This window comes from Dipteris shenzhenensis, chromosome 16 (genome assembly GCF_047967505.1).
Source record: "Dipteris shenzhenensis isolate YYH24624 ecotype China chromosome 16, Dip_SZ_1.0, whole genome shotgun sequence".
NCBI lineage: Eukaryota > Viridiplantae > Streptophyta > Polypodiopsida > Gleicheniales > Dipteridaceae > Dipteris > Dipteris shenzhenensis.
In genome coordinates this window covers 52,016,914-52,274,968 of record NC_141611.1, presented here as the reverse complement: position 1 = coordinate 52,274,968, position 258,055 = coordinate 52,016,914, and the positions used below count along the sequence as shown (strand labels likewise).

At 42.9% G+C, this 258,055-nt stretch overlaps 2 protein-coding genes across 3 annotated transcripts; one reads left to right on the top strand and one right to left on the bottom strand.

Moving 5' to 3' along the window:
• Nucleotides 1-19,289: 19,289 nt before the first annotated feature.
• On the bottom strand, nucleotides 19,290-152,305 carry DEG2 (DEGP protease 2). Of its 2 annotated transcripts, none has more exons than XM_087386989.1 (21): nucleotides 151,963-152,305; nucleotides 150,227-150,427; nucleotides 147,795-147,848; nucleotides 135,848-135,921; nucleotides 98,649-98,712; nucleotides 89,949-89,993; nucleotides 89,641-89,748; nucleotides 87,231-87,308; nucleotides 87,060-87,126; nucleotides 77,722-77,780; nucleotides 60,388-60,487; nucleotides 51,700-51,782; nucleotides 50,056-50,115; nucleotides 49,806-49,909; nucleotides 33,772-33,859; nucleotides 33,442-33,527; nucleotides 27,026-27,059; nucleotides 26,847-26,918; nucleotides 20,100-20,150; nucleotides 19,927-19,987; nucleotides 19,290-19,780 (listed from the first exon to the last, which is right to left on the bottom strand). In XM_087386989.1, the coding sequence occupies exons 1-21, from the start codon at nucleotides 152,203-152,205 to the stop codon at nucleotides 19,602-19,604; spliced, it is 1,911 nt and encodes a 636-aa protein (XP_087243115.1). In that variant the 5' UTR covers nucleotides 152,206-152,305; the 3' UTR covers nucleotides 19,290-19,601. The 2 variants fall into 2 exon arrangements, with proteins under 2 accessions (XP_087243115.1, XP_087243116.1); XM_087386990.1 differs by having other exon boundaries at nucleotides 50,056-50,112.
• A 51,761-nt stretch (nucleotides 152,306-204,066) lies between these two features.
• Nucleotides 204,067-205,927, top strand: LOC147893112 (flavanone 3-dioxygenase 2-like). The gene is made up of 5 exons (XM_087387126.1): nucleotides 204,067-204,123; nucleotides 204,248-204,323; nucleotides 204,407-204,648; nucleotides 204,801-205,128; nucleotides 205,232-205,927. Exons 3-5 carry the CDS (start codon nucleotides 204,446-204,448, stop codon nucleotides 205,487-205,489), a joined length of 789 nt encoding a protein of 262 aa, XP_087243252.1. The 5' UTR covers nucleotides 204,067-204,123; nucleotides 204,248-204,323; nucleotides 204,407-204,445; the 3' UTR covers nucleotides 205,490-205,927.
• Nucleotides 205,928-258,055: the final 52,128 nt, after the last annotated feature.

Here is a 258,055-nt window from a genome sequence, read left to right as displayed (position 1 = left end):
AAGAAACATGATGTGCAAGCACAGGCTGTATAGTCGGCTGTACGAACTACAAGTCGACAGGCTGAGAAGGTATAGACAGTGAAACAGTAGGCTATACGGACATCGAATCAGCAAGCTATGTGGATGCCGGGGCTAGTATGGATGAAGAGACAGTAGATGGCAAGACAGATAGGGTACGAATGGGGAAGGGGGAGGCATAGGAGCTCTCCATCACACCTCCTTCTCTCTCACACCCCCCCCCCCCACACACACACAGATGCATGCACACACGCACACACATTCTATCACATGCACGTGCGTGCGCACACACACACATGCATGCATTATATATGCATATTCTCTCTCTCTCTGTCTCTCTCTCTCTTTCTCTCTGGGAAGGACATGGTCTCCTCGATCTGTGAATCTCTTGGGCTATTGTTAGAGTGACCCCTCATCTTGGGTGATCCCCCCCTAGGAAAGTTGTGATCAGCTAGACCTGAATAGAGTGTGCTCTAGTCGCTGTTTGTGCTACAACAGGTGGTCTCTACATCCCTTTCTAAATGATCCATGCTGCGTGCATATTAGCTAGCTCCTCCTCCTCCACCCTATTGTGTCTTGGAGCTGACTCAAATGTATAAAATTATGTGATGTCTCAGTATGCTCTATCAGCCTTTATATCCTATGGTCTAGTCGCCTCCTGCTATTGTCTAATCTATTGTAGGAGAGCCTCCCTATGTGTTGGCGCATCTCAAGTAGATAGAGACCAATGTAGACCAAGTCATGGAAGTGGATCAGTCATTGCGAGAGTGGGCCAAAGCTGCTCCCCTCTTGGTAGAGGCAATGGTACCATCCCCTGATCTCATAGTAAGCTCGACAAGCACATCGAAAATGCTCCTCTATCTCAACCACTCCCAATGTGCATAGCATATAGATTTGTTGGTCCCCCCAACTCAATCCTCAACTAATGGGATGAAAAACACATCTGTCCAATGGTGATCCTTAGTGCATGCAAGACTCCATTGTCCTCAAGATACTGAGGTCTGAATCCCTCTTCTGATACTCTCAGGAAGTAGTCACAATAGAATGGAGACTTGGTGTGGGGAGCTCCTCACCCCCCCCATGTCCGAGATGCATGTAGCTGGAGGAGATCTAATTGTATGATACAGTTAATCTCATCTCACGGGATCAAAGCTTGCCCATCTTGGTAAACTGTCCATTGGCCTGCCTTGTGTGCTTTCTTTACTTTAGTGAGTTCACTGTTACTTTGTTTGAGCTAGAGCAGAGTCAGCTCCTCAGCTATCCAAATGTTTGTACCCTTTAACTTATGTGTATGTTTAAGAATCTTAACTCTTGCTTCCCTCCCTTTGAAGTAGACTTGTGCATGTGTACCATTTTGACTGATATTGGATATATCATTTTCATCTCACTTCCTTCTTAAGACACATGATTATGCCATTTCTCATCATTATCATGAAGGCATCGATCATTCATTCCTCCAATGTGCAATATCATCTTATTGTGTGCTCTAGCTTTCCATTACTCTCCATATCTTTGCACTTTTCTCCCAAGGGCTACAAGTTGGAGTTTGAGCTCTCTAATTTCTTGCTGCAAATAATATATTTTCTCCTTTGGGTTTGGCATGAGCCTTTGCTTGTATGCCTTTACAAAGGGGGTGGATATCGATAGGGTTGCAATAGCTGAGTACAAGGGCTTACTAGTTGGAGTCAAAGCGAAAAACATATATGGTTTGGAAGTCTCCATAGTGCTTATGTAAAACTGAGTGCCCCTATGCTAGAGCTAACTCCCAAGTTGGGCTAGGGGTTCAACCCACAACCTGGGTGGATGATTGACCTTAGGGCCTTCACTGAATGGGTTGAATTGAACTCAACTACAACAAAATGAATATGGAGTGAAGACACCTGGCAACTAAATTGTGAGAGGTCTTTTGGGACGATAGACTATGTGTTGCGAATTGGACTACTGGTGCAAGCTGTGAGTTATAGGCGGTGAAGCGCTGGTGGGAGACTGTGGAGGTTATGTGGAGGGGTGGGAGCTAAGGAGACTAAAAGAGCGAGGCAATTGAAGCGGTTGAGAGGGAGCTAAGAGAGACAGATGAGGAGCTGAGAGAGAGACTGCAAGGGAGAGGCAATTGAGATTGAGGTGGGTGAGAGGGAGAAAGAGAGGGGGGTGAGGATATAGGAGTTGTGACAGTGTGCAAGATTGGCGATAAAAAACCACACTTAGACACCTAATACGTTTGAGGAGTTTATAACTACCAAGGTATCAATAATACTACAATGTAAAGGTCTTCGTATAATACTATTCAAAACGTGACCTTGTAGACGGGTGATGGAAATTTTGAGTTTAAACACAATGTGGGCGAATGTGAAACTTTATGCTAGTGACTTAGCAAGTATGGGATTTGTAAGGACAACATAAACTATGAAGAATTCGGTGAAGCAAGAGTAATTGACCCTACACCTTTTATCCATAACGATTGCTTTCTTATGTAGGCTCAACCATATTGGTCATGATGCATTTTGCAATGCAATGTATTCCAGGAAGAATACATATCCCTCCAAAAAGACATTCAAATAGATCCATGCAATATGCAGAGGTGCCTTGAAGACATAAAGTTTGACACACAAAGCCTTCTTCAAACCATGGCTTTGCAACCCAAATGTATGTAGGATATCCTTTAAAGCAATTCTTTTCAAGCACATTTACTTGGTGTCAAAGGGATTGAACATTCCCCTTGTTGCTAGAGACCTAACTATTAGGCAAAACTACTATTTTCCCTAGTTATAATAAGGGCTCTAATCTATATTAGCATCCAACTTTGCAATCTTTCGGATCAAACCCACCCACATTCTCAAGGGCTATAATCTATTAGCACCCAACTTGGCAATATTTGGATCAAACCCACACGCATTCTCAAGGGCTGGACATAGCAGATTATTGTGGCTAGCATTGTCATCCTCTATGGCATGACCTAGAGGGGTGTGATTTTTTGGTGAGCTTTTTGTCATGAGCTTTTTTTCAATTTTCATGAATATTGCGAGCTTTTCATTCACCTGAGAGAGAGAGAGGGGGGGGGTCATGGAGTGGGGTGGGTTGAAAGTTTGGGTTGTGGTTGCAATTAAGAGGAGAGAGGGGGGGGAGGGGAGATAAAGGAAAGGGGGAGGGACGGGCGCATGGGTAAGGTGGCATGGAGAAGGGAGGGGAGGGGAGTTAGAACATATATTCATTATCATAGTGGAGAACGTAGAGGGGGAACTTATAAGGTATGCAAAGAGGAGTGCAAGGAGGAGAGAGAGGATGAGGAATGTGAAAGTTATGTTCATCTACTAAATGTAAAGGGGAAGGGAGAGCATGTGGGAAATTTGTTTATTTTCAAAGTGTATAATTTGACAAATTTGACCTCATATTTGGATTCCTCGTCGAATTCCGGTCATTTTGAGTACCAACATGACCATATTCTGATAAAAATTGGAAAAATGGTGTTTTTGTCATTTTGGCCTGTTTGGGGCCTGTTTTGAGTCTGCGCTAGGGCCAAAATGACAAAAACACCATTTTTTCAATTTTTATCAGAATATGGTCATGTTGGTACTCAAAATGACCGGAATTCAACGAGGAATCCAAATATGAGGTCAAAAGTTTCAAATTATACACTTTTAAAATGTACATATCTCCCATAGTTCCTCCCTTCTACTTTGAATATGGACATATCTTCCATAATTTTTTGCCTCCTACTGCCACTCATATCCTCCCCCCCCTTGTGCATAGTATACACTCTTCCACCCCTCCCACATGCTATGAAAATGAACATATCCTATATTCTCTCCCCCTCTTTCTAACCTCCCCATCTTTCTTATAACAAAAACATGTATGGATTTCTAAAAAAAGCTCGGAAAAACAAAGGAAATGGTAAAAAAGCTCACATTAAAAAGCTCGCCAAAAGATTTCCCCCGACCTAGAGATGTTGGTTTGCACACAATGTGAGGTGATTTGAGCGACTAGGGCTCCACATGGACAAACTTCCTCCCTTCTAGTAAAACATTGATGCATTGTTTTCCCCACTCTAGTATCATGAGGTGAACCAGGTCATACATGAAGATCTTCTGCAGCTACACACATTTTGGACCTTGTTGGAACCAAATGAGCTCCCAGTGAAACTTAGCTTCTACAGAGATCATTGCCTACATATCTCAAATGAGGGGTTTATTCACCTGCTAGGACATACATGGATTCATTTACCCCATTCATTGACGATCTCTATTGAGCAGTTTCGTGTCTCTTCACATAGACTCCATATTGAGAGTCGTGGAGCAAAGGGTTTACCCAGGGAGAGATGCATATGCATGTTTTGTGGCCTACAAGAGGTTGAGTTTGGGGAGCATTTCATTTTGAGATGCCTAGTGTACTATGAAATTCGAAGATGCTTCTATTGTCTATTTAGAGAAAGCTCTGAGCTGTTATCCCAATTCCTCTCTTTTCTAGATTAGAGATGCTTGGCCGTGTTCATTCACGAGCCATAGTCAGATACCATAAGTGCTTACTTTGATCATGACAACAAGAGGAGTGTACTTGATATACTCTTCTTAGAGCATGAGCATGATCATGAAGATCTTCCAGTCAGATCACACAGGCTCCCCATAGAGACCAAACACATTGAGTTTAGGTACCATTTCATCAAGGAGGTACTTGAGGACAAGTGCATAGAGCTTGTCAAGGTTCATACATATGATAACCCTATAGATATGCTGACAAAGAGTCTACCTAGTCAATAGTTTGAGTATTGTCATGTATTGATGGTATTGGATAGTATGTCCAATGGTTGTTCTCCCTTAAAGACACATTTTCCTTTAAGTGGGAGGTTATGGGGATTACAGGCCATTGTACCTTAACCTTGGTTATGTACAATACTCAAAAACACATATATATGGATGACATAGAAGATTAGGATATTGTGCACCCACAAAAACTTGTGTGGCTCTTTTCTAGCTCTCCATCTCTCTCACCCTCTTCCGTTCTGCTTCCTATGGGCCTTAGACACGATCGGGACCCAAAGCTAATGACATGACAACTCAAGCAGAGGGTTGATGCACAGATTACACTTGGGGACATTCTCTTGTTCAGAGTGGCAGTGCGATTGACAGGGGTCACTGTCACCCTTATTGAAAGTAGAGCTGTGACAAGGAGACAATGTAGGATTGTGCCCACAAGTAGCCGACATCATTCTATTTCTAATTTTATGCTCTCGCTTCCCCACCCTTGACGAGGGGAGATCACAATGACATTGGAGCATATTCACTTTGTATTTGATGACAGTTGATTCGATGATGATGTTGATTATAGTGATGTTGTAGAGGACTATTATTTTGATGCATGTAGTTTTTTTCTTTTTGCATGGGTGTTGATGCTCAGTTAGTAGCTCCACCCTTTCAGCTTACTTGTATCAGTTGCTCCAATCTCATAGACCCTTCTGAAGACTTTAATAAACTTTCTTTTTCTCTTTGTTTCTCTAAAAGCTTGCTTGCTCTCTCTCTCTCTCTCTCTCTCTCTCTCTCTCCGGACCTAGTTGAAACCAAGTGAACTACCAATGAAGCGTGGCTTCTATAGAGGCAACTGACTACGTATCTCTAATAAGGGTTTTATTGATCCCACTAGATATACTCGGATTCACCTCCCCCATTCACTAAAGATCTCTATTAGGCAGAGTTCCGAGTTTCTTCGCATCGACTTTGTATTGAGAGTGGATATGCTGAGGGAGTATGCACGTGTACTTTGTGTGATCTTTAGGAGATTGAGTCAAAGGAACATTTCATCTTCCGATGTCCAGTATACTACGAGATCCGAGGTAGCTTTTACAGTCTGTTTAGAGATAGCTTTGGGCTCCTTTCCCGATTCCTAGACTTTCCAGACCAGTGATGTTTGGTTGCCTTCATCCATGAGGCATGTAGATATTGGGAGCACTTACATCACAGAGATAAGGGCAGGAAGCAGGATTCGACTCTTGCTAGAGCAGGATCACACAATATTTCCAAACAAACCACAAAGATGATCACCCCATAACCCCTCGACATAGTAATCGTTGGGTCCTCCATGATATTGGGCCACCTTTGCTTTATACTTTGATGATATGATGACTTGGGTGATGGTGAGGATCATATTGACATTATGTTATGACTGCATTGATATTCTTTATGGACATGTATATCATGTAGAATGTAGTTCTGGGTGTTGATGCTCACTTAGTAGCTCCACCCTCACAACTTCTCTTGTATTAGGTTTCTCACTGTCTCATAAATGCATTGGTCTTCTGAAGACTTTAATAAACTCTCTCTCTCTCTCTCTCTCTCTCTCTCCAACATGCTCTAGCTCACAAATTCTCTAGCTACACTCCTGAGGTGATGAGCATAGCCTTTAAAGAATACTTAAGGGACTTTCTTAGAAGTTCTTAGATGATTATGCGTTTAGTCAACATAGGATGACCATCCTCAATATCTAAGGCTAGTCTTTGCAAGGTGTTCAATGTACCAAATTTCCTTTAACCCCTCAAATGTCAATTTTGGGTTGAGCATGGGGTGATATTAGGACATGTTGTGTAAAGTTTCATGTTTTGTAAATTGGAGGGAAAACATCCTTCCCTCCAGCATAGCTTGTCGATGAGCTATGCTAAATTATGATCAATTTTAGTGCCTCTCTCTCTCTCTCAATCTCTCTCTCTCTCTCTCTCTCTCTCTCTCACACACACACACACACACACACATACGCACACACACACACACACACACACACACACACACACACACACACACACACACACACACACACACACCACCTGCTCCACCCACCACCACCACTTGGGACCGTACCCCATAATAGCTGGTATGATGATGAGTGTAAGGCTTTACGCCATCAACTCAGATTCAAATAAAAAAACAATCTTTCGAGTGAACCAAAGACACCACAGTATCGTCGACTGGTATGCAGGAAGAAACTTAACTTTGTGTGCCAGAACGAGGAGGAGCTACTGAACATTCTGTTCGGTAACAACTCTAAGGACTTTTGGCAGAGATTTCTAGAGGGACGGTCCCCTCACCACTCACTGACACTCAGGTGTGGTTTGATTATGCACGCACACTCTATGATATCCCAAATCAGCCAGTCCCTAACCTATCACACATGCCATGCCCCACATCCTGCACCCTCTTCATTAGGGGTGGGGTAAAGGATGCTGTAATGAAACTTCATTATGGCCGAGCGAAGGATCACGAGGGACTATGCAGTGAGTTCATTGCATTAACCTCCTAGCCCCGATCTTAGCAAAGCTATTCAATGAAGTTGTTTGCTTGGGGTTTCCATGCACCTAGACCATTGACACTATCTCACCCATTCACAAGGTAGGGGATCCCATGAGCCCTGAGAACTATAGGACCATTATGATTGGACATGTCATGTCCAAGATTTATGCATCAGTACTTCATTCTGAGGTCAGCAGAGTTGCGGAGTGTCAAGGACTTAGAGCAATAGGACAGGCCAGTTTTAGGCGGGATCAAGGGACCATGGACCACATTCTTGTGCTCAGATATATCATCGAGGAGGTGAGGGCACGGAAGCAGAGGGTTTATTGTTTCTTTGTGGATTTTCGCGGCATTTGACATGGTTCCGAGAGCCCGCCTCATACGATGCCTACAGGATTTGGGCTACAACCAGGAGATCATTTGGGCTGTCATGGCACTTTATGAGTGAGTTCCAGGTAGAGTCCGGACAGGATCTAGATGGAAAAACAAGACCATGAGAACTATCGGGGTCCAACAAGGGTGTCCATTATCACCTACCTTGTTTGGCCTCTACATTGACAAGCTCGAGATAGTGATGCAGACATAGGGGGGGTAGGTTGCTCTCTTGTGGGTACATTGATCCAAATACTGCTTTACACAGATGATGTGGCTCTCTTGTCTTCCTCAGCAGAGGGGCTCCAGAGACACCTTGATGCACTACAATCCTTTTGTGAGTCTCATGATTTGAAGGTCAACCTGAATAAAACCAAGGTTATGATCTTCAATACGTCTCAAACCATCATGCACCAGGAGCAGTTCGCATTTGATGGGTCCCTTGTTGAGGTAGTTTCATCATACACTTATCTTGGCATCATCTTTTTCGAACCCATCTTCACTATGAGACCCATGATGCATGCACATCTGAGGAGAGGATATGCTTCATTGGCTAGACTAAAGAGGTAGTGCTTCTGCTCTCACTTTTAGGATCCACGGACCAAAGGGTTGCTTTTTGACTCCTTGGCCCGCCCAACACGGATGTATGGTAGTCCATGCTGGGGGCCAGACTTGTCGGATACAAAGTGGGTCAGGGTGGAGTGGCTATAGGCTCTCATGTTATCACGGATGATCTGTGGTAAGCCATCCGTTCCTCACTAGATCACTCGAGCAGAGTTTGGGTCACCCCCATTACAGCTAGATGCTGCATTTCAAGTCATCAAGTATCTATACCGAGTCAGAAAGTATGGGGATTACACCTCTGGGTGTAGCAGAATACCATGGCTAGCATTGTCCTCTTCTATGGCACTTGCAGCAGAGGGAGACTAGAGGTGTTGGTATGCATGCACAGAGAGATGGTTTGAGGGACTAGGGCTCCACATGGATAGACTACCTCCATTCTAGTACAACATGGATGCTCCATTCTCTCCCCTCCTATCACATGAGGTCAACCAGGTCATCCGTGAGGATCTACTACAACTACACACATTCTAGACTTGGTTGGGCCTAAGTGATCTTCCAGTGAAGCTGGGCTTCTATAAAGATCACTTCTTACATATCACAGCGGAGGGTTTCATTGATCCACTAGCATACACGCAGATTCACCTACCCCTTATTGAGGATCTCTCTTGGGCAGTTTCGGGTCTCTTCACACAGACTTCGTATCGAGAGCAAGAGAGTAGAGCGGTTACCCAGGGAGAGGCACATATGCACACTGTGTGATATGCAGGAGGTTGAGACAAAGGAGCATTTCATCTTCAGGTGTCCTATTTACTATGAGATTCGAGGGCATTTCTACTACCTCTTCAGAGATAGTTATGGGGTTTTGGCCCGTCTCCTCTCCTACCCAGACCAGTGGTGTGTTTGGCTGGTTTCATTCATGAGATGCTTAGACACCGTGAGAGGATACTCCGAGCACAGAGACAGGAGCAGACTTCTTCCTCAACTAATACCTCTCAGAGCTCTATCACGGAGTTCTTTCAGCTAGTTCACATAGACTCCCACGAGACGAGACCTCGATATGACCGTGACCTGAAGCCTATGATCCGATAACTCAGACAGAGGGTTGACACACAGATCATACTTGGGGACATCACCTCCTTGTTTAGGGTTGGAGCCTGACTGATGGGGGTCATAGTGGCCCTGGTTAGATGCAGAGCTAAGACCAGGAGACATACCAAGATTGCACCCTTGATGGGCCGATAACGCTCTATTGCTGACCTCATGCCTCCACTGCCTCAAATGTTGTACTTAGGACTTAGTACTACCATTTTGCATTTTTTGCATTCTGCATTGGTGTGGATGCTCGTTTAGTAGCTCCACTACCACAGCTTATTGTATTAGGTTTTTCACAGTCTCATAGACCCATCGGTCTTCCGAAGACTTTAATAAAGTTTCTCTCTCTCTCTCTCTCTCTCTCTCTCTCTCTCTCTCTCTCTTTCTCTCTCTCCCCCCCTAGGCTACTCCGCTCTTGCTCCGCCCACCCCTCCATCTGTTCCCTCGTTAGCCCTCTAGTTCCCTCCACTGATCTCCTCCACTCCTTGCATAGCTAGCCTACCCCCCACGCCTCTAGCCTGCCCACCGTGCACCTCTAGTCTACCCCTGCATAGCTAGCTTACCTCCCCTCGTGGAACATCTAACCTACCTCGCCCCCCCGTGCAAGAACGTGCTGTTGCTATTGCATTTGGTGCAACAGCCCCCTTCCCTTGACCTCTACATTGAACCACCCCCCGGCCACCTCTTCACTTTCATCGAATCCCCCCCCTCCTTGCGCAGGTCCAAGGGCCAGTCCCGAGAGTGCCTCTCGCCATGGGAGGGACCCTCATGCTCCCGCTCTCGCTCCTGCAGTAGGACCTGTATAAGAAAACAACTAGAAGTCACAATCCAAGATTCAAGATTTAAGAAATCAGAAAGAGAGAACGAGATAAGGAGACGGACAAAACCAAGAAAGACGATTAAAAAAACACGAAACACAAACTCGAGGATGTGAACACGCGTTACAATCGAAGCAGACTCAAGGTTGATAGCAATGAAAAGGCAGGATCCATCTCAGCCTTAGCCTCAGTCTCTGCTTCTACTTCTATAGTAACCACCACTTCAGCTTCAATTTCAGTTTCAGCCCCTGCTGCATCCTCATCTTCAGCCCCTACTACATCCTCATCTTCAGCTTCAGTCTCAATTTCAATGGCAGCTCCTACATCCCCCGCTATAGTTATTGCTAGCAACATACCCATGACATCGGCCTCTTTCCTCTTCCTTGCGATAGGGGCTTGTCATAGTTTTCATCTCTCCCTCTTTCACCCAAGAGCAGGATGGCATCATATAAGAGCAGGTTCGTGCCATTCGAGAGCATGCTGATCTCATTGTTAACTTCTTGAGCCATGGAGAAGTCACCCTAGTTAGGGACTTCAACGTGAGGATGTGCGCCCGTCAAGTACCAGTCCTCAACTTAAGGGATGATTCAATTCTACTACCAAACAATGACCTTAAGGGAGTAGGTATGCTATGGGTTTTGACTGACAAGCGAGTCCCGGTCATATCTTATGGGCATCGCCTATTGGATCTAGGCAAGATGCATGATCTCATGTTTATAATGGTCTTGATAGATGGACTGCCTCAAGTAGTCCGATATGCTTTCCACATGGTGAGGGCTCTAGTGTTGTTGATTAAATCATGCAATCCCCTCCCTTCACATCTCGCATCAGTGATTTTACTGTAACAGCTCTTCTTCCAGGGGCTGATCATACCTACCTATGCTTTAGTATTTTCCCTCCTCATCGCACAGCTCCTTCCACCCCACAGATTCCTTACTCCACCTATCATGACATATGCTTCGACCACGATCTCTCACCTATTTACTCAGGCCGTATGTACATACTTCTCACTTATATTGACTTCATACTACTATTAAAGGACCGCACTGCCCTAATCACCCGCTCACTACACGAGGCTGTCCTTCACGCTTTCCCTCACACCACTCGCTCCACATACCACCACCTGGGACCGTACCTTGAAATAGTTGGTAGGATGATTAGTGTAAGGCTTTATGCCGTCAACTCAGTTTCAAAACAAAAAACAATCTTTCGAATGAAAGACGCTATGCAAGTATTATGGATTGACATGTATAGAGAAACTAGATTTCGTTCGTCGGAAAGAGGAGAAACTACTAAACATTTTGTTTAGTAAAAACTCTAAGGACTTTTAGTGGAGATTTCTAAAGGAATGGTCCCGCTTACCACTTACTAACACTCAGGTCTAGTATAACTATGCACGCACGCCTTATGATATCCCAAATCAACCACTTCTTAACCTGTCACATATGCCACGCCCTACATCCTGCACACTCCTCCCTAAGGGAGGAGTGAAGGATGCCGTGATGATACTTCATAATGGCCGAGGGATGGATCATGAGGGGATATGCACTGAGTTCATTGCATATGGGATTAACCTTGTAGCCCCCAATCTTAGCATAGCTCTTTAATGAAGCTGGTTGTTTGGGATTTCCACGCACCTAGACCATTAACACTATTTAATCCATCCACAAGGCAAGGGATTCCATGAGCCCGGAGAATTACAGGACCATTATGATTGAACATGTCATGTCCAAGATTCATCCATCAATGCTTGATTCTGCGGTCAATCAATTTGCAGAGTGTCAAGGACTTAGAGCAGCAGGACAGGTTGGATTTCGACGCGATCATGAGACCATGGATCACATTCTCATGCATAGGTGGATCGTCGAGGCGGCGAGGGCAAGGAAGTAGAGGGTTTACTATTGCTTTATGGATTTTTGCAAAGCATTTGATACGGTTCCGAGAGTCCACCTCCTCTTACAGGATTTGGGTTATGATGACTAGGAGATCATTTGGGCCGTCATGGCACTTTATGTGATATGTCCAAAACTATTAATGCCTAAATTTTCACATCAATCATGGGCATAGGCACACGGATTATCCTCCTAGCCAACCTCGATGGTAGCAAGCTCTCAAGATGATTACATTACGTGAAAGCTCCTGCTTGCCAAATCCCAACGAGCCCCAATTTCCTAGATGGATCTAGTATGCCACATGTCTTCATTCTAAGGTACCTCCTAAATGCATCATTTACTCCTCTCTTGGGATATCATTGAATCATTTGCCCCTTGGCACATTTAATGCATTTAGACTCTTTAGCCTTAGATCCACCTAGTCTAGTGCCATATCACCCTCACCAAGGACCTTGACTTTAATTCCTTTCTAATCATTTATGTAAAGCCCAAGAAATATAATACAAACATTCATCCTTTAAAGGAAAATGTCGACCAACCCTTCCGAGGTCATGTTACCTCAACTTGAGTGTAACATTCCTTCCCTCTTCAGGCATCAACATCCTCGATGATAAAGTCTGGGAACACTCTCCGTAACTGGTATACAGATTCCCAGGTAGCTTCTGATAGAGGTAGACCATGCCATGCAACCAACACCGTGGGTATCTTCCGATTGCATACTTGCATTGTTCCTCGGTCCAGGATTCCTGTTGGTTTGCGTCTTGCATTATCCTCTATCTCCTGAAACAAAACAACACCCTCGATTAGTGAGTCACCTGTATGCAAAAATTTCTTTAAACGAGAAACATGAAACACTAGGTGCACCTTACAACCCTGTGGCAATTCTAATTTATAGGCTACCTTGCCTATTCTTTTTAGAATTAACCACAACCCACAATATCGAGGCGATAACTTAGCACACTCTCCTGCAGTCAAAGACTTAGAGTGCGAAGGAACTCTGAGAAAAACTTTTTCCCTTTCCTTAAATTCTCTAACGGATTTGCTTTCATCCGCATATGCCTTAGCTCTATCCATAGCTTGGCGGATGTTAGCTCTCGCAAGTGCTAGCATCTCCCGCATCTGAACCACAAAGTTCGCAGCACTAGGCACTTCCTGAGGTACTCCAACTGTAGTTGGATTCGCTGGTCCATAACCATAGTTCAGCTCAAACTTACTGAATCTTGTAGAGGAATGTTTTTTATCATTGTAGGCAAATTCTAACAATGGCAACCACTTGTCCCATGTATGTTGCCTCAATGAAACATATGCTCTAAGCATATCCTCTAAAATTTGGTTGATTCTTTTCGTTTGACCATCCGTTTCTGGATGATCCCCACTACTCATTCCCAACTCAATCCTTAGTGTCTCAAACACTGCAGTCCAAAAATGACTGGTAAATTTGACATCCCTGTCTGATACTATGGATTTGGGTAATCCATGCAAACGAAATATATGTTTAATAAACAAATCCGCCACTTGCGGGGCACTAACAGACTCTCTAGTTGGAATGAAGTGAGCCATCTTGGTAAGACGATCAACCAAAATAAGGATAGAATCATATCGACCTTCTGTCGTAGGCAGACCTATAATAAATTCCATGGAAATGCTCTCCCACCTACGTAGTGGTATTTCTAAAGGCTGTGAAAGTCTGGGTGGCTTCACTCGCTCTGCCTTACTTACCTGACATGAAAAACAATGTGTCACATATTCATGAATATGCTTTTTCATCTTTGGCCAAAAGAAATCTCGTCTCATGAGATCATATGTCTTCTCGACTCTTGGATGTCCCGCACATGGGCTATCATGGCATTGTTGAATGACTCTCTGCCTGAGATCATTCTGATTAGGTACTACTACCTTGCCATTTCTTTTCAGCATACCATCTCTTATGGTATATCTTCCATAAGTTTGGCCTTTTCTTGATGCCAGGTCATCCTTTTCCCCAGGTTTAAACACATGAGCCTTAGGCCAAAGGCTCTAGACGAACTTTTCTACCTTTTGAGTTTCTCTAATCTCGGTCATTAGAGCACTCTCTAATACCGTGAAACTCATATTATGCATAATGCGTGACAACGCATCAGCAACTTTATTATCCTTCCCTCTTCGGTATCGAATCATCAAGTTAAACTCTTGCATGAGTTTTGTCCACCTAGCTTGGCGGCCTCTCGAGTTAGGTTGTTTACAAAAATGTTTTAGAGTATCATGATCAACATCAACATAAAACTCTGACCCATACAAATAATGTCTCCATGTTTTCAAAGCATGGACAACAACATATAACTCTAATTCATGAGTTGGCCAATTTCATTGAGAGGGAGAAAGCTTCTTGCTTTTAAAGGCTACTGGCCTTCCCTCTTGGAGAAAGACTGCTCCTACCGCAATGCCACTTGCATCGGTTTCAAGGAAAAATCGTTTCTGGGGATCAACTATTTTTAACACCGGTCCTGAGACCACAGCTTGTTTTATGGTGTTAAAACTTTCCTGTTGATTCTATCCCCATATAAAAGGTACTTTATTTGAGGTCAGATCAGTCAATGGCGATACTATTTCAGAATATCCTTTGATATACCTTCGATAAAATTAGACAAATCCCAAGAATGATCGCAAAGCGGTCAAACTTTGAGGGATTGGCCAAGTCAGAATCGCAACCACTTTCTTTGGATCCATTTCTACCCCCTCAGGAGTAATTATGAATCCTAAATATTCAAGTCTTATCATACACAGTATAGTTTTCTTTTTATTTACATAAAGACTGGCTTTCCTCAAAGTACTAAACACTATTCTTAAGTGTTCGTAATGCTCGACAATACTTTTGCTGAATATAAGAATATCATCAATAAAGTGTACTACAAACTTTTCGATATATGGACGTAGTAAATCATTCATAAGCATGACGAATGTAGCTGGAGCATTGGTAAGTCCAAAGGGCATTACCAAAAACTCATAATGTCCAAACCTGCTTCTAAAAGCGGTTTTATACACATCCTCGGCTCTAATACGGATCTGATGGTAGCCACATTTAAGATCTATCTTACTGAAAATTACGGCCCCATGTAATGCATCTAGCAAATCATCGATCCGAGCCATCGGATACCTGTGCTTAGTAGTGATATTATTCAATGCTCTGTAATCTATACAGAGGTGAAAAGTATCATCTTTCTTCTTCTTTAATATCACTGGTGAAGAAAAAGGTGAGAAACTAGGTTGAATTTGCCCCAGCTTGAGATATTCTTCCAGTTGTCATTGTACCTCCGCTTCTTCGGTAAAACTCAACCTATAGGGAGGTCTATTTATAGGTTCTGCCCCCGGGGTTAGTTCAATCTTATGCTGAACATTCTGCTTTGGAGGTAACCCATAAGGTAACTCATCCCTAAAACAATTAGAGAACTCCTTTGCTATTTGATCAGCTAGCTTTGCCATCTCTCCATTTTGGGCAACATCAGTGCTAGCCGAAGAATCATAAATCGGCTCTACCGATGCTGTACAAAGAAACAAAAACTCTTCTTGAGCTTTTCGAATTTCCATTACGGAAACCAACGGTTCTTGAGGTATATCTTTTTCACCTCATAGGACATACAGCACATCATTCATCTTGAATTTACACAGGGCTATGTTTGCATGAACAAGCTTTGTCGTTTCAAAATCAAGCTTCTCAGCATACTCCTGAATTCAAAGTTCCAACTCAGTTACCCTTTGGTCCATACTTCAGTTGAACTTTCGTCTGCCATTCTAACTGTATATGCATAGTCAAATGGGCTAGTCTTTAGTTTCAGCCTCTTTACAAGCTTGGAGTTAATTACATTCTGCGTTGATGTTGAGTCAAACACAATGACATCATGATTAGCTACTTGCCCTTTCATCTTAATTAACTCCGTATCATTAAAGGCTGTATATCCCATTATTGCGGGCTTTGACATGACATCATCAGGTGTACTAGTTACTAACTTAGCAATAGACACACATAACAAAACAGGTACTAACCTTTGAGAAGATCCCACTAGCTGAATCGACATTTGTTCTGCTCTGGGACTTCATTTCAACGTCGCATTTTGAGATCACCATCTCAGCCATCCGGCGATTCTTGTTTCGTGGACAATCTTTCCACTAATGAGGCTGAAGGCATCCAAAACACAAGCCTTCTCTTCTCGCTTTTTCTCTTTGCTTTGGGTTCAAAGAAGACTTTGATCAAGCCTGGGCTATCATTGATACTACTTTTCTTTTCATTCCAATGGTAGTACTTGATTTAGGAGTCTCAACTGGTTTTGTCTGCTTTGCTTGACCAGGAGGCTGTGAGGCACTCCCTTTGCTAATCCACTTCTTCTTAAACCTAGTTTTCTTCATATACTCATACTGACTCCCAACCTGCACAAACTCACTTGGTTTGTTTCCTTTTGCATCCTCATAGTTCAGGGCTATGGCAACTGCTTCATCTAGCATGTTCGCATACTTAGCCCGAACTTCCATCTTGATCCAATCATTCAATCCAAAGATAAAATCTTTTACTTAGATTGACTAAGGTAGAGATTCATAAACTTTCATTATACTTTCTCTGAGCTTATCAATGTATTCTGCCACTGATAAATTTCTCTGCTGAAGGTTTCGATACTGATCCCAAGCTCGGGATGCTTCGTCAGGAGGTAAGAAGTGTTTTCTAAATTCTTTTTTAAACCCCTCCCAAGTAGTGGATGCCAATCCATCTTTCTGCTGTTTTATCCACGACCTATCCGTTGCCTCATTAAACATATGGGTGGCCTCACGGATTTTCTTCATATCATTCATGATTTCACGAATGACGAAGGCCTCTTCCCATTTGTGTAACCAGGTTTCTATGATATCGAAACTACGGTTAGACATCCGACCAGAATACTTTTCTGGCCTATAATTGGCAATATTAGGCACCTTAGCCCTCCTAGGCTCGACCATATGAACACTGGTTTCAGGCTCCATTGGAGATTTACTTTTCTCTTCTCGAGATGGTCTAGTAGACATACTATTAACCATTTTCTTGAGCTCAGATCGCTCTACATTTGCTTGTAACTGTTGCGCTAAAATCTGTTGCAAGGCATCTTCTAACATTGCAATTCTGCCACATAGTGTATGGCTTGCTGGGTGTGACACCTGCGGGGTCGGCCGGAGTCCCAGCTCTACGAGATCCACCCTAGAAGCTTCTTCTTCTACTTCCTTTAGGTCAATAGGTGTTTAATAAATATATATATACACACACACACACACAAAAAAAAATAAAACACCGCCTAAAACTCTATTTACAAACGACTTTTCAATCTCCTAATCCCAAAGTCTCAAACGCCAAGGCAAATAAACGAGCATATACTCTAACAAACTTAGAAGGCATAGAGAGCTCCCTGGTCATATTTCTACTGCATGAAGAGATCAACTAGTCCCTATAAGCCACTCCAAATCTGCATTTATAATATGACGTGAATGGATGATGTGGCTCTCTTTTTCTTCTTCACCAAATCTCTGTGAGCATCTAATCCACCGGATACCATCGTAACCTTAGCCCCAAGCCATTTATTTTGTCATAACGCCAAAACCTTACAAAGTAATTGACCAACAACCTCTGTTACACTCCAACCTTTGATATTAGCAATGTACGTAACTCTACTAGCTACCGAATCCATGACTTGCAAATCCACTATAGCATCGATTACGTTTAAGGACCTCCATTTAACGTAGACATCAAAAGCCAAACTTCTTTTAAGTGGTTCGTTGTGGATATCTAGATCAGTTCCATGGCCCTAAGCTAGCTCTAGGTTGACGAACGGAATCACAATAATTATAAAACTAGCCCATGCTCACATGCTCCTATAATCCTGTCTTCCACATCTTCATTCAACAACGAAAGATACCGAAATATTACGGCCAGCTAGTCCTAAAGGTAATAACCCGTAAACCAATGTGTACGCCACTCTTAGCCTTTTCTCTGCTCCCGTAAGATAAGCTCCCTGCTCCTCTATTGGCTTCCCGGTGGTAGCACACTAAGGCTTAACGAAGATTTGGATCAATAGCCCGATGTTTCGCCATGCTTAGCCTGCTGAATACCAAAGCCCAAGACAACGCCTAAACCATACTTTGAGCAAAGCGTCGCTCCAAACTCCTACAGCTTGATGCAATTCTGAAGGCTTTCGAAGAGTTGATATTTGCCGTCCATCTACAAACGAATAAGAAACCAGGCAACGATCTCGTCGACTAGAGTGCAATCCTGCGCCCAACCACTCCAGGGCCTCTCACGATCCCCTTGCTCCCAATCGCCTGCAGCTCTGATACCAAATAATACATCCGAAACTATTAACGCCTAAATTTTCACATCAATCACGGGCATAGGTACGTAGATTATCCTCCCAACCAACCTCGATGGTAGCAAGCTCTCAAGATGATTATGTTACGTGAAAGCTCCTGCTTGCCAAATCCCAACGAGCCCCTATTTCCTATATGGATCTAGTATGCCACATGTCTTCATTCTAAGGTACCTCTTAAATGCATCATTTACCCCTCTCTTGGGATATCATTAAATCATTTGCCCCTTGGCACATTTAATGCATTTAGAACCTTTAGCCTTAGATCCACCTAGTCTAGTGCCATATCACCCTCACCAAGGACCTTGACTTAAATTCCTTTCTGATCATTTACATAATATAATACAAACATTGATCCTTTAAAAGGAAAATGTCGACCGACCCTTTCGAGGTCATGTTACCTCAACTTGAGCGTAACATTACGAGAGAGTCCTTCATGTAAAATATGATCATACTCCTCAGTAACCCCTTACCTTTACTAAAGCTTACATGTTGACTTGCAAGACACAAACCTCCAATGAAGGCTTAACATTGGAAAGAGGAATTCTGGTCACAGGCGAGGCTGTAGGGTAATCACTGCAAGAAGGGATTTGAAAAAGCTGAGGAGTTGCACAGGATAAGATCGGCTAGATGGGATATCAAGAGGTTCAACGGTTGAAGAAGTTGCTTGAGGGGTTGACAACCATTTAAAAATTTCAATTAAACAAAAACAGCTGTGGCGAGAAGCCGCTATGGCATTGTGAAAGGGCAAAAGGATGTAGAGGGGAAGAATAACGAGCAGTAGTCATGGAGGACGATAGGTGCAAGAATCAAATTAATGTCCCTTGAATTATTCATGGTTGTAGTTGCCATGGCATTATGAACAGGGGGAAGAATGAATAGGAAAGCTGAGGGAAAAAGGAAGATAGGTGTCCTTGAATTATTTTTTACTTTAGGAAGAATAAAATAAATGTTCCTAGAATTAGTACACCCCTCAATAATGTCCCGAAGCGATAAGGACATTGGACATCTACACTGCCTCTGGTATTCCCCAATAATAAAAAAGGCATCACTAAAATCATTCCCTTTTGATGCCATCCCCCAAGACATACTCCTGGGCAAATAGAATGGTATAACAAGCATCCAGCTCGAAGACAGCCTTTGCAGTATTAAGTTGGCACCAACTTGATGTACAACAAGAATACAATGCCCAATGCATCAGTGATGTTGGGAAATACTGAACTAAATGACAGCACCATTTACAGAGATTCCATCATGTGAATCTCTCAAATCCTGAGATCTATCCTGTGCAATACAGTAATCCTTCAAAATCTCTGGTGTAGATGCAAAGGCAGACTTCGTAGCTAAAACGATCAAAATGTTATCATCCAGCTCAAATGTCATGTACTGACTGTCACATGCTGCAAAACATTTTCAAGTCAAAAGCACAGTTCATGTCAATACAAAGTATAGTACATTTCTTGTATCTACTTGGTATACCTTGAAGTTGCAAATTTGCTAACAATAGGCAGAAAAAGAAGCCACTATCCATGGTTGCAGGACTTACCATCTACAAGCTGAGCAAGGTGCCTTGTATTTTTTATTTTTGTGCCATTGAAACTCAAAACCTGGAAGAAAAAGACCCCATCTCTTGAAATTCAGAACCTCCACACTACAGACACTCTATTCAACTGTCAGAAAAGCGAACCAAAGCTCAAATTTCAGGTCAGTGAGCCTTACCTGAATATGGCTTAAATCTTCATACCCTACATTTACTGCATTTGCAAGAACCTACAAAAAGAAAAACACTCAATATAGTGAGTTAGGTCAGTTAGTAAGCGTATGCCTTTTAGGACTTTAGTCCTACCTTAATATTACACTACGGTTAGCTATTAGGTGACTTGTACTTTCATTTTGACACATTCTGCAATCTACGTATTGTTTGCATCTATTGTTGCCTCTTGCTCCCTTGCATCCCAACATGATTTCGAAACCTTGGAGCTTTCGTGGCTTCTATAGTTGACGAAAAGCCTAAGGGCATGTCTTGGAGTTACTGTGGAACAGGAGGTTGCAAATGATTTATTTGCACGACATGAAGGGTGTTCTGGCAAATCGCAATTTGCATGCTAGAAAATCTGGATGGTTTGTAAATTGCAACCTCTTCTTGGTAGCTGTAGATGGGCATGCTATACAATTGTGATTTGGCCTAAAGGAAGCAGAAAAAGCTGGTGGACTCAGATTTTGATCCAAAAACTCCAAGAGAATTTGCATTTCGCTAGGAGGGAGCAATTGTACCGAGAGATTGTTGTGCACTGCTTGAAAACCTAGGTTGCTTGATGAACCCTCAATGAAGCCGCATGTAGCTAGAGGAATCGTAGATGATGATATTTGCTTCTGTGTGTGTTGGATAAGCATGCACCTCTTCTACCCCTATGATGAATCTTCTATTGCAACCTCGATGCCCCTTCATAATGCTGCCCAAGTCATGGGATCCATTGTTTGCCTAGATTGATGCATACGCCTTTCCAAAAAGAGAGATGCCATATTTTTACAAAAAGAACTGACTTCTTTCTTATTCTCCTTCGGGAATTGGATACTTTATTAATTGCTTTTCCAGCTAAGATGCCTTAGCCGGCAAAGTATATCATAGTGCTTTATATGTTCACATGGGCCATAAATAGAAACGGCCACTCAATTTATATATTATCTAGGAAGGAGCTAACTGTATATATCTAGATGAATCCAAAAGCATGCCCAAGCTCATCCACTAAAAACACAATATAGTGCAGTTTCAATCTCATGATAGTCGCTCGTAAGGTTGAAAACCCTAAATTCCATCACGCATAGCCTAGTAAATGTCACGATAGCATTAATTCTTGACTTGATATTTCTCCTATAAGGCCAAGAATTGATCCTGTACTTGATCAGGTCAAGGCAGCCTCACTATTTAAGAGAGATGTAAGTTGACTTCTCCCCTATTAACAGACCATAAGACTTTGTGACCCGTCATGGTTCGAACAAAGTTAGTGATATGGGACACCATGGATAATGTCCTAACGGAATCCTAGAATTCCACACATGAAATCTCGAGATTCGGCCAACTGAGACAAATTTGCATTAATTAACTTTTTCTAGGCAGGAAAACTACGAAATTTAAAGAGATTCCCAAGAAAATTCTTACGATGATCAACTTCTATCCTACTCTAAATTTTTGGATACTCATAATGCTAATTATTCATTAACAAGAAAAAATTACCATTTATCGAGAATCAATCGTGATAAGGCACCAAAAGCTGACCATGCATTTTGGGAGCTTGTCTTGTTTATGTGTTAATTATTTTGCATTCACACAAGTGAATAACAGCTTGGTTATTTGGCAGAGCATCCCTTTGCTGGTGAAACCGGATATGCATGTTTTGCTTGATGCACCTTTCACCAACACAGAGTTCAGAACTGCACTTTCAGCCCTTCACAAGGGCAAGTGCCCAGGTTCGGATGGCCTTACCCCTTCTTTTTTCATTGCATTTTGGGATATGATTGGAGACTACATTACTTCAGCCCTTCAGGGCATTTGGGACTCTGGCGAGATGCCCGGGTCGTTTACAGAGGGTCTCATCCACCTTATCCCGAAAGGAGGTTGCATAAATCTAGTGTCCCAATGGAGGCCTATCACACTTCTCGGGACTTGTTACAAGATTCTGGCCAAGGCAATCAGCCTCCGATTGCAGCCCCTTCTCCCAAATCTTATTCATGACACTCAGACGGGATTTGTGCATGGATGAAGCATTTTTGATAACATTTTCTCTTTCTGGGAAGCTTCAGAGTGGGCCATGCAGAGCGGCTAAAATCTAGCCGTTCTACTTTTGGATTTTGAGAAAGCTTATGACAGAGTAGATCAGGGTTTTTTGGAGGGCACCCTTCTACGTTTTGGCTTTACTGATGCTTGGATTAGAGGTGTTTCCTCTTTGTACAGATCAGGCCACAGCTAGGTACTTATTGGTGGGGTAAGGGGTGAGCGATTTCAGATTTCCAGATCAGTTCGTCAAGGATGCCCCCTTGCTCCTTTTCTTTCTTTGTTCGTGGCTGAAGCTATGAGTATCTATGTTAGATCTCAAGCTGACATCTTTGGGTTGAGACTTCCCATCAGAAGGGAAGAGGAGCTACTTGATAGTGAGTTGGCAAATGACACAGCAGTTTACTTGGATGCCACTCCATAGACGCTCACTTCTTTCAGGACAGCATTGGATTTATTTTGCTTGGCGGCAGGGGCGCGGATAAATTGGCATAAATCCAATGGCTTTTGGATCAGTGATGAGGACACTCCAGTTTGGGGGCTTGACATAGGATTCACTTGGGTTCAGAGAGGTGTGCCTCTTAGGTATTTGGGCTGCTAGGTCGGCTTGGATATTTATTCCACGCAGCAGCTTGATCTCGTGTTGGAGAGCATCAAGAGGAAGCTCCTTTTTTGGAGCTCAGCCAAGCTGGATCTTGCCTCTAGAGTTGTGGTGGTCAACTAGGCCCTCTTGGCCACGGCCTGGTTTGTTTGTTCATGCTAGTGCCATTCTAGGGACTACATCACTCAGCTTAGGAGACCGATCACAAATTTTCTTTGGAGTGGGCTTGATGGCGCATCAGATGCCTTAGCCAGGGTGGCTTGGGAGACCCTCATCCTCCCTACACAAGAAGGGGGTCTCAATATTATTGATCCAGATTTACAGTGTAGAGCTTTACTATACAAGATGGTGGTGCGGGGACTTATGTGAGGACAGGAACCGTGGAAGGCCTTTCTTATTAGCATCATACAGAGGTGCATACTTTCTTCAGGAGGAGACTGGATGAGCAGTAGCAGGTGGATCTTCACCACAACACGCCTCAGATCACCTTCGTGCCCTCTCATGGTTACCATTCTGAAAGCATGGGCCAATTTCAGGAGCACTCTTCGGAGGATTCCTCCTTTCTCTTGTGAAGAGATTGATAGGTAACCGATTATGTGGAATGACAGTATTTTAGATGATCATGGCAGACCCTCTGAACTTATCAGTGTATTCTGCCATTGATAAATTTCTCTGACGAAGGTTTTGATATTGATCCCAATGCTTTGTCAGGAGGTAGGAAGTGTTTTCTAAATTCCTTTTTAAACCCCTCCCAAGTAGTGTCCCAAGTAGTGGATGCTACTCATCTTTCTGCTGTTTTATCCACCACCTATCTGCTGCCTCATTAAACATATGGGTGGCCTTGCGGATTTTCTTCATATCATTTCTAATTTCACAAATGGCAAATGCCTCATCCCATTTGTGTAACCAGGTATCAATGATATCGGAACTACGATCAGACATCCGACCAGAATACTTTTTTAGCCTATAATTGGCAATATTAGGCACCTTAGCAGTGGTCCAGGTGGGAGAGGGGATCTGCATCATCTTTGGAATCTTGGAAAACTTTCCGTAGGCTTCCAGCGGAGACAAAATCTCAATTGACAAGACATCTCAGAGGGAGTTCACGGAGGATCTTGCAGATTGAGGCAGCCCTTCCAGAGGATTGGGTAGATACAGATGATATGCCACTCACTTGCTCCGCTCGGTCAGGTACTTTTATGAGAGGCGGTGTTCCGCTTCAGGTTTTGGCCTGTCGAGATGCACAGGAGGATGCTTTAGTTTTTAGTGTGCAGGATGGTGGCAGATTGATCAGGTTCACAGAGGACATCTTGCTTGAGTCTGCTTTTCAGCCTATCAGGATTGTATGTCTTTTGGTGCAGGGATCAGATTCAGAGTGGTTCCTCGACCTAGACCCCCCGCTACTCTCCACCGGGTCTTGGAGGCTTTGGCTCTACGGGGGAGTTCCCATTAGGTATTTGCAGTGGGACCCTCGAGAGTGGGAGTGGATTGACGCAGGGCATCGAGAGAAGAGCATCCCCTTATTTTGTTACACGGTCAGTAATGCCAGGAGATTTCAGCTCAGTAGTAGAGGTTGGAGATCTTCCAGAGTTCCTCATTGGGAGACATTTGAGATCACTGTGGATCTGCAGAGGTGCTTCTGGAGGAGACTTTGGAAATCCCACAGGAATAGAAAGATCACTCTCTTCTTTTGGCTCTCTATCCATGGTGGGATTGCAATGAACCTTTGGAGATCCAGGTTCGGAGCCGACCCTACTTGCCCTTGTTGCCTCTCTGCTTCGGAGACTATTCAACATTGCTTATGGGATTGCAGACAGGCGAGGATGATTTGGATGGGGGTAGCCAGGATTTTCAGTCACTTTGCTCGCTCCCCATTCTTTATGACATGGGGCTCAGTGGCTTGACTTTCTCTTACAAGCCTCAGGTATTCTATGAGAGACTTGACTCCTCTCGGGCCATTTTGGTTCAACGTCATTAGATTGAGTACTTTGATGGCCATATGGACGAGTATGCAGGGAGACTCTTGTGCAACCTCAGCTAGGAGGGCTTCTTTCTTCAGGGAATGGAAGGATTCTCCTTTCTTCTCTGAGACTCCTACAGGGTTGAGGTGGCACTTTCAGCCTTGGTTAATTTCCACCTCACTTTGAGGAGGTTTTATATATCCTCATGATTTCATGATGTATTTCCGCTTTGAGCTTGCTCTCGTGGGTTTTTTCTCTTACTTAATAGAAGTCTCTTTCTTGGAAAAAAAAATACCAGCTTGGAAAAATGTTATTGGCAGATGTACTTAGATAGTTCGATTTGGTGGAATGGGACACCAAGACATACAGACTTGAGGGATACATGTTATTATAAAAGAATTAAATATGTGAGTAAAGAAAGAAGATTAGCTGAGTGCATAAGCTGTAATTAAAGTTTGTATCGCTACAATACACATATTTGTCTAACTTAATTCTACAGCATACTTCTACAAGTAGAAGTATAATTCCACCGACACGATTGAGAACTGAAAGGAGACGGTTTGGTACTAGAGGCATTCTAAGATAGCCTCAATTGCATGAACATTGCCATTTGTGATATTCAACAATAACGGTTGAGTTTTTCCACACAGCCTTGATGAGATGTCACCAAATATACCAAGATAGGTAGAATTTTATAATGTCATGATGATAAGAATCTCTTGGTTATTTGCTACCTCAACCAATCTTGGTGAATTGTGTTGGGTGGTAGATTCACAATGTTCTCAAAATGAACAAGAGCTTTTCACCTACGTTGAGACTGAACACAGGGTAGATTATCAATCTGCAAGGCTGATGTGTGGTGGCTACTAGGGTTTTGGATTGAAAAGGGGAACCATTTGAGCTATTATCTTGATATTAATCAACATCTTGGGCTTTATTCTAATAATTGATTACAATGATCCTATGGTGACAATTAGCATCATCAAGAAATTTACTAATACTATTGTTTCATTTAAACTTCTGAGTTCACAAGTTTATTTGTGTAAAGCAAAACTGAGATGTGACCAATTTGCTCAATTGCTTCAAGGAATCAAGATTATTTTTCCCATTATGGATCAGCTGTGTTTCTAAAAACCTCTATATGTGTAAGAAGAGGGCTAATTGTTGAGGGTTCTTGGGTGGCATTCTCTCTCATATACATACATCATGGACCTTGGAGTTGTTTGTCTCTAGCTGTGAGCTCCTGTACTGCGAAATACAGATCCCTCACTGCTAGGGGGATTATCACTGTGGCTGGACTAGACCTAAAGCTTGGGGTGATTCTAGTATCTAGCACCTATGGCGGTGTGGTAAACCACTAGGTCCCTTCATATTTGATGTTGTTTTATAATTCTTGCATCGTAGCACGTCTTTCGCTTTGATCGCTGTGATGTGGCATGGTTTGTGTTCTTACTCAGGCGGGATTTAACATTAGCTAAACTATATGAAGAAGGGGGATCAGTCTCCAATTACTGCGAAGATCCTCTGCCAAAGGAATGAGGTAAGCACGAATCACATATCAAAAGCCCTGAAGAAAAGTGAAGGCATGATCATAGAAATAAGAGCCTTGCCAAGCTCATCCATTCACAAAGGAGCATTAAGCACCATTGACCTCATAGGAGTCACCAATGTCAGTGAATAAGCCCAAAAAGTCTAGCTTGCATGAGACCTCGTGAGTGGAATCACTATGTATAGTACTGGATAAAAATGGTGTTGCATTAACCAGTGGTGTTGCGCCGGAGTCATTAAAAGATAGTTTTGCGTCCACCATCAAGTAAGCATTGCAAACACGCATCCTTTCTCTTTTCAATTCGTGTTCCTCCAAACGAATAAAGTTCAGAGGCGATCCAGATCCATGGAGATGGATTTAACTCAGGGTAAGAACACAAAATAGAAAAACAACAAGCAGTTGCTTTTCTGCTTGTTCAGCTGACAAATTTGTTCTCTATTTTGATACATCCTCAGAACGTACTCAATTCATGCGGTTAACAATATAGGGTTTTATCTCCAAACTCATATTTAAATGATCAGTGTTGCAACCATCACCTAATTTAATTTTATAAAAACTGTTGCGATCCCAAATCTGTACTTACCTGAGACAACAGCACAATCTCTTCTCCTTCAAATTCAGCCATGCCATGCCTCGACTTGGCACGAACTTTGATCTGACAGAGAACAAAAGATTACACGTGCAGTCACCATGAGGACTGCAGCATACATGGAGAAAAGAAGAGCATTTTAAGGCAAATATTAGAAAACAAAAGCTGCATACCCCGATTGACATGGTTTCGTTTTCATAGTCTTCTCTGCAAGTAGGAAAAGCCACATTTTTTCATGAGATTCATCACATGAAACTAAGTAAAGTGGCATTGAGACCTAGTTCTTTCAACAAAATGAAACTGAAATTCGCCAAGGAAGCACAGTGAAAAGGAAACTTAAGAGCTTCTCGTAGAGCCAACTACTGCAAAAGACTCTTTAATCCCATTACATCCACCAAACTCCTTCTCAAGTTCATAACCAGTCATGATGTTCGATGCTCTTGAAGGTTGGGCCAGTATCTATGCTGTGGCCAAAACAAATTGCTTTGAGCCATAGAGTCTAGACCAAATCTAGGATATTCCTACGGTAACAAAGGTCATGCATCTAAATCTGAGTGCTTAACTGGGAGGAATCTGCTCTGGAAGAGTGGCCAATTCAATTCAAAGAATGAGAACCTCGACAAGTCCCATGATTCAGAAAGGTCCAAAGCCTCTAAAGCATGGTAAAGCAAAACCAGATGGTTGAAAGTTCATGCCTGATAGAGGTTGACGATACTCACAGAGGCCAAACTGCTGGAGCACTCTGCTCTCATCATAGCAAGTAACTTGAGTGGACCAAAAAGGGAATGCAAACCTTGTTACCTCTTCCATTGCTTTATAAGAGGCAGATGCCCATTGCTTTACAGCCCACTAGAATTAAAAGAAGACAAGACCAGTAAAATTCTCACTATATCTCATGGTGCCTTACTGAATCCCTTTTAGGTTTGCATTTCTCTTGGGTGCAGATGCTTGCTTAGTGGCTCCACCATTCAGGTCAATGTATCTGGTTTTTTCAGTCTCATAGACCCTTCAGTCTTTAGAAGACTTTAATAAACTTCCTTTCTAGTGGGAAAATCAGAGAATACAGCAGACATGATCTTCTAACGAATGCATTACTGGGAAGGGATGGTGGAAAAAACCGCTTCCATTGTTTTATAGGAGGCAGATGCCCATTGCTTTACAGCCCACTAGAATTAAAAGAAAACAAGACCAGTAAAATTCTCACTATATCTTCTTAGAAACATGGTGAAGGGCGAGAGAGAGAGAGAGAGAGTTAGGGTGTGAGGAAATGATGCTCAAATGAAGACATGACAACGGCTTTCATTCATTCATCAAGTGTATAATGACAAGTGAAGTACAAGCCTTTATATAGGCTACTCAAACACACTCTAGCACCTAGTGCATATGGGATACGTCCCATGATGACACATGGCACTCACACAAGACTCACTCACATAGACTAGTACTAGATCACCTAGTACTAGTGCTAGAGCGTGTGTGAGTAGCCTATATAAAGGCTTGTACTTCACTTGTCATTATACACTTGATGAATGAATGAAAGCCTTTGTCATGTCTTCATTTGAGCGTCATTTCCTCACAGCCTAACTCTCTCTCGCTCTCTCCCTTCACCATGTTTCTAACATGGTATCAGAGCCACCTTCCATAGCTGCCATGTCACCCTGCCCTAACCCTAATTCATCACTCTAGCTCAAGCTTCATTTCTCTCTTGCAGCCGCCTCAGTTCCGCCTCCTTCTCTTGCAGTCCTTTGCACACCTACCTGCCCACCTAGCCTGCTCCATTTCCGCCTCTATTCCTTGAGTGCTCTACCTCCCTTGGCAGCCTCCTAGCTTGCTAGTCGGCACACTGTTCAAGGCACGCCTGCACGTGTGGACCTTTGAAGACGTTTTGAAGCTCTTCATCGCCGAACCTAGGGTTCCTAGGCTGCTGCAGAAGAGTCGACCACCCGAGAACATTTTTGGCAGCATTTCGAGGCCTTTGAAGGCAATTTCAACCTGCTTAAGCCCTGCTGCTGCATAGCCGCCTTCAACAGAGCTGTTTCAGAGCATTTGGAGCTGTCCTAGAGAGCTGTCTTATACATTTTGGACCTGCTGTTGTGCTTTGGAACACCTACACACCTGCTGCAGCACTTCAAACAGTGGTACATCATTTCGTATTGTCCTACGGAGCCGCCTTGCTCATTTCAGACCTACTGCAGCATTTGGAGCTGTTGTCTCAACCACAAGGGCTCCATTTCTGGTTCAGTTCTGCATTTCGGAGCATATTCTTGCTGTGTTTTGATTAGGGTTTGTATTTGGAGCACCTACAGCCACCTATATCTGCCCACTTGCACATGTGGAGTCTATTGTTGCATGTTGGGAGTCCTAGACCAGCCGCCATACTTGCTGGTTCTTCATCTGGTGCTGCAAATTTCTTACCTCAGTTTGCCCACATGGAGCCTCATCCTCATGGTGAAGAACAATCAGCTTGGGATGACAAGAATGAGAAGGCACTGGCACTTGTTGGTTTGAGGCTGGCTAACAAACTTCATCATCTTGACCTCACTACTTCAGCCAAGGAGACCCTGGACAAGCTCGAGGGTATATATGCCACATCTACTGGACCTGAGGAGCAAGCTCTATCTGCTATATTACATGATCGATCCCTCTCCGAGGTGATAGATGTTCATTAGTGATGCTCTGTGTGTTTGTGTTGAATCACATAAAGGTTCTCAGTCTTGAGTTGTCCCTCTAAATTGAATGTATTTGGAGTCAATAAGAGGTACTATGCCCTAGGTTGTCCCCCAAAAATGATTGTATTGTGTTTCACTTTGGTTGATGGTATTGGCCACCCAGTTTAGAGTAAGGGGGGATGACGAATGATGGTTTGCCCTTGCCGGTCACAAGCTGATTGAGAAGTCACTATTGCACGCGAGGTGTTAGATAGTTGGACTTGCTCTTTGCAGTATTGCGGTGGAGGGGGGATCGGTCTACTCTTGCATGTTGGGTCTCACTCCTCTTTGCTCTGAAGGGGGTGTTGGAGATATCATAGTCAAAGAGTGTGGTGATGTGATGTGTTAGTGCCTAGTGCATATGGGATAACTCCCATGATGACACATGGCACTCACACAAGACTCACTCACATAGACTAGTACTAGATCACCTAGTACTACACACTAACACATCACATCACCACACTCTTTGACTATGATATCTCCAACATATCTGAGGGTGCCTTACTGAATCCCTCTTAGGTTTGTATTTCTCTTGGGTGCAGATGCTTGCTTAGTGGCTCCACCATTCAGGTCATTGTATCTGGTTTTTTCAGTCTCATAGACCCTTCAGTCTTTAGAAGACTTTAATAGACTTCCTTTCTAGCAGGAAAATCAGAGAATACATCAGACATGATCTTCTAACGAATGCATGATAGGGAAGGGATGGTGGGAAAAACACATAAAGTAGCAAGAGCGAGATTGAAACTAGATGGGAAGGGGCTCCATAACTGATTGGATGGGATACTTGCAGCTCAAAGGGGGCTCTCAGCGTGCAAGAAAGGCTCTAGAATTCAGAGTACTTATTGTGAGGCCCCATACTGCCCCTGTAGGACATTCATCCATTCTAAAACACGAGGGTACAAGACCCCACGCAGTAACCCTTCCTCCAGCAGTCAGTGGATGGTGGCATGTATCTCTTGTATCCCAGTGCCTGCCCCTCTGAAGTGATAGAGGGTTCTCACATGTGCCTCTAGCTCATAGGGGAGTTGAGACTCCATGCCCCAAGACAACTAGCTGGACCACTATCTTACTGTGCCCGAACATTATGCATCTGCTGCCCCAGCATGTGTCCCCTTGATCCCGAATCCCCCTATGCTAGAGAAGGGTCTGGCACTCCATTCTTCCCGGAGCCACAGGCTGGCCCGGAGTCCCCCAAACAAACACTGTGAAACCCTACATAGACTCCTCGTCAATGGCTTCTGTGAGAGGGGGGCCTCAAAGAAGATGCACTGATGCAACTATTGCCCCACTGGTGCGGGGGGTGCTCTTGAGAAGCCTCCCGGAGGTCCCTTCTGACATCGCGTGAATGTGGCTGGACGCAGTTGTACGCCTTGATATTACGTGAAATAGGTGGCTGACTGGTTATTGCACCAATAATATTTGGGCTGGCAGCAACAATGAGATAACGATGGATTCTTTTTTGCACAGACAATATGACCAGCAACACAGCTCCCTGCAATTTTGGCCAGGCTGCCTTCACAGTGGAAGTATACAGAGAGTGAGGGATTTGGACCCACTGGACAAGCAAGCTTTTGAGCTAATCATGCTATTCTTCTGCAACAAGGCATCCTTCCCGTGTGTACCTCATTTGGGGGCTCTTAAGCTGAGAGGGGACTTCTAATCTCCAACAGACTTAGCATCCCACAGTTGCTCCCATCTTGGCAAGCTTGTCTGGTTACCTACGCTTTCTTCCTTAAATCCAACCCATTTGCCTCAGTTGTCTTTAGTTCTACTTCGAAAGTTCTCGGCAAGACTAGCCTTATGTCATAGTCTGGATTTCCCTTTCCAATTAAGAGCATGGCCAAATTTCTTCCATGCCTCCACCAATCCTCTCACTAGTGAGATGATAGATCCATTCAGCTTAACAAAGTAATGAAAGAACGTTGTATCATTCCAGTCCAAGCACCTCCCTCTCCCAACCCTAGGATGTGTACATTATGGCTAAGTTGTTGGCTGTCATGACTGTTTCATCGAGCTCGTGGACGAAGGGAGTTATCCCCGTTCTCATGTGACAACTCCAGCCTTGTGAAAAGATTTGAAATTTCCCACCGGAAGCCTCTTGTGAGAAAACGCTATCAAAACAACCTAATGCTCTTCCACTATCTTGGTTGTTTATAACGTTACTCTTGGAATCAACCGACTGAACGCTCTCTTGAATTCTTACTATACTCTGTTGCAATCAAACACTCTGACACCCTCTGTGGTAGGGTCACTAACCCTTTGGAAAGTGGGGCTGAAGGAGACATTCGTTGCGGATGTGCCGTGAAGGGTCACCCGTGAACCTTAGCAGCATAGATAATCTAGGGTAGCCTTCACGGAAAAGCGTGTGCATGAAGGATAAGGGCTTGCCTGCATAACATGCATGTAGTGGTGATCGAGCTTGTGAAGGGGTCATCAAAAGAAAATGTTATGCTTAAGGGAAGTGGTATCAGATGAAAAAGGCAGTTAAGGGAAGATACTTGGTCTCTAGGTTGGACCGAAGTAGGGTGCTGGTTCAAGAGACTAAGTTTGGGACCTGGCACCTTGCACAAATCGGAGCAAACCTAGGAGCGAGCGCGACTTCAAGGTAGATTTTGGGCCAAGCAAAGTAATGGCGTTTGGAATGGGACAAGGGCAATTTGAAAAGGATGGGAGGAAGGTGGTTGTGTTGCAAGATCTAGTCAAGTTGATGAGAATGGTATCGAAGTGGGTGTCTGGGGCGATCAACAAGGACACGGACTACATTAAGCGATTGATGCATCATGCTATTGATAAGTGGTTCGGTGCATTTTTGGTGGCCTTTAATCCGGCATGCATAATGGTTAGTAATGTTGTCAGCGTCTCAGATGATCACGAGAAAGATTCAAATAAAACCACGCTGCCTGAAACTGTATTTACAATTTTAAATCCGAAGCACCAAGTAGAAATTGTAAATCCACATACCCAAAACAAAGCTATGCATGCCTATGTCAAACTGCAAAGCTGAAAGCTGCAAACCACCAATACTTTCCCTACGCTAGGGGATTCTTGCAACCCCCAATAACCAGAAAAAAACTGCAGCAAAAGGAACTTAGAAATTTTATAACACAAACAAACTGATATTGAGATAAAGAAAGGAACCCTCCTGGTCACTTTGTCTTGATCACGATCTCCTGTCCAAGGGAGTAGAGATGAAGATCCTGAAAATTGGGCCGTCAAATCCACGCTAACCTACGAAAAACTGCTTGTACAGCCAGCCTGTGGTTCGCTATATCCACACCTTTCGTGAAATAGGAGCTTAGTGTCGAGTAGACTATCAAAAATGAGCCGCACTTTCAAGAAAGATTTATCAAGGAACTGGAGATCATTCATGTGTTTGTTTAGAACCCTTGCTGGCTATGTATACGTGTGTTTGTTTATAACCCTTGCTCGCTATGTATACATAAAAGCAAGATGGTGCAGAAACAGATGACTTGAGAGAACTAAACTAAGGGCAGCTTGCCCTCCGTTTATGTAATAATGGAATTTGAATTAAAGATGCAAAACCCTGGCTCTCTATGGTTTTAGAAAACAAAAAAACCAAAAGAAAAAAGAACAAAAACAACAAACACACTTCTTGCAAGAAATGGAACCTGTCAGGAATTTCTACAGCCCTTCTAAAGCAATAAACCTCCATCATGGCAAGTTAGAACCGGAAACCTATGACAAAGTTAAAGATGAATCATCAAATCCAAACTCTATTTCGCAGAAGGTGCTATGTTTGCATGTTAAAAACACAACACAAAAATTCTGAGAAAAGAAAAGACCAATCAAAGCTTTTAAGAATCAAATAAAAAGAAATGCAAGAAAGCAGCCGTCAGCCAACTTTCTATGGCACATACTGTAGCAAAGGCTCAGTCACTGGTATAAAAATCAATCCTGCAACTATGAAATACGATGGCTGCCTGCCCTTGATATGAATTGGCACCTGCATGCAATCCAGAAGTAAAAACAAAATTACCAAATCATACAAGGAATCCTAATATCTAACGATGGAAAATGCTCTCCAGATGGGCATTATCTAGTATGCCTTAACAGAATTTCAGGAATATGCAAACCGCATTTACAATCTATCCATTTCAAGGCTCAATAGCAGTGATTTGAGGAAATTATGTTGAATCAGGTACGTCACTTATTTTCAAAGTTCAAACAACACAATAGAAACCCCTTACCAAGGGGACTTTTGGCTTGACAGTAGTTGTAACCTCAATTTCATTCCCATCTCTAAGAATCCCAAGCACAGCTTGATCACCTGTGAATCTGAAGAGAAAGCTATCAGGTTACATCCATGACTCAGTGAGGTGAAAGATTTGGATGAAAATGGGTAAGCAATTGCACTTGAACAAATAACCTGTTACCTTTCAGCTTCAGACGAGAACATGTTCACCCTTCCCTCATCATGTGCCTTATACACTACCCAACATAAATACACTCAATCGTTGCCTTCCACACGTGCATCCAATGTCTTCTCAACACAATGTGATACGATAACACTCACTCATTGTTTGCTTTTAAAATACTCACAAACAATGGTAAGGAGGAGAACTACAAATGGCATGCAGGTGTGGAAAAAAAGAGTACTTGCAGGGACAAAATGTATTTTTCAGCTTCCAAACAAATGTAGAAAATCACATCTGTGGGATTGGACAATGAGAAAGGAGTTACACACCATGCCAATACAAACATCGATACTGTAAGAATGTGAAGAGTGGAGTGCAGGACTGGAATTAAGAAACAGAATGGAGGCAAAGGGGAAAAATCTCATAGAGGAGCTAGCCATCAAGGTACAAATGCCATCCCCATTTTGTTGGCTTAAGCAGGTGTGTTATCTTTTTGCAGAAAATGTTAAATCGAATATGACATGAGCCGAGAGAAAAGATGGCATTTCTAAAAAGACAAATCAACTCCATGTGGGTATATTGGGTACGAGACAAATGATGGCATCTCAAAAATGAAAGATCAACTCCATGTTGGTGTATGGGGTATGAGATGAACTCAAAGAGAAAAATCACGTCTTAATCAACACCTCACAAATAATATGTGGACCAGCTCACATGGCCTCGAAGTAGAAGTGGGCAACTAGCAAAAACTCCAAGAAAAGAAAAGACTTGCAATATATGCCAACAAATAAAACAGAAGATGAGGAGCACGCACTTCTACCTTGCTAGGTATATTAGAGAGACGACTTCCACGCCCCCCCCAAGAGGAGCACATGCTTCTACCATGCCAGGTATTAGAGAGAAAGAAAAGAAAGAAAGATATATTAACATCCGCCACAAAAGGCCTTGCGGAACCTATGGGACAAAGTGCAAAGTACACCAAAAGGGGAAACCCATACAAGCCACAATGAGCTGGAGCAAAGGGCGTGCTAAGACCCTTGCTAAGTACTATGCTCAAATAAAGAGCTCAATAGCTCAAGAAAAATAAAGAGCTCAACAGCTCAATATGCTATCTGAGGTAGGCTGAGAGCTGGAGCTGTGGAACTCAGAATCCGAAACCCAGCACTGTGGTGGCTCGTAAAGATGTCTCGGATCTGTGTTTGTTGGGCTGTCTCATGCTGTGGTGGCGGAGGGGGACGTGGCAGAGAGACAACTAACACGCCCCCCAAGAGAAGAAAGGACACACAAGTTAATCCCAATGATGAATTAGAAGAATAGATCACATACTTCTACAATACAAGGCACATCAACAGATTGTAGAGACACAAAAATTCCATGCCCTCACAGCTAAGGAATCGCACCACCTCTTTGAGACATTAAATAAATTCGCTCATATCTGAAGTACTAGGGTATCAAAAGACAATCTTGGAGATGTCATCTAACCTGATCAGACCAGCCCTAAACTCAGAAACGTCCAATTGTCTAGCCTTCACTCTCATTTCTAGCTGCAGATTTTTGTCACAAAAGACTAGCATCAATATTCTATTGTCCAGTCTTCTTTAGGTCTACGTTTCGGGGCTGGATTTCCCCTCACAGAGAAATTGAGTTGATGTATGAAATGAAAGATAAGACTCCAGTAGTAGGGAGCTCATGTATTAGAGGCCAGTTGTGTATTTGGTATGACTTCATCAATGTTCAGAAGTTGTTCACGCAGGTCCTGAATCTTCGTGACATGACAGCCCTGTGTCAAGGGTGCACTGTGCACCGCGCATTGATAGGGAATTGGGTCACTATTCCTGAACTCGGTACATGGTGGTGGACACAAACTTGACCGAATCCGGAGACGCTGCAGGGGCCTCGGGAAGAGTTCGCTTTTCTTTTTAATAGCCTGCCCACCCTGAAATCGGATACTCGGAGATAGGGTCCAGTGGCTAGTAAAGCACCACAGGTCTTGCGGTGTCCGATGGCCCCCCGGTAGCCCGTGAAAATCTGGAGGATCTGCCATCAAATCTCCTTTATGCATCCATATCAAATCAAGATCTCTTTCAACAATGAGACTCTTGCCTCATTACGGGCCTGATACATTGCTTCTAAATTGTCTCAAGCACTCTTCAAGTTCCGATAGAGCCAAATGTGAGCTATAACTAACCTCTTCACTCATAGTGCAGTCAAAGAAAAGGCCTATGCATTGCGTGCATCCCATTTGCTATGCTCTGGAATGATAACAACAGATTCTTCTACTTGGATGCAGCCTATTGCCCATGTCCGGAGCCACGACCACCCCCTTGCTATGGAGGAGTGCTTAGGGCAATAGGAGTGGGATGGAGTTCATTGCCTATGACTTCAGACAAAGTCCCAAAGTCCCTTGGCAAACCAAAAGATTTTTAACACATGCCCCATAGAGAGGGGTTGGTGCCATCCAAATTATCCTCCTAGGCAAGTTCACCAAAAACATCTCCTGCATTCTGGGCCATCTCAAACAGTGTACAAATAACAAGCTTTGACAAATTCACATTTTGTGAACACAATGCACAACCAACTAATTGCTCACTTTCAAAGACAATGCTATTGTTGAAAAAACAGGTACAGCAGCTCCAAAAAAAACAAAAAACCACTTGACTTGTTGAAAAACAGCTCCAGTAGGCCTCCAGAAAGTAGGTGGAATGTAGATGAAATCCACTTGGACAGCTCCAAAGTCTGAGTTTTGGCCTCGAACTGAGTGCTACCACAGTCGAAGCACTGAAAACCCAAAAAAATAGGTCGCCCAGATCCAAACCAAGTTTGAAAAATGACGATTTTTGAGGTAGGCCGGTTGCCTATGCTGGAAACAGCTGGATATGCAACTGCACTGCCCTAAACAGCTTGAAAAAGCAGCCTGCCACCAAAAATGAGGAGGAGGCTGAGGTTTTCTGCAATGAAGCTCAATGCTGTTTGTGACATAATGGCCTCTTGAGGGCTGGGGAGGTATGGGAATGAAGGGTTACCTGATCTCATACCAATGTTGGAAATGGAGCAAGGGTTAAAGAGAACATGAAGCGGGAGCAAGCTGTATTGAGAACTCAACAACAACGATGATTGAGTATACTAGGGTAGTCATAATACACTGGGTAGTGATTGAGATAAAACCCGAGATTGAACCCTAACTAGGGTTAACACACATGTGGTGACTAACTCAACCACTGATTGCGGTTAGGCAAGAAAATCTTAAAATGGAAAAAATGGCCCCTAACCCTTATTACATTGTCCACTGCCTTAGAGATGAAATTTCTAACACTGACTTGACCAACCTTGTAGGCGTGCAAGAAGAATGGCTGACATTCCCTAAAAGTGATATGCAGTAAAACTGGCAATTCTTGCAAGTTGGGTGTTCATTTTCAAAGCGTTGCAATTGCAATGACTTTTGTAATTGCAAGTCATTAGTCCAGAATAATGACTATTAAATGGTATCCCACAAAAGGCTTATCCTATGACATGCACTAAGTTTGCCTCAAATGGAGGCTCGCAAGCAAGCCTTGATACACCTATTGTAATACTTCTACCCTTAGGGCCATCTCATTTAAGTCTTAAGCATCTCACCATCCAATATGAGCAAGCTCTTTTCTATCATTATTTCTTCCCCCGCTCTAGTCTTATTTGCACACAGATCTCGGGTCGACTCCATGCCCCACTCTACACCTTCTCCATCTACCATCATTTAAATTTACCCACATCTTCCATGGCAGCCTTCATTGCAACCATCATCCTAGTCACCAAAAATTCAAGTGCGCATTGGCCCTTAGCTTGCTGATGTACCCCATCATACCATGATTGAGTCATCGTACACCTCCTTCTCCATCTTTGTACCCATAACCACCCTCTACTCGTATCCCTTCAGACCCCACTTCTCCCTGAATCCCACAATGCAATGTGGCTCTCAATGAGTCACCAGTCCTCAACTAGTAGTCGGCCACAATATCCATCATGCCAATTGGACCTTCGTTAGCATGGACTCACTATTCATAGCACGAGTTTAGTCTGGCCACATGCGCAATATGCCTTTGCTAGAAAGGGCTCTCAATCCACTAGCTTGGATAATGCTTTCATACTGTTTAGTGCTTCTTTCTATATAACCTAGGGGGTGTTGGTGGAGATATCATAGCCAAAGAGTGTGTGGTGATGTGATGTGTTGGTGTGTAGTACTAGGAGTTCTAGTACATGCTGCTAATGTGTGAGTGAGTAGCCTATATAAGGCTTGTCCTTCACTTATCATGTCATACATGATGAATGAATGAAAGCCTTCATTATGTCTTCATTTGAGAATCACTTCTTCACTCCCTAGCCTCTCTCTCTCCCTCACACCATGTTTCTAGCCCATTCTGCCAGCCTGTTTGCTCTCCTTTCTGCACGCGTAGCCTCTCCATTGCCTGCCCTTCATAGCTGCCTCTGTTCGAGCACGTTAGGAGCAGCACGTGTGGAAATTTGTGCCATTTCAGAGCATTTTCATCCCTGTTTTTAGGGTTTCCAGGCCACTGCAGCAGAACAGCCCATCCACGTGCGTTGGTTGCATATTTTCGAGCCTTGGAGGACCTTTCAACCTGTTTTGGAGCAGTTACTTGAATCCGAGTTGCTCTGGGTTGCTGCTGCAGAAGCACCTTCAACATCATCAAGAATTGCCAATTCTTGGCCTGGTGATCTACTGGTGCATTTTGGTCCACCCATACCTCTACTACAGCGTCTTGGTATAGTTTAGAGCTGGTTTGCAGAAGCACTTCACAAATTTCAAGCTATCTCATTGCATTTGGCGCCCCTCCAGCTCCATTCTTAAGGATTTCAAACCTGCTACAACACCTTGAGCACTCATCTCGCCCACAAATGCTCTCCTATTGGTCCATTCTTGCACTTTAGGGTATCTACTTGCAGTTATTTGACTTGGGTTCACTCACTTCTCTATTTCGAGGAGTATTCGTGCTGCTTTTCCGTTAGAGTTTGCATTTTGGAACCCTTGAGGGCCCCTACCAGCAGCTGGACACATTTATTCAAGCATTTCTCAAGCTGCAGAGTCATTTTAGAGCCCTAGATAAGCTCCTTTATTGGCTGGTTATCTATTTCAGCTTGCTGTCTTTGCTATCTCAGTTTGACAATATGGAGCCTCGTCCTCGTGGTGGTGAAGACTCATCAACTCTACCTTTAGCTAGGGTTGAAAGCATGACAAAGCACTGGCACTTATTGGTGTGAGGTTGGTCAACAAATTGCTTCATCAACTTGACCTCACTACTTCCGCTTAGGAGAACCTAGACAAGCTCAAGAATATTTATGCTACATCTATTGGACCTGAGCATGAAGCTTCGTATGCTATATTGCATGGTCTATTCCTCTCTACGGAGGTAGATGATGCTTAGTTCTATGTGTGTTTATGTTGAGTCAATAAAGGTTCTTAGCCTTGAGTTGTCCCTCTAAACTGAATGTATTTGAAGCCAATAAGAGGTACTCTGACCTGAGTTGTTCCCCAAAAATGAATGTATTGTCTTTTACTTTGATGTGACGGTATTGACCACTCGGTTTAGAGTAAAGGGGGGTGATGAGTGACAGTTTGCCCTTGCCGATTGCAAGCTGACTGTTACGCTCTAGCCGAGGTAGCATGACCTCGGAAGAATCAGTCGACATTTCCCTTATAGGATCTATCTTTGTAATATATGTGTTTGCGCTTTATGTAAATGATCGGGAGGGATCAATGTCAAGGTCCTAGGTGAGGGCTGATAGCACCAGACTAGATAGGTCTGAGACCAGGGGCCTAGTGCAAAGAATGTGCCTAGGGGCAAGGAATTAAATGCATCCCAAGAGAGGGGTGAAATGTTGCATTAGAAAGGCCCTATATGGATGACATGTGGCATCTAGATCTATCTAGGGAATTGGGGTCTGTCAAGGCTAGTGAGAGAAGTGAAGAATTGGATTTTTTTACGTGGTTTTTTTGATACAGCTCTCTCTCTCTCTCTCCCAAGCTGGGTAGCCTTGTCAGAATTGGCTGGGTGGATATACTTGGTGCTTCTCCCGTGATCTAGTAAGAGAGGAGTTAGAGAAATGGTGTAACATTTTGGTATCAGAGCGGAAGGTTGGAAGGAGTGAAAGAATCGACGAACGAGCTGTTGGAGCGATTCGACGAAATTAGTTCGTAGGTGGCGCAGAACAACGTAGCGTAAGAACGCGGGGACCTACGAATTAGCGGGGTACTGGATTACTTCAAGGGAAGGGTTATAGGTGCCTTGACAGTGAGTACAGGGCGACTGCAGCGAAACCATAACGGACACCTGGGGGTCTAACGAGGAAATCAGTTGACAGTGGGTAGCCCGTCGCGTGAGCAGGGATCCGTTTGAGGATCGCGTGAGCTGGTGAAAGATTTGCTATGCACGTCGTTCGGGGGACTTGACGAGAACGGCCGATGCACAAGTTGGTGGCGTGGAGGTGTGTTTCGTCGCTGACGTGCTGGCGATGAGGTGAACAGCGTTCGAACGGTGGTCGCTGGTAGATGTCAGAGTACGGATGAGAGCAGGCCGTACATGCAGACTGCAAGCTGTGGGATCCGAAGTCCAGGGAGCACTCTATCTATTTTCCTTTTGATTTTCGTTATTCCTGTTTTGTCGGGAGCAGTTAGATTTTCTTGGTCTCAGAGGTCGCAGTTGATGATGCTACAGCAAGAATAAATTATGCTTGAACAGGTTATGCTTTAGTCGGAGTAGTTTGCAGGGATTTCCCTAGTATAGGGAAAAGCGCTATTTAGTTAGTGCGAATTTGGGATTGCAGGAATTCCCTAGTATAGGGAATTGTGTTCAGAGCGTCAGTTTGTGATTATTGTGTTCTAAGGGTGTTAAAAAAAAAAAACCCCCTAAACAAAACACCTACTGAACAAATGGAAGCAGAAGAAGGAGCTTCCAGGAGGGACCCTGGTGAATCAGGAGTCCGGCCGACCCAGCAGGGATCGCGCCCAGTAGCTCACACTTTATCTGGCAGAATTGCATTGCTGGAAGATGCCTTGCAACAGTTGTTAGCGCAGCAATTACAAGCCAATGCAGGGCAGTCCGAGCTTAGGAGAGCGATACATAGTATGTCTGCCAGACCTTCTCGAGAGGAGAAGGGAAAGGCTCCAATGGAACCGGAGTCTAGTGTCCATACGGTCGAGCCTAGGAAGGCTAAAGTGCCAATTATTGCCAATTACAGACCGGAAAAGTATTCTGGTCGGATGAACGACCGTAGCTCCGATGTCATTGAGACCTGGTTACACAAATGGGACGAGGCGTTCGCCATTTGTGAGATCAGAAATGACATCAAAAAGATCCGCGAGGCCACCCATATGTTTAATGAGGCAGCGGATAGGTGGTGGATTAAACAACAAAAGGATGGCATAGCATCCACTACCTGGGAGGGGTTTAAAAGAGAGTTCAGGAAACACTTCTTACCTCCTGACGAGGCATCCCGAGCTTGGGATCAATATAGGAACCTGCGTCAGAGAAATTTATCAGTGGCAGAATACACTGATAAGTTTCGAGAGAGTGTAATGAAGGTTGACGAACCCCTGCCTCAATCAATCCAAGTGAAAGATTTCATATTTGGATTGAATGACCGAATAAAAATGGAAGTTCGGGCTAAGTACGCGAACACGCTTGATGATGCAATAGCTATAGCCCTGAACTACGAGGATGCCAAGGGCAGCAAGCCAAGTGGGTTTGCACAGGTCGGAACCCAGTATGGGTATCCGAAGAAATCTGGGTTTAAGAAGAAGTGGACTAGTAAAGGGAGTGGTTCGCAGCCGAGTGGTCAAGCCAAGCAGGCGAGGCCGGCTGAAACTCCCAAACCAAGTACCACCATTGGAGTGAAGAGAAAAGTAACTCCAATGGCAGCCCGGGCTTGGTCTAAGTCTCCCTTGAACCCAGAACAAAGGGAAAAAGCGAGGAGGGAAGGCTTATGCTTTGGTTGCCTTCAACCTCATCAGTGGAAGGATTGTCCACGTAACAAAGATCGTCGGATGGCTGAGATGGTGATCTCAGAGTGCGACGTGGAGATGCAGGGAAGTCCCAGAGCGGAAGAGATGCAGATTCAGCTAGCGGGATCTTCTCAGAGGTTAGTACCTTATTTGTTATGTGTGTCTGTTGCTAAGTTAGTGACGAGTGCACCTGATAACATCCTATCTAAGCCCGCAGCAACGGGGTATACAGCCTTCAATGATACGGAGTTAATTAAAATGAAAGGGCAAGTGGCCAGTCATGATGTCATTGTGTTGTTTGACTCCGCGTCAACTCACAATGTGATTAACTCCAAGCTCGTGAAGAGGCTGAAATTAAAGACAAGTCCATCTGACTATGCGTATACAGTCAGGATGGCAGATGGAAGTTCAACTGAAGTATGGGACCAAAGGGTTACCCAGTTGGAGCTTCGGATTCAGGACTATGCTGAGAAGCTTGATTTTGAAATGACCAAGCTTGCTCATGCAGATATAGCCCTGGGAATGGCGTGGCATTCTAGTAAGAATCCAGCCATTGATTGGAAAAAGCACATATATCAATTCAAGATGAATGATGTGCTTTATGTCTTGCGAGGTGAAAAAGATATACCTCAGGGACCGTTGGTTTCCGTGATGGAAATCAGAAAGGCTCAAGTGGAATCTTTGTACCTTTGCACCGCATCGGTAGAGTCGGTGGATGAGTCGTCGGCTAGCACTGATGTTACGCAAAGTGGTGAGATGGCCAAGCTGGCTAATCTTATAACAGAGGAGTTCTCTGAATGTTTTAGGGATGAACTACCTTATGGGTTACCTCCAGAGCGGAAAGTTCAGCATAAGATTGAACTAATCCCGGGGGCAGAACCTGTAAATAGACCTCCCTATAGAATGAGTTTTACTGAAGAAGCGGAGGTGCGTAGGCAATTGGAAGAATACCTCAAGTTGGGGCAGATTCAACCAAGTTTCTCACCTTTTGCTTCACCAGTGATATTAAAGAGGAAAAAGGATGATACGTTTCGCCTCTGTATAGATTACAGAGCATTGAATAATATCACTGTTAAGCACAGGTATCCGATGGCTCGGATTGATGATTTGCTAGATGCATTACATGGAGCCGTGATTTTCAGCAAGATAGATCTTAAGTGCGGCTATCATCAGATCCGGATTAGAGCCGAGGATGTGCATAAAACCGCTTTTAGAAGCAGGTTTGGTCATTATGAGTTTTTGGTAATGCCCTTCGGACTTACCAATGCTCCAGCGACCTTCGTCATGCTTATGAACGATTTACTACGTCCGTATATCGGAAAGTTCGTAGTACATTTTATTGACGATATCCTGATATTCAGTAAAAGTGTTACTGAGCATCGTGAACACTTAAGAGTAGTGTTCAGTACTTTGAGGAAAGCCAGTCTTTACGTGAATAAAAAGAAAACTATACTGTGTATGGTTAGGCTTGAGTATTTAGGATTCATAATTACTCCACAGGGGGTAGAGATGGATCCGAAGAAAGTGGCTGCGATACTGACTTGGCCAATCCCTCAGAGTCTGACCGCGTTGCGATCATTCTTGGGATTTGTCCAGTTTTATAGAAGGCATATCAAAGGATATTCCGGAATAGTATCGCCATTGACTGATCTGACCTCAGATAAAGTACCTTTTGTTTGGGGACAGAATCAACAGGAAAGTTTTAACACCATAAAACAAGCTGTGGTCACTGGACCGGTGTTAAAAATAGTTGATCCCCAGAAACCATTGTTCCTAGAAACCGATGCAAGTGGCATTGCGGTAGGAGCAGTTCTCCTTCAAGAGGGAAGGCCAGTAGCCTTTGAAAGCAAGAAGCTTTCTCCCTCTCAAAGGAATTGGCCAACTCATGAATTGGAGTTGTATGCAGTTATCCATGCTTTGAAAACATGGAGGCATTATCTGTATGGTTCAGAGTTTTATGTGGATGTGGATCATGATACTCTGAAACATTTCTGTAAACAGCCTGACTTGAGGGGCCGCCAAGCTAGGTGGGCAGAGCTCATGCAGGAGTTTAATCTAACGATTCGGTACCGAAGAGGAAAAGACAATAAGGTAGCTGATGCGTTGTCTCGCATTATGCACAACCTGAGTTTCACGGTATTAGAGAGTGCTCTAATGACCGAGATTAGAGAAACTCAGAAGGTGGACGAGTTTGTCCAGAGCTTGTGGCCTAAAGCTCATATGTTAAAACCCGGGGAAAGTGAAAAGGATGACCTGGCATCCAGAAAAGGCCAAACTTATGCAAGATATACCATAAGGGATGGTATGCTAGTTAGAAATGGCAAGGTTGTAGTACCTGGTCAGAATGATCTCAGGCAGAGAGTCATTCGACAATGCCATGATAGCCCGTGTGCGGGACATCCAGGGGTCGAGAAGACATATGATCTCGTGAAGCGAGATTTCTTTTGGCCAAAGATGAAAAAGCATATTCATGAATATGTGACACGGTGTTTCTCGTGTCAAGTAAGTAAGGCCGAGCGGGTGAAGCCACCCGGACTTTTACAGCCCTTGGAAATACCACTAAGTAAGTGGGAGAGCATTTCCATGGATTTTATTGTAGGGCTACCTGCAACACAAGGAGGGTATAATTCTATCCTTGTGGTGGTTGATCGTCTAACCAAGATGGCTCACTTCATTCCGACTAGAGAGTCTATTAGTGCCCCGCAAGTAGCGGAGTTGTTTATTAGACATATATTTCGTCTGCATGGATTGCCTAGATCCATAGTGTCAGACCGAGATGTCAGGTTTACCGGTCACTTTTGGACAGCGGTATTTGAGACACTAAGGACTGAGTTGGGAATGAGTAGTGGGGATCATCCTGAGACGGATGGTCAGACGGAGAGAGTCAACCAGACTTTAGAGGATATGCTGAGAGCATATGTGTCATTGAGGCAACATACATGGGACAAGTGGTTGCCATTGTTGGAGTTTGCCTACAATGATAGGAAACATTCATCTACTGGGTTCAGTCCGTTTGAACTGAACTATGGTTATAGACCAGCCAATCCGACTATAGTTGGAGTACCTCAGAAAGTGCCTAGTGCCGCGAACTTTGTAGTTCAGATGCGGGAGATGCTAGCACTTGCGAGAGCTAACATCCGCCAGGCTATGGATAGAGCCAAGGTGTATGCGGATGAAAATCGGTCTATAAGAGTATTTGAAGAAGGAGAAAAAGTTTTTCTCAGAATTCCTTCGCACTCGAAGTCGTTGACTTCAGGAGAGTGTGCTAAGTTATCACCTCGATACTGTGGGCCGTGGTTAATTCTAAAAAGAATAGGCAGTGTAGCCTATAAATTAGAATTGCCACAGGGGTGTAAGGTGCACCCGGTTTTTCATGTTTCACGTTTAAAGAAATTTTTACATACTGGTGACTCACTAATCGAAGGTGTGGTTTTGTTTCAGGAGATAGAGGATATTGCAAGGCGCAAACCAACAGGAATCCTGGACCGAGGAACAATGCAAATACGAAATCGGAAGATACCCACGGTGTTGGTTGCATGGCATGGTCAACCTCTATCCGAAGCTACCTGGGAATCCGTATATCAGTTGCGGAGAGTGTTCCCAGACTTTATCATCGAGGACGCTGATGTCTGAAGAGGGAAGGAATGTTACGCTCTAGCCGAGGTAGCATGACCTCGGAAGAATCAGTCGACATTTCCCTTATAGGATCTATCTTTGTAATATATGTGTTTGCGCTTTATGTAAATGATCGGGAGGGATCAATGTCAAGGTCCTAGGTGAGGGCTGATAGCACCAGACTAGATAGGTCTGAGACCAGGGGCCTAGTGCAAAGAATGTGCCTAGGGGCAAGGAATTAAATGCATCCCAAGAGAGGGGTGAAATGTTGCATTAGAAAGGCCCTATATGGATGACATGTGGCATCTAGATCTATCTAGGGAATTGGGGTCTGTCAAGGCTAGTGAGAGAAGTGAAGAATTGGATTTTTTTACGTGGTTTTTTTGATACAGCTCTCTCTCTCTCTCTCCCAAGCTGGGTAGCCTTGTCAGAATTGGCTGGGTGGATATACTTGGTGCTTCTCCCGTGATCTAGTAAGAGAGGAGTTAGAGAAATGGTGTAACACTGACTGAGAAGTCACTATCACACGGGAGGTGTTGGATAGTTGGACTTGCTCTTTGCAGTATTGTGGTGAAGGGGGGATCGGTCTACTCTTGCATGTTGGGTCTCAAACTCTTTGCACTAAAGGGGGACGTTGGAGATATCATAGCCAAAGAGTGTGTGGTGATGTGATGTGTTGGTGTGTAGTACTAGGAGTTCTAGTACTAGTTCATGTGTGTGAGTCATGTGTGAGTGCCATGTGTCACTATGGGACTAATCCCATATGCTTGTCCTTCATCACTTATCGATGAATGAATGAAAGCCTTCATTATGTCTTCATTTGAGTATCCCTTCTTCACTCCCTAGCCTCTCTCTCTCTCCCTCACACCATGTTTCTAGCCCATTCTACCAACCTGTTTGCTCTCCTTTCTACATGTGTAGCATCTCACCTGCCCTTCATAGCTACTTAAGGAAACACGATAGTAGTGCGCTTCTACCTAACACACAAATTCCTTGAGTCACCACATAGCTCGAGGCCGAGGAAGTGAATCAAAAGTGATTATGCCAAAGGAGTCAATATGTTCTTATTATGACCTAATGTTGAGCAAAATGTCCAGGGCTTACAAATAGAAGTCTTAGTCTGGGGGCATAGAATTAAGGCTGACCACAAAAATGAATGGGATACTACAACCCATGGATAAGACTCCTTGTCCAAGCGTGGGGCTATGCAGCATTTGACTATAATAACTTAGAGATGAGATGCCAACTTGTTGGTTCTCTAGTTTATCCAGATGCTGTAAGTCATTTTGACAATTTGCATTTTGTCCCATAGGCCCAAGAGGGCTCCCGCGGACGTTAATATGACTTTCTTTCTTTCTTTCTCAAAACGTCCAGAACCACAAGCCTCACGTAGTACCATCATACATAACTTGCCTATTGTCATCCAACTCCACATAGTATATTTCTCCAAAGTTCCACCTTCCTACCTTGTGGCATTAAAGCTACCTCGGGTCTTGGACAAGTTAGCAAAGAATAGAAGGTCCAGTCTATCCCATGGCCTCGGACAAAACTATCTAATAGCCATAATGCCTCAAATTAAAAGGCGAACATGAATGAAATATCAGAAATATGAGTACAAAGTCCTCTTCAAATGAGTTTGGTGAACATGAAATGAAAATATCACAAATATGAGTACAAATTTCTATTCAAATGGGTTAGGGTTCAGTACAGACTTTCACAATGTTATTGCACTCTTCATCTCATAAAAGTAAAGCCGATAAAGAAGAGATCTACTTGTCTGCTTAAACCATGTACCCACAACTACTCTCTCTGTAGATGACATGCACAAATCAAGAAATGGTCCAAATTTTTTATACCCATATATCCTGAAGGGTCTCAAGTGGAGTTAAATACAATCATATCATATAATATATTGAGAAAGACAAAGAAAGAGAACACAAACCCTTTGCATTACAATGGACCACATGAACCACCAACGAGCACATCAAACTACGTTGAAAGCCCATCCAATCCAGATTGGATTGGTGTATTGATGAACAACTATGAAATCATAGTGCAAGGCTCCATAAGACATTTCACCTAAGACAGTGGTTTGGAAGCTATCTAACATAATATTCTCCAACAAGAGCCATGTGTAGACATTTCTCTTAACTAACACTAGGTGGGATGTACTGTCCAAAACTTATTATTAGGAGGGATCTAGCATCCAAAAGCTCCATTTCCAAGCATTAGCAAAATCTTGGAGTTGAGGATTTACCGATTTAATCTAATCACCTATTTGCACAAGTGGAGCGCAATTTATCCTCGTCTATTTATAGTGTTGTATGAGTTTCCTTAACACATCATTAACGTTAATGATTTACATTGCCATTGACCATGTATAACTCTCCAAAAGGCAATGCAAGTTCATGCAAAATGGGCAAGTGCAATGCAAGCAAAAGTTATAAGAAAGACATAACTTTAAGAAATGAAGTGTATTTACAAAAGAGAAGCTTGCATTTCACACCAATTGTTTTTGAAGTACAAAGTGGCTTCATGTATTAGGATCTATTCCTAGTCAATATGTTGACGTGCATATTCTTGTGGCCATGGGTGCCAAATTCAATTTAACACGCTGCACTAGCCAGCAGAGCTTCTGTCATGAAAAAGTGTGACCATGGACTATCCTTGACATATACCATCATAAGGCCTTCATTGCATTTTCACTCTATGGATTGGTATGACAATCTCACCTCCTTTATGCATGATTTCCATAAGAGATTTTTATAGGATTTTATCTTGGTCTTTTGTATTTAGTGACAAAGAAGTTAAGGAAGGGGGAGGTGTTGGGGGTAGAGTGGGAAGAGTAACTCCATAAAACCTAGGAAACTCCCTTCTGTGTATTGATTGGAAATTGTGTCCATTGTTGGTAGCCGAACAGAGGCTGCCACATGTCGAATGCATGCACTAGGTGAGGGGTCACGATCCCCACCCCATTGCCACACAAAGCTCTCTCTCCCCCTCTTCCCAAAAGCTCCCGGGAGGAATGAGAGAGAGAGAGAGGTTAATGGGCCAATATATCCAATGCGCCCAAGAGGACACCTTTGCTTATGGGATTAGTTACCACCAAATTACACATGTCAGCAGCAGCCGCGATGAAGACCACCACCGCCTTTCCCCCCCTGTGGACAAACCCCAAGGCAAACACATGTGGGATTGACCAAACCTGGTCATGACCGGACCAATCAAACAAAGGGCAGCCCACTAAATGCCAAGAGTAGCCGCCGCCAAAGCCCACAGGAGGTACACACGCATCTTGGAGTCATCAAGAGCCGCCGCCGCCACCATAACATCAAATCATGTCACTACACGGATTGCGACAATTTGCCACGATAGTCCACAACTGCCACGTGTTGCTCACGCTACAACCATGTGTTGAACAGTCACGCACAGCCCGAAGGTCTCATCTTGCGCTCTGATACCATGTTGGTATGCTGCCATGTGTGAATAGATCCGCCGAGTGCGGGGGGCCCAATCGCTATGCAGAGCTCTATCTCTCGTGCAAGAGGTCTTGGGAGAGATTAGAGAAAGAGGTGTTGATGGGCCAATATATATGAGGTCCCCAAGGGGACACCTTTGCTTATGGATTACTTCCCACCAAATTACACATGTCAGCAGCCGTGACCCCGCCTCAATAAACCATGCTCCCAATTCCAAGCAAGGGGTGAAGGCCACGAGCTCCAATATCCATCATTACCATCTAATGACCATTTGTAGTCCGGCAATAAACATTAATCTATTGATGAGTGGAAGCATGCATTTGTATTAACGCCATTCATTTACGTGTGCTAGGAGAACATACATGCATTTGTATTGACACCGCTAGAAGATCATATGTTGACAACCATGAATTGTAATCTCTATTGGAAATTCTGTTTTTTAAGGATTGCAATGACGACTACAAGTTAAATGCCAACTTTATGTCCCTCTGTGAGTTCATATGTCTCTACACTTGAACTCTACTTAGCCTAGCCTTGCACAAGTCTTTCCATACCATTTCAAAATTGTTTCCATAGTTGGACATTTGCAAATTGAAATTATTCATGCAACTCAGCTTTATTGCACAAGTTCTTTACTAGAAACAAACTCTTACAGGTTACTAATGAGCGTTCCTCATGTATGCTTTACAAATTTAACTAGCTATTATTCTTACCAATCTTTTTCCAAACATCAAAGTACTGAAAAAGAGAGCATAGTAAAGGCTTGATGTTATACTTACTTTTGACTAACAAGATAATTGAATGCAATCCGTTCCCCTGGCCTGAAAGGTACAGTTGATTCATTTGAAATGTGAATCCCATCAAAGCTCAGGATTACATCTCCCTTTAAGCACATACAAACAGGTGTTAGTGTGCAAATCTCAATACACATCATTATATGCATCACCCACCTCGACTGTTCCTCCAAGGCACTTCAAATAACAATGATAAGCTATGAAAGGAAGTAGCTTTAAATACCCTTACACTAACCTCCTTTACGAAATTTTTGCAGGCTGACGTTGGTTCAACCTTTCGAACTAGAACACCCTGCTTTTACATTTACAATTCAAACAATAACAAATGTAAATCTCACAATTGAAAACAATATCCAACAAAGAGGATGCATGCTTTCAAGGATACACACGCTTTACAACTCTATATACTCAAAGCAGTATGGTATATTGCGCAATATCAACACGTTACACTTGGCAAAAGTGCCAAACCGTGATATTCATGAATTACATTAGAACACAATCATAGGCATCTCTCACGGTCTCTATGCATTAACGCCTTGTATGATTGCAAGTGATATTCGTACATATTTGGGACTACCACAAATAGGATGCTTTCTATAAGTGCTATCACCACACCTTCACAAGATATTCTTTGCATTCTTTAATAAGATATTCTTAGCATTCATTAAAGAAAAAGCATTCAACAATGACCCTTACAAAAGCAGAGTTGGTATCCAAGAAGATGAGTTAAGTTCACACAATCATGAGTTTCATGGACAACTGAACGTTGCCATGTCTATATAAGGATCTGATTTGCATAAAAAATTCATGATGACTAAATGAACATGAATCACAAAAGTTCCTCGCCTTGTTATAATCATTCATTTTCTAATACATTATGAATACCTCTCCCCATTTCTGGTGTGGAAGCAAACCCAAAGGTAGTGCTTTGGACTCGCACTGTCAAGAAAGCATCATATGTTACGGCTAACACCAAAGGTACTGCTTTGAACTAACGCTGTCTAAAAAGTATCATATAATTTGGGAATGCAATTGCAATTCCATCCTCCATCCTCCATCCTCTTCATCATCGATGCATTTGGATGCCCCAAATGCATTAATTAAATCTAAACTAGAACTTTAACGCTACTCATATGCCCTCTTGGATACCATGTCATCATGCCTTGCAAGGTTTCAAAGTATCATTACGTCTCAGGGCCAAGGCGCCCTATAATGGTTTCTCCTCTTATCACAAAAAACTCAATTTTAAAACTTTTAATTCACTGTGTGCAGAGCACACTTTTGTGAGCCGATCTTTTTCACTCTTTTCCTAACACGTCTGTCTTTCCATTGCTGTTACATTTACTCGCCCCATTGCACATGAAACTCAAAATATGTAAACATATGTGTTAGCAGAGGGGGGAGGGGGGAGGAGGGGGGCAGCATTGAATTATCACCATCAGCCCCAGTAATTGATTTGCTGAAACACTGCTTTATGAGCTAGAAGGTCAAATTCTGAAAACTTTGCAAAATGAAAAAATAATTACTTGCTCACAAGAAGCCGAACTCAGTTGTGCCTACAAAACAAAAGCCTAGCTATAAGGTTCAACCCACTGCACATTAGAAGTTTGCAGTCAAATGCTGTTTGCTACCTAGCAGGTGATTTTTTGTACAATCCTCCATGATGTCCAAATACCAACAATCTCATGCAATAGCACGGAACAATCTATACTACTTGTTGCTATTAGGTCAGTTTGCAAAAAAAAAACTAGCATTTTAAGCAATCAGTTCTGAAGTTCCACGGAAACCTAGCACTTTAATTGAGAATATTTCACCCGATCCTAATCTCGGTAAAATGACACTCTTTCACACCATTTAAAAAAATAGGAAACCAGATTACCTTCTGTCTCGGCTTCATCTTCAATGAAGCTCTCAGGTCTGGGCTTTCTAATTTTTGTAGCCACACTCCCAAAGATGGGAATCCTGGATCCATTACAGATACAATCATCAGCTTATATTTCTGATAATAGAACCAGATCCTACTCGGACAAATCATCATATCTGGAATATAAGTCCATCATACAGAAAAAAGACAATGCTTTCTCTACATTGAAGTGCTGCAATCTTAAAAGGGGACAGGATTTGTGGTGACCATTTCATTCAGCCAAAAAAACTAGAACCAAAGAAGCCGGTACAGAGTATGCATTGCAAAGTTCCTGTCTAATCCTCCAGCTCAAAGTAGAAATCGATTCATGAACCAAAATTTGGAGGATGGCAACTCTACTAAAATAAAAAGGATGCAAGTCCTGCTGCCCAACCACTCTCTAGAGAAGCCCAGTCCTGAACTCCTAGCATGATCTTCTTGTTTTCATTCTAAAATCTAGTAATCTATACCATTCAAACAAAAGGTGGGAGAGTAAGAATTCTATCCCTAGCGGCTAGCCTCTACAATATGAAAAAAAAGCCAAGGGGGTGGTCTATAGTGCCATGACATCTGAAGTGTGTCAGAGAGCAAACCCAGGTCTTCATGAATGAGATCAACCTAGCCTGCACCACTGCAGAGAACCCAACACATCTCCCCCATTGACTCCTGATGGTGAAAATAAGATCTGCCCAAATAGAAGCCTGCAGTGGATGGATTTCTGCCTAAAACATCTGCACATCTCAAACACCAGATCTGCTGCAATGTGATGCTGAAACCACGAACCTGCCACTGAAGAAGGCAAGGTATCCTAAGCTGGGAATACGAATAAAAAACAAATCCTGCGGGATCCATGATGCTAAGATCTTTAGGACCACATCGCAGATGGTGTTGCATGAAGAAAGCATGGTCCCCAGCCTCGGACTAATATAAAGCAAAGGAATCAGACCCTCTGCTCCAAATAGTTGCTCCCCATGTCCTCACGACTGGCTTGGATGTACTATAAGAGAACAATCTAAAAATTATGGTCCAAATCACCATGGCTATGTGATAACTCCACAAGCAATGCTTGCAGGATTCCCATGCAAGCTGGCATCTCATAAAAGGAGGTTGTTTGCCCATCTGTGTAGCCACGAGTCCACTGGAATGCCCCTATGAATGGTAAGCAAGAGAAAATATGAAATTTTCTTGGCTCTACTATTCCCCCAAAAGTGAGTCCAAAACCTTGACATGAGCTGCTCAGTAATCCCATGTGCCTGCCAGAAAGGCCAAAGGATCTGAAGCAGTGGGAGCTGCCCATGACCACTCCCAAAGATCCTAGTCTAACTCTGCTATGGGTCTTCCTTGAAATATTCTAAGTCCCCATCTCGACTCCTCTGTGACAGGTAACTAGGAGAGGAGAGGTCTATTGACCATAGCTTCCCTAGACATCCATTAACTCTGATCCTCTGCTAGTATTCATCGGATGCGTACGTGTAAGTCTATGAGAAGATTTGCAGAATAATATAAGAAAGTTGTTGGCCTCACTCTCACAGCCAAGATCACTAAAGCATCCAGATCAATTGAATATAAGATGAGGATCCTACTGAGGCTCAATGAGAATCTCTCTCCACGGCTGAGGGATGGCTCTCACAACCTAGTGGTAGCAACCTATGAGAGAGGTCCATATATATGTAATAGTCTCCTCGTGATCACTTGACCTCCCCCAAACCTAGCACCAATGCAAGTCAGTCCTCCGGCATGCCATCGTGCCAGTCTGGATCTGCACTCACTGCCAAGGGTAACACCTTGATATTGTACCAAGGTATTGTGGAAAAGTGGCTGTCTTGCTATCTCCTCTCTAGATTTATGCTCGTAACACCTTGATATTATACTAGGGTGTCGTGGAAAATTGGCCGTTTAGCTATCTCCTCTCTTGTGAATGGAATTGCACACATGAGTGTCAGAGGGAAATAATCCCAACCTTCTCAGTAACGGCGAAGTAGGCCGAGTATGATGATCTACAAAGAAAATCCAACAGACACTTTTTGGCCACTGACCAGCTTTCCTAGGTGTACACCGAAGAATAGCATGTAGCAAAAATTGCTTCCATGGCGAATCCCTTGGAGTCAAGCCTCTCACTAGAAGCTTAACCAAGAGGGCTATGCTCTGTAGCTCAAGATCAAGGATCCCGGACATCCCTGTGCTCTAGGAAGGGTGATATTATCTGATAACGCTCTAGTGTCCATTGAACCATTCCCACCACTCCACACACAACTCCTGAGCAATTCCCTCACCTGTCTGATTTGGTTAGCATGAAAAAACCTAAAGGAAGCCACATACCACATGGTCGTGAACAATACGTGCTTGAGCACAAGTTTTCTTCGAAACAAATCCTAACTGTACTCTAATAGGCTAGCTTCCTTCGTATACTCTCCAACACACGAGCAAACTCCTAAGCAAGAAACACATCAATACCAACATGAAAGCCCAAATATCTGGTGGAGGTGTCTCTAAGAACCTAGACAAAGCTCCCCCAATTTGGAGTATCCTTTTCAGCACTAGTTCAAATACTTGGACCTTTTGGCATTTTGCTAGAGATTGCCCAAGGACGAAGAAAAGACCCAAGAGGTATTCTAGTGCACCTCCTCCTTGTACTAATCCTTTGGCACCTCTTGCTCGTCTTGCATCAGCTACACAAGCCACTTGACTAGTATTTGCAGCACATCTGACACTAACAGTATGTCCAGGACCATCAACGCATCCAGCCTGCTGCCCCTTGTTGGGCGGCGGTTAAAGGTGCAGCTCCATGACCTTCATATTAGGAGAACTCCTCTCTTGTCTTGGACCCCACACCAGTTAGGGTGATTGATATACTAGTTTTGGTTACAGCTAGTAATGCCATTGATCCCTCTCAAAATTCAGCCAAAGACGCCCCATGCATGGCCTTGGACGAGAGGCCACCGAGGCTTCGCATACAGGTTGATTCACAGAGGGTCTCATTCACCTTATCCCAGAGGAATCTTGCAAAAATTTCTTCTCCCAATGGAGACCCACCATACGTTGGGAACTGTTATAAGATTTTGGCCAAACCTTTGCAGCTCTTTCTTCCAAATCTTATTCACCATGCGCAGACCAGCTTCATACATGGCAGAAGCATTTTTTACAATATTTCTCTTTTTGAGAGGCTTCACATTGGGCTATGCAGAGTGGCCAGTGTCTTGCCATTCTACTCTCGGATTGCGAAAAGGCTTATGATAGAGTAGATTGGAGTTTTTTGGAAAGTACCCTTGTATGCTCCTTCCGGAGCTCCTTGTGCATCTCTCAGCTGCTGTAGTTCGATTCCCATAGCTTGCGTTTGGTCTTAAAGGCTGGTTTTCTCTAATTCCCATGCTACTCTTTCCTTCTCCCACTCATCCTTTTGGCATTCCTATTGCCTCCGTCCAGCTTGCTTCTTGACCATAGCCAATACTTTATCTACATATGCTTTTTCATTGAGCAAAGCCACAATGGTGGCTTCCCAGACTATCAACCTTAAACCTTTGGGTGGCCCTCCTCCTGTGTAGGTATTTATGGCAGCTTCCAGTGCTTGTTTCCCCCATGTGCCTTCCACAAACCCTCATGTAGGCATTGTGTCAAATAATTCTGCAAAACTAATAGGCTGTTTTTGAATCTAATAAATTTCCCTTTGCTCCCACTTACCTGCCAGGGATATTGTGCTTGCTGCTTGTATTGTTTTCCTCTATTTTCTCCCTTGTCTTCCATGCCTTCCATGCTGTTGTCTCTTCACATTTTGTATGTCTGCCAGCAGCTAGAGCCTGGGTGCGTCCGTAGCCTTCAATATAAGGTATTTGCTGAGTGTGTGACCTCCTAAAGATCTTTTCCTATTGTTTCTTAATTTTCTTGGATCTTTTCTTGCTGCTGTGCATGTACAGGGTCAGCTGGAGTGACTTCTTTTTTTTTTTTTGCAAAAAGGAGACTTCTATTTAGTAAGAAAGAAACTCACTGGAGCAAGATTTTTGCGGAAATACAACATGCTAAGCATGTAATAAAAACACCTCAGAGAAATGAGGTAAAAAGAAACCAAGGCTGAGGCTGAAAATGCCAACTCAACCCTATAGAAGTCTCAGCAAAGAAGGGAGAGTCTCTCCAATCTCTGAGAAAAGTAACTCTCCTGGAGGAGGCTGCTCGAGATGATCCCTCCATGGTTGCCCAAATGGCCATCAGAGTGTGTACCGTATCTGTCCAAGTACTGGCCAAGATCTGAGAAGGGTGAACCTGAGAACCCTCCAAAGCCTCAGTGCATCTGGCTCTCCAAATGTGCCATGCTGCAATGCTAGCTAAGACCTCCCATGGAGAGTCAACCGAGGAATGAGCAGCCCTGAAGAGAGTGGCCGAACATCCTCAAGAGAGCACGACTCCACAAGGTGTCGTCGGATGTGAAGAGCCCGAGAGGAGTCAAGTCTCTCAAAGAATACCTGGGGCCCTGAAAGAGTGAGCCAAGCCACTGATCCCCAGGTCATATAGAAAGGTAGGCGAATAAAAGTGCTGAAAAGTCTTGCCATCCCCTTCCATATGATGCTTGCCTGTCTGCAATCCCAAAGGCAGTGCTGTATTGTCTCTGAAGCAGAAAGGCAACAAGAGCAAGAAGGGTCAGCTCCGAAATGGTTCACTGCTATCCCACCATGAATAGAAAGCCAAAAGAAGAGAGTGATTTTTCTATTCCGGTGGGATTTCCAGAGCCTCTGCCAAAAACATTTCTGCAAGTCAGTAGAAATCTGAAAGTTCTCCCAATGAGGAGCTCTAGTAGGCCTCCAACCCCTACAGCTGAGCTGGAATTTCCTGGCATTACTGATCGTGTAACGAAAGAAGAGGATACCCTTCTCTTGGTGCCCTTCATCTATCCATTCCCATTCCCTAGGGTCCCACTGCAAAAACTTAATTGGGACACCTCCATAGAGCCACAGCCTCCATGAACCTAGGGTGATGAGAAGCGAGTCAGGATCCAAGTATCACTGAGAAAGAGAGCCATGCTCCATGAAGCCCACTATCCTAACTGGCTGAAACGTACCTCCAACAAGATATCGTTTGTGGATCTGGACAGCTTGCCCCCCAAAGAAACATCAAAGACCAAGGCATCCTCGTGTGTGTCGTGAAAAGCAATCACCTGTAAAGGAACTCCCAATCTAGAAAATGCTCCCATCTAGGTGGAGCAAGTAATACGCATGCCATTTGTATCCACCCAAGGGCAAGGCTGCATCAATCTGTTGGACTCTCCTTGCACTTCCTCTGAGATTAAGAACCATCTGGGCCGGCCTATCTGCAGGAAGCTTCCTGAATGCTTTCCATGCTCCCACGGTAGATGCAGGGCCCCTCTCCCATCTTGGTCACTGCATGTAAGATGAAGCTCCAAGTGGTCTGCCATGCTCATCCAAAATACTGTCATTCCACATGATAGGCTGTCTTTCAATCTCTTCACGGGTTGATGGGGGAATCCTGCGAAGTGAGGATAGCAACCATAAGAGGGGAAGAGGGAGATCTGAGGTGGGTTGTTGTTAAAACCCATCTGGTACTGTATGACCAATCCTCTCCTGAAGTGGGCGTGCGAGACTGTATGCATCTGATAAAGAAAACCTTCCAAGGCTCTTGCCCTCGCATAAGTCCTCTCACAACGACCTTGCAAAGTAAGGCTCTGCACTGTAGATCCGGGTCGATGATATTCAAACCCCCTTCTCTTGTAGGAAGAATCAAGGTCTCCCAAGCCACCTTGGCTGTAACATCAGTTGTGCCATCTAGACCACTCCATAAAAAGTTTCGTACGCGCCTCTTAAGCTGAGTGATACAATCCCTAGAGTGGCATCAACAAAAGCATACAAACCATGCTGTGGCTAGAAGAACCTGGTTAACCACCACCACCCTAGAAGCCAAGTCAAGTTTGGCTGAGCTCCAGAAAAGGAGCTTTCTTCTGATGCTCTCCAACACCGGAGCAAACTGTTGTGAGGGAGTGATGCCCACCCCAACTTGGCAGCCCAAATATTTGACGGAGACGCCCCTCTGTACCCAAGTGAAGCCAATATCATTACCCCAATCCGGGGTGTCAGCATTGCAAATCCCAAAACCATTGGATTTATACCAATTAATGTGTGCACCTATAGCCGTGCAAAATAAATCCAAGGCTATTTGGAAGGAAGTGAGTGTCTTGGGGGTGGCATCCAAAAAAACAGCCGTGTCATTTGCCAACTCACTATCCAGGAGCTCCTCTTCCTAGCGGATAGGAAGCCTCAGCCCATAAATATCAGCTTGATATCTAAGGTAGATACTCATAGCTTCCGCCACAAACAGAAAAAGAAAAGGGGCAAGAGGACATCCCTCGTGGACTGATCTGGAAATCTGAAATCTGTTCCCTCTTACCCCTCCAATGAGCACCATCTATGGGCTGATCTGTAGAGAGAGGATACTCCTCTAATCCATACATCTGAAAAACCAAAGCAAGATAGAGTACCCTCTAAAAAATCCCAGTCTACTCTGTCATAAGCTTTCTCAAAGTCCAAGAGTAGACTGTTCAATCTCTGGCGGCTCTGCATGGCCCATTATGAGGCCTCCCAAAATCAGAAAATATTATATAAAATACTTCTGCCATGCACAAACCCTGTCTGCGTGTCATGAATCAAATCTGAGAGAAAAACCTGTAGTCGCAGATTGATGGCTTTCGCCAGAATCTTGTAAAAAGTGCCCAATAGAGTGATGGGTCTCCATTGAGACACTAGATTCCTATTACCCCCCTTTGGCATGAGATGAATGAAACCATCTGTAAGTGAGTCCGGCATCTCACCAGAGTCTCACACGCCCTGCAGAGCTGATGTAATGTGATCATCAATCTGCTCCCAAAAAGTAATAAAAAAGGAAGGGGCAAGTCCATCCAAACCTAGGCACTTGCCCTTGTGAAGGGCAAGTAATGCAGTCTTGAATTCTGCATTGGTGAAAGATGCATCCAGAGAAACATACATCTCATGCTTCACCAGTACAGGGATACACTGCCAAATAACCTCTCTGGCATCATCTATAGCCTGTGTGCCCGGATCTATAGTAAGAAGTGATGCAAAAAGAGAGAGAGAGAGAGAGAGAGAGAGAGAGAGAGAGTTTATTAAAGTCTTGAAAAGACCCATGGATCTATGAGACTGTGAAAAATCCTGATACAAGCAATCTGTATGGGTGGAGCTACTAAAAGAGCATCCACTCCAACGCAGAATGCAAATGATAAGTGTTGTGTGCTACATAGTCATGTCAGAATGAGAGAGGATGCGACCTAGCTTCCATTGATTGTTATGAGTGTGGTAGACTTGTCTTACAAGACCTGGGGGAGAGAGGAGTGAGAGAGGAAAGGAAAGGAAAGTTTATTAAAGTCTTCATAAGACCGATGGGTCTATGAGACTGTGAAAAACCTGGTACAAACGAGCTGTGGTAGTGGAGCTACTAAACCAGCATCCACACCAATGCAAAATGCAAAAAATGCAGAGAGAGTGAGTGAAAGAAAGATTAATATCCTCAAAAGGCCTATAAGACAAAGTACATCAAGAGGAAAACTCATACAAGTCTCTGTGGGCTGAAAGCAAAGGGTGCGCCAAGGCCCTTGCTGAGTGCTATGCTAAGCTAAAGAGCTCAAGAGCTCAAACTCAAAACACATACTGAAAATTAAGACCTGTGGTGGCTGTTCGATAGGCTGCAAAGATGTCCCGGATTTGCATCTGCTGAGCCATCTCTCATTGTGGTGGTGGACACTGTGTGCTGGACCTCTCTATCCGATGGGCTATGTCAAGAGTGAATCTGCCGGTCTCCTCTCAGGAGAGATGAAATAGATCGGACCTCGATTGTGCATACTCTTGTCACTATCATGTCGTGTGTGGTTTTGTGTCACTACCTCTGCAGCGTCGCATTGTTTCTCCCTGAGTCAGGTAAGAACAAGGTGGAACATTAGCATGGGAGGGTGGACAAAAGGTGGGGTTCAACAGAAAGTGATAGCAGGGGTTATACGGCTGCTGTGCAACAGTATGGTGCCCATACTGACTGTAGGGGCAATGGCAAGGCAGGAAGGAGCGAGCTGAGTGATGGGTGAGAGCGCTACAGGTGGGCTAAGGCCAGTCCCCTCTCCACAATCTCATACTGAGAAGGGCACAAAGCAAAGTGGGATCCAAGTGACTGAGGGAGCACTATCTTTATTGATAGCTGTCCACCTTTTGACACTTCTAGGCACAGCCCAGATCTTATGGACCTTCAGTATATGGGCAAAACTTTTTGTTGTAGTAAGCCTTCTCAAGAGAAGCACTTAGGCTCCTCCTTGAGGGATTGCACACCATGCCTTCTCACAGAACATGTTGGTCTTTTCAAGACACCTTTTTCGTTCTCTTAGGCTTTAGTCTTTAAGACCTATAAACGTCTACAACCTTTGACCGACCCCTCTTTCTTCTATGTGTATGTACACAAAATAGCATCAGTTTTTATTCCTTTCTGTCTTATAGAGTAGAATATTAAAAATATTAGGAAAGAAAGGACAAATCCAATGTGATAAGCCACATGTAGGGCAAAGATAGGTATCATTAACAGCAATTGGTCGCCGTTGTTATTTCTGGCAATCAAATTCTTGCAATAATAAAAATCATATAAGCAATCCCAAATTAGTTCAGGAAAGACCTGTGTATCTCCCGTGCATGTCATAGTCCTTTAGAAAGTGAGATATAACAGTGGTTGGAATGACATAACCAATATTCTCAGCAGAACTGTGAGAAAAGGTCTGCATGTACAAAGGAAAACAAATGACATTGCCACATAAGATTTTTGTAAATCAACAAGACCAAAATACTGACAAAACAAGAAAAAATGAAAAATATCACCATCATCATATATTATGAGTATTCATAAAAACAAATAAGCAGCCAAAATGAAGGCTATTTTGCAGCAATGCATGCAGACTAAATGAAAAATGACCAATGACATTCTTAAAATCTAGGACACGACAGAAATTAGAAGAGCCCCTTAACTTGGATGACAAGGGACACAATCCTTGGCTTGTCAGCATCACCAAAATATTAAATGCCAGCGAAATGCATTGATATAACATTCAAAACACAATAAACATATTATAAAGAGTTCCCAAAGGAAAAAATACTCGATATACAAAATGCAAAGACCACTAGAATGTTGCAAATTCTACTGAGAGTTCGTCAACATAGGTTAAAGCAAGATCACTAATCAAACAACTCATCTCTCTTATAGATCAAGATTGTTGTTATACATTTAGACAAGCATTGTGCCTTTACTTAGATTCGTCATAATTCAAGCTATCACAAAACCATTGCAAAGGAGTAAGTCAAAAGTTGATACAAGTCAAAGCATGTATGATTTTCCACTTATAAATGTCATTTTACATGAGTTTACAGAAGTTTAAATCTTGACAAAAAAAATTATGTACCCTTTGTTTTCAGCGCCCAATCCTGGAGCTGTTGCTCCTCCCTGACCTCCTTGCTGCCCCTTCCTCACCCCCTCCCCCTCCCCTCCCCTCAGCCCCTCTCTTTCCTCTCCCCTGCCCCCGTCCCCCACCTCTCCCCTCCCTCAGCCCATCCCCCTCCCCTGCCTCTCACTCTCCCCTCCCCGCCCGTTCTGTCAGCCCGCCCCCCTCCTCCTCCCCCCCTCCTCTCAACCCGCCCCCCCCTCTTCCTGTTATGTCAACCATATTCACAGAAGCTAGAGGCTTGGTTATGAAGAGGTGGGAAACTAGAGGGCTCGACAACAAATGCACTTTGGTGTGGCTTCGAAGGCTTGGGTCTAGGTTCATACCTAGGCTTGGGCATTAATGAGAGGTGCAAAGGGGAGTCCATGAGAGGGCTTAAAGGGTAAGGTTCCTTTGGGACACATGGCACCAAGCTAAGAGCCACTTGGCAAGGGTTAGGTTTAGGGGAGATTTTTAAGGAGAGAGCTCATCTTGGAAGAAAGTGTAGAGAGAAAAAAGTCACGGGGTTTTCCTGTCGAGGAAGAGAAGCACCCTTGAAACCGTGGCTGGGTGGTTAAAGAAAGGAAAGCCCTCCATTTTTGTTTCACTGGTATCAGAGCTCGCAGCTAGTTGTGGGAGAAAATGAGTGGGAAGGCGCAGCCAGAATGGGTCTCAGGAGACTTATGTGAAGGATGCAGTAGAATAGTAGAAGCTTCTGTGTCCTAATAGCACATCAGAGATTCCGAAGTGCACAGCAGAGATTCCAAACCCACGAGTAGTGCTTCTTCAAGATAGTTGTCTCACGGGATTTTTTGCAGCAAGCTGCCACGATAGACGCCTCAATATGAAGCCACGATCCTTCACGGATCTAAGTCCTTGGATAGTCTCTTTGACAGACCTGATTACGCGACCCGTTTCCTCCACTGGCAGATTCAAAAAGTGTATTATTTGCCACAGCATGTTGCAAGATTCGCAACAGCAGCAGACTATAAACAAACCATCAGATTTCGTGACACAAGGAGTGGAAAGTTCGGTCTGGTGCACATGAATTGACAGTTTTTCTGGTGTGAGCACAACAGGGGCCAATTTCTTTGCTGGACTCTTATATGTGACTGTTCGGTAGACAACGAGGGGCGCATGTTTCTCTTCCAGCAAGAGCAGAAGACAGAACAAAGAGCAGAGCTCGTCGACCTGCGCAGATCAAATAGAGTCTGGTGTGATTGCTCTGCCATTCTGTTGAGAGAAATCCTATAAACCAGCCCTGACGGCAGAGACAATCTGCATACGGAGAGTCACGACCTTCATGTCGAATTCCAGAGAGAAGAAGAGAGGAAGCCACGTCCGCTAAAGATTCAAGCACCTTAATAAAAAGCCACGTCAGCAGATGAATTTTTAGCCATCTCTTTTTCTAACTATTCCAAAGGCCCTCCTCCCTCTTCCAAGCATCCTCTAGTTCTAACTATTCCCAAGGACCTCCTCCCTCTTCCAATAATTAGCCTTGCCATAATTAAGAAAAGGGATCGAAAAGCAGGATTTTGGAGATTGAGTTTGAGGAAAGCAAGAACGGAATCAAAAGATAGTCGTGAAGAGAGCAAATTGGGTTCGAATCCCAATTCCAAGACCTTGAACAAATACCAACGAAGTGGGCATCTCATTTTTCTCTTTAATATAAAGCTTTTCGCTTCATGAACTTTGAAAAAGTCGCATTTTAAATGACTACTCATGAAAAAGATGAAACAATCAGGGACAAAAAGGAAAGAGCTAGAAAGGGAAAAGCTATTTTTGAAGAGGAAACACATGAGGAAGCTCATAATGAAATTCAAGAGGATAGTATGGAAATGGAGGATGTTGATTATGGTATTATGGAAACTAGAACACGAAATATAGACAAGCAGTTAGGGTTGATTAATGATACATTAAAAGCCTGACTGGAGCCCTATCTAAGTTATTTGATTCTTGTCGGTAACTCCTATGGCGCTATCACCGACTCCTCCTAGTCAAGTTGAGAGGACCACCTCTCGACTTAAAGAAACCTCTAACATTCTTAACAACTTAAGGCCACCAATTGACTCATGACAAGGACGTGATAAATACATTCTTGCAAAAATGGCAAGACTTCCATTGACTCACGACCACCCCTCCTGAAAATCAAGTCATCATCAAAGCGAGTCTTTCCCTTGGAAATAAGGCTTATACATGGTGGATAAGCCTCAGGGAAAATAATATGATTCCTAGGTATTGGGATGATATTGAACAAGCTTCCTAAAGGAGTTTTAACCTGAAAATGAGCTAGAGGAGCTTGCGAGGCTTGGGACAATTGTAGCATGGGTCGAAACACTTTAGTCCAAGACATAGCGAGCTATAGGAAGGCAGTCCTTGAGTTGAAAGGAATCGACAAATTCTAGAGGTTAAGGGGTTTCGTGAGAGGCCTAATAGTACAAGGTTGAGATGATAAGAAATTCGCCCAAGATCTTTGAAGAAGCAATTAAATATGCCTAAATATACCATGATATGATGGGACAATCCAAAGCTAGAACTTTGGAACAAACTGGTACTGTTCCTAACTTCAATAGATTTTTCAATTTAAAAAGAAAGAGTCACTCCAAGTAGGAGGTTTCTCATGCACCACCCAAGAAACATCAAACACAAAAATATCAACTCTTGAAGAAAGAGGACTATGAAAAAGCCAAGCAAGAAAATCTTTGCTTCAAATGTTTTATGCTGCTTGAAAATGCCCTAAAAATAAATAGGCAGGAGGTAAAGCCCTAAATAAACCTCCACAAAAACAAGTACACGTGGTGCAGGTGTCGTCGCTTAATGGTACTGAAAAGTACACTGAGGTAGAGCTTTATCATGAGGACAACACCCTTACCTGCTGCCTATCATTGGCAATGTCACAGCCCACTTTTGGTCCTCATGATTTAATGAGGATGCATGGAAAAATTAAGGGCCAAAGAGTAAGAGTTATCCTCGATGATAGTGCAATACACAATTATATACCTAGATGAATCCAGGAACATTCCCAAACTCATCCCTTAAAAAGACAACATAGTGCAGTTTCTATCTCATAATAGTCACTCATAAGGTTGAAAACCATAAACTCCATCACGCATAGCAAGGACTAGCTACTATGACATCCCCACCGACGTCATTAGCACCCAACATTGGGTGTAGACCATATTATAAAAATATGCTCTCACACATACAAATCCACACACCAACACATACTTGAGCATCTGTTTATACAAAGCCTTCATACTGAGTTCCTGTTGGCACTCCGGAGGTGAAGGGTAGACTCAGCCATGATGAAGGCTAGCACTAAGAGGGAAGGCTAATAAAGAATTAGTCCAAAATCTCTTCATTCAAGCTAATCTTGCTATCCCATGAGGGCGTAAACCATGCTAACAAACCCAATATACCGTCCCACGACCGAAATGGGAGACAAACAACAAACTAAGTACATCATAGTCCCAAGAGATATCTAGGCATCATAGCCTGAAAGAAAATTGTCGAGCATCATAGCTAGACACTGGCATCGTAGCCAAAAAACTCACAATCATCATCACAAAATTATAGCATGGCGTAGAAAGCCCAATCTTGATTAGGCAGGTCGTAAGAGATGAAACCCACCACTTCATTTTGTTGTGGATGTCCTTCAACAATACAAGCGCTGCTAGCTTGACTTCATTTCACCTCCTCATCCTTTTGTTTTTTATTGCAAAATCTCTCTATCTGACCAGACTTTTCACAATAGTAACAAACACGCTTATCTTTAGTTGGAACTCGCTTGTCCTTCATTGCATATCGTCGAATGTGTTCTCCTCATGCTTTTCCTCAACCATAAGCAAGCCAACGTAATCGAAGAAATCTGCCACATCATCTAGTCGTAGACATCGTGCCGTTTTGAAGTATCTGGAAGGCAAAGTTTTCAAGAGAATTGCTTTCTGATAGTCTTCTAGAGTCTTCGAACCAAGATCCCGAAGCTGCTTCAACATAGATTGCATGCAATTTAAGAAGGTGGCTAGATCCTCACCATCATGCATGCAATTTAAGAAGGTGGCCAGATCCTCACCATCATCCACACGTAAATCATATAGCTGTTGCTTCAAATTTGCCTTTGAATGGCACATTTTAACCCCAAACAGTGCCTTGAGAATTGTCCAATTCGCTGCAGCAGACTTTGACATCTCAAAGTGGTGGAAATAATCCTCTCCCAGAGCGCGACCCATCATGCCCATAACTTTGTCACTCTGCTTCCTCCAAGCTCGTTTCTTTGCTTCTCCAGATGTCGGCTCCTTCTCCGTGCTAGACACAACATCCCATAAACCCTTCTACATGAACCATAGCTTGGTGGAGAGTTGCCAGCTTGCAAAGTTCCTCCCGTTGAATTTGACAATCGAAGCCTCAGGCTTCGTCTTCTTCACTGACTCCATAGACTTGTGCAACTATACCTAGCTGATCTTCAAAACACGCTGATAGGACAAAACCTGTAACAAGTTTTTGAGCACTGTATATAGCTGTGGGTAGGCACATAGTTATACACATCTAGGGTAGGTGTGGGCTTTTGGCATCTGTGGATTGTTCTTTCACAAGCATGATGGACTGATGTATAGTTTTTTTGAGAATAAAGTATGTTTTGAAAGGGCTTCATGGGAAATGATGAAATGCAATGTGGTTGTACCAGACCTCTAGAGCAAGGGTATCCAGTGTGTGGTCAAGTGAAAAGGTTTTTGGGGTCATGTAAAATCAAGTCATGAAGGGGGTTTTTTTAAATTTTAAGTGATCTAGAAGAGGCTGACGGGTGGAGTGGATCGGGGGGATGCTTGCTGGAAGGATCTACGCTGCACTGGGAGGGCTCCTTGAAGAGAAGGCTGGACGACCAGATGACGGAAGGGAGGAAGGGAGGTGGTGACGGGTTCTGGAAATGGGAGCTTCTCCGACTACGGGAGTCCATAAGTCCCATGGCTTGTGTGATGATGGGAGGTCTGCTCTATTGGCTATCTTCACGTAAAGGTGGAAGAATGAAGTATGTAAGCTCTACTGAAAGTGTTGACGATGGCTGCTCTTGAGAGGCTGGACTACATTGTCTGTGGAGATCGTGTGCACCAAGTCCAGGGGAGAGAGGTTGCGATGATGGAGTCCCTAATACAAGATAGTTGATCGTTAGTTGCACGTGAGCTAGAACCTTGTTCGGAGAGTACAGGCTTGTAAGTGATGAACGAGTCACCGACTGTTGCTTTGATTGGAGTTCTTGATACGGGCCAGGATCATCATGCTAAGGAGGGCATGTGATTAGAGATTAGGCTGCTGTTTTTTGAAGAGAGCTATGGATGCTGAGGCTTGATGACAGAGAAGATGATACTGTGGCGTCGCTACTATGCAGGCGTGAAGGAGAAGAGAGAGGTAGGTGCTTTGTCAGAAAGTACAGGAGCTTTGAGGCAGTTACCTTTACATGGAGGACCTTGGGCGATAGGGAAGGTGATGTTGTGGTGCTATTTTGATCATATGCCAAGCTACGAGCTGCTTACTCTTATTGGGAGCCTAAGAACTTGGCTTGTGCGATGAGTACCGACTGTTTGCTTTTGCTGGAGTCTTGGGGTGCTGGGTTGTAAATCTCGACTGCAAATTTGGAGTGGATAGATTCTGAATGCTCCGTGATGATAAGAGAGGCCGTGTTGCTCGTTTTCACAACATGAAGGAGATGCTGTGGTGCAGTTATGACTATGTGAAGAGTTACGTGCTGTTGTCCTTGATGGAAGCTTAGGAGTTTTGGCTGTGGGTCCATAGAATTCTGAGGCAGTTACCTTTACATGGAGGACCTTGGGCGATAGGGAAGGTGATGTTGTGGTGCTATTTTGATCATATGCCAAGCTACGAGCTGCTTACTCTTATTGGGAGCCTAAGAACTTGGCTTGTGTGATGAGTACCGACTGTTTGCTTTTGCTGGAGTCTTGGGGTGCTGGGTTGTAAATCTCGACTGCAAATTTGGAGTGGATAGATTCTGAATGCTCCGTGATGATAAGAGAGGCCGTGTTGCTCGTTTTCACAACATGAAGGAGATGCTGTGGTGCAGTTATGACTATGTGAAGAGTTATGTGCTGTTGTCCTTGATGGAAGCTTAGGAGTTTTGGCTGTGGGTCCATAGAATTCTGAGGCTGGCTATTTTCTGAGTTTTGGGGGAAAGTTCAGTTCTAAGTTTACCTGTTTCGGGTTGTGTAGTCTTTTGGTTCTCTTCGAGTCTATGTGGTTCATGTTCAGTTAGTTTTTTTCTGTGGGGGTTTGTCTCAGTGCCTGTGTCAACGATCCCTACTCTGGATACTGGTGCATGTGCTCTTGAACCCGAGCCCACATTGCTGCTAATCCCTCGAGTTCCTGCTGCAGTTTGTTTTCTCTGATACAAACCTGAAAGTATATGATGATTTTATCTTTGGAGCTTGGCCCAGAAGTACTTGGTGTGTATTTTTAGGGTTTTCAGATTGAAGTGTTGTTCAATGAGGTTCTTGGGTACCAGTGGTCTTTGCTTTTGCGGGTGGAAGAAGAGGAAGGCAGGGGTAACTCTAGTTGATGAGGACCTTCCTGAGTATGTAATGCATGCGGGGTTGGGAGCCTATCCTTTGATTCTTGGAAGGCCGTGGTTGAGGAAGGTAGGTGCAATTCAGAATTGGCAGAAAGGAATCTTTTTTGTACATACGAATGGGAAGAAATTGAATTTCGATATGGTAAGCAAGGCTGAAGTTTCAGATTCACTAAGTGAAGAGGAAGAGAGAAGTGAGACCAGCAGTGAGGATGAGAGCTTGTTGACTTCAGAAAGTGATGAAGGAACAATAGCATTGGTGGATCTAGTAGATGAGGATTCACAGGTAGATTTTGTGGGGGCAGCAGGGTTAGGTGAGGAAGAGGTGGATAGGTTTGAGGTTATCGATGATTTCATGCAGCCCAAATGTTCTCAAGAATCAACCAAGGTGTTGATTGAGCAACCATTGAATCTTGATCTCAATGTTGAGAAGAAAGAAGAATATTTGAAGATGTTGCAGAAATACCCCAATCTGTTTACTACCTCTTATGAGGAGATCAGGGGATTTAAAGGGAAGCCTCTGAGGATTGAGCTGAAGGAAGGTGCCAAACCTGTTTTTCAGAACATAAGGAGATTAAGCCCGGAACAGAGAGATGTGCTGAAGGAAGAGGTAGATAAGCTTCTCAAGGCAAGAATAATTTATTCTGTAGTTCACTCTGATTGGATAAGTCATGTGGTCATAGTGCCAAAAGGTGTAGACAAATAGAGAGTCTGTGTCGATTACAAACCTCTAAATGCAATGACAAAGAGAAACCACTATCCTCTGCCATTTCTGGATGATATTCTTAATAAAGTGGCGGGTCATGAAATGTACAGCTTGTGTGACGGGTATTCAGCGTACTTCTAGATAGCCATAGCCCAAGAAGATCAAATCAACACAACCTTCATCACCCCCTGGGGCTGTTTTTGTTACAGGAAAATGCCTTTTGGAGTTACCAAGGGCCCCTCGCACTACCAGGAGAATTCAGATCTGATTCTATCACCTTTCCTGGATAAATTTTGTAAAGTGTTGATTGATGACATCTGTGTCTATAGTGGAAGAAGGGAGCACTATGGCAATCTAGATCAGGTATTTTATGAGAATGATAATAATGGTGGTCAATTAAATCCCTAGAAGACTCAGTTAGCTCGGACCAGCATTAAATTGGGGCATATTGAATCTGAGAATGGGATTGAGCCAGATCCAGGTAAAGTGAAAGCTTTAGTTATGCTGTCCGCTTCTGAGAATACCAAGCAGTTGCATACCTTTCTCCAAAAGGTGAAGTGTCTGTCGAGATTTATTCATATGTTATTTCAGATTTTGTATCCTCTTCAGCAGGTGGTAAAATCTGAACCTCTGAAATGGACGACGGAGAGTGAAGAGGTGTTTGAGGCAATTAAGGAATCCTTGACTCATATTTCAAGTGTAAAACCACCAGATTATTCCAAGACTTTTTATGTGAATCTGTCTATAGGACAAGATGCTATTGGTGCTATTATGTTGCAGCAGGGAGGGGGTTCCAGATATATGAGACCAGTCTACTATGCCAGTAGGGTAAAGAGAGGAAGTATTCAGCAGCTGAATTGGTCCTGGCTAGCCTCTTGTATGCCTGTAGGAGATTCCGGTCTTATCTATTGTCCAGCCCTTTTGTGGTTCTCACCTCATGTTCACTACTGCCTCATATGTTGAATATTACAAACATCTCCAGGAGCATGATTAAATGGATAGTAGAGTTGCACGAGTACTCTTTTACCTTCTTGGTTGAGAACTCTACCCAAGCTTCCTTGGCTGATCTCCTCACCTATAAGGAAGGACCTATTTTAGTTGAAGATGTCGAGAAGAACACTGACATGAATGAAGAAAAAGTACTAGAGGATGAATTTGTTTTACACTTTGATGGATCTTATAAAAAGAGTTTACATAAAAGTACAGGAGGAATTGTCGTGTATGATCCTGGAGGAAAGGAGATTAAGAAAATGGGAATTCAGCTCAAAGCCAGCAGTAATAATGAAGCTGAATATGCACCCCTCTTCGAAGGTCTGAAAGTATGCATTAGTTTGGGTATTAAGAGACTCATGATTAAGGGAGATGCTTGGTTGGTTGTGAAGCAAATTTTAGGTGTCTGGAAGGTTAAGCATGTTCATTTGAAGAGATGGATAAGTGTGGTGAAGAAACTGTTAAATCAATTGGATGCCTGGACACTCCAGCATATTGAAAGAGGTAAGAATGTAAATGCACATGATGCTGTGCAGGAAATTACAGCAGCTTATGTTGATGCAGTAGGAGAGCAAGAGCCCTTTTACCAAGGAAGGGAGACATTGGCTTGTGAGGAAAGCTTCCTGTTAACTGGTAAAGTGCCTGAAGAAGTTTCGAAACAAAGAAAATACAGATTTATTAAAAGCTGTACCTCTTATTGTCTGATAGATGATGTTCTTTACATGAAGGGAGCTGATCTAGTACACAGAAGAATTCCCTGGCATGAAGAAGTTTTTCAGATCCTACAAGCTGATCATAAGGGAGTATGTGGAGGACATTTTGTTTTCAAAATCATGCTGAGGAAAATACTTATAGAAGGGTATGTGTGGCCATCCCTCCAGAGAGACATAAGACATCGGTGCAGGTCATGCCTACAGTGTCAGCAGATGAGTAAGAGGATCTTACATCCAGAACTCAGAAATATCATGCTTGCTTATAATATTTTTGAGAAATGGGGAATAGATGCCATCGGTCCTTTACCCATGACAGCCAGGGGAAATTGACAGCTGTGGATTACTTGATGAGATGGGCTGAAGCATGAGCAGTACGGGCTGTCAATGCGAAATCTGTATGTAAATTTGTGTATGAGGATATCTACGGTAGATTTGGTGTGCCACTAGAGTTGCTTTCTGATAAGAGGTCCAGGTTTCAGGAGTGAACTGATGGATTTATTATGTGGTAAGCTGAAGATTTTAAACACAGATATGCCAGTCCCTATTATCCTCAATGTAATGGGATGAATGAAAAATTTAATAGTGTGTATACTTATATCATGGGAAAGATCATGAGAACACATGAGAAGGAGTGGGACCTAGCCTTGCACTGAGCTTTATGGGCTTACAGAGTTGCAGTAAAAGAAGGCACCCCGTTTTCACCATTTCATCTTGTTTACGGGAAAGAAGCTCTGTTACCCATGCAAGTAGAAATTCCTGCATTACAAATGTTAATGAAGATGAATCAGGATTCAAATTCTACTTCCCAAGACCGATTATTGGATTTGCAGGAAGCACAACTAGACAAACAAAAGGCGGTGGAACATTATGCTTTAATTCAAGAGGAGAATCAGAAGAGAGCAGCAAATAGGAAGTTCAAGGATAAGAAAATTGCCGAGGGTAATCTAGTTTTGAGATACAACAGTAGTCTGGATTCCACCTTCAAGAAGAAATTTGTGACCAAATGGGATGGACCTCTACGTGTGACGAAGAAATTCAAAAATGGCTCATATCAACTTGAGGATTTGGATGGTCAGCAGCATAAGAATAGAGTCAATGGCTTCACACTAAAGAAATACTTTCATAGGATCTCCAGTGTGGGCAGCTGTGGACCTACTGTGATGAAACAAGACAAGCCGGAAGACCTCATGGATGAGGATATCTCTAATAAAATGCAAATCTTATATACCCCTGTCTGCAAGACATGAATGTCTGTAGACTGGGAGATGGACTAAATGATAGGACAAAACCTGTATCAAGCTTTTAGCACTGTATATAGCTGTGGGTAGGCACATAGTTGTACACATCTAGGGTAGGTGTGGGCTTTTGGCATTTGTGGATTATTCTTTCACAAGCATGATGGACTGATGTAATAAAGTATGTTTTGAAGAGACATAATGGGAAATGATGAAATGCAATGTGGTTGTACTAGACCTCCAGAGCAAGGGTATCTAGTGTGTGGTCAAGTAAAAAGGTTTTTGGGGTCATGTAAATTCATGACTTAGGCCCGAAATTGCAATCAGAAAGGGGCAAATTGATCAAAAGTCCCAAATGTTGCAAGAATTGCGCTCTGTCTGCAAAAGCCCCGAATTTCACTGCGAAATTGCAATGTAATCACAAAATCCCCAAATTCCTTCAAGAAATTGTACTGCAAAATTGAAAGCCCCAAATTTCGAGCTTGAAATTGCAACCAGAAAGGGGCAAATTTACTAAAAGCCCCAAATTTGCAATTTTTGAACAAAAGCCCTAAATTTCACACCAAATCTGCAGATCTGTCTGCAATGTTTGCTCCAAGTGCAGCCCCAAATTTCTTCAACACTTGCAAATTGACCCTTGCAAAGAATCCTTTGTTGAAAAAGACCCTGCAAAGAAAACAATTGATGCACGAAGCAAGTTCAGCGTTGTACGGGCAGTATGGCGCTGAATCTATGTACGGGCCTGTTGGTACGGTCTGTACGGATGACAGCGTGTATAACTGTACTGAATGCCTGTGTACGAACGACCTTGTACGACAACTGTACGGACTAGCTGCAGGAACTGTACGTTGTACGGGAGTTCCCTACAGAGCAATTGTACCGCGATGAGATTGCAGGTGTGCTGGTACGGGCAGCGCAAGTACGTACGACTGACTTGTACCGCGATGAGATTGCAAGTGTGCTGGTACGGGCAACGCAAGTACGTACGGCTAACTTAGACTCTAAGGCGACGAAGATGCAAGTAGTCGACGAAGATGTACGGTGCTACAGTCGTGTTGTACGGAATGCGCACATTGGTACGGCGAACGTATGGATGACGATCAGGAAGGAAGCGCATGTACGGCAGGATTGTACGGAAGGTACAAAAGCAACAGGCACATACGGTACGGCAAGTACAAGCAGGTACGCACACAACACTTATGGCAGATGCAAGCAGGTTCGGGATGAAGAGTTGCAGTAGATAGAAGGTATGGCAAGCAAAGGGAGCGCTAGAGTCTGGGGGCTGAGAGCAGGTCCAAGAGCACGATCTGCTCTGATACCAAATGTGAGTTTTGGGGAGAGAGAGAGCAAGAGAGTGAGCTGAGAGCTGAATGCTCTAGAGTAACAATACCACCAGAGACAAAAGTAAGAGCAACTTGCCCAATACCTTTCACAGTATAGGATGCATTATTGGCACATGTGACACTGTTCCCCTGAGATGTATGCTCTAATGAGCTGAATAACTTCCACCAGAAAGTGATGTGCTTGCTAGCACCACTATCAAAGAACCAGCCATCATCAACATCTCAAACTGCCATACAAGCATCATGAACATTAGGATTATACTGACATGTAACCAAGAAAGCCCAATGCTGGTCTTGTGCAAAATTAGCAGACTCATGCCAATCTTCTGCACTAGAAACCAAATACTGCAAGACCAGACTCTTCTTCTTTTCAGATGCAATGCACTTTCTGCATTCAGAAATACCATGCCCAGGTTTCCTGCAATAATTACATCTCTTTTTCTTTTTGTTATCCCCTGAAGAAGAGGCACCATGTAAATGATCAGCATGGAAATGAGAGGGTTTTTCAGCTGAACCCTTGCATTTACCTTAGTGTTTGTGATGGGCAGCAAAGGCTTGATCACTAGCCATAGAAGCATTGTGATTCGCACGACTTTGCTCCTCTTGAAGAAGAAAAGCAACCAGCTGATCAAATGAGAAATGATTGGCATCACCCCCTGCAACCGACCTTAATGTAGACGCAAAGCCTTGATAAGAATCAAGCAACCCATCAAGGATATTAGAAACTAGCTAAGAATCAGGTATAATCTCATTAATGTTGGCCAACTGCTCTTTCAAATCCTTCACATTAGTGAGATAGGCATCCATGTTACCACTCTCTTCAAGCTTCAAGTCTTTCAACTGATGGTGGAGATAGGCAACCCTCGCCTCATTCTGCACCTGATACAAAGATGCAAACTGATCCCATGCTTGCTTAATTGTCTTGCAAGATCAAATATGAGGGATAATAACCCGTTTCACTGAAAGAGCAATCAAGGCATGTGCTTTGGCATCACGACCATCCCACTGAATCTACTAATGTGTAGGAGGCAAATTACCTGTAGCAGGAGCTGCAGGTGTTCTGGAAGTAACATTAGAACCATCACCTGAAGAAGAACCCGAGACAGTAGGTGTAGCCCCAGAAGTGGCACTACGTGTAGGCCTCGCCTCAGAACCTAAAACAATATACCATAGATTCTTGGCAACCAAAACATGTCCCATCATGTATGACCACATGGGATAATTGGTGCCATCAAGCTTGTCATCAGCCCCAAGCATCCCAAACAAATCATCCTTGCCGCTAGTCATGGTGCTGAAATTCAAGACAAATGCACCAACTGGCAAAGCAAATGAGAGAAACGCAACCTCTCAAAATCAAGTGACAAAATTCTACTCAAGCTTCAAAGCTTATGCCTGCAAGAGACTTTGCTGTCCCAAGGTATACTTGTTGCAAAAAAAATCCACAAAAGGCAACACGAGGCTTTCCGAGGTACCACGAGGCCTTTCCAAAATGCAAATGAAGCAGAAATTGAAAAGAACCAATGCAACAACGGCTTACCCAATGATGAAGCCCAAAGGACAGTAGTGAAAAGGCTCTAAATGCAAGCAAAGAGATTCACCCTTGAAGGAGAGGTGAAAATGAGACCAAATGGCAATGAGAAATGCCAATAGAGGGCTGGAAATAAGAATTACAGCAAGAAAAAGTTATCAACAAGGAGGAGAACACTTCGAAATGACAGGAGGGTGATCCAATGGAGGGAAACTTGCAGCCCGAGGCAAAGGATAGCCAATGGAAGGAAAACAGGCTCAAGGAGAGATCTCCAGATCACTTCAGTAATCTCCAAAGAGCTTCAACAGCCGGCACGCAGCATGAGGCAACAAGGAACACCTCCAAAATGCAGGCACAAACTTTGAGGCAGGTCCAATCAACCTTTCGATGCATTAAATGCAGGTGCAGCAAGTCCGTGCATGTACGGATGGCCGTAATGAACCATACAATTGTACGGATTCTGTACAGGAGGTAGCGCTACACGTGTGAAGTGATTTCTGAGAAAAAACAGCTCCCTTCGCCTCAAAATGCAGCTCCCTTCGCGGTGGATGCTCCAAAATGTGGTCTTCTCGTGTCAAGATCAGGGTTTTCGCAACAGAAGTGCTTGGAGAGGCTTCAAACACTCACGGGTGTGTAGAAACCAGCAAAACAAGAAAGAATGAGGGCTCATGAAGCTGCCAAACAGCTTGGGAAAGCTGTCAATAGTTGAGGAAATGGATTCCCGACCTGTTCTGATACCACTGTTGGCTATGAAGAAATGGAAGCTCAAAAATGTAGGCAAGAAGGAGAAAAACGAGATGCTGTAATAGTGTGCTGCAAAACTGAGAGTGTAGGCTCAAGAGGGAGCCAACATACAAAACCCTAGGGCTAACTGCCCTAATTGGACTAAGTGTCCTAACTGACCTAGGTGGTACATATACTAACTGTACCAATAGTCCTAACTGACTATAACTAGGCCTACAAGGCACATACCAAGGAATAAGTGACACCTATGGATAGCCCATAGAATGGCCTACAGAATCTAGTGGTCTTGAAATAGAATTCTTTCTCAAATAAAGTAGGTCTATCTCTCTCACACAAAGTAAGATAACAACTAACACCCAATCAATGAATCTCTCGAAGAATAGAAAAAGAACTCCCAATCTCTTTGTAGGACACCCACGAGATGATGCTTCGACATGATCACGATCCAGTGCTAGTGACCCGAAAGCTCAGACAGAGGGTTGACACACAGATTACACTTCAAGACATCCAATCTCTATTCAGAGTTGGAGCCCGACCGATAAGGGTTACTGTGGCCCTTGTTAGATGCAAAGCTATGACTAGGAGACATCACACAGCCACACCCATGAGCAGCCGCCGATAACACTCTAATCCACGTTGCCCTCGTGTTAGCTAGCTCCTCCTTCACCCCACTATCGTGGAGCTGACTTAAATGCATAGAAATATGTGACATGCCTCTGTGCTCGGTCTACCTCAGCCTCCTACAGTGCAGTCACCTTCTACTACTATTTGATCTTACCCTGATATCCTGATGGCGATGATGATGATGATGATGATGATGACGGTGTTGATTTGCAGTCGACCACTGGCATGACTATGTTGTACTTAGTACTATCATTTTGCATTTTTGCATTCTACATTCTACATTGGTGTGGATGCTCGTTCAGTAGCTCCATCCCCACAGCTTGTTTGTACCAGGTTGCTCACAGTCTCATAGACCCATCGGTCTTCCGAAGACTTTAATAAACTTTCTTTCTTTCTTTCTTTCTCCCTCAATCACAAGAAACAACGATCTCTCAAGAAGTCTCTCAAGAGCAAATGGATGGAATGTTGAATGGACAGAATTCTCTCAAACAAAAGAGAACACTCAAGAATCTCTCAATCTTTCACACTCTCTCAAGAATGGTGCCTCGGCGGAAGGCAGAACCATGTGCTCTGACACCATGAACAAATATGGAGAGGAAAAAGGAGAAGAGTGGAGATGAGAAGAGAGGACACAGCTAGAGAGCACACCACAAATGACTAAATTGTACACTAGATTTAGTTGAAATAAAAGAATATATACAAACCCCTTCAGGACTAGGGTTTCCAGCCCTTGTGCCTTTTAGGCTTTAGCACTCTATGTGTTAGTGTTATGCACATATGAAACACATGATGTTGAGATGAATCCTCAATAGGAATCACTAAAGAAAATCATCTTAGGCACTACTTTTAAAAATGACCAATCCATCTAATCAACAACGGAAATCAAACTCATGGTGATAAAATTGTTTTGATGGAGATCATTAACATTAATCACAAGTAGAGTGGCAGATTCTTGGAGGGCTCAAATGCAATTACAAATCCTATCTTATTGCGCATGTGACCTTAAGCTATGAAAATCTCTCAAAAGAGAGAACAGTTCCATATATGTACAGCCTTGAAGTGCAATAAATTTTCTACCTTTTTATTTTGCTTTTTAATGAAAAAAGAACTTTTCGAGAGGGATGAAGAGTATTGCTTGAATAATTGATGAATAATTCTGAGGTAGAGCTATTTATATTATTCCATTGAAGTGATGAAACGTAATCATGTATGATACAAATTCGATCTACTCGATCCTCTGTGCGGTTGCAGTAGAGCTGACTACAAAGGCGATTGATGCAAATGCGGAGATAGAGCTAAAGAGTAACATCTTATAAAATATGGGCTTTTTCTCTCATCCTAAACTGCATATTATCTGCAATCGTGATAAGATCTAAGAAAAATAGATGCATATATTGAAATTCCAAAAGGTAGGTCAAAGACAATGAGTACAGCCTTCAAATTAATTACCACAGACCTTCCATTACCTTGATCGAAAGGAAACTCTATCCAATACACCATTGGATAGAAAACATTACCCTTGGACTTGAGTACTGGCTTTGCTAAATTAGAAAACTCATAGCTTTGGTTATAAAAAAATACACAAAAGTGCATTTACAGGATTCATTCTTACTTCATCCTATGAAAGTATTAACTGATTGGTTGGAGCAGAATTCCAAGGCTAATTTTTTTGGCACGCTACAAAACTAAACAAAGCTAAAAAAAGATGAAAAGTCGAATTATATAGTAAACAGAACTAAGGGAGTGAAGATATTACAAGGGCAGAAACAGGTCTGTTATAACTCCTACTGATCACCTTTGGTACATTCTTTGAGAATTATCCCACATTTTCATTACAGACAATAGAAGTTAAGGAGGTATAAGAACTTTGCAAGCTAAGGGCACTCACACAACCCGTAGAAACATATCAGGACATACAACGTCCTTTTTGTACGACTGCCGTCCTTCTTATTTGCACACCCTGGATTGAGATTGCATGTATACCTCATAGGTGCAAGAACTCACAGTCCTAAAAATGGGCATAATTTGGCTAATCTTCATAACAAACAAGAATATTGAATAAAGTTCTCTGTTAAGTTCACCTGAAAAGCAATTCCGACACAATCTCCATCATCATTAAAGGCTGGACCACCACTATTACCTGCTATCAATAAAATTGGACACAAGGATTAAACCTGAGCAAATTCCAGCTGACAAAAAGGTAAACAAAACCTTACAAACATTACACCATCTTATTGATCTATAACAGTCTTAATGAGCATGCTAGAGTGACGACAAGAGATCATCTATTTAAGCCCACAATACCATTTGAGCCCACAACGAAAAGGCGTTTGAAGACAATTTAAAGAAAGAGAGAATCATCATAAACTTGACAGTAGCAGTAAGATTACCTCAAAGCAAACATCATCCACAGCATCCCATATTAAGAGAACAGTTTCAGCCCACTTAGAGAGTTTCTGGAAACGCGTGGTTGCTTTCCTCCTCTGAGCTTGTATGAGTGCAAAGGAGAGGCAGAGGTGAGGCCGTTAATGCCCAGTTAAGGACAATCACATAATTTTTCTCCATTGACCTCAGCCAAGAGCAGCAAGGGACCTCGCATGTAGCATAGAGCCAGAGTGCGTGACTTGACCTCGGAGAAGCAATTACATGAGGACCACAGGTATCTCCCCTCTAGTATTTGACATGGGGAGGCAAAGCAAGGGAGTGTGGTGGCACTTGTCACTTGTCAGATGTTGAGCTTCCTCCCAAACACTTCGGACATGCTGATCAGCAACAATCCATCACTGATTCTCTTCCTAGACGACATCAGCCCTCACCATTATGGGACAAGGTCATCTTGTCTATCCTCAGCCGACCAGTCGAGCAGCATACAAAGTGCAATCACCTGGGTGGATAGCTTATTTGGCAGCTGACAACCTATGGCATCCCATCGTTGGTTCTCTTGCTCACCGTGACAATGTGATGTATTTATTTCCTTTCTTGTTTCAGATACCTACCTTGGGGTATGGGTGCCAGTTTTCAGTGTTCCCACCCCTTAGCTTTCATTGTCTCTGGTTTCTTTCAGTCTCATAGATCCTTTGGTCTTTTGTATGTTGGTAAATTGATGAAATATTCCAAACAGAACACGCCCTCTCTCTCAACCAAAACATGCAATCAACGCTTACACCACGAAAGAAATGAGCTTTCCCACGAAATATAAAGGAAACCCCATGTAGGCAATGCTGCAAAAAGACCAAATACTAAATATTATCACCGACTCAAGGACATAGGACAGAGACTCGGGACTGAAGCTCAGGGATACCGAGTGCTTTTACAATGGACTCTTGGCAAAAGACGACTCAGCTGCAAAAAGACACTCTATAGCATACTACTAACCAGCTGAGAAGGCCTGGCACACAGTACGCAACCACAGCTCGACTCTAAAGTGTGCATCTTGTAGCAGGAGCTCCACACATCCTGCAATTTGAAAAGGATCTCGAACACCACCTGAGCTCTTTAAATATAGAAACCTCTAATCATTGATTGGTTGGATGAAGCTGGCGCCATGCATCACGTGTCGCTGCCAATCCATGCATGCCACCACACAGCACAATTATATTGTAATTTGCAGATTGTAACTTTGAATTGCAGCGGACTTTCGAAATGTTCCACTTAGATCCTTGAGCGCCGCCGAAGGATCCACTTTTTTTGTTGATTGGAACAACGCGCAGGGGCTATTGTTGGCGATTTTTTGGCCTTTCCCGTAGAGCCATGTCAAGCGAGACATGGGGTTTTCGATTGGTCGCCCGTGGCTTGCTTGATAAGACTCATAAGTATGTCTCGCAAGATCTCGGGATATTAGCCAGCTGCTTGGTCAGCCTTTTCTTGTGTTTCAGTGACTAGTTTCCGGCGAATATGCGCTTTATTATGCGTCGGAGTGAATCTCTATAGCGAGGATATAGGAACCCTTGGATCTGTTTGGAAGTACCTGATACACCCACTAATTCCTCTCAGCTTTCTAACAGGTCATCAGTGACACTGAATAGGGTTCTGTCTAGTTTAGCGCTCGAGCGCTTGCGGTTTCCCGCACGCAATCTGAAAGACTTTGGTCATTCTCAAGTCTCTACTTGGCTGCGTACACTTAGGCCACGGAGGATCGCATGATGTAGGGGATGTGGATAAGTATTCAGCGTCCGTTTTGCGTTTGGACCACTCCCCCAACCCGCGGAGGACGCTGTTGATCCGCGAGAGTTGACTATGCTCTAGGTAGAGTGCATGAGTCCAGCAAAACACAAGTTCGTTTCCAAACCCCCGGATTGCAGTCTCCGAAAGTATTTGGTAGTGCCCACTTTCGAAGTGACTAGTTTGGGGCTGCTTCATTATTATCATGGCATTCAATTTGTGCAGGATGATAGAGACACTACCTGCATAGCATGTTATGCATGTTCAACAGGTTCTTCATCTCTTGAAGGACAATCAGATGTACATCAATGCCAAGCAGAGCAACTTCTATTTGGAGGAGGTATATTATTTGGGCTACATCATCTCTCCGACCGGCATTCGATTGGACCTAGCCAAAGAGAAGGACATCGTAGAGTATTTGGAGGAGGTACATTATTTGGGCTACATCATCTCTCTAACCGGCATTCGATTGGACCCAACCAAAGAGGAGGACATTGTAGAGTCGAGACTTGAAGGTGCCTACTACAACCCAGGACGTCCGCACATGGGCATTTGTCAAGCATACAAGAAACACATCAAGGACTTGGCAAAGATTGTGGTGCCTATCACCAATTTACTATAGGGGGTAAAGATCAAGAAGCAGCCCATTCACTTTACTCCAGAAGCCCTTTCATCCTTTGCTCAGTCGAAGGAAGCAGTTACCACAGCTCCATGCCTTGAATTGGCTCCGTGGCATCAGTACTTTTATATTTGTACCGATGCCAGTAACTATACTACAGCAGCAGTCTTGGAGCAGAATGGTCATCTACTTGCTTTTGCAGCACTCAAGGCATTGAGCCGTGGGAGAAACTACGACAGTTTGATACCGAGAACGTGAGTGAATTTACAATGAAATTATCTCATTTCCCTTCTAACTATAAGGAGGATTAGTTGTTTACATGGGAGAAACTACGATAGTTTGATAAAGAGAACATGAGTGAATTTACAACGAAATTTTGTTGTTTGTCTCTTGAGTTCAAAAAATTTGTCGTTCGTCTCGAGTTCAAAATGATGATGAAAGAGGAGAAATTATACAAATACCAATCAGGCCCTAGACCAATTATTTGCCGTAACCCCAAAAAATGTTGAGGAGGCAATTATATTAGCAAAGGCGGCAACTCCAGGAAGCTATACGGTGATCCAACATGCTGAATGTAGCTGAATGCGACGGCCAACGGGATTGTACATGAGAAAAAGGGCACCTCCTCCACCCTGGCTTAGTACCCTACTTGAGCAGACCACTCACTCGGGTTCCAATGGATATCCCAAAGACACTGGCCCTCCCATTCCAAAGGTGCCAATGTGGTCCCTCTCGAACTAATAAGAATGTGTCTAGGTCAATAGTCTAGATTCTGCCCAAACGACCCACTATCCTGATGTGCCACCACTCCAGCCTATCCAAGATTGCTTGTCCCCTCGATCCCTCTCCATCTCAGCCTACAAGAGGCCTCTTGGTCCCACTATAGAATCCGCGGGCCAGAAATACCGACGGCACTGTTGGAGATAGTTGAAGACCTAAATTCGGAGATGTACCCCTATCCTTGAGAACTATCAAGATCAATGGTGGAGGGTCCAAGTACTACTCAACCCCTCCCACCATGAGTCGGCGATCGCTGCGTCAATCTCTGTCATCCATAAATCTGCCCCCTCAAATGTGAGAGTCTGTACCCTGGCCTCTGCTGCCCCTGGAAGTTGACTCCAAAACCCAAAGGACCTTGTTGGGCCACTCTATCCAACCCATATGTGTCCACTGCCCGAGCATGCGACCCTCCGTATCTCGGACCTCTACGTGCCACATGAGTGCCTGCCTCTCGACCTCCTCCCAGCATGTAGGCCTAGCGCAGATGAGTCCCCTGGACAAGTGTCTCCTAACCCTAAGAAGGCTCCTCATCAAGGGGGGGCATTTCCCTATGATGGGGGGGCGCATAAAAAATCTAGCTCACGGACTACTGTCACTGTCCGCCTCACATCCTTGCTCACAAAGGGAAATGCTGCTGCAATTTATGCAAGGTGATCATCCTTGGGCTGTTATGATTCGCTCTCTGTTACAACAAATCAATACTTCTGCCTTTGGTCACTGATAACCCACTCAGTGGGATTTCTTACTTGTTTGCTTTGATAGCACATTGCATGGTTGCCCTTTGGTCTCCAGCTTGCCTTTTGATTGGAAGCACGTCCTATCTCACTTGGAATGGCATGGCCGCGATTCTTTGATGGGAAATTCCTTAAGGGCTGAAAGTCAAAAGCTTTTCAACCTCCACTCGCTTTACAGGAACCTAGACATTCTTATTTTATTACCTTCAAAGGCATTAATTCTGTTGCGGATGTCATTCATGATGAAGGAACTACTTTTTCTTTTTCTCTCGCAGCCACACGGTATGGCTTGGGATCTCATTACCGTCCTCTATGGCAAAACATTACTTGTATGCTTTCACCTTTTATCCCAATTTCTCCTTTGGAACTTTAGGATAGGCTGGAGGATTGGAGTTTGACTTCCCAAGAGTCCTCCGAGTCCTCCTTTCGTCCTTTGAGGTTATCTCAGATTATAGTGCCTGCATTATATAAAATTCTTTTGCCTCAGCCTTGGGTTTCAGATAAGGCTAATTCTAATTGGTGAATGCATCGGCTAGCTAAGTGGTGGAGAAAGAGACTAAGGCAACTTTGGGCATATAATGTTCCTCTTCGGCAATAGGTCTTTTTTTGGAGAGTTCTAATAGGGGTTCTTCCGTTTGGATGTTTGACTTCTCAGGAGACTTTGCTTCATTTGTTCTGGTTCTGCCTGTCCTCTCGTGAGTTTCTTGATTTTCTTTGACAGAGATTGAAATGAGATTCTTGACTCCTACTTTTGGAAAATTCGCCTGGCTCTTTGGTTTTCATCTGCGCACTCGGGAGTTTGATCTTTTCTGTGTTTGGGTTCGTTATTGGGCACTTTGGACTTTATGGATAGATAGAAATTGTAAAGTCTTGGCGATCCAAAATTTTCTTTGTTCACTTTCTTCAAGCGTTCTCTGCAGCAATCTTTTTTTGATTGCTTACATAGATCATGATGTATATTTAGCATATACAGAGATTTCCAGCTGATGTAATTTATAGCTCCTCGCTATGAGGTGGCTTTTCTTGTAATATAAACAATCATGGCTTTCACACACAAAAAAAAAAGAGAGAGAAAGAAAGACATATTAACATCTGAGGAGGCCTTGCGCACCCTATGGGACAAAGTACGGAATCAAGTAACTCATACGGACCACTGTGGGCCGGGGCAAAGCTCACTAAGGCCCTTGCTGAGTACTAAAATGTTATACTAGTACAAAATAGCAAAAAGGTAGCAAAATAGCATGAGGGTGGCATGAGAATATCAAGTGCTCAGAGCTAGAGTCCCAAGTGCATGAACCGGCTCCACATATCTAGGCTCCATGGTGGCTCTTTGATGAGATGCAAAGAGCTCACGCATTTGCATTTGTCAGGCTCTCTCCTGTGGTGGTGGAGGGCGTGGTCTCCTCGATCTCTGGATCCGATGAGCTATGTCAAGGGTGACGCCTCGTCTTGATCGATCTCCCCTGAGGAGAAATCAGCCCTGTGATATCTGAAAAACTTATGAAAGTGTTTGCATTTGTTACAGCTGTGGTGAATGTATCCCAACTTTCAGGAAGAGAGATCAAGAGTGCCATACCCTTGGTTTCCTCATCCACCACATACTTTTGATTTGCAAGTTGAGTGACAATTGAATTAAACTCATTGAGATGTGCATCCATGGAGGTCCCTTCCTTCATCTTCAGATTGAAGAACTTGCGCAACCAATATATCTTTGTGGCTACACTTTGCTGCTCATATGTGTCCTGTAGCTTTTTCCACACACCCCAGGCTGTTTTTTCACCATCCACATTCCAAACAACACTCTCATGGAGTGACAATTCAATTATGGACTTTGCTGACAGATCAGCTAGTGCCCAAGCATCATCAGTTGTGCCAGTGGGCTTCACACCTTTGTGTATAATAGGAGCATGAAACTGCCTGAGAATTAGCACATTCAGGACCATCTTTTTCCACATTGGGTAGTTAGCAGCACCCTACAACTTTTTAATATTGAGAAGAGAAGATTCCGAGGATGAAGCCATTACAATCAGCAAGAAATATAACCCACACTTGGGTGCCTGACTCCTTGCAAACAAAGTGCACATAGGCACTTGTACTGTGCTCAAAAAAAAAAAAAAAAATCCTGCAACGAAAAACAGGACCTGCACCTGCAACTTTTCTCCCACTTAATCAGAGAATTCTGACTGTTTACTGATTGCTGCAGATTCAGAACAGCAGAACTGTATGCATCAATAAATGCTCTGTTGTACAATCCAGCAGTACCCTGATTTTCAACAGCATCTGCCCTGCTATTACAGTAAAAAACCGCAGTAGTTTGTGCACTCTGTACTTCAGTAAATTGACTGTTTTCAGTCCAGTAGTTGACACAAAACAGTACCTGACTGTACTTTTTAGTACAGAATCAGAAATTGACTGTTTAACTGTTCAAAACTGTCAACATCAAGCTTCCAGTTGCCCCTAAAACTGTGTAACACAGTGCAGAACAAGAATTAGGCAAAAGCCCCTTGACTGGAAGCAAAATTCTAAGAATTTAGTGCATGTACCGCTTCACTGATCACTGTAAGGCATTCAGTTGCTTCCCCACCACTGATATGCATTCCAATTGCAAAATCCCCAATTTATCTTGCACAATCAGTGCTCAATTCTACAATGTAGTACTTAGTGTACTATATGCATCTTCCATTGTCCCGTAGGTCACAAAATGCATCCAAATCCTGCAAGAATCAACTCCAAATAGGAGGATAAATGCAAACACATGCGTATACAAGCCAATGCTTGGCTGTGGCTACAAAAGCCCCTTGATTCTGCAGTTCAATGTTGAGATTTTCTCTCACACAGTAGGCATAAACAGTAGATCTACGTACTGAGAGTGCATTTGACCAATAATGCTCACCATGAGCTCAGAAATTGCACCTGTACTAGCGCCAAAATTTGGAGCTGGTAGCTCAGCTGGCGCCTGTGGCGCTGGTGGCGGAGCTGCTGGCGCCGCCTGGCTGGCGACGCTGGTGGCGCCGCTTCTACTGGCGTCGCCTGGCTAGCGACGTTGGTGGCGCCGCCTGGCTGGCGATGCTGGTGGCGCCGCTTCTACTGGCGTCGCCTGGCTAGCGACGCTGGTGGCGCCACTGCTGCTGGAGTCGCCTGCAGGCGACGCTGGTGGCGCTGGCAGCGCTAGCAGCTGCTGGCGCTGCTGGAGACATACAATCTTGATGTATTGGATTGTGTGACTATGACTGTAAATAGCTGTATATATGATAGCACTTACAAAATGTCCGACTTACAATGTATAGGGTTTGTATGATCTATCATCAGTGAGAACGAAAAATATTTCGGGCATATATTAATAGATTGCAACCTGATATCATGACCTTGCAGGAGCATAATCAGCATAAATATGTTGGTCAGTCAGGGCATTTTGCTGGCTATATGACCTTTTCTATCCTTGGTCACACTTCTTTTTCTCAGGTGGTAGTGTTTGTGAATGCACCCATTAGTGGGGTCTATAATGATCGAGAAGGTTGATGGATTGTTGTGCGATGTCATCTTCAAGGAGAAATTTATGAATTGGCTTCGGTATGCATCACAATCTTCACATCAAAGAGCACTAATCTGGCAAGCTATGTTGCAATATCCATGGAGGAAAAATGCTTTTTTATGTGGAGATTTCAATAACGCTCCGCAGCCTGGAGATTATAGTTCGGGTCATACGCACATGCTCACTTTGCAACGGGTGTAGTGGGTTCAAGCTCTTTTTTCAATTTGGTTTGGCTGACCTTTGGAAAGAAACGCAGCCCTTGATTCCTGGTCACAATTTCCGGCATCATGCAGTCATCTCATAGGGCTCGTTGTGTGGGCTGATTATGCTTTCTTGTATTCAGATTATGCTCATCTCTGCTTGAAGATCTCTTTCTATGAACTGCAGAATGACAGGCTACCCGACAAAAGGCTGCTTCTTATAAACAATAGTTATTCACAGCATGAGGCTTTCAAAGGCATGGTGCATGAAGCCATTGCTCCTCTTTGGGCACTATCTCGCATTGATGTTGATATGCATGAACTACCTTTATGGTGCGTATGCAGCATGTCATGCGAGACTATGGCAAGAGTTATATGCATATCCTTAGAGAGGATAAAGGAAAGACAAAAAGCAATTGTTAGGACCTGACTAACTCAGCCACATTTGAGACTTGTCTCATGTTGAGGCTGAATGATTATCTCGGGAAAAAAATTCTTGAAGTGAAATGATCGTAGAAAATTTCAAGAAATGGGAACCTAGGGCCAGGTACAGGGATTTTACTAATAAGGGCTTCTCCTCAAAGGTCTTTTTTAAAGGGTTGTATTATAAGAGGCAAAGTGGTAATATTTGTAGGCTGAAACTTGTGGATGGTAGTTGGACTTCTTCACGTGCTCAGCTTGCACAGGCTTGGGTTTCAAACTTTGATCAGCAATTTGGGATCGTTCCTTTTCCTTCACAAGCTGTGATGTCCGCAAGACATGAACTACTTCAACATGTCAGCCTTATCCTGATTCCTAATCAGGCCATGCAAACCCTTTTGAGGAATAACAATTTAAGCAGGCAATCAACTCTTGTGGCAGACGGAAATCTCGAGGGATGGGCTGGTCTTCCAGTGAGTCCTTGCAATTTTGGGATGTCATTTCACCTCTGCTGTTATATATGATCAATCATGCTTGCGAATCTCAACTTATGTCAGCTTCTTGGAAGAAAAGGATTGGTTAGATTATTTCCTAAGAAGCATTTTGTGTATATCCCATCATTCTAAAGTTAACGTCTTCCGATTGAATCAATTCCAGTTATGCTGGCAAAGAACTGTACTTCAGCAGCATGAAAGTTCTCAGTTTACAACAAAAGCTTTAAAAAGTTCCCAGATGCACTACACAAACTCAACAAATCTTCAACTGTAAGCTCAATGAAAGAGTTTTAGGATGATCTTCGATCTTGTTTGGGGGAGTTGGTGACCATATACCTGAGAATATTGCAGCACTTGCAACAAAAACTTAGAAAGCTCCTAGATGCACTACACAAACTCAGCAAAGCTTTAACTGTAAGCACAGTAAATGGCTTTTAGGATGATCTCAGATCTTATTTTGGGATTTGGTGACTGTATACCTGAATTTATTGCAGCATCAATTTGTAGAGCTAGCAACTCTGAATCTCCATGTGCATATGAAGTGACCTTTCACAAGGAAGGAATTCCGATACAAGTCAAAAGGTACATTCTGCATAGATCAATGTGCATCTCTCTTTAAACGATATGTACAAGTCTTCTGGATGTCAAACCTCAATCCGTGAAACCACACCCTTTGTGACCGATACTGTATCCCCACCAACCGGATACCCAACGACAGTTACTGCATCCTGCATGCCCAATTAAAACAATAATAATGAGACAACTGGTTGATTAATGATCAAGTGATAAATATACCACAGTGAAACTTAAGTATGCCAGTAACCTCTCCATATCAATATTAAAATCTGGCATGCAGTTCTTCTCCCATAATTTCTCTTTATTGGTACACACATTAGCATTTCTTTTGCTTTAAGCAAAGCCTTGACTGTGAAATAAGTATAAACAAAATTCTGATGTTAAGTGAAATTCACTGGTACAAAAATCTCCGATTATGTGCCCTAAATTTTCCTGTTGTTTATACATTATTCAAACTACTCATACAAGGATAATAAAAACCATCTACAATCAATGATATACCTTTCTAATCTGCATGCATCTTGAAAGCATCTATATTTACCTTACAAAGTTAACTACTTTAATTCCCACATTTACTCCTCTACTTTATTGCAACATTGCTTGCTCTTAAAATCTTTCTATAGACACAACTGCGTCTAATCTTACAATTTAACAAACAAATAAAACTTTTACTAATGGTATACTAGCTTAGGGTTAGAAAGTTGTTCTGAATCCCTACCACAATAAATGGAACCTACTTCTTCACCAAACATAACCCTAGCTAACCAAATTAGGAGAAGCACATAGTAGACACACAGCAGATCCTTCATGCACACGATTTTTCATATAGGCACTAAATTCTAACTTCTAAGGGTCACGAAAAGGCTTATAAAATAAAAAACAAAGCACCAACCCCTCACTAAAAGGATTATACAATAAAAAACAAAGCGCTCAACCCCTCTTTCTCCCTTCGAAAGCTTTCTTGCATTTTCTTCTTTCATGTAGTCTGCTCTAATCTGTTCTAGTTTTACTCGTGCAATAGAACTCTTTTCAGGAGGCAGATTAACATGAAAGAAAACTTCACCCATTACCACTAACAAGTCACTAAAAACAAGCTTCCTTTCAAAGCGTAAAGAGCAATCTTCAACAACCAAGAAAGTCACAACCACCCACAACCAGAAAGATTCATCTGTTCCAATCCGATTCTCTTGGCAATGACTGCTCTGATACCACTAAAACAACTCCCTCTATGAGCCAACTACCACAATCATCTTTACCGGACCAGAGACTAGGAATTGAAATACGCAAATCACCATCTATGACTCACTACCCAACCATAGATCTCTTCCAGCTCACCCCCGAGCCCATAGAGGTCATGGGTAAGGTCTACGGCCTAATGCTAGCGTAGTGGACATCCGAGTCCCAGACCACAGGCATCCCCTCCACAAGGGAGGCATTAGACTGCCAGCCTACCATGCCTATGGCCAAGATCCCCACAATGCAGGTACTGATCAATGAATGCCCATGGCCCAAGCCCTCATGTTAATATATAGCCTTGGTTTTACCCCTAAGACATCTAATCCCGATGGTATTTCTTAACCTTACCCCCAGGGTCTTCCACCCTAGGCCAACAGCCTCGCCCTCTAGGGTCTCCCCTAATCCCAGGGCTCACTGCTAGAAACCCATAGTTAATCAAGGATGTAACAACTTTGCACTAAACTTTTGTAGAGTTGTGGAGCCTTTGCGTGCATCTTCTACAGTCTAGTGCATACTGCTCCCCTTGTGTAAGAAGCTGTGACTGAATAAAAACTACATGTGCCTTCCCTCTTGTGCACAAGCTATGGCTGAATAAAAACTACCACTTTGCGCCTTTGCCTTCCCTCTTTATTCAACACTTCCTAAGGCCTGTCAACAAAACGAGTCTCTCAAAATTTAAGATGTCACCAATATTGGTTGCAATATATTATATAGTAGCTTCAAGTATCCTAGTTAACCTTCCAACCAACACAATCATGCCTAGTGCCAGATTATCAAACCTGCCATCCACCAAAAGGAAAAGAAAAGCCCATTTTACTCACAAACGTGTTTCACAATCACGCAGACCAACAATAAATATAAGCAGCCTTCTCTTGGAGCTCAAAACATTTCCCACATCTTTCTATTCTTCTACAAACCATCAATCCTAACAAGTACATTGTGTTTTTTCCAAAAAAGCTCATTTGTGTGAGACAGATATAACTACATCTAATGAAATATCTGTCAACAATGGAGTGCAGCTTCATAAAAGAGGATGCCTCCTTATATTTCCTGATGCATGGTCAAGGCGCACACAATCTTGAAAGAATTCAGAGATTTTAACCCTTACATAATTTTGAAAATATCATATCAGGCAAACTTTTTCTTTCTACAAATCATCCATCGGCAGAAATAGAGTTTGGACAAGATAGTTGCAGACACTGGATCAACAAACATTTAGCAAGGAATTAGTACAGATAATTCCAAAACCTGGAGATATGGAAGGCTTCCAAACTGCAAGGGCTCTACATCCCTCCAAAACTCTTCATCTTCTACTGTAAGGAGAGCTATATCACACTCTGACCCTATAGTTAGGACCTGCAAAAGACATGTAGCTTCCATGTCAACAACTGCAGCTATCAAATCAACTTGATTCTGATAATACATTTGTTACATCTACGCCACCTTGATCCTAAGGAACTCAACCGTAGAAATAGTGCAGAAAATACCAATAACTTCCAATAGAATATAAAAGAGCATTTGGCATATTGAGATGCAAACTTGGAAAAGAAACTAACCTTTGCAATGTACTTGGTGTCATCACCTGTCCTCTTTACTTTCACCTACATAGAGTAAATCAAATAAGATTCCAAGGAGAGACTCAATCGGCCTCGAATATTCGTCCTTTTGAAAGAATGAGTTCTAACTTCTTGCCCACTAAAAAATATAAACAATCTGTATCTCTGGCCCACTATAAAATATAAACAATCCGTAAGCTTTGCCATACTTTCAAGATTTTCTAGGAACCCCACTTGTTAATCCTTTCTCCTTTAACCCACGACTCAGTAATTAATAAGGTTGAGCTTTTTGACCTGCATCATCTAGTTATAAATATATACTGCTTTCCAAATGAGGAGGTTCTCCTGTTGAAAGCAGGCCTTGATTCAAGGCTTGAGCTTCAAAATAAGTTAGAAAATTCAAGAATCAAGCTAATTAGAAAAGCGGGTATCTAAAAGGGTTCATCAAGTCACACCCAAATATTGGAGGAGCTCCCGTCTGCAGCTGCCCGCCACCACCCCGTCGCCATCACCCAGCCCGTCTGGCCGCACCCTGCTCTCTTGGCTGCGCCCCCCTTGCCCTTCAGGTCGCCCCCCTTCAGGCCGCCATTCCTGCACAGCTGTTCTGCCCGTCGCCGCCATTCAGGCCGTTCCTGCAGCTGCTGTCCGCCCCTCTTTTTTGCGCTTCAGGCTGGGCTGCTTCAGGGCCCTCTCCAGGGCTGTTGCTGCTCGTGTTCTGGGGTCTTCAAGCTGAGTTTCTGCGCTGATTCCAGGGCATTGGCGGAGCTATTTTGCTTCAGCATTGAGCGGTCTGTTTTCAGTCTTGGGTTTGATCCTCATTTTGCTATCCCACGCAGGCTAAAGTTTGGGGCATTCATTGACCAAGTTCTTGGCGATTGACTAGTGGTTGGTTGCAAGTTCTTGGTGGGTATTTTCAGTAGAGGTAGCTCCTCCCCTCAAGACAGTGCATCCTGAGACAATGGAGGGCACTAATGCCACTCCCGTCGCCGAACTTGAGGAGATTTCTTTTCCTCCCGACCTTGTGCAGATGATTGAGGTAGCAAAGGAGGGTTTTCGTTTGACGCACATCATCGGCTTTCTACCCAGTAGAGGCCAACAGTCACGTGATTGGGTGTATACCAGCATGGCCTCATTGGGTGTCTCAGTTACGGTTTTCCGATTGCTTGGCAGAGGGTACTTTTCTTTTGGCCTTCAGTCTGCAGAGCAGGCTCAAAGAGTACTTATGAGCTCACCGATTCAGTTTCAGAGCAGAGTCATCCACTTGTGGCCTTGGCGAAAGCACTTCAGTACTACTTCCCCGGGACTGCGACAGGTCTCTTTTTGGATGCTTTTCCCTGGACTTCCTGATGAGGTCAGCTCTTGTCGCAAAGCTGTGGAGCATATGGCTAGTGTGGCAGGTACAGTCATCCCATCAGGTGCTAGACTTTCCTATGCTCAGTCACTTGCTGGTACAGGTGTTACGAGGGTCAGACTCACTTCAGAGTTCCCCCCTCCTCGACCTTTGCCTACTTTGATTTCGTACTCCACGGGAGATGGGGTCCAGATTCAGCTGAGGGTTTTGTACGAGGGTCTTCCTGATCAGTGTCTTTTCTGTCGGAAGAGAGGTCACTTTATTAGGGATTGCCCCAATCGTCGGCCTCGATCAAAGACACCGGATCCATCTCATCCTACGGGTGACCCAGAGCCTACTGTTCAGCCTTCAGGGGTCTCTGAGCCTGCTTCGACTCATTTTGCAGAGCGAGAGGAGACTCCTCCGGGGGAGCCTCCAGTGGACTCAGAGGACTTGGAGGTGCCCCCAGTGGAACAGCTTTCACGGAGAGCTCGAAGGAGACGGAAACAGAGGGAGAGCCAGCAGGACGAGCAACCCCAGGTACGAGCTCAGAGATGGCAGAGAGTTGAGACACATGTGCAGGAGACCTCGGAAAGGGGAGATGCAGAGGACCATCCGCAGGCAGGTCATGACACAGTGCAGGAGACGGTAGCTCAGGGAGTTGAGACACATGTGCAGGAGACCCCGGAAAGGGGAGATGCGGAGCACCATCCGCAGGCAGGTCATGACACTGTGCAGGAGACTGTAGCTTAGGATTTGATGACTCTTGACACTACTACCCCGGAGGTTCAGATATTTGTTCCTGAGATATCCAGCAGGAGACTGCTCAAGCTGCAGTTACTATGATGGATGCCTCTTCCCAGCAGTCGATTGAGAGAGTGGTATTTTACGACACAGGTCAGAGTCAGAGCCCGTTTCAGGATCTCATGCGCTTGTACAAGGTTCCCTCAAGACCTCTTTCTCTTCCCCGTCGCACAGTATCTTAACTTTGTTGCTATGCGGAGCATCCTTTTAGACACCCCTCCTAGTACAGCCTCGTCCTCGCAGCTTTTCACTCCTAGTTTATCCAGATCTTTTGCGATTGCGGTCACAGATTTCGCTCAGTACCCAAACAGGCATGAGGATTGGGAGATCTTAGCAGATGAGATCGAGCGAGATTATCAGTCACCCACGCTGACAGGCATCTCGTCGCACATTCTTCCTCTTCCTCTCACCTATTCCAGGAGCAGAGTTAGGACGGCTCAGCCCTTTTCAACTCTTCTAGCTCCTAGACCTGACCCCAGGATGGTTGACAGAGATCTGCCCGTTGAGTTTTGGCCCTTTTTGGCTCGAGGGGTTACCACACACTCCCTCACTCGATTGGAACTTCTCCCGGTGTTTTGCCGACGGTCAGAGGAGGTAGAGGAGTACTTGGGATCTGTTACTCTCTCCAGAGAGGGGCACATTCTTCGTTTCTCCGCAGACAGCTTTCGCTCTCAGGGGAGCGAAAGCTAGTCAGCTGAGTTACTTGAGAGTGAGATTGCTAGACAGCTTATGAGCATGACTCAATTTTCATCGGTTCACCGTATTGTCGGCTCGCAGATTCATTCATGCCCTAGGACTCTCCGACCTGGCTTCACTGGTAGGGCCTTTCTGTTTCTGTTCTTTGAGGTTCAAGGAGACTTTGATTTGCCCAGGAGTGCTGGCTGGTTTGACTTTCAGCTCCACAGTTCGCGCCAGAGTACTATTCCCTTGGATGGAGCCATTTTACATGAGTTGGGGCAGATTTGGAGTTTGATTAGAGACCGACTTTGGATTGCGCCGTCAGAGAGAGAGATTTGTGTCGTTGCCACTAGCACCCCCTCACTTCCATCCGATGTCTAGGTTGTCCATCATTTCATGGAATGTGAGAGGACTGAACGGCCGCAGATTTACCTCAGTTGCAGATGGTCGTAGATCGAGAGTTCCTAGATTGCAGTTGCTTAGGGACTCCCTTCGGTTTATTTCCTCAGGATCCCCTCCAGACATTGTGCTTATCCAAGAGCATAAGCTCTCCCAGGACAGGATTGACAGATGCAGATCCTTACTTAGAGGACCAGAGCCGGACATATTGGAGCCCAGCAGATGGCACGAGGGGAGGAGTTTGCATTTCAGTTTCAGCCAGGTGGGCCTCAAAGATCACCCAAGAGGATACACTAGTGGAGAGTAGGGCATGTTATGTTATTCTTCAGATTGAGAGCACAGCAGTTGGTGTTCTCAATGTGTATGCTCCCACGGATCCAGCCCACAAACGTGCTTTTTGGAGACAGCTCAGAGAGTCCCTTCCTCAGGCCGACACCTGGATTGTTGGAGAAGATTTCAACATGGTTGAATTCTCTGAAGACAAGTCGGGCCAGACAGAGGGTGGCCTTTCTGACAGGGAGAGAGTGGAGTGGGATAGTTTTGTTTTGCATAATGGACTTCACGATGCAGCTCGATTAGACGACTTTCGTCACTTGGCTGACAGTCTTCAGTTCTCTTAGTCCGGGGTTTTCCATGGCTCTCTTTCTTTGGTCAGACTTGACAGGTTTTATGTTAGCCAATGGGGCCAAGCCAGAGGAGGACAGATTGGGATCCGCCCGGGTTATGTTTTATCTGACCATGCTCCAGTCCTATTGCAGATTCTTCCTACCTCTCGATTGGAGAGCACAGGCTCTGTGAGAGTTCCAGACTTTGTTTTTGAGGACGTAGAGTTCGTGGAATGGTTGAGAGAGGCTTGGTTGTCAGAGGACATTCCTGTGGATCAGGGCTGGTTGATGTGGGTAGAGAGGGCTTTGGCTAGAGTCAGCATGGCCTGCCAGTTGAGGGCAAAAGAGGAGAAGGAAAAGCTTAGAATCAAAGATCGGAACGCAAGTGCGGAGATATCCAGACTTCAGAGATTGATTCAGAGTTTTCCTCATTCTCTTTTCATCAGAGGGCAGCTTTTGGAGGCTCAGGAGAGACTAGAGGAGATTCAAGGCACGAGGGCCCAGTTCAGGTTTTACTCCCAGTAGACGTTCTGGATCCACAAGGGGGATAGATGCTCTAGAGAGTTCTTCAGGGCAGTGGGTCAAAGATACTCTTCGATAGCCTTCGTAGACTTGTGGATGAGGCCGGGTCTCTTCAGATGGACCCTTGCCGTCTTGTTGAGATCACTTCCGATTTCTATTCCACTCTTTACACCGCCGATCCAATCACCGAGGAGATGATCAGAGCCAGAGAGGAGATTTGGAGCCATATCCCCCAGATGGTCTCAGACAGGATGAGTCATGTTTTGGATAGCCCACTATCACTCCAGGAGATCACCGACGCGTTACATGAGCTGCCCAGAGACAGATGCCCGGGGAAGGACGGTTTGTCGCCACTTCTTTTAAGAGCTCTTTGGGATACAATTGGGCCTCATCTACTCTCTGCCTTTTCAGAGACTCTCGATACAGGATCTTTGAGCGAGACATTATGCACAGGTATGATTTGTCTCATCCCGAAAGGGGGAGACAAGACAGACCTACGCAATTGGAGACCCATTACACTTCTAGGGACAGCCTACAAGATCCTAGCGAAGACCTTGGCTCTTCGCTTAAAGCCTATGCTGCCAGCTATCATCAGAGCTACTCAGACAGGATTTGTCCAAGGTCGGAGTATCTTGGATAACATCTTCACCTTTTGGGAGGCCACTCACTGGGCGCAGAAGAGTCAGCAGGAGATTGCAGTTCTTCTTCTCGATTTTGAAGAGGCTTATGACAGGGTGGACTGGGGTTTCTTGGAGGGCACTATAAGGAGGCTAGGCTTTAGTGATAGATGGATTTCATGGGTCTCCTCACTTTACTCTCACTCTTGTAGCAGGATGGTGGTCTGTGGAGGCAGAGGACTGGCTTTTCAGCTATCTAGATCAGTACGACAGGGATGCCCGCTTGCACCTTACCTTTTCCTTTTCGTAGCGGAGGCTATGGGATACTTTATGCAGGCTACCAGTCATGGCACTTTGGGCCTTCATCTGCCTATCCGGCAGGAGCAGGAGCTTCTGGACACTGAGTTTGCTGATGACACAGCACTGACAGTCAGAGGAGATGCATATAGTCTTGCTACAGCTGCCGATTCAATTGACAAGTTCTGCCTAGCCTCAGGGGGACTTGTCAATTGGAACACATCAAAAGGCATCTGGATTGGAGCTCAGCAGGATACCCCAACATGGGGAGGAGACAAAGGCTTTGTGTGGATACCCAGAGGCACCTCTACGAGATATCTAGGCTTCCAGGTTGGCATTGAGGTGTCCTCGACACAACAGTTTGCCCCAGTTCTTGAGAGTATCCGGAGAAAGTTAGCTACTGGAGTACGGCTAGACTTTCTTTGGTCGGAAGAGCGCTGGTACTCAACCAGGTTCTACTAGCGACTATGTGGTACGTTGCGTCATGTTGGTGCTTTCATGCTGACTCGATCCGCTAGGTGAGGAGATTGCTTCGGGACTTCCTGTGGAGTGGTGGTGATGGTTTTGAGGACACTAGGGCCAGAGTTTCATGGGATACTATCACTTTACCCTCCTCGCAGGGAGGACTTGGGGTTCTTGATCCGGAGATGCAGAGTAGAGCCCTTTTAGTCAAACTTCTTGTTAGAGGTTTGACTCCAGGAGATCAGCCGTGGAAGCAGTTCCTACTGCATGGATTCACCAGTGCACCCCCAGAGCAGCAGGCCAGTGGGCAGGTAGAGTCAGTTGGATCTTCCTGTCGGACCAGCATTCTCAGCCTTCCTCACCACTAGTGAAAAGGCTTATTCAGATCTGGGATCATTTTCGACAGCACCTCATCAGAGCAGTTCCCTCCTCCAGAGAGGAAATTGCCCGACAGCCACTTTACCATAACCCCCTGGTTCGGTATCAAGGATCTTCCCCTGGTACAGAACTTAGGACTCCCTTGGCCTGATGGCATGCTCAGGGGGTTGTGACAGTTGGAGATTGGTTCAAGGGAGGTGTGGAGATGTCAGAGGAGGTGATCAGAGATAGACACGGGCCACTTGGATAGATTGCTGCCACCAGATTACTGATCATGAGAGCTATTCCTCAGCAGTGGAGGGATATACTCACAGATCCAGCCTTTGTTCACCCCATCTCTACTTGGTCAAGTTGTTTTAGTGAGGCTGGGCTATGCATTGGAGTTCGTTTAGGACCGGCACCGTTTATTCATTTTGAGGCGGACTCCTCTCACAGATTGTATCATCCCACTCAGCCCCTGGATCGGCAGGAGCTCCTTTGGAAGAGAGTCAGGGTCATTAGTTGCCTGGGTAAGGAATGGGCCACAGATCCTTCCAGGTTGACCATTGCAGAGGATACTAGTTGGAGACTTTGGATTTTTCAGGGTCGACCTCTTGCGGAGCTTGACTGGGACCCAGGTGAGTGGGCATGGCCTGCTCCGGTGGCAGGCGATCGTCCTTTTTCCTTTTTCCAGTACTCGACAAGGGCAGGTTACAAGCTTCAGCAGAGAGACTCTCATCACCTACCATCTGCCTCCCAGCATTGGCACGCACAGGGACTTACTGCAGAGCTCTTGCTGAGCTACTGAACTCACTTTTGGGGCATCAGTAGAGCAAGGAAAGTCTCCTACTTTCTTTGGCTCACTATACATAGAGGCATACCTGTGGGTACTTGGCTTCAGCAAATGGGTAGACCCTCCTTGTGTATGCGTTGTCAACTTGCAGAGGAATCTAGCAAGCATTGTTTATGGAGCTGCCCCAGCCCTAGAGTGGTCTGGACAGGTATCTTCAGGTTGTTCTCACATGTTACATCCGAGTCCTTTCTGATGACATGGGGCGTTGCCCTTTGGGGGAGAGGATCTGGAGCCTTTACTCTCTTTGAGTCAGAGCCAAGAGACCACGGTTTCTTCATGTAGCGTCGCCAGAGACGGGGTCCCCTAGAGGCCAGCATCATGGAGCCACAGGATTTGCTTTGGTACCTGTACCAGCTCAGGATTCCCTGCCTACTTCAGCTGCAAGGTCAGCCTGGGAGGTTATTTCCAGCATTACCCTATGGTGGATATGGTGTTCGCGATGTTCTTTTGTCCTTGGGGGCCATTTATGCAAGGAGGCTGACACTCTTGCTTCCATTTGGGCAGAGATTATCTTCACTCTCAGGACTCAGTGGGAGCGGTGAACAGGCACCTCTTCAGCAGCTCGTGGGAGACTTATATCCTTCATGAGGACATGGGACTGCTCCTTGTTTTTTCATTTGACCCCTTTTGGGATTTGGCATTTTAGACCACCACCATGGCTTTTTTGCCACATTGTTGAGGCTAGGGATAGAGTACTTGCTCTCCCACCTGTTGTATGATTTGTTTTGAATGGAATATATCACTCTTTATTTGAAAAAATTCAAGAATCTGTCCGTCTTTTAGAGACCCTCTTTTAATAAAATGGACCTGGCATAATGCACATCCTCAAACTCCCTCACTAGGATTAGACTCTGTTTTGCCTGCTTTGAGAGACAAAAGAGGGAGCTAATGAACTTTGATTTTCCTAGAATAAGTCAGAATGATCACTGATACCAAACAAAAGTATACCACTTACCGAAATAGCATTGGATATGACCCATTCTATAACCCAGGTACAATGACCAGGCAGATACGCTTGCTGTATCAGTGTTTGGCTATTCTAGCACATTGCATTTGACATGCATAATCAAATTTGAAATCCTTTCACAAAAAGCACATGCACACCTTTATATTCAGCTAGTGGCACCATAGTGGGTCACCCATCATCTACCATGGCTGTCACAACATTAGCCTTTGGAATGTCAGCACATGTGGCTTGATGGTATTCAGCATGCACATGATGCATCCTGTTGCCACATTGAATGTTGCTGATGGCTTAGTTAAAGAGGACCCTCCCTTGCACTACATGATCATTCTTTGTTATATGGGACATCGTCATTACCTTGACAGTGTGATGTAGATGATGTGTGGAATGCTTCCACCCTAAAAAAGGAATTGCTTCTTCAAAGGGCACTTTCATTTCGAGCATTTGGGTAGACCTGACCTAAACTCAGACGTATATATGAGACAGCTGCATTAGAACAGAAGCACACTCGAGCCTTATAGCAGATTACAGTCCCAAGTTTGCAATAGTGAAGCATATAGAAAGGTATGGAACTATCTAATTATCAGCTTGCCTTTTTCACCGCTAAGGTTTATGTCTTCTGAGTCATCACCTTGTGCTTTCTTCTCATAAGCATGTTCGATTTGAATTTTTCTTATCAGTTCTTGGTAATGATATCCACAATATTAAAAGAATATATTTGAATACAACACTTCCACATGTGCATCTACCAGCAGGAGCAAAAAGGCAGCGAATAGAAAACCCATCAGCATTTTTAAAAAATTGTATAAAACCTGGGTATGATGTTCTACACAGTGGGCATTGGTAAGAAGCCTCCGTCCTGAAATCATAAAGCCACTGTCCAAACATGGCTCGTCAGGTACATTTGACACAAAAAAGAGCATTATTAGCGACCATTAGCCCACTACTCATTCAGCTAGAATAGGGAACATTTGAAATGTTGCTAAACATCTTACACAGTGCAGGGCTTTCTTGTGAGAAGTAGAAATGTGCCAAATCCCCATCAACATTAATGAATTGAGTTGCTTTAATCGAGTTTCAACAAATGCAGTAAACCAGCATCTACATAGAAATACACATAGATATGCAGAGATTGAAGATTGGCCAGCCCTCCCTTAGAGATAATGTAGTCTTTGAGAAAATTTGAAAAGATGGACAATCCACAAGAATGATTAGGCTTTTTAAATCTTGGAATGAGAGTACGAAAATCCTTGACTCTAGGACATGACAAAAAGACATTTTTAGATGATAATGAATGTGCTTTCCCAAGGTTTGGTATATCAATTGTGAAGGTAAAGTTGTAATCTCCCCTATTTCTAACACTTGCAACAGATCGTACATTGAAAGAAAACATTGTGGATCATTTTCACGTTAATGGCATGAAACCGTTTTGAGCCTTCTTGTTGGTAATTCCGTGCATAAGGAGAGGGTGTCATGGCTGCAACTATGGAGTACCGAGTCCTGATGGAGGTTGAAGGAGTTGAGGGGGACTTGGAGGAGAGGGTAGGCCAGTCCATAATTGACTGTCTGTTGAACCCCCTAGCGGAACCTACCCTCGGGTTGGGTTGGGGGTTTAGCCCGACTCAAGGTTAGGGTTAGTGTGTTAGTGTGTTCAGCACATTCTCTCTTATCCATACTAAAAGAAGGAATAGGCTGCTTCCAAAGAATACCGAGAAATTAGTATACATCCATACTAATTTGCGTCTCATCTCCAAAATCAAGGAAAGGGGATTTGACAAGATAGAAGTGACCCTGGAAATGATAAACAAGGAGAAGGATGATGACAAGCTGCTCGCTTTGCAAGCAGATATAGAGGGACAAGAGATTGCAACCCCTATTGTTACACTTACAGGAAGGATGGATGTTGCTGCAGCTTCAAGCAGTTCTAGTCTTTTGGAGTCCCATGGCAAGGCAAATGAGGCTGATAGTGATGAGAAGGAGGAGGAGGGTGCGGGCATTGATGCAGAGGATGATGAGAATGAGGATGAGCAAGAGGATGAGGATGAAGATGTAGCTTGAGGCTTGAGCCTCATCGGTTGTAAATTGTCATGCATTTCAGGCTTTATTTTCGGGTTGTGGTAGCCTTTTCTTTATGATGTTTTGCCTTTCATGTTTTGGTGTAGTTACTAGTACCTACTTCCTTTGATCATGATGTTTTCCTGTATATTGATGATTGATCTATGATCTATGATTCCATCATCTGACACTATGTATCAAAATCTAGAATCCAAATGACTACGGTCTCTAGAGGCTGGAGTCTTTCATGAATGATGAATCATGACTCATTGTTGGAAAATAGAGGATAGAATCACTCACACCTCACTTCCTATCTAGCTCATACAACACTCAGAAAAACTGAAAGAGAGATAGGACAGAACTCAGATATATTCATCCACAATCGTGGGCAAACAAAAGCTCAAGGATGAGCGTGTACAAACAGCCCGAGATGCTGTCAATGATGCTGAGCCTATTCCTCTCCTTGTGCGATTGTTGTGTGCAAGACAGTCTAGGAGGGGCTAGGCCCTCTTAAACTGGCCAACCAGGAAGTTGGCTCCCTGCCCAATGCACCAACCTACTAGCCCACCAACTGACCAGACTGGTTGGCCTTTGCTGGCTGATCTGGCCGGCTTGGGCCAGGCCTATATAAGGGCCCATGAGCCCTGCTCATGGGCTGCTGTTGCAACTCCCAACGCAGCCCATATGCAAGTCCAGGAGGCGCCTAGGATGCCGCACCATCCTTTGCTGCTGTGCGGGTTCACTGCCAGGTAGGTCTTCTATCTTTTACCTTTCCCTACCCCCTACGGTCTTCTGCCCCCTTGCACAGGTGGGGCGGTGACCTTCTAACATCCCCTCTCAATGACACAGCTGTGGGCCCCCATGCGTCGAATGAGGTGTTCCATCTGCTCCCTGGGAATCGCCTTGGTGAAGACATTTGAGATGTTGTCGTTGGTCGGACAATATATCAACTCTATGACTTCTTCGTCGATGAGTTCTCGAACAAAGTGGTAGTGGACCTCGATGTGCTTCGTCCGTGCGTGAAACACGAGGTTATTGGCGATCGCTATGCAACTCTGGTTGTCGCACATAACCGCAGTCGCATCTTCTTGGGCTACATTCATGTCCTCCAAGATCCACCTAAGCCACAATGCTTCATATTCCGTTGTACAGGCAGCCCTGTACTCCGTCTCTGTAGATGAAACTGCGACAATAGGTTGTTTCTTACTTAGCCATGACATGGCTCCTGGAGAGAGTAAGGAACAATATCCAGAGGTCAATCTCCGGGTATAAATGTTACCTGCCCAATCACTATCACAGAGACCTCCCAACTTAATGTCTCTGGTATAAGTGATGCCGTAGGTGCAGGTACCTTTCAAGTACCTTAGCACCCTCATACCTGCGTCCCAATGAGCCTTCTTGGGTGTGGCAGAGAACTGACAGAGCAATCCAACTGCGAAGGAAATATTTGGTCAGGTATTGGTGAAGTGAAGCAGACTCCCCACCAAGCATCGATATAGTGATGAATCAACCGGCTAAGATGGATCACGCACACTCACAGATCAATCTCCATGGGAGTCACTGCTGCTTTGCAATTTTCCATCTCAAAGCGTTTGAGCAGTTCCCTGCAATACTTCTACTGTGAAGTAAAGATATTGCTATTTCCCTGATTCACCTCAATCCCAAGAAAGAAGTGAAGTATGCCTAAGTCAATCATCTCGAACTCCTCCATAAGAAGTCTTTTAACCTGAGCAATCTTCTTCATATGATCCCTAGAAATGATAAGGTCGAGATAGAGATTTGCCTCTAATGGACTCTGCTGAGGCCCGATCTTCTGAAAGAAAACATCTATCCGCTCGTACCAAGCTCTAGGGGCTTGTTTCAGCCCATATAAGGCCTTCTTCAGTTTGCAAACTTTTGATGGGGATCCTGGAATCTAAAATCCTGGTGGCTGCACCACATATACCTCCTCCTCCAGGTTACCATTCAAAAATGCACACTTGACGTCCATCTGAAAAATTAGGCTACCTACGATGAGCAGCCAAGGCAATGACTGTCTGAATAGTCACCATCCTAGCTGTGGGGCGAAGGTCTCGTCGAAGTCAAGTCCTTCTGACTGTGCATACCCTTTCACCATACTATAGGTAGCTGAGAAAAGGAATTGGGATTCCATAAATCTTGAACATTGCGACATTTGGAACCATCCCAAAGGTCAAAAATATGCTCAGGTTGAGCACTTTGTTCTTTTCCCAACCACTTTTCCTTATTACGCCACATTTGAAGAAATTCATGACAAAAGGTTCGACTCTTAACTAGCAATTGAAGTTGCTTGCTTATAGGTATATAATCAAATGAGTGCATATCCCTTCTTGGGATGCTACACTTTTCACAAAAATATTTGCAATCACGTTTCAATCTTGCTTTGTACTTGTCCAAGCTCCCATCTAACTTAAACTTAAGCTTGTACACCCATTTAGTCCCGATGACCTTCCTCTTGAATGGTTTGGGCACTAAATCCCAGGTGTCCTTTTTCAAAATGGCATCCATCTCTGCCTTCATGGCTTCCTGCCATTCTGGTATATCCTTCGCTTCTTGGAAGGAACGGGATGCAAGTTGAGCTACCAAAGCAAAGTTCACGGAGGAAGTCTTCATGTTTCTTTGAGACCGCCGCGCTCCGGAACTGCTCTCAGGAATGTTTGTGACCCGTGAGTCTGCTAATGTCTTCAAATACCATTGAGGTAGCTTCTTCTCAGATGGAGGTGCTTTGGATGGAGTTGACTTGGGAGCTGGCTCTGGAATGGCATGCTCCTCCTCCTCCTCTCCATGTCTTCAGTCGGCTCCACCTCGCGGGATGGTGACTTTGGGTGGGGGTAACGCTAGAAGTTGTGGAACCTCTTCAGCAAGCTATGGCTCGGTCTCTTTAAAGATCACATCCCTACTGATAAGGATCTTCTTCTTTTCTGGGTTGAACAGGCCGTAGGCCTGGGACTCTTCGTTGTATCCCACAAAGATATAGCTCCACTGATAGAGCTTGTGCATCCCTAGAATCCCATCTTTTTTGCTCTACTGTGGGAGCCACTGGAGCAACAGCTCCAATTACTTGTGCTGCATTTTGACCTCTACCCCTACCTCCAGCTGTAGGAGTGACAGGTGTAGCCACAGAATCTAGCCTTGCTTCATTTCCATTGACATAATCCCAAAGATCCCTGCCAACCAAGATGTTGTGAACCATAAAACTCCACAAGGAGTAGTTAGTGCCATCCAACTTATCCTCTTGTGTGAGGATTCCAAACACCTCATTGGGGTTGTTCAGAGCCATTTTTGCCATATAAACTCAAAAAAACACAACACACTGAACAAGTAGAATCCCTGCACAACCAAAATCTGCCAAGAAAATCTGCCCGCAGTGACAAATACTGTCACAGCCTATCAAAGGCTCGAAATGCACCAAAATGCTCTGCAAATGCCCAAAAATCTGCAAAACGTGGCAAAAGTCTGCAAATTGACTCATACTGAGTCCAAAACTGCTTGTAAACCTCCCAAATGGCCTTTCAACTGCCAAATTGCATCCGAATGCCCAAAGCCCCAAATTTCTGCAAGAAATTGCACATGAAAGGGGCAAATCAACCAAAAGCCCCAAATTTTGCAATTATCTACAAAAACTGCAAAAGCCCCAAATTTTGCCTACAAGATTGCAAGTAGAACCGAAAAACCCCCAATTTTTGGAGCAGGTTCTGCAACCTGACTGCAATGTCTGCAACAAAACAATATGCCCCAAATGCGCTCCCAGAATGCAAGCCAAACAATGGCTATCTGGATAGCATACCTGTCAAAGAACACCTGCAAGAATGCCTGTAGAGGAAAGAACCTGCACAGAAGGCCTTTTCCCCCAACTCCTACAAATGCACGGAGATGAGTACGGACTGCAAGCAAGCACGTGCTGGAGTACAGCAAGCAGGTACGACGAACATCTGTACGGAATCCGTACAATGTACGGATGCTTGTACGGGAACTGCATGGCAAACAATACGGTTGCTCTAACAGGAGTGCATGGAGTACGGCGCATTGACAGCAAGTGTACAAAACCCGCACTACGGAAGCGGTTCGCATGTGTGACGCTGATGCGGTTCGCACATGTGATGCGACAGGATTGAATGCTGCATGCGTACTGACTGTACGATCATACGGAATGCAGCAGTATGGGCTGTACGGCGACGCAGAGTTGTACGGATGGCGGCACGGACTGGTACAGGTGGGCAGTACGGAATCTATACAGTCGCATGGACTGTACGGACAGGAGGTCTCGAGCTGGAGCTGGAGGCAGTTGTGTGAAGCAGGAGCAAGAGCAGGGAGAACCCGCTCTGATACCAAATGTGAACAAAAGATGAAAGAAAGAAAGAAAAGAAAGAAAAGAAAGTCTATTAACGTCCATTGGAGACCAAAAGATCTATGGGACAACAAGAAACCCTCTAGTACAACTGCTTTAGGGAGGGCACATGGCAGCTCCCAAGGAGTGCAAAAAGCAACCCCAATTATTTAGAGTACCTACATGATATTCTGGAAGAGTAAACAGCCATACATCAATTTAAGACTGAGGGTCTTTTGGTTTTGATTTAAACTCTCTGATTAGTGCTACCCCTTCACGGTAAACTGCCCATTTTCCATCCTTTCTGGCAGCCCTGACTTTAGCTAATTCAGTTGCCTTAATCTTGAGTTGAGTTTGTGTAAGCTCCTCTGCTATCCATACTTTGGTGCCCTTCAGCTTGTAAGATTGTCGAAGAAGCTTGATCCGCATGTCTTTTGACTTCAGTGTAAGGATTGCATGACCTCTATAGTGCAAAATAGAAGCTGGCCTGGAGTCGTCATCATTCTGCTCATCATCATTCACCCATTCAATGTTGGGCAAGCTTGATTTGATCTTTGTCAATATTTCACTATATGTATCCTCTTCTTTGTACCAATCTTCTGGGAGCCCCACTATTCTAATCTTCAGCGCATTATCACATCTAGCTTCGTGTTCTTTAATCTCTGCTTGGATATCAGACTTACTTGCTTTGTTGTCCACTTCCACAAACACTTCCTTCCTAGCAGTTTGTACTTCAGTGTGAACAAGATCTTTGACTGTAGAGACTAGCTGCGGGGTAGGGGGGGAATCCTTACAAGATTATACAGCCTCATCAATTACTACCTGCTGCTTACCAGGCCCTTCCAAGATGTAAGCAAGAGAGTGAGCTGAATGTAAGTCTGCTGAATAGTGGACTGAAATGAAGTGAGTACAAAAGAGAAGTGAGGGGTTTTGTCTAAGTGACAAAACCCTATCTTATCCACTAACCGTAGTTAGGGATTAGACTGTGGTTAGGGGGAAAAAACCTCAAAGAGGGAAAAGTGCCCCTAACCTACTTATTACAGTACATTGTCCACTGCCTAGAATATGATAATAATTCTAATAGTATCCCTCGGATCTCATAGTAGGCTGATAGGCATAAAGAAAGAGCTCCTCTATCTCAATCGCTCCTAGTGTGCATAGCATGCAGATCCGCTGCTCTTTGGGTATACGTGCAGCTCTCCTTGTCTCAATCCTCAACTAATGGGATGAAACCCGCATCTGCCCAAAGGCGATCCTCAGTGCGTGTGAGACTCCTCTGTCCTCTAGATAATGGGGTCTGATGATAAATCCCTCCCCTGAGACTCTCAGGAAATGGTAGCGGTAGAATTGGGTCTTGGTGGGGGACTCCTAGTCTCCCCCCCCAACCCAAGATGTGTGGAGCTAGAGGAGGTCTAACCGTATGATACCATAATCTCATCTCGCGGGATCAACTCAAAGGGTGCATCCATACTATACTCAAAGGGAGGGCTGAAACCCATGTCTCACAAACCATGTGCATATATGTGCATACCATGTGTCTGCCCCACTCTCAACCAATCGTCTGGATGACTCTAGAGCCAGCCTCGGTAGAGTTTTCCACTAGGGTAAGTCCCATACTCTGTGAATGAATGTCGCTGTCTGAAAGATGACATCAATCTGTAGTGGTGTCATGGCGAACTCTTTCTGTACTATCTCATGTGGGACAAAGGGCTTGCTCTAAATCATCCTAGACCCCATAGTCACCTGTAGCCGCTCGAATCTCCTCCACTTTGCTATCGGTAGGTCACATCCCCAAAAGGGTGCTGCATACATGGCAGTCAGTCGCAGTATCGTGTCGAAGACCCAACACTTCGTCCGTGGATCCTGAAACTGTGCCTGGAAGTATTGTCTCTCAATTGAGCTAGAGCACCTCGCACCCATGTGAGTCGTGCATGTGTTGCATGTATCATAGTGAAAAGGGGTCTTGTGAAGACTGCTCCTAAATAAGTGTAGGACTGCACTATCTCCACTGACTCGTTTCGATAAGTGAAGCTGAGTCGAGGGAGCACTTCATGAGAGGTATTGACGACCATAGCCTTGGTCTTCCCAAGGTTGACTATCAGGTCTCTCTCTCTGCAGAACACATCTAGGACCTCCAAATGTCTCTGCAGTGCCTTTGCCGAGGATGTGATAAGGACTATGTCACCGGCATATAGCAATATTTGTATCATGAGACCAACCAATAGTGATCCTTCGCCTCCCAAGGCCATCTATGAAGGTAGTGATCTCATCAATGTAAAGCCCACACAAGGTCGGTGAGAAAAGGAGCCCTGCTTTACTCAGATCGTACTCTCGATCCTATCCGAAGGACCACTTGGGGCACGAATTCTACCTCTGACAGACTCATACATGCTCATCACCCCACCTATCAGTGTCTCTGTAATCTGTAGCTCATGTAGTTTCCTGATCATGCATGACTGTGGGACAGTTTCAAAAGCCTTCCGAAAGTCCACAAAGCATGCGTAGACTTTTTGGTGTCTGGACCTCGCCTCCTCAATGATAGCCCTCAGGGTGAAAATGTGATCTAGAATAGAGTGTTGTCTCTAAAATCCTGTCTGCCCTAGTGCCCACTGCCTCCGAGCCTTTTGTTGGGATATCTCAAGGTGTATGCCCCAGGCACACCTTGGTTTCTACGTGTGTGTGCTAGAGGCACTATTAGGTGGTGGTAGAAGCCACGTAGGATGATTGAGAGAATCTAGGAGCAGATTGAGGACATGATTGTGGAGCTCAGAGGTCATCAGTTATGTCAGTGATCATGTAAGAGGTGCCTACTTAAGGACCTCACCTTTCTTCATTCCATAAGCAAGAATTCTCAGTTTGTGTTCACTCCATGCTTTCCTTTCAGTTTACCAACATGGTATTAGAGCCCTTTGATCCTCCTTGAGCCCATTTGTGCCACATCATCTTCTTCTTATCCATCTTCTTCTTCTTCATCTTCATCATTTCTTCCCCTTCTTCCCAAATCTTGCTAAAGCTTGTTCTCCTCCGTTTCTCTGCCATTCTCCAAGCCCTTCCTGCTACACATACCTCTCGAATGGGCGAACTTCCACCTGCAAGCAATTGAGGAATCATCGTCGCTGCTAGTCACCATTCCATGACAATCGTCGAGCCTGTCTTCTGTGATTTCTCTATGTCTTCTCCATCTTTCTCTAATTCCTTTCAGGGGAAGCTTCTCCATACCTTGGGCTATCTTGTGTTGAAATCTGAGCAGCAATGGCTGCATATTCAAGGAGAAATCAAGCAAAAACCAGTCGATTTTGACGATGCTCCAGCCAACAATATCGCGCGCCATTTCGCCCAACCTCTGTGCTGGATCTTCTCTGGTATATGAGCTTTCTTTTGCTTCAGAAAGCCCCTTTTTCTTTGCTTTGGAGAGAGATACAAGCCCTCTAAGTTCAGGCCTCTGTTTTGGACAGTTTTGACAAGGTTGTGAGTGTGATGCTACATTAGATGCTACTTTAGCATTTCTAATGTTTTACACTGTTAAATAGCATCAGTACAACTGTGGCTACAGCTTTGCTTTCAGTTGCTATACCTGGATTTGCTTGGAATGCTTTCATTTAGCCACCTCTATGAAGTATGCAAGTGAAAACATCATGTTTTGTAGTATGGAATTTGGTTGCAAGCCTTTGCTATTTTAAATCCTTGTATTTTGAAGCTCTTTAACTCTTTCTAGCCTTGTAAGAGAGTAGACACTGCCCATTCTGGGTTAGACCCTCTCATGGCTACCATCTTGAATATGGATAAGTTCAATGGTAAGGGCTTTCACACATGGCAGATGAAGGTTAAATTTGCATTGATGAGGGAAAACCTCTGGAGGCTTGTCAAACCAGCTTCAACTTCTTCTTCAACAGCCTCCAATGCTGGAGAATCCTCAGCTCTGGCACACCCGGCAAGAGATCCTGCTAGAGAGGAGAAAGCCTATGGCATCATTGCTCTTGCCTTAGCAGATGACTATATTCATCACATCTCTGACTTAGAGTCCCCTTCAGAAGCTTAGCAGACGCTTGACATTATTTTTGGTGCTAGCTCTCACATCTCAAAATTGTCATTTAAGATTGCTTTCTTTGAATTGAAGATGGTTAGTGGCACGCCTTTGGCTGCCCATGTCAATTACATGCGGAGTCTCATGACTCAACTTGCTTCTATCAACTCTCCTATCACTACAGATGATGCTATGGCAGTGTTGCTCAAAAGTATGCCTGAAGATTATGATCATGTTGTTACCACTTTGAAAAATCTTCCTAATCCTAATCTTGAAGGTCTTATCTCTGCTCTTCAAGAAGAAGAAAGGCACATGAAGCTCCGAAAAGGCAATGACACAGCCTATGCCATAAAAATCCAAAAGGGCAAGTTTTCACCTTGCAATCATTCTGGGAAGACTAATCACCTCTCAAAAGAATGCTTCAAGATCAATCCATGCAAACACTGTGGCAAAAACAATCATCATGAAAAGTTTTGTAGAGCCAAAAAGGAAGCAACTTCAAAGTCAGAAAATGCCAATCTACTTTTAGTTGATGTGCCTCCACAAGATGAGGCATCCTATGAAGATTATGCTTTTTGAATCATCTCCATGTATGCTCCAGATCTCTCTTTTTTGTTGAGTCAAGGTACTCAGCCTGGATAGTCCTCCAAAATGAATGAAATTGAAATACCTCTCGCTCTTGAAAGACAACAATTACTCTTTGATTCACTACGAACCTCCTTCGTAAAAGACAGCGATTACTCTTTTTCATTCACTACAAAACCTCCGTCGTAAAAGATAGCAAGCACACTTCCTTTTGCTCTCCCTCTCTCTCTCCCTCTCAACAGAGACACTAGGGCCCAGGACAACATGTGGCGCTGGACCCCCCCGAAGGTATTTTATTACTTGAAGCGAATCTGTTACAAAAGTTCAGCGTAGAGCTGTCTGATACACCCTCTAATCCAAAACGTGAATCCTTCATTACAAGAGCTTCAAGCTCATTTCAAATTGGCAACATGCCACTTGTCTAAATTTTAGACTAAGTCCTATTACATGCCACTAAGGGCCATTCTGGAGTCTTCGAAGCACTTGGTCACACGGACCGCCTCCTAGATGCTTATTAGGCTCCCGTAATGCTTAGGAAAAAAAACTCTTCCTAGTACCTGCAACAATTAATTAAAGCGCACCACCATGGCACCCATTTATTGTTAGCGCTTTGCATGCAAATAACACACTGTGGACTAATACTGTGGACTAATTCTAGTCACGGTGGACGTCCCCACTGAACACATGTGCACACCTAAACAAATATAAAAATATATATTTATTCTTTGGTTGACCAGAGTCAACATTCTTGATTATAATTAAGGAGCTTTGACCAAGGGTCGAGGCGCCTTAATTATAGCCAAGTCTCTCCAACCGAAGTTGGCACAACTCTCCAACCGAAGTTGGCACATCTTGGTTAACCGGTGTTAACCCTCTTGGCGCATGCCAAGTCTTGTTGACCGAAGTCAACACTCTCTGACCGTAGTCACCTCTGTGGTTCTCTGGTTAACCGCAGTTAACCCTCTTGGTAATAAACCAAATCTCCTTGACCGAAGTCAGGTTTACTTGACTAGAGTCAATTATCTTTGACCGTAGTCAATCCTTTGACCATTAAAAGAATTCTTTGACCATAATTAACACATATAAAACTCTTTAATTATGATCAAATAAATGGTCAACTGTACTTTGACTTAGGATATTTACATTGTGGTGACATCCCCTCGGCTTCTATTCACTTGACCTCAACTGAAAAGCTTCCTTGTAAACATCCAAAAGCTGTGGATGATCGGATAACATGTCTTCGTCCATCCACTTGGCATCTAATGCCGTATAGTTCTTGAATTTTACAAGATACCTGTAAAACTCCTTACCATGAGGGCCTTTGCGTACAGTATGGTACACAATCTGCTCTGGCTGAAGGACCTCCTCCAGCTCATCCACTTCTGGTGGATCCTCTGATACTGGGCTCTGGTCCCTGGAATTTCTTTAGAAGACTCACATGAAATGCATTGTGAATCCTCCAATGCTCCGGCAATGCTAACATGTATGCAACCTCATTTATTCTTTCCGTAACCCTGAAAGGGCCATAGTATTTGGGAGATAACTTTGCATACACTTTCTGTTTGCCTTTAAACTTGCGGAGCCTATCTTTTTCAAACTTCAAAAGTACCCAGTCCCCTTCCTTGAGATCTAATTGTCTCCTATGCTTATCTGCAGCTCTTTTATGTTTCTCTTGAGACCTTTCGATTGCTGTCCGGACTTGGCTGTAAGCTGTCTGGAGGTCTCTCACAAACTGATCAGCTGCAAATATTTCATCTTTGGTCCTCAATATAGGTGGAAAAATCACCTTCCCATAAATGACCTCAAAGGGGGCGTTCCTTGTAGAGCTGTGTACTGTATTATTGTAAGCAAACTCTACCAGTGGTAGGTACTTTTCCCAGTTTGAACCTTGGTCACCCACGTAGCATTTCAGCATATCTAATGCTGTAGAATTTGCTACTTCACTTTGACCATCTGTCTGGGGATGGAAAGAAGAAGAAAAATTCAAATTCGTCCCCATGTTATCAAATAAAGCTCTCCAGAATAGACTGGTCATTCTGCGATCTTGATCACTAACAATGGACTTAGGCATACCATGATGCTTACAAATCTGTACCATGAAAAGCTTAGCCATATGATCTGCCTTTATGGTTTTGCGAACCGGAATGAAATGAGCTTGCTTGCTGAATCTATCAATGATAGTCCAAATCCCATCATTCCCTGACTTTGATCTTGGCAAATCAAAAATAAAGTCCATTGTAATACTTTCCCACGGTGCCTGAGGCAGAGGGAGAGGTATAAGTAGGCCAGGTGCCTTCCGTCAATCATACTTCACTTTCTGACACGTAAGGCATTCAAAAACAAACTGAGGTATATCTTTTCGCATCCCTGCCCAAAAGAAATACCTCTCTAGTGCTAAAGTGGTTGCTGTTATTCCTCTGTGTCCAGCATAGGGAGGTGCATGGCATTCCTCCAAAATCTTTTACCTCATCTCCTGGGTGATGCATAGGCAATCATCTTTCATTAGATACCCATCTTTCAGGGAATAGTGACTGGTGGACTGCCCCTCTTGCATTTGCTGTAAAATCTCACCAAAATCCGCATCACTAGCATATTGCTCCCTCATGCCTTCCAGGTCCTGATGATAAGCAATAGTCAAATTATTGACCTGGGGTCTTCGGGACAAGGCATCTGCCACTCTGTTCCGAATTCCTGGGGTATGGACAATCTGAAAATGATACATTGACAGCATGTTTTCCCATTTCATATGCTTCTCGGAAAGCTTGGTCTGAGTCAAAAAGTATCTCAGACTTTGGTGATCTATCTTAACAGTAAAATCTGCACCCAAAAGATAGTGCTTCCATGTATGGATGGCATGAATTACAGCCAATAACTCTTTCTCATAGATTCCTTGATATCTCTCTGCATCCCGAAGTCTCCTGCTTTCATAGGCCACTGCATGACCATTCTCATGCAATGCAGCCCCAACACATTCTTCACAAGCATCGCAATCAACATCAAAAGATTGATAAAGATCCGGGACTACAAGAATAGGCTCTGTAGTCAACTTCTCCTTGAGTGTATTGAATGCTTTCTTCTGTGATATTCCTCATGTGAAGGCTGCATTTTTCTTAGTAAGGTCATGTAATGGAGCTGCGATATCAGCAAAATGTCTTATAAACCTTCTGTAGTAAGAACACAGGCCTAGGAAACTTCAAACTTCATCCATAGTTTTCAGCTCTAGCCATTCCTGAATGGCACGGATCTTTGCTGGATCCATCTGTATCCCATTCTTGGATATTATATGCCCCAGATAATGGATTTCTTCCAAGAAGAATTCAGTTTTCTTGCTGTTTGCGTAGAGCTGATGATTTCTCAGCTCTTGAAACACTATAGCAAGATGTTCCCTGTGCTCTTCCTCTGTCTTTGAAAAGACTAGGATATCATCAAAGAAAGTACCCGTGAAATGCCTGTACTCTCGGAAGATGCGATCCATCATTCTATTGAATGTGGCTGGAGCATTTGTCAACCCAAAAGGCATCACTAAGTATTCATACAACCTGAATGTAGTGTGGAACGCTGTCTTGTGAGCATCCTGAGGCTGTATCCTCAATTGTTGAAAGCCACTCTTTAAGTCTATCCTGCTGAAAACTGAAGCTCCATTTAACTGATCCAGCACATCATCAATGCACAGAATAGGGAATCTATTCTTGATGGTCATTTTGTTTAGTGCGCGATAATCGATGCACATACGGAATGAACCATCTTTCTTTTGTACTAGCAGTACGGGGCAACAAAAAGGAGACGAGCTGGGCTGAATCAACCCTTTGGACAGCAAATCCTGTACCTGAGCCATAATCTCCTCTCACTGAGTCGCACTGACTCTATAAGGTGGTCTGTTTGGTGGCTCACTACCAGGCATTAACTCTATCTAATGATCTTCTGGTCTCTTTGGGGGTAACTCCCCTGGCAAAACATCGGAAAAGCAATCTTTAAAGTTTACAAGAAACTGAAACTTATCTTTGTCTGCATCATTCATTTCAGCATGCATATCATTCTCTTTTTCTTTTACAAAAACCATGTACGCAGAAATTGCAGACTTTATTGCTTTACCACATGTAACATCAGATACAATGGGGATAGTGTCCCCTTTAATCCTGGCAACTAAACGCTGATTTTTCCCCCTATGCACAAACTCCAGCACTTTATCAAGAAGAGTCAACTTCACTGCCTTGCGATGAAACCAAGGCATTCCCAAGACTACATCATGATGTTTCAGTGGAGAAATGAAGAAGTCTTCCTGATCCACATAACTTTGTACATGAAGACGGAGCTTCCCTATCAAGGGAGTGACTGGCACAGGATTCCCACAGAATATCTGATCGGCATCCAAAGCCTTGCCCAACTCCTTCGTCTTTATTCCTAGCCTCAGGGCTAGGTCCTCTGATATGAAATTATCAGTACCCCCTGGATCAAATAGAATTAGCGCTTTCTGGTCTCTGACTTTGCCCCATGATAGCAGCAATTCTCGTTCTTCTCGGTTAAAAACATGACCCAGTATGTCAGGAATTCCTCCCGCCATTGGCTTTTGCCGTCCTCATGGCTTCTCTGCCTCTTTTCCCTTCGAAGTTGAAGGCTTTTCTGGGCACTGGGCAGCCACATGCCCCTCTTTGCCGCACTTGAAGCATTTCCCATCTCTACGGAATTCAGCTATCTGTTCAGGGGTGAATAGAGATTTGCCTTTATAAGCCTTTGAAAACTGAGTATACCAATGAAATACCTCTCGCTCTTGAAAGACAGCAATTACTCTTTGATTCACTACGAACCTCCTTCGTAAAAAACAGCAATTACTCTTTTTCATTCACTATGAAACCTCCGTCGTAAAAGATAGCAAGCACACTTCCTTTTGCTCTCCCTCTCTCTCTCTCTCTCTCAACAGAGACACTAGGGCCCAGGACAACATGTCGGGCTGGACCCCCCGAAGGTATTTAATTACTTGAAGAGAATCTGTTACAAAAGTTCAGCGTAGAGCTGTCTGATACACCCTCTAATCCAAAACGTGAATCCTTCATTACAAGAGCTTCAAGCTCATTTCAAATTGGCAACATGCCACTTGTCTAAAATTGAGACTAAGTCCTATTACATGCCACTAAGGGCCATTCTGGAGTCTTCGAAGCACTTGGTCACACGAACCGCCTCCTAGATGCTTATTAGGCTCCCGTAATGCTTAGGAAAAATAACTCTTCCTAGTACCTGCAACAATTAATTAAAGCGCACCACCATGGCACCCATTAATTGTTAGCACTTTGCATGCAAATAACACATTGTGGACTAATTCTAGTCATGGTGGGCGTCCCCACTGAACACGTGCACACCTAAACAAATATAAAAATATATATTTATTCTCTGGTTGACCGGAGTCAACACTCTTGATTATAATTAAGGAGCTTTGACCAAGGGTCGAGGCACCTTAATTATAGCCAAGTCTCTCCAACCGAAGTTGGCACAACTCTCCAACCGAAGTTGGCACATCTTGGTTAACCGGTGTTAACCCTCTTGGCGCATGCCAAGTCTTGTTGACCCAAGTCAACACTCTCTGACCGTAGTCACCTCTGTGGTTCTCTGGTTAACCGCAGTTAACCCTCTTGGTAATAAACCAAGTCTCCTTGACCAAAGTCAGGTTTATTTGACTAGAGTCAAGTATCTTTGACCGTAGTCAATCCTTTGACCATTGAAAGAATTCTTTGACCATAATTAACACATATAAAACTCTTTAATTATGATCAAATAAATGGTCAACTGTACTTTGACTTAGGATATTTACATTGTGGTGACAGAAATAAACTATTGTGTGTTTTGTAAACACCTCTGGTCACCATATGATGTAGGCCATGTGTATGTGTTTTTGCTCCATGGTACTTCCTGCAGACATTGTGTGCATGTACATGCAGGGGAGATAACCATTGGAAGGTCTTTTGTATCCCTTTTGTTTACCTTACATCCATGGGAACCCTTGCTAGCTTGAGATCCTAGCCATTGATAGATCCATGACCACCATGAGATGGCATGTGACACCTTGTGCTAGCTGTATCCTTAAGATAGCCTGAGGCATTCCCTTGAGGGGAGGTATGTTGGGATATCTCAAGGTGTATGCCCCAGGCACACCTTGGTTTCTATGTGTGTGTGCTAGAGGCACAGTTAGGTGCCCATAAGCACTGTTAGGTGGTGATAGAAGCCACATAGGATGATTGAGAGAATCTAGGAGCAGATGTCAGTGATCATGTAAGAGGTGCCTACTTAGGGACCTCACCTTTCTTCATTCCATAAGCAAGAATTCTCAGTTTGTGTTCACTCCATGCTTTCCTTTCAATTTACCAACACCTTTGTGTGGCTGCTGAGCTCCCTCTCTAAAGCTGAACCAAAAATCTTGGCTAGAGTATGGCCAATCATGAGGGTACGACAGTTCCCAGTCTCCATAGGGTATCCGTCTTTGTGTATCGGTACAATAGTGGTAGTGCTCTTGTCACCACAATGTAAATATCCTAAGTCAAAGTACAGTTGACCATTTATTTGATCATAATTAAAGAGTTTTATATGTGTTAATTACGATCAAAGAATTCTTTCAATGGTCAAAGGATTGACTACGGTCAAAGATACTTAACTCTAGTCAAGTAAACCTCACTTCCGTCAAAGAGACTTGGTTTATTACCAAGAGGGTTGATTGCGGTTAACCAGAGAACCACAGAGCTGACTCTGGTCAGAGAGTGTTGACTTCGGTCAACAAGACTTAGCATGCGCCAAGAGGGTTAACCACGGTTAACCAAGATGTGCCAACTTCGGTTGGAGAGTTGTGCCAACTTCGGTTGGAGAGACTTGGCTATAATTAAGGCGCCTCGACCCTTGGTCAAAGCTCCTTAATTATAATCAAAAGTGTTGACTCCGGTCAACCAGAGAATAAATATATATTTTGATATTTGTTAGGTGTGCACATGTGTTCAGCGGGGACGCCCACCGTGACTAGAATTAGTCCACAGTGTGTTATTTGCATGCAAAGTGCTAACAATTAATGGGTGCCATGGTGGTGCGCTTTAACTAATTGTTGCAGGTACTAGGAAGAGTTATTTTTCCTAAGCGCTACGGAAGCCTAACAAACATCTAGGAGGCGGTTCGTGGGCTACATAGTTTAGCTTAGCATAGCACTCAGCAAGGGCCTTAGCGAGCCTTTTGCTTCAGCCCTCTGTGGCTTGTATGAGTTTATCATTTCCAACTATTGTACTTTGTCCCATAGGTCTATGAGGCCTCCCAAGGACATTACTACATCTTTCTTTCTTTTCTTTCTCTTTCTCTTTCTCCTTTTCTACATGGTATTAGAGTTGGAGGTATTTATGTAGTGCACTCAAATCAACATCTTCTCAGAGGTAGCCTCTCTCTGGTCCTATCATAGATGTTCAATTGGGTTGTGTGCCACGGTTTCCCACTTGCGTGGAGCTGCAATTCACTAGTTCTCTCTCTACAGATCCTCACACTGTGAATTTACTGCAGAAATACTCAGTAAAGCTCCCTCTCTCTCTCTCTCTCTCTCTCTCTCTCTCTCTCTACACACTGCTAGGGCCCAGGATAACATGTCGGGCTGGACCCCCCCGAAGGTATTTTATTTCTTGAAGAGAATCTGTTACAAGAGTTCAGCGTAGAGTTGTCTGATCATAAAAATCCAAAACGTGAATCCTTACAAGAGCTTCAAGCTCATTTCAAATTGGCAACATGCCACTTGTCTAAAATCTAGACTAAGTCCTATTACATGCCACTAAGGGCCATTCAAGCCCGCTCTCTCCTTAATTGTATTATGGACTCTAGTGCCAATCTCGGTAGTCCCCACGAGGTAGGGTACATACTCTGTGAAGGTTAGTCACTGTTTGGAAGATAGCAGTGACCTGGAGAGGTGTCATGGCGAACTCCGCCTGTACTATGTGATGTGGGATTGAGGGCTTGCTCTGAATCATCCTGGAACTCATAACCACTTCTAGAAGCTTAACTCTCTTCCACTCTACTGCTGAGAGTTCACTCCCCCAGAAAGGTGCTGCGTATATGGTAGTTGTCCTCACTAGGGCATCAAAATCACAAAGCAACTAAGGTACTTATAACGGGAGAAGGCATCTACCATCTAGAATTTCTGCAAAAGCATAGGACCACCACCCAAACCTAGCATGCCACAACTTTGCACCCTGCATCGTAGAGGCATTTGTAGAAGCTGAATATGCAGATTGTGCTCTTTTATCATATGCATCAACCTGAAAAAGACCGCAACAGTGTGTTCCTGATAATACCAATGCATAATTATTCTCTCTGTCATTGACCATATGGCTTTCATCCTCAAAGGTAACCTGATATCTAGTGAATGAGAAAACGGAAAGCAAATTCTTCGTTATCACCGGGACATACAATGCATCATGGATGCAAAGATCCAATCCATCAACGCTTGTAAGCAAAACACCAATCCCTCCAATTGGATAAGAAGAGTTATTGGCACAAGATACCTTCTTTCCAACACGGCAAATAAATCCTTCCCAAACATTATGTGTATGGAAACACGGCAAATAAATCCTTCCCGAACATTATGTGTATGGATGCACCGCTATCAAAATACCATGTATCTGCTATTTCATTGACACTAAATGTGCGAGAATCCCAAGAACCATCATAACTGCATGTGAAGAAAGCCCAATCATGCTCTATAAGATTGTTCAGGGATCAAAATTCCTCTGCAAACAGTACTTTAGGTCGGTGACTTTAGGTGCTCCAAAATGCAAACGCAGGTCACACGTGTGAAAGGTGGTTGTTTTAGGGCTGCTGTAGGCCTTGGAACAGCTCGGGGGTTCCTTATGGAGCTTCAAAATACTGAACCAAGGTGAAATGCAGCTTTGGAGCAGTTGGCTATGCAGCAGCAGCACCAAAATAGTAATTTCTGGTGATGGAACTGCCATAAATGCTCACACATGTGGATGCACCTCGGCGTTTGTGCCGACCAGCAGACATTCAGGCCGCCAAAAAGCCGTCAATGTCTCTGAAGGGATCGGGGTGGCTGGAAATGGCTGAGGGGAGAGGCCTACACCTGCTCTAATACCATTGTAAGCTAGGGCAACTTTTGTAATGGAATTGCTGCAATCATGAAATGAGTACAAAGTACACCCAATATAACAAAACCCTAGGACAGGCATCCTAATGGTACATTGTGTACTAATAGGTACATGTGCTAACTGTACCATGTGTCCTAACTGCCTATAACTAGGCCTGCAAGGCACAAACCAAGGAATGGATGGCACCTATGGAGAGCCCATAGAATGGCCTACAGACCTCTTCACTCAAAAAAGGAATCAAAGGCAAAGCCTGTGCATAGCATGCATCCCATCTTTGCTGATCTGGAGTAATAGCAAAGGGTGCTTGTGCTTGTGCCTCTGGTGGAGCCTATTGCCCATGTCTTGTGTGGCAACCTCCCCTTTTGAGATGGACATCATCGCCAGTGACAGTCCCCTAGTCCCTTGGCAACCAAAAGATTTCTAACCATAAAACTCCACACATAATAGTTGATGCCATCCAGCTTATCGTCTTAGGCAAGTACTCCAAAGACATCATTTGGATTTCGGGCCATCTCAAATAAGTGCACAAATATGACAAGCTTTAACAAGTTCATATATGTGAACCAATGCATAACCAGCTAAATGATCACTTTGAAAGCCAATACTTGGCTTGAGGATGGACCTCAAAAATATGTCCCAAACTATCAAACCGGACAGTAAGGGCCGATTGTTTGAACAGAAAAAATTATCTGATGCAAAACAGTGAAAGCTCCTAAAATGTGACCGAATGACACTGAAAAAGGTTGACTGGCCCCAAAACCTGATGATTTTTTCTGTAGGTGACTTGCAATTGCTAGAAATGGCTTGAAATGGACTCTCCTTGCACTGAACAGCTTCTAGAAGCAGACTGCCTCCAAAAACGAGATGGAGGCTTAGGGTTTTCACAACGAAAATCAAGTTCTTCATGACAGAAATGGTTCCCAAGGGTGCGGGAGCTGAGGGGAGGTGCATTGGAGCAAGGGGCATCTTGCTCTATACCAAAATGTGAGGGTTTATGGAGGTGGAGAGCTAAAAAACATGGAACTATACTGAAATGAGATTGCAAGAATGAAATACAAGAGTGTTGTCAACATGACAAAATCCTAAAACCCGAGCATGAGCTTAGAATAAGTCAAAATCGATTGCACCACTAAAGGTTAATATTTCTAATAGATATGGCCTGCAGGTATACAACATAGGTCATATACCTAGATGAGTCCAGGAACATGCCCAAACTCATCCTCTAAAAACACAGTCTTAATCTCATGTTGAAAAACATAAACTCCATCACACATAGCAGGGACTAGCTACTATGACATTCCCAATGACGTCATCAGTGCCCAACCGTGGGTGTAGACCATAGTATAAACATATGCTCTCACCATACAAATCCACACGCGCACACCTACTTGACCATTCATTTATACAAAGTCTTCGTATTGAGTTTCTATCGGCACTCCGGAGGTGAAGGGCAAACTCAACCATGATAAAGGCTAGCACTAAAGGAGAAGGCTAATCAAAAGGTAGTCCAAAATCTCTTCATTAAAGCAACAACTGCTTGTGAAGACTAAACAATTTCATTTTAGTCGCTCCCAGATAAGCATCTAAATCTAGCTTATAGGGCAACGCACCACTTAAGATAGGCAGAATTATCGCAAAAACAGCATGCCGCAACATGGAGGAAAACTTCACAAGGTGAAATTTGCATGTCCGCTAATACGGCAGAAGCATATACCTAGATGAGTCCAAGAACATGCCCAAACTCATCCTCTTAAAACACAACATAGTGCAGTTTCGGTCTCATGATAGTCAATCATAAGGTTCAAAACCATAAACTCCATCACGCATAGCAGGGACTAGCTACTATGACATCCCCACTGACGCCATCAACTGACCTAAATTTTGGTGGAGTCCAATAGACCTAGGTCTACTTGGGTCGGGCCAATTTAGTCTTCTGACCAAGTCAGCCTGGCCAGGGGTTCCTACCTATGAAAGGGAACCTGTGTTTGCTCAATTCATAATCCCACAAAAGCCCTTCATACAAGGCACATAGGAACGGAACAGAGTCATCCTTTCAAGCCTTGTGAAGGGCACACAGGAGCAGAACACAGTCAGCCTTTCAAGCCTCCACATCTCAGTTTTTGCGCAACTCTTATGTGGCTGTCTTTTGCCGAACACATGGTTGGATGTTTCTTGCTCTCTTTGTGACTAGTTTTTCCCACGCATAAATCTGAGTGTCACTTCGCTATGTTATGTTTCATTTCTCTAAGCGTTGGTGATGCGTTGTCCCTGAGGGCTTTTGATTCAGCCCATTCGGTGACATAATCAGCCACTACCACGATGTATTTGTTTCATGCTGAATGACTGTCCACATTGAATAGACCGATAAAACCCAATCTTCGTTTTTGGAATGGCTCCCTTTGATAGGTTGGTTGCAACGGCATCTGGCCATGGAAGGTTAGCCTCCCGATCCGTTGACATGCATCACGGCTTTTGCAGTGTTTTGCAACATCTGTGTAGATAGTGCTCCACCATAATCTCACACTTAGGATCTTTGATACTTTGACCTCCGCGGAGACGTGACAACTGGCAGCCCCTTGACGAGCTTCTTCCATGACAATTGCTTTTTCGTGCAAAAAGACACATCGTTGAAGGACCATGTCCCCCCTTTTTCTATACAAGTAGCCACCTATTAGCGAAGCGAGAGAGATTAGTGAGAGGTTTAGTATTATTCCGTTGCATAGAAATACTTCGTCAGTAGGCCCTCAACTCTTACATGGTATCAAAGCCAAGGGTGGTACCCTCAATCTACCCCAATGAACTAAAGGCGTCCCTCCAGGAAGAAGGGACTCTAATTCAGTGAGGTTACCCACCAAAGGAAAAAAAATAGTGTTGACAGTTGGCCATGCTTGTGCTAGGGTCTCTCCCCATAAGTTTCAAAGAGTAAGTTGGCCATGCTTGTACTAGGGTCTCTCCCCAGAAGCTTCAAAGGGTTCATCATGATATGACAGAAGGACAATAGTCTACTCTAATGATCTTTAAAGAGCTTGGGTCTTTACTGCTCCAGGAGGAAGCTCTAGAGAAGCAGTACGATGTAAATGGTGGTGACAGGGGTTCCTTGCAAGTGGGAAAGTCAGTAAGGGTAAGCCTCAAAAAGGCTAGCCCAAGGATGACAAGGATTCGAAGGGGAACGTGTCAGAGGGCATTGGGGACAAGAAAAGAGAAATCAGGATCAAAACTTTTTCTATTGTGACAAGCAAAGCCATGTTGCTGAAGATTGCCGAAAGAAGGATGCCAATTGACAAAGGAAAGAATGCAACAAATCCAAAGAAGATCAAAATTAGATTCAGCAAATGTTGCAAAAGAGGAGCTCTTTGTAGTCATAGAACGCTGCCTAGCTCATGCAGTGAGTAAGGACACTGATGGTTGGTATGGTGATAGTGATGCCTCAAGACACAAGTCGATACTGCAACCTACACATCCAAATTCGTCGCTCAATCAAAGGGATTACGAGCATTCCAATTACCATGGATTCAGGTGTTCTCTACCTACATGGGCACATCAGCTACGGAACTCTCTCAAAGATGCTAAGGGTTAGGTTCATTGATGAACTTCCGCACATTGCAGATAGTGCAAAGGTCTACCACGCTTGCATGGAAAGCAAGCAACACCGAGAGGCATTTCCGAAGGAGACTACACTAAGAGAGACAAGGTTCCACAAGAGCTGATTCATTTCGACATGTGTGGGAAAGATGTCTACCACAACATTCTCTGGAGCTAGGTACTATCTCACTTTTATTGATGCTTTCAGCAACATGACATGGGCCTTTTGCATAGCATAGAATCTCACCCATTTCAATAAGCTCAATATGGAAGGCCACAGAAGACAGAGTCGTGAAAGAAAATTCCAAACCACAGAGGGAGATCACTTCAGAGGGCTTTGACATCAAGAAAGAAGGGATAAAGAGAGTTGACCACTGCACATACATCGAAGCAAAATAGGGTGGTAGTATGTACATGTGAGCTAAGTTAGATCCCATGTGCATCTTTATATGGTACAGTGCGGATTCAAAGCTTATCGGCTGTACAACCTAGAGACAAAGAAGGTAGTGGTGAGCAGAGATGTAGGTTTCCAAGACATAAGAGTCCGAGCCACAAGCAACTACACCCGAGGCTCCAATTGTTCGTCCTCATCGGCCCAGGCTTGCCATTACGCAAGAAAAGGAGATGAAGGATCCAAAGATTAAGATTCAGAGTTGAAGTCAAAGGCATCTATGTGAGCAAGATGGACCCCAACAAAGGAAAGGAAGTTATCGAGATGATACTTGAAGACCCTGGAGTAGTCAATAGTCACAAACATTCCAGAGAATAGTTCGGAGGTAGGAGATCTCAAAGAAAGCCTTGACCATGAACTATGCTCGAATGGTTCAGATTCACAAGATCGTGGAACCAAGTAAGCTAAGGGAGTTCCAGAGTGGTGGGCTGCCATGGAAGCATAAATGGAGGCCTTTCTGAAGAACCATATTCACAGTGGGAGACACCCCAATGGCAGATGCTCAAGCCCTATTTGCCAAGATGGGAGTCAACGTCACATGTGAGGCAGCTTGGAGGGTCGGGAAGACGGAGATACCAACAAGACCATTAGTGCTGAAACTCTGGACTGCAATTGATAGATCCAACCTTATGAGCATGCGAGATCCTTGAAGGGGACCAAGATCTACTTGGATGATGACCTCACCCTTCTACAGCAGGAACATAGAAGGGAAGGCATGACACGGGTAATGGCAGCAAGGGATGCAGGGAAATGGGCTGTGTACAAGGATAGCAAAGTGATTATTTGAGAAAGAATTGACAGAGGGGATAAGGGAGAAGGGGAGAAAGAAGAGGGGGAACTATGACGGTGTCAGAGCCGAGAGTGGAGTGCACAAAACAAGCTGAGTATGGCTGTATGGAACGGTAATGGTACGCTTTGGTCCGATCCAGGTGGCTTCTCGGAGACATACACAGGGAGAGACGTCACCTTCTACATTGAGACACATGAGAGCCCAGAGAGAGGGCTGCGCACAATGACAGGGTACATTTGGGAGTCTACTCATAGGAGAGAACTGAGGAGAGAGAGTGGAGTACGAGGCTCTGGAGGTGTAGCTGTCCTTTTCAAAACACACTTGAGACCACTCATATCTGTGGTATGAAGAGAGGAACATGCACGTCACATGTGGATACGAGTACAACTACTAGATGCCCGACCGATCTTCATTGCAGTATGCTATGTCCCTCCAGACACGTCATTATATGCTCATGATGTCACTACAGAGGGACACAGTCCTCATGAGACGATACATGATGATATCATAGAGTTCTCCAGACATGGAGACACCCTCCTTTTGGGGGATTTCAATGCAACGACGAGGGATAGGCAAGTGGGCTTACTTGACTTCACACATGAGAGAGACCCCCACATGATGCCAGAGTTAGATGCAGCAGCGCTAGGGATTCGGAGACTTTCTGCAAATACTTCACAGAGGGACATAGTCCTTATGAGACGATACATGATGATATCATAGAGTTCTCCAGACATAGAGACACCCTCCTTTTGGGGGATTTCAATGCAACGACGAGGGATAGGCAAGTGGGCTTACTTGACTTCACACATGAGAGAGACCCCCACAGCGCTTGGGATTCGGAGACTTTCTACAAATACTTCACATGTGACAGCATACGAGCGACACCTGCTTGAGTTGGGAGCTGTCCACGGCCTCATCATCTCAATGGCCTTCAGAGATGGCCATCATCTGAGGGATTCACATGCTTCCCACATGGAGGCGGGACTAGCACAGTGGACTACCTACTGGGTCCATTGGCTTTTGTCTCATGGGTACATGACCTCACTATGCCCCCCCCCCCACTTGGAGCCGACCACTCATATCTGGCCTTCAATGTTCTTGCTACTACACCAGTCACAGGGAGAGTTTCTACCACTACCCGTACCCAGATCCACTTTGATCGTGCCCATTGATCCAGTGTATGTGTGTCACTTAGCCAGAGAGCTTCCGACCCTATTAGAGGGTGATTTAACCTCGCCCACGCCTCAGCCACCCTTGTCACAGTGATAGAGGATGCTACCACCAGATCCTTTCCTATGACCCAATCTTCACGGGTATGAGATGGGAAGATGCCTCAAAACCCCTGGTTTGATGATGAGTGCAGAGAGATGCGAGCCCACCTCACACGGGAGTGAGCCTTGGGTCAGTTGACGTCGCATGAGGCACACAAGATCTTTCAACGGTTGACATGCCGCAAGAGACGAGCCTTCCTCACACAGAGGATGGATGAGATCATCGGATCATTTTGCGGGGGAGACCCGACCATTGGATGGGGATTCCTTTCGGAGGGGAAGCCACTCATCCCCATCACTGATCCGGACGTGTGGCACACTTATGCATGCTCCCTATATGATGTCTCGAGGCACACACTGCCAAACATATCCTCTATAGGCTATAAAGCTATCAATAACGCTAACACAGTTTTGTTTCGGAATCGAGATTTTAGCACTCCCAAATCAATTATCCCTGTCTTTCCACTGATCAAAATCATGCCCACGCCCACTACTTGTCATCTATTCATTACGCAGAATGTGCGGGCTGCACTTCGCCGGCTCCACAACCAAAAAGCACACAATCACGAGGGCCTTCGGACAGAGCACTTCGCACATGGGTAGGAGGTTCCAGCACCGATCCTTGCACATATGTTTAACCTTGCAGTTTGTCACGACTTCCCACCAGCATGGAGCACCACCACTATCGTACCGATACACAAAGCAGGAGACCTCATGGACACCGGGAACTATCATATCCTCATGATTGGCCACACATTGGCCAAGATGTATGGATCAGTACTAGAGAGGGAGATTAGCAGTCATACAGAGGCACGGGGGCAATGAGTACTAGGGCAAGCAGGTTTCAGGAGGTAGCACTCTACTCTAGACCATATTTTCACTCTATATAGTCCTTATATCCTATTCGGCGGAGGGTCTACAGAGAGATCTGGAGGCCTTAGAGGTGTCTTGCAGAGAGAGAGACCTGACAGTCAACCTTGGGAAAACTAAGGTTATGATCTTTAACACCTCACGAGCAGTGATTCACCAACTTAGTTTCACCTATCGTGGTGAGCTAGTGGATATAGTGCAGTCGTACACATTTGGGAGCAGTCTTCACAGGACCCATCTTCACAATGACACATGCAGCCCAGACACGGCTCACACAAGGGCATAGTCCTTTGGCTAGACTAGAGCGACAGTGTTTCCGGGCACACTTCCAGGATCCACCGACCAAGGGCTGGCTTTTTGACACACTGGTGCAACCGATTGCCATGTATGCAGCACCTTTCTGGGGATGCGATCTTCCGAGGACAGACTATAGGAGCTTCGAGTGACGATGGGATCTAGGATGAGATCTGATGTAAGCCCTCAGTTCCACATGAGATAGTACAGGCAGAGTTCGCCATGACACCTCTCCAGGTTGATGCCATCTTTCAGACAGTGACTTTCATCCACAGAGTCTGGGACTTACCTCACTGGAGACATCCGAGGTTGGCCCTAGAGTCAGGCCCTAGAGTCATCCAGACGACTAGCAGAGAGCGGGGCAGACACATGGTATGCACGCATATCCACATGGCTTTCCAGGCATGGTATCCAGATGGGCAGGCTTCCCCCCTTTCAGTACAGCTTAGATGCGCCTCCTGAGTCGATCCCGCAAGATGAGATCAACCATATCATACGGTTAGACCTCCTCTAGCTTCACACATCCCAGACTTGGGGGGAGTGTTAGAAATGACCCAACAAGGGTACGCACAGCGAAAGACTGATAGTAATGCCCAGGAGCTCACATAGTGTGCGTGTGGGGTGTGGAATCACAGACTTCTTAACTTATGTGCAAAGATGTGCAAGCCAGTAAATAGACAATGCTCAGAAACAAATATCGAAGCAACTCTTTATATTTCTGTCCATCCACAAAACCAAAAGGTTCTCCTACTAGATGTCAAGCACTTCTAGATCTCTGGGCCCGCGTGCTCCACCTCGAGCATATGTAGACTCTCTGTCTAGATCCCTTCCACCTTGCTGTCAGGAAGCCAGCCTAGGTGGTCAGCACCTCTAGCTTAGTCTGCAGCTTGTTCTGGGTCACCTTCACCTCCTGAATGTAGGCCCAAGGTAGGTCTTTCTGCTGCTCCTATCTGCTGGTTGAGGGCTGCTCCAAGTGATATGTGTTGGGGTAAAGGCACATTGCCTACCCTTAATTAAAAGAATTAAAGATAGGACACCTATGACTGTCTTAAGACAGTCATAGGGTAAACCTAATCCTAATAAAAACATAAGTGAGTTTGTGGTGTGGCTCACTCTTCACTTCACACCCACACTAGTGTGTCTCTCTCTGACTCTCACTCTCTTGCTCCCTTCCTCCTCTCTTCCCCCTCTCAATATGATGATCACAACACTATAAGACAGCCAAGGTCCAGCCTCTAGAGAACTCAGTCTGCAGCACACCTTCCAGTGTGAGGCTTCTGGCTGCTCCTATCTGCTCCTTTTCTTGCTGGATAGTTAGATGTGAAATCAGGCCTGAGGCCTCTCCTTTTATAGGGCACAAGGCCCCCTTGAATCGACCAGCCACCCAGCCTCATCCTGGCCAACACTGGCTGACCAGTCTGCTTGCTGGCCGACTTGGTTGGCTGGTCCAACCAGCCCTATATAAGGGCCCTAGCCAGGCCCTTTTGGGCTGCTGCTAGGCTGTCCCTTGTTGCTGCTGGAGGCCCCTCTTGCAGGCCGTTTTACCTGCCCACAGACCCCCACCATGCTGCAGCTCTTTGCTGGCTCCATGAGGAGCCCGTACCACTTCCGTACACTGCCCTGCAGCAGCCCGTACAGATCCATACAGTGGCTGACGTCATCGCGCCTTCATTCTAGACTCTTCCAGCTCTCCAACCTTCCAGGCATGTTCTGAGGTGTGCTCCCCACATGGCAGCCCATATGCTGCCCATGTGACACCCCTCCTCTCCTTTTCTTTTGGGCACATGCCCTAGGTCTCCCTCCCCCATGCTCTCCTCATATGGGGGCTTATAGATGGGGAGGTGACCTTTCCAACAGGGAGGACTAGGAGCTCCCCACCAAGACCCACTTTTATCGCAACCACTTATTGTGAGTATCAGAGGAGGGATTCATCATCAAACCCCAGTATCTCGAGGATAGAGGAGTCTCCCATCCACTAAGGATTGCCATTGGTCAGATGCGGGTTTCGTCCCATCAATTGAGAATTGAGGCAGGGAGAGCAGCAGGTATACCCAAAAGGCAGCGGGTCTGCACGCTATGTACGTTGGGGGCGGTTGAGACAGAGGAGCATTCCTAGCCTACTACAAGATCCGGGAACGCTACCACTGTCTCTACCTGGAGGGGAGTGGCTTGGGTCCTTTGTCACGGCTGATCCATTTCCATGACCAAGTTTGTATTGGGCTTTATCTGATGGAGATGCGTTGACACAAGGAGATGCTTCTACGACAGATCAGAGAGCAGCAAGGGATGGTCAGACCACTACAAGACACAGAGGATGACCCGGCACAGTGACGCGTCACAAACTTCTATACATTTGAGTCAACACCCGAACATAGTGGAGTGAAGGAGGAGCCAGCCGATATGAGAGCAGTCTGGATGAGCAGCCGGCACAGTACCACTGTAGCACGCAACGGTACTCTGATCGTGTAATTCACAGCAAGACCTTCTTTAACCTTTAGCGAGGAATTAGCGTTGTTTACCATAGAGAGAGAAAGGAGATGAGAGTAGAGAGAGAGTAGAGTCGACAACCGATTGGGTCCCTATACCCATTGAGGGCCCCTCCCCCAACCAGGGGAGAATTTGCTTTATACTTGGAGAACTGAGAAATACAAAGAACACTCTTCCAGAGAGCACGGGAATGCACTTTTGAAGAGCTCACTGTGCACACGTTTAGCAGACCCAAAGACCTAAGAGGCAACGTCGACCAGTACCGAGACCTTGATGCTGTCCACACTGACAATGTAGGACGCTTCTGCAAGGCAAGGAAGAGGCTTGTGCTGTCCACCGGAATGCAGGGTTACTGCGTGAGTGAGAGAGTGAAAGCTATGAGAGCTGAGAGATGACTGAAATAAAGACCTGAGATTGAGCTGTGTAAAACTGTAAAAGATAACTGAAAACAGCTGTAGAAACAGACCCCATCTCCCAGTCTGATCCGCTGCGTGAACACCTTCCTAGAGGGCTGTCCCGACTCCCCATCTGATGCACTGCGTGAATACCTTCCCAGAGGGCTGAACTGATGCCAAAAGCTGAGGCTGGTCAGAGAGCCATTGGGGGTGAGTGTCAAGCTGTTCAGAGGGGGGCTGAGGAGGAGCTGTTGGAGGCTGAACTGCTGGGAGAACTGAATGAGGAAAGAGGGCCTGGAGGCCCCCTATTTATAGGGCTTTTGGGGCTGGTTGGCTGGTCCCTTGGCCCCATAAAGGCAGCCATTAATAGCAGCCCTAGGCCCGATAAATGCCAGCCCTAGGCCCCATAAAGGCAGCCCTAGGCCCTATAAATGCCAACCTAGGTAGGGAGGGGTGCAGGGTAGCCTATAAAGGCAGCCCTTCCCCTGCCATTCTCTTCACTTGTTCCAGCCCTGAGGGGCCTAGAAGGGCTCCTATCCTAGGCTGGACCTAAACCTATCCCTAAACCTAAGACAGAAACACTACCCTACGGTTCTCCAGTGGGTACTAGTGAACAAGGACCGATCTTCCAACTTGACCTAAGGCTGAGAGACTAACTTACGTAGCTTGTGCCTGACTGTCCCTGGACAAGGGCTCACAAAGGAGTCACAGCATACGACAAAACTCCAGCTCCTAAAGGACCGCTTAGGGCATTGCTTTCCCACCTGCTTCAATCTTTGCTTGATAATGCGTAAATACACCCATTGACCCTCTTTATACTCGGCATCTCGTCTGGATTTGTTAGCCTGGCGCGTATACGATGCTTGAGCTTTGGCGATGCAGCTTTTCACAGACTCCGTAGTCTCTGTCATTGATTTGATGGTTTTGTTGGCTTCAAGAGTGAGGTAAACCGACGTCCAAACGCTACTTCATAAGGTGTGCGACCAATACTCTAAGAATAGGTATCATTCAGAATGGCCTACACAAGCAGAAGAAACCGCTCCCACTTTCCTTGAGCATCATGACAATATGATTTCAAAATATCAAATGCCATATTATACTTTTCCGTCTCGCCATTCGATTGTAGATGGAAAGCACTGGACATTTGCAGCTTAAAAATTATCAAACAAGGCTTGCCAAAAGTTAGATGTAAACTTGGAGTCCCTGTCGGATGTGATGGTCTTTGGCAACCCTCCAATGGGATACCAATACTTGATAGACAAACGAGCTACATCTTCAACACTGGCCGTTTGTTTGCACGGAATAAGCATACAATATTTACTAAAGCGAGAAACAATAGTAAGACATTGAGTATTACGCGTACTTGTGGATGTGGAAGTGGCCCCACAAAATCCATACCTATGTCCTGAAAAGGACCGTCGCGGATTGGCAATGGCATAAGTAAGCCTTCTGCTTTCTTGTGGGAAGCCTTGACCTTTTGGCATATCTGACAATTCTGAACATAGCCGTATACGTCCTTCCGCATCTTTCGCCAATAGAAATAGCGCTCTAACTTCTCCAAAGTCACGTTGATACCTCTATGACCACTGGTAAGGGCATCATGGGCATCATGAAGAAGCAATTGCCGTTTGTCTTTGAGTACACATAATCTTTTCTTATAGAAAAGCCATCCATCCTCTAATGAGTAATGGCCTGGAGCAAGTGTCGTGGCTAACTAGAACTGCGTGCCAAATTATGTTGACTCCGAACACTGTGCCTTCATGCTATCAAGATCCTTTTCTTTGATTTCGAGCACAGTGGCCTGCTCAATGGTCTGGATGGAACCTTTCCGACTGAGAGCGTCTGCAACGGGGTTGTTTTTGCCGGGAACGTACTCAATCATTCCCCCAAACTACTGGAATATCTGGCTCCACCGTTGTTGCCGATCGCTCCATTGTGCACTAGGCATTGTCTGAAGCCACTTAAGGGCTTGGTGATATGTGTTAACTGTGAAAGTCCATCCATATAGGAAAGGCTTCCAATGTTTTAATGACTGGATGACACCAAGGAGCTCTCTATCATACACTGAATAGTTCTTTTTGCCATAGTTAAGCTTTCTGCTGTGATATGCCATGGGCCTATCGTCTTGCTGTAAAACTGCCCCTATGGCGACATTGCTAGGGTCTGTGATTACCAGAAATGGATCATCCCAAGATCTTCATAACTGGTGCTTTCGAGGCCAACCCTTACAAGTCATGGAAGGCTTGCAAAGCTTTGCCTGTGACTTCCCAATATTTGCGGAAAAGATAAGAATATCATCGAGAAAGATGAACAGGCACTTCCCAATATCTGCAAATACCCGTGACATCATCTTGTTGAATGTTAGTGACGCATTCTTCAGACCAAAGGACATGACGACGAACTCGTAATGAGCTCGCTCTGTTCGGAAAGTTGTCTTTGGGATGTCAACTTTAAAAATCCAAACTTCATGGTAGCTACTCTTGAGGTCAATCTTTGATAAAAAATTTGCACCATTGAGGCATTCCAAGATGTACTCGATGCGGGGCATAGAAAACTTGTTGCTTGTTGAGTGCTTTGTAGTCGACACATAGTCGTGCGGACTTATCCTTCTTTGCCGCAAATAGAATAGGCGTAGCAAAAGATGAAGAAGAAGGTCTAATAAACCCTGCACGCAGTAATTGAGATAACTGCTGCTCTAACTCCCCCTCCATAGACTTGGAAAGTCGATACGAAAACTTATTAGAGGTGTCGAGTCCAAAAGTAGATCAATGCGATGGTCTTCCGGTCGGTTGGAAGGAAGCTGGGGTGGCAGATCATCCCGGAGCATGATGTCTTGGAACTCTTGCAGTAGATCTACCATTGCTTGCCCCATCGGAGGAGCGGCTTGAGCTGCCGTGATTTGGCACTGGACGTAGACAAGTGCACACATGGAGCCCTTGTGGGCAGCACGACCTGCTTGAATATGCGACATTAACAGAATCCCTGGTATGCTCCAATCGCCGCATATTACGACAGGCTCAAGTAAACCTTCCACAATAGTAAAGGTATCCTGCCGCCAATCAAGCGTCAGTACATGCTTACGGAACCACTGAATCCCGAGGATCATGTCGCACCCCATTAGAGGAGTTAAAATAAAATCCCGCGTAAACATGGCCTTCTGAATTGAAAAAGTGAAATGGATGGCCTTATGCGTGATGTGTGTGCGCAAGCCGGACGTGAACCCGTCCACTGCAAGCTTGTGAGGCACCAAGGTGCACCCCACTGTCTTGGCAAGCTGAGGAGAGATGGCATCTTCTGAACTCCCCATATCGAATATGACAATAAACTTATGTCTGTTAGCTGTGCTGTACGCTAGAATGAGCGCCTTTTTTGGACCTGAGAAATCCCCCTCCATCTTACCTTGAAAGACCACCGTGGGAACGGCGTTCAAAGCAGGGAAGATAGCATTCGTAGCTGAGAATGGAGATGGGGCTGCAAGAGCCAATACATTGGCGCAAGACGAAGTAGGTGCTTTCGCAACCTTTTCGGCAAGCCACTTTGGACAAACCTTCTTGCCATGCATGTGGTGGCAATGAAAGCAACGATGTTCTTGAAGGTACCACTTTTGCTCGTCGGGCTGAAGATAGCCTCCCGTAATACCCGCTTTAGCCTTCTCATCCGGAGTCATCTTTGGCTTGGACTCCTTTTGACCAGAAGCTTGGCCGTCTTTCTTTGGAATTGGTGGTCCTTCTGATCCTTACCTGCTGTGTTGTTTGACTGTTGCGGGGCTTTAGAATCATTCTGGACCTGCTTATGCTTTCCCCGTTCAACATCATCTCTTGATTCTGTGCGAGTCAACGCCCACTCGTAAACCGGCGGGTTGAAGTTCCGAATGGTAAAACGTATGTTCGTGTCCAATCCTCGAATGAATTGCTTCATCTTGGTGCTCTCCATCACACCCAACTGCTGCGCCAGTGTCATGACCTTGTTACTGTATGTCAACACAAGCAAACCATTCTGTGAGAGACGAGAGAGCTCATCCTCCAGGTTAAGCATATATTGGGGTGGAAGAAAACGGGCTTTGAGATCGGCCACAAACGTTGCCCAAACGAAATTCTTCTTAAACGTTGTTAGGTCAGTATGCTTACTAGCCCAATGTTGCCACCAGGTCACCGCCTCACCCGTAAGATGAGAGACTGCGAGGTGGACTTTGTCTTGCTCATCTTGAATCCGCACTAACGAAAAATGAGCTACAAACGGATGAATAAATTGCAAAATTGCTAAATGGTCACACTTACCATCATACTTAACAAAATTTAGAGTGGACCGAGTGAGTAGTGTTACCTTTGCCGATGACGAAGCTGTGGCGGTGACGGCTGCTGTGCTCAAACTTGCCTACATAGCAGCTAACATCTGTTTGTGTTGGAGAAGGATCGCCTCTCAGTCTAGCTTTTGTTGCCTCTTTGCCTAGGCGAGCTCTGCGTGTCGCAGTGCCTCCTCATTTTTGCATTCCTCACCCATCAACAAGAGTAGTTTTTCAAAATCTGTGGTTCCTCTTTCTTCTAGCGGCTTTTCTGCTTCTTTTTCATTCAGACGTTGTTTTGTCTGGTCTAGCTATCTTCTGCTTTCTTCTAGCTTGGATGAATGTTCTTCGAGTTGCTGTAGGAGGACCCGATTCTGCTCTAGAAGGTTCGCCATCACTTCTTGAGCACTTTGCGGAAGCGTATCTTGTTGGTAGTCTTTCTCCTCTTCAAAGTCTTCAAGGTTGAATCCTTTTCCAGACCCTTCCATGGCGCTTGATTGTGTGTCCTTTCTGGATCTCAACACAACCATACACTCGCGGTAGTCAAGTTGGATACAGACCGAAGCTCTGATACCAATGTAACATGCAACGGTAATCTGATCATGTAATTCACAGCAAGACCTTTAAACCTTTAGCGAGGAATTAGCGTTCTTTACCATAGAGAGAGAAAAGAGGTGAGAGTAGAGAGAGAGTAGATTTGACAACCGATTGGGTCCCTGTACCCACTGAGGGCCCCCTCCCCCAACCAGGGGAGAATTTGCTTTATACTTGGAGAACTGAGAAATACAAAGGACACTCTTCCAGAGAGCACGGGAATGCACTTCTAAAGAGCTCACTGTGCACACGTTTAGCGGACCCAAAGACCTAAGAGGCAAAGTCGACCAATACCGAGACCTTGATGCTGTCCACACTGACGCTTTTGCAAGGCAAGGAAGAGGCTTGTGCTGTCCACCGGAATGCAGGGTTACTACGTGAGTGAGAGAGTGAAAGCTAGGAGTGATAGATCCTATGAGAGCTGAGAGATGACTGAAATAAAGAGCTGAGAATGAGCTGTGTAAAACTGTAAAAGATAACTGAAAAGGGCTGCTGAAACAAAACCCAAACCTTACTCCATTCGCTGTCCCAACTCCCCGTCTGATGCGCTGCGTGAACACCTTGCCAGCGGGCTGAACTGATGCCAAAGGCTGAGGCTGGTCAGAGGGCCACTGGGGGTGAGTGTCAACCTGTTCAGAGGGGGGCTGAGGAGGAGCTGTAGGAGGCTGAAGTGCTGGGAGAACTGAATGAGGAAAGAGGGCTAGAGGCCCCCTATTTATAGGGCTTTTGGGGCTGGTTGGCTGGTCCCTTGGCCCCATAAAGGCAGCCATTAATGGCAGCCCTAGGCCCCATAAATGCCAGCCTAGGTAGGGAGGGGTGCAGGGTAGCCTATAAATGCAGCCCTTCCCCTGCCATTCTCTTCACTTGTTCCAGCCCTGAGGGGGCCCAGAAGGGCTCCTATCCTAGGCTGGACCTAAACCTATCCCTAAACCTAAGACGCAAACACTACCCTACGGTTCTCCAATGGGTACTAGTGAACAAGGACTGATCTTCTAACTTGACCTAAGGCTGAGAGACTGACTTACGTAGCTTGTGCCTGACTGTCCCTAGACAAGGGCTCACGAAGGGGTTACAGCATACGACAAAACTCCTATTAGGGAACTATTACGCACTTGTCGACGTAGCCAGTGTGTCACTTTGCACCCAAGTGCAGGGGTGCATGTGACAACCACCGAGAGAGGGGGTAGAGACCACATGCGCGACAGAGAGCCCCCAGAGTACACTCTATTGAGGTTCGACCTATCACAGCTTTCCTAAGGGGAGACCAACAGAGACGAGGGGTCACTCTAGACATAGCCCAGAGAGTCCATAGAGCAAGGAGACACCGTCCCCCACCGCAGCGCGAGACAGCTCAACACACAGATACGAGACATCTTCGCAGCCCACTAGAGAGCCATCAATGTACCAGACTTCGGTTTCTCATCCTGTTTCTGAGTCCCAGCGCCTGGATAGATTGATTGATTGATCTAGCCCACTATGCATTTGTAGTTGACTATTTCTATGATTATGATGTTGTTAGCATAAATTAGTACTCAGCAAGGGTCCTAGCGTACCCTTTGCTTCAGCCCACTGAGGCTTGTATGAGTTCGTTTTTTGTGTACTTTGTCCCATAGGCCCGTGAGGCCTCCCGTGGACGTTAATATATCTTTCTTTCTTTCTTTCTCTAGCTGCCTTTTGTCCAGCACATTGCTGGATGTTACTTGCTCTTTGTGACCAATTTTTCCCGCACCTGTTAATGAATAAAATTTGAGTATAACTACTCTATCTTCTATTTCATTTCTTGAGTGTGGGCTTTGTGTGTGTATGCAGGCACAGGCATGCACGTATCAACAATGTGAGAGATCAGTGAGAGGTTCAATATTATTCCACTATGTAGGGTTACTTCTTCAGTAGGCCCTCAAATCTAACGTCACTGCGTAGGGTTTCTTCTTCAATAGGCCCTCATCTCTAACATCACAACAAGCCAGCAATGATCAAAAACATGACTGCAATGAGTGCCATCATGTGTGGACCCGATCTCCCTCAAGTTTTGAGGAATCATGTCTAGAGAACGAGATACTTAAACTACCATATGTCGGCCTGCAAATGGCAGGCTGCCATGTGGCAAGGCAGCTTAGCCAAAATCCACCCTTGGTCTGCCCTAGGCTACCACTTCTAGGTTAGGCTGTGTCGAATGGCAGCAGGGCCATGAAGCAAGTCAACCATGTGGGAGGGAAACCGATTTAGGTCAGCTCCAAGTGGCCCTACCCAGTCGGCCTTCCCCAAATTATGAGAAAGAGTTGCATCTCTTTTAGTTATTTCTCAAGCCTTGCATGATTTGTGAAGGCCATCAAACTTAGTGTGGACAGTCTGAATTGGTCGAGCACAACGTCTTGATTCAAGTACTCCAAGACATGGGACTAGGTCGTATTTATGTCTATTATGTCAAAATTCTACTCACTTTAATGCCACTACTAAATTTGGTAAGAAAGAATCCAGGGTTTGCTCATTTTGCTCAGAAGTAGATTTTGCAGTTCTTTAACAGCATGTTTAGGGTGTTGAATATGGCCGCTTCCAAGTATCCCATCCCAGCTTTGATGCATTCAACTACTCATTGTGGAAAGTCAGGGTCAAGAGTCTCATGCTCTCAGGATACACACACGTAATATCATGTCACGGGAGGGTCACTGAACATGCAGATTAAATAAATCATTAAGCTGATCATTAAAACATGTGCACATGGCCTTCATTCCTGAGCAATCTGTACAGTGCTTAGCCTCGCTGTTTTGCAATCCCTTTATAAGGTTCTACTGCTGAATGTTTCAGTATCACATTGACCGTTGCTCACCATCAAGCCTTTAAAAACTCTTTTGTATTCTAAGGAAAACATTTACCTTCCCATAGCAGCATGCTGCCTTTGCAACTGCCAGGGTAAGGAATAATCTGGTTCAGCTGATATACAGAAAACCTGGAGCACAAACAATACCAGTAGATAAGCATCTGTTACAGCTACATCTTGACACACCAAAAGCTTTCTAAGCATCAACTGCAAGCTGTTTTCTATCCAGCAAGCATGTAAAGACAAAGTAAGATTGATGTACTTGCCAATAAAATTCAAAGGTACGACATTACGTACTTTTGGCAACCTATTCAACAAAAAGCATTGTTAACATTGTTCATGGCATAACACTTATTTCCTTCAAGCATGTAGACATTGCAATGAACATCCTAATAACAGAAAAAGGTGCAACATCATTACTTCATTAAGTATGAACGAAAACCGCAAGAGCAAGCTCAAATGCGGGAATACATCATGCTATGCATGAGGGCAAAAAAACAGCTCAAAAGGAGCTAATAAAAAACCAAGACGGATGCTGAAAATGCCACCCCTGAGGGAGACTCAGAGAAGAAAGGAGATCCTCTCCAAACTCTGAAAAAAGTTACTCTCCTGGCAGTGGCTGCTCTGAAGGATCCCTGCATGCTCGCCCAGATGGCCATTAGAGTGTGTACTGTGTCGGTCCAAATACTAGCCATAGCCTCGGAAGGGTGAACCTGGGTACCCTCCATCGCCTCTATACACCTGGCTCTCCAAATATGCCAAGTTGCAATTCTAGCCAGAATCTCCCATGATGTGTCTATTGAGGCATGAGCAGCTTTGAAATTGGTAGAGGAAACATCCTGGAGGGAACAAGACTCCACTAAGTGTCGTCGTACAATGCGAGCTAGAGTTGGATCATGTCCCTCGAAGAAGACCTGAGGGCCAGTAAGAGATAACCATGCTACTGAACCCCAGGTCATATAGAAAGGTGCTGTATGAAAGATACTGAAAATCTTAGCAACACCTTTTTAGATTGTCCTCGCCTGTCTGCACTCCCAAAGGCAATGTTGTACTTGTCAAGAGTGGCAGCGGAAGATGTAAGCAAACTGAAGCTATAGAATCACACAGAGAACACTAGAGACAACAAGATGTGCCACAAACAGATCTGCTGTAACTCAGCCCATAAACCAGGGCAGCAACTGTAATACAAGGAGTCCTGAACAGGATGAGAAACAGGAGCTGCAGAAGGGGCTGAACTAGCAGAGGATAGGGGCACAAGGAGGCTGGAGCCTGAGAGCACGGAGGCTGGAGGAGCCTGGAGCGAGAAGGCAGGAGCCTGGGAACGAGGAGGCTGGAGGAACCTGGAGCGAGGAGGCAGGAGCCTGGGAACAAGGAGGCTGGAGGAGCCTGGAGCGAGGAGGCAGGAGCCTGGTAAACAATGAGGGATCTGCAGAGGGAGCGTGGGCAGCCAACAGGGCAGCTAAGGGGCTCAGGTAGGGACGGCCAGGAGCAGGCAATAACTGAAGCCCTAAGGAGCTGCTGGAGTGGGTGAGTGAAATGAGGAGGGGGAGGGCCCTTATATAGGGAAGGCCAGGGTAGAGGGTCGGTTTAGTTGGCCTAGACCGACCAGCTGGTCGGTCAGCCAACTGGGCCGACCAGCTGGTCGGCCAGGGGCTGGTCGGCCAGGGTTGGTCGGCCTGGTCTACCCCCTCTGTCCCCCTGCTTCGGCCCTGTCGCGTGGGAGCTGGTGTGGTGCAGGAGCACGCCCTGTGGAGGCCTGGAGATGTCAATCTCAACACCCCCTCTCAGCTCCAGGGTGTAGCACGAAACCCAGAGAGCTGGCATGACGCTGGAGAAGGGGAGAGGAAACAGGTTTGGTGAAAATGTCGGCGACGTTGTCGGTAGTGGTGCTGAAGAGGAGCAAAATGGTACCGTCAAGAACCTTCTCCCGAATGTAGTGGTACTGAATTTCGATGTGTTTTGTCCGAGCATGGAAAACCGGATTGCGAACAAGGGCGATACAGCTTTGATTGTCACAAAAAAGTGTGGTAGGAGCGTGTTGCTGAAAACCACAATCGAGAAGAAGGCGCCGAAGCCACACAGCCTCACAGGTGGCACTACACATAGCACGATACTCAGCCTCGGTGGAGGATAGGGCGACCGTGGGTTGTCGTTTACTCGACCAGGAGATAGCCGCAGAGCCATAGGAGAAAACATAGCCCGTGGTAGAGCGGCGGGAATCGGGGTCGCCAGCCCAATCAGAGTCACTCCAACCTCGGAGAGTGAGCGGGGAAGGAGAGGAGCCACCGGCAGTATATAGGAGCCCGAAAGTAGAGGTCCCCTGAAGATAGCAGAGGAGACGTCGAGCAGCCTGCCAATGAGAAAGCGAAGGGGTTTGCATAAAGGTACTGAGGGTGCCGACAGAGAAGCCGAGATCCAGTCGAGTGTTAAGTAGCCAGATAAGAGAACCAACAAGCTGGCGGTAGAGGGAGGCATCAGGATAAGCAGTGGACCCAGAAGCAGAGAGTTTAGAGTTGGGATCCATGGGAGAAGTGATGGGCCGACAGTCAGCCATGTGGAAAGTTTCGAGGAGCTCGTGAACATAGCGCTACTGAGAGACAAAATACCCCCTCTTGGTCTGCCAAATCTGGAGACCCAAGAAAAAATGGAGGAGGCCCATATCCGTCATCTCAAATTCAGTTTGAAGAGCAACTTTAATGGCAAGGATATGATTGGTATGACTCCTAGTAAGAATCAGATCATCCACATAAAGAATGATGAAGGTATGAAGCTGTCCTTCATGAAAGAGATAAAGATTGGGATCAGCCAGAGAGCGATGAAGCCCTTGGCGGCAGAAGAAGGTATCAATACGCTGATTCCAGGCCCTAGGAGCTTGCTTGAGACCGTAGAGGGCCTTGCGAAGCCGACAGACCATGGAAGGAGAACGAGAATCAATGAAGCCGGGTGGCTGATCCACATATACCTCTTCTTGAAGATCGCCATTCAAAAACGCAGATTTGACGTCCATTTGAAAAATGGGCCACTGATGGTGGGCCGCAAGAGCAAGGATCGTTCGGATGGTGCTCATCCGAGCGGTAGGTGCAAAGGTCTCCCCATAGTCGATGCCGGGTCGTTGAGCATAGCCTTTAGCCACCAGCCGAGCTTTATACTTGTCGACAGAACCATCAGAGGCGTACTTTGTTTTGAATATCCACCGGACACCGATTACGGAACGGTGAGAGGGACGAGGAACAAGGTCCCAGGTATGGTTCCGAAGAAGAGCATGAATTTTCGCTTCCATAGCCTGTTTCCAATGAGGCTGGGCCAGAGCCTGAGGAACGGTAGTTGGCTCGTGAGTGGCGAGAATGCGAGACATAAGGGCGTAATTGACATGGAGGGGATCAGAAGAGGACGGTGGGGGGTGGCGATGAGAGCGACGAGGCCCATTATCAGGGTGTGGTTCGGAGTAGGGATCCTCAAGACCGGAGGAGCGGAGAGTATCAATGAGCCATCGCGGAACACGTACCGAGCGGGGTTCCAAGGGAGAAGCAGAAGTAAGGTGCTTGATATGATTGAGAACCCCTGGTTGACAATTGAGAAAGATGAACGAGCGCACACGAGCATTCAATTTGTCCCAGATAAGAGAAGCATGTGGATCCTCCTCAGGAAACGGATGAGGGATCCCGGGATCAACAAACTCGGCAAGATCATAAGATTCCAATACAGATGCCATCTGAATTTTCCAAAGGGAATAGTTGGTCCCATCTAACTGCCGAGCATCTGGAAATGTAGGAAGAGTGGGGATGCGTACAGGCTTGTCAGACTCTTGAAAGAAGCTGGACATAGGGGGAACGCGAAGATCCGGAGCAGAATCCTTTGTTTCAGCAGCCATGACTGAAACCAGGGAGTGGACAGCAACCAGGGGCTGAAGAGAACAGCCGACCAGGAGAATAGGTGCTGGTGAGCAGATCGAAAAATCTAGAACGGGGCTGCCGACAAGAGGAAGGCAGCAAAAAAAAATAGGGGAAGAAGAGAGCTCTGTAGTCAGCGGGAAAGAGAGTTGCCGACGAGGACAAGCTCCTTCTACTTCATCAATACAGGAGTTCCAAGATCAGAGAGTATTCTGGTGCTCTGATACCATGTCAAGAGTGGCAGCGGAAGATGTAAGCAAACTGAAGCTACAGAATCACACAGAGAACACTAGAGACAACAAGATGTGCCACAAACAGATCTGCTGTAACTCAGCCCATAAACCAGAGCAGCAACTGTAATACAAGGAGTCCTGAACAGGATGAGAAACAGGAGCTGCAGAAGGGGCTGAACTGGAGCAGAGGATAGGGGCACAAGGAGGCTGGAGCCTGAGATCACGGAGGCTGGAGGAGCCTGGAGCGAGGAGGCAGGAGCCTGGGAACGAGGAGGCTGGAGGAACCTGGAGCGAGGAGGCAGGAGCCTGGGAACAAGGAGGCTGGAGGAGCATGGAGCGAGGAGGCAGGAGCCTGGTAAACAATGAGGGATCTGCAGACGGAGCGTGGGCAGCCAACAGGGCAGCTAAGGGGCTCAGGTAGGGACGGCCAGGAGCAGGCAATAACTGAAGCCCTGAGGAGCTGCTGGAGTGGGTGAGTGAAATGAGGAGGGGGAGGGCCCTTATATAGGGAAGGCCAGGGTAGAGGGTCGGTTTAGTTGGCCTAGACCGACCAGCTGGTCGGTCAGCCAACTGGGCAGCTGGTCGGTCAGCCAACTGGGCCGACCAGCTGGTCGGCCAAGGGCTGGTCGGCCAGGAACTGGTCGGCCAAGGGCTGGTCGGCCAGGAACTGGTCGGCCAGGGGCTGGTCGGCCAGGGTTGGTCGGCCTGGTCTACCCCCTCTGTCCCCCTGCTTCGGCCCTGTCGCGTGGGAGCTGGTGTGGTGCAGGAGCGCGCCCTGTGGAGGCCTGGAGATGTCAATCTCAACAGTACTGGCTCAACTGCAATGTGGCAACGAGGACAAGTAGGGTCAGCCCCGAACCTGGATCTCCACAGGTTCACTGCAATCCCTCCATGAATAGAAAGCCAAAAGAAAAGAGTGATCTTTCTATTCCTGAGGGATTTCTAGAGCCTACGCCAAAAGTTTTTCTGCACAACTGCGGAAATCTGAAAACTATCTAAATGAGGGGCTCTAGAGGGCCTCCAACCTCTACTGCCGAGCTGAAATCTCCGGGCATTCCTTACTGTATAACGAAAGAAGAGGATGCTCTTCTCTCAGTGCCACTCATCAATCCATTCCCACTCCCCACTGCAAGAACCTAATAGGGGAACCAACATATAACCAAAGTCTCCCAGACCCCAACGCAAGGAGAAGGGGATCGGGGTCAAGATACCACTGAGTCCGTGCCCCACTCCATGAAACCTGCAATCTTGACAGGTAGAAAGGCAACCTCCAACAGAATATCATCAGAAGATCTGGTAAGTCTACCTCCCGGCTGAACATCAAGGACTAGGGTATCCTCATGTGCATCTTACAAGGCAATAACTTGTAAAGGAATGCCCATCCCTAAGAACGCTCCCCACCAAGTGGACTCTGTGATCGGCATGTCATCTGTGTCTATCCACTCTGCCGGAATGGCTGCCTCTATTTGCTGTATCCTGACTGCACTCCCTCTCAGGTGGCCAACTGCTAAAAGTCTCTGATCTTATGGAAGTCTCCTAAAGGTCTGCCATGCGCCTACTATAGAAGCAGGTCCCCTCTCCCATCTAGACCACTGCATATAGTGTGACACTCCAAGTGGCCTGCCATGGTCATCCAATATCGAGTCATTCCACATGACTGGCTGCCTGTGAATTTCTTCACGAGAGGTGGGTGGAACTCTGCGAAGAGTGTTTCTAAAGCTGCTCCAAGCTTTCAAAATAGCAGCCATGAGAGGGAAAGGTGGAGATTTAAGATGGGCTATAAGTAAAGATCCATCTGATGCTATTCTTCCAATCTCCCCCATGAGATAGAGTACAAGATTTAATGTTGCGTGAGAAGAACTCTTTCCAGACTCATGTCCAGGCATCAATCCACGTACTACAAACTTGCAGAGCAAAGCCATACACTGCAAGTTCGGGTCAATAACTTGAGAGCTCCTTCTCCTGTGGGAAGAATGAGGGTCTCCCAAGCCACCCTAGCTACAACATCTGAGATGCCATCTAAACCGCTCCATAGGAAGTTCCAGATAGGTCTCATGAGCTGAGCGATACAACCTCTAGACCTGCACCAACAAGAGCAAATGAACCAAGCAGTGGCCAATAAGACCTGATTCACAACCACAACTCTGCATGCAACGTCAAGTCTGGCAGAACTCCAAAAGATGAGTTTCCTCCTCCAGAATGAAGTCAGTGTCTGTGGAGTGGCATCCAAAAAAACAGCCGTATCATCTGCCAACTCATTGTCTAAGAGCTCATCCTCATGCCTCAAAGGAAGCCTGAGCCCTACAATATCAGCTTGAGCTCTAATGTAATAGCTCATAGCTTCAGCCACAAATAAGAACAAAAAGGAGACTAAAGGACATCCCTGGCAGACTGATCTAGTAATCTCAAACCTGTCCCCCTGACTCCACCAATAAGAACCTCGCTGTGAGCTAATCGGTAGAGGGCTAACACCCCTCTGATCCATGCATCTGAGAAGCCAAAGTGAGTAAGTGTGCCCTCCAAAAAGCCCAAGTCTACCATGTCATAAGCTTTCTCAAAGTCCAAGAGTAGAATGGCCAGCTTGTGGCCATCATTATGCATGGCCCAATTAGAAGCCTCCCAAAATGAGAAGATGTTGTCAAAGATGCTCTTGCCATGCACAAAGCCCGTCTGCGTATCATGGTAGAAAGGGCTATAGACGAAGGCTGATAGCATTCGCTAAGATTTTATACAAAGTACCCAGCAAAGTAATCGGCCTCCACTGAGAGACAAAATTTCTGCAACCCCCTTTCGGAATCAAATGAATGAGGCCCTCCGTAAGTGAGTCTGGCATCTCACCCGAGTCCCAAACACCCTACAGGGCTGAAGTAATGTGATCCCCAATCTGATCCCAAAAGGTAATGAAAAATAAGGGGTTAAGTCCATCTGAACCTGGACATCATGTTGTTTTCGCAACGTGTGCTTCGGAAAGCCTTGTGAAAAGTTCACAATTCAACTTCAATCTGCACCGTTTCTTGAATATGATATTCCTTAAAATCTACAGGATATTGAAGACTTCAAAAGGACTGTGAGTTGGCCTGATTGCTATCATTGGCACCTATTCCAAAGTCTTGATGGGCCTGTCCATCATCAGCGCATTCCCGCAATGCTCACCACTTTTACAAGAGCAAAAGCCCCCATAGTCAAGAGTTCTATCCTCAGCCTGGCCCAACCTTTGTCACATTTATTGGCTCTAACACTATGAAATAAAAGATGGTAGAAGAGTGAGAAGCTGATTTAAAGCTTCAGGGAAGTGGATTAATGACACACGTAGGGTTCAAAACATGGAATCTCTTCCCAAACAAGTGAAAGTTCACACATTCATAATGCGCAAAATAAGAAGTAATTACCCCCAAATCTCACCATAGATTTGGCAAAAAACTGAATTGCTTCCTGAGTGCTCAATGCTCTTAGCCCCAACTACCCCAGATAATGATCAAATCACATCACAAGTCCCCATTGCAAGCCATCCAGATTGCTTTTATTACTGGTTTTCTGGTTTAAACATTGAACTTTTCTAGGAACTCACTTAGGGTGCTTTTATTCCTTTCAACCAACCAGAAGAGCCTTGTGGTGCCCTTCACTTCTAGGACCAAAATCAGTAGAGCCAGAAGACCTCATTCGCAAATCCAATGTTCGATCCTCAGTTTTGTAAAGAAAATGGAACCAGAAGGCAGAGCTGGCCATATACAAAATCACATGGAGCTCAAATTGCTAGGGACCAGAAGATGAAAAAGAATGCCATGAATACTTACATTTGGACATAGAGTATACACATAAGCAGAATGCTTCTACTAGGTCCAGAAGGAAAGATGACTATCGACGACACTTAAAATTTTATGAATGTTCTGTAAAAAGACCTTCTGCAAACAAGATGGTAGGTCTTTTTGTAATATTTTGCAAAAAATTGGATGTACCCATGGCAAGATCCCAACACATGCCCCAGAAAGTAATCCTTTGGCCCCCAGCAAACACTACAAAAACAGCCTCCCCATATTTTCGTTGCTAATTCCAGCTTTAACTTTCATCACAATTCATAGTTTGATTGCTCATGTGACATTGAAAATAAGTAATCTTACATCTGAGCACAAAAGGTGACCTTGCCCTTATTCGAGCTCAATAGGATAGGCAATCAAAAAAGCTTGAACAATGTGGCAAGTGTTTGGATTGGTCCAAACATGTGTATGTAAATGTTGTTGGATTGGTACAAATGCAAATATGGTCCAGCCTTCCAAACTAACAATTCCCCAAAAAAGGTCCAATCCTGACGGGTTTTGCTGCCTTATATCTTACATATCCTCAAGTGCGATCTCTTGATTGACTTGAAAGGATGCTGCCATGCAAGTGCAAATCGTGATTCATCTTTGTGCTGTAAAAAGACCTTCTGCAAAACAAGGAGATGAGGCTCTGTGGTAGGTATTTTGGTAATATCTTGCAAAATTTGGATGCACCCAAGCAAACACTACAAAAACACCCTCCCACTAGTTCCATTGCTAATTCCAGCTTTAACTTTCATCATAGGTTTTATTGCTCATGAGAGATGAAGCTCTGTGGTAGGTAGTTTGGTAATATTTTGCAAAATATTGGATGCATCCATGGCCAGATCCAGACACATGCCCCAGAAAGTAATCCTTCGGCCCCCAGCAAACACTACAAAAACACCCTCCCCCTAGCCATCATAATTCATGGTTTTATTGCTCATGTGACATTGAAAAAAAGTAATCTTACATCTGAGCACAAAAGGTGACCTTGCCTTATTCCAGCTCACAAGGATAGGCAATTAAAAAAAGCTTTCTTCCTTGTATGTTCATCTAATTTCCACACAGCTAGTCCCCACATGTTACATGAATTTTTTAACAGTAGGTCAAAGGAGTGAACTCTGGACCACAAGCCCATTGTACAATGAAGGGATTGCCGCTGTAACTGATTTCTGCTCCACGTGAAGGTAGGACAGGCTCTTGGTAGGCAGGAGTAGGGGGAAAACAATGCAATACTGCACAGACGGCTGGAGAGGCTGAAGTGGAGGCCCTTTTATAGGGGCTTGAAAAGCCCCTAACAGGCCGACTAGGCACAACGTTCCTGGTCAACCCAAACCAAGGTTGGGCCGACCTGCCCAGCCAATATTATTCCAGCCAACCAGCCTGCTGCTGGCCAACTAGAAATTGCCATTTGGAGGCTGCATTCTCCCCAGCACTGGTGCATGCTCTAAATCTGAGCATCATAGCAACATACAAAAGATCCCTAGGCAGCCCTAAGGTTCACAAGAATCTAAAACAGTCCCTAGATGATATTACAGACTCTGCACGATAGCAGACTTTCATCTCTTTTCTCCAATTCAACAAGGGCTGGCTCAAGAGAGACACGTTAGACCGTTCATGTTCTCCTTCAATAAGATCTCTTCCAATCTGTAAAATGAGGCAAGTTATCCCTTTGAATCCTAGAGCAACAAACCATATCATTGCCTGGGCATGCTAACAAGTTCAATAGTCCTACTATAATATGTGTTTAGACACTTCAAACCTGGAAGCCTGGAGCATCCTAAGGCGAAGTCCACAAAAGCCAATAGCCTCTACGAAAAGGTCACTATTGGAAGTCCTGATCTTTCTAGATGGTATTTTGTGGCAAACTGGATGAAAATGACCTGATATGGAGCTTAGGGTTTATTCCGAATGAGCCTAAGAAGATGGAAACTAGCGTCTTTCAAAGTGAAACATATTTACACAACTGGGGTTTATTCCAAATGAGCCTACTGCGGATGACAATTGGAATCTTTCAAAAGTGAAACATATTTTACACAACTACAACTTGGCCTCCACGCAGCAGTCAAATACATGGCAGCCAGCTCAATCAACAAGCAAAGAGCCTATATACCTAGATGAATCCAAAAACATGCCCAGATTCACCATATAAGAAAGTGCAATTTGCAACCTCGTGGTAGTCATCCACAGGACAAAAATCCATAAACTACATCATGCAGACTAGCTACTATGATATTCCCACTAACGTCATCAGCACGCAATAATAGGCATAGAACCAAGTATCGATATATGCTCATAAACACACACACCACACACATACACCCACTGTTGGAAAATGGTTGATCACCTCCCCACTTGTGAGCCCCCAAATGAGGACAGCAAAGGGGGGGTGAACCATAAGTTGACAAGGCTATACACACAAGAGTGGCTGCATCATGGCGACACGAGGCGGGGCCTCAAAGAGGCACTACAGGACAGGCTAGGATGGTGGCCTTGGATGGCCAGCCACCTGGTCAAAGAACTACCCAAGGGTGGGACCCAAGATGGGCTGTCCTTGGGGCCTGGCAGCAGCTCAAGAGGGCCAGCAAAGGGCCCTTATTGAGGGCAGGAGAGGCAGCCAACCAGGCCGACCTGTAGGTTGGCTGGTTAGGGCTGCTAAGTCGGTTGGCAGCCTGCAAGAGTCAGCCAAGGGGGTCGGTAAATATCCCCCTACAGGTCGGTTATTTTGGAGGGCCTAGAGCCCTATAAAAGGAGGGGCATTTGGCCCCATTTACTTATCACTTGGAGCAGCCTTCATAGAGCAGCAAGGAGCAGCAGACCAGCCATCTTTTCCGCCTACATCCAGGAGGAGAAAAGTAGGCTAGAGAGCTGCAAACTAAGCTCAGAGAAGATACCCACCTAGGCTGGCTTTCTGGACACCGAGGTGGAAGAGATCCTTTGGACGGAGAGTCTACATAAGCTCGGTGGAGCACATAGGCTCCGAGATCTAGAGGTGCCAGGCATATAGTAGTAGAACCTTTTGTATTGTACAAAAATATATAAGAGTTGCTTCTATATTGTCTTTGAGCATGCTAGTCTGCTTACACATGAATGGTTGTGGAGTACACACATGTTCATGAAGCTTGATTCCATATTGAAACACTTCTGCGTGTAATTCTTGGGCTAGTCTATCGGTCTTCCACTGTGGGATACCCTCTGGTGGGATTTCATTTTTCTGACACCCACACAAGAACATACACTCATACAAGGGTCTATCTACTGAGTTTTTGTCAGAGCTCTAGAGAGGCAAAGCACAATGAAGCCTAGCACTTCGGAAAAAGGCTAATCAAACAATAGTCCACGATCTCTTAATGGATTTCGAAGTAACAGTTGCATAATTATTTCATTTTAGTACCTCCCAAATGACAAGCATAAAAAATAGAAAGAGTTATTACAAGAATAAGGGTAGCTGATAGGGCATACGCACCACATGAACTATCGCATATCAGCTGGCTACAACTTGTAAAAAAATTTCACTAAGTGAAATTTGCATGTCTGCTAATACGGCAAAAAGATATACCTAGATGAATCCAAGGACATGCCAAAATTCACCATATAAGAAAGTAGTCATCCATAAGAAAACAAACCATCAACTCCATCATGCAAAGATCTGTGTACTGAGTTCTGTCAAAGCTCTAGAGATGTAGGGCAAACTCAGCCACAATGAAGCCTGGCAATTAGGGAGAAGGAGAAGGCTAATCAAACAATAGTCCAAAATCTCTTCATCAATGGTTTCTGAAGGAGCAGTTGCATACTGATTTCATTTTAGACTCTCCCAAATGAATGGCTAATATCTTCAATAAATAAAAATGGTCTCAAAACCATTGTCCATGTAGCATATCCCTAGCCTAAAACCTAAGCTAAGCAGTCACAAGATATGAAATTGTTAAACATCAATACTATGACTTTACAAACAATTTAATAGATGCATCAATATGGGGAGAGGGAGAGTATTCAGTCAGAAAGGTCCCATTACATGAACCATTCCAGCGTACAATCAATGTAAAAGGTGTAATTAAAAACAATGAAGATTCAAAATGTACCTTTACCACGGCCTTTAAAAAAGACATACCCTGTATATTTCCTTCATCCAGAATCTGCACATCGCCAATTCCAAAAAATGTGTACTACTATCAGCACATGAAGAAGGAATCAACATAATAGAGCAATCCCCAAATAATCACCTGACTAGAGCTGCCTGCTAGAGCTGAAACCCCTCTAATCCATCTCTCTAAGAAGCCAATTCTCTACATGGTACCCTCCAAAAAGGACGACTCCACTCTATCATATGCCTTCTCAAAATCTAGAAGAAGGATATTTGTGTGTTATACGTTGTTGTTGCAGTGTTCCAAAACTTGTTTCATATAACTTCCTAGCTTTGTGGCTGGCTGCTCTAATAGTTTTTTCAACAAGCTGCCTCTGTTGTCATCATATACCTTTGTAAGACTAGAGTATATCCAATGGTACAAGTTGAGAGTTTTTGTTGTTCTGAAGTCCAAAATTCTACAAAGAAAATAAAAGAGAAAACGAAAGAGAAGAAAAAAAGAAGTAACAATTTTTTTTGGAAAAACAAAAGGAAGACATACTTAGCAAGCAAAGCAACACTTATGTCGTCAACAGTGCCCAAGAATAAGCAGCTACACTAGATTTCTAAAGACCCACAAAGCCCATGGTCAAGCCACAACACCCAAGGGTCACGGTGAATATCGCAACCCACTCTTGGGCAGACCCAGTGCTTACTAAGATACGTTTTTAAAAACAAAAGAGAAGGAATCATCATATCTTTCTCTAATGTGTGCACTGACATTTTAGGAGTACATGCTGCTCATATTCCACCTCCCCTGTGGGAAAGATTTTGCATATTCTTTCTTCTTTTGAGACCCTACATCTTGTCCACCTTCCCTTCTCCACCTCTAGATCCTGTGAGCTGGTTCTCATTTTGCATTATAGATGAGTTTAAACATTGATATGTCTTTCCCAACGTATTTTTGCATCCCATCGTTGTCCCTTGGATTAATTTCCTTCTTGTAAAACTGCATTTTTGCCCGAGTGTTGCCATAATTTTTGCAGCACCTTATGTGACACTAATTCCCTGATCTCACATATATCCATTGGTCTATCAGCAGCTGTTATTCACCATCATCCCATCTCTGTGCCATCCAGGATTTGTGTTGCTTCCAATGAAATGAAATGATATGATTTCTTAATGTCCATTAGAATCCACAGGACCTAGAGATGAAAATTATATATCTAGATGAATCCAAGAACATGTAGCGCAGTTTCAATCTCACGATAGTCACTCATAATAACCATAAACTCCATCACGTATAGCAAGGACCTAGCTACTATGACATCCCCACTGACGTCATCAGTGCCAAACAGTGGGTGTACACCATAGTATAAACATATGCCCTCACACATACAAATCCACACACCCACACATACTTGAGCATCCATTTATACAAAGGTCTTCGTACTGAGTTTCTGTCAGCAATCTAGAGGTGAAGGGCAGACTCAGATGTGACAAAGGCTATTGTATGATTTATTAATGTCCACTAGAGACCCAACAGGATCTATGGTGGAGAGCATAAACTTGACCAACCTTGTAAGTGTGTGAGCCCTATCCTATATCCTGCTACTGTGTTTAAGACTTCTTTAAGTAGGATCCTACTGCTTTCCCTGGCTGCCCAAAGAGGCTTTCAACATTCGCAGGCAGAGAGCATGGCATTTATCTTAAATTTCTCCCCGACTCAAATGTGCTGATATGTCCTGCATACAACAAGTGTATGTTGCTCATCTTCAATATCCCCTGATAAGCATATTTTGCAAACCCATTCTCCCTTAGTAATCGTCCCATCTGCCTATTTCCATCTCAACCTCATGAGACCCAGTCCTTATTTTGCATATTAGCAGTCTCTTGGAGTAGAGATGTTCACGTTAAGATACCGTTGGCAGTCTCTTCCATAAACACCATTGGGTTAGTCTACCTTTTATAGGTGGTCATTTTCTCCCTTAGATCATGCCATAGTTTCTATAAGACTTTTGCATTACAACTCATCTTATGACAGTGTCCACAATCAAACAATTCCTCCCCTTACCAGCCTCTGTTTTTAGTTGCCTCCATTGCATGTCCAGGAAGAGCTACCAGACGGTCCAGACCATTAAAAAGTGGCCAACCTAGTTGATAAGCCTAAGATTTTCTGAGAAGGCATCAATATAGATACGAAACCAGCAATCATATGCTGTATCCAGCAAAGCAGAACTCAATCAACTGAGCTTTAGCACTAAACAGATTAAGAAGCCCATTCCCGCCTCTATCGGTCTGTCATCCCAAAAGTAATACAAAAGTTCCCCATCCTAGCACGTAATCCTTAATGGGTTTATTCAAAGTTACTCAGACCTCTGTGAAAAAAGACACATTTCATGTACACCGTAATGAACGTGGAAATAAAAAGGACAAGAATGAAGATCATACCGCATCATCATCTAGACCATACAAATGACTGCTCTCCTGTCTGGGGATCCTTTCTTTGATAGAGTTGAAGGGCGTTTGATCGATCTCTTGACTTGCTCTGCGACCTTCTGAAGGAATGAAAACTCCATCCTGCCCCAAGCATTTGCATGCAAACCTCCATTCTCCACTGTAGCTTTGCAACTCCGCGGCCTCTAGATATCCCTGCTCAAGGGAAAGTTTTCAGCAAAAAACTAGATCAGCTAGTAATCATGCCATTTTAGTCGTTGTCGAAGCAGACTTCTGCGGGTAACTTTTCCAACAGGAGCCACACGGCAGACGACACCCACATCAGTATGAGACACATCATAGTATCTACAACCATTGTCAAATATTCATAGCATCAACGTTCATCTAAGGCAAACCATAATTAGGAGAGAGTCTGCAAGATTATAGGACTCTTAGTCCGTTGAAAAATCAGTCATGCTACCCGGTTTCCCACAAAACGAATTCCTTAGATAAATGTTGCCCAAAAGAAATCATAGGTCTTTCCCATGTTTTCATCTCTATGCCAGGAATGCCATTCAAACTAAATGCTGAAATGAATATTGCAAAGAAGAGTTACTTGCTCCCTCATCACTCCGTTCTGTTGCAGTCTTCCAAGGAATTATTGGGATCAACCAACCAACTTTCTCGCCCCGACGTTAGGTCAGGAATGTATGCTTAAAAATCTACAAGTTCCTAGAATAATTTGCCCTACAGTCAGTGGGCCCAACAACCGTGATGTGCAATAGGATGTCAACCGAACGCTATTTGTAAGGCACTACTAGTGGAGCTATTAAAAGTCGATCTTAAAAATCACGTTGAAAAGGTATTCGGCAATAAATCTCACCAGCTATGACGGGAGACACTGTATCAATCCAAAAACTAAATTCTTCTCTCTCTCAAGCCATCAGCTTTCATTATTATTTGCTTGGGCGGCAAGAAGCTTGCCAATAATGTTAGTACGGGAATGATGCCATGCATCCAAGACAGATCAGGAAAGTTCATCTGCCTCAACCCGATTGAGATTCGAAACATGAAGAAATGCATCCTCATGAAAGAAGGTGCAAGCTTAAAACAATTGAAGCACCGGGAATGAATGAAGCACACGAGTTTGAGTTCTTGACGATGTCTTGGGGGCCTACTTTTTGGAGTTAGCAATTGCTAGGTGGACAAGTGGGTTTCATATATTACTAACGGGATTAATACCTTTAATCCGAAGGAAGCATATCTTCATTCTGCCAACCATATCACATAAAAAATGAGCATCACAGCATTCGGAGCGCAGTAAGACCAAAGGTGGTATTGCCAACTTGTGTCAATGTTCCTTCATTGCTCTACAAACAATATCCAAAAGCGCGCGTATACATTGTAATATCCGCTTTCCGTCGATACGTTTAAGAGCAAATATATGTTTCAAATGAGCCAAGAAAATGTACAGTTCTGCTTGAAGTTGCACGAGCATATTAATAAGCAAGTTTGGATCTTTTTATACTTGCACGATTCAGTTTAGCGTAGTTCTGCCCGGAAAGAGTATGAAAAATGATAGAGCTTTGCACTGAAAAAGGCAATCCATCGCCCAACTGATTTCCTTCAGTAAGACTGCTCTTAGTAGAATGCAATCTCAAAGCTTGTTCCTTCCCTTCGAACGTTGCTCAAATGCAATACATGAGAGTGCATGATAGCTAATAAATTCGAAGATGCACGTGAAAACTTACAGGAGGAGCAATGGGTTCGGGCGAGCGGTGCCAAAATCTGGCATTGCGAGGCCTGGCACTGTGGCTGCTGCAGACGAAGGAGGAGGAAGAGCAAAAGGTGGCAATGGAGGAGGAGATACCCGAGAGAGGCGAAACAGAGGAGGAAGAGCAAGAGGAGAAGGAGGAGGGGCGACAGCCGAATTCTGCAAAAGAGGCAGGGAGGCAATGAGGAGGGGGGGAGGGGAGGGTCAAAGCATCAGCCATGGATGAAGAAGAAGAAACAAGAAGAAGAAGAAGAAGAAGAAGAAGGGCTCAAGCAAAGACAAGGGCCATCAGAGAGAGAACAACCAAGTTCTCCCTTTGCAGGGACACAATCTCACTTGCCTTAGTGGATAGCTTGATCTCTACCCACCCACATTTTGTAAGCTTAGGCCCCCCAAGAGGAGCACCTCCCCGCGCCATGGGGTCTCTCTGTCTATTGGCGTTTGCCCCCAGTGTTAGAAAACAAGGTAGGGATCCCACTACGGCCTGCCTTTTGGAGTGACTTTATAAGTCTAAGTGTAAGCTCCATAAATATTTCCAATAACTTATAAAAGGGAAACGATGGGTGTGAATTGGAAGGAAAGGAAAAGAGAACAAGTGAATTAGATTCAATAGGCTTGCTGAAAGTGTTCTTGTCGTGTCATGACAAGTATATGTTGTGTATTTTTTTTAGGGGGACATGTTTGTGTATACAAGAGAGTGGTCGGACCAATAAACAAAGTTTGTACTTGCAAAAGTGTCATTATTTTTTTGATTTATCCAAATGTGGTCAATTGTTGTTCTATTTATAGTTGTTGGTTGGTTTATATTTGTACAAAGTTTAATTTGGCCATGAAATTTTGTAGCTTTGTGTTATTGTTAATGTTGTGATTGAAATTTATGTTAAAGTCTCCTATGATTGTTGTGGGTATGTTGTTGTGAATTCTTTGGAGTTGTTCTAGCAAGTCAAGCAGTGTTGTAGTTGTTGCAATTGGTTAATTGTATACATTTATGATTGCTATGAATTTGGAGTTGGTTGATTTAAAGATTGTGAGATAGCATTCGAAACCCTTTTTTTGAATGTAATGGTCTTGTACTAGTTGCATTTCTTTTTTGTAACATGTTGCTATACCTACACCAGTTGTGTTGCTCAAGCACGTAAATTCGGGCAATGAAATGTTTGTTGACCTTTGGTTGTGCAACTCTTGGAGGCAAAGGATTGTTGCACTCATAAGGCTTCTGTCATTCACTATGTTAGTTTTATGAGACTGGAGTGCGTGTGTGTTTAGGGATTCCAATGTTTTCACATTTGATATAGATAAATTGCGTTTTTTGGGAATCCATCTTCTGTGTAATTGGAGACGGTCAATTTCTTTCAAAATGTTGTTATCTACCTTGATGTGTTTCTCTAAGAGTGGTTTAATAATGTAGAGGTTGTTTGGGTTTCTAATACGTGACAATGCCGTGTATGTTAGGCCATGTGATTTAATGAGGGAAGGATCAAATGCTAGGCAATCCATGTATAGCCCTTGTGAACGATGGATTGTTCTAGCAGTAGCTGGTTGTATGGGGAATTGTCTTCTAGATACAAAGTTGAAGTTGCTTTTTCCTATTTGAAATTCTCTCGTTATTTGATGTATCGGTGTTCATGTTAACTTTGTTAATGCCTATGATGTTTTTGTTGGAATGGTACAAATCATGCCAAGTAGTGTTGTCGTCATCAACGGATGGCTCAATGGTGTGGTACGGGAGGAAAAGAAGACGTAACTCTCTGTAGTGATTTTTTGGGTTTGTAACCACGTTGTAGTTGTTGTATCAAATTATTTTTTGTTTCTTCCTCTCCTTGGTTGTGTTGTTATTGAGTGTGTACCCACTCACAAAATCGGCAAGGCAAACATTTTGTAGAGCTTTTTGCCTTCTCAAGTATTTCGTGATAATGTGGTCATAAAAATATCGATGTTCGAAGGGCCAACTCATACTCTTCTTCATTAAGATTTAAGGTGTTTAGAAAACCATTGAAGTCCAATGACATTGTATTGTCTACTATCATAGTTGAATTTATTACCTTGAGTTTATCGCTCGCTTTTTTTGGCTCGCTCACTTTTTGGTAATCCTCCCGTATCCTCTCTTTGGTATTCAAAGGAGTATTGTTGTTGTTTGTTGGGTTAACCTTTTCTAATCTTGTGATCAATAGTTCCCACAAATTTTTAGTAGCTGATAGTATTACGAAGAAAAGTGGTGGACCTAGTTGTCTAATCATTGCAAATTTTATTTTTTTGAGGAAATGCTTGTAGTCTGATGAAGTTCGAAGATGTGAGAAATTTCTGAAACCAATATTTGAATGAAGTAATTTTTTGACATTTGTGTCTAAGAGAGCGTTCTTGGCTTGGAGTGTTTTGTGTTTTATTTGCGCTTTTCGCATACGAACCCAAGAAGATGAAAGTACTTGTTTCACTAAAATTTTCATTGTTTTGAAAAAGAGATTTTCTATTATTAGAGTGAAGTGGCGATTGACATTTGTTAGCTCCCACTTTATAATGTCTTGGTATGAAGTGTGATTGGGGATGTTGTAATTTTGAGGTTGGCCGAAATTTTGTTTTGGGAATGATAGTTCCTCACAAAATTTGTCCTTGAAGATGTTTAGAGGGGAGTGTCCTTCAGACAGTGCAACTGCTATAGTAAGACCTTTAAATCTATAACTTGCTGACTTGTGTAGATTCCATGAACTAAAGTATTAGTTAAGAGATCTCCGTCTTGCATTTCATTTAAGTCTACATCATTATTTTCATGAGCTTTTGTGTTTATGTGGACATTGTTTTGTTGATATAGGGGAGTTGATAGTAATTCATTTAGTGCAAGCATTGTGAAAGTTGGATGCATAACTCCACTCATGTAGTTATGCTTGAATGCCATTTTGCGCTTCAATGCTACAAGAACTGTGTCTTCTTCGTTTCATAACTTAGGCAAAACATGTTGCGCCTTGTCCACGTTTGCAAAGACATTCACAACACTTCCATGCAATCCAATATTAACCTTCATATGTCAACTCGCGAATTTGTGTGAATGGTTGGCAATTTGTCAACCATATGCATATTCTTTGAGGAGAGTAGAGGCATTTTTTGTTTGATAACATCTTTGTAGCAAAGTGAACAAACAAGTAAATTGCATGTTTTGTCAATTGCAATGTTCAGCCCATTGGATTGCAAGAACATTGCTGCGTTGATGTTAAGTCTCTTCATTTTGTTTTTGAATTTTAGTGGCCCACAACAAATGCATGGAAAAGTTGGGGTGTCCATTACTTTTTTTAAGTATTGTTCTTCATGTGAAAGCGTAGTATGTTTTCTCTTTCCAAAATTTATGTCATTCCTAATAGGTGAATTTTCCATTTGTGCACTTACTTTTGTAGCAAATGAAGTTGGATGCATCAAACTTTTGCATATCTTGTATACTTTGTTGATGATTTCTTGCATTGTGTGATGTTCTACGGAACAACTTTGTTTGAACAACACTGCCATATCTTTTGCTAACCCTTTTGTGCTATTAGTTCTGTTAACATGAAGTGGCTTTCATTTGACCAAACATTGTAAGTATGTTTCTCATTTAGATGAATCAACAGATTAATTATGAAAACATTTTTTGACTCATCTACAAGCAAAGTGTATGTATTACTTCTTTTGTTGTTTCCAATGAAATGTTTTCTTGAAAGCTTAACTCCGTCATAATAGAGAAGTACAAATGTTGTGCGAAAAACTGAGTGGAATCGTTCAAGAATATCACAAATCAAGGCACATGATGTTGTAGAATTATGAGCTAGACTTTGGATTCTTTCAATGGTCAACATATTGTTTTCTTCCATTGAGGAAAATATATGCCATAGTGTATTTGATTTATGGGAAGTCAATATGATGTTATCATAAATGATTTCAAGAATTTGTTGATATGTGAGAGAAGGGAAGAAGTGTATAAGACAAATGAGAACATTTGAGTTGATTGGATTTGATGAAGCAAAGCTTGAGTTGATAGCTAGTTGTTTTTGTTCAAGAGAATAGGCGATGTCCATTTTGAAATTTGCAATTCTAATGATGAGGTTGCGAACATGGTATTTCTCTAAATTTGTACCTTTTAGCAAACAAAAAGGAAGAAGTTCATTGAAGAAAGCATGTTCCATTCATATGGATGAAGTACATCAAGCAATCTGCCTCAAAAGCAATGACAAATCTGGAACTATTAATAGTAAAGCTACCATTTGGTTTTGTGGTCTTGAGCTTTTCTCTTGCAAGCATCAAATCTTCTTCGTAGAGTTCTAGGAATGTGGAAGGCAAGCGAAGAACAATGTCCACATACGGTCCTTGAATGTGGACAAGCACTTGCACACCACCACGTTGAACAATGTCACCAATAAGAGAAGGGACTTGCTCAATGGTTTGAGGGCTTTTGCAAGTGTAGCAATATGGTTGCACGGGGTCACGGCTAACATGGTTGCCTCCGCATGATTCACACACATGCTCAATCAAATCCGCATTCACGTTTGTGAAATGCAACACACCAAAGACCTACACTCAACCAAACAAATTAGTACAACCTTTGCTTATGAATGTTCTCTATGGATAACAAATACTAAAGGATTCACCTTAGTTCCATATCCCAATCGAGAAACTTGGTTGACGAAATCCAATTTTAGATTATCTTTTGTTTGACCATCAGGAACTTTTGCCAATATAGCGAAGTCAAAAATGCAAATTATGTTCTTTGCTTTCAAGAACGACACATTCTTCAGGATATATATAATCACACCTTCTTCATTGAACTCTAGAATAAGTTGAGTGAAAGTGGGTTTTCTTTTTGTCACAAAAGTTAGCTGCAATACAAGGTGAAGATAAGTGGGAGCTTTATTTTTAAACAAAGAAAAATGTTGAAATGTGATAGTTTTATGGTGAGCCTAACTTATAGCAGGTCTGTCTTCATCTTGTGGACCATGCAATGATGATTTGGTCACCCATATCCTCGTCACATGTAACTTTAATAATGACAATGCCAACTATGCCCATGACATTGGAGACATTCCACTTTTTGAAATTGATCATCTCAGCTGCCCAAGGGACATATGTGCATAAGGAATGATCTGGAAGCAACCAAAGGTTGCCATCAAAAGGCTCTTCTCTAATGATGCATGTAGTGGCATCAAGGAGCAATAAAAACTTGGAAGTGCCTCCCACTGTTTTCCCTCTTGGAACAACACTTGCACCCTCTACTCTTAAAAATTCACCAACTTGCAAGAAATTTACAAATTGGTGAATGTAAGTAGCCGGTATCAACAAGGTTATTGTGTGTGAACAAAACTTATATGTGAGGTCTCCCTTCAAAAAAACAGGGTACTTTGGATTTATTACATTGTAAGTACCATACTTACAAAGTAACTTCCCCTTAAAGACAAATCTATGAGACACCCAATCAGACAATTGAGTGATGCTGAATGAGACCAATGAATTGTCCCTACCTACAAAATTATCTTTTGATGGTATGATTGCTTTAGCGATAGCGTTGTTGTGTGGTGAGGGCATGAGTTCACTAACATTTTCACATCCTTTATAGGAATTAACTTCATCATTTTCATCTTTCCTCAACAGTTGCTTATTTGCTGTAAATACAAAAATTGAAGAAAGTAAGACTTCCACTATAACAAACTATTGAATTATAAAGGTCTATGTACGAACTCTAAAATGAAAATGTAAATAACTTTAAAATGCAAGTATTATTGCTAAGAATTTCCTAGAAAGGATAAGTCCAACAAAAATACATGAGAAAATAGTAGCAACTTATTTTGTCTATCAACAAATTTAAAAAGAAAATTGCAATGCTATCATATTCAAACAAAGAAGCATTGGTAAAATCAACTTCCGATGAAAATATATTCCGTTTAATATTCTAATACACAAATAAAGCCCATATTTCATATGCTACTTATGGTGGAGCAATACAGTTCTTAACATGGACTTAAATTCAACCTGAATCAATGTTGATGACATTTTTGCCTTCTAACTTATGTGATGCTTTTTTCTCCTCAAAAGGTCTCTCAAGTTTGGTTTTAGAAGAATGTTTGACGGAAGAAGTGATTGTCCACCTAATACTAACATAGTCCGGGTTCTCCCGTATGAGTTTCCTCAGTGGCGAAAACAAAGCAAAAGAACAATCAAAATTATGAAGTTCAAGATAAGCAAATGCTCTCAAAAAATGTTAGTATACCTTGAGTATATTCCTCTTCCACAACATCTTGAAAAGAACCTTTCAAGGAACTCCGAGGGCTCTTCTTTATTGTTGAGCTCTTCAACAAATTCTCCTTTGGTGGCCTCCTAAGAGAAGCGTAAATAGAAGGAGGTGACTTTGGCATGGGCGGTGATGTGCTCTTATCCATAAACAAACATGCAGAAGCTGCTGCGCCACCTATGCAAAAAAAACAGACAAACGAAATGAAAATGCAGTAAAACAATAGATTAAAACATATTAAACCTTACTGAATTCAATGGAAATAATAGAATAATCACATAATTCTCTGATGTCGGGTCCTTCGTCTACAGTTTATGCATCAATCCTTGCAGCTGGTCCATTGTTCAAAAGAAATGAAAACCAAACAAACTGTTTTGTGAAAGTACAGCGTGTGGCTGGGGCGCCCACGTTCACTACCAAATCAAATACAGTCTCAATACGTTGTGCCAGGGAATCGTAATCCAATAAACCACCGATATGAAAGAGCTTGCACCAACTTCTATCTGTCCAACAATAAAATAGGCAGAGAAGAAAGAAAGCCAAAGCAGGTTGACGTATGCACGAGATGAACAGCGATCTCAAGTCTGTCGTAGGTCCAACGCAAAGGACAACGGACGACAGAGGAAATTACGGAGACAATGTCAATGCAAATTACAGAGAAGAAATGGGACGTGGGCAGGATATATCAACCGTTCAAACTAAGAGCTGGATCTTACACGAACAGAACCTTCACATGGGCAACGGGCACGGTAATTTAGCTGGTCAGATCGAACAGACGGGCAATTCGACTAAGGGACACGAAGGTGTGAAAGACGATTGTAAAAGGATACGTGACCAAACAAAAAAAACGGCGATGAAAAAAACTGTGCTTTACCTATCATGCGTCGATTCAGCATATCAATAGCTAAGGGTGCACAGCATCTAGTTTCCTTAATAACAAATTCAAAGTGGCGAACATAGACTTCGTTGAGTATACTGTCCACAAATTCGGGTGCTTTCTTGCAAGATTCTTTTGTTTTCTCCACAGCATGTAACCTCTCAAAACTTGGAGTGACGGGAAACTTCAACAACTGCGGACATGCTTTGGCAAGTCCGGCATGAAACACAACAACGGTTTCAGCAAACAACGTGCGAGCAGAAGTAAATAAGGATGATATAGAACGAAGTCAATAGAAGACAGAAGACGTTTTCACCCTTCTCGAAAGCACCAGAGTCGGTATCCATAAAGTCGTTCGAAGCATCCATAGGTGAGCACTCCACTCACCATTTTATAAGCAACGAAAAAATGTTCTCTCCGTATGAATATGGACGCCAATCATCACAAAAGATTTACCAAATATTCGCAACAGGTTTCCTTAAGTTGAGCAGGCCAAAAAATGTTGAAAAAAAGGTCGACTTCCTTAATTGCGATTCTTAATCGCTTCTCCTTCTGCATGAGGTCACCCCAACTGGTTTGCATGAGGACGCTCCACCTGCTCTACCTTGGTAGCAACGCAGCATCCTCATAAGCAAAATTACCCATCGAATTAAGAGCAGGATAATCGAACATTAATTGAAAACAGCGCAGAAAACATCCTCCACGCACAGAGTTGGTAAGGCCAAAGGCAGAGGATAATGCCTCCACGTCCAGAACCGGTAAGGCCAAAGGAAGGAATCGAGAAGGAGACCCGCTGTCACTAAATATGGGCAGAGAAGAAGCTCCGCATAGCTGCCAAGAAGCTCCCCGCGTTTGAACCAGTCTGCATGCATTTACCAAATGCCAAAGGCATGAAAACGGTGGAGAAAACGTCCTCCACATCCAGAGCCGGTAAGGCCAAAGGCAGAAGATAACGCCTCCACGTCTAGAATCGGTGAAGCCAAAGGAAGAGAATCGAGAAGAAGACATGCTGTCATTGAATACGGGCAGAGAAGAAATCCAAAGAAGCTCCCCACATCTGAACCAGTCTGCATGCATTTACCAAATGCCAAAGGCATCTGCATGTATTGATGAAGCATAATTATAGACTTCAGAACCACGTGTCAAACCCCTTCAAATTTTCCATTAAATTAAAATAAAGATTCATTTTAGCTTTACATAAACAGAAGCATTGCTAAGGCTACCCCCATGGGGCAGGCCAAAAAGCAAGTGAAGGTGAAGGAATATGGGGAAAGGTGGATGAGTGAAAGAGAGAGAGAAAAGAGGTGAAAGAGGTGTGCGGTGGAAGGACCATTAATAAAAGTATTTTGGCAAGAGTTATATAAAGGTGGTGTCATACAAGAGACAAAGAGAGCCTCTATCTTTAGAGAGAAATACCTAACAAAAGACAAAACCATTTAGGATTTCCACAACAAAAGACGAGAACATTTAGGACCCCACAAGCAAACAAAATCCTTAAACCCCAAACACATGAGAATCTCTTAAACTACTACTAACACACACTTAAAGCTCATGCTAACCACAATTTGGATGGTCAAATTGACCAAATGAACTAACTTCAAAACTATGGACCTAAAAACCAAGCCATCCCTTAGGACCCTTTGTAGGGCCCAAAAACTGCCCTTTCGTGTATCTTGCACCGGCTCTAACCGAGAAAAACTGGCTTCGTACTTGTTAAGATTCTGAGTAATTTAGTATAACATCCAGAAAATGTGTATGTTTTGAGATGCAAAACTGAATAACTTGGAGAGTATCTCCGACTACTGGGAGAAAGGTTTTCCCACTAGCACTCGGGGGACTCGGCAGCTCCCTACCCAATGGGCAACTCCCGTTGTGCTAAAATTATGTCCTAGCCTATCCTGAGATCAATCACCAGGGAACCTTTGAGGGGCTTCATCGGCTGCCATTGCTTCTATGAGTTCGGCGGGAGATAGGAGCCTTCATAGATCCTAAAAGTGAGAATCGCTAGATATTCTAGTTCAGCATTCCAACACAAGCTCCAATGCCAACTTTGCATACTCTACTCACACACAAGCATGGGGAATTGCTCTTAGTAACTACTATAGAAAGCTTGAAGTTTGGCACCTCCAAGATTTGAACCCATGATGTAACATTGGAAATCCAATACCCAAACCATATTTCACACTTTGTGCACGGTGGTTCAAACCTCTATCTAATTCCAAATCCACCTTTGTGCATGGTGGTTCAAACCTCTAAACCTCTATGCATGTGGCCTTGCTCTTTAGGGCATGAATTGTGATGGTCACCAATGACTTCTAGATGCATGGCACATTCATGTGTGATGGAGTCAATAACAACATATCCTTTATTGTCTTTGACCTTGCAAGTAATGGTTCTCTACGTTATTTTTCATTACTGTTCCCAGCTTACATGAAATACAACAAGCTTTCAGCTAATGCTTGCATCACAAGCATGTACGATAAAATTGCCACCTCCTAATCCAAGCACACCTAAGAATGAAATCACCACTTCTTAACTAAAGCACAACTAACAACCAAATCACCACTTCTTAGCACAACTAATTAAAGGTACCTTATAGTAGAGTTGAGGTCTAAAATTAGGTCCAATGGGTAAAGGGATTGTTTGTGAATTGTCCATGTCGACTCGGTTTTTTATCTTTGATTACTAATTTAAGGTGGCATAAGAGTTGCATCGCATCTAATTTGATGAAAACGCTTGTGGTAGCTGAACTAAACCTAGCCTTGGTTTCGTAAAGAACAACCATGTCAATGAGAGTGCCAAAGCAACTAGCGTCTATTGGTTTACAGTAAATCAAAGATGATGTGGATCAATGAAAAAAAATCAAATACATTCATCCAAGCATGTTTTACATGGAAATATTATTGTCTTGAAGGGTATGTTTTAAGCAGCATGGAAATAATGACACCAAAGCATAGACAATTGTTTTCCACCCCCTCTTTCCTCTCTTGTGTATCCTTGCCTCCTTGAACTCTTTGAAGACATGGTGGGATATAATGTATTAGTTAACCCAATAAATGCCTACCACTAGCGAGTAAAGTCATCCATAAAGTTCTCAAGTCTATGCTACTTCATAAGATTGCTTGGGTGCTTATCTAGAAACTTGATTGAAATCTCCAACAAGGCCTAAAGAGTTATGAGAACCTTGGAATTTTCCTCCCATTGATCTCTCATAGTATCGACATTCTACTAGCAAGGCATATGGTTGGCCATGCAACTTGCTGAAGCATATGTAAGGGTTCACAAGATTGGCCTGAGTCGAAGCAAGCTCCTCTTCAAGTTGATTTTTCATCTTGTTCACCTCCCTACAACATATCTAATATTTGTTGATAATGTATTGAAGAGCTACCAATTATTCTACACATTCATCCTATTGGGCATCTAGTTGGACTAGCTCCTGCTTGGTTGGCTTAGCTTATTTTTCATGTTATTCAAGTGGGTGAGCAATCCTATTCCAATTACTTGTATCCATAGCTTCAATTCTCATCTCTTTTGTAGGAATTTTGTTAAAATTTTCAAGTTTGAGTTAACCCATTATACACAATCTTCATTTTTTATTCCAAAAATACATGAAAATAACGTGATCATGTTGGTAACCTCAAAGATCCATTGGGGAACTAGATAAATATGTAGGTAGGAGTATGCGTAATACTAGTGCTAATAAACTATAAATAGATGGCAAAAGGGAAAACAACAATCGAGTTTTTAACAGTACCGACAGTACACTTATGAAAACAGTTGGTATAATTAAAAATATTGATAGTATCATTCTCATTACCAATGGTATAATGATTGGATTTCTTGCCCATTTTTGCCTCTAAAACAACTATGAGATGTGCGAGCACTCTTCATTTGGTGAGATGGTAGGGCATATCTCATGCACTTAGCACGCTAGGGTAAGGTGGACCACACTTGAGGGGAGAGAGAGAGAGAGAGAGAGAGAGAGAGAGAGAGAGAGAGAGAATCCATTATGTTTGCAGAAGTGGTCGATTGCTCCAACATCTAGTGTATTGGGGTAAGGGTCAACCACAATTGCAAGCCAATGAATGCAAAGGAGATTATGAGAGGTATTGATATTTCAAAGAGATTATCATTGCCATGTTTTAAGTCTTAGCAAATGAGATAGCTTTGCAGAAGGAATGTGGCAGCATTGATTTGGAATACAAAGTGGTTCTTGGATTTTCTGTGATGAATTCACTGGTGAGAACTAGAGTGTATCTGACCATTATGTCTCTTGACTCTAGGTTGTTGTCAAGTGATGTAGTGGTGAAATACATTCTACTTCTTACCATTGAATTTGTTACCTAAAATCTAAGAACTGCCGTGTATTCGACATCATGGGCACCACATTCCTTATGCAAATCTAGATTGAAGTTCATAGAGAGTTCATATTGTTTTAAAAAGTTTTAGCATTTTTTGAAATTAAGTTTTTTCCATAATCAAGTTTTTATTAGCAATTTCTTTCTTATTTATAGACAAATTTGTTAGTATGTATGTGTTAATGGCTATTTGCTACATGTTTTTAGCATTAGTTTTATGTTAGCACATATGTGTTAGTGATTGTGTGATGTTTACTTTAATGGTTTGATTCATGCACCATCATATATGTAACTTGAAAATAGTATTTTAAATAGTCAAGTACTCATGACCTATATTAAACTTGAAAAATGTTATATCAAACTATTAAGAACATTTCCATATTATGGACTCAAGTATATATTGAAATATGAAGATGTTATATATTCAAAAAGATGCCGATTACTGGAGTTTTTTATTTACAAGAGTTAAGGCTCATGAGCCAATCAAATCACCAATCCCAAAACAATATATAAAGAAGTTGGAAACTCAACTCAACAAAGTGGGCAAAGCTTACTTGCTCACATGGCTCATAGCAAGCAATAAGGTCAAACTATGGTGGCAAGGTGTCTCATAGAATCTAGTAGATGCATCAAAAACTGTGTGACAGACAAGACATATGCATCTTGGCTTCCTTTTGGATGAGGCTCCACCAGGCATGGTTGGTTTGTAGGGTGGAAATAGATTGTTGCTTCAGTCTCTTGTGACTCCACCCCTTGCAAAGCAGCTCTATGCTCCATGCACTCTTGTCGTAGACATGTGTTCAATTCAATGAAGCTTGCCAATTGTGCTTTGACAATCGTCACATCTCTATAGGCCACATCATTTTCCATTTGGCTTTTAAGCATTGGTTATCCTCAAAATGGGCTTTGTTTTCTTCACGACGTCTCTAGAGCTACTCTTCCATAGTATCTCATGCTCCTGCCAATGCATCTGAGAGCAATGAGTAACTGCTTTGAGACTCCTTTCGCACTACATTGTGAATAGTTGGAGCCATGATGAACTACTTTGAGTTGTTTTAGACTACTTACTGATGACTGGTTGGGCCAAGATTATAAGAATCAAGGGGCCATGATGAACCACTTCTAGAGTTGCCAAGGCTACAAGAACCAAGGTTGCCTCTATGCCCACCATTGATTGTCGCCAAGTCCAACTTTCTTGCCAACCAATAGATGTTGGAGCAATGACTCACAACACACGATGTGATATTACAATTTTGGCCACAAAGAAACCTATGGGATGGTATGAATGTTGGATTTGGTAGCAATGAATCATGGCTAGATGCAACCTTGGTTCTTGTAAAGTGGGTGAGTTTATTATGAGAGCAGTGTTGTTATTATGTAATGAGAGCACAATGCAGGTGACGTTTTTTGAAAGCAAAGAACTGTCACTTTGTGTTGCTACTTCTAAGTGATTCCTTGCTCTATATGCTACCATAGGCTGAGCTCTTCCAGCAATTCAAGGACACCTTTCACAGATCATAATTTAGCAATGCTCATTCGAGTGCTTGAAGCCCCATTTTGTGAGAAAGCTGAAGGATAGGTACATACGCTACTGCATTTTTCATGTGGAGATGGTTTTTCTCAAGGATGTAATCAATCAACTAAGGACCTAGAGTTTTGATCTTCATGGAGCATCTTGCAACTGTAACAATGATATATGCAAAGGTGAGGGTGGTTGCAAAGCTTTTAAACGTGCTTACAAGGGTGTCATGGCTCCTTGTGATCCTATGGTGCGGCCCAAACCTGTTGGAGCACCATTCCACCATTGTCAATGTATATTGAGTGCATGTAAAAAATGTGGTCCAAAGGAAATGTCATGTTGCCCTCATGAGATGAATGAAGTTTCCAAAAAGGTGATGGTGAAGGTCTTCCAAATGTGGAATTAGGCACACTGCATAGGGGAAAAAGAACCAAAAGAAGGTCTTCCAAAATGTGGAATTAGGCACATTGTACAGGGGAAAAAGAAACAAAAGGAAGATCTTGTGAGCAAGGAGACACATTGTAGCGATCTTATATGGTTAATGAAGACTCACCTCAAAATACTCATCAAGCACAATTACACTTGTAAGTGGTAGGCTAAGTAGTTTAAAGAGTGCTTTCTGAGGTTTCCTAAAGACGTGGTAGTTTCAGTGGTGGACTTTGTAGAAAACTACTCTTTCAAGGAGCAAAACGAGATTCAGTCCATGCATTGCACTCCAACAAGGTTACAATTTTTGTGCACATAACATATGTTCATATCGGAACTGAGGTGAACAAGACATTTTACTTCTTTATTTCGGACAACAAGGTGCATGACACCCTCTTTGTCCAACATTGTTTTATGATGCATCTTAGGTGGAGATCAAAGGCTAGAGCTTACTAGGAATTGGGTTTGGTCAGATGGATCATCCTCCCAATTCAAGGCTAGAAGGAGAGCATGATGGAGTTGGGTCTATTGTGAGGAGAGCACTGATAGATGAACAACTAAAGCAAAATGGAGCCACCTTAAAATGTGCCATTGATGTTGTGGGTTTCTTGAGGACCAACTTGTCTCATGGGGCTACCGCAAGCTATGCATATAAGGAAAGGAACGTAGCATGAGGGTTTTGAGAGATAAAGGAAGGAGACATTGATAGATTTATCCAGTGGGACTGTAAATGTGTGTCCAAGATACAATCTATGCATTGTGTCAGAGGAGCTACACAAGGGGCTAGAAGGAAAATAGCAATGAAAATGTTCTCATGCAAATGCATTGCTTGTATGCAAGAGTCTTGGAGAAATTGTAGCAATAAAAAGCATGTGTCCACCTAGGAATACCACATCATTGTTCCTATTAATGTAGATAATTTGGATAGTGATGAGGAGCTCATTGATGAGCCTATATATGCTAGGCACCATGATGTGATTAGTGATGCTCTTTGTGTGGGGGAGAATTTTGCCAGTGAATGCAAAGGTAGACAATGAAGAAGGTGTAGACTTCTACATTTTGAAGTGTACCAAAGCTAAAGAGTAGAGCAAAAAGGCTATGCAAGCTGGTTGGGCAACATAATAGGAGCACAATAGTAGAAGGATCCTATGTTGTTCAGGGTTTATTCTATGGCCATCAAGGTCACTGTAACTATAAGCTACTTGATGATCACCCTCAGGTCTTATTATACTCCCATATTGTAAGGTAGATCAAGTTTCCATTGGAAGCCATTGAGGGAGAGAGAAAATTGTACTTGCTTTCACTTGAAGTGTATGAGGCAGTCTACAATAGTATGCCTTATGATCTTTACTAGATTTGTTTTCTTGCCTTGCTTTCATTTCTAGCAATATTTCTTTGTTGCAATATGTTGGACAAGAATGTTGGCTAGTCTATTTGCTAGTACATATATTGTCTATGAACATACAATGTGATAACAATGAGAACTATGTCAGTGGACATACTCTTGGGGATCTTCCTTGGCCCAATCGAAAGTTATATTGCTATGTCAGTGCTTGGAGACTGCTATGTGAGGGCTTAGTTAGTGCTTTGTGACTGTTATAACATTTCTTGGTAGTGCTTTGTGACTATTATGAGACTTTTTAGAAGTGCTTTGTTACTACTTGGAAGCACGTTGTGACAGTTATATGAGTGCTTTGTGACTTATACATGGTTGTACCAACAGTCTCTAACAGTGAAAGCTATGTGAGTGCTTGGTAAGTGTTTTGGCACTAGTGCTTTGTGACTGCTATGAGGCTTTTTGGAAGTTCTTTATGACTACTTGGAAGTGCTTTGTGACTTATCTAGTTGTACCAAACGGTTTCATAATAGTGAAAACTGTGTGAGTGCTTGGACTATGCTCTTTTGTATAGACAACTATTTCTCAGTGTGTTTGTCAATATGGCCCTTGAGGGGTCCCCTTTAGAAGCAAGGTCCATATTGATCAACCCATCATAAACATTTGTCAATGCGTTTGTCAATATGACCCCTCAAGGGCCATATGGAAAAACACATTGAAGATGGAAGTCCTTTGTGTGACTGCTTGGAAGTGCTTTCTGATAGTTAGGTGAGTGCTTTGTGACCTATATGGCTATACCAAAGAGTCTCATACTAGTGAAAGCTGTGTGAGTTCTTAGTCAGTGCTTTAACACTGCTATGTGAGTGCTTGGTTAATGCTTTATGACTGTTATGACTCTGCTAGATAGTGCTTTGTGACTACTATGAGACATTGGCAGTGCTCTATGACATTTATGTGAGTGCTTTGTGACTTTATATGGCTGCCTGGTAGTGCTTTGTGAGTACCAAATGGTGCTTTGTCATTGTTATGACACTGCTTGGTAGTGCTTTGTGACTGTTATGAGAATTTTGGAAGTTCTTTGTGAGTGCTTGGAAGAGCTTTCTTATTGTTATATGGCTGCTTGGTAGTGCTTTGTGATTGTTCTGAGATTTTTTGGAAGTTCACTGTGAGTGCTTGGAAGTGCTTTGTGACTGTTATATGTCTGCTTAGTAGTGCTTTGTGATTGTTATTTGGTAGTGCTTTGTGATACCACTCTTGTGTTGCAATATTGTTATGTCAATGGTTTGATTGCTATGCTAAGTTGTAGGAAATATCAAATTCTTTTGGAAATGGTGTTTCCAGTGTTTCCACATGCCTAGCATTTCTTAAATGTTCCCATATACCTTAGGCTTCTTTTCTAGAAGTGATCCATGATGCAAGGCTGGTCCTTTTGAGAAGTGGGATGTTCATGATCATGAGGGGGAAGAGGAAGATGTAGCTTGTGTAAATTACTTACCATCTACATTTTGTAGCGATTAGAAGTTTACTTAATGGAACATGCTATCTAGCTTGTGTGTGCATAAAAGCAACCTATAGTTGCTGCAGAATTAATAACAGCATGTAAGTTTTCTTTACTCAGCCTACCGTCGCCATTTCCTATTGACTTAAGAGGCATTTCAAAAATGTTTTAGAGCTGAGACATTTCCTACAACCTTGCTGCTCTTATAGGGTGGTACTTTGTGACTACCACTCATGTGTTAGACAATATTTAATCATGGGGACTTCATGTCAAACATAGTCATAATTACATGAATCCTAACCTTGAATAATTACATTTCACGAATCATTAAATCATGGCTCAATTCAAAAGTACATGCTCTAAGCCTTTTGAGACTGTTATGAGCCAAAGGATGAATAGTTAAAGTTCATGCATTGATTCAAAAGTACATGATCCAAGGTCTTAATAAATACACTTCATACATGATCATACATAGATAACATCCTTTAGTATTATGCCCACTAGGGTCTGATATATCTCTGGGTTCTTCTAGGCTCAATCATCTCGGCTTGCACCTAGTTTGGGTGTTCAACAAACTTTTTTGTGACAACTTGTAGGCTATCATTCTACTAGCGGTGATCCTTTAATAGTGACCATTGCCATAACCATGATGCTCCGTCTAATAAAAAAATTACAGTGCATATGTGCAAGAATTGATGCCACCTTTGGAAGTATGGTGAATGACCCTTCCATATTTCCTGCACACTTGTTAAAACCATCATCAATAAGTATAATATAGTTAGGATCGTAGAAAGGGTATTGCTCCTAGAAATACCATAGTTGTTTGAATAACATAGCCTTCCTGCCCAGAAAGGTGAAATGCAATGAGTCATAGGACTTCTGATCCATCCAGCATAAGATTAGAGAACTCAGGTTAGCAACAACGAAGCACAACCCAAACTGCCATTTTAGGTTGTGCATATGCTATGGGCTCCATATATACACATAAACCATTGAGAAACCCAACCAAAAAATGTTTGTGTATCTTTTGGAACAAGAAATGTGATATCAACATCATATCCCATGCCAAAGTTTGTACTTGCCATGTGTACACATGCCATCAAGGCTAGAACAACTCATTTTTTTGGTTCTATTGATGAGCCAACATTGCCATACATGTCCAGAACAAGAGCACGGTGTTCTTGGCTCTTGCTTTCAAGGATGTAGTCAAGTAGAGGGGGAGCCAGCATAGGCCTACTCTCCTAATTTGAGAGTGTAAGGCAAAATCGCTACTACGATGATGTAGAAGAAAATGCAAGAAATTATCCATTGAATGCGGCCTCGCTACCACCCGCTTGTTGGAAGATGGCAATGAAGCCTCACTGTATCTACGACATAGTGTTTGGTGTCCCAAATGCTGCAACAATGGCCATTGTTAACAGATTGGTTAACAATATGCTACCATTGGTTAAGTGACGTGATTTGATGGACAATGTGGCAAGTCCATAGAGCCAGGATTGTGTCTCGAAGCTAGATGGGCCCAAGAGGATGGTAAAAGAATGAGAATGGAGAGTGGTATAAAGAGATTAGGGTTGGCCCTCCCTTCAAAAGGTGACTTGTATAAAAGGCCAAATGGTTGACTTTGGTCTTCATTGTTGTATGCACAAGTTTGGAATACAAGCTCCCTCTTCTCTTCTAAGAGTGTCTTTGGGTGTTCTCTTGTTTCCTTGGTAGTGCATTTGTGTTCACCACTCCATCCCCCTTCACTCTCCTCTTCCCTTCTCCCCCCCTTCTCCCCTCTCTTCTCCCTTCTCCCCCTTCCCTCGTGGGGAAACAATGTCCCACCAAGGCGCATAGGTATGCAAGTGCCAAGAAGAATGTGAGCAGAGTCTCAAGGCAAGCAAGAGTGTTGATACAATTCATCCAAGACATGAGATAAATACTTGAGCCTCAAAAGCCTTGCAAATACCTGAAAGGGTAGATGAAGAAAGGGTAGATGTAGAAGGTGTGCCATGCCCTTCAACAAAGGGATCCACCCTAATGCAACGAATGTTCAAAGAAGACCCCACCTTGCAACAACTAAAGGAGGATGACAACGTGCCCTTATATGGCTTAGAAGAGTCAAAATCAATAGGCAGGGAACCTATCACTGGTCCTCGAGACATCGCAAGGTTAGCCTCATTCCTATCTACTGAGATCAAGATGCCCATCGTGACACTATTATGGGGTAATCCTACTCTATGGAGAGGCCTCTTTGATTGGATTAATGGGAAGATTGTGACACACCAATCCATTAATCCATCTCCCAATCAAGCTCAAGGGTGCTAGTCAACAAACTAGGCCAATACGTTGATCTTGAACACTCTAGGTGTGCTCATATACCTGAGCTAGAAGACTCACTAAGTTGGATGCAAATACTAGCCACAATAGATCTACCATGTATGAAAGGAACTCAATGTATGCACCTTGGCAATGATAAACCTACCGCCATTACACCTTTTTACACCATAAGGGTGGTACTACCTAATCATGTTGAACCTACAATTGATAATGCTATTGATCTTAATGAGATAGATACGACTCCATCTCAACTTTAGGTAGAGTTGACATCAGCAGGTGCAAGATACCGAATACAGGCCATGGTAGATGGGCGAGCAGGCCACAACCTCATCTCCTAGGAGACATTAAAGCACCTTGGACAGGTACACCTTCAAGTATGTGATTTTGAAATTCAGTCCCTAGAGGGTACCTTTATTAAGGTTATTTGTTCTTTAATGTTGAAAGTTTCCTTGGACAATTACATTGTGCCTTGCAAGTTTTTTGTAGCTCCTGCAAGTACCTTAATGGAATCCGCCATTCTTGGTAAAAGCTGGATCCAAGACACTTACAAAGGGTTATTTGGTGATGAAACATCCCATCAAGGTGCATCACTTGCTAGCCAAGGATCAACATCAGCAACTACTTTGACCTCCCCACCTCGACAAGGATGCCACCAAGGAAGAAGACAAAGACAAAAGGCAACCAAGAAAATATGGGTCCGAAAGGATCTACTGAAGGTGCTTTGAGGGTGAATCATATTTTTGGATTCCAAAGAAACCTCAACATATGAAGCCACCTCCTCCTCTAAACACTAAGCCCCACCATCACTAGCCAACCCCTTATGTAAACAACAAACCTCAACATCAAAGAAGAAGAGGACGCCATCCAACAAGGAAGGTACATTACCAATGGGTTCCCACAAGACTACTCGAGGCCCAGGGATATTACCTTGGCAACTCTTATATATGGGTACCCAGGCCTTGCCAGAGCAATCAATAGCCCATCCATGCTTGTCCTAGGCCTAAATATACACCATCTCCATCGCAAATGTAGAATTGGAGCCCCAAATCTAGCAATACAAAAGCATCAAGGAGTGCAAATGCACCAGTGGTAGTCACACAAGAACCTACTTTGCACAAATGCCAAGAACAACAAGAACCTGCTTGCAAGGATAAGGGAAAATCACCAATGTAGGAGGATCATATCCAAAGGAATTCATCTACCTCCTCTCAAGTAGTTACACAAGAACCTATCTCAAAAGGGGGGACAGTAACACAAGAACCTGCTCGACCGCAAGTCTATCAAATAGCAAGTCAATTTATTGCATCATCTTCAAGGCAACTGGTAGTAACACAAGAACCTATCTTGAAAAAAGAGACAGTAACACAAGAACCTGCCAAACAGAAGTTGAATCCACACTAGGAGTCACACAAGAACCTTCCTTACTAAGAAATTTGGTATCTATCATCAGGGAAGCTATGCAAGAATCAGCCACACAAGTAATTCCCAACACAACGGAAGTCCCACAAGAACCTTCTAATGTGGACAACGAATTATCTTCATCCCTGACAACTTTCTTAGCTGAAACTTGGGCTCAACAAAAGCAAAAGATCTCTAAGACATTGTGATCCTACTCACATTTGATACATAAAACATGTATAACTTTATTATGATGAGTATCGTAGAAGTGGTACATGTGGGAGATCACAATGTTCAATGGTGCAACAAGCATGCCAACAATAGATCCACAAGAACTTGCACCTAAAAATGGAGTAGCTCCACAAGAACCAGCTACTGCTGCAATCAAGGATCTCAAAAAACTTCAAGTAGCATTGCTGCCAACATCCTGGGATGACAACTGCTTGTCAACAAGTTATCCAATAATGTCTTACTGACTCTTCTACAAAGTGATTATCAGAATTACACGAGGTCCTGAATTGCTATACAATTTATATTCCTCTGGTGGTCTACAAAAAATGTTCTTGCTAGACCGGGGTCACAATTGGTCAATATGTCAGTGCACTCACCTTCTGATGCACTCATATGTACTAAGGCTATTTAGGTGAATAGGAACTCAGTTCCAAGTGCTAGGTCAAGGTGTGTCCATAAAGAGCACTAAAGTTATAACATGTGGAATTCCTACCTCTCTACTCACATGTGGAAGTCCTAGGTGAAAATAGGACTAGTTAAAAATAGGCGGTTAGTCCTCTTCAAGTTCTCAGTGCAACACACCCAACAAATCACAAGTACATCAGCCCAAGGGCTCCTTGGTCGGGAAGATAAGCTACAAACACTATGGAAAGTCAATACACCAATCAGCATCAACAACAAGTCCCATTAGTCGAGCTAAAACAAAACAGGGCACTGACTTATGTCTAAGTCGTCAGGGTCTTGAATATGAGTTCACACATGGAACGACAAGTGGTTCTTCACAAGCAACTCTCCAGGATGCCTTCAACTCCAAGGTAAAGATTATTACACCAATATGGTTTTGGATGAGTTTCTTGTGCCCCTCAAAGCTTTTTTCATATTCCTTTACTAACATCACCATTAACTATCTAACTTCTACTCATCTCTTTTCTTTATTTTATTTTCTTTTAGTTCTAGCTTAGAAGCCTTTCCTAGAATCCCCCTTCTATCAACCTCTTCGACCATCATGCTCATTTCAGGGGTTTGTATGGCGTATTATTAGACTCCTCTCGATTTGATGACTTAGACAAATAAAGCTCCAGATTGTGCCACATCCTTATTTGGCTCAAATACTTCCAAGAAAAGACCTCAATGAAATGGATTTTAAAGGAACTTCAATATGGAGAAGCAAGACAAAATGTCATGCACAACTCTGGATGCTCAAACATGGCATGACAAAGACATAGTCTAATGAGAATCCATTAGAGGTCCCACTCAAATAAAATATGGGACTTAAGAGGAGCATGAGAATGTACTTTACTTACTCTGCTAACAACACCACTAGGATCTTACATCAATCACTAATAACACCTTCTTCCTAATAACTTACCCCTTAGATTTTTCTTTTCCTTTTTCTTATTCCCTCTTTGAATGGTCACAAGTGCTAGTTCCAGATGAATCACTCATCCATACTTCAGCAAACATTCCATAACAAGGAGCCACTACATCCCTCTGCTGCAATGGACCAAAAAAGATTCAGCCCGGTGCACAATAAAGATTACTCTGCATGATCTTCATTGACAACTCTCCAACAACCATGAACATTGCACGATTCAGAGGACTAGATCAAGATCAGGAAGTGGGGCATGTTAACAGATTGGTTAACAATATGCCACCACTGGTTAAGTGATGTGATTTGATGGACAATGGCAAGTCCATAGAGCCAAGATTGTGTCTTAAGCTAGATGGGCCCAAGAGGATGGTAAAAGAATGAGAAGGGAGAGTGGTATAAAGAGATTAGGGTTGGCCCTCCCTTCAAAGGGTGACTTGTATAAAAGGCCAAATGGTTGACTTTTATATTCATTGTTGTATGCACAAGTTTGGAATACAAGCTCCCCCTTCTCTTCCAAGAGTGCCTTTGGAAGTTTGCTTGTTTCCTTGGTAGTGCGTTTGTGTTCGCCACTCCATCCCCCTTCACTTTCCTCTTCCCTTCTCCTTCTCCCTCCCTTCTCCCCTCTCTTCTCCCTTCTCCCCCTTCCCTCTTTCTTCGTGGAAACACATTGCAACAATCCAAGAGCCACTTGAATGACACGTGGATGGCTCGTGCTTTGCATTGCGCTCACAAGCAATAGCTTGGAGTGGAGGCTCCATTGGCATTCCTTCAAGATCCCCATGGCATGTGAGTCATCATTGAGACTACACAACCATGGACCTGAGGAATGCATTAATCAGCTCTAGTGTGTTATATGCCAAATGGCAATTCACACCATCGATGCCTATAGATACAATGCTCATCACACACCACCCCTACCCACAGTGGCAATTCTTGTCCAAGCCACGATTGAAGCCCTAGTTCAACCAGTGGCACTGGCTGCTGCAGATCCAGCCACTTAGGGCAGACCCTATTGCCCTCATCAAAGACCTGATTGTGGTCTTTTGGCCTAGATAATTTATTATTATTACTATGATGTGCTCGGCCATTGAAAAAGTGAATGCGAGTTGTTCAAGAAGCACTAGGATGAGAGAGATGCATTGCATACTAACCTTGCCGCTCCTATAGTTGCAACACCGCAAATCGACAATATATAGATTTTTGCTCTACATAAGCAAAAGCCTTCAGTTGTTGACACTGGTGCCACCACCAATGTTGTGACAAGGGTGATGATGATTCCATTGGGTCCTACATTGTCATCTAGCTGACCAAAGAAGAAGAGCAGGAGCCAATTAATTGGTGATGCCAATTAATTGGCAAGATCATGAAAATGTTCGTGACATAGCAAACGGAGTGGGTGCAAGATTTGTAGCCTCTAGTTGGTCTGATGCCTGGTATAAAGGCCTTGATGAAAACAATTCCAGAAGAAAAGGATGAACTCCCCCAGACCGGATTGAGTGTGCCCTAGAAAGTGGCGAACAACCTTGGTAAGGGAGGAAAGTAAGTGCATCCAAGGCTGAGTTTGACATTTGGACTGTGTTGAAGGACCTATAGATCAATATGTCAGTAAGTATGGGATCTGATGCCAATCTTGCACCATCAACTCTATTACTAGCTCGGTGTTGTTGTTGCACTGGTAGTACCAGTGTAGCCATTGTGCATCATAGGATCGTTTGAAATCAGTCCAATGGTGTGCGCCACCTGGCCAGAATCGTCAAAGGCACAATCAGAAGCACCGATTTATGATGAGAATATTGTGGAGATTATAGTGATATTGAGGGCCAAGCAATTCCAAGCGCATTACTTGATGGTGGTTGAGGGGTCAATATAATGTCATATGATATGTGCTGGTGACTTGGATTCTCCAAATGGGAGCCATTGTTGTTTGCCATGGTAAGGATGGTAGATCAAGGGCATGTACAACTGGTGGGCCTCCTTTGCAGTGTTCCAATTATATTGGCGAACCTAAGGTTTGTGATTGCCATCGCCATCATTCATATGGAAGACATCAAGAGTGCCTACCCGATATTGCTTTGTAGGCCATGTCTATGGCAAGCATGTGTGAAACAAGACTGGCATTATGATCGGATCACGATCCGATAGGGTAAGAAAAGATAAAGCTATCCATTAAAGCCAAGAGACTGATTCACACATGCATGTGCCTATAGGTGGCTGAACAAGTCAACATGACTGAAGGACTTGATGACAAAGTGGAGGAATTCCTTTGGAATAACCCCAATAGTGTGACTCTCTTCAACGTGGACGTAGTCACCATCCTTGAAAAGTATCACCTCCCTTAGGAGAAACCACCACTAGATGATTATCTGTCGGTGGATTATGATCTGAATCTTCTACCGAAAGTAGCCAATGATACCTGGCCCGATATCTTGAAGCTCATTTTGGTAGAATAAGATTTTGAGAGGGAGTTGCAACACTCTAAAAGGGTGAAAGAAGATGCCTTGATGGACTTGAACCTCGGCACAAAAAATGACCCACAGATCTGCTCTACATTTGCACCCGACCTAGCCTTGAGTTGCCGATGGGACCGAAAGATCTCCTCGGGACATTTGTTGATGTCTTTGCAAGACTTAAATTGACATGAAGGGTATTGATGCTTAGTTTTATCAGCACAAGATTGTCCTGAAGGATGATGCCAAACCGATCTGGCAACAATGCTATTAGACGAACCCGAACTATGTGAAATGGGTTAAAGAAGAGATTGACAAACTAGTACAAGTGGGATTTATATACTCATCAACAATGTGATCTCAATCTCCCCCATTTTAATTGAATCTAAGAAGAAGAACAAGCTGCTGGTTTGCATCGATTATCGCCTCGCAAGCTCAATGTTGCAACTATAACCGATCCATTCCCACTCTCTTTCATGGATTCCATGTTGGACGCTGTTGCTAGGTATGAGATGTACTCATTCCTTGACGAGTTAAGTGGATAAATTCAGGCCAATGGATTCCATTCTGGACGCTGTTGTTGGGCACTAGATGTATTCATTCCTTGACAGCTTTAGTGGATAAATTCAAGCCTAGATGGCCAAAGAAGACCACAAAAAGATGGAATTCATTATCGAATTGGGAGTCTTTGCTTCCAACATCATGATGTTAAATTCAAGAGCACACTAGCAGCATTCCAATACATTGCCGAAGAAGTGTTCGTCAAATATCTCAATTCCTTCATGAGAATCTTCTTAGATGACTTCAATTTCTTCAGAGAGCAGAACCTTCGTATCATCCACCTCCAAATGCGCCTTACCAAATGCCGTGCTGCACAGCCATCCCTCAACCTAGAAAACTGTGCCTTTGCGGTCAACTATAGATGCTTACTTGGCTATATCATCTCAAAATATGGCATTGCCCTAGATCCAAATAAAGTTGAGTGCATCTGCAAGGAAGAAAGCCTGCAATTAGCTAGTAGGTAGCCTGCTTCCTTGGCCAAGTGTAGTGGCATAGTCGCATGCTCCTATACTTGCCGATGTGGCTACCCCTCTCAATGCACTCCTCAACATGAAGCCACTCATATGGATGTAGGACTGCAACTGGGCTTTTCTATTTCTTAAGCTAATGTTGGCCAAAGCCCCGGTCATTCAACCACTTGATTGGAAACTTCGCTTCCATGTCTTTGTTGTCAATTCCTCCAAGATAGCAATCGGCATGGTCTTGATGTAGGAAAGGGCAAAGAATTGGTACCATTGAGTCTACTATGCTAGCTGTGCCAACTGTTGAAGCTCGAAAAGAATTATTTGACGATCGAGAAGGAAGCACTCAAAATAAACTCCTCCATCGACAAGTTCTGGCACAACCTGCTAGTGAACCCCTTCATATTTCACATGGATCCTTCACTCCAACGATGATGCTCCCTGTCACATGAAGCCACTCATATGGACGTAGGATTGCAACTGGGCTTTTCTATTTCTTAAGCTAATGTTGGCCAAAGCCCCAGTCATTCAACCACCTGATTGGAAACTTCCCTTCCATGTCTTTGTTGTTGATGCCTTCGAGACTACAATTGGCATGATCTTGATGTAGGAAAGGACGAAGAATTAGTACCATCGAGTCTACTATGCCAATCATGCCAACTATCAAAGCTCGCGAAGAATTATTTGATGATCGAGATGGCATTAGGGAAAAAGGGAGCTCATTTTGGGGCCCTATAAGAAATTCACTATTTTTTGATTTATTTCTCTCCTAAAAGACCTCAAAAATAGTAAAATACAAAAACATGGCTCAGAACTGTCAGTTTAGAAAGGAATAAGATAATCTTTTGTCTAACTAACACGATTTTGCATTAAATATCTCCTTAGTTTTTTTTTTGTTTCTCGAAGATTCCACATCTCTTTTGCCGACGTGTGCATGCCTTTCATAAAGAATCCATCACTGAACTTGGTGATTGCACGTTTTCAAAATATTTACATGGATACCGCCACACTTCCACGATTCATGTTACAAAATGACTATGAGATTGACAAGCAAACTTCGCAACCTCAGACGCATGAAAAATGGCCGATACTAGTGAGTCACTATCTCAGAAGAAGCGATTACACCATCTTCACATCGACTTAGAAGAACAATATGCTCCAGCACAAAAAAGACGAAAGGATACGATGCTGAATGCTCAACAATGGGAAAATATGAGAAGAGAAGGGCTTCAACATATTGACTTATGGTGCGATGGAAGCATATATCCAAAATGTCAAGTAAAAAACTCTACACCTCCATTTGTTAATCCCACTACATTACTGAGGTTTACTGGTGATGGACAAAATGGACTTCTTGGTTATATTTCAGTGCAGTCTGCATTTGCAGAAACGTATAAAATGATGTACCTACAAGAAAAGGGGGCCAGGATGCAGCAGATAGCCATTCGTGCAAAATTGGAGCAGCAGTTGCAGAATGAAATTGAGGAGCATTCAAAGAGTAAAAAAGAGTTGACAAGAGCAAGAAAGAAGAGAACCGTGCTTGGAGATAGACTACGTAGCAGGAAGATTAAAAACATTGCAAATTTGAAGGCTGGGACTGGTGGATGCAAGCGAAGAATTTAGGAAGCAAGGTTAGATTGAAATTTATCATTTTCTATACTCAAAAAGGCTCTCAAATGACTATATCTATTTCGTTCATTACCGCAAAACAAGAATGGAGGTGTTGAATGATATAGGCATACTGTGTTGTTACTATAGGAAATTATTGGAGCTTGCAAAAGAAAATATGGATCCGAACCTTCTTCCTGTTAAACAAATGAAAGGATTGCTTTCTTGTGGTGTAGCAAAAGGTTTGATTGAGGAAAAAAAATACAAAACAGTCAAACGCAATGTTGTAGAGGACTTTGTATCCAATAATCAAGTTGATGGCACTACAATCCAAGAGGCTCTTGATGTTAGTGGAGTTAGCAGAAAGAGATATAGTTTGATTTTCCATGCGATAATCTCAAGATCAAAGGATTAAACGAGTTTTACTGCCAAATCTAGCAACTGTGTGGAGGATAAGAGGTCATTTGAATGAAAGTATAGATGAGTTTATTGGGCAATATATCCATATTGAAGAAATATTTCATGGTGGTAAAGGAACCACTGTGTATGACCTTGGAACAATATATTTGTAGATCTACAACAACTTCAAAGAAGAATGGTTGAGTTTTATGGAATAACATTTGAGGAGTGCAAAGGCATTTTGAAATTTGTTATCAAATTGGATAAGTGTGAGGTTGTAAAGGAAAAGAAAATGGAAAGGGTTACTATTACATTGATGAATGGAGCACTTGATACATCATTGACTGAAGCGAGTTCGAAGTATTTTAGTGTGCAGTCGGAGAAACACATATGGTGGTTAGGCTCATTCCAGGTATGATCATTTTTTGTTTCGTACTTGATTTTGGTCATTGTTTTCAAATCTATTATAGTAAGACTTTTGTTTTCTATAATCTGGCAGGTGAAGACAGAAGACCATGAAACACTAGATTGGGTGTTTCACCACACGGAAATACCAAGAATAATCAAAAGACAAGTGCAAGGTGAGAATCTCCATGTCACAGGAAAAGGTGATTTTCAAGTAGAGTGGCACATGGTGGGGGATCTTAAAACACTTAAGTGCATGTATAACATTAGTAAAGGAGGCAACTCAAAGTCTCCTTGTCTTTACTGCAAAGAATCAGCTCAAGTAATGGATTCCAAATGGTGGAAGAGAGCACCTAATAGAGATAAAGTTGACCTTGACTTCAAGGCCATTCTGGACATTCCACTATGTAATGTTCACATCTGCACATTGCATGGTCTATGTCGAATTATTGAGAAATTGGTATTTTTGTATATTGGATTTGCTTGGAAACTCTGTCCCGAAAAAAATAGAAAGGATGCTCTTCAAGCATTGGAAAAAGTGTTATCCGATATAGGTCTGCATGGAGGAGATGTTCAAATCACAAAGGATTTTAAAAAGTCTACCAATGGCAAGGAGGTACCAATCAAGCCCTCTATTGGTGGTGTTAAGGCAAGAAGATTCTTGTCTCGACCCAAACACAGTAAGCAAGTAAGGCAAGGTAGAACAGTTTCAAAGATTAATTATGGATAATGGAAGCAAGTCCATAATGCCGTGAAAGATCATGAGGCAGATGGGGAAGCACGAAATGTGAAGGCAGAGGTGTGGAGGTCTCTTGATCAACTCTTCATGTTCTATGACAAAGTAACATGGACAAAGAGTGATTACAAGAACTTTGAAGAGGCAATTAAACATTTTGGGAAGTCAATGAAAGACGCGTGGACAACCTGCAATATAACTCACTACATGGTAAGATTCTGTCTTCTTCTTTTACTTAAGTGTGATCCTCTTTTTTTTAATTACTTACTATTCATTCTTATGTCTTACAGCATATCATGTACAACCACCTTCCCTATTTTGTCAAAAAGTATGGATGCCTAGCAATTTGGTCTACCCAAGGCATGGAGAAGTCTCACTACATGGCATGTAATGCATTTTTAGACACACACAACACTATGGAGGGAGTCAAAAGGCAAATAGTCTGAAGGAAGTCTTCCAATGGTTTTACCGAGGCATACTACAGAGGCTGCATGCTAAAAGAAAAGTTGCTAGCTCCAAAGTCAAGCTTGCTTTTCTTCTAGCCCAAAAGCAAAGACAAAGACAAACTTTGGACAATTCAATGGCAGCAGAGAGACATAGACAATGGAGGGAATCGAAGATATTTAGAAACCATAAATGGACAAGTAAACATGAATAGCAGTTTGTAACTTATTGGTGTTATGTCCACATGTTTTCAAACTCAATCAATAGAATTTTTTTTTGTGGAACAAGTGACTCTTGGTGTTATGCCTATATGATTTGAGACTCCATCAATAGTATTTCTTTTGTGAAACATGTGATCTAAACGGAATACAATTTGTTCACAATTTCAATATATTGTTTGTTTAATATTTAATGACACCACTCTATCTATCCCAAGGACTTTGTACAAATTAGTTCATCTTGAACTTATTGTTCATTTATACAAGATCATACCAGACATCAAAGACTTTGTACAAATCAGTTCAACTTCAATATAATGTTTGTGCTATATTTGATGACTAAATCCTATTTCTCCCAGGGCCTGCTGATCAGAACTCTCTTTTTGATCTTGATTGGACTCTTTTTCTTCCTTATTGGCTTGATGTCGTTGACTGTCTGTTTATCAATGCTTGCCTCTGTTGCTTGTTTGGGAGGGGTATCCTTTTCTTCAGCTGTCTCCACGTGTTCTTCTTCTTGGATTGTGTCGCCTGATGCAATCATGGGTGGCTCTCAAAACCTTATGAGCTTGTGTTTTCCATAGCCCTCCAGACATTTGGGCTCCTTAACACCACATGCTAATGCATAAGAAGTGTAAGACAAAAAGTAAGAGGCCCTAGAGGCCTGCTTATTCACATAATCCCCAAATATATCTATGGCAGACAACCTCTCTATCAAAATGATATTTTCCTTTTGCCATGAAAGATCATGTCCACCTAAAACCCTGGACAAACATTTTAAGAAGTAAACAATGGCTTCTCCATTGTTGCTCAACTGCCTATGGTAAATCAAGATCTTAGCACTGCCTAGATCATGAATATAATGAGCTAGGCTTGACAGTTTGCCAAACCCAGCCGGCCTGCTTCCACTTGTTCTCTAGAGGAATGTGTCATCCTCAATTTGTAGCTGCCACATATCAAAAGATTGGAGTGAGACAATACACAACCTACAAAACATTTAAGCAGAAGACAAAGTATTTGATTTGAAGTAACAAGATCGTACCTTCTCATTTTCATCAGCAACAAGTAGTTCATCTTTCCAAAGATTTATTCCTCTCCCCTCCAATCCAGCCTCTTCTTTAAGCTTTTCCATGTATAGTGCTGAGAGATTCATAGCTTCCTGTGTGAGCTGGAAAGCAGCTTCACCTGGCTCTTGGAACTTTTCAGCCTCTTTGAAACAAATAGTAAGGGCCTCTGCGGGATCAAAAGTTGTTTCCAAAGCCAGTAGTGAATGGTCATCCTCTATGCCAACCTCCTTGTCAAGCCTTGAAGCCTGGGCAATAAGGAAAATGGCATAGTCCTCCCTCAAATTGAACATACACTTTATATCATGGAGGAAAACATAATCTTTTCCACCAATCAAGACACCTGGAAGCATGGGCACTGCATAGTTGCTTCTCTGAACATCAAAATCTTAAATTGGCTGTGCTGCCCTAAAAGTTTTTGTCCTCAGTTGAACAAGGTCAAGAGCAGCCACTTGTAGCCCCTCATCCTGGAGGTTGATATCTTCTTCTTGCTCTGCCATTTTTGTTACCAAAGGAACATCCTCTTTTTCCTCTGCTTCAGATGTGTCTTCTTCTTCAGCCTCCTGCCCTTGTTCATCCAGAGAGTCTTGACTGAAGACAATGTACATAAGGAATGGCATGGTTTCCTCAAGCACTCTACACTTTCTGGTGTGCAAGTTACAGTTGAATTTATATTGATCAGGCAGGCTATCAAATCTTCTATTCACATGGTACCTCAGCCTGTCAATGGAGACGATATGATTTATATGCACAAAAACCTTTTCACCTTCCACAATTCTTCCTACCTCTGTCAGTTGTTTGAAGGTATCCCAATGATCTGAAAGAAAATCTTTGTGATGCTCTAGTACAGAGCTCATAGTGAACTCCATGTTGAAAATCATGAATGGCACAAGTTCCAAGGCAAAAAGTGTCCCTTTCACATGTGCCAAGTTTCAAATTCCAAGAGATTTGGGTCCCACCCACACGTGTGAAAAAATGACTCCATTCCACACGTGTGGGATTTAGCAGTTGCCTTGTTTGTATTTTGCACTACTCTTTTCCCTCCTGTTTAATCTCTCCTATGTCGGCCCTCCCGTCTCAGCTCTCTTGCCTCCCTACCTTTGTACTCTGCACCATCAGCACCCTGACCAACAGCACAGGTTCATCCCCAGCACAGGGTACTCATCAGTAGCACAACACACCCACATATAGCTTCCAGGTCTGTAGGACTCTTTATATCCTGATCTTCTTGCTTGATGTACCTTGGATATTAGGATAAAGATTATAGGCATTTCTAAGGATTTTCCACTGCAACCACAAGCAGGAAGACTTTTAAATTGGGCTGGTTGAGTGAGAGATTGATCATCTCTATAGATTTAGCAATGTTTGTAGATCTTAATTGTGACAATTGCATTTAAGGATAAAACTTTATCTATGGGTTCCTCCTTCAGTCTGTGCACTTTTCTTGCCTTTCATAGACTCAATCCATCCTACATGAACTTGCAAACACATTGAAATGACTGAAGGCATGTCTCAGCATGCTGCCTCATGAATTTGCAGGAAAATGCGAGGAGGAGGCGAGAAGAAGGCTTTAGGAATTTCAAACAGCCGAAATCGCGTTGCAAATATTAAACTGTTGCTTCATCCACCCCTATTATTCTGGTTTTGTGTCTTTCTAAGTTGTCCATGGCTGGACTCTCCTTGCATGGAGTGTGGTGGGTAGGAAGGGATCCGAGAGGGAAGGAAAAGGATGATGGGAGGGTGCTGGCAGGGATGAAAGATTGGGAGGTAGGGGAGGGAAGAGTGGTTATGGAACTGATTATGAAATCATGAATGGCACAAGTTCCAAGGCAAAAAGTGTCCCTTTCACATGTGCCAAGTTTCAAACTCCAAGAGATCTGGGTCCCATCCACACATGTGAAAAACAACTCCATTCCACATGTGTGGGATTTAGTAGCTGCCTTGTTTGTATTTTGCACTAATCTTTTCCCTCTTGTTTAATCTATCCTGTCTCGGCCCTCCAGTCTTAGCACTCTTGCCTCCCTACCTCCCTACTCTGCAACATCAGCATCCTAACCAGCAGCACAGGTTCATCCCCAGCACAGGGTACCCATCAGTAGCACAGCACACCCACAGATAGCTTTCAGGTCAGTATTTATGGGTTCTTCCCTCAGTCTCTGCAATCTTCTTACCTTCCATTGAAACAATCCATCCTGCATGGACATGCAAACACATGAAATGACTGAAGGCATGTTCCAGCATGCTGCCTCATGAATTTGCAGGAAAATGCGAGGAGAAGGCTTTAGGAATTTCAAACAGCCAAAATTGCATTTTGTTGCAAATATTGAACTGTTGCTTCATCCACCCCTGTCATTGTGGTTTTGTGTCATGGCTGTACTCTCCTTGCATAGACTCAATCCATATTTTATTTAGTTGTAAAGACAGAGAAATCACTATAGGAATGTAGATCTTCAAATGTGATAATTGCATGTGAGGGTAAAACTATACTTATTGGTTCTTCCTTCAGTCTGTGCACACTTCTTGCCTTCCATAGACTCAATCCATCCTACATGGACATGCAAACACCTTGAAATGACTGAAGGCATATTCCAGCATGCTGCCTCATGAATTTGTAGGAAAATGCGAGGAGAAGGCTTTAGGAATTTCAAATAGCCGAAATCGCATTTTGTTGCAAATATTGAACTGTTGCTTCATCCACCCCTGTCATTCTGGTTTTGTGACTTTCATAGTTGTCCATGGCTATACTCTCCTTGCATAGACTCAATTCATATTGTATTTAGTTGTAAAGACAAAGAAATCACTATAGGAATGCACCAGCATGTCACTTCAAGTATTTGCAGGAAAACATGATTTCGAGCTGTTAGGAATTTCAAACTGTCCATATCGCGTTTTATTGCAAAATTGTCAATGTTGCTTCATCCACCCCTGTCATTGTCTTTTTGTGTCATACCATGTTCTCCATGGCTGTAATCTCTTTCCATTGCTTTGTATGTAGTTTGTTAGAGTGATGGCAAGAACCAAGTCAACTGCAAGGAAAGCTGGCAAAGGGCCAAGGCTTGCAGCAACAGTAGCTAGGGCAGGTACCAAGAAATTTAATGTGCCTCCAAAGGGAAGAGGTGCACATGGCAGGAAGGGTAAGCCAATGAGCCTGCTCCAGTAAAAGGCCAAGAGATTGAAACATGGTGCAGGTGTGCTAAGGGAGATTAGGAAGCAACAGAAAGCTATAGCCTTTGCAATCCCCAAGGCACCTTTTCAAAGACTGGTGAAAGACATATGTGATAGTTGGCACCTTGGGTTTAGGTGGAACAGGACTGCCATTCTTTCCTTACAGGAAATGGAAGAGGATTACTTAGAAAAATATTTTGAAGATGCAATGCTGGTAGCAGCCCATGCTCACAGGGTGGCTCTGATGGCCAAATACTTCAACACTTTGTCTAGAGTGAGATGGAGGTATGACAAGCTTGTTCATCCTGTGGAATGGCAGGACATAAAGATGAGAGACATAGTATTAATTCCACCTCCAAGGAAGTCGAAGGTAGATGAGGTTAAGGTTGTTGAAGTAACCCACTCAAAGGACACCAGAGGGAAAGCTGCTTATGAGGAGTCACTGAAGCAGCAAATAAAAGAATCAAAATCTGTTATAGATGCCGAGACTAGAAAGAGGGAGCTGCAGATACAAAGAAGGTTGCAGGAGCTGGGCCCTAATATAGTTGTCCATATTGAGGATGAAACTTCAGTGAATGATTTTGACTTGACAAAACCATGCTTGGCAGCATTGGCTCATAAGAATGAGTATTGCTCAGATACTATCATTCTTGCAATGCTCTAGTAAGTGTCTATTATTTTACATTTGTTTGCAAAACAATCCTCCTTGTATCTCCTTTATACCCTATCCTAATTATTTTTTGGTCCCATGCAGCATGATGAGAAGCTGGCTTCACCACTCTGTACAGCATACAGTTCATATTATTGATCCTGCCATTTCTTCCAAGTTAAGAGATACAAAGGAAACTCCCATCAGTATTTCCAACTAGTTCAGACACTGTAATTTTGAAGTTATTGATGTTTTGCTACTTCCATATCATAACAGGTATGTGGGTGATTGCTTCTTTTGGGATTCTTCTTTAAGATTGAGTACTCTTGTAGCCTCTGATTTCTTAATGCTTTTTTCCTTACGCAGTGACCACTGGAGTTTTGTTTCTATTGACATCCAGCAGAAGCAATGCTTTATATTCAACTTTTTTAAAAACACACACAGAGAACTGAAATTGTAAGTGGTGTGTGTGCTTTTTTTAACTTCAAACTTCATTATTTTGATTTCATACTAACTAAATTATATGTATTGCAGTTGTATTAGAAGGCTTCTAGATGCATTGGATCACTGTCCTCCTAATGTCTCTCTTTTGGATTCAATAGAGCTAATAAATCTAGAGGTAAAAAGTCGTTCCCTCTACTGATGTCTATTTCATGCTATGCCTTTGAACTTATTGAATAATTTTGTTTTGTTCAGATGTTAACAGTTTCTAACATATCTTTCCAACTGTACAGACACCACAACAAGATGATTCAAGTAGCTGCAGATGGAGAGTGCTGATCAGTGCCAAATATCTACTTTTAAGCTATTTTGAGATAGAAAAGCCATACCTTGTAAGAAAAAATAATTTTCATTTAGCTTCAAGATAATTGATAGTGGTACAAAGTGTTCTAAATCATCATATGCCATTGCAGATGAAAGAAGATAGCTTCAGCTCAAACTATGTATATAATTTCAAAGCTGATACAATTTGGAAGTTTTTGAGCTATGCCTCCCCCAAACATATTGTACCAGCTACTGTCGAGTTGGGTGAGAGCTCTAAAGTCCGAGAAGGTGTCATACACCTTGATGACATAGATGAAGCTGATGTGGTGCCACAGGAACAAGGACCTAGTGCTGATGAGGAGAAGCCATAGGAACAAGGACCTGCTGCTGATGTTGTTGAGGAGAAGATGGAGCAGCAGCAAACAGATGCTCCAGGGGCAGTAGAGGAGACAATGGAGCAGCACCAAGATAATGTATAGGACAGGATGGAGCAGCAGAAAACAGATTCTCCAAAAAATGATGATACGGAGAGCTTGGACCATGTAGAGCAGCCTCTGGATCAAGCTATAGATAAATAGAAAATGGTTGTGAAGAATATGTTCTACATGTACAATGTTTATTGAGCTCTCTCTTCTTTTGAGCACCTGCAAAAAAGCAATATGAATCAATAGGGTAAAGTAAACTAATAGCAGTGCTTAATGAGACTAGGATAAATCAGATGGTGTACCTTTTTATTGTTGTAGATAAATAAAAAGTCCTTTGAAATAGAACCTTCTGTCTCAAACAGAATGTCATTGTGCAATTGAGCTAGGGAGCAACATTCTCTTAATGAGATATTGACTAGCACATCACCATTCTCAACAACGTCAATATCAAGAAGTTTATTTTCTGCACCAAAAGAATCTTCATCTTGATCCATTGGGACTAGTTTTGTGCCTAGCATTCGACTGCGCTTATAATAAAAAGAAAAAATAAAATTTTGTGATGCAACCATGTACTTCAGTTGCATAGAAGGTTGGAAAACCTCACAAAACACTTAACTACATGTCTTCTTATCCGAACCTTTATCCAAAAATTGTGGCATGCATGCCGAACTTGTTGCTTTAACTGTGAACATTGTTTTTAAAACCTTCACTGGAAAGGTATTAAACAAGTCCACAAAAACTGTGTGAGGCATGCATAAAGAAATTTTTATTATCCTTGTGGCAATATTGGGCCTCAAAGCTTTCTGTACTTCTTTGAAAAGCTTGGCCCTATATGCCTCTGTAACACTAAAATGTGGGTGAGGCCAATCCACTGAATTCCATGCCGGAAGGTCTTGTTTCCTTAACACACCATGTGTGTTAGCATTGTCCAGCAACTGATAAAAATGATCAGTAAAAAATATACCCGATTGAGCTAGCTCTGTTGCACATCGACCTTGGTATTGTTGTTCTCCTATCAATCCATGCAAAACATTTATAAATCCCAGAATACAATCGATGTTTTGCCATGTCTCATATGATGAAGGGTATAAATCTGAAATAAAACAACACAAGAATGCCAATAAGCAAAGAAAGAAAGCTTCATCTTAAAAATCCATACACCTCGTAAAGAAAAAAGCCACAATAGAAAAATATACAATTAGGCCTGTGTTGCGGAAGATCATTTGGATGGTCTTGCAAGACAAGTTCTTTATGCATGTACACATGCTGAATCAAAACTTCTTTCATCGATATCTTCCCTCCGGTGATTTTAAAATCTCGTACTCTTCCCTTCCATGACGCCAAGAAAATGTTTTTTGTCTGGGGTCTTTTTCTTTTGCTAGGTTGCATGAGCACCCATGCTCCTTTCAAAACACTAAACCTTTCCCAAGTTCCTTCCGTTTTGACTGTACTTGAATTCTCTATCGAAGAAATAGAAGAAGCAGGTCGACGGGGTAAGGATGTGTGGTATAATTCTGCCTTCATAGCATTATCATCCACAGAGCATCTTCCATAAGAACGGCCATGGTTTTTATTCACCATGGAGACCTTGTGAATCTATAACAATAGCAAAGTAATGTAAACAAGATAACAAATTGAAGTTTCAAGAAAGAGAAAGTGGGCAGACAGACAGTTGACAAGAAACATCTTACTCTACGCCAAATAGGATCAAGGGAGCAGTTTTGGAAAAGAAGAGACTGTTGCACAATGAGGCAGTGGTGTAGAATGGTAGACCTTTCAAAGGAAAGGCAGCACAACATTTCAAAGTTCAAAGGAAGGTGGAAGCGAGAAGGCCCTTGTCAAATAAAATGTCAGACTAGATTCTATCTTCATGTCCAAAGATCTTGTGAGAATAAAAAACCAATCTCCACATTACTGTAGCACGCTTGTACCTACATAAAGTATTGTTTCTTTTTTCTATTTTCTCTTATTTTCATGAATTTCCAACGTTACGTTGGCCCTCTATTGATTGGTTGAGAGCTTATTTTTCCAAACCGTAAAAGGCTCCAAAATGAGCTCCCTTTTTTCCTAATGAAACACTCACAATAAACTACTCCATCAACAAGTTTTGGCACAACTTGATAGTGAACCCTTCGTATTTCACATGGATCCTTCACTGCTACTATTTCTTGTCAGAAAGCCTAAATTGGTAGGTAAGCTTGCTTGTTGTATTTTGCTACTACAAGAATTTGACTTCACTATTGTTTATACTCCAAGTAGATCATACGCCGTGGCTAATTACCTGTCTTGACTAGATGGAGGTGAGAAGCCCAACATTTTATTGATGATTTCCCAGATGTGGACCTGTTTGAGGTAGTAGTCGAGGGACGCACGCCAGCCAATGTGCTAGATGGAGCACAACTACTGGTGCAGGACCAGGAAGAAGCATAAGATGACATCCCACTATTCATACCAACGTGGTATAATGACATGTACTAGTTCTTGCAAAGCGGCACGCTAGGCTATCACCTGTCCCGAGATAGGTGCAAGCGACTTGCTCTACGGAGCTAAAATTTTGAGATCATCCATGACGCCTTGTACCATAATCTAGACAAGGTCTTTCCAAATGCGTTCTGCTACATGAACAACAACCAGTCCTATGAGAAGCCCACCAAGGTCTAGTTGGAGATCATTTGCCTTGCCTTCACCAAGCAATGCAATGCATGCTAGAAGTTGGGACAGCCCATCATCAGGGAGTGCATGGTGCATATCCAAGTTCTCCCTCTAGAACCATTCCAAAAGTGGTGCCTTGACTTTGTCGGCCTGCCCACTATCCACCCATCCGGTAACAAATACATCCTAATGGCAATAGACTACAACACCAAGTGAGTTGATGCAAGGCCTCCAAGAGACAATTCAGTTGCATCAATTGGCAAGTTCATCTATGTGCAGATTATCACACAATTTGGCTATCCAATTGAGATAGTCAGTGACCAAGGAGGCCATTTCATTAATGAAGTGATGAGGAAGACAATGAGGCAATCCATAAGTTGTCTATCATCTACTATGCACAAGCAAATGGCCAGCCAGAATTCTCCAACAAGATCATAACAACGATCATGAAGAAAATCGTCAATGAGACCCACATTATCTCGGACCAAAAGCTATACTCCATCTTATGGGCCTCCCCAATAACTTATAAGGTGGCAACCAACCTCACTCCTTTGAAGATCGTGTATGTAATTGAAGTGGTGGTGTTTGGTGCCAAGCCTCGGTTTACAATCACTGAGTAGGTGGGCCTAGAAGAATTACTCACACATCGCATGGACCACAGCTGCAACAGCTTGGCGAGACCAAATTTGTTGTGGTCCACACTATTGATATAGTGCAGCTTTGTTAGAAGAAATGGGTTGACAGCCATGCAAAGAACCAGTTTTTCAAAGAAAAGGATGCAGTATTGTTGTTTTGGTCTAGATAGAAACCCCACCATAGTAAATTAAAGTTTCGGTGGGCTGGACCATATTGGCTCGTGCATCATTACTATGATGGCACTTTTTTACTCGGCACACTTAAAGGCAAACTTTTCAAAAAGCCAGTTAATGCCTATTGCCTTAGGCCTTATTTTGGCCCTAGCCATCATATGTCTTCCCTAAGGAATCAAAAGACAAACCGATGGTAATGGCTGCATGTGCAGATTTAACTTGCTTGGATGCTTATTGACAAGATGTGCTCCAACTTAACTACAATTCATGGGGTGCCACATCCCAAAAAAGGCCTTCATGACCCGACATGCATGCGAGTGCCTCCCTGCCATTGCATGCCTCTTCTTCCTCGACATTGCTCATTCCCTTTGTCATTTGCAACTCTACTCATTGTAGTGATTCTGATCTTGTTGCTCTTTACACTCTCTTGCACTCTCCCTCAGATCACTCTAGTTGGCACCATGGTGGTTTACACTAAGCTGTTGATGTTTAATTCTACAACAACTAGCGTAGAAGAATGATCAATGACAACACGACTCAGAGGTGCAGCGAACCTCTCGTGGAGCACAATCTTCATTGACCTCGAGGCTGATAGCAATACAAGACAACTCTAATAAGGGAAGCTAGTTTGTGGTGCCTCTAGGAGTACATGCTCAATCCGAAGGTGGTTGCCTCAACGCTTTGGGTCACTATGTAAAAATCCCATATAGCATGTGCGATCAAGGGGTATTAAAAAAACCCCCTACCTATAGATTTTTATAATGTATATACAATCCTTTTGTAAATTTTAAGATAAAAGTATTCCTATGTATGGAAATTTTCATAGTTTGAATTAAAATCCCCTTATGTTTTATGTAGCTCCATAAAAATATAAAATCCCTTCCGTTGATTACACATGCTATCTTACATATTGATTAGTGGCCCCCTAGGCACCTCCCTCGATGAGCTCGACTGCCTTGGCACCCCTTCCTCCTGTCTTGATTGCCTTGACTTCCCCATATCCACTAGCCATTACTTTGTCTCTTCCTCCAACATCTCTAATCATACCACTCACCTCTGTGTATCTTCCACCTCCCCTGATGACCGTGGTTGTGAAGACCACCACATGGGATCCCCCCAAGCTCAGTGACCCTATCAAGGTGCTATTTAAGAGGGAGGCCCAGCAAGGCCCCATCATTGAGACATCCCCTACCACTGCTAACAAGCGTTTGAGGCTGGATACGGACTAGGAGGCACAATCAAAGCTCTCCATCACAATGCCTCCCACGTAGTTGGTCATTCAGATGAGTTCCCATGTCAACCCCTACTCAATAATGTTGAAGTGGCTTACTGCTACACCCAGTACCTCACGGAGTACCTAGCAATCAAACAAAGAGAGCACCTTCACCAAGAGCGAGCATAGGCCAACAACAGGCCATGGCGGCTATAACAGAAGTTGGCACATTTATGCCAAAAGTTCACCACCAGGGTCTCCCAGTTGCCACAAGAGCTGGAAAGCCTCAAGCACATGTAGTAGTAGGCTAGAGAGGAGCATGTCCGCATGCTAAAGAGCCTCTGTAAGCAACATGCAGACACAATAACTCAAGCCTCAAGCACATGCAGTAGTAGGCTAGGGAGGAGCATGTCCGCATGCTAGAGAGCCTTTGTAAGCAACATGCAGACACAATAACTCAAGCCCTTCTCTAGGATAAGTAGCTTTGCACTACCCAGAACCTATCTGAAGGGGTAGCCCCCATAGATGACAAAACACTAACAAGCTTTGTACACTCATCACACAGAAGAGCAGGTCCAATAGTGGAGACAACACATTGAGCACATGCAGTTCTCATCCTAGCATCTGGCTATAAACACTTGGCAATTTTCAACCAAGATGCAGAGCCAGATGTAGATGGAACTGACTCTTTCACTCTCCAGCCACAAGGACGTATTGCAATCACCGGGCTAGACACTGAATCTTTCGCCCAGGTCCAAGATACTACGCTTGCACCAGATAGCGAGAAGTAGGCAGCCCTATCCCTTGCAAAGGGAAAAGGACCCATGCTAATAGAGCCTCCACGAATAGGTGCCCTCCTCCTCCTTTCCCGATTGGCAGAAGAAGAAGAGTCCCCTCGACCTCGGCTCCTGTAGGAATACATTATGGCCCTCCAATGCAATTGGGATGATGGCAAGGACCAACTTAGGGTAACCAAGCTCCATTTTGCACGTGAGTCCAAGAGCTAGGCGGAGCAGAAGAACCAGCTAAAGTAATAGATCAAGATGCTTGAGTAGAGCATGCAAAAGAGGAGAGCATAGATGAGAAGCCAAGAAAATCTAGATTTGTTGCAAAAGGCATCGGTTTGTTGACAAGTCACCTTTGGTCCAATACGAGTGTAGAAAATTCCTCCCTTCAAGATGGTTCTGTAGCAAGTACATGAGGAGCATAGTAGAATGGCACCAACAGTACACCTGATCTGGACAACCAACAATCTTAAGAAACAACAACTCTAGTAGAACGAGAACCTCAGCACTGCCCAGCAATAGTTGGTCTTCAATCGAGAGATTATTGATGATGCCTACATCGGCATCGAGCACCTTGCCTAGCTGGCAGCACACACATAGATATCGGAACCCCCATGGTATCCGGTGTTGTCTAGATTTCCATAGATACATGTGCAATCGGGTCGCTCTACCCCAATTATTAATGCCATCTCCACAGTAGCACCAAATCTGCCAACCGTTTTGCCTCCACATTAAAGCAGCCTCCACTGCTCGATCAGCAACCTACAAGCGGTCCAATTGACCAACAGTGATGAGTCAGAGATCGCCAGATGAGACATGGTCTTTCATGCACTAGACACAGGAGTTTCTCTAGCTCTACAGGTTGTTGGTTTGCCATCCACAGATCTAGCCAGTTCTTCTTTTGTCTTTGGATGGTGGCATGACTACTTGATAAAGCCCTCTTCATTTGCATTGCCTTTTTTCTAGACTACTTAACACGCTCCCGAATGGTGCAACGGAGCTCACCATGATATGCAGTCCAAAGGTGGCCTATTCTAATCGGGCTTACCATGAAATGCAACTGAAAGGTGGCATCTTTCGAGTCAATAGGACTCATTCAATAGCATCTTCCAAGTCATTATATGGGTTCTCAGCCCTATCTATGCCATAACCTGATGTAATTTATTTTCTATCAGTATTTCTATTAATATAGAATTAACTCCCCTTCAAGGTATTTGACTTCTCCTCGAGTTCTTTGTTTTTTCAAACCATTCCCTTGGGGGTGCCAAAGGGTTAACCGGTCTGACCACCCTAACTGGGTAGGTGTTTCGGTAGCACGACAGGTTTGATTGTCGGAGCCACCTGACCCAGACCAGCCTTTGATAGACCTTTAAGGCATAGTCAAGAGGGCAGCCTCTCCATGTTTAATGCGGTGATGCTCTTGGGTAATGCAGCACCGCCTGCACAGCCCTAGATCTTTATTCATACGGCAGTTAGTTAGAACCCCATGGCACCTTATGATGATTATTGGTGGGAAGTAGGATGTATAAGGGGTACCTTGCCCCTCTTTATATGTTGTTGATTCGAGACTTCTAAAATACAAATGACATTGCTGAGTTAGACCTGTTGATTGAGTCATATTACTTCACAGGGAACTTTGAGCACTGTATTCCTCCTCCACCAACAATGCCAAATCTACCAACCATTCTATCTCCACAACAGAGGGCGCCTCCACTGGTCCGGTCAACAACTTACTACATAGTAGCCCAGTTGGCCAATAGTTATGAGTTAGAGATTACCGGATGACACTTGGTCTTTTATGCAGTGGGCATGGGAGTTTCTCCAACTGAGCTCCAGGGTAGCATTCACCCTCTACAGATCCATCCTGTTCCTCTTTCATCTTTGGATGCTAGCCTAAGTACTTGATAAGGCCCTCTTCATTTGCATTGCCTACTTTCGGGATTGCTCATGACATGCTCCTAAATGGTGCGACGGAGCTCACCATGATATACAACCCAAAGGTTGCCTCTTTCCACTGGGCTCACCACGATATGCTGCCCAAAGGAGACATCTTTTGGGTAATTAGGAATCATTCAATTGCATCTCTCGAGTTATTATTTCGGTGCTCAGCCTTGTCTATGCCAAAAGCTAATGTAATTTCAAGGTATCTGACTTCTCCTCAGGCGTTGTGGAGTTCTTGGTTTTTGCAAACCGTTTCCTTAGGGATGCCAAAGTGTTAACTGGTCCGATCTCCTCAACTGGGTAGGCTTTTCGATAACACGATAGGTCTAACTATCGAAGTCAACTGACCCAAACTTGCCTTTGATAGGCCTTTAAGGTGTAGTGAAGAGGGTGGCTGCTCCATGTTTGGTGTGGTGGTGCCCCTGGATAATCAAGTGCCACCCACATGGCCATTAGCCATTAATTCACCGATTGTGAGTTCAAACCCCATGGCACCTTACGATGATCATTAATAGGAAGTAGGATTTATAAGGGATACCTTCTGTCTCTTTGTAGGTTGTTGATTCTAGATTTTTGAAATCCAATTGACTTTGCTTAGTTAGACCCGTCAGGTGAGTTGTAGTACTTTGTTGTATTCCTCATTTCTGTATTCTAGCTTCCAACCTTGTCTTTGTGTTTTTGTGTGTTTCTTTTAGTACTTTATCATCGTGTTTGATTAAGAAACTCAACTCGATCATGTAATTTTAATCACCTGACTGCTTGCCTCATTTCCTGGATCGCAACAGAGCTATGTTAGAGAAACATCATATCGATATGAGCAGTTAGCGTAGCATAAAAATCTTGTTAACAATTGCTTGAATTCCCATCATCCAAACTCTCCATATGCTTCTTAACAATAGATTTGTCATCTCCCTCACTCCTCTCACTCACCCTTGTGCAAGGTCTATTGGCACATTATCCAAGAGACCTCAGCTGATCATGAGGATAGGCCACTAGCATGGATAGATCTCAAGGAGATGGAGCTCTCGGCACTCACCACCCTACTCTCCTATGCTTCTTCCATTGTTTCCATGAGAGCAAGACATTGTGGTGAAGCTTTCTCAATCCTACATTCAAATTCATGTTACCTTTATAGAATGGGCTAAGATTTGGTTGGAAGAAATGATTTTCTTTGCTTTTTCTCTAAAAACAATAAGGCAATGCTGGACAATTGTAGTCAAGATAGGGATCTTAATCTATTCCAAAGAATATGTAAATCTATGTTTCAATTCCTATATGGTGTCATAGATACTATTTACTTTCCTATGGTAAAGATGTCGTACAAGGGTACATGTAAGAAGTCCTAGTGAGTGAGGCATGTTTTATGTTTTAGCCATCAATAAATTAATAGTTTTACAAAGATTGTGCTTCAAATTGGAAGAGCATAAATATGAACATTTTGCACTTTCTTGAGTGATTTTTTAAATCAAAATTTTGTCTGGATTAAATAAAATATTGGGATTCTATGCCAATTTAGTCATTGCGGGGATTTGGGGTCTTAAAAGGGACTCAAATTAGTGCTTCATAATCTTTAGAGATTAGGGAGGGGCTTAAGGTGGACCAATGGGAGTGCTCCTTTTTGTGTGCCAATGTGGTGTTTTAGGCATTCATGAGGTAAATGCCCATTGACTGCTCTTCTTACATAAGGGGCCACCCAACTCGTCTCTTACCCTTAAGCCATGCTTGACCATCCCCAAGCCTCTGACTTGCACTTATCCTACATGAGTCAGCCCCACCCTCTTGTTTAATGCCCTGTGGGGGGCCTCTTTGGATGAGATCTTCTCAAGGCTGCTCTTGATCTAACCTACTATAATTTTTCCCTCTCTTCCTTTGCTCCTTGGTAGAATCCAATAGCTCCTTCCTCCATTTTTTGTATTTGAACATGTGCTCTGCTAAATATTGAACATGTGCTCTACTAGATATTGTATCTGCTCTAGGGCATCCTAGGGTAGAGAACCCTTATTGACCACACACAAAAATTCTAAGTTGAAGATGTGGGGAAACTCCCCCCCTTGATGGTAGCACTCCTTTTGCGACGTCGTTTCCATGCCAGCATTATGTCACTTCGAGCTTCCTTGGTAAGATCCTCTTCTTTAATGTGTGTGATCTTCTTGGGATGTTCAATCTTCATCATGGATAAGAGGGTCTTACCACTTGTCATTGCAACAAGGGCAATGTTTACTCTTGTACAAGGGTAGTAAATACCATGAGGAATATACCATTTCAAAAGATCATATTTGCAATTCAAGGACTTCATAGTGATAGTCAAACAAGAGTGAACAAATAGATTCAACCAAGACATATTCTCCGAAAGCATAAGCATAATCATCAGATCATCCCCATAGAAATGCAAAGGGGCTACATATATCACTGAACTAGTCTGAAACATCATGAATGATGCATCCTTGTGACCAATAAAACCTTTCATCCAAGCACATGTCTCGAAAACCATGATTTGCATAGTGATCGGCTAACTTTGGAGCATTAAATACTTCAGCCATCTACTCGTATGACCTACACCCATCAATGGCAAGCAAAAATAGTAAAATACTGAAACTTTTGAGCATCTAACCACTTGCAATGCTTCAACCATGAATTCGCACTGCTAGAATTGGCTTTCAGAGGGCTTTTAGCATGGAAAGGAAGCTCTATTACCAGAGATTGTCTACCAGGGAGTAGAGGCAAACTGTCGTGCCAGGTCGCCATAGCCAGAAGCTCAAAAGGCGACTGGTTTTTGTTCAAATACTAGAGCATTTGCCTTTAGATTTGAACTGTAGATAGCTCTTGGTGTCGCCCAGCCTCCCCTGAGAGGAATTAGAGAAATTTGACTCCAGCAGGTCACATTTCACGAAATAGCATGAATTGGCTTTTGTGTCGGCACGAGAAGAGGAAGTGACTATTGCCTAATTCCTCCTAGCTAGGGATTCGCCCCAACGCAAGGATACTTCAGCTTAGAGGACAGGGGAAATGGCTTAGAGAATGGAGAGAACAAGCTTAAGGAAAATCGGGAAAGAAGGTGGAAGAAAACATGAAGAAGGAGAGAGATGGGGAAGATGATGACATGGTAGTTTTGGAAGCTTTAGAGGCTCATGGAGGTTGGAGTGGTTTTGATACCACTTGTTGGAGGAGCATGGCAACAAGATAGAGGCAACATGATGAACAATGAAGCTTCTTTATTCATTGAGAGAGTGTCATTATATAGACACTGGGTACATCCATAGATTACATCATATGTGAGCTCAATAGTGAGCATCTAGATCCACAAGCATCTCCATGAATCTCTCAATCACACACCACACTCTTAGATTCACTCATTCACACCTTCTAACTAACACATCATCAGTCACACCTAACTCAAGCACACCTACACACGTGTGTTCACACACTCAATCATGTGATCACACTCACAACCATAGACCTTATAACCCTTGGTATGATCCACATCAATTTGTCCTTCAGACATTTTAGAAACCCTTCAGTATTTAAGCATCAAGATGGAAGGATGCGGTGTTGCTCATAGAGTACTCTAAAAGTCACTTTAGCATAAGTTTATTTAAGGTGTGATCTTTCTTTTGTAGATTTTTTCCGTTAATGAAATCTTTTTTTCTTTGAAAAAATTCTTTGAAAAAAAAAGAGAGGAGGCATAGACAAGGTGAATTGAGCAAAGTATGTACATACAAGCCCTTAACATTGCAATTAAGAGGCACACAGGCTAGATCTAGGACGTTGCAATGCTCTCATCTGTTGGTGCAAACATGAAATCTTTTGAAGAACTACCTCTAATCTCCAAGCTGGAGCAACTACGTTCTATGTCCACGCTTCGAGAACTCATACCTTCTGCTTCTTGTTCACCCGTGCCAGAGGCTTGGTGCAGGCAATTCCTATCCGTTTTGAGGGCCGGCGCATTGCCCCGCTGAAGTACTTCTTCACGGATCGTGAGGACGGCGCTATCATCAGTGCTTCCAATCGTCGAAGAAACTCCAGCGATGACGCATATGTCTTCGCGACAGAGCGGACAGTTCTGGTGAGAATCTAACCACATATCGATACACGGCACATGAAATGCGTGCTTGCACTGTGGCAACATCCTAATCCAATCGTCCTCTACGAATATGCTCAAACATACTACGCACTCATTCTCTTTTACTTGCTCCTTCGCCTGTGCATACTTTGCCGCCGGACTCACTCTACTCAACAAGGACTTGTCGATACCGGGGGCCGACTTGACTCGTCGCATTCGTCTTGGCGTCAAGCCCGCCCACGACTCCATCACCGGCTCTTCGAAATATTCATGGGAAGCCCAGAGTTGGCGGACACACCAGAAAAGGCCTAAGAGAAACACTGCTATAGAAGCCCAAAGGATAAAGCTGAAATCGTCATAACCAGACTCTGCAGAAACCGGGCGAGCCGACAGGGGAGCACTAGCATGTGGACAATCAACTTCCGGGAGCTGCAGTTTCTGGCAATCATGGGGTGAAATCGCCATACCAAAACTTTCTATCAATGCTAGATGGCGATGAGAAACTCAAATTGGAGTAAGAAAGACGGTAGGATGAGAGGAAAGGGGTCGTTGAGGGTTTCAAAGGTCTCAAGGTATTGCCTTCTTCATGAAGCATTGGCTAAGGGGCAACTTAATTGTAATTCATTAACTTGATAGTAAGTTGAATTGACCGCTCAAGGCACACCTAGACTCTAGACACAACAAATCCATGCAAAGGAGTCACTAATTGACGCCCCACATGTGAGCATGAAGAAATCTTAAACTAAGTTACATACTTAGAAAATCCTTGCAAGTTCAGTGCTTTATGTGAAAGCAAGAAGCTGTCTTAGCTAAGTTCTTCCCTACATCTTACCTAGTACAAGAATTGCTTTAAAATGTGGACTTCCTCTCTATGGTTTAATACTAATGTCCTTAAGCCCCTTTTTTATTGATTACCAAATGCTATATTACGAGTACATGACTACCATATGACCATCTTTTCCTCACCTTGCCTATGTGCATTCTTCCCTACATCTTACCTAGTACAAGAATTGGTTTAAAATGTGGACTTCCTCTCTATGTGATACCAATGTCCTTAAGCCCCTTCTTTATTGATTACCAGATGCTACATGACAAGTACATGACTACCATATGACATCTTTTCCTCATCTTGCCTATACTGTTGAGAATCTTAAAATATAAAATAACATGTCAATATTTAAGCAATCGTTTAAAAAAATGTATGCAATGGCAAGCTCTTAGTATGAATTCCTCAATAAACCTCCCTTGAGGTTGGACAATGCTCCTCCTATTAAATTCAAGCTTCCCCGGTATACATGACAAAATTTTGAGGTTCAACAATGGTACATAAGACAATCCAACAGCTTGCAATCAGGGATCCCAAGGGCCCCATAAATGAAATCAATAGAAGATACATCAAAGGGAGCGTATTTTTGCTTTCTATCTTGCTTTTCAAATATACTAGTGCCAATATCAAGTGTGTCATATTGGCACTAGTATATTCGAAAATATGATAGAATGCAAACATACCTTATGCTAGATTCCCCAATGATAGTATATTCGAAAATATGATAGAATGCAAACATACCTTATGCTAAATTCCCCAATCATTATCCTCTACTAATTTGGTTCCATTAATGGAGGCCTTTGCAATTTCTATTATGTTTCTAAGAGAAGACACAGTGTGTAATAGCATTAAAAAATTGTTTAAGCCTATTTTTGTTGCTCTTACACTTAGAAAATAATTTAGAAGTGGGGGTTTTTATTAGTAGTATCCTTGTTATTATTATTATTATTATGATTGCTAGTGCTACTATTGTTGGGTTTCATGGGGGTCCACATATAGCTAGCATCCTACTGATAGAGGGAGGCAATACATCATTTGTTGCATGAACCATAAAAAAGGACATGTAGAGGTGAATAATGATGTGAGGAGAGTTGCATAGCATGCACATGGATGAGAGGGACTTAGTTAAGGAGCACATCACCATGATGAAGGTGGTGAGGGATCAACTCTCTCTAGTTTGTCAAAAGATAGATTCATGAAGGATGGCTAGGCATTTGCTTGGCATGCTCCCCAAGAGATACAAAGGGTAAAGGGTTTGTCACAATCATAATTGTAGAGAAGTGGTCGGAAATAGTGCCTTTTTGAGGAGCTTGTGGCTTTGCTTCTATAGGAGGAAGATCTGGAGAAGAAATATGATAGATTTAATGACAAGGCCTTTCATGTTAAAGACAAGATTAAAGGCACAGGAAAGGGAAAACTTGAAGTGTTTAGACTATGAGCAGCGAAGATACTTTGTGAAGGACTGGAAGAAGAAGAAAAAGAAGAAGAAGAAGAAGGAGTCCAATCAAGAATTGGAAGACTAAGAATGATAGCCAATAAGGTGATCACTGAGGAGCTTTTCTTGGTAACAATGTGTTGCTGAGGTAAAGTATGCAGATCTTGGTACTTCAATTTGTATAATAGGAAAGATGGAGATGGATTAACAACCCTTGTGAATGTTAGGATGTGCTTATATTTCTTAGAGTCGTATGACTTGCATGAGGGATGCCCCTTTGAAAGGACCTTAGGAGTCAAGGCTGGATGTAAGATAGGATACCAAATAGAGCACTAAAGGGTTACACATGAAAACTGTGATTGCCTCCATCAGGCACATATTGTGTTTTCAAAGCAAGCAAGTTGATCTAATTCTTTATGTATATACTACATACTGTGCTTCAACTAACATTTTCGTCGATCAATTTTTTCAACTATGGTAGGGCTTTGTGTTGTGCTGTTGTTGGTTTCCTTCAGGTGTAGTTGAATTCTGAGCAAGAAAGAGGGAAGAGGAGGAAAAAGAAAGGCACTGAGGAAGTGTTGGAGATAGAGGCAAATTAGAACACTTGTAGGGGGTGTAGATCAAACGTCAATCTTAATCTGTCGGCAGAAAATCTAAATTTTAGTAGCACGCGGCTTTGATGGGGTAGGGAGGCATGCCACTTGGACCCTTTCCTTGCTTAGAAGAGGGCGCTTGTATATGTATATGTATATGAATATGTACATGTATATGTATATGTATACATATACATATATACATGTACATATACATACACATACACACACACACACACACACACACACACACACAGATTGATCATTTGAGGTGACACATGGCACTCAGAGGGTGGTGCAATGTGGCACCTCTCATTTGGGATGGATGTGCTTGCTTATCAGAATATCAAATATTCATTATACTATATCTATATCTATATATATATATATATATATTTATATATATATACTTCAATGAGTTCACAGAGAGAGAGAGAGAGAAAGAGAGAGAGAGAGAGAGAGAGAGAGAGAGAGAAGATATATATTATATTATATATATATATCTTCTCTCTCTCTCTCTCTCTCTCTCTCATATATATCTTCTCTCTCTCTCTCTCTCTCTCTCTCTCTCTCTCTCTCTCTCTCTCTCTGTGTGGTTAATGCCTTCCCCTCCCAAGTCAGTGCCATGTGTTGCACTTACTACTATGCCCAGTTTGCTCTTCGGTGTCAACCACTCTAGGCCTCCCCCAATTCACATCTCCCCAATCAACACCACATGTCGCACCTTTTGTTGCACGCATTCTGCTCTTTGGTGTTAGCAGCGCCACATCGTTGGAGCCGCCCTTGTCCCCCACGCCTATCATTGATGATGCCACATGGCGATCATGCACCTTCTCATGCCCTGTGCCATTTCCCCGTGCCCCGTGTCGATGGCACCACTGTAGTTTGAGTTGCTCCGTTGAATGTGGCATCGCCATGGGGCTTGTCCTCGCTGTGTTGGCCCCTTGTCACCTGAGCCACCCTATACTCTACTGGTGCTTGTCAGCTCGAGCTATGGATCTTTATGGCTCTGCAGCCTCTGGCACATCTAGCTTTATTGCTCTACCATCCTGCACGTGCGATATTGTGTGACCAAGCCAACCCCATGGCCACATGTTGTCTCTGCTCGTGTTTTTGGCCATGCGGTGACCCGCATGCACCCCTCAGAGTCTACTCAACTTGCCCATTTGCCCCTCCATGATGCCACGTGCTTCTCCAACCTTCTCCTCATCCTCTCCCGCAAACCTCCCTCCTCCTCCCACGAACCTCCCTCCTCTTCTCTCGAACCTCCAAATCCTTGGCACATCATCAGGTTTGGGATAAGTCTCCATAAAGAAGTATAAGATATAAGATAAGATGTGAATTCTACTCATTCAATGCTTTGCACAATAGAGAGTCTTACAAAACACCTATTTTATGAAGATATCCTTTTACAGAGATTTGATCTTTGATCATTTATGGATATAGAATGGTGATCAGCTTGAGTGGCACATGGGGGAGGGGGTGCAATGTCATGAATGTTTTAAATTAGGAATCGACAAAAACTTGATCAATTTCACATTCTTATAGACCCACTATAGAGTTGTAGGGGGTAGGGGAGTGGGGGAGAGGGTGAGTGTCCATGAATGATTTTAAATTAAAATATTCAAAAACTTCAAGTTTACATTAAATAGAAGTGTAGGTTTTTTCCAAAGAGCATAACTATGATGGTATGACATTTGGAGATTCTTTATGGATTTCTTTTTTGTTTTAGATAAAATCAACAATTTTCTAGCTCACATAAAATCAAACGTGGATATTTTGTGAAAATTGAGTAAGGGAAAGAGGACCCTCACAGTAGGGGTATGTATGAGCCTTTGGTTGCCCTTGGGTTTGCATAGGGACAGGGACGTAAATCCTTTCTTTCTTTGAAGAGAGGTATCCTTTCCCTCTTTTGGGGGATGTGCACTCACATAAACTAGGTAGATAAAATACAAGGGACGTAAATCCTTTCTTTCTTTGAAGAGAGGTATGCTTTCCCTCTTGTGGGGGATGTGCACTCACATAAACTAGGTAGATAAAATACAAGCAAGCGATTAGGGTGACTATGAAAGAAATTTTAAAAAGATATGAGTAAACAAGGTGAATTAATTCAATGGGCCTGTCCTGTAGGCAATTTTGAATTTAATGTGGAAACCTGAGTGAGAGAGAGAGAGAGAGAGAGAGAGAATATGAGGATAGTATGGAGGACTCAAGTGAAACTGGAGAAAAGTAAGCTTGTTGTGAGGAAAGTATGAAAGACTGGAGTAAAACTCGAGTAGATTCTAAATCCCAATTTCATTACTAAGACCTATCCTTCCAAGACAGGCCAAAAATGGTAGGACATGAAAAGAGATTCACTCTCTCAAGCTATGTGATAGCACCTCCTTTTCAAAGTGGTTGAAGCAAGTTGGAATTCTATCTCAAGAAAAAGAGAAGACCTTTAATCCCTCACCATGCAATGTCAACTCGATGATGTGCTCGGCCCCTCGTGTCCAAAAAACAATTTTCTTCATAATTACAAAAACCTAAGCTTGAAAATTCAAAAGGTTCTTGTTGAAACTTTAGACTCTAAAAACCTATAAAATTTCAATTAAAAACTCTCATTTTCAAATTTGAAGGTTAATATTTCCAAAATTTGCCATTCAACTCACATTAAACTTACTCTTTTTGTGTGTGTGTGTGTCTCTCTCTCACTCTTTCAAATAGAGATACACAAATAGACTTTCTACCTACCTCTCTCTCCCTCTCTCTCTCTCTCTGCCCCCCCCAAGTTACTCACTTCACTCTCTGTCTCTCTGCCCCCCCAAAGTTACTCACTTCAATCCTTAGATGGCAGCAATATCGCACATACCCCCAAGCATTGGAGGGAATACATCCTCTGGGCTGCCTCCCCCCACGATCAAAGGTATCAAGGAGCTCGTAGATGAAGGCCTCACTCTTGTGCCGAACGATTATATTCGTCCCCTCCATCAGCGCCCTTCCTTCCCACCCGTTTCTGACGCAGATCAGCTTCCTGTCATTGACCTCAGTTCCTTGGACAGTCCTCATCGCGACCGAGTAATACAAGACATACGTCGGGCTTGCGAGGACTGGGGATTCTTCCAGGTTTGCCTGAACGATTCCCACGTCTCGTTCCAGCTCGCTCATTTAAACGAATGAAGATTAACATTGTATGATCGGAGTCCCAGGTCATACATCACGGCGTGCCCTTGTCTGTAGTGCATAGGATGGAAGCAGCCGCTCGAGAGTTTTTCGAACAACCGGCAGAAGAGAGAATGCGATTTTTTTCGGAAGACATCGGCAGAGAGGTGGCTTACCGTACGAGCTTCAATCGGCGTCACGAAACGGTTCATGAATGGAAGGATTCGTTGCTCTTTCGGTATGTGCCACGTCAATTCGATGGTTTCAAGCAAGCCCCAGCAGCTTGCAGGTAAGCACAACTCCTGAATTCAACCATTACTTCGCTTTCATGGGGAGACCCCAAAAGAACACGCTGCTGCTGCTGCGAAGCTCGATCGCACTATTACCATGTTTGGAGCCCTCAATTACTAACAAGGACGTGTTATACGGATGTGTAAATAGAGAGCCTGCTCTTGAATATTGCACGGAGGTAAGCTCCCTTGCACAAAGACTCTACAAGGCAGTTCTCGAGAGCTTAGAACTCAGCATGACGGATATCAAAGAGGCTATGGCGTTAAGTATTTCAGATCTCTCCATGCCAATGCATTATTACCCACCCTGTCCAGATCCCAGCCTCACTTTTGGCCTGAGTGGACACTCGGATATCAATGCCCTCACCGTCCTACTGCAAGACGATGTAGGTGGATTGCAAGTTCGGAAGGACAACCAGTGGATCGCAGCCAAGCCAATGGAAGATGCATTCGTCATCAATCTGGGCGACCAAATGCAGGTATGTGTGTCTCTTTCACAAGTAACCTCACAATACCATAGGTTTTCTCTTCGACTTGAATCACTGCGTTATAATCTAGTACTGAGGAGCCGGATTGTTGTAGATATTAACGAACGACAGATACAAAAGCGTGGAACACAGAGTGGTTACCAACTCTAAGAGGCCAAGATTTTCGATTGCCTGCTTCTTCGGTCCCTCCGACGATGCACGGATTGCTCCTCTTGCAAGCTTGATTCGTGAGAACAATCCAGCTATCTACAAGGAAACACGCTACGGGGATTATGTGCGGAATTTCTACACACAAGGGTTGGTGGCAAAGAACACCCTTGATTTTGCGAGAATCTCTGTCAAGGATCTTTGAACAAAAGTACACCAGATAAGCGCAATATGATCGATTTTTAAAATTTTTTAAAGTAGATCGAGAGCAATGCTACCTTCCTTGTTGTCCTCCCATCTGAAGCAAATAACATTGTTTCAAATTACAACATTATGGATGTAAGATGTCAGGATGGTTTTTGGTGCATTCGGTTATGAGCATGCCATGCAAAGATTCATTACTAGAAAAACCACGACTCTGAGCATTCTTCTTGAAGCCATAAGTTGTTAAAGTCTCAACTAGGAACTCCTCTAAAGGAAACAAGGAAGCCTGATTACAAAGCAACTATTGCCTTCGTTCGGCACAAGAGTGAGGCTTTCATCCACAAGTTCCTTGATACCTTTGATCGTTGGGGAAGGGAGTCCAAAGGATGTATTCTCTCCAATGCTTGGAGGTATCATGTGTGATGTTGTTGCCATCTAAGAATTAAGGTATGTGACCTGAGAGAGAGAGAGAGAGAGAGAGAGAGAGAGAGAGTAGTTGTGAACATTTGGGCTTAATGTTGCTTGCACAAGATTCATCAAACATCAAGTAGCTTCTTGGGGTTGATGTTGTCTACATTTCAGGAGCTTATTTCTGCTGTCAAGTAGCCTTCCAAGGCATTTTCACAAGCTTCAAGGAGCTCTACATGAAAAGAGTGAAAAAAGAAGATAATGCTACAGTAGCCATCACCATCATAGGCATGCTGGACACTGGCTTCTGCACTTCATTTTGCACAATTTTCTTGAGCAATGGGTATTTGGGGCGCTTATAGACTAGCGTCCGTGTCTCGAATGTGCTCTTAGTAGTATGTAGATTTGTTTGCTAAATCATCAAAAGAAGAGGAATGGAATGGATCATCATGAAGATTTGCAAGTAAGATGATTTTTACTAGTTTTCCACATCGCAAGGATGCACTTTGTTAAGCCTCAATATCACACAGATGTAGCTCGATTTTGCGGCCTTCTTCACAGTTTCTATGTATTGAACGATGAAGTCAATAGCTACTCTGTAAGAGGGGATGAAAGTAATCATTCGGCACAAGAGTGAGGCCTTCATCTACGAGCTCCTTCATACCTTTGATCGTGGGGGAAGGGAGCCTAGAGGATGTATTGTCTCTAATGCTTGGAGGTATCATGTGTGATGTTGTTGTTGCCATTTAAGGATTGAAGTGAGTAACTTGTGTGTGTGTGTGTGGGGGGGGGGGGGGAGAGAGAGAGAGAGAGAGAGAGAGAGAGAGAGAGAGAGAGGAGGGGGGGGGCAGGGGGCATAGAAAGTCTCTTTGTGTATTTGTATTTGAGAGAGAGAGACACACACACAAATAGAGAAGAGGGGGATAGGGTTCATGAAAAATCTAAGTTTAATGTGAGTTAAATGGAAAATTTTGGAAATATTAACCTTCAAATTTGTAAATGAGAGATTTTTATTAAAATTTTATAGGTTTTTTAGAACAGAGATAAAGCTTACCTCTCTTCAAAGATAGAAAGGGTTTACATCCCTGTCCCTATGCAAATTCAAAGGGCAGGCAAAGGCTTACACACCGTCCTCTTTCCCCTACCGAATTTTCAAAAAATATCCACATTTGATTTCATGTGAACTATAAAATTGTTAATTTAGCCAAAACAAAAAATAAAATCTATAAAGAAATAGGATGACTTGCCTTGTGATAAATGTGGATTTATTGCCAATAAATTAAAATATACTACTGGTACCTTTTTGCTAGTGGTATAATCCACTCCTTATAACTACAGTAAATTAATGTTTTATATATGCATTGGGGCTTTGACTAGTAGGGGATCACTATCTATGAATTGGGGCTTGGACTAGTAGGGGATTACCACCTATGAAAGTGATGGATTAATGTGAAACCCTTCGGGACTTGAAGCTAAAGTTGAAGAAAGGTGAGATTGTCAATGACAATGTACACATAAATTTATAGCCACTTGAGTCTTGAATCTTGATGTTTGAAGACATTACCATTTGGAAATGGGGCACTGAGTCCTACTTAATAAAACATAAGTAAGATTATCATGCTTAATGGCTATTTGTAGTTGAGAGGGATAAACTTAGAATTGGTCGACTACATATACAAAAAAATTATCATGTCTCCACAAATGAAATAGAGTACTCAATCGGGAAGACTTTATTGTTTGCAGCATGAACACTAGTGCTACACTTGTTTCTCAAGGCTCTAAAAAATACAATAGATGCATCTCCTCAAGTATCAATGGAGATAAATAGTCGAACAAAATTGAGGTTTGAACATAATATTGAATAAACAATTGAATTTTTTCATTCAATGTTTGAGCTTGGGCCAAAGTGCTTTTGTGGTGGTTTTATAGATTAATAGAACGAGAAAAGCACAAAATGATGAGTTTGGAAGCATGTGATTGATGCATTACACATGGTAAGTATCACAAGTCGTTTATTTGTGCTCCTTGATTTTTGAATTTCTCACCTAATGATCCTTCCTTTGGATTATCTAAAGCTATATCATTAGAGAGTTTCATGCACCACCTCCTTTTCTTCTCTTTCTAGATTGAGCCTTTATTTGTTTGCATGAATTTTTGCATTCAAGGGATTTCCCTATATATAGCATTATAGATAGTGCGTCATTGCATAGCTTAATCATGTCGCGATAACACTCTATAATTTACTTTAAAGGGACTTGTCGCTTGCACACGAACCATATGTTCTTCTTTCTAGCATTAAATCTTATTGAACTAATCATGATTGTGCAATACATAATCTCATGGCCATACTTGCATATCATAGCCTTCTCTACCTTTTTGTTCATGCCCATTGGATTCTTTTCTTTCCTTTGCAATATGTTGCATGTTGACCACCATGGTTAATAATGATATGTTTTGAAAGATAGCACAAAACTTCTATAAAAAGCTCCACTTGTAGTGCCATAAGCCCATGCAAAATATTGGAAATCTAATGATCTTTATACCTCTCATTGTACACTCTTGGATAAGAAATGGCTGCAAACCAATATGGAGCCACCACTGACTGTAACCCATGCCACCTCTAGCCAACTTTAGGGTGCTATCATGTTTGGATGGTACACTTTTTGTGCTTGAAGGCTTGTGCTAAAAGAGCACTCTTTTAGCACATTATGAGGGGTTCTTGGAAAGTAATGAGTGGTGTGACTTAAGAACATATGGACTGGACACCTTGCATTCAATTTAAATGTCCAGTCCAACTCACACTCTCACCACATGATGGCCACTCCTATAGTGTAGTGACTCCCTTGCAACCAACTCACTCTCTTTGGTCCTTCATCAGGTCACAGCTCAATGTGTCTAGATCGCTAACAACATCTTGCTTTCTCCATAGCTAGGGGAATGCTTGTCGTTGGTAATCTAGCACAACACTAGCTTTCCTTCTATGCTTGCACCTCCCTTGCACTAGGTTTGTTGCCGCTCAGTGGCCTCTATGTGCTTGCCATAGCGAGGCCTCATTTGCCATGCAAGATTCCTTTCCCCATTTGTGACAAAGAAGATGTGCTATAGCTTGTTTTTACTGAACTGTAGACACCACGACTTCCATGAGTATTGCTTGGCCTTGCTTGCCCCCTACTCGTTGCCAAGAGAACAACTACGCATGTAAAAAAGTCAATATACTTGGTTCAAGAGATCGATGGTATTGGGATCATCAATTGGTATGTATGCCTCACTTCTTGTTTTTCTCTACGATTAGGTCTTGTACAAGTTGTCATAGATCTAATATTGCATGTTCTTTGTGACTGCATTTTTACTGCATGACCACGGTTGCTTTGACTCTGCATGAGACTGCTATAACATTGCTTTCTACTTGCTTTGTGACATGCCACTGCATTGTGCGTACTTTGTATGTGCTCTGTTACCGACTTTCAAATGCATGACTAGGACCTTATGGCTTCTTCCACTGCTTTATCTTTGGTTTCTATTTGTGATTGCTTTGCATCTGTCTTAAGAGTGCTTTAGATGTGCTTTGTGGTTTTTAAAGCATTGCTTTATATGTGTTGTCACTACTTTATCATTGTATCTAAATGGCTGCTTTGATATTTTATCACTGCTTTGTGTTGTGACTATTTTTTTTCTGCTTTGCATGTGCTTTAAAACTTCTCTTGATGTGCCTTGTGACTCTTTGCGTGTGCTTGGCAGTACTTTGTGACTGGTGTCTTATAGTTTTGTGCATTGTGCCTGCTTTGGCAGTGCCTTGCATGTGTTTTGGTAGTGTTTTGGATGTGTATGCTACTGCATTGTGGGTGCTTTATGCCTCATTTGTAGGTGCTTCAGTGTCTACTTTTCATGTGCTTTGTGTTTGGTCTCTCATACCTTTATTTTGGCACTACTTTATATGTGGTTTTGGCAATGCTTAAAGTTGTTTTGGGCAATGCTTTATGTATTTTTGGCACTGCTTTGTGTTGGATGGCTTTGTTTTTACTTTGCACGTGCTTTGTTTGTGCTTTACGACTTCTCTAGATGTGCTTTGGGACTACTCTGGTAGTGCTTTGCATGTGCTTGGTAGTGCTTTGTGACTAGTCTCTCATACTTTTTGTGCATTGTGACTGCTTTGGCAGTGCGTTGCATGTGTTTTGACAGTGATTTGCATGTGTATGCTACTGTGGTGTGAGTGCTTTGTGCCTCTTTTATATGTGCTTTGTGAAAGCTTTACATGTGCTTTGTGAAAGCTTTACATGTGCTTTGTGTCTGGTTTCTCAAACCTTGTGTTTTGTCACTACTTTATATGTGGTTTTGGCAATGCTTATTATTGTTTTGGGCAATGCTTTATGTGTTTTTGGAACTTCTTTGTGTTTGTGACTGCTTTGTTTATGGTTTGCATGTGCTTTAAATCTTCTCTAGATGTGCTTAGTGAGATTGCTTTAGTAGTTCTTTGCATGTATGTGGTAGCACTTTGTTACTGGTGTCTCATACCTTTGTGCATTGTGGACTACTTTGTATGTGCTTTGTGACTGTTTTGCATGTGCTTTGTGTCTAGTCTCTCATATCTTGTGAGTCATTGCTACTATTGGAACTTTGTCCGAGTCTATATTGCTACTTGTGGGGAGTCCTTGCATAGATGGTTAGCGAGGCATGTGTTCATTGATGCCAGCTTTGTTGTGATGGTTGAAGAGAGTGGCGTTGTGTGCTGATCGTGTTGATGCAATTGGCGTTCATGGTGATGTTGTTGTAGGTCGTTGCTAGGAGTTTCCTTACTTTGATTGATGCTTATAGTATTTCACATGGTTGCACTTGTAGATGGTAGGTGCATGGATTCTTTGCTTATTGTAGTAGAGAGCCTTAGCTAGAGCAAGTCGAGGCTCTAGCATAGTAACTCGAACTCACAGATTTTCTCTCTCAAAGCATCTCTCTCTCTTTCTATTTCTTACAGAGAGTAGAGAGACTCTCTCCCTCAATCACTAGAATGAAATGAACTCACAAACACTCAAGAGAAAGAATGGAAATCTCTCAAGAATTAACACCTCTCAATGAAAGAAATGGATGCAAATTTCTCTCATCAATGGAATAAAAGAATGAATGCTCAAGAACTCGCAATCTCTCGATCTCTCTCACACTCTCATAAGGATGGCACCTCAATGAAAGGTACAATCATGGTCTAATACCATGAACAAATATGCATAGGAGAAGGAGAAGAGTGGAGATGAAGAGAGAGGGCACAACTAGAGAGCACACCACAAAATAGCTAGCTATACACTAGATTAGTTGAAAAGAATGAATATATACAATTTAACCCCTTTAGGGTTAGGGTAACAATTTCCAACTATTGTTCCTTTTTAGGACTCAATGTGTTAGTGCTATTCACATATGATAACACATGATGGTGAGATGAATCCTCAATGTGTGAAGGTAAATGAAAGTGAAAATGGAGGGGAAAATTAGATCTGAGAAAGAGAGGGTAGGACGGGAGGAAAGAGTGGTACAAAAGGGGGACAAGGAGTGGGAGAAGACACGTGAGAGAAGGAGGATGAGGGAAGAAGGGGATGGAGTGCGAGAGCACAAGTTCCAAGGGTGAGGGCATACTAGTACACATTGATAGTGTAAGGAAACATGGACACAAGGAGATCAAGACATGAACATAAGGGATTGAAAACTAAGTTTCCCTAAAGAGTGGAAGCTTCATTCTATTAAGACATATTTATAGCATGGATGATTTTTTTGTATTAGTTTCATTATATTGGTGTTGAAAGTTTGTATGCCCTGATAAAAATAAGGGTTTGAAAAATTCACCAAGATTTGAGACTTTTATGAGAAAAAATTTAAAGTTTCGCTAGGATTTTACAACTTTTTCTTTAAAATTCAAAAGAAATATATAAATTTGTAATATGTTATGCAAATATTGTGAAATTAAAAAAACTAGCTCGATAAACTTTTGCCAAAGTTTTATATTAATATATAAGTATAGGATCGATAAAAACGCCCCTGATTTATAGATGTCTTTTAATTCATGTCTCTATATTGAACGTGTACCAATAATTTTTTTATCTATAGTCAAACCATGTACTATAAAGGGTTTCCTCTCTATGCTCATTTGATTATTTTTTGAGATAAATCCTTGAGATATTGGAGAGTATTTTGGACTTCCCGTGCCCCTCCATGCTTGCTAAGAAGATTATTGAGAGATATCCTTAATTACAAGTGGAGTTAAGCCACTACTCAACACACACTTATGTTACGCAATGCTTGTTAATTCCTTGGGTTGCTACTTAGATTGGTGCACCAATAGAGTTAACAAATGCCCTTATAATCTATTATGAAACCATAATTGTGTTGTAGTTTCCCTTTTGTATAGGTTTCATTCAAGCTTAATAGCCCTTGAATGCACATAATATATGGGGGTTTTGTATAGAGAAAGCCCCAAGATAAGTGGCAAAATTGTAGTCTACATTGTGTGATGAGAAACGGACATTACGTCTATTTCCTAGGTGTGCTTGTTGGATGATGTGAGCTGGACCAAAGCATTGATGATTGCAAGAATATGTGAACTCCAGCTTTTTGTTCATCTATGGGCTCATGGTCAGTGGCTACAAAGCTAAAGTCTATGTGTCCTTATGCTGTGAATTCTATGTCCTTATGATTTGGGTTTTCATGTATGCATAGTACAGTGAATAGTTTCAAGATCAAAATCTATTATGCCTTGAAGAGCTCTGTGACTAAGTGTCATGCATAGGAATAAACCTAGGTGAGTTTTTAAATTACGTCAAAAAATTATTTATAAACCAAGTATCTCATGCATAGCAACAAATTCATGTAAAAATTAGCTCTCTACCACTAAATAATCTCATATAAAGCAATCAAAATATGTAGATATATTTATTAAAAAAGTATTAAAGGCTTCTACAACTAAATCTCGTGCATAGCAAGCAACATATGTAAATAGAAGTTAGTTGTATTAAAATCAAGAAAAAGGATCGATAAATTCCACTAAATTATATGACTAATGCTATTGTGGGACAAGATTGCAAAGTAAAATGATATTCTCACTTTGAGTAGCTCACATCACCATTAAGAATTGTATGAGCCCAAGAGCTAAGGGGCTAGGTGGTGCTAGCTGCATGTCCCAACTAACTAGCTTGCTGGTTGTAACTTTGACATTCATAGTGGTTCATGCAATCAATTAAAAGTATTATATCAAAGACATAGAAGGACATCTTGCTAGAGTGGATGCCTCAACCACTGATGGATCTATTTGGTGAACTCTTATATGACATAAAACATTGCTACACTAGCTCCATCTTATCTATCCTATCCTCCTTTGAATCAATTATGTGTGCCACCCTCTATATTTATTGCTCTAACTATAAGCCTTAATGCTAGAGCAAACTATAAAGATATCCATATCCCAAGAAGCCCTGGACTAAGTGGAGGTATGCAAGTCTATAGTTGATGCAATGACAAAGCATTTAATATTCACATAGTGTTAATATGAACTATGTATTGATAGCTCCTCTCCTACACATATATCATCTATGGTTTCAACACAAATGTATCCATATTCTACAACATCTACTCTCCTCCTCAAGATGGACCAAGGTGGTAAATAAGGCAAAAATACATAACAAACATTTGGCTTTGAATTTGTATTTCTACAGCTATTGATATACCCATCCACATTGCCATGCCGAACATCACCAACAATGTACACCATATCCTCCATAGAAATATAAAGGTCCTCTTGGATAGAGTACTTCTTTAGTCTTGGTCTAACCTCACACAATTCTTTCCAATCTTGACACATATTTGTCACCTCCGTAATGGAGAATAGTAGTCCCTCTCTTAATGAAATCATGCACAAATAAGTCGTGGCCAGTGCTTGTAATAGTTGACTCATGCACCTCAAAATCCACATTTTTTATCCGAAAGACTTCCTTAATGGGGATAGGAAACTTTGGTGTTCCAAGGGGATCATGTTTTGGTACATACATACTTAGACAAGATTTTAAAGTATATCCATCTGCATGGCAAACGACAACCCAATTAGCCCAAAAAACATTACAGTAACTTGAGACAAAATCAATTGAAAATTTGGCATATGTACCTTCATGGAAAATATGCAATTAGAAGTCTCTTTAGAAAGGCCTTAGCAATATGCTTCTTGATATAGCGACCTTTGTACCCTAGTTCTATAGCCATATGAGAAGCTTGCATAGCACTCATACTATCGATGGGTGGAGTAGTCCTTAGCATATTTATTTGTGACATGTTAAGTTGAGGAAAGAATTCACCCCACCACCGTGACTTGGCATATGGAATGCGCCCTCTAATTCTCTCTTATCACATCTAAACCTCGCCCTTAGTTGGTCTATAGGAGGAAGCTTTCCTGTATTATATTTTGTTATTGACCATTGATGATTTTGATCACTCCATTCTTCAAGAACTTCCTGGATGAGGTTGAAATCTTTATGGCCCTCCACCACCGGTAATTGCCCATACCGATTACTCTCAATCACGATGTGCACATCATTGGCCACTTCAAGTTGTAGCAAGTAAGGCATCAACTCACCTAGTAGAATGTTATCTTCATTGTCTTGCACATTAAACGTAAGAGGAAATATGCAATTTGATGGAGGATTGATACAAACCTTGTATGGAGAGTCATCAATAAGTATTGTCCTCGTAGCATCACATCCAAATGTCTTCGATATTTTTGTTAAGGGTTTGAACATAGCCTCAACACCAACCTTGTCGGGCCTATTTATCCTCCTCTTATTGTAAGAGTAGCATCCCTGCTGAGCCCATATCACGAAGAAAGGGAGGTTTTCCTTTGCATATATTTCAAGATTTTCTATCATTTCAATGACATTATGCTTCATTGCTGTTGACCAAATACCTACATTAAAATTTTGTAACAAGATCCTTAGAAATTCAATGTACCTTGGTCGAAAAACCATATAGCTATTGTGGCCATACATAACAGACGTGTGTTTTGGTGACTTGAACAAGCAACGTGTTAATAGTAAGCCATTCAAGTCCAATATCACAGTCATCCTTGGCTTATCCCAGGACGATGGAATTGGATGGATTACATCTGGACTGTCTGCAAAGTTAGTACACCTTGAGTCCTCCAAGCTCCCTTGTGCACTATGTTCAGTTATGTTTGGCACATCACGAAGATGCAATTTTACCTCATTTTCACTAGCTCTTGACACCACTTCCAAAAGTGCATTGCTATGGGGGTTTCTTGTCTAGTATTTGCCTCCGCTTTCTTCAAAGCATCACCGATTCCAACATCACCAAGATTTGAGGTGACCTCACACTCGCTAGCTCTTGACACCACTTCCAAAAATATATTGCCAATGAGGTTGCTTGTAGTTGTCCCCATTTCCACTGGCATGTTCTCTTGCATATTAATTATCTCTCTCTCCTTCCTTGCATCATTCATTCCAACATCCTTATTGACCTCAAAGTTGCTCTCTCCTGATACCACTTCCAACAATGTATACATTTTTGGTGTCATATTTTCATTTGTAGTATTTGTCCCTCTCTCCTTCCATTCATCAATAATTCCTGTGGAGTATAATTCCAAGAAATGCATTCATTATATACAATGTAATTGTCATGGCATTCTCCCTCTAAGAATATGGAGAATGGCACTAGCGCCATTCTCCCTATGAAGTAAAGGAAAATGTCACTTTCGACCTAGAGAACTGTACAAAGTACTATACCCTATCACCACATCAATAAGGTTCTCGATGCAGCACTTAAAATACAACAAAAAATGCATTGCAAATAACCTTTATCTTCTTCTCCACAACCTCATAGAAAGTGGTAGAGAAAATGCACTAGTATCATCAGAGAATGGCTCTAGTGTCACTCCAAATTTTGACAAATCGGTGCAAATAAATTCAATTCAAACACTTTGGAAAAACAAACATAACAATGCATTGGGTCCATATCACACAAAATTAATATCAACTAAAAAGTAAGAGTGTTATATTTTTGAAATGGTTGATACTACTATTTTTGAACTAGAATTGACATGCCATAGATCCCTTTACAATTCATCCAGAGACATAACAAGAGGAATATTAGCAATATCTTTGGCAGCTATAGGAGGCAAGGGTCCCATTGGCTCACCATCATCTTTTGAATCACATGGTGGTGGTGAAACAACACGTGTTTGCAGTGGCTTTTCAATTCCAAATAAAAATATAATCTTTGGATCATTTGTTAAAAGATCAGAACAAATGGACTCGACTTCTACAGCTTGTGCTTTTGTCACTCACCAAGGATACCACTCTTCTTTCAGAGGATAATGCATGCCTTGTCACAACTCCTTTGGTGAAGAAGTCAACTACAAATTGATCATCCCTGCAAAAACATATGATGCTTTCTTTCATAATGCGTTCCTTTATGGCCTCCTATGGATCCTTTGTTTCCTCCCCCTCATCTCACTATCAACCATGATATTATCCTCAAGTATGTTGTAGGGCTTGGCAACTTGTAAGAGGTGATCAAATCCGGCATATCCACTATCTGAGCTCAAGAATGTCAAAATGCCAAATGTTTTAGTCAGACCCATCAATGCCTCATCTTCTATGTGAATAACACACACGAATCTTTGACTCCAAATTGAACACTCATCAATGGCATTCTTAAGATTGGCCATCTCTGTCATATTCAAAAATGACAAAAGAACAAACTGTGATGGAGACAGTGTGGACTACATTACACCTTTAATTAACTTCCCAAATGTAGCTTTATTCCAATCAATGTTTTTTGCAAATCCTTGTGTAGTGTCAAGCACACACAAGCTGATTGCAAGTCCATCTGGAAAGTGTCGTGACAAAAACTCGTCACCTTCCATTTCCATATTGACAAGAGAGACCATCCATGGAAAACACTTTTTTGACTTGACACTGTCATCATTTCTTGCTTCTATTAACCATTCAGCATAGGTAATTGCGGCTAGTGGGAATTCAAGTGTTGATTTGCCAACCTGTAGCTTTTCCTTTAGCTATGTCTCGCAAATTCCATGAAATCTTTGAAAAACAACGGAAGTAATACCAAAATACCTTGCAAAGTTATCCCATGTTCCAAAGGTGGGATTTGGATGTCGTGAGGTGAATACTTTTATAAGCTCCTCTCTAAGTGCTTTGTCTTGCTTCATTCCCAATGCCCTTTGAGCCATGTCAGTAGCTTCCTTATTTTCTTGCTTGGACTTGATGAGTACAATGTTGCCCGACTCTATCTCCTCTTGGATCTTTCTCACACTTTCATCATCCAATCCGAACAAGTGTCTCATATATGTTATGGTTGGTTGAAGACCTCTCTCCTGCACCGATCTAAATTTGTATCCATTTTTCATATATGTCCTCCTCATAGGTCATCGTATGGGTGACTTTGGTGGTGAAGTTGGCACCCATTGACACATTTGCAATTAACACAAAATTCTAAAAAGAAAATCATAAATAGTACATACAATAGATGAGATCAAGTCAGACATCCATAGCATTCTTTCAACATTGATGACAATCTAATTATTCACTTAAGAGAGAGTGGTACTAGTGCCATTCTCATGATTCTCTTTATGAAAAATGGAACTAGTACAACTCCCTCTTTTGTGAAATAACTAGATCCAATCTCCAAAATAACTTGTAACTTGAATTGAAAAATATACTTGAAAATTTCATGAACAAATATAACAATAAAAAGAGAGGAATACTTACATCCCAATTTTGGCGATCCGCATGACCTTTCACAAGTCCTAGGGCTTGGCTTATTAGGTCATCCAAACGCAGTCCATTGGGACCTTAAATGCTGCAAGATGTCAATGTATGGCTAGTTCTTTAGAACTATTTGAGCCTCCATGTTAGCCATTGATGATATCTTGCAGCTCACACCGATTGGAGCATTGACAACAATGCATGACTTCTTCCTTGTATAGAAGCTCTTCCTTGCAGCAAACACCTCTCCCTGTGGTGCACTTTCCACGAAATTTTTGTTGCAAGTATTGAGTGCTGACCTGCAAGAATCCAATAATTATATTCTCACAATCTTTCTTTCTGTACCTTATCCTTGCGCATTGGAGTCTTTGAGTGCATGTGGAATGGCATAAGATATGCGCATGTTGTCGGGTGTTTTGACATAGTAGGGGTGTTTTGACATAGTAGCAAATTTGTGTACCAATTCATTGACATAGGAAAGAGTCAAGGTTCTGTATACATATTGACTTGGTGCTTTATGGCAATTCACAACCGGAACTGACACCTTGTACTCAAGCCCAAATGGGAAATACTCTGCATAATCCATAAATCCTGACAAGCTAGTATCCTTCTTCTCAAAATTTTTAAATTTCTTTTGGATTGCTTTATAATCAATATTTTTCATTGCTTTCTCGTGTGGCACTATTCTGTCTTCTATTCCAGATACATTTGGCTTGCCCGCGAGAGTGCTTGTATCCCTAGTCATATCTTTGTTGAACACCTTCTCTTTAGCTGTTCCAGTGCTAGATAGTGGACTTGACTCTTTCTCCTCAGCCTTCTCTTTGCTTTTTTCTTCAAGTCTCTTGAGTTTCTTTGATCTCTTATTAGTCATGGCATTATCTTCCTTTAAAGTCTTTAACACTGCAGAAAAGGCATCCAAGATTTCAGTGTTGTTTGAATTCTCATGGTCAATGGTCCATCCCTTGGATTCCATCGAGTCATCCATATTGGATATCATCCTAGCATTGTCATAGCAAGTGGGATCCAAAAGATACATTATAGAACCATTGGGACAAACCTCAAGACAATGTGTTTATTGGACTTTAGCTTCCACTATCTCTTTACCCTCCCCCACATCTTCAAATGAAGTTTCTAAGAGATTAACAAAACAATGGATCTTCTTGAGCCACTGCAGTTCACTATTGAAGATGTCCAAGTACCATCCCTTTCCAGCAGAGATTCCATCAAAAGTTCTCACCTTTGAAACCTTTCTCTTTCCCTTAGCCATTCCTGCATGAGCAATTAGAGAGAATTATATTCCTGCATGAGCAATTAGAGAGAGTTATATTCAAAGATTTATACCACTAATAATTAGAGATAAGAGAGAAAGTAAGATCATTTTGGGGGAGATTTGAAATACTAATAGTATCTAGAATATGATTTTGAAATGGCTAATTCATTTGGTGATCTGTTTTCACCTTGCTTTTTGGTTGGTCATTGTTGTCAATCTACTTAATGTTGACTGAGATTGGCACAAGTGCCATTCTGTACAAGCTCACATGCATGATTCTCTTCGTGAAAGACACAAATGAGATTGGTACTAGTGCCATTCTGATAGAGTGCCATTCTAATCCATGAGAGTTTGTGGGATAGTGGCACTGTAACAATGTCTCAAGAATGTTATGCATAAATATTCCACATCTGTTTCCATCTTCCCTAACAGCATGTCACTGCTGCCAATCTACTTGACACTAACATAGATATAGAATGAGAGTGGCACCACTACCATTTTGATAGAGAATGGCACTAGTGACATTTGAATCAGAGAGTGCTATCCTGATAGAGAGTGCTATCCTGATAGAGAGTGCCATCCTGATAGAGAGTGATGAAAGAGAGCGCCATCATGATAGAGAGTGCCATCGTGATAGAGAGTGCTTTCTTGATAGAGATTGTCAATGTCTCAAAAATATAATGCATAAATGTTCACATGGCATTGCTCCCAATGTACTTAACACTGACATAGACATAGAATGAGAGTGGCAAACTAATTGTGATTGTGGAGATGAATTGCATGAGATTGGCACAAGTCATATTATCCATTAGCATGGCACTGCTGCCAATCTACTTAACACTAACATAAACATAGAATGAGAGTGGCACCAATGCCATTCTGATAGAGAATGGCACTAGTGCCATTCTCATAGAGAGTGCCATCCTAATACAGAGAGTCAATGCTCCACATCTGTTTCCTTCTTCCCTATTAGCATGGCACTACTGCCAATCTACTTGACGCTGACATAGACATAGAATGAGAGTGGTACCAGTGCTATGTTGATAGACAATGGCACCAGTGCCATTCTGACATAGACATAGAATGAGAGTGGCACTAGTGCCATTCCGATAGAGAGTGCCATCATGATAGAGAGTGCCAATGTTCCACCTCTGTTTCCATCTTCCCATAAAATGAGTGGTAAACTAATTGAGATTGTGGAGAATGGCACTAGTACCAATCCCCACAAACTCTCAAGGTCTAGTAGTTATGATATAAATCCTAAAACAAAGGACTGGAGGACAAAATAAGAAGGAGGTACATGAATTGCATGAGATTGGCACAAGTGCCATTCTCTTATGGAGAATTATCCAGAATCTAACTTCAGGGGGCACTGATCTGGTTCTGTGTGTGAGTGACACAAATGAGATTGGCACCACTGCCATTCTCTCTGTTTTCCACCTTCCCTATTAGCATGGCATTGCTAACCCAATCTACTACTGACACTGACATAGACATAGAATGAGAGTGGCAAACCAATTGAGATTGTAGAGATTGGCACCAGTTCCATTCTCTACAAACTCTCATTGATTAGGATGGCTCTCAAGATCTATGGTAAAATAATTATCTGTGTGACTGATCTAAATGCGAGTGGCACCAGTGCCATTCTGATAGAGAGTGCCATCCTAAGAGAGAATGCCAATGTCTCAAAAATGTTATGCATATATGTTCCCACATCTATTTCCATCTTCTCTGTTAGCATGGCAATGATGCCAATCTACTTGACACTGACATAGACATAGAATGAGAGTGGCACCAGTGCCATTCTAATAGAGAGTGCCATCATGATAGAGAGTGCCAATGTTCCACATTTGTTCCCATTTTCCATAGAATGAGTGGTAAACTAATTGAGATTGTGGAGAATGGCACCAGTGCCAATCCCCACAAACTCTCAAGGTCTAGTAGTTATGATATAAGTCCTAAAACAAAGGACTGGAGTAGTGACAAAATAAGAAGGAGGTACATGAATTGCATGAGATTGGCACAAGTGCCATTCTCTTATGGAGAATTATCTAGAATCTAACTTCAGGGGGCACTGATCTGGTTCTATGTGTGACTGACACAAATGAGATTGGCACCACTGCCATTCTCTCTGTTTTCCACCTTCCCTATTAGCATGGCATTGCTCAGCCAATCTACTACTGACACTGACATAGAGATAGAATGAGAGTGGCAAACTAATTGAGATTGTAGAGATTGGCACCAGTGCCATTCTCTACAAACTCTCATGGATTAGGATGGCTCTCAAGGTCTATGGCAAAATAATTCTCAGTGTGACTGACCCAAATGAGAGTGGCACCAGTGCCATTCTAATAGAAGGTGCCATCATGAGAGAGAATGCCAATGTCTCAAAAAGGTTATGCATAAATGTTCCCACATCTATTTCTATCTTCTCTATTAGCATGGCACTGTTGCCAATCTACTTTTGACACTGACATGTACATAGAATGAGAGTGGAACTAGTGCCATTCTGATAGACAGTGCCATCCTGATAGAGAGTGCCAATGTTCTACATCTATTTCCATCTTCCCTATCAGCATGGCACTACTGCCAATCTAGTTGACACTGACATAGACATAGAATGAGAGTGGCACAAGTGCCATTTTGAAAGAGAGTGTTAATGTTCCACATATGTTCTCATCTTCCCTATCAGGATGGTACTACGGACATAGACATAGAATGAGAGTGGCACCAATGCCATTGTGATAGAGAATGGCACCATTGCCACTCTAATAGAGAGTGCCATTCTGATAGAGAGTGCCATCTCTCTCTCTCTCTCTCTCTCTCTCTCTCTCTCTCTCTGTGGCTCTCCAGCAAGATATTTCCCTCTGTCTCAGCCTTCTCCCCACCTTGAGAACCTTCTACAATAGGCCAAACTTGATCACACCGAAGAGAGATGGATTGGATCAAATGAAATGGATTCCTCTTCTTCTCTCTCTCCCTCTCTTTGGCTCTCACTCTACCTCTTTCTCTCTGCTTCACGAATTGGATTCCTACACTTATCCTCTTTCTCTCTTTCACTCTATCTCTCACTCTCTTTCTCCCTCTCTCTTGATTTCTCTACATCACAAATTGTGAGGTATATCTTGGGAAAAACGAGTGATAGAGGTGAAGGAAAGTGATCTGCAACATAAACTATACAAAAGGTGAAATAAATAATTGACCAAAAGTGGTCCAAGGATAAGACTGCCTTGAAAAGGGCGCTTCTTTCACTTTACGTCATTGTTGTTCCCTCACTTTCAATCACTCTTAAAAGAGGGGTGGCTCACTGTGATCCCTCACTATCACTCCCTCACTCTCCTTCTCTCACTTTCCCTCCAAGACAATGGCCAGTTACTACGTGACTTCATTTACTAAACTCAAATTCTGTCTTAGATCCCTTTTGTATGGACCCATGAGTGGAAAATCATTCGAGGAGGATGTGTTACGCACATGGTTACTTGATTTGAACTCAGCAGAAGAGGTGAATATCCCTAGATTTATTTTTCATTTCTTTTAATCACGTACTTCTTATGCTAAAGAGCTAAATTTTCGTATAGGATATGGCGGCAGCTGAAATCTGTGTTGAACAAAATGATGAAGATGAGGAAAGCCAGGAGCAAAAAGAGGAGTTGTTGAATGCTTACAAGTCAGCGAAAGATTTGAAACAGGTTGTGAGGAGAGTCTGTGAGGAGATTTGGGATGCCAAACCTGGTTACGCATGGCCTGCGGAGGTAAAGTCCACTTGTTTCCATGAAGCCAATGCCATAGTAGGCACTTTCGAGGACATATGCTCTCTCTAATGGTGTAATAGTCAAGTGATAGAAATTTAATTCCATAGAGACTTATGTGTTTTCTAAAGTTGTAATAGACAAGAAATGGAACTACAGTTTCACAAAGACTTTTTAGTTCCCAACCCTCCATATCGCTTTTTCTTTTGTACACTCTCTCCTCTCTTAAACTCCACCCCCTATCTCTATCTCTCACTCAAGCTCTTTTCCTTGCCACCCCCGCCTCCTTCCCCTCCTCTCTCTCTCTCTGTCTCTCTGTCTCCATCTCTCTATCTCTCTGTGTGTCTCTCTCTCTCTCTATGCACTTATAGCACAACTAGATCTCCCCCCTCTCTCCCTCTCTAGCTCCACCTCCCCCCCTTCCTCTCTGTGCACTTGCAATAGCTAGATCCCCCCTCTCTCCCTCTCTCCCTCTCTCTCTCTCTCTCTCTCTCTCCCTGTGTGTGTGTCCAAGGAAATAGATGTGAAAGACTGGCATCCCATTTCCAAAGCTCAAGGTCATTCTGACAGAGATTGGCACCAGTGCCATTTTGCTAGAGAGTGACATTCTAACCCATAAGATTGTGGAGATTGGCACCATTCTCCACAAACTCTCATGGATTAGGATGGCCCCTAGGGTCCAAGGTAAAATGATTCCTATGCATCCCATTACCAAAGCTCAAGGTCAACATTTGTTTCCCACAATAAATCTTCCCTAATTCTCTGTGACTGGCACAAATGAGATTGGCACCAATGCCATTCTGATATAGAGTAACATTCTAACCCATGAGATTGTGGGGATTAGCACCAATGCCATTCTCCACAAACTCTCATGGAGTAGGATGGCTCTCAGGGTTCAAGGTGAAATAATTCCTATGCATCCCATTACCAAAGCTCAAGGTCATTCTGATGGAGAGTGCCATCCTGATGGAGAGTTCTATCCTAATAGGGAGTGCCAATGTCTCAAACAATCAATGAATAAATGTTCCCACATCTGTTTCAATCTTCCTTGTTAGAATGGCATTGCTGCCAGCCTACTTGACACTGATATAGACATAGAATATGGCAAACGAATTGAGATTATGGAGAATGGCACTAGTGCCAATCTCCTAAAACTCTCATGGATTAGGGTGGCTCCTAGGGTCCAAGGAAACAAATGTGGGAGATTGGCACTAGTGCCATTCTGATAGAGAGTGACATTATAATCCATGAGAATTTGTGGATAGTAGCAATGTGCCAACGTCCCACATTTGTTTCCATCTCCCCTGTTAGCATGGCACTGCTTCCAATCTACTTGAAACTGACATATACATAGAATGAGAAGTGCAAACTAATTGAACTATTAGCAAGCACTACAGCCAATCCTAGGGTGGCTCCTAGGGTCCAAGGAAATAGATGTGGGAGATTGGCACCAGTGCCATTATCCACAAACTCTCATGGATTAGGATGGCTCTGAGGGTCCAAGGTAAAATAATTCCTATGCATCCCATTACCAAAGTTCAAGGTCATTCCAATGCAGAGTGCCATCCTTATAGGGTGCCATCCTGATGGAGTGTGCCATGATGATGGAGAGTGCTATCCTTGTAGGGGGTGCCAATGTCTCGAACAATTAATGCATAAATGTTTCCACATCTGTTTCCATATTCCCTGTTAGCACTGCACTACTGCCAATCTTTGACACTAACATAGACATAGAATGAGAGTGGGAAACTAATTGAGATTGTGGAGAATGGCACCAGTGCCATTCTCCAGAAACTTTCATGGGACTAGGGCTCCCAATCTACTTGACACTGACATAGACATAGAATCAGATTGACAAACCAATTGAGATTGTGGAGATTGGCACCAGTGCCATTCTCCACAAGCTCTCATGAATTAGCAGGGTCCAAGGTAAAATGATTCCTATGCATCGCATTACCAAAGCTCAAGGTCATTCTGATAAAGCATGGCACAGTGCAATTTTGCTATCCTTGAAGTGATGATGTCTCATACAACTGATGCATAAATGTTCCCACAAACTCTCATAGAATCAGATTGACAAACTAATTGAGATTGTGGAGATTGGCACTAGTGCCATTCTTATAGGGTGCCATCCTAATGGAGAGTGCTATCTTGGTAGGGAATGCCAATGTTTCAAACAATTAATGCATAAATGTTTCCACATCAGTTTCCATCTTCCCTGTTAACATGGCACTGCTACCAATCTACTTGACACTAACATAGACATAGAATGAGAGTGGCAAACTAATTGAGATTGTGGAGAATGGCACCAGTGCCAATCTCCACAAACTCTCATGGACTAGGGTGGATCCTAGGGTCCAAGGAAATAGATGTGGGAGATTGGCACCACTGCCATTGTGATAGAGAGTGACACTGTAATCCATGGGAGTTTGTGGATAGTGGCACACTGCCAATGTCTTTCCCACTAGCATGGCATTGCTACCAATCTACTTAACACTGACATAGACATATAATGAGAGTGGCAGTAGTGCCATTCTAGTAGAGAGTGCTAATTCTAATAGAGATTGCCAATCTACTTGACATTGACATAGACATAGAATCAGATTGGTAAACTAATTGAGATTATGGAGATTGGCACTGGTGGAGATTGGCACCAGTGTCAATCTCCACAATCTCTTGGGTTGTCAAATTCTCATGAATTAAGATGGCTCTAGGGTCCAAGGTAAAATGATTCCTATGCATCCCATTACCAAAACTCATTGCCATTCTGATGGAGAGTGCCATCCTGATGGTGTGCCATCTTGATGGAGAGTGCCATCAGAATGATTGGACTAGTGACAAAATAATGAGGCACATGAATTGCATGAGATTGGCACAAGTGCCATTTTGTACAAACTCACCTGGAGAATTCTCTACAATCATACTTCAGTGGGGGCACTGATCTGATTCTCTTTGCGAATGGCACAAATGAGATTGGCACCGGTGCCATTCTGATAGAGGGTGACATTCTAACCCATGAGATTGTGGAGATTGGCAGAAGTGCCATTCTCAACAAACTCTCATGGATTAGGGTGGCTCCCAGTGTCCAAGGTAAAATAATTCCTATGTATCTTATTACCAAAGTTCAATGTCATTTTGATGAAGAGTACCATCATCATAGGGTGACATCCTGGTGGAGAGTGCCATCATGATGGACATGGCTATCCTGATAGGGAGTGCCAATGTCTAAAACAGTTAATGCATAAACGTTTCAACATCTGTTTCCATCTTCCCTGTTAGCATGGCATCGCTGCCAATCTTTGAAACTAACATAAACATAGAGTGAGAGTGGAAAACTAATTGAGATTGTGGAGAATGTCACGAGTGCCAATCTCCATAAACTCTCATGGACAATGGTGGCTCCTAGGATCCATGGAAATAGATGTGGGACATTGGCACCAGTGCCATTTTGATAGAGAGTGACATCGTAATCCATGAGAGTTTGTGGGGATAGTAGCACTGTGCCAATGTCTTTCCCACCAGCATGGGCATTGCTACCAATACACTTAACACTGACATTGACATATACTGAGAGTGGCACCAGTGCCATTCTGATATAGAGTGCCATCCCGATAGAGAGTGCTAATGGTTATAGAGAGTTCCAATGTCTTTCCCAGCAGCATGGCACTACTGCCAATCTACTTAACACTAACATAGACATATAATGAGAGTGGCACCAGTGCCATTCTGATAGAGAGTGCCAATCTACTTGACACTGACATAGACATCGAATCAGATTGGAAAATTGATTGAGATTGTGGAGATTGGTTCCAGTGCCATTCTCCACAAACTCTCATGGATTAGGATGGCTCCAAGGGTCCAAGGTAAAATGATTTCTATGCATCCCATTACCAAAGCTCATGGTCATCCTGATAGAGTGCCATCAGAATGATTGGACTATTTACAAAATAAGAAGGAAGCACATGAATTGCATGAGAATGGCACAAGTGCTATTTTGTACAAACTCACTTGGAGAATTCTCTACAATCATACTTCAGTGGGCACTGATCTGATTCTCTTTGTGAATGGCACAAATGAGATTGATAGTGGATGATATTCTAACCCATGAGATTGTGGAGATTGGCACAAGTGCCATTCTCAACAAACTCTCATCGATAAGGATGGCTCCCAGGGTCAAGGGTAAACTAATTCCTATGCATCTCATTACCAAAGTCAATGTCATTCTGATGGAGACTGCCATCCTTCTAGGGTGGCATCATGATGGAGAGTGCCATCATGATGGAGAGTGCTATCCTGGTAGGGAGTGCCAATGTGTCAAACAACGAATGCATAAATGTTTCTACATTTGTTTCCATCTTCCCTGCTATTAGCATGGCAGTGCTGCCAATCTAGTTGACACTAACATAGACATAGAATGAGAGCGGCAAACTAATTGAGATTGTGGAGAATGGCACCAGTGCCAATCTCCACAAACTCTCATGGACTAGGGTGGCTGCTAGGGTCCAAGGAAATAGATGTGGGAGATTGGCACTAGTGCTTATCTGATAGAGAGTGACATTGTAATCCATGAGAGTTTGTGGATAGTGGCACACTGCGAATGTCTTTCCCACCAGCATGGTATTGCTGCCAATCTACTTAACACTGGCCTAGACATATACTGAGAGTGGCACGAGTGCCATTCTGATATAGAGTGGCATCCTGATAGAGAGTGCTAATTCTGATAGAGAGTGCCAATCTACTTGACACTAACATAGACATAGAATCAGATTGGCAAACTAATTGAGATTATGGAGATTCTGCCAATCTCCAAAATCTCTTGGGTTGGAAACTTCTCATGAATTAGGATGGCTCCCAAGGTCCAAGGTAAAATGATTCCTATGCATCCCATTACCAAAGCTCATTGCCATTCTGATGGAGAGTGCCATCTTGATTGAGAGTGCCATTAGAATGATTGGACTAGTGACAAAATAATAATGAGGCACATGAATTGCATGAGATTGGCACAAGTGCCATTTTGTACAAACTGACCTTGAGAATTCTCTACAATCATACTTCAGTGGGCACTGATCTGATTTTCTTTGTGAATGGAACAAATGAGATTGGCACCAGTGCCATTTTGATAGAGAGTGACATTCTAACCCATGAGATTGTGGAGATTGGTAGAAGTGCCATTCTCGACAAACTCTCAAGGATTAGGGTTGCTCCTAGGGTCCAAGGTAAAATAATTCCTATGTGTCTCATTACCAAAGTTCAATGTCATTCTGATGGAGAGTGCCACCCTTATAGGGTGCCATTGTGATGGAGAGTGCCATCATGATGGAGATGGCTATCCCGGTAGGGAGTGCCAATGTCTGAAATAGTTAATGCATAAATGTTTCGACATCTGTTTTCATCTTCCCTATTAGCATGGCACTGCTACCAATGTAGTTGACACTAACATAGACATGGAGTGAAAGTGAAAAACTAATTGAGATCCTGGAGAATGGCACCAATGCTAATCTCCACAAACTCTCATGGACTATGGTGGCTCCTAGGATTCAAGGAAATAGATGTGGGAGATTGGCATCAGTGCCATTTAGATAGAGAGTGACATTGTAATCCATGAGAGCTTGTGGATAGTAGCACTGTGCCAATGTTTTTCCCACCAGCATGGGCACTGCTTCTAATCTACTTTAACACTGACATAGTTATATACTGAGAGTGGCACCAGTGCCATTCTGATATAGAGTGCCATCTTGATAGAGAGTTTTTATTCTTATAGAGAGTGCCAATGTCTTTCCCAACACCATGGCACTGCTGCCAATCTACTTAACACTGACATAGACATATAATGAGAGTGGCACCAATGCCATTCTGATATAGAGAGCCAATCTACTTGACACTATCATAGACATAGAATCAGATTGACAAACTATTTGAGATTGTGGAGATTGGCTCCAGTGCCATTCTCCACAAATTCTCATGGATTAGGATGCCTCTCAAGGTCCAAGGTAAAACGATTCCTATGCATCCAATTACAAAAGCTCAAGGTCATTCTGATGGAGAGTGCCATCAGAATGATAGGACTAGTTACAAAATAAGAAGGAGGCACATGAATTGCATGAGATTGGTAGAATTGCCATTCTATACAAACTCACTTGGAGAATTCTCTACAATCATACTTTAGTGGGCACTGTTCTGATTCTCTTTGTGAATGGCACAAATGAGATTAGCACTAGTGCCATTCTGATAGAGGGTGACATTCTAACCCATGAGATTGTGGAGATTGGCACAAGTGCCATTCTCAACAAACTATCATGGATTAGGATGGCTCCCAGGGTCCAACGTAAAATAATTCCTATCCATCTCATTACCAAATGTTAAATGTTATTCTGATGGAGCGTGCCATCCTTCTAGGGTGCCATCATGATGGAGAGTGCTATCCTGGTAGGGAGTGCCAATGTCTCAAACAATTAATGCATAAATGTTTCCACATCTGTTTCCATCTTCCTGTTAGCATGGCAGTGCTGCCAATCTAGTTGACACTAACATAGACATAGAGTGAGAGTGGCAAACTAATTAAGATTGTGGAGAATGGCACATGTGCCAATCTCCACAAACTCTCATGGACTAGGGTGGCTACTAGGGTCCAAGGAACAGATGTGGGAGATGGGCACTAGTGCCATTCAGAAAGAGAGTGACATTGAAATCCATGAGAGTTTGTGGATAGTAGCACACTGCCAATGTCTTTCCCACCAACATGGCACTATTTCCAATCTATTTAACACTGACATAGACATATACTTAGAGTGGCACCAGTGCCATTCTGATATAGAGTGCCAATCTACTTGACACTGACATAGACATAGAATCAGATTGGCAAACTAATTGAGACTGTATCCAGAGATTGTCACCAGTGCCATTCTCCACAAACTCTCATGGATTAGGATGGGGTTCCTAGGGTCCAAGCTAAAATGATTCATAGGCATCCCATTACCAAAGCTCAAGGTCATTCTGATGAAGAGTGCCATCTTGATAGCATGCTGTCCTGACAGAGAGTGCCATTAGAATGATTGGACTAGTGACAAAATAAGAAGGAGGCTCATCAATTGCATGAGATTGGCACAAGTGCCATTTTTTACAAACTCACTTGGAGAATTCTCAACAATCATACTTCAGTGGGCAATGATTTGATTCTCTTTGTGACTGGCACAAATGAGATTGGCACGAATGCCATTCTGATAGAGAGTGCCAATCTACTTGACATTGACATAGACATAGAATCAGATTGGCAAACTAATTGACATTATGGAGATTGTCTTTCCCAACAACATGGCACTACTGCCAATCTACTTAACATTGACATAGACATATAATGAGAGTGGCACCAGTGCCATTTTGATAGAGAGTGCCATCCTGATAGAGTGTGCTAATTCTGATAGAGAGTGCCAATAATTCAAAAATGCTATGCATAAATGTCCCACATATGTTTCCATCTTCCTGTTAGCATGGCATTACTGCCAATCTACTTGACAGTGACATAGACATAGAGTGAGAGTGGTGGCTCTAGATAGAGAGTTCGTCCTCATAAAGAGCAATGTCTCAAAAATGTTATGCATAAATGTTCCATATTCCCTATCAACAGGGTTTAAGGTAAAATGATCCATAGGCATCCCATTACCAAAGCTCAAGGTCATTCTGATGGAGAGTGCCATCCTGATAGTGTGCTATCTTGACAGAGAGTGCCATCAGAATGATTGGACTAGTGACAAAGAAATAAGGAGGCTCATCAATTGCATGAGATTGGCACAAGTGCCATTCTGTACAAACTCACTTGGAGAATTCTCAACAATCATACTTCAGTGGGAAATGATTTGATTCTCTTTGTGACTGGCACAAATGAGATTAGCACCAATGCCATTCTGATAGAGAGAGCCAATCTGCTTGACATTGACATAGACATAGAATCAGATTGGCAAAGTAATTGACATTATGGAGATTGTCTTTCCCAACAACATGGCACTACTGCCAATCTACTTAACACTGACATAGACATATAATGAGAGTGTCACCAGTGCCATTCTGATAGAGAGTGCCATCCTGATAGAGAGTGCTAATTCTTATAGAGAGTGCCAATAATTCAAAAATACTATGCATAAATGTCCCACATTTGTTTCCATCCTCTTTCCATCTTCCCAGTTAGCATGGTAATGCTGCCAATCTACTTGAAACTGACATAGACATAGAGTGAGAGTGGCACCAGAAAAAGAGTGCCTCCTTATAAAGAGTGCCAATGTCTCAAAAATGCTATGCATAAATGTTCCATATTCCCTATCAACATGGCACTGATGCTAATCTACTTGACAATGACATAGACATAGAGAGTGCTAATTTTGATTACTAAAGCTCAAGGTCTGGTAGTTATGTTATAAATCCTAAAACAAAGGATTGGACTAGTGACAAAACAACAAGGCGGTACAATAACAATTATATCAATTACCAGTGCCAATCTCACTAGTGCCATTGTTTCAGTTTAGAATGGCTCTACTGCCAATCTACTCCTGCAATGTTTTAATCCAAAATATTTTATTACATGATTTTCTTTGAAATAATTGACAACTTGTCACATGATTTCTCCTTGCAATCTCCATTTTAATACATATCATAACCAAATTGTCTCTCATTTAGATGAGGTGTTCTTTCATGCATTTGTGACACATTTCTTTAAGAATCTGTTAGCTATTCTAATATGTGTTTAGCTATACATTCTAATTGTTCCATATCCTAACACTAGGGAAAAAATTTAAATCAAGACAGCTTGATAAGAAAAATGCACCATGGTAATGAGTGCTTCTATGTGCTATTGCAAAAGTAGATGAATGCAAATTTCAAAGACATCCCTATAGTTTCATTTAACTAGTTATTTTTTTAATTTTAGATATTTTTATATTTTCATAATTATTAAATTTAAACAACATCGATTAAATTTAAAACACACAAACACACATACACACACACACGTATTTTTTTCCGAAAATATTTTCATATTTTTATACATATATTTATATATTTATATATATGAGTATATATTTATTTATTTATTTAATTTTTTACACATACATATATTTCTATTTTTATATGTTTATTTATATAGACATATATATTAAAATTTTAAAATTCAAAAAATTAAAATTTTGAAATTTGGAATTTGAAACTTGAAACAAAGTACAAAAAGAAATTCAAATTTTAAATTTGAAAGCCATTGAGAAATAGAGGGAGGGAGAGAGAGAGAGAGAGAGAGAGAGAGAGAGAGAGAGAGAGAAAGAGAGAGAGGCACCTGGACCCTAGTTCGAAGTTCGACGACGAGAGGGGTTTTCTATAGTATTCAAAATTCGATGAGAGGTTGTCCTTGAGAGCAAAGAACTCACGGATGTACACGAAGCTTGACGGAGGTACCTCGGATTAGAGGATAGTTCCTTCGACAGAGTCTATGAGACTCTGAGTGCCTATGAGGTATGCAAGATTAGACCTGTGAGTCTGTGAGACTCTGAGAGCCTAGACATTCGCGGGCGGTGGGATAGCAGGGCTGCAAAGGCATGACAGTGCATGGAAGGTCTTATCTCTTCCACAAAATACGAATTACAGGTCTAATCACATGGAGGACACGAAGCACGAAGGATGAAGCATGAAGGACGAGGCATAGGACGACAAGGCGCATGTCACGAGAGCCTGAACTTTGAAGGACCTTGAACTTTGAAGGTGTATGGTGTCTGAGGAAGTGCACGGTGGACGAAGCGCACGGTGAACAACACATGAAGGGGCAGCTTCAAGCCTCCATAGTTCCACAGTTCACTTCAAGCTAGGGGGCATGATGGATGACGAGGAGGTGAACAGGATTGAAGGGGGCACGGTGGATGATGAGGAGGGTTTCCAAGAAGAGGATGGTTTCCAAGAAAGCCATGTAGGGTTTCTTGTCATAGTTTAAACTTTATATTTGGCTATTAGTTCGTCGTTTAGATTAATCTATTCCTATGCTCTATTCTATTAATTAATTAGTTCCTATATCTTTTTCTTGTATACAATACACTTTGAAAGTAGCTAGCTTCTCCTTGAACCAACATGCCATCAAACATTATGATCACAATCAGACAAGTGGCTACACTAGCTTAACTACTAGAGTCAAAATTTCTTTCGTGTCTTAACTGGTGTGACCACCCTGATTGAGTAGTTGTTTTGGTAACACGACAAGTCCAACCATCACAGTCATCTGCTGCTGACCTACACCCACCTCTGATAGGCCTTTAAGGTGAAGTCAAAAGGGTGGTTGCTTCTTGTTCAATGTGGTGGTGCCTCTGGTAATGCAACACTACCTACACAGCCATAGCCATTTATTCACATGGCAATTAGTTCAGATCCCATGACACCTTATGTGACCATTGGTGGGAAGTAGGATTTATAAGGGATACGTTTCTTGTATTTTTAAGTTGTTGATTTCATACTTGTGAAATACAAGCGAATTTCCTCCGATAGACCCTGTCAGTTGAGTCGTAATACTCCATGGGGAACTTTGAGCTTTGTGTTCCTCATTTTTGAGTGTTTGGATTCCAACCTTGTCTCTGTGTGTTTAACTATGTTTATTTTAGTACTGTATTGTCACGTTTGATTAGCCAACTCAGCTTGATATGTACTATTAATTGCCCAATCGTTTGCTTCATTTCTCGGCTCGTGGGCTATGTTTGAGAAACATTGTATCGATATGATTGGTTAATGTAGCATAAAAATCCCATTAACACTTTGGAGACCATGTTTAATTCTCAACCTTTGAGCACTTTGATGCCCACATTGTTTTTGTCTTTGGTACATGTCTACGTAAGAAGCTTGGTATAGAAATTGCAAGTTGTATTGCTCTCAAGATTCCATCAAGTCCATGGAGTGCAAGGAAGCCAACAATAGCTAATGAGCATTCTAAAGATTCTATTTCTCTTGCCCACACTTTCTTTCAACCACATCAGAGGTAGTATCCTTATTGTGCATCCATATCCTCTACCGATTGCCTTTCACCAATTACTAGTTCGCATTCGTGTTCGTTACCCAACCATGACTATCAAGTATCCCAAGTTCTATGATTTCCTAGAGGAGGATGTTGACGTGCATGTAATGTTTTTTGAAACCCCATGGCAGATAAATATTATGTGGTGCAACAAATCAAACCTATCAAAATAACTACATTCCTAGCAACTCTCTATAATAGAGCTATGACTTGGGCTGCACAATATGCTATTACCCCATTTCAAGATTTTGCTACCCGTTGTGCACCTTTTTTGGCTCACTATTGCATAAAAAAGACAATGGTTCACGTCTTGGAAAAGCTTGTATGTATGAACCAACGAGACCTCACATTGGATTACTAAGTTGCCAAGTTTTGCACACTTGCTAATTGTCTACCACAAGCACAATTCTCCATCAAGAAGTATTGAATTTGTACTTTGTGCATGGGTTAAATTGTAAACCAAAATAAGTTGTTGCATCTTTATATATGACAGCACTGACCTTCAAACACATCGTAGATGATCCCTTCCATGCTGAACAAATGCTGATCCACATGCAGCATGAACCAATGATCTGGGTTGACAATAGTTTTGACATTGATTCTAGCTACAATAGCATGGATAAAAAAGCCCACAAACATCATGATCGTAGATGAGAGACCAAGAAATGCGACACAGTAGCCATAGCTACCTACTTGCATGAAGATGGCATTGAAACCTCACCACTTCTACATCACAGTGTCTAGTGAGCATTAATTGATGGCTTACCTTCTACTTTTGTTGACATTTGGTGATCGATGGAATTAAATGGTGGAGCTATATACTGAGGGTGCCTAAACACTCATTCAATTAGCCACTACTAGGAGCCTCATCCCCAAAATTGGATTCGAGGTATTGAGGAATCCTATCATCAAGGCATTATATGCCTTCAACATTAGGCCCAACCTTTATGGGGACTCCTCCAAAGAGACACAACGTCTAAGAACCCAAAAGAGAAGATGAGGGCTTGGATCAATATGCCATGCAGAGTCCTTGCCTTGATCCAAAAAGCCTATGATCTTGACAAGCTAAAAAGGCATGCCCAAAAGAATATCTTTTGAAGAAATAACCAACCTGCCACTTGCCTGTACATAAAAAACCAAGGCATCCTCATGTGCTCCCAAAAAAGCTATAACCTTGAGAGGAATGCCTATCCTCAAGACGGCCCCATCCACATGGAACAAACAACATGCATGCCCTGTGTATCCACCCAATCAAGGGGAAGGGCTGCATCAATCTAAGTATCCTCCCTGCCCATCCCTTGAGGTGACTAACTGTTTGCTGTGATGAATTTTTGGAAGCCTCTTGAAGGCTTTCCAAGAACCTACAGAGGTGGCAGGGCCTCTCTCCTACCTAGACCGCTATATATAGTGAGACATACCAAGCTGCCTACCATGTTCATCGAGTATACTGTCATCCCACATAATTGGCTTCTTGTCAATCTCTTAGATAGAGGAGGGAGGAAATCTCCAAAGGGTACTTTTGAAGTTGGCCCAAGCCTTGAGAATCACCATAAGTAGAGAAGGAGACTTGAGATGGGCTGAGGTCAAGACCCATATGGTGCTATCCATCCAATCTCCCCCTGAGGAGGGGCTGGAAGCCTGAATACCATGAATGAAGAAATGTTTCCAAAGCTCATCTCAAGGAATAAGTCCTCTAACCACAAAAATTCAAAGCAAGGACCTGCATTGCAAGTCTGGATCTATGATGTTTAGATCCCCCCTCATGTGTGGCAAGGATCAAGGTGTCCCAAACTACTTTGGCAATAGTGTTAATAGTTCCATCTAGCCCAATCCATAAAAAAATTCTGCTAGGCCTTATAAGATAAATGATACAATATTTGGAACTGCACCAACAAGAGCACACATAACAACAAAACCTGGTTCACAACCACCACACTGGATGCAAGGTCTAGTCTAGTTGAACTCCAGAAAAGGACTTTCTTCCTAATGCTCTCTAACATAGGAGCAAACTATTGCAAAGAAGAGATACCCAAACCGACCTAGCATCCTAGGTATCTAATTGGCACACCCCTCTGAATCCATGCAAAATCCAAATCAGGCCCTCAATCTGAAGTGTCATCATCATAGATCCAAAAGCTACTGGACTTGTTTCAATTGATGTGAGCACCTGCTACAGTACAAAACAAATCCAAAGCTTTCCTAAAGGAAGTGAGAGTTTGTGGAGAGGTCTCGAAGAAGGTAGTAGTGTCATCTACTAACTCGTAATCCATGAGGTCCTCTTCCCATCTGAGTGGAAGTATGAGCCTTAGAATGTTAGATCAAGACCTAAGAAAAATGCTCACTGCCTCAGCCACAAAGGTGAAAAGAAGGGTAAGAGGGCACCCCTGACGGACTGATATGGAAATATCAAACCTGTCTCCCCTAACCCCTCCTATGAGCACCTAGCTATAGGCTGACTTGTACAAGGCTGAGACCCCTCTAATCCATGCATCTAAAAAACCAAAGTGATGAAGGGTGCCCTCCAAGATGCCCCAATCTACCATGTCATAGGCTTTTTCAAAGTCTAGGAGTAGAATTGCAATCTTTTCATGGCACACTCAAAAGCTTCCCAAAAGGAGAATATATTATAAAAAATGCTTCTGCCATGAACAAACTCTGTCTGTGTATCATGAATAAATTAGGGAGTAAGGGATGCAACCATAGGCAGATTGATTTTGCTAAGACTTTGTAACAAGTGTCCAATAGAGTGATGGGTCTCCACTACAACACTAAATTTCTGCACCACCGCTTTGGGATTAAGTGTATAAGACCCCTTGTAAGTGTGTCAGGCATCTCACAGAGTCTCAAATGCCTTGCAGGGCTGAGGTGATGTGATTCCCAATCTCCCAAAAGGTCAAGAAAAAGGAGGGTGTAAGCCCATCTGAACTTGGGCATTTACCCTTATGAAGGGCAAGAAGAGTAGTCTTGAATTCTAGGTTGGTAAAAGGTGTGTCAAGAGAGACTCTCATATCTGGACTCAACAACCTAGGGAGACAATACCAAATGACCTATCTGGCATCATCTATAGCCACACTACCAAGATCTAAAGAAAGAAGGGTGGCATAAAAATCTATAGCTATGCGCATGACAACATCTCGATGACTACAAAACTCCGTCTAAGTCAATAAGCTGAGAGACACTCCCTCTACTATGTCTAGGGCCATGAATAGAGAAGAACTGCTTATTGACTCTAGCTCACATCTGTATCCATAAGGACTCTTGTGCATGAAAGGAAAAATATGCTCTCTGATCCAAAAAAATCTACTAATGAGCCCTTGCTTCTGCTATAGCAAGGTGCTCCCAAATCCAAGCATCAAGTGGCCTCTCCTGCTCTTCCCTCTACAAAGCTACCAACTACTAGCAAATACCAATATCTCACTTGAGAATATCAAGTCTCCTGGTACTAGCAACTAGGTGATATTATGCCAATTCATATAAGTTCAAGAGTGACCCTTGCAACATGGAGGGAGGAGAGGGAATAGCATGGAGCAAGGAGGGAGTAGCATGGAGCAAGATGAGTAGCAACATGAAGAAGAGGAGGGATTTTGTATTAGGCCGCTTTTCACTATGCCCATTCATATAAGTTTAGGAGTGACCCTTGCAATCCCTCTCACTCCAATGCTATCAATTTTTTTTGGTCATGATCCCTTTTCTCTAGCTGAAGATGTTCTATAGACTTTCCATTGTGACAATTGCACTACTCCCCAAAACTATGAGTTATTTTTCTTGGGCTCTCCATAATTCACTCACCATTGTGTGAGCATGGACCAATAAATTGCAATAACAAAGAAATCCAACATTTTTGTCCTTAATAAAGTGAACAAAATCATGCATTATATAAAATGGAGGGCTCTCTTGTGTGGAAGTGTCTACAAGAAATAAGCCACCTTCCATCCAAAGGTCATAGTGCTTCTTTCCTTCTAGGCGAAGCTTGTGGCACTAACTTTTAGCAACTCTGCTACCCTCCAAGCTTTGCGTGCTTGCAAATCAAGCCTCAGACTATAGGTTCAAATGATACTTGATTAACATTCCTTCTAATGGTGCCATGAGTAGACAAAAAGTGCAAAGAACCATAGATGGCCTTGATAGTGCAATAAAATAGAGTAAAGAGAAGATAAGAAGAGAAAAGGAGGCATTCAAGAGGTCAAATATAGAGGTAGCTTGTAGGAGAGAGGAGGAATAAACATATAGGTTGAAGGATGGAAGAGGAGGAGGAGGTGTGTGCAAGAAACCAGTCCAATGGTTGAAATTTTGACTGTCCTAAACCAGGCTGATAGTTGAAATTGTGACTGTCCTAAATGTGTCCTAAACTAACCTAGTGGTTGACTATCCTAAACATGTCCTAAACTAGACCGGTGATCGAAATTGTGACTAAACCAGCCCACTAGTTGAAATTGTGACTATCTAACCAACATGGTGGTTGAAATTGTTTTGCTTCTAGTAGCTTGATTAGTTCAATTATTAGATGATTACTTCAATTTAGATTTTGTATACTTTAATTAGACCACGTTTTTGCACATGCTGTGTTTTGTCTTGTTTCAACTTAGTGCAAAAAGGGGGTTCACTATACTGTTGTTCCATTTAAAAGATGAATTTGTGTCTCAAGTTAATGGATCAGAATCTTGACATTTCAATTGGGCAGAGGAGCTTTGAGCATTGTAAGCCTTGGTATGCCTTGGTATGTCAGGAAACTCAAAGACATGAATGTTTATTGTTCCAAAACACACAGAGACTTTGACTTGGCCCGACAAGCTATGAATGACTTGAGATTTGGTCATGTTGGAGCATTGCTCCATGGGGATTGATGCCCATGTCTTCTTAATGGATGCACAGTCTGTAGGCCACCTGGAACCTCATCATGTGTTGCAAGAGAGAGCAAGTTTTGTAGACTAGGGTCTCTATGGGAGCCAATGGTTTGTCCAAAGGGAGACTGTGAGTGGCAGTGCATTGAATGCATTTAGGGCACATGCAAGTATTGCAGTCTAAAGCTGAAGAAGAAGACATTTCATGTCTATCCAAATGAAATGAGGGAAGACAACTATGTTGCTATCAAATGGAGGAGATTTAAAAATGCCAATGTTGAAACATCCGATAAAAAGAGATGGCTACTATAATATAAGAGCACTCAGCCAAGGGAGCTTCACGTGGCTCAATACATCCCAAAATATGTGCTTCATAGTTTCACGGCCAACTGGCAGGATAAGTAGTTCAGGATGTGCCTTGCCAATTTTCCCCATGACACTATTGTCTATGTTATAGATTTTGCTAAAAATTATTCATTTCAAGAACAAGATGAGATACAAAGAGCTCATTGGTACAACAAGCAGATAACAATTCTTGTGCATATCATGTATAGCCCTTGATTCTTCTATTATCAATGCCAATATGCTTGCTAACTCACTAGAGTCCACGTCAGTGCAATGTACATACCATTTCTACATTTTAGATGATAGGAAACATGACACAGTATTTGTGTAGCATGCTTTTCTATTGCATTGGGAATGGATAAAAAAGGAAAATCCCCATGGCACAAAAAGTATAAACAACATTGGGTGTCATTAGATGGTGCTACCTCTCAATTTAAATAAACTCGTTGATTCTACTTTGTCTCAAGGTTCAAATCCCTAACCATTCTAGACACAATGTGGAATTTCTTTGGGTCTAGCCATGGCAAGGGTGAACATGATGGATGTGGTGTTATTATTAAGCAAGCTCTATTTAAACACCAATTAACATGACCCCAAGAAAATGTCAATGATGCCCATGATGCTTTAACATGGCTTACATCCAACCTCTCCACAGGCATGCATTCAACATGCAGTAAACAAAGCCTTAAGAATAGTGTAGTATGCAAAGTGTCCCATGAAGTGAAAGTGGATGAAGTGCAAAGGAGAAGCTGGCACGATTGCAAGAAAATTAAAGGAGTTCGTGGTTTGCATAGAATATGGGGCTTTTCAAACAACCACCTAATTAAAACAAGAAAACTTTCTTGTTTGTGCAATGTGTGGATCATAGGGGATCATGACAATTGTGAGAACATCTGCAACTGTGAAGACATGGGAGCAAGTTCAAGTTTTCCATCTATGTTTAGATGGAGTGACAAACAATGGAGACAAACAACGACTCACCACAATTTGGGGAGAGTTTTGATGACATCACTGATTGTTTGGAAGAGGGGGAATAACTTTGTAGTTGTCATTGCCTCTCGGAAGAACGAGGAAGATGACCCATACTTTGTGTTGGAGTGCACAAAACCTAAGGATAAGGTTGAGGAAGCATTTGAGGATAATTAGGGAATAACCTATGAGAAGTAGAATGTAGTAGAACTTGGAGCTTTTTGATACAAAAAGCTCCAAGAGAGGCCACAATTATGAACTACTACATAAGAGTCCACAAACATTTGTGTATTCTTATCTAGTAAGAGCTATTAAGTTCCAGATGCAACCTGTGCCACAACAAAAGAAGGGCAAGAGTGTCTTCAAATTGGATTTAGACAAGCAGGGTGCCTTGGAGCGGCGGTGGACGAGGATGACTAAGATAGTACTAATAAAATGTAGTCTCATTGCAAGGAAACAATATTCCACTTATCCTAAAAAATGGAAAATGTATGTGAGACCACTTCTTTTAGTAAATCCCAAACTAGCCATTGTGCTTGTTTTTGTAAATCCCAAACGAAAAATCCCATGCTTATTTCTAGTACATCCCAAACAACCATCGCATTGGTTTTATTCAATCCCATAACAAATCCACAAATCCTAAATGAATGAATTGTTTTCCATTCATCTTGTAATAATAGAAGTAAAACCACCGCACTAGTGGTAGTTAATATCCTAGTGGTAGTTAGTATCCTAGTATGCAACCAACCACCGCACTGGTGAGACTATCGTGCTATCCTAAAATTTGTTGCGAAGTGCTATACTAAAATAATACCCTTAGGCTTGTTATCTTCAACTGTCAGATTTCAGCCACCAGGCTACTTAAGACATTAGAGTAGTCCTATTTCATCGCTTCATCCATATCATGTATTAAGCAGTTGTGTAGAAACTCAAGGTCCATCCGAGTTTACTTTGGTTGAGTAAAATAAGATTGGTTGATAGCTTACTCGAGAACACCTGAGATAATCCATATATGCTCACCATTAGGGGAGAATTGGGGTCTCAAAAGGGCCTCATAAGGAATGGATTAGGGAATGCTTAGTGGGCTAATGCAAGGGGCTTGGAGGGTCCCAAAGAGGCCTAACCAGCCCAACCTAGGTGGGTTAAGCCCACATTTGAGCCCACCTCTGCCCCCATCAATGAGGGGAGGGGGCCACTTTTTGAAATTTGAATTTCAAATTTCAAATCTCCCTCCCTCCCCCTCTCTCTCTCCCTCCCTCCCTCTGCCTCCCTCCCCCCCTCCCTCCCTCCCTCCCTCCCTCCTCCTCCCTCTCCCTCTCCCTCCCTCCCCCTCCCTCCTCCTCTCCCTCCTCTGTCTTGCTCCTCCTCCTCCCTCCTTCCTCTCCCCTCCTCCTCCTCCTTCTGGCTCCTCCTCCCTCCTTTCTCTCCCCTCCTCCAATTGCCCAGGCTCCCTCTTCTCTGCTCCTCCCTCCTACAGAATCTCTCCCCTCCTCCTCCCTCTTGTAGCATCTCTCCCCTCCTCCTCCCTTCTGCAATAGCTCCTTCCCTCCCTTCTACAACTATTGCCCTACTCTCCTCCTTCTCTTCCTCTTGCCCTCATCTGCTGCTTCTCCTCCTCCCTCTTCCTTGCTACTCTCTCCCTCTCACTACTCCATCTTTGCCAGCTCTCCCCTACATTTTAGCCTGCATCACTGATACCTCTCTTTGAGTACTCATGGTACCATTCGAGGACATATCCAACAAGTACCTTGTGAACCTACAACTGGAGGCAAAATATGCAAGCACACGCTATTTGGGATATAGTGGAACTCCTCAAAGTGTGCTCCATAGTCTTCGATAGCAAGGGAAGAAGCATCTTGACCTTTGGGTGGATGGAAACTTGTATCCTTTAGACCCTGCCACCCAAAAGAGTCCTCCTTTTCATACAGTGCATGATGTTGTTCAGTTTGTTGGCAAGGGACATGCTGGATTGCTTGGTTATTGCAATCGATTGAACCATTCTCAGACATTGGCTATGCAAGCAAGCGAGGTGTAGAGAGCCCAAGTAGAAGAACTTGCACATTTGGGAAATATTACTATTGTGGCAATGCATACTAGTATGCAGGATCTCCAATTGCAAAGCAAAGAACTCAGTGACAAAGCACATGCACTGGTGACATGAATTGGAAGAATCAATCCAAAAGCTCGCTAAAAGCAAACAAGATTTGGAAAGGTCTATCTATGGTCAAGTTCAACGTGATGTGGAGAAGGAACGAGAGAAGTCGATAGAATGAGTACAAAAGTTGAAGGGAACACCTTTGGGACTGAAGGAGAGGAAAAGACAATTGCAATCTATGGATGCATTGTCAACCAATAGTGGGGCCCAAAAGAGGAGAATACAGGTTGCAAGGTTAGTTCCCCAAATTTTCAATGAAAGCTCTTACTCCAAAATATTTATGGTGTTGCATTGTTTCCACTAAGACTCATTTGTACTCTACTTTAGGAATTTCATAGAGGATGTGATGGGAACAATGGAAATGGATGATAGTGATCCTTCATATGTTCTAAGAAGTTTAATAAAGCCAAGTGATGTCATGGAAGTGTTGAAGGACCTTAGACAAAAACGGCTACGTGAACAAGTTTCTAGAGAGGTAATGAAGGATCTCAACAGCCTCGTGCAAGCAAAGGAGGTGCTTGGAGCTTGTGATGCTGCTAGTGTAAGTCATGAAGCTTACATCCAAACGTTTGAGATGAATGCTTTCAATAAATTTGTTTATGTGGATGTAGAGAATTTGCTGAGAGCCATGGTCAAATTCTATGGGATGAGAGAAAAAGGTAAGAGAAATTCCCTCTTCGCATTCAACTTTATTTCTTCTCATTTCTATATCCTTATTGTATTTGGGAACAGTAATAGAACATAAAAATATATTTTATTCATTGGCCTCAAAGGGCAGAGATTTACAAAATGATTCAGGTTACACCAAATGAACCTAAACAACATCTAGGGCCTAAGGGAGGGATAGAAGTGGATGTGCTTGGTGAGTGCAAGGTCCTTGTCCATCACTGTTATTCTTTTAGCATGGATATGGCACATAAGTTCGCGTCTTCAAAAAGACCTACTATCATCTGCTTTGTTCCCTCCTGAATTGCTCCCATAGTACCTGAAGTGAAATGCACATCATCCTTGTAATGTTGTGCTATTTCACATACAACACGCTAGAAGGGTGCATGGGGAATGAGATTGTCCACAGTGGTTTGGAACTTGCGGATCTCTTGAAGTGCCTTCACGCCTGATTTTTTGCGCTCTTAATCTTTGGGGGACCCTACACTGGCCTCTGGACATGGCCCCATGGCCGCTTGTCTACTTTGAACTTCTTTCGCCTCTCCTCCCTTGCAACCGCCTCTTCAGACTCCTCTTCTTGTGTCTGGCGGGTCCTTGGAGGTGGCTTGTCGTGCCTAGAGGTCTTCTTTGTCCTTGGTCTCTTTTCCTTTTCATGAGGCTATGAGAGAGCAGGCTGAGGCTCTTGCTCAGCTCGTACTAGAAGCTCCTCATATGTGATAATATCGAGGCATAGAGGGTTGATGGTGCTCTTCCGTGCAGTCTGCTTGGTTGGAGGATTGAGGCCAAGGTTCATTATATTTGCGAGCCTGCCAAATACTTCCTCTTGTTGTGGCCCCTGTAATTTCTCCATCTCCTCTCTTTGCCTTTCTTGCTCCCCTTGTTGGTCTAGATGCTCCATGCTAGGACCCCACGGAGGAGGGAGGGGCAATTGATCACAATTGACTGGACTATTTTGCCCCTCTTAGGAGACCTCTCTACTTCCACGGTTAGTTGTGTGGAAGGACTAAGAGGACCCCTGATTGTGCTTGGATCCTTCATCGTGCTAGGATTTCTCATGGTGCTCAGATCCTGGGATCCCCCATGAGAGTTGGATGGTGGGGACTCACATTGCTTGGACTCCTAATGATGAGAACCGCCTTTAGATCCCTACTGATCATTGCCCTATTGGCCCCACTGGGGCTTGCAGTGTGTTCGGAGGCCATGGAGTTGTGAGGAGGAGAACGGGTAGCATCTAAATAGCATCATCCAGTGGGTCTAGCAGTTTGTTTAACTTGTGCCATAGAAATGAGGGATTTTAGGGTTTTGAAGTGCTTTGTATAGTCTTTTTTAAAGCACAAGTTACGGTTTTTCTTTTAAATTAGGGCTTTTTGAGTGCACCCAATCTTTTTGTCACCAGTTCGGTAATACTTAATCTTCACCACCCTCCCTCCCAACCCACTCACCCCTCCGCCCTGCCATGTCGCACATGCAATTCTACAATTTCCAAAAAAATTTGTGAATTTTGGAATCTATAATTGACTCAAAATAGTGTTAACTTTATTCATCAAACATTTTACATTTGGGGCTCTCTTAGGACCCAACGCCTCCCCTGTCTGACTCTACATTGCAACCAAAGCGCAACCCCTTGGCTCCCTATTGAGGACTTCCAAGAAGCACATCTCCTTGTCTTCTTGACATGTTGAACCGCTTTTGCGAGACTTGAGACCTCTACCTTATCACGCTTGAGAGTCCTGGCCTCTAGACATCTATAAAACCAATCGAACATTTCATGTAGTGCATTGCTTCGCACGATACCGCCCCCATGCCTTGTATTCTTGAAGTATGATGCCTTTGCTCTGTAGTGTGATTTCTCCATTACTTGAGTATTCCAAATGGACAGAGGGCCCCATTGCTCCACAAACCATGGTGCATGTGCGTAAAGAATATGCTATAAAGAAAAACATTGTATTAGAAACATAAACTGACTCAAGTTTAAAGCACAAATTTCAACCTAAGGAGGATTACCATCATGTAATGTGTAATATGTGACTCCCCCAATGGTTCTGCCATCAAGGATATGAATTCTACCAATGTTGTCCTAAATCTCTCATAATAAAGCTCATTTATTTGACCTTGTCTAAGCAACTTTATAAATGCATCAAGCTTTGTCCACAGTTTTTCTCTCAAAGTAGCAATTCTCAGATGTGAAGCTTGATTTGTAGTGCACTCACACAAAGCTTTCTAGTATTCCCAACCTAGGGTGCTTTGAGCCAATGTATGTTTTTCTTTATCAGCATTCTGGTTGGACAAGAGCCTCCTTGCCTTTCCTCCACCCATGGACACTTTAGCAGGAAGATTTTGTGTCTTTCCTAATTGTTTCTTGTCCTGCTTAAGCTTCACATTGCCTCCGTGAAGTCCCATTAGTGAGACTAGTTCTTCAGCTTTTGCAATGCATTGTGCAGATACTTGGTATGGCCTCAAATTCCAAGCATAAACTAGATGGAGATAGAGTAACTTATCAAGTATACACAGTTCATCATGCAAAGTACACGTGTACCTGCTCCAATGGAATTGGTAGAATGGGGTCCCACTTGGATCCTTTTCGTGACGATCAAGGGCTACACTTTGGTTGCAAGAAAGGATGCCATTTTCCCACTGTAGGCTTTCCTTTTGCATCTTTTGAGAGTGGGTGCAATACAAGCATGTCCATTTTGCATCTGCACCTGTATCACAACCATACAAGCACTTGAGGGTCTTTAAATCACCACAACTAGATGCTATTCAACTTGAAACGTTCCATGCCCATCCACTATTAATGTTTGCCCTGCCTCTTGTCTTCGTTATTATACATGTTATGTGATGCTTTCCATCAGTTTATGCAAGTTCAATGTGAATTTGAGTGGTCAAATGATGTTTTTTCACCATGGCGTAGAAGGCAAATGTGTTCAGCATCGTGCGGGGAGCTCAAAAATGCCAAAACCCGCTATGGCATGTATGAGGCCTGTTTGACTTGGCGGGGAGCTAAAAAATGCCAAAACCCGCTATGGCGCATATGAGCCCTGTTTGACTTGGTCAAACATGCCTCATATGCGCCATAGCGGGTTTTGGCATTTCTGACTTCCCTGCACGATGCCGAACACATTTGCCTTCAAACAGGCCTCATATGCACCATAGCGGGTCTTGGCATTTCTGAGCTTCCGCACGATGCTAAACACATTTGCCTTCTGCCGCGCGGTGAGATTCTTATTGGATTTCTTAGAAATGACCATTATAGCGTAAATATTTATCTGATAGCATGCTTTTGAACAGAATAGTGAATGAAAATATTAATGACAACAACAATTAAAGTTACAAAATACAATGATAGTATAAAATAAATTTTGTAGAACAACACAAAATGGGCACTATATAAAAAGTATATCTGTATTCATATAAAATAAATTTTCTATACAATAAGGCTTCAGAGCCTTTCTGTCTTCTTTAAAACACTAAGAACATCGAGCTTTGAATTCCCAAATACACTCCTAGCTCTAAACCTAGTCGATAGAGAGTCAATGCTATTGTCGCTGTTGCTGGCTAGGGACATGGCTGCTGCCATCAATGCCATACCTTGAAAATTGGTTCCAAAGGCATTGAGGGCAGCCATGCAGTTCACCAAAATGACCTTGTCAGCATTGCGATTGATGTCAGCATGACCAATCACTCGTGACAAGGCCTTGCACTTCTGGAGATTAGTGCCATGTGAAGAAAAATTTTTGTGGATAACCAACAAAGCACCCTTTTACTTGGCCAAGGTAATGTGCCAATGAGTGATCTTGGTGGAAGCTACTGCAAACAAGGCGTTGCCAAGATGAGAATAGGTCGACCTCAAATGCCTCCTGCAATAGTACATTACATTAGAATTTCGTTGAAAGCAAAAGTATACCAAGAGAGAAGAAATTCAAAGCTCATAGTTTCTTACCATACTATGGAGTCATCATGCTCAATCCCTTCCTCTTTGTCAATGAGGATGGATCCAGAGGCCTCCTGCTATCTAGAGTGAGATGTCGAGGCTTCTTCTGGAACATCAGGTAGGTCGGAGTAGATTGATGTCTCTGCATCTTTGATTTGGGCCAGTGTTAAAGCAAGAACCTCTTCTATTGAATCATCTGCTCCCAAAAACCCAGGTTCTTGCATAGTCGTGTCCACCTCGTATCCACACAGGACACCAAGAGCTTCATCCTCTCAAAGACCAAACATAACCTCTATGTCATGGAGAAAGAGGTATTGTTCTCCATCGACAAGAAGGGGAGCAAGAAACCATATCACTATTGCGGGATCAACAGAGGTGGTGCTCGAGGTGGATGGAATTTGAGAAGTAGAATGGGGTTCAAGAGGTCACTGGAGCACTTCTAGGGCCAATGTAGCTTCCCGCTCCTCAGCTTCTTCATCTATGGGCTCTTCGTTACAGATGTTCGGCTCATCTACATAAATAAGAGGATTGGAAAGGGTAAGGACAGGGTCAGAGCTTGAGGTCGAGGCCTCCTCTTCCATTTGTCCCTCCTAGAGAAGGAAAATAAAGGTCATTTCCCAAGATAGGAACCTATTTCCTATGTTTTCGATGACTCCACATGCTAGGAGGTCATCAGTGTCCACCTCCCTAAACCCTAGGGGTGTGAGCTAGGCTCGAAAGCGATCTAGACGCTTCACGAACCTAGGTTCTTGATTCAACAACTTCAAATAATCAATTGAGACCCATATTTTTGTAGATTCATCAAGTTGATATGCAAAACTCGCGATGTGGTCTTGCATGTACTTGATGAGGTCTTCAAAATTGTCTCAGGCTCTCAAGTAGGTGCCTAGGACATCTATGCTCTTATCAAAGACTAGAAATAACTCCTCCTCTCTATCAATTAATGGAGTATCGAAGATGAAATCGTGGAAGGCAGACCTAGTAGCATCCATGGTAGTTTGGTAGCTAGGAGAACTATGGCTATGATAGTGAAACTTTGAAACTAAAGTAACTTTATAACCTATATGTACCCAAATGTTCTAAATATAAAAAATAGAAAGAATTATAAAATTTTTGGGAAAACCTTGACATTCACATGAAACAAAACCATTCAAAACATCAAAATTAATTGCACCACTATTAATTGGAAAATGTCAAAATCCATAATTGTTCCACCCCACATTGTTTACAATCTTCAATATTGCACGAGGGATAAAAGTGGCACTATGCACGAGCTTCTCTGCATGCTTTCCTAACTTTTCACCATTTAAGGTAAAGTGAAAGGACTCAGACATGCCATCCTCCATGACCAATAGGTGTTCCCGCACATCCCTGAGAGTCCACTATGACGTGACAGTCACATTCTTGACATCTCCTAAATGAGAACCAATAATAAACTTACCCCTATATTATCATCGTTATTAGAGTCAAGGGGGAGCCAATTGCCACCTATTTCTTCCAGTGCCTATATTGGAAAGCAAAATATAACATTTGGTGGGAGATGTGGTACTTGAAAACCACATTGTCCTTACATACATGGCATTGAAATAGATCACCCTTTTGTTCACCTGGCCTACTTTCCCAATTCACCCCAAGCAATTCCTCAAGGGCATTCTCATGTAGGCACTTGCATGACCACATGGTTTTTGTTCTGTGCATCTGGATATTTTAAAAATAAGAAGCAAAAATGTGCAGAGGCATAAACCAAGACAACCTTACCCATTTAGAGCTAAATGTAAATTTCATGGCCATGCCCACATCCTTTGCAATATTTTCCTTGTATGATTGCATTGTTCTTGCATCCACCATGCTGCAATCCATGTCTTCAAGTTATTGTGTTGCAATGCATTGAAGATGGCCATAGCCTGATGCTGTCCTTGGAGTAATGTACTTGGCATTATACCAATAGATATTTCTCTGTTTCAAAGTAGAGGACTTCTCTCCAGCATGCATTTGCCTTCCTAAATCCTCATGAATGGCATTAAACTTACCTAAGAAGCACTCGACTGGTTCCCACTTCTCAAAGTCTGAAGGAAATACATCTGCTATGCACAAGTGCTATTTCAAAATACAATTTCAAACTGACTCATTACACTGGTTCTATTTCAAAATACAATTTCAAATTGACTCATTACACTTCAAAATCTTACACAAAATGTAGACTTACAATGCGATGGTATTGTCGATTGATTGCTTGATGGAGGAAGGCACATGTCCTTCCCCATGTATATGTGTTACACCTTTGCAAGCCATCCTTTCTTCCCAAGCTTGAACTTCATGATGCGGCCCTTCCATTCATGCAAAAGATCACCTCTTTTGCTCTTGGGAAGCTTATGTGGACCCTTGGCAGATCCTCTCATGACTATCCAATCATTCAAGATGTAGGTGCAAGGCACCCATTCACCCAATGCATTTTTGCTCCTATGGGACACAGAGTACATGTATGGTCTCCTCACCATGCTTGTACAAAGGTCACAATAGCAATAGTGGACACCTACAATTACTCACTTGCCAGTTACCACCACCAGGCTTGCATGATCAATAGAGTGCAGTTAACTAGTCACTGGGCTTCCATGCTCAGTAGAGTGAAGTTAATTGCTTGTCATCAGGCTTACATGCTCACTAGAGTGTAGGTAATTACCACAATTAATTATCAATTAATTACCAAGATGGTGTCACAAGAATCTATGTGAATTCCTAAGTGAATAAATTGTAAACGAATCCTGAATCCTAAACAAATGAATTGTATGACATTCATGTGGTGTGCAGAGAGTTTATTGAGCCCATCCTTCTCATTATTCTTTCAAATGAACTGACATGTAGCGAAATCTCTTCCTCTCTCATTAGCATTATCCAACCACTTTATTTCAAATCTTCAAGTTAGTTTAATCGAAATATTTCATCTCACGTTATGATCCTTGGCCTATCAAAGGACACTATCTAGTCACATAGCTGAGAAAACATCAATTCAAACACTTTGGAATATTAAAATATTGGATATACATACATACATACATACATACATACATATATATATATATATATATATATATATATATATATATTGGATATATGTACATATACATACACATATATTATTATATGTATATAGATATATCTTAACAACTACACTTACATTGAGAAATATGAAATCCCATAACTAATCCATAAATCCACAATTCTTAAACAAATGAATTGTATGCCATTCATCTTGTCTTGTAATAATAATAATAGAAGAAAACCACTACGTACGTTGGTGGCAGGTATGTTCCTAGTGTGCAACCAACCACTGTGCTCATGACCAACCACCGTGCTAGTGGCAATCAAGTTAATATCACATGATAGTTTACGTCTCATTATTGCACCAAGAACGAGCACGGTGGTCTCTCCAAGATAGCCTTTAATCTTTATGATCTGCATGGGCACGTTGCCCAGTGAAAGGTGGCAAGCTGTGGCAAAAGGCTGCGCGATGACAAGTGGTCAGGTCAGAGACTGCGCTGCACAAAGCAGTGCACGATGCATGATGTAGTGCAGAGATGTAGTGTGTCAAGCTCTACGGTGTTCAAAATAAATAGATTTCGTCTCATTATTATGCTAGTGTGGCATCATGACATTGGAAAAATTTTTGGCGAGAGCACAGGTCTACAAAAAATTCAAAATCTCACCCAGAAGTGCATCGCGTCATGGCCCAAAATGGCCCCAAAAACAGTTCTGTGATTGGCTACACCTAAGCAAATGTTGACTCTTTGAGACATTATCCTTCCATGACTGTACATGTCATTCGATGCTCGCCTACATTTTGTTATTTGTGTTTTATCGATTGCTTTGATTTCAAAGTGCCTTTCTCAATTCTTTTTCATAGATTGGTCCATCTCCGTGTTGACTTTGGCCATTCATTGATTTCGGTGGGTAGAGCTATGGCTTGTTGATTGTCTTTGATCGCTACTATGATTTCGCATGCGCCATGCGTGGATTCGCAAATGTGATGGAAGAGTATTCTAATTTCTTATCATTAGAGCGGGTACGTCTCCTACCTCCCCTTTCGTTGCACTGCTCATTGCACTAATTAAAACCCATTTGGTTGCAACACATAGATTTGGCATCAAAACAATGCTATGTTTGATCTTTGGCTTGAGTTTCAATTGGATGGTTGTCATGGATGCAGTGCCCCTCTTTCAAAAGGTTAGCCAAAAAATTATTGATAGACAAGACATGCGTTGCTTGTTCGTTCACAATGATGATCATATGCTATTGAAGGTTTTCTATGTCCTATTCAAATGATCTTATCCAAACTAGACAGAATCGCCGCAAAGAATGATTATTATTTGGACATGATAAAATGCAATGCTAAGCTCACTGCATAGCCATGCTCCTTGCTTGAAGAATGCTAAGTTGCATCTAAGACATTATAGATGATACGCTTTGTAGTATTGCTCTATTCTAAACTTTAGAAATTCAACATGCTGTTGCCGCAAGTCTTACAATAGTGCTTAATGCTTATTGTGCAAGAAAAGTATACTACATAGTAGCTAGTGATAGATAGTAAATAAGACGGGAGGGCGCTCTCCCCTAAGATGCACTCATTAATCCCTTTCCTCTTTACCCCCTCCACTCCTTCCGCTCTTTTCTTTCCCACGAGTCCCCTCCTCCCTTTTTAACTAATTCATACATCTTTTCAATAGGGGACCAGAACTTGAAATGTCCTTGGTTGAAGCACTCAAATACCTTAAGTATATCACTTCGTGGTCTATCTTCTAAATTTGTTATGCCTCTAGGTCCGTGCCTTGTGGGGTCAATCCTCAAACTTGGAAGTTCATCACGTTCATTGGGTGCCCCTTTGCCAACGCCACTCGGCTTCCATGAAGACAAAATCATGACCTTCTCAAAGTCTCAACACCCACTTTCCCCTCATCTTCTTGGTCTTTCTCAATCCGCTTTGAGCATATCTCAAAGTCTAGCACCGATAGAAAGCTTTGGTATGGCAATTTCACCGCATGAAGCACCTGCTCCTGTTTCTGCAGACTCTTTTTATAACTCCATCATTATCGTTTGGGTAGCTTCTCTAGCAGTGTTACCCATAGTCGTTTTCTGGTCTCTCAGGCTACTATGCTGGGCTTCTCATTATTGTTTCCACGAGCCGGAGCCGAGACTCGTGGAGTCTGGGGTGACAGTAGTCAAGTCGCCCCCCGGTATCGACAAGTCGCTCTTGAGTAGATTGAGTCCAGCGGCAAAATATGTACAGGAGAAGGAGCAGGTACAAGCGAAAGAGTGCGCAATATGTTTGAGCATTTTCGAAGACGACGATTCGATAAGGATTTTACCGCAGTGTAAGCACGTATTTCATGTGCCGTGTATCGATACATGGTTAGATTCTCACCGGAACTGTCCGCTCTGTCGCGAAGAAATATGCGTCTTGGATGGAGTACCTTCGTTTGGAAGCACCACTAATAGCGTCGTTCTCACGATCCTTGAAGACGTAAGCTAGAGGGGCAGTGTGCCGGCGGACAACGAAACCCTCCAAAAAGGTAGAGATCGTCTGCAACAAGCTTCTGGCAGGGGTGAACAAGAAGCAGAGGACGTAGAAGGTAGTCGTTCAAGCGCTACTCATTTTCATGTTGCCAACAAAAGGAGCATTGCAACCTTCCTAGATCTTCCTAGAGGCCAACATACACTTCCAAAGCTCAACTTCACCCTGCCCGTGTTCCTTGTATGTCCGTTGCAAACCCAGAAATATTCCCGGCCAAACTTCCAACCTTTTTTTAAACAATTAAAACTAAATAAATTATAACTTTGTTTAAGCAATAGAAAAACACAACTATTACTATCTAACAATGGCCATTCTGTAAAATATCTTAATTTCATTCCTTAATACTTTCACCTTACTTCATAGATTCACATATTTGGGGGTACCTATTGTTGCATCTTTTATTCACATATTGTTCACATTTTTTTACTTCATAGATTCACATATTGTTGCATTTTTAATTCAAACTAATCGTTTGTGTATCTTTTTCCTGTTATGGAGCGCCATGCATGTAATGAGAAAATTATCTCATTCTATTACTTGATATGCTTTATCTTGTCACACTCATTCCTATAGTTTTATTTTGTTATAGAGCACAAAATCATCAAATTTAAAATGTAATCTCAATTTTATAATTTTAGCATTTTTAAAAGGATGTAGAAAAAGAGGTAATAAATTTTTTGAGACAAGACGCCAGGGGTAGTGGTTTTAGTACTTCTAGTGGAGAATGATTAGCACTTTTAGAAATTGAAGCTCTGAGTCAACAAATACATGTATAAAGCATTGCTTGCATGAGTTTATGGGTACTCTCTTCGATAACAAATTGAAGGAATCATCACAACGATATTTAAGATATAATGAGCTAGACTATAATCACATGCTGTTGGTATTATTGTCATTTGACTTTGCATTCATCATGGTTATTTCTTTGGATAGCCTAGCTCTTTCTCAAGTCAAGAAAATGCATTAAAAAATCATAAGTTTAAGTCTGAAATGCATTCTAAAATGGAAATCTGCATATTCAAACGATGCATGAGAGCTCTTTTCCTTTAAAAAAACCAAAGAAGGAGGATTGCAAGCTAATGGTTCCCAATTCGATTGGTCTCAGGCAAAATGGGACATGTAAAAAACAAAGGAAAAGGAAGCCCAGGCAAAGGGTGGAGATACTCTTGAATCGAGGTATTTGAGTCAATGATAAGGTGACATGTGGCACAAGCTCTAGGTTTAGGAATCCTATGTGACACTCCACATGTATTTAGATACCTCGATTGAGGTATTATGGATCCTACTTGGCATGCCTACCTATGCCTACATGGTAATCCTACATTGTATAAGGTACCAATATGACACGTGGGCATAGAGCTCGAGCTATCCTACATCGCTTAAATGATGTGGCTATCCTATGTGGTGGTTATTCTATGTGGCTCATACCTCGATTGATGTATCTTAGATCTCTCTTAGATGTGGCTACTAATGCTATGTGGTGGCCAATCCTATGTGGCAGGGAGGTGCGACACGAGAAATCCTACTTGGTGGGCTACCTTGAACAAGGCATGCAAGAAAATTCACGTGCTATAATGTATATTAATTATACAATATCTCGGTTGAGATACTCTATATATTAACATACTAATACAATCCTACTAATACTATATATTATTATATATTATTTATAATAATACCAAGACCTCAATCAAGGTATTCTCTAATATATATATATTACTAGTACCACACTTGAGGGGTTCACCTCATAAAATTTTAGTATACCAGGTGCATTCAAAAGAAGGGGTATTTTAATTAGACTTTTTGAAAATATTTAACAAGATTACAATTATAGGAGGGGTTCCTTAATAAAATTTTAGGAAAAACACACTTAGTTTATAAGCAAAGACGGGCGTATTTATTGACCCAATAATTTTTTTAATTGAGGGGTTTTTAAAATACCCCTTGAATGCATGTGATACATATGATTTCTTAGTGGTGCACCCCCTAAGGTACCACAATTAAGGTAGTCTCTAACATGCTAATACTAATCCTATTAATACTATAGACTAATATGTGGGTATATTAATCTTAAGACTATATATTCATATATCTTATTACTTCTTTAGAGGGAGCTAGGAGATGTGCCATGTGGTGACATGGCTTGCACCAAGTTTGAAGAGTTGCAGGTTGATGGACAAAGATGGTAGCAAGGTGACACGTGGAAAACACAAACTCAAGCCCTCAACTTTACCACAAATGATGTGGCAACATGAATAATGAGCACACTCAGAACCTAAGCCTATTGCTCACTATGGTGTGGGCAAAGTTTGTACTAGACCAGAGTCACCAGAGAGTCCTGTAGGGACTAGAAAGATGTGACAGAATATGATGTAGCAGTGTCACAGACCAACAAGCAATAACATGACAGCATAGGTGAGCCAGAGTAACAGAGTAGCAGTCGGGCGAAAGCCTCCTAGACCATCGAGCAATGATATGGCAATGCAGGTTGTGAATATAGAGACTACGCATAGTGATCCAGAGCAATAGGTGGATTCTAATATGTGCCTATTTATATATATATATATATATATATATATATATATATCTCTAGATAGATAGATAGATATGTGTGTGTGTGTGTGTGTACACACACACACACATACACACACACACACACACACACACACACACACACACACACACACACACACACACATGCACAAGAGAGTCCCCCCCCCCTCTCTCTCTCCTCTCTCTCTCTCTCTCTCTCTCTCTCTCTCTCTCTCTTTGAAGATCATCAAAACTCCGCCAATACCCTTCCTTCCCTACATACTTAAATATTGTTTTAGCAAGATAGCTTCCCTTTCTGTCCCCTTGCATCGTGTGCTTCTTGCCATAGTGGAAGATCACCCTCCTCAACATAACCTCCCGTCCTCTTCCAACCTCTCTCTCTCCCTCTCTCTATCTCTCCTTATTTGATCAACATAACTCCCTCAAATCTCCCCTCTTCAACTCCCATGCACTCTTAATCGATTTTCCCCCTCCATTTCTCATGGGTTCTCCTTGCCTTATGTTTGGTAGTTTTGCTCATAGATCTCATGGGTTCTCCTTGCCTTATGTTTGGTAGTTTTGCTCATAGATCTCTAGCCATTTTGCCTTGCTCCAAACCTACCTTTGTTGTGGATACTTGGTTGTGCAATAGCTAGCTACCCCCAAATATCCCTTCTCTACCCATCTGCCTATGTGTATGACCAAGCATTTCTTTACCTGAAGAGAGCCACCCACAATGCTTCATTTTTCATGCGCACAAGTGTGGTTGTGCTAGAAAGCTTTAGCTACTCATCCATGAGCTTACATGGGGCCCAAAGAATCCATTTTATTGTGCAAATAAAATTTTGTATTTTTAAAAGAGGTTCTTGAAGCTTGGTTCCATTGTAGATATCATTTGTTGCATAAATGACTTTTTGTCTCTTTTAAAGACGTTCTAGCCATTTTTTGAAGCTTCGTTCCACTAGAAATTTATCTATGCGAGTACACCATCAACCAAACTATATGTAACCACCTTACCTTGAGTTGAGGTGCCCAAAAATCTCAATCTTATGCTTTGTTTTTTCTCAAGACTATGATTATCGATGTACTTGCAAGAATATGGTGTGATCGAAGAATCAGGTGACACATCAATATGTTAGACCACACCCAGAGCTCTTTTATAAGTGGTAGCAGTGTGATGCTTCGACATGCACCAAGCAGGGAATGCTGGCACATACCGAGTTGGAGAAGATTAATGTGTATCCAATAACGCAATCTAAGGGCCCAGTTCATGAAGCTAAAGTGGACATGTTACCAACAAATAAAGAAAAGCGTTTGAAGTGGAAAGACTAGGAAGAGGTCCAAATGACAACCTTGAAGCATATTGAGAAGATGCAAGCTTGCAGGAAACAACAAGAGGAAGGGCCACCAATTACACCAGAATTGCGGGAAGCCGAATCCAATTCTCTTGGTAGCACCAGTGCAGTGCCATTCACAACAAGACAAAGCAACTATAGACGTGCTTGATAGATGCGCAAAATAGCAAACACATCTATAGGTGTTGCTAGAATAGTGAAAATATGCGCGCATCTAATAGCATGTCTATTTATGCATCTAAGAGCTCATCTAAGATCGCGTCTATTAGCGCATCTACATTGAGAATTAGACACGGATTTAGACACCTTTATAAATGCAAAACAGAGAATACAAAAAGTGAGATTTTGGTGCAGGCTAATAAGTGTACATCACTGCTTTCCAAACATTGCCAACAATTACCAAAGCACATAATTTTAATAAAAATGTCAATGCTTTTTGGCAAACCCACATATACAAAAATTAAGTGAGGTGAGGAGAATGAGACAATATGTAGAATATTTTTTCCAATATCAATGATGGGCTACGGCTCAATCTCATCCTCAATGAGATCAACCCTTGCCAAACTATCTACTTCAAAATCCAAGCCAGCGTTGAGATCTACAAATATATTCAGCCCACTACTACTTGTGCTGCTCATGTTCTCATCGAAATTAGCATCACCAATGGTAGGCTCGTCCTCACGGGTAATGGCCTCAATATCTGTATCTCCTATCTCATGATCATCCTCCTCTCTCAGATCACAGTCATCATCACCTCCATGGCCATGATCATCCTCCATACACTCCATACTAGTAAATGTACTATACATCACTTTGGAATGTGACATAATAGGTATGACATGCCACCACCTATTATTATCCACCATTCGTTAATAGACAACCTAATTCAAACACAAATACAATCATGTTATTTTTCTTGCATCGAAGGTATCAAATATTTAAAAGTGAGTATTTTTATATGTGTGTACAATACTTGTTCACATTGTTGCGGTAGTACTAGTGTGTCCTTCTTACTTTGCCAAAACTTTGTGGAGTCAATAGTTACAAAGCCACTTGCATGGCATTTGATTATTGCATTAGGGCCTCTTCCTACCACGTCCTTAAACCACTTTACGTCCAAAACATACACGAGAAATACACAAAGAAGCATTGAAAGTCAAGCTTTATAATATCTTGGATTATGCCACAATAATCATCCATGACTCCATTGGCTCCCTCAAACCTAGCAATGACGCCACAATCTTGTATGTTTCTCTTATCATCAATCCGTTGTGTTCCAAAATGCTTGCCCTCACACCATATAGCATTGAACATAATACACTACACCAAGACAAAATCAATTAAATAAGCAATCTAAATTGTTGAAAGCTCCTAACTTATGTATAACATTCTATATACCGACCTTGCTCATGCATCCCCTAGCATACTCCCATTCTTCTAGTGTGATATGCATCCCCTCGTCTCTCTCTACTCTCTCCATTTTGTCAAGTAGCCAATCCACATGAATATCCTTTGGAAGTGCTCTTAGATGCTGAGGGTATCGCACATGAGATCTGTGGTGTGTACGAAAGAGGGTCGTTTTTCCTTGTCTTCTTGCCTTTGCATCCTCATATCTTCTCACCCATGTTTTCATCACATCACTATTAAGCATGCAATAAAGTTTGATATTATTAAGCAACTCTATGTTTATTACTTTGCTCCATCCTTTCTCTTGAGGCACAATAGTGGTCATCTTTAGGTATTCATCATCTCTCCATAGTTGTGGGAGAGAGCTATCCACATCAACAAGAAACTCAAAAATATATACAAGTGACTCTTGTACCAACAACCCTCGGTCATGCTACCTTTGGGCCTTGCATTTTGTGTCACGAAACCCTTCAAGGTCTTCATGAAGCGCTCGAGAAAGAACAACCATCATGCATATACAGTATCACATATATCAATCTCATCCACCAAATGCACTATGAGATGTAGTTGGCTTATGAGAAT

Excerpts from the sequence above, each read along its gene's own strand:
- LOC147893112 (XM_087387126.1), top strand. The coding sequence starts at position 204,446 with ATGGAAGCAGCCGCTCGAGAGTTTTTCGAACAACCGGCAGAAGAGAGA. Across the intron at positions 204,649-204,800 it reads CAAGCCCCAGCAGCTTGCAG|AGAGCCTGCTCTTGAATATT; the intron begins GTAAGCACAACT and ends ATGTGTAAATAG. Across the intron at positions 205,129-205,231 it reads ATCTGGGCGACCAAATGCAG|ATATTAACGAACGACAGATA; the intron begins GTATGTGTGTCT and ends GGATTGTTGTAG.
- DEG2 (XM_087386989.1), bottom strand. The coding sequence starts at position 152,205 with ATGGCTGATGCTTTGACCCTCCCCTCCCCCCCTCCTCATTGCCTCCCT. Across the intron at positions 89,994-98,648 it reads GTGTAGAACATCATACCCAG|GTGAAAGTAAAGAGGACAGG; the intron begins GTTTTATACAAT and ends TACTCTATGTAG. Across the intron at positions 50,116-51,699 it reads AGATGAAGCCGAGACAGAAG|CAGGGTGTTCTAGTTCGAAA; the intron begins GTAATCTGGTTT and ends TAAATGTAAAAG.